The sequence below is a fragment of the Mercenaria mercenaria genome, chromosome 2 (genome assembly GCF_021730395.1).
Source record: "Mercenaria mercenaria strain notata chromosome 2, MADL_Memer_1, whole genome shotgun sequence".
In the NCBI taxonomy this organism is placed as follows: domain Eukaryota; kingdom Metazoa; phylum Mollusca; class Bivalvia; order Venerida; family Veneridae; genus Mercenaria; species Mercenaria mercenaria.
The window spans coordinates 18,834,958-19,097,680 of record NC_069362.1 but is presented as its reverse complement, the minus strand read 5'-3'; the positions used below and the strand labels follow the sequence as shown (position 1 = coordinate 19,097,680).

Here is a 262,723-nt window from a genome sequence, read left to right as displayed (position 1 = left end):
CCGATCTTCACCAAACTTGAACAAACTGTGTTTGACCATATGACCTCGGACAAGATCGATAATGAGCCAAATCGGACCAGGCATTTTGAAGTTATGGCCCTTGAATTGTAGCGAGTAAACAGTATATAAAGAAAGACTTGCTATTTCGGTGATTAGGCAGTTGTGGGAGACATTCGCTTTTCTCAAAAGCAGCTCTAGTTATGTCTCCCACCACACAGTGGTGTGGGAGACATATTGATTTACTCCAGTCTGTGTGTGTGTGTATGTCACAAAGCTTGTCTGCACTCTAAGTCGAACATTTCTCATCCGATTTTCACCAAACTTAAACAAAATGTGTTTGACCATAAGACCTCGGCCAAGTTCGATAACTAGCTAAATCGGTCCAGGCATCTTGGAGTTATGGCCCTTGAATTACCAAAAATCGGTCATTTTACTCTTGTCCGCACTCTAATTCGAATATTTCTCATCCAATCTTCACCAAACTTTAACAAAATGTGTTTGACCATGAGACCTCAGCCAAGTTCAATAACTAGCCAAATCGATCCAGGCATTTTGGAGTTACGGCCCTTGAATTATCGTAAAATTGGCCTTTTTACTCATGTCTGCACTCTTAGTCAAACATGAGGACCATGAGACCTCGGCCAAGTTCAATAACTAGCCAAATCGGTATAGGCATTTTAGAGTTACGGCCCTTGAATTACCAAAAAAATCCGTCTGTTTACTCTTGTCTGCTCTCTAAGTCGAATATTTCTCATCCGATCTTCACCAAACGTGAACAAAATGTGTTTGGCCATAAGACCTTAGCCAAGTTCGATAACTAGCCAAATCCGCCTAGGCACTTTTGATTTATGGCCCTTGAATTACTTATTGGATCCACTCATCCAGACCATCTAATTGGACTCGTCTAAAACATCTAGAGAAAATAACATTTTTCATAGGGGCTGTTGTGGGAGACATGCGCTTTTCTCAAAAGCATCTCTAGTTTATGATTTGTGTGGTACAACATGGATGGTACCTCCAGTTTTTAGGTATATTTTGACATGTCTGTACCTTGTAAGAATTTTTTTTCTTTTTGGTTAAAGCAATGGTACTCAGGTGAGCGATATAGGGCCATCTTGTATGCTGTTGAATTTTCATGTGAAACAACCTTTTCTTTCTATGATTTGGTGCTGTTTGAATTTTTTTCTCAAAATGTAAGGCTCTAAAATGACTTCTTGTGAGTGGCTTGATGGATTTTCACCAACTGGTTTATAGCATATCATTGTAATGTCCTCTTCCAAACTTGCTCAATTTGCGATGACTTATAAAATATCAGCAAACAACTTTTTCTCATGAACCACTGCATGCATATAACCATTATAAGGAGACCTTCCAAACACCCTCAGCTCCAATTGTCTGTGTGTACCTTTTCCACCCAATTTTAAAGGCCTTTTTGTCATATGTCAAATAAATTGACTATATCATCTTCAGCTTGACACCTGAAGCATATTATGGTCGTCTTCCAAAGTTGCACACACTCTAGTCCGTTTAAGCTCGGAAGCTCAGGTGAGCGATCTAGGGCGATCATGGCCCTCTTGTATTGACACATAGTTTTAAAAAATGACATTTCAGGTTAGGTTAACACCTTGAAATTGTCGTACAATGTTGTTAGACTTCTTTTACGTATTTTTACCATGTTCAGATCTATGATTGGATAGTTTTGTGTGTTTTTGAGACTTCACATAATTTATATCTTCAACTCTTCTAAAATCATAAAGTGGTTATTGTAGCCAACAATCTCTTTCTCCTTGAATTAACTAAGTAAATTAGTTGAAATAAATCCTGAATCTTATTTCTTGAGAAAAAAAAATGCGTGCTAAGTTGTACATTCATTTAGTGGGTAATGTTAAATAACTGATAAATTTTGTCTGTCTGTACATCAGCCTCAGTTTCAAAATATCTCCTCACTTGGATGCACAAGGGCTTTTGTTATCAAATGAATTATGCTTTGAAGTATACAGTATTGTATGTTATATGGCTATATGCATTTTTTCATGCTTTTAATTGCCACAGTTTTTGTTTATAGTTAGTAACAGCTTGTCAACAGATGTGACAAGTTTGATTGGGATACTCAATATTCTATTGTTTAAAGACACATGTGGTGGTTTCTTTCTAATTTTTCATTCTTAACATACTTTTTTTTTTATATAAATTTTCCAGGATACTAAAACTACATGTATATATTAAATATCAACAATTAAAATGACGGTGCAAAATTTGGAGGTACAAACATTAAAGGGAGATTATCCACATGAAAAATATTTGAAAAAAAAATATTATCCATCAAAGCATAAAAAACAATATAAAATACAGAATGTATCATTCTGTTTTTTTATTTAAAAAAATCTACGAGGTATTGTTGTCAATTGATTGTATGTGTTGGCATTGCTTGACTTTTTTGTTTAGGTCCACCTTTTCTCAAAAACTAAGAGTCTGACACTTTGCACACTTGTTTATGATCATGAGGTTACTAGGTAGGCCATGAACCATAACTCTGATTACTGACAAAAGCATTTTGTCAGAATTATGGCCCTTTTTATACCTAGAAAATTTGATTTCTGTTTACGGCTGCTTGTTTTCAAAGACTATCAGAGCTACAGCTTTGAAACTTTTGCACATACACTTATAAAATTGGGGTAGGTAAGTCGGTAATTTTTAGCTCGACTATTCATAGAATAGTAGAGCTATTGGACTCGCCTCATGCATCGGTGCCGCGTCTGCGTCGGCATCCACGTCCCGATTTGGTTAAGTTTTTTGTATGTAAGCTGGTATCTCAGCAACCACTTGTTATGGGAATGGATTGAAACTTCACACACTTATTCACTGTGATAAACTGACTTACAATGCACAGGTTCCATAACTCTATTTTGCTTTTTTACAAAATTATGCCCCTTTTTTGACTTAGAAATTTTTGGTTAAGCTTTTGTATGTAAGCTGGTATCTCAGTAACCACTTGTGGGAATGGATTGAAACTTCACACACTTATTCACTGTGATAAACTGACTTACATTGCACAGGTTCCATGACTCTATTTTGCTTTTTTACAAAATTATGCCCCTTTTTCGACTTAGAATTTTTTGGTTAAGGTTTTGTATGTACAATGTAAGCTGGTATCTCAGTACTCACTAATTGGAATGGATTGAAACTTCACACACTAGTTCACTGTCATGATCTGACATGCACAAAGCAGGTCCCATAACTTTATTTTGCTTTTATTACAAAATTATGCCCCTTTTTCAACATAGAAATTTTGGTTAAGTTTTTGTATGTAAGCTGGTATCTCAGTATCCACTAATGGGAAAGGATTGAAACTTCACACACTTGTTCACTGTCATGATATGACATGCAGTGCAAAGGGTCAATAACTCAACTTCACATTTTACAAAATTATGCCCCTTTTTCAACTTAGGAGTTTTGGGTTAAATTCTTATATGTAAGCTGTATCTCAGTACCCACTAATGGGAATGGATTGAAACTTCACACACTTGTCCACTGTCATGAGCTGATAATTTAAGCACTATGCAGGTTCCATAACCCTATTTTGCTTTTTTTCTAAGTATATTATGCCCCTTTTTCGACAAGTCTGTTGAATAGTCGAGCGTTGCTGTCCTCCGACCGCTCTTGTTTTTTATTAAGTGGGTCTTTTCGGAAATTATTTTTGTGACAAAAATTGAATACCAATAAGGGGGTTATGTCTTTAGAGCATCAGATTTCTAACATTACTGACCATTTTCAAAGCATAAAAAATGCAGTGCTGCAACTTTTTGTTAAAAAGTTGAAAAAAATTCTCCAAGGCCATAAAACATTTAGGATCTGCCAAAAAGTTAGGGTAGGTCGGGATACCAGAAACTTTTTTTAGGCCAAATACAAGATAAGGCAGAAAAGTGGTGGACATCACAGTTTGCAAAATTTCCCCATAAAGATACGATTCAATAAGGTTAAGCCAGATCCAAGAAAAGTTGTAAGAAGTTATCCAGCAAATCCATTCATAAGTATTATGCAAAACACAGCATTATGTAAAATTAAAAGTGCCCCGGTACATCATAGTGTAATTTTGCCAATACCCTTCAGTCAAACAACAGGTTTTGGACAGATAGTTAAAGTGGCTTGCCATCAGTTTGAATGTTAAGGGTTTAATTACCTGGAGACCAATCAAGAGTCGCAGTTGCACTTCCTTATATAGCCCTCTGATTTGGCCCATATTTTTATATTGTTAAATCTTGACAGATTGATTAAAGACAACAACAAGAAAAAAAAATTGCAATGTCTCTATGACAATACCAGCTTATTACACTTTTCCTTATTTAAATCAAGTACATATATTGAGGATTTCCTAGGGAACGGCCCATAATGATTCCACTTCTCCAAAAAAATTGCTTAATGTATACATACAATTTGGAGAGGTAATCAACACTGGCTTTTTGGAAAGTAAACTACTGATTACCCCCCTTTGACCAGTCACGTGCCAGTATGTGTATAGAGGTGGGTTTTTGTCTAACCCCAAAACTCCACTGAAGCATGGTCAAAAGATATAAGAGGAAGAATTTCTATTTATACAGTGACATATTTTCATATTTGTGACCTCTAAGATACTTAAAACATCAACATCAGCACAATAGTTGCAGTAATTTTACAGTTTAATTTGTCACTAGTTTTGTCCTCAGGCCTCTTTCAAGTTACATAACGTCAAAAAGACAATGTTAAATGATGGCTTCATACATGTGATAAGTAGGGCTGTCATCGATAGAAACGATATCGATGTATCAACGATATATTTTGTCGATCGATTATCGATTTCCCATTTTCAAAAATCGTATTATTTTACAGAGAGAAAAAAGTATCCAAAAAACACCGAACCCTCAAAACCAAGATTAAGTTCACAAATTTGTACATTTAATAAATGTAAAAGAGAAGTGAAGGCAAAATAAAAATGAAAGATTTTATTAATTTTCATTTCTTTTATTTCATAAATACAAATACAACACAATCAAACAGTAATATGATAAGTATGCAATAAAACTAAAAATAGCATTTACAGGACGGTATATAGTATGCATATGAACTAAAAGGTTGTTAATCTAACTTAATAATCGGTATATCGATGTATCGTCGATATTTGTCTTCTGATATATCGGTATTGTCGATATGCCTAAGACCCAATCAATGACAGCACTAGTGATAAGTACATATCTTTGCATAATCAATTTATTTATTTATCTATTTATTTGGGTTTTACGGCGCACCAACACAGTATAGGTTATATGGTGCTAAACAGGACTACAAATTTTGGTTCCACATCTCATTTATATCGAAATAAAAACATGAGATATGCAATCAAAATTTGCATACCTGCTGGAATCACAGAGTTACTGCAAAACCAAGTGTTAAGACCCTATTAGTCGCCTCTTATAATTATAAATAAAACCTGTAATATCGGATTCAAGATGTATTATCAGTATTTCCCACAGAAAATATATAAAAATATTTACCCTATAAGGCAATTATTTTCAATCCATTGAAGGGAACCTAGTGTATCAAAGCACAACAAAAGGTACATAGTAAGAAATTCAAACAAAAGATTTTGGGGAAGTATTGCCAATGGACATGACTCAACATAAAATTGAAGGATGTATAGCAAGCCCTGACAATATGCACACATGCCCTTCATTTTAGAGATGCATTCATAGTCATAGAGAATTATAATTCTTTTAATTTTCACAAATTACAACAATATTTACCTGTCTCTGCAAAAGGGAGACAGCTTAGGCCTTATATTTTTGTCACGCCTTCATGCAGAAGTGGACAGTCGTCCAAATGGCTGTTCGGTGTATGTGCGTTAGTCCATCCAGATTGTTTTGTCCAGGCAATAACTTTGACATGCATGGAGCTATCTTGTTTATATTACCTCAATGAGACGGAGTGTCATGCACAGAAAATATATAAAAATGTTTACCCTATAAGGCAATTATTTTCAATCCATTGAAGGGAACCTAGTGTATCAAAGCACAATAAAAGGTACTTGGTAAGAAATTCAAACAAAAGATTTTGGGGAAGTATTGCCAATGGACATGACTCAACATAAAATTAAAGGATGTATAGCAAGCCCTGACAATATGCACACATGCCCTTCATTTTAGAGATGCATTCATAGTCATAGAGGATTATAATTCTTTAATTTTCACAAATTACAACAATATTTACCTGTCTCTGCAAAAGGGAGACAGCTTAGGCCTTATATTTTTGTCAAGCCTGCTTGCAGAAGTGGACAGTCGTCCAAATGGCTGTTCGGTGTATGTGCGTTAGTCCATCCAGATTGTTTTGTCCAGGCAATAACTTTGACATGCATGGAGCTATCTTGTTTATATTACCTCAATGAGATGTGTCATGCACAAACCGCAGGTTCCTATCTCAAAGGTCATGTCAGATCTTTCCCAGGCCATAACTTTGACATGCATAAAAGAATGTTTCCCTCCATGAGACAGAGTGTAATGTGCAAACTCCAGGTTCCTATCTCAAAGTTAAAGGTAACTTGTATAACTTTGATAAGTAAGGAGCAATCTTTTTATTTGGCATAAATATTCACCTCCATGAGATGGAATGTCACGCGCAAACCCCAGGTCCCTATCTCAAAGGTCTTACTTGGGGGTCAAAGATCACTTTAGAGCTTGTTCAGCTCTAACTATGCCATGCATGAAGCAATCTTTTCTTAATTTGGCATAAATGTTTGCCTCAATGACACGGAGTGTCTTGCACAACTCCCAGACCCCTTTCTCAAAGGTCAGGGTCAAACTTAGGGTTCAAAATGTCATATAAGATCTTTGGCCAAACTTTTTTATAATTTGCAGATCCCTTTTTTGTTAATTTACAATTTTTTTTTATAGAATTACTTTGTCATTTCTGTAAATAGCTTATTTTGTAACTTTTTATTAAAACCGAGATCACTTTTCTGTGGTACAACATGGATGGTACCTCAAATTTTTAGGTGCATTTTGACATATCTGTACCTGGTAAGGATTTTTTTGTGGACTAAAAAATATATTTTTTTTGTGGACTTATAATTTTTAAACAAGAGGGTCAAGATGACCCTCGATCTCTCACCTGAGTAATGTGAGCTACATGTTTCAAATGTCAAACTGATGATAAAATATTAAGAAGGTCAGAAGGTCACATTCATGGTCAATGAAATTCAGTTTTACGACTTGTGTGCAAAACTGTGTATGTCATCAAAATTTCAAAGCTGTATCTTAAAAAACAAGAAAGTAGGTCAAGGTCACAGTCAAGTGACATCATATTACTTGGGGTCATCAGGTAATTATAATTAAACAGTCCTGGAAATAGGATCAGATGATTTTTTAGTATTTTTTCTATGTAACTCACATATTAACTAAGTGACCCCAGGGCAGGGCCTCTTTTAACCCCAGGGGCATAATTTGAACAATTTTGCTAGAGGACTACTAGAAAATGCATCATACCAAATATCAAAAGCCTCTAAGGTCGTACGGTTTCAGACAAGAAGATTTTTAAAGCTTTTTCTACATAAAACTTGGGACCCGCAGGGCAGGGCCTCTTTTCACCCAAGGGGTACAATTTGAACAATTTTGGTCGAGGACCATAAGACAATGCTACAAACCAAATATCAAAGGTCTAAGTGTTGTGGTTTCAGACAAGAAGATTATTAAACTTTTTTCCCCTATATAAGTCTATGTAAAACTTGGGACCCCCGGGGTGGGGCCATATTTGACCCTAGGGGGATAATTTGAACAATCTTGATAGAGGACCACTAGATGATGCTACATACCAAATATCAAAGCCCTATGTCATGTGGTTTTGTACAAGAAGATTTTCAAAATTTTCCCTATATAAGTCTATATAAACCATGTGACCCCCCGGGGCGGGGCCATATTTGACCCTAGGGGGGAATTTGAACAATTTTGGTAGAGGACCACTAGATCATGCTACTAACTAAATATCAAAGCCCTAGGCCATGTGTTTTGTAGAAGAAGATTTTCAAAGTTTTCCCTATATAAGTCTATATAAACCATGTGACCCACGGGACGGGGCCACATTTGACCCTAGGGGGATAATTTGAACAATTTTGGTAGAGGACCACTAGATGATGCTACACACCAGACATCAAAGCCCTAGACCCTGTGGTTTTGGACAAGAAGATTTTTAAAGTTTTTCCTTTCTGTTGCCATGGCAACCAGAGTTCTATATGGAATTCAATTCTTTGAATAATTTTGAAAGGGGGCCACCCAAGGATCATTCCTGTGAAGTTTGGTGTAATTCTGCCCTGTTGTTTTCAAGAAGAAGATTTTTTTAGAAATTGTTGACGGACGACGTACTACACACGATGGTCGACGCACGACGGACATCAAGCGGTCACAATAGCTCACCTTGTCACTTCGTGACAGGTGAGCTAAAAATTTCTTCCCTTTGTTAATCCTATAAATAGCCAATTTTGTAACTTTTTTACTGTTGGCCATTCGCAACAAGAACTGTCCATAAGACAGCGCGCTTCACTATTCAGTGATTTGACAGTAAAACGAATTTATGTCTCAATAAGAGACCTCTATTTTAAAAGGAAGATACACCAAGATATAAAAAGATATATTTTGAGTTTCAAGTCATTTCTTATATAGTACCAAATGAAGTTTCTCAAAAAATTTAAGTACAAAAGGGGCATAATTTGGTCAAAATACAAATTAGAGTTATGGGTATTGTTACCACACATGCAGATGATGATGATAAAGAAACATTTTAAGTTTCAAGCGAAGATTGCCAAAAAAAGTATGAAAGGGGCATAATTCTGTCAAAAATACAATAACAGTTATGGGGATTGTACACACATGCAAATGATGATTATAAAGAAATACTTTTAATTTCAAGTCATTATCTTTTTAAGTACCAAAGATATGTCTATAAACGAAGCTTTCCAAAAAATTTGACATGAAAATAATTCCAAGTATAACATGATGGTGACCTTGACCTTGGGTATAATGGGCCCTGTCCCTGCACATACTTTGTCTGTATGCTGGACACTGTATATATGAAGTTACAGTAAGATATAAGCAATAGTAACAAAGATATGACAGAAAAATAAAGGTTGCCGAAAAACTTTAACCTTAAAAATAACCAAAGTATAATACCTTGGTGACCTTGACCTTGTGGATAATGGGTCCAGCCCCTGTACATACGTTTGTATGCTGGACAATGTTAATGTAAAGTTACAGTAAGATATAAGCAATAGTAACAAAGATATGACAGAAAAACAAATGTTGCCGAAAAACTTTAACCTTAGAAATAACCTAAGTATAACACCTTGGTGACCTTGACCTTGGGTATAATGGGCTCAGCCCCTGCACATACTTTGTTTGTATACTGGACAATGTTTATGTGAAGTTACAGTAAGATATAAGCAATAGTAACAAAGATATGACAGAAAAACAAAGGTTGCAAAAACTTTAACCTTAAAAATAACCTAAGTATAACACTTTGGTAACCTTGACCTAGGGTATAATGGGCTCAGCCCCTGTACATACCATGTTTGTATGCTGGACAATGTTTATGTAAAGTTACAGTAAGATATAAGCAATAGTAACAAAGATATGACAGAAAAATAAAGGTTGCCGAAAAACTTTAACCTTAAAAATATCCAAAGTGTGACACTTTGGTGACCTTGACCTTAGGTATAATAGGCCCAGCCCCTGTACATACGTTTGTATGCTGGACAATGTTTATGTAAAGTTACAGTAAGATATAAGCAATAGTAACAAAGATATGACAGAAAAACAAAGGTTGCCGAAAAACTTTAACCTTTAAAATAACCTAAGTATAACACCTTGGTGACCTTGACCTTGGGTATAATGGGCTCAGCCCCTGCACATACTTTGTTTGTATACTGGACAATGTTTATGTGAAGTTACAGTAAGATATAAGCAATAGTAACAAAGATATGACAGAAAAAGAAAGGTTGCCGAAAAACTTTAACCTTAAAAATAACCTAAGTATAACACCTTGGTGACCTTGACCCTGGGTATAATGGGCTTAGCCCCTACAAATACTTTGTTTGTATACTGGAAAATGTTACAGTAAGATATAAGCAATAGTAAGAAAGATATGACAGAAAAACAAAGGTTGCCGAAAAACTTTAACCTTAAAAATAACCTAAGTATAACACCTTGGTGACATTGACCTTGGGTATAATGGGCTCAACCCCAACGAATACTTTGTTTGTATACTGGACAATGTTTATGTGAAGTTACAGTAAGATATAAGCATAAGTAACAAAGATATGACAGAAAAACAAAGGTTGCCGAAAAACTTTAACCATGAAAGGTCATGCCGACGCAGGGGCGAGTAGAATAGCCCCCCTATTCTCCGAATAGTGGAGCTAAAAATGAAAAAATGGACAAACTCAAAAAATACTAATGCAAGAGTAATAGTTTTTGCCCTTTGTGATCCTCCTCATATCCATTCTATATTAGAAATTTGAAGACATCATACACCTACATACTTCTCCTGGTCATCATGTAACTATTGCTTGCACAGTTTTTATTATACTCTGGAGAATCTAAGTGAGGACAAACTTTTCTATTACCTTATGCCACCCATTGCAAGCATAAAACAAGAGCTGTCCATAAGACAGTCAATGCTCGACTATTCGAATTGTTGTCCCAGAAGCAGGAATATTACCATAAATGTTAAAATTTCTATAGGGTTTCAATCCAGTTTCTGCATTAGTTTTGGAGATAGTAACTTGCATGCAAAACTTTAACAAGAAGTTTTTAAGTTCAAAAGGGGACATAATTTTGCAAAATACATGTCTGAGTTATGGGACTTGATCCTGTTAGGTTGGTTATTGACCTAGAAAAAGAAATAAAATAAGTTTCAAAGCTATATGCCTTTAATTAATAGCTATATGTACATGTATTTGCATTCAAAACTTTAACCAAGGTATGATGCCAAGGCAAAGGTGAGAAGAAAAGCTCGAACTATTCTTCGAATAGTCAAGTTAGTTATCAGATATGAAGTTTCCAACAATGTATGCATTTCCCCTTGTTTGATTTGGTTTATACTAGGCACCTACATAGTAAAGGTTATATGGTGCCATACAGGACTAACATTAAAATAAAAATATGAGATATGGATGATGAAGATGTTGTAGATCAAGTTTTATTTGAGCCGTTCCATGAGAAAACCAACAGTGCGTTTGCAACCAGCATGGATCCAGACCAGCCTGTGCATCCCGCAGTCTGGTCAGGATCCATGCTGTTCTCTAACAGTTTCTCTAATTGAAATAGGCTTTGAAAGCGAACAGCATGGATCCTGACTGGATCGCAAACGCACTATGTTGGTTTTCTCATGGCACGGCTCATTTGAATTTGATGGAGGTAGTATGAAGGATGTGTAATTTGATGAATTGACAGATGGATATGTGCCAGTTCACTCAGGGGGTCATATAAATATCTCAATGTTGATTGCTTTAAGGCTGTGATAAATAAATTAATAAATTATATTTGGCTTCTTGAAACAGAAGTGAAGAAAATGTTGGCAGAACTCTGATAGAAGGGTTAAAAGGAATAATTGGGTAATAAAGTAATAGCGTTGACTTTATAAATTAACAATAACTCTAATGCAAATAGACTGACCAGCAGACAAAGTAATCAATTACTACAGCACATCAATTCTACCTAATGTAATTGCATCCTCATCCCAATAATGTGTAACAATACCTTCAATTGTTGAATAACCAATTCTGTTAGATACACGAGGCTTCTTTTTGGGTATTTGCACTTTTTAAATAAAATGTTGTGTATAATTCACTATGAAAAGATGAGACAAGATCTCACAGAACACTAAATGCCCCCCTTGATGTATTCAGTAACTGCACAAGGACAGAAAACATTTGGCAACTGTGCACTGATGTTTGATGTACTGACCTCAAATAATAACTAGAAAATGCTTTTGTAAAAAAGCGCATGTCTCCCCCAATGCAAAGTCCTATAGGCCAGAAGTCAATAGGGGTCAGAAGCGAAAGTCAAAGAGACACTGATGGTTGGCTGCAATAGGGATCATCTACTTGGCATGTCCAGTCATACCGCTAAATTTCAACACTCGTGGCCTAGTGGTTCTCAAGTCACTATTCAGGCTCCTGTGACCTTGACCTTTGATCAAGTGACCTCAAAATAAATAGGGGTCATCTACTCTGCATGTTCAATCATCCTATGAAGTTTCAACATTCTGGGTCAAGTGGTTCTCAAGTTATTGATCGAACTGGTTATCAATGTTCAGGCCCCTGAGACCTTGACCTTTAACGGAGTGACCCCAAAAACAATATGGGTCATTTACTCTGCATGAACAATCATCCTATGAAGTTTCAACATTCTGGGTCAAGAGGTTCTCAAGTTATTGATTGGAAATGGTTTTCCATGTTCAGGCCCCTGTGGCCTTGACCTTTAACAGAGTGACCCTAAAATCGTTAGGGTTCATCTACTCTGCATGACCAATCATCCTACGAAGTTTCATCATTCTGGGTCAAGTGGTTCTCTAGTTACTGACCGGAAATGGTTTTCAATGTTCGGGCTCCTGTGACCTTGACCTTTCACAGTGTCCCCAAAATCGTTAGGGGTCATCTACTCTTTATGACCAATCATCCTATTAAGTTTCAACATTCTGGGTCAAGTGGTTCTCAAGTTACTGACTGGAAATGGTTTTCAATGTTCAGGTCCCTGTGACCTAGACCTTTAATAGAGTGACCCCAAAATCGATAGGGGTCATCTACTTTGCATGTACAATCATCCTATGAAGTTTCAACATTCTGGGTCAAGTGGTTCTCTAGTTATTGATCGGAAATGGTTTTCAACGTTCAGGCCCCTGTGACCTTGACCTTTGATGGAGTGATCCCATAATCAATAAGGGTCATCTACTCTTTATGACCAATCATCCTATCAAGTTTCAACATTCTGGGTCAAGTGGTTCTCTAGTTATTGATCGGAAATGGTTTTCAACGTTCAGGCCCCTGTGACCTTGACCTTTGACGGAGTGACCCCAAAATCAATAGGGGTCATCTACTCTTCATGACCAATCATCCTATGAAGTTTCAACATTCTGGGTCAAGTGGTTTTCTAGTTATTGATCAGAAATGGTTTTCAATGTTCAGGCCCCTGTGACCTTGACCTTTGATGGAGTGACCCCAAAAACAATAGGGGTTGTCTACCCCAGCAGCCCTACAACCCTATGAAGTTTGAAGGTTCTAGTCCAAATGGTTCTCCAGATATTGCTCGAAAATGAAGTGTGACGTATGGACGGACGGACGGACGTTCTAACGAAAAGATATTTATGTGACACCCCCATTGTTCTCTCTATTGTTCTAACAGTCACATAAAAAGAAAAAGGTCACATAAACAGAACGGAATAAATGACATCAAAGAGAAAGTACCGTTATGCAGTCACTTAACCATCATTTCGCGGGCACGGACGGACGGACAGGGCAAAAACAATATGTCTCCTGGGGGAGACATAATTATCGGTCATTTACCAGTCATTAGTGACTTCTTCATCAAATGTGATCTTAGACCAAAGCATTATCTTGCTATTTGGCAAAAAAGTTCTACTGTTCTGGGTCAATGTGACCTTGACCTTTGACCTCAAAATCCATAGGGGTTATCTGCTGGTCATGATCAACCTCCCTATAAGGTTTCGTGATCATAGGCCCAAGCGTTCTCAAGTTATCGTCCGAAATGGTTTAACTGTTCTGAGTGACTGTGACGTTGACCTACCGATCCCAAAATCAATAGGGGTTATTTGCTGGTCATGACTAACCTCCCTATCAACTTTCATGTTCCTAGGCCCAAGCGTTCTCGAGTTATCATTGGGAAAACGATTGGTCTATGGACCGACAGACCTACATCTGCAAAACAATATACCCCTATTTTTTCGAAGGGGACATAATAATGTTCAGTTTATCTTTAAACCGTAATGCCCAACGACCTTTGACCTACTGACCTCAAAATCAATAGGGGTCATCTGCTTGTCATGATCAACATCCCTATTAAGCTACATGATCCTACGCCAAAGCGTTCTCAAGTTATCGTCAGGGCACTGTTTAGATGTTCCAGGTCACTGTAACCTTGACCTTTGAACTACTGAACCCAAAATCAATAGGGGTCATCTGCTGGCCATGATCAACCTCCCTATTCAGTTTCATGATCCTAGGCCCAAGCGTTCTAAAGTTATCGTACCGAAAAGGTTTAACTGTTCCGGGTCACTGTGACCTTCACCTTTAAACTATTGAACTCAAAATCAATAGGGGTCATCTGCTGGTCATGACCATCCTTCCTATCAACTTTCATGATCCTAGGCCAAAGCGTTTTTTAGTTATCGTCAGGAAATTGACTGGCATACCTACCAACCGACATCTGCAAAACAATATACCCCTCCTTGAAGGGGGGCATAAAAATTATGGGAAGTGGGTTTCACTTAAATTGTTGCATCCCTTTTCTACAAACTGAGCAACCCTCATATTTAAATCATGATAAACAATGACAGCCATATAGACTGTACGAAAATAAACACAATAGTAATTGTAAAATTTTTATTGGTGGTATTTCTGTATCACAAACTGCTAAACCTAAGAAAATACAACATACAACCAAAAAATACACCACCTATGGTGATAAATTTGTATGTACAAATGATAAGTTCACATTTGAAACATAAAAATTGAAGCTATTGCTATGGAAACATAAAATTTTCTAAAACTAACTAAATAAAGACAAGAACTAGGCAAGTTACAATTCTTGGTCAGTTTAACTGATCCGAAGCACAATTTCACACTTTAACTGTTTTAAGGTTTCAGTTTTACAAAGTTTGTTCAGTCACACAAATGAAAGACATCAAGTAGATACCCATTAACTGAACACCTTATGCAAGTGTTTTAAACAATTACAGTTCAACCTGTGCTGAAATCACATGGCTAGAGAAACAGCTAGTGTCATGGTCTTCATATACAGGTTTCACTGTATTCTCGTTTACAGCCATGTCCGAGTTACACGATAACGGTAACTGGCAAAGATGACTTTTGCTAAACAGCATTTGGCCTACAATCTACATAATGGCAAGTAACCATAATGCCCAAATCACGACAAAAAAAAACAAAAATAGCCTTACTTGCCTCTTCACCATTATACCAATGGCCACATCTTAGCACAGAAATAGTCATGTCTGAGGAGATTTTAGTTTCTCTTGACTAGTGATATAATCTCAATAAATACTCAATAATAGTGAAATACTAAAACATACTAATTTTAGTTCATTACCTGGTCTGTACATGTAACATCTAAATCACCAAGACAACATTTTGCTAGAAAAATTATCTACTACATTGTATAATTTATGTGTCTATGTAATGGTATAAAAAGGTTAATTTGTCTAAAATGCAAAATCAAATTATTCTCAGACAGAGATAGAAATGATGTCATTTCTATAATACACTTTCAAGTTTCAATCACTTCTACGCAGCAACTGACAACTTCCTTACAACAAGAGGACCATGATGGTCCTGAATCGCTCACCTCTTCCCACATGACCCAGTTTTGAGTATGACGTTGTTTTTTCTATTATTTGATATAGTGACCTAGTTTTTGAGCTCATGTGACCCAGTTTTGAACTTGACCTAGATATTATCAAGATAAAAATTCTGACCAATTTTCATGAAGATCCATTGAAAAATATGGTCTCTAGGTTTTTCTATTATTTGACCTATTGACCTAGTTTTCGAAGGTACGTGACCCTGTTTTTAACTTTACCTAGATATCATCAAGGTGAACATTCTCACTAATTTTCATGAAGATCTCATGAAAAATATGGCCTCTAGAGAGGTCACAAGGTTTTTCTATTTTTATACCTACTGGCCTAGTTTTTGACCGCACATGACCCAGTTTCGAGTTTTTTATGGCACGTGACCCAGTTTCAAACTTGACCTAGATATCATCAAGGTGAACATTCTGACCAATTTTTATGGAGATCTATTCACAAGTATGGCCTCTAGAGAGATCACAAGGTTTTTCTATTTTTAGACCTACTGACCTAGTTTTTGACCGCACATGACCCTGTTTCGAACTTGACCTAGATATCATCAAGATGAACATTCAGACCAATTTTCATACAGATCCAATGAAAAATATGGCCTTTAGAGAGGTCACAAGGTTTTTCTATTATTCGACCTACTGACTTAGTTTTTGATGGCACGTGACCCACTTTCGAACTTGACCTAGATATCATCAAGGTGAACGTTCTGACCAATTTTCATGAAGATGTCATGAAATATATGGCCTCTAGAGAGGTCACAAGGTTTTTCTATTTTTAGACCTACTGACCTAGTTTTTGACAGCACGCGACCCAGTTTCGAACTTGACCTAGATATCATCAAGATGAACATTCAGACCAACTTTCATACAGATCCCATGAAAAATATGGCCTTTAGAGAGGTCACAAGGTTTTTCTATTATTTGACCTACTGACCTAGTTTTTGATGGCACGTGACCCAGTTTCGAACTTGACCTAGATATCATCAAGGTGAATGTTCTGACCAATTTTCATGAAGATCTTGTGAAATATATGGCCTCTAGAGAGGTCACAAGGTTTTTCTATTTTTAGACCTACTGACCTAGTTTTTGAAGGCACGTGACCGAGTTTCGAACTTGACCTAGATATCATCAAGATGAACATTCAGACCAACTTTCATACAGATCCCATGAAAAATATGGCCTTTAGAGAGGTCACAAGGTTTTTCTATTATTTGACCTACTGACCTAGTTTTTGATGGCACGTGACCCAGTTTCGAACTTGACCTAGATATCATCAAGGTGAACGTTCTGACCAATTTTCATGAAGATCTTGTGAAATATATGGCCTCTAGAGAGGTCACAAGGTTTTTCTATTTTAGACCTACTGACCTAGTTTTTGAAGGCACGTGACCCAGTTTCGAACTTGACCTAGATATCATCAAGATGAACATTCTGACCAACTTTCATAAAGATCCCATGAAAAATGTGACCTCTAGAGTGGTCACAAGGTTTTTCTATTTTTAGACCTACTGACCTAGTTTTTGACGCACGTGACCCAGTTTCGAACTTGACCTAGATATCATCAAGATGAACATTCTGATTAACTTTCATGAAGATCCCATGAAAAATGTGACCTCTAGAGTGGTCACAAGGTTTTTCTATTTTTAGACCTACTGACCTAGTTTTTGACCGCACGTGACCCAGTTTCGAACTTGACCTAGTAGCATCAAGATGAACATTCTGACCAATTTTCATAAAGATCCCATGAAAAATGTGACCTCTAGAGTGGTCACAAGGTTTTTCTATTTTTAGACCTACTGACCTAGTTTTTGACCGCACGTGACCCAGTTTCGAACTTGACCTAGATATCATCAAGATGAACATTCTGACCAATTTTCATAAAGATCCCATGAAAAATGTGACCTCTAGAGTGGTCACAAGCAAAAGTTTACGGACGGACGCACGCACGGACTGACGGACGGACGACGGACACCGCGCGATCACAAAAGCTCACCTTGTCACTTTGTGACAGGTGAGCTAAAAATGGGACGGAGGAGGAAGTGTTGTCTACGTTCCTACTGTCACAGATAACTGTTTCCAGCTCTACTCTTACTGGATATAAATTTAAACACGTACTTAAATGTAGAATATACAGGAAGCTTAACTTATAAATAGCCTATTTTCTTCATCTTCTTAACAAGCCACAGTTGGGATGAAGTGCTTTTTCAAACACTTGAAAGAATTACTTAAAAGATGAAATTCAAACTATTACAATCTCAACCCTATTTCAAAAAATTGCCCAATGCATAAAAATGTCAAAAATGCAATTTGAATCTATTAAAAGTTATTTGATCTATGAAAAAAGCTAAAGAACAGTAGTTTTTTCTATTAAAACTGCTACTATATTTATTACAGACAAAAATGCATTCTTTTGCATATCCTGTGTCACGAAAAATACTGCTGACTACTGATTATAACAAGCAGTGACACCAAAATGAAACATTATCACAATAGCACAATGAAGCCTTTTCAAGGATTATTTATGGATTAGTCATGGAAATTAACTCAACCTTAAAGCACATTTTAAAATTATACTAAAGCAAGCAAAAAAAAGCACAAAACAAACTAAAGTCGTCGTTTCAACAGTTTGGTTAACTCCTTTATGATTAATATTTTTACTGAACCATGAAAAACTATTTGAACTACATTTACATCTATGATGTACTTCTTAAACCAATAGTGATAGGAGCAAAACAAAACAAAACACTGCTCAACATAGTATTGGTGTTAAATAAGTACAGACATCTTGTAGATACCTTTTTTATACATTATAACAAAGTATTTACTATTTATAGCACATTGTAAAGCACAGTTTCTTTAGGAGTGGAAGGTTGACATTCACACTTGAAAATATTGATGGTTATAACTGTAAGATTTATAATCATCATGATGATATAGCCGCAATAATAAACCTCAGAATCATGTGACAAAGGGGTTACGGTCATGCCATATGCCCACACTTTCTTTTTTTAAATAAATTGCGTGAGGTTTTTTCCTGAAACATAAAGGATGACTAATAAGCACAGGTATGCTGATGTAAAGACTTGATAAGTCATTTTCAATAATCCATAACGGTTATATAGGTATAGAAGGTAACATATCGCAAGGATGATACAAAAGGGAAATCTCACAATGACTACAATCATTAATCAGCCTGACTCTGTCGATATTAAACATGTGTGAACAGATGATCTGATCAAATGGTTAAAACATGAAAACCTGATAAAAATGCACATTAAATGACAAAGAGGGTTATGTGAGGAAATTCATTTAAAAAAATTCAATCCAAGCTGACGAAGGACTTTTAAAAAACTGATTTGTTAGAATATTTTCCCCACTCACTCATGTTATGGTACTTAGCAGAACATCTTGAATTATGCTTGCAATTGTTTGCATCCTTGTATGATGGTCAGTCACAGTACTGAATTTGGAGACCAGTCTCAATCCTCAAGCATTTGATTGGTTGCATCAGAGCACAATTTTGAAACTGGCCAATGGTACAACTTAAGTTTTATTACCTTGAAGTTTTAACTCAATTGGCAAACAATAAGCAATTTACAGATTAAACATCTTGCCCCTCCTAGCCAAATAATGACAAATTTCAAGTTGACAATTATGAAAATAGCTTAGATGGACACAGTGAATGCTTGTTCTTGAAAGACATGGTAAAACTTCATGGAATGTGTTCCACTTGGGAATGATTCTAGATAAAATCAACATACATGCATATATATTAAGCAAATCTTGCAATACATCTTAACAGAACATCACTGACGCAGAAAGTATTGTTTTTGCTAAAAAATGACAAATTACATTGCTAATTTTTCATTTTCTTATTTAAACAGCCTAAAAATATAAAACTTTTGTCCCTGATTATTTCCCTTTATGTTCAAATATAAAATTCATAGCAATCCCTGTCAACATATAATTCGTAATTGACATGTTGTGTTTTCCACTCAGCACTTGTCCTCTTTTTAAGTAAAAATCTATGTATTATTTCAATAAACATATCTTTGATTTCCATTGTCATGTCTTTATATTACAATGCATGTCAGACAAAAGTTGATTGGTGCAAAAAACAGGCATTTAGAACTGCGTGTCTCACCTGATAATTAACAATGAATGGAATGTTTCACATAAATATATAATATACCAATTAACCATTTGTATTAGCATCTGTTGGAAAATCAGCACTTTACCCACTGTAGTCTTGAAATTGCTTTTCATATAACAAAACTAGAAAAAAATTAATTATTGAAAAATCTCTTGTAACTAACAACTTCCAAATGGAAAACAGTTGAACACATAATGGGCTATAATGTGAATCAATTTTCATGTACATATGCTGCATAAACTTATGTACATGTAAAAAATACGAATAAACTTTAGTAACATTTTGTTCTAAAATATATAATTTTCCCTCTATTGCAAGTGAATGTATTTAAATCAGTACAACTTAGAAATTTTGAGACAATATATATGATCTATTCTGGAAGTACCAGTCGAGATTTATCTAAGTTTGACTGATTTAACTACACACATATATTTAATATATTACTTCAATAATATTGGCACATAGCTCCCTTAATTGCAGTAGCTGTTGCAGTCAATTGAATAAAATAGCTAACAAGTTGCCCTATACAGTTTCTGCTTTTCCAGCTTGTATGCTTGGCACAACATTTTTGGCGTAGATCTGTAAGTCGAATGCTTGAAACATCCAGTTAGCTGCATCATCATTTTCCGAACACTTACAAAGTGTCGTGTGTCTTCTTGCAAGGTCAAATGAATTTCAAATGTTGACACTGTACTAGGGTCATACTGAACTTTCACAAGCTCAGAGCACTTTGATTTTTCTTGCAGATGTATAGTCAATGAACAGCCTCTGACTCCACATGGCTCACTCTCGGACATTATCAAGATATCACGTGCAATACGCATGGTTAGCCCACAAGGAATTAAGATCTCACACTTCAGATGTTTCTCTCTTGCCTCTTTTAGACCATCTTCTATGTGTTTAGCAAACTGAAAAATAAAAAGAAAAATATATCATGAAGGGACCGTATCTCCCAAAAATCATAATTTACTTTCTGTAATGATATTTATCTATTTGTATCTATTTTCTTCTGAATCAAGCAGCATTATAGCCTTTATCAATTTAAACAAAGGCCTAAAGTTTACATGGCGAGGATAGGGGTCCATCTTGCAACTTCACTGCAGATAAAACTTCACTTTGCAGCTTTAAGTTTAATTATGTTTAACAGTACAAAGCAATCAAGCAAAAAATCTGACATAAAGTCCTGAAATTATGCGCATTTCCACTTTATGTTGATGATGAATAAGAAGTTTCATTTCAACTTAAGGAAACTGTAAAATGAGTTCAACTTCAAATGTAGTTTTAATATTCTTAAATTCAGAAAAGTACCATAACTCAAAAAATAATAATCAGACATGAAAGTCCCAGTAACATGCACATGTCCACTTCATGTTTATGAAGTATAACAAGTTTCATTAATGACTAAATGAGTATAGAAAATACAAGAAAAGTGGACAATCTGAAAAACAGACAGCTTGATCACTATATGCCTCCCAAATTTTTGACCATAGGGCATGAAAAGATTGAAATGCTATATATTTATAACCAATTTATAACTCTTAAAAACATAAAACAGTGGTAATTTAATTCAACTGGAGACTGTTTCTTATTAAAGTGTTGCTATTTGCATATCTAAACCAATCCTTTTAGTTGATACAGTGTTACTATTTTTAAACCAATCCTGTCATTCAGTTTAATTAACTTCTTGTTTTGGAACTGCTCATCTTCCTATTTAACTTTGAAGTATAGTCTGACCGCAGAATAGCAATCATTCATTAAATATTATTACTTGACACATCAAATATCCACTTAATTGAAAGGAGTGTGATTTGAAGAACTGAACATATTCAGGAAATATCCAATTAATTCATACTTCATTATTAGTCCACTTAAGGTCGTTTTACTGGTTAGTTGATATAATGAATTAAGATACAAAATGTAGGCTAGGTCAATTTCAGCAGTTTGAAAAAATGATTTTTCTTAAATCCCTCACTTGTAATCGGAAAATAAATGAGTTTGAACCACAAAGAACACTTAGGACAGTATGCCATATTGTTTTCCTGGTGACAGGTCCGTATCAATGAGTAAGCCTACAAGAACGGAGTAAGCCTACAAGAACTTTTCCATGTATGATGAAATTTTATTCATACTATATCTGTTGCTGATGTAATCACAGGTGTAAATATTTCATATACACAAAACAAGTTGGGGCAGATCAAGAATTACGAGCTTTTCTGTCTAACAAAAATGCCATGTTTATAAAATAAATTGCAAATGTAAAAGCATTTTTATTTTTGGACCATTTATTTTTTATGCCCATCTATGAATAATTTTCACTGACCTGCTTGCATTTTGCTTCCTCATTAGGGTCTTCAAATAGACTAATCCAATCCTTCTGTGGCACTGTCTCTTTATCTAAAAACACACATAGAAATGTTTTAAAATTTACTCTATGTCCACTGTCCTGGAAATCAGCTGGTCTCTTAAGGGATATTCTCAAAATCTAAATTGTCTGTCAAGATCTATTAGGAAATTTATTTAAATACGATAGGTCTATTGTTAGTCTATAACAGAAATTTAAAATTGAATTGAAGATGCCTGCAAAATATTGAATTCATGTTACTTAAAAGCCCTGATTACTTTAATGTCTTTTTCTGTATATTTATCTATATTGAGATCACCCCCGAATAAGCCGAACAAAGAATCTTACCATTTTCAGTGTTTGATTCCTTTCGTTCATAATCTGTCTCAATAACATTTTGATTTTCTCTGCTTAGAAGTCTCTGGAATGTTGTTTTGAATTTATGCACCATCTTCATAACTTCTTTCTTTGTCTCCACTTCTGTGGAATTTTCCATGTCCAAACAAATCGATTTCCAGCAGACGAAATTGAAACTGGTATATTTCCAATTTTTATCAAAAGTCTGCGTTAAATTAGATTTAATTATTTAAACTATTTGCTCTTTTGCTTATCTGTAAAGTTCTTTCAAGAATTTCGAAGATTTTCTGCTCTTATATACAGCGTCAACAATCCCTATCGGTTAACTTCTGACGAACAGCTGATTCAACCGCGTCAAGTGCATAAGCGGCCTTATAATCGATCAGAGCAAACTATTTCAACGTGAAGGGGGTTTAGCCTGTTCCACTTTAAGTTAAATAAAATAAATACTGAAGTTTATAGCATATGGTGGCATATTTCTGCATACGATAACCAGATAAGTTTCGCGAAAATATATCGAATTTTCAAGAAAAACATAAAAAATTTCGCGAAAACATATAAGCTTTTTTCGAAAGATACTGCAAATATTAAGTGGATAAATTTGTGTTAGTGCCCACTTCTGCATAAGAAAATCAGATAAGTTTTGCGAAAATGAAACAAGTTCTCATGTAAAACGGTAAAGTTTTCGTGAAAATAAAATATTATTTTCGCGAAAACATTTTATTTTCACGAAAACTTTACCGTTTTTCATGAAAGTTTAGTCCATTTTCGCGAAACTTATCTGGTTTCCCTATACAGTAGTGGGCACTAACGCAATCTTTTTCCATTTAATATTTGCAGTTCTTTTCATGAAAAGCTTTTATGTTTTCGCGAAATTTTTACTGTTTTTCGTGAAATCTCGATAAATTTTCGTGAAACTTATCTGGTTATCGTATGCAGAAATATGCCACCATAATAGCATAATAAGATAAGATAGTTTTTATTTAAGTTGGCAGACCCTATAAAAATACATTATAAGCTCTGAATGAGCTTTTTAACTAAAAAATGACAAACTTTGAAAATGAAATGAAAAGAGAGTAGATCTATACACCAGATTTCACTCGTGGACATAGATAAGATATACTTGGGGTTTGGACCAGCTACGACCCTGCCTTGGTCTACAATTTGGCCAGATGCAACAAAGACCATCAAACAACATCACCAAAAGTAATAATTTAATCAAAATCTATCCATTTTTTAAATAGGCCTACACGCACTGATCTCTGAATCATTATTTGAACCCCAAGAAAGTAGCCTATCTGTGATCGTGGAAGGACACCCGGGCTTCTGGATTTTCGTATATGCATATGCCCCCGGGTGCGATCTGATGTATATTTGACTAAGTCGTTTTTTTTGCATACTGTAAATTTTCAAAAGCAAAAACCAGACAACCACCTTATTTTTTACTGTCGCATCAACGATTATAATTGAAAATGTTTCGAATTAAGCTACGGAAGAGCAGGTGGGGTGGGGAGAGTGGAGACGGGCACACGCCAGGTCCACCCCTCTATTACCGCAATATTCGAGTCGTCGCTGGAGAGGTGAATGTTTGGTTTGTCTATACTCAAATTATGTGCGCCTGCAATTCCCAATCAACTGGTATTTTCGGCACCTTTAAAAAAAATGGCAACATATCTAATGCATTATTTTTTTTTCTAATTTAAGACGAAAATGAAACAATGAAATGCATGATCGGTCACCAACATGACAAAGTTATTTTTTCTGAATATTGCCCTCTTTTAACACTGCTACTCTCGCCCCACAGGTCAGGATACTAATAACTAATATATAACTATAATCAAGATCTTTAAGATCGTAACAAACAAGCTTATTCAGCAGGTAAAGGGCAATGACCATTACCCGTTATTAACAGGGTGAGTGTCCAAGGATATGTACTACTTACAGGGTGAGTGTCTTCAAGGCTGTGCACTGTTTTAAATGTAGGCGTATCAGGCTATCTGACGAGGCTTATTTACGAAAACTATTCGGTCATTGCACACTGTTTATCTCTTGAAAATCTGTATGACAATACATATACCTCGGTGTCATTTGCTGAGCACTACTTAATCCAACAGAAGTTTATCAACTAACTCTAGTCTAATGTACGAGTACGTGTATTCAAAGATACAAAATGAAATCTCAGGTGACAGAAAATGTATTTTTCTTGAAAGCACAATAGATGTTTGTAGTAAAGTCTAAACAGCCCTAAAGAATGTTATCATGCGACTGAAGTACAATAAAGGTTGCGCAACTTTAAAATAATACACTTTAATGCATTAACACTTTACCATGCACACGATATTTGCATAATCAAAACGTACTAGGCTGGTATACCCCTGAGGGACAAAAACTCTTCTTTAATATACCTTTTCTTTCTTTGATATTGATGCGTGACCGTAAACTGCAAAGCAAATTGTTTATATTGTCACAATAGTTTTATTATTGCATGTTTTAATGTCAAAGGGATCGGCTTCCTTTTGTAAAAACTTAGGGGTTTTTTTTTTTCAATCGTAATCCGATTTAAAGCTTTTGGGACTATCATTGATAAATAATATGAAGCTAACCAGCTATTTCTAAGTCAAGGCAACATATTATTTTATAAGCAATTTTAGTTAAAGAGTACAGATTCCCCGAAAACCCACTATAGCAATACTAGTTTTAGGTAAAATGCCGCGGCATTTTCAAGGTTTGAGTCCAAGGGCCATTTAATATTAATGACATGATAAATTTTATAAAGAGCCATTTATAATATACAAAATACTTCTAACGCAGCACTTTTCTTTTTTGAACAAGATATTTATTTTAAAAGGTTTTCTTACATAATGTCAAATATGTAGGTATTTCCTTATTTTATATACGATTTGAGTAAATATGAATTATAGGTCACCATGTACGAAAAACGGGCATATCATGCGTTGTTACGCTGTATAGAGCTTGCGCCGTATACAGCTCACATGGGAGCTACATATTCTTTGACTAGAAAACCGTATATACTAAATACAGCTCACCATAAGCTGTAAACGTCAAGATGCTGCATATCCACGTATATATAGCTCATTGTTTGTAAAGAAGAATCAACAATATCATTATTGAACACTACGTTATACACCACCGTCGTCAACAAAATCATAATAATCATTATTATATTCGCCGGCATTATAAGCATCAGCAGCAGCAACAACAGTTGCAGCCGCAGCGTGATCACCACCACCACTACAACTTCTGCTACTGCTACTGCTGCTGCTACTCTTACTGCTGCTGCTACTGATACTGCTACTGCTACTCTTACTGCTACTGCTACTGCTACTGCTACTGCTACTGCTACTGCCGCTGCCGCTGCCGCTGCCGCTGCCGCTGCCGCTGCCACTGCTACTGCTACTGCTACTGCTACTGCTACTGCTACTCTTACTGCTACTACTACTGCTTCTACTGCTACTGCTGCTGCTGCTGCTCTTACTGCTGCTACTACTGCTTCTACTGCTACTGCTGCTGCTGCTGCTCTTACTGCTGCTACTACTGTGCTACTGCTACTGCTACTACTACTAGTTAGCGATTTTGTAGCCAGTAAGAATTCACAAAATGGCTAGACTTTCTGTTCAAAATAGGGTCTCCTTGGACAACATGTCATTTTTGTTTGTACGTTAAATTGATTTTGAAAAGTACGTAAGGGATCTATAAGTGAGTATTTTGTGTTATACAAAGAATGCTTCTTTACAGGCAAACAGAAAATGACTACCCATAAAGCTATAGGTAAACTCGTAAGGAGAAAGTTCATTTTGCCCCCAAAATGGCATATAAACCGAAAATCTTTCAATGGAGTAATTCCAAGTTGGTTTTCTTTTCCCATGAATTACTGACACTTCCGCTCGCAGGATCTTAGTCCGAGCTGTTTTATGGCTCTAGTGGGCCAAGGGACCGCGCACAGCATTTCTGTATGGGTCAGTATATCACAAAATGTCACAGTCAACACAATCCCCATTGCACGCGACTCAAGAAGGACATACTAAATATGACATTTTTGCTAAGAATGTGTATACATAATAACTATTATTTTGACCGGACAGTAACAACATATTACAAATGAAGAAAATAGTTGTGTGTTTATATGAATGTAATAATCTGTATTGGCCATATAATTAAAGCGACTATGTGCTCTTCAATTCCAGACCCGTAAGACTGTTAGCAATTGTATTCGAAGGAGTTTTGTTTCGTAGTAGTCAGGGGTGTCTAGACTATGAAATTGATTAAGTTAAACATTTCAAGAGCAGATGATAATTATGTAAATTAGTATAAGCATACGTTACTTGTCGAAGTAATAATAATTATGATAATGAGGATGATGATGATGATGATGATGATGATGAACAAGGTAGGCCGGTAAGACAATACATTAATGCATAAAACTCATACTAGTGGATGCAAATCCGCAACTATAGCCTCTGCTTGAGGTGCATTGAACTGCATAACCTGTAAATATAGACTGGATGTAAGTACATAAATCAGATTACTGCGTTGAAATATATTTACTTAGATCTTGTAGTCCGTTCTTTACCATTGACACTTGTTAATGGGCGTATGGCGACCGACCCCACCATAGTATCACCAGAGACTCTTCCAGGTTAGGAGCTCCAAGAGAAAACTTCTGTCTGGATAGCCGTGATACAGGCATGAGAAGGGTTTATGTCCCACTATCAATGACATACTAGGGCACTTTATTGTACAGGAGAAGGGTTTATGCCCCACTATCAATGACATACTAGAGCACTTTATTGTACAGGAGAAGGGTTTATGCCCCACTATCAATGACATACTAGAGCACTGAATTGTACAGGAGAAGGGTTTATGCCCCACTGTCAATGACATACTAGAGCACTTTATTGTAAAGCTTGGTATATACATTGTAAAGCTTGGTATATACATTGTAAGGAAATGCATATGTAGCACCCTGAGCCATCATCTTAGCAGTGCCATTAAAGTCTAAATGGTCCCTGAGCAAAATCCAACGATAATCGGACTATTTTGTAAATAAAACAGAATCATATATAGGCACGAACTCTGAACAGAAATGAATAATATTATTTCAAAAATCATTTCTTTGGCACCAGTCATTGAGACTGCTTAAAGATATCCAATGCCCCCCTTTCACTTAAATATTTTGTACTTACACAAATTATTTACTTCAAAAAGAAAGAAAAACACGAAGTGTCGCCAAAATTGTCTAATAAAACACAAAAATGACAAAACTTTTATCATTTTTTTCCAACATCCTGACTAATTATGAACACTACACCCGAGTTTTAGTTATCATTAGCAATTAACAGCGGACTCAGTTGTCCCGTTGTAAGCCTGACTACGAAACCAGTGGTCGCGGGCTCAACCTATACCGCTCCTCATACTAAAATTCGGCCGTAGGAATATATTGTATATGTGCTTTAAACCGGACACGTTGAAGAACTAGGAAAGATTTATGGAGTATCTCCTGTTTCTTGCATTATAACTAAAATTGTCCGAGGAGTTCCACATATAGGTTACCGTAACCACTGACACTTATTTGTATGACAAAGTTATCTTCTATAACGTATTACCTATAAAAGATTGTAAGTAAAACGAAGCAAAGTATATTACAAATATTTTATTTTAGACAGATCCGTCGATCTTCATGCGCAACACTGACCTCCAGATTTTGGCTAAAAGTATTTTCTTCCATACTGAAGTTTGGTCATATTATGAATATTAGAATATGAGTTTTTGTTTCTAAACTATTTCAAAAATGCCAAATCAAGAAAAAAAGATGACGGTGTCGGGAATCGAACCCAGACCGCCGCGGCAATACAGACGTCCGCTGTCGGTACCAATAGCGCAACAGAGGATTTAGTGTTCAATGCGCCTTAAATACACATATTTATAATCGAGGCAGTTTACTTTGAGTAAAGCTGTAACGCTTCTCGATTTTCATAGTAAAAATTGGCAAAAACAACTAATTCTCATATGTTTCCGTAATATTATAGTCTGTCAGTAATTAAGTTTCAAAGCATTCTTTAGAAATATAGCATTAATTTCCAGATATCTAACAAATAATCGTCTTTTTGGTTGTCGAACGATCTGGAGGCCAGTCCATAATGCTTTAAATATTTTGTAATGAAAACAGATGAAACAGCTTTCCAAATTATGTTATGCGTACTTATATGATTAGAAAAGCACCACTTTTAGTATTGCACATGAACTGTTATAGTTAGAGCCATAAAGGGAAGTAATAAAAAACAATAGATTCAATAAAACATTCTAGTATATTCAGCAATATTCAAACCTTTGACAAATTTTAAAGAAAGTAATTATCAGAAGCAGGATTTAACAAGAAATTTTATGCTCCTACTGGAAAATGTGGCAGCCACATTTTAAACAAAGACATTACGAGCCTTTAATAATTGCGGCAAATCGTCTTGTTCATATGCATACAAGCACGAAAACAGCAGAACTACTAGAGCTATTAGCAAACATATATACCAAGTGTCTGTCATGTTTGTCAGTTCATTAGAATTACTTCTGTCGAAATTCTGACGAACACCTTTTAATGATAGCTTATAATCTCTGGTTGCCGGATTGACTGAGAGAAAAAGAGTTGATCGAATTGAGATTTATTACAAAATACAAAATATACAGACAAAGCTGCATATCAATAATATAGAATGAATCATTGTCATATACTATTGCGAAACCATTAATATTTGTGGGGGGTTAAATTTCGTGAATTTAGATGTTGAGTAAATTTGCAAAATTAAATCTGAACGAATATTCAAGTTCCAACTTATTTTAAGTAACCACGAATTGATATCCCCACGAAATATCCGCCTAAGTCCAAACCACGGAATTTATTCTATAAAAAATAATTGATATCATAGTATTACCCAAGTATGTATTAATTAAGTGAAAAAAGTTGATTTCTGCTCTTTTCCATTTTAATGTAGTTATGTATACCATATTTACATTATTTTACAGCCGATATTTTCACAATAATTTTGAAATGGAAAAAAGCCCCTAAAATATATGGAAATATTAAATGGTTTTATAATACATTAAACGTTACAAGATCGATTCGTGAACATATTCGTGAACGTAACGTTACATCTCGTACATTTAGAATTGATAATATCAATGTTTGATGTAAAAATGAAGGTCACTCCAAATTTGAAATTTTTGAAATCTTGTATCTAATCATTCTTTAAGGCATTACAGAACGCAAATGCATTTTCGTTGTTATCATATTATCCTACAAAATAAGATCCTGTAGAGAAACTTCAACATATCTTTAGATTCATACTGTAGTCTGACTAAAAGATTATTGACACTATTTGTCTAGTCATCATATCGTTAATGGTAATATATATAGCATGTCATCACATTCCTTCTTCAAAGTAAAGGAGTTGGTAAATTACCTCCCCTTGTACTGAATTAATAACAATTTAGGTTGACGGATAATTTACCTAGATTCACTTTCAAACTGCATATTCAAAATGTACACTTGGATTCCCCGTGTATGGTTACTGCAGAAGCGCCCAGTGCTTTTGAGTTTCAGTAGAATTTCAAAACTATAGTTATACTACTAAACTGGCATTTCAAACAGGGAATTAGTATATAGACTGATTGTATTCATGGCGATGCTATTTAGTCAAAGTACAAAGACTGTGTCAGAACCACTGTAAATGTGTTGACCATGGGAATTCGGCACATTTGTTTGGTCAATAATGATGCTTTATATCATAAAAATATCAATAGATGTTCACAAATCATTTTTCAGTCTCAGCTGGGTTTGAGTTTGAAATTTTAACATCAATTTAACTAAAACTTCAAGGTTGAATTCAAACCGAGAGTGACTATCAATACTGAATAGCCACTTGAAAATAGTTATTAACTTAAAATTAAGTTTTGGACATGCAATTTAGATATTAATGACAAATAAAGTTTCATTATCAAACTCAGCTGAGACTGAAAATATTTTGTGAACACCGGGCCAGGACCCCAAAGTAAATCCAGCATCCATTTACTATATATTGATTTATTGCAATAGATATTTTTCTTTTCTTTTATTGAAAGAAGCAAAACCATTATTTTGCCAAATTACGTTATGGCTGTTGAAATGATATGACAGTGTATGACAATAACATGAGGCGACATTAACGTGTTGCAAGCGTAACCAAGTGCGAACAAGAAGCGTTGCAGTGACGTGATGCCGAGCGGCGTATGATATCGAAGTAGACTGACGTTATATTGCTTATAAAAGTTACAGTTAGAAATGCGGATGTGGAGAGAAGACGTAATGCTTATATCAGCAGACTGACACTGTAATGGTTTTAACAAAGATTCATACGCGATGCCGGCCGGAGTTGTAATGAAATCTATAGCGAAACAATGTTTGTTTTTACATAGTCCATATACGAGGCACGTTTAATATACTGCTTACGAGTATATTTTAACTATTGTTGACCAAAGTACAATATTTAAAGGGCAGGTCATCGCACATTTTAATGGAACAAAGTCGGTATGACACGTCATTGCGGTTGACAATTAAAACAACTGTATATATACCATATGAAAATTTGCTAAGCTGACACCAGACATGGCACGTTTCTGAAACAATACTATTTAATTTACCATTCAACACGTCAGTGACAACGTTTTGATAGATTAATTAAATAATGTTTTATTCTAACCAGGTCGTTTCAATATGGCAAGTTCTGGCGCCGGCAAGCTGGTACGGCGCCAGCTAGTTGCGAATAGTTACCTGACATTAAAAATAGGACAAGCCAAATGAGTCTGGTAACAAGGGCTGAGCGTAAAACGAAACTATTGTAACTGTTTATAAACAAAGAACAAGGTACAATAGTAAGCCCTCGCATGAAGTCGAAATGGCTGATATATATCGCAAAATATCATTTGTTAGATTAAAAAGGTGCAGTTGTTGAGTTACTGATATATAGTCAAATATCATTTATAAGAATACAAAGACGTAGCTATTGAGCCTTTCGCTAATAAATGATCAAATATCATTTATAAGAATACAAATATTTAGCCATTGAGTTATCCCTAATATATGGTTAAATATCATTTACATAAAGAATACAGAGAAGTAGCTATTGATTTTTTCACTAATAAATGGTCAAATGTCATTCATAAGATCACTAATATATGGTCAAACATCGTTTACAAGAATCAAAGATGCATTAATTTAGTTTGTACTGATGTGTAGTCAACTATCTTTTGTTACAAAAACAAAGGTGTACCGATTGAGTTTTCACTAATATATGTTTAATATATGTTCAAATACCATTTATAAGAATAAAAATATGTAGATTTTGCGTTTTCCACTGATATATTGTCAAATTGCATTATAAGAATGCAAGTGTGTAACTTTTGAGTTATCACTGATATTTGATCAAACATCATTTATAAGAATACAAAGGTGGAGCTATTGAGGTTTCACTGATATATAGTCAAATATCATTTATAATAATACACAGAGGATATTTGTTTGTTTTCAGTGAGATATCGAAATATATCTTCACCGATAATGGAGAAATTCAATATTTTCACGAGACAATTGTCCATACGACTCAATGCCTGTTTCTTTTGGTTTAAAGGACATGTTTAACTGGCATGGAAGTTGGCGTGAAAGTGATAAAGCAGTACGTGACGGCTACATATTGCCGCCATATGCAACATGTACATTATGTAGCTCTTGGAAACCAGTAGTGATCTCTGAGGCATACTGTATTTTATCAAGATATGTGTAAATGACTTGCCATCAATGTACACGGCTTGATAACAGTCACTTAGACATGACGACATTGTGCTTTGACTCCGAAAATGTGTCCAAGGTGATGCTATAATGTTTGGTAGTCAGTATTGTCGAAAGCTGTAATAGATGAAGAAGTGCGATGACCGGCAGGAGAGAATGAACGATTTATTTCTGTACAGTTTTCAAACCCACACAAGTGAATCAAACTTGTTGTATGCGGACTTCAGCCCCTGATCTCGAAAATAAACCTGAGATGTACGAGATGTTTGACACGGGCCTGTAGGTTTTAAGAATATTTGGTTCAAAACCTGGTTTCTTCAGGACATCTTCGCTCTCTTAAACTTCTTTGGTACATATCTTAACTCACTTCTGTAATTTCAGTTTTCATATATACATTTCTTCTAAGTCATATCGGTGGCGGATCAAGTTCACAGAATTTCTCCAGATGCACATCTACTACCTTTACCAAGATCTTTTACAATGAACGGGAGGTTTGGCACGGACCTATAGTTTTTGAGAATACTTGTTACAAGACCTGGTTTCTTAAGGAGAATTCTTATCTTCGCACTCTTAAGCTCCGTTGGTGCAAACACTCCATCTATGTATTAATAATGTAATCAATGGCAAACGGTTCATCAATACATCTCTTCAAAAGCCATGTTGATAACGGATCAGATTTACAGGAATTGTGTCAGCCAAATCAATAAGGCATCTAACAATTTCCTGATATTCTGTAGAAGTAAGTTCACTGGATTTAAGTCATTCTGGTTATGAGAGTTAATGTCACTCCTGGTGTATTTTCATTCTATAGCCTAATTAAGGGGATGGCAAAGGAACAGACAACTATGACATAAACTAAAGCCACACAACTAAGGACGTTTGTAACAGCATAAATCATTTGCTTGCAGATATATAAAACAAGTATCTATGTTATTGTTCGTTACTTTTATCTAACATTGACATATATTTGTACAATTACTATTCAAAGTACACTTAGTATGTTATCCAGATAGCAAAATCCAAGGTTACACACTTGCAACTAGTACTACGGTCAAACCATATACTTGCCCTCTTTTGTGTACGTACTTTTATCTCATGAATATGTGTTCTACTTTCATACTGTAACAATACTGTATGTATATAAATATTATATCAGCAAGAATATATGAGCCGTGCCATGAGAAAACCAACATAGTGGGTATGCGACCAGCATGGATCCAGACCAGCCTGCGCATCCGCGCAGTCTGGTCAGGCTCCATGCTGTTCGCTTTTAAAGCCTATTGGAATTGGAGAAACTATTAGCGAACAGCATGGATCCTGACCAGACTGCGCGGATGCGCAGGCTGGTCTGGATCCATGCTGGTCGCATACATACTATGTTGGTTTTCCCATGGCACGGCTCATGTTTGAAAAAATGACGAGAGGGTACCCGTTCCGAACATTGTGACTTCATGGTTTGAGCCTGCAGATGAAAGAATATCTTAATAAAAACCAACAAGAACAAATATTATATTAAAACAGTAACGTTCAAAGAGCGCACATTTCCTCATAATAACGTATGTATGGATGTGGACACCATAAAAACTTGCACTTATAAGTAGAAAGATATAGTAAAACGTATAAACAACAAAAACGAAACAAAGAAAAGAATAAAAAACAATGAAACACCGCCGGGACTGTAAGTGGTAAAAACAAAGGCATTTAAACCGGTTGATGTTGCACCAAATTCCACTTGTCCAAAGTTACAGGACTGTGTAAAATGAATTTAATGTTGAGTTTAGAGTCACACCGACTCATTTTATGTCATATGACTACTCTTCTAGTGCTTAGTGGTGGATTAAGACCTCAGGGTCCCCTCTGGGCATTGTTATATATCCAAGTAGAACCACGTGCCTTCTGTTTGCCAGCTTGATAGCTTCCTCACACGAGATTTCGAACTCCATCCGTTGAAGGTAAGTGCTTTTAAGCCAATGACCCTGACAATTGTTAAGCACTTTGTTACATAGTGGATGATGTTCAATTCAACTTAGTAGAGTGTTATGCGATTGATAAACATAAATTAAAAAGTATTTTTGTTCAGATTGTCAGGCCAGCAAACCATTTAAATGTGTGATTCTGAGGACAAAGTTTGATATGTTCATTTATTAGTAGTGTGTTAACATAACACCGAGTAAAGCTGTTACAAGTTTAGATAACATAATTAAACGAAAAGCGTTTAAATGTATAATAGACAGCATTGAACCAGCTAATGTAGGACGCTGGTGTGAAATTGCGAGGTACACTTTTAGGAATTTCTAATAGTGGTTTGCACCCAGAAGGATTGAACTGTATTACCTTGCATAAAATTTACAAAGCGATTGTTTTACCAAAAGGTTTATATAGGTGTGAGCTGTGGAATAATATTTCGTCTACAGATTTACTTCAACTAGAGAAATCCCACAGATTTTGCATCAAGTTTATTCAGTGGTTACCAAATAGCACCAGCACAGACTTTGCTTTTAGTGCTATCGCTCCAACGTCAATTGAAAGTGAAATTGATTATAAGAAATTGCAGTTTTTTGGCCAACTGTGCGGACTACCTACACATTACCTTGCGAAACTAATGTTTACTAACAGGCTAATTCGCTTTCTGAACTATGATACACAGACACAGAGGTATATACCAGATATTTATAGGCTTGTTCAGAAATATAATCTATTCCACGTTTTGGTAAGATATGTTTCTCTTGGATTATTTCCGTCGAAACTAAAGTGGAAACAAATGCTTAAACAGAATATTATACTGCGATCAGGATTTGAAACTATAAACCGTTTGTGTAACGATGAAGAAGAGCACCGAGCCGACTATCTTCTTAAGGTGAACGAGCCATGTGCTTTATGGAAAATAAGTAAAATGATACCGAGTATGTATATTTATTGTGCTTCCGCTGTTAAAGCCATAGGAAGGTTCTATTCACGAACATTTAGTATAGCTTAGTAAATGATCTTTTGACTCACATGCTCTGCCATTGTCAGAGAAACATAGGCGACACTATGCAATTATAGAGTCTTATAGTAGACGATTATGGGTTGAGCTTTTCCCGGCAATTTGCCTTATAAACCCCGTCAAAACAAGTTCAAATCATTCTGTTTGATCTTATTGATACTGACGTTGTAGATGAATGCAGGATATCTCCTAAAAGTATTAGAATTCTAAAAGTCTTGCATAAGGATTTAGAAGATTTAAGATGAATTTCGCAGCATTGATAGGAGAAGAACTTGTTTGGCATTCTGGCCTCTTGTGTTTCGTCTCGGCAAGTGGTTAAATGGTAGTAATACATACAATAAAATCTGAAAAGTAGATCCCTCGGAAGCACCGAAAACAAGGCAAACAGTGAAAATTGCAGACTCGGTTTGATTGAGTCTGTTCATGAGCAGTAATGGAAAATGCAACACTGCCCACGCCCCCTAGCACCGGCTTAAGCAGTATTCAATCTTCAATTCTAAATGAGTTGAAATCAATGATCCCGAAGGACCAGAAAATATAAAACAACACTGAGATGAAGGCGGGACGACATTTTACGGCCGCCACACAGCACTTAACACCCGCTGTTGTGAAGTAAATAAAATCTGAAAAGTAGATCCCTCGGAAGCACCGAAAACAAGGCAAACAGTGAAAATTGCAGACTCGGTTTGATTGAGTCTGTTCATGAGCAGTAATGGAAAATGCAACACTGCCCACGCCCCCTAGCATCGGCTTAAGCAGTATTCAATCTTCAAATCTAAATGAATTGAAATCAATGATCCCGAAGGACCAGAAAATATAAAACAACACTGAGATGAAGGCGGGACGACATTTTACGGCCGCCACACAGCACTTAACACCCGCTGTTGTGAAGTAAATAAAATCTGAAAAGTAGATCCCTCGGAAGCACCAAAAACAGGACAAACAGTGAAAATAGCAGACTCGGTTTGATTGAGTCTGTTCATGAGCAGTAATGGAAAATGCAACACTGCCCACGCCCCCTAGCACCGGCTTAAGCAGTATTCAATCTTCAATTCTAAATGAGTTGAAATCAATGATCCCGAAGGACCAGAAAATATAAAACAACACTGAGACGATGTCGGGGCGACTTTTTACGGCCGCCACACAGCACTTAACACCCGTTGTTGTGAAGTAAATAAATTCTGAAAAGTAGATCCCTCGGAAGCACCGAAAACAAGGCAAACAGTGAAAATTGCAGACTCGGTTTGATTGAGTCTGTTCATGAGCAGTAATGGAAAATGCAACACTGCCCACGCCCCCTAGCACCGGCTTAAGCAGTATTCAATATTCAAACTAAATGAGTTGAAATCAATGATCCCGAAGGACCAGAAAATATAAAACAACAAGTTGCTTTTCAATTAAGTAAAAGTATGCTTCTCAATTAAGTAACATACAAATGACTGGAAGTTTGTATTTTGTACTGTTTCTTTGTCTTGTTTGTATACTTATTCTACATGCAATTTTCACATTGTGGAGGATATTAAATAAATACCAATAATAATAATACTGTCAGTGCATGAAAAATGCATGTTTTATAATTACATGTTGTTCCGAACACAAATTATCTTCCTACATTCTGTTTTATGCGTGTATTTTCCTGCTGTTTATTGAAACTAGGATTTTTTTTTCAAGAATTGTACATTTGATCATGGCATTATTACAGTCACATAACATATTTAGACATATATCCAAATATCTTGACGCAAGAATTAATACTACATGTTTAAGAGAATTTCTCTAGTTTTGTGACGTGAAGCGAGTAAAACACATACATGGGACATAAACTTGACGTCCTATCAGAAAAACTTAAAGCAATTTTATTGCGAGGAGGACTCGTATTCTTTGGTTTCGTTAATGTGCGGGCGTCTTACCGCAGGACCATTAAATCATCTCTACGAAAATATTTATGTTGGACAGTACTGACTTGTAACTTAACTTGTGCGTTTTGCACATGGCAACAATGAGGTACATATACATAAAAGCTGAAACTGTATTCAGACAGTTCTGATACTAGACTGACACATTGCTCTGTAACGTGATAAAGACATTACGGAAATAGGTGTTTGTTTTCTTTTAATTTGTTGAGAATTATTCTTATCAAGATGTTGCGAAGTGATTATAATTTTGGAATTACTTCAAGTACAATTATTTAGTTATTTATTCTTGCTCTTCAAAGCTTGGTTTTCGTGTTGCCATAATTTTTGTCAACTGTGTGAAGAAAAGGATTGATCTTTACCCTTACTGTAGCTCCGGCGACAAGCCACGTTAAAAAGCGTCTTCGTGGTAGTGATGGTCAAATAATGTGTTTGACGAAATATACAATAGCCTACTTGCTCCAAGAGCGCTTATATATTCATTTATATATATAGGTTAAAAGCACTGTAGTGTTCATTGAATAATGCAGCTATTTGGTAGGAAGGTTGAAAATTGACCTTGAAGAACAATCTCGTTGAACAGTCTCTTAAAATTTCATCAAAATGTTTAAAAGGAAAATAACACCATCATGGTTTGTTTATCGCAGACCTTGTACTTATTATTAAGTATCTGTCTAGAATGCAGTTTACAGACAAATATTTTTTGAAAAAAGAAAAAACCCAAAACTTTCGTGACCTATTTCCGTGACCTACATAGTCCCTATCGATTAGACAAGAAGGTTAAATGTGTTACCATTGGGTCCTGCTTAGACATACAGAAGTTAATAACTTCGAAGAAACTGCCCTTCATGTATACAGCCTGGGTAGATGATTTAGTGCAGATCTTTTTTTTTTCTTTATCAATTTCTTTTTTAAAACATTTTTAATTATTGAATCTGTAATATAATTCTGGCGAAAGTTAACAACTTTCTCTCTAAATCCATGACAGAATATAAATATGTATGAGTTATATTTCGACACTTTAGATTTTAAAATAACGATTATTATTTTAGTATATTTATCAATGTTAAAAAAAAGCTCAATATTTTCTCTTCTTTTTAGTAATTAGTGAAACGACCGTCATTACTTCTAGATATAATTTTACCTTCTAGAAAAAAAGTCATTCGGCACTGTAGATTTATGAATTATGGTTATTGTAATATTCTGTTGTCTTCAAAATGCTGTTTAGGACACAAGGTTCGTAAGTATAACATAAGTCTTCTCTTCATCCCAAAAAAAACCAACAAAAACGAATTGAAGTATTTCATCTTGGTATATTTTATTTACAGTGATGAGAACTATGTTGCATGATGGTGCCTCTGGCGACATATCGTCTTTTCCATTTGCATACAAGCGCCAAAAGAGCAAAAATCTCGGAATGATTTACAACAGAAATACCTCGTGTCATCGATTCTACCGTTTTAGACAGTTCATTAGATAAATTTCTGTCGAAATTCTGATGAACGGCATTTTGATTATGGCTTATTAGTCTCTGGTTGCCACCTTGATTGAGTGAAAAAGAGTTGGTCGACTTTATACGTATTTATTAGAGTGAGACAATTTGCTCAACATGCAATGAAACATTACCATGCTATATTATCCTAGTACATATTAACGTAGAGATATACTCATCTGGACTGTTTACCATGCAAATGTAATTATAAAAATAATTTAAATATTTACACATTTTTAGAGCCAGTTTTTGTACATGACAAAGATACAAAAGGTTGTATTAACGCGTATTGTTTTACTCACCACTTTTCACATTCATTTTCAATGTAATACCATGACTAACAATATTGCTTTGAAAGTATACCTCTCCACCATTGACACGTACCTATATTGCCTATACTGTGTCTCATGTATTACGTGAGTTGTAACATTTTGTTTAATCTCTCTCTCTCTCTCTCTCTCTCTCTTTGTAGAGAAATTGAATGTTTATTCTGTAATCATCTTTCCTGATGATTTATTGCCAATACCAAAATTAAAAATAAAACAAAAACAAAACAAGAAAGAAACCCTAACACATCCATAGGCAGTGCGTGACTCCATAAAAACTAATTCCAGTAGAATTTCAACGTTCGGTATTCCCGGACTGGTAAAATGCCAAATTTGTGATCATTTTCCCCAGATTGGTAATACATGTGCATTAATATATAGCTGAGTACAAAGACTGGGTGAGCCCTGTTCACATTATGACGGTAAATATTATACAAAAATGTTGTTTAGAGCACCAAAATCATTATTTTTTAGAATTACGCTTACTGTGGTGTAAGATGAACTTTTTAAGCACTGGCAAAACGGCTTAGTATGCAAAAAAGTGTTTTAAATAAGGTAACAACTTCATAGTTTAGTTTAAACATATTTTATTGCCAATATATACATATATAAACAGATAACTTCGTCATTTGTACATATAATAGGACAAATGATCGACCCACAAGTTCTCGCAACATTAGTAACGGGTCTTCCCCAATGCAAATATTTACATACTAGTATTTACAAATAATTAAGTACATTTGTGGTAAATAATAAGTTTACAATATTACAGCTACAAAAAAGGAAAGAAAAAAAGCTGAAATATGTATAAAGGACAAGTTCATGTGTACATATATAAACAAACACATTTGTGACTAGCGGCAATGTATAGATAGATGTAAGAGTAAAAAAGATGCAATTAAATTGCATTAACATGTACTACATTTGGGGAAAAAAGAACTAAAAACAACGAGAAACGAGTACATGTGTACTTATATAAACAAACACATTTGTGACTAGTGGCAATGTACAGAAAGATGTAAGAGTAAAAAAATGCAATTAAATTGCATTAACATGTACATGTACTACATTTGGGAAAAAGAACATAAAAAAGAAACAACCGAGGTCTTGTCAATAATAAACTTATATGTATAAATAAATTTAATAATATTGCCTGCTAAATATGGTGGGTCTCAAAAGCGTTTGGTTGATTTTATGTAATGCTAAAGTTGTGTATTTAAAGGATGAAACTGCTTTATATCGTGGAAGAGTTTAATCCTTTGATTTATATATTTTGTACAAATAAAAAGAAAATGTTTAACGTCTTAAATATCTTCTCTACAAGAACAGCTTGAGTTCTGAGACAGATGGTTGCAAAATAAATGAAAATTCATTCAAATACACAAATTACTACACGAGTTTCTAAGTCTTGCATGAATTATAGAACATTTTCTTTCTCCTACAAGATACCTACAAGATACCATTTTGGAGTTTCTGTAGTTGGAAAAACCGTTGTTTTTAACATTCTTTTAAAACTAGACAAGGTGTTTGTGGCTATTATTTCAGGACTCAATTTGTTCCATATATCAATAGCAGATGGCACAAAGGAATTAGAAAATATGTGAGTTCTTCGACTGAGGATTGTATAATTTTCAGCGTTTCTTAAGTTGTAATGTGTAGAATTGTTGACAATGTTTGGAAAAATATTATTCAAATACTCGGGCACATCACCGCTAATACGAATTCTAAATGTGATTAAACGTTTTTGATATAATCGTCTGTCAGATAGTGAGAGCCAGTTAATTTTGATTTGACACAGACCGAGTTAGTCCAGTTACAATACAGGCTACTTCAAGTTGAATTTTTTTTCTAGTGTTTCTTTTTCGTACTGCGTACAGCCGTCCCACACTACAGAAGCATATTCTAAAACAGGTCTTATGAAAGATATATATTTTTGATAAAGAGTCTGTCTATTAAGAGTGTACTTTAATTTTCTCATCATGCTTAACAATTTGGAAGCTGATGTAGTTATTCGGTCAATGTGGTCATGCCATTTTCCATTTGAACTTAGTGTTAAACCTAAGTGTTTATGTCGTTCAACAAATTTAACACATACGTTATCAAATCGAGGGTTCAACGCAATAAGGGCGTAACTACATATAATTATTATATGTAGATACGCCCATATTGCGTTGAACCCTCGAAATGTCAAAAATGGTAATAACAATTTCTTACGCGATGCTGAGTAAAGATAGAATGCTTACATCAGCACCAACGGACGTTGTTATGAATGATGGCGGGAGACGTAATACTTATTTCAACCGAATCACCAGAAACTTTGTAAAGATGATACAACATCATTTATATCAGCTGCAGAACCGACTGGTGTTGTAATGGTATGATACATAATTCATGCGCGATAGTACATTGGTCGTGTTACCTTGCCGAAATATCTTCATTTCAATGTTAACGGACATATTTTTATGATTATTTGTTGACCAAAGCATAGTTATAACAGGTAATCAGAAAGTTTATCGGAGCAAATACTGTTATTGCTGATGACAGAACTTCGACTAATGTTCAAATGAAAAGTGTTAAATTGACATCAGACATATCATGTTAACACATTTGTGACAACGTTCTGATTGATTAGTTAAAAGCTATATTCTAACTATCAAAATGCTTACTAGGCTACTTATGCCATATGGCACCAAAACAACAAATTCGAACAAAAAACATTTTTAAATGCTACATTATAACATAGTTACTATGTGGCATTTATCTCAATGAAAGTGTCATGGACTTTAAGCCGTTCAAGAATGACACAGATGCAAAACATTAACAGATATATGCTTTATATATAAAACATGAAGAATATGTAATAATTTTCAAGTTTGATCGGTCTTCGTTCTGTATCAGAGAGCTAATATAGCATGAGCGAGGAAAATCTGTTTTATCAGGATGCATACGAACTTGGGCATCTATACTATTTTACCATTTGTCTTAAGTTTAAATTTGAAAAAGAATCCTCATCATTATTATCCTTTCTACATATTGTCAGTGCTGTGCAATTTGGAAAATAGATTGTCGAAAACCATTATTTGCCATTGGAAGTATATTCACTTTTAGATTAAGGGCATACATAAAACTTAAAAGCATTATAGATCATCTGAGTTTTAGAAAAAAGACAAACACTTTGTGTTATTTATCATTCCCTTTGAGATCCTTAACGCTACTACTATTGAGTTTGTTTTTATAACAAAAGCAATACACATTTGCACCTATTTTGATAGGTAGTCTATCAGAAAATCTAATAAAAACAAGGAAGAATATCCAACAGGGAAAGCCACGTTCAAAAAACGCAGCCTCCCCAAAGACACACGAACAACCCTCGCACACCACACACAAAAAATGAAAACACAAAAGGACAAAACAAACACATACAGGAACACAATGGGGCACCGCCTTGGAACGGTCAGTGGCAAAACCACCACTGGGGAGTTAAACCGGTTTATGGTGCACCTAACCTCACTCTTACCCCCACCATATTCCAAAGTCACAAGACAGTGTAAATAAAAGTAATCCCCGCCAGGTGAAACCCTAACATACGTAAAGGCAACAGAAGGTATGTCATGTAAAACACAAAGATACCCTTGTAGATATAATATAAAAATGAAATCCTTAAGAACCTAAAACGTATGTACTCAATGCCTTTGCAGAAGACAGAGCAACAAGGGAAACACCCTTAAGGGCCCGACGAAACAGGCCAGAAGACGGAAATCAAAAACCAAAATAATTATTTCACTTGAACTTCTTTTCTGTAGGTAATCGGTGCTTCTATGGATCTTCGATGTATTTAGTAGATATGAAGAGAAGGAAAATATTGGCAGGTTGATAACTTCGTTAAACTGAAATAGTAAAAGGCTTCAGTGAAACTGACACCAAGTTGCTTGTTGTTACACACACACGTTTTTGAATATTATATTCATAATACTCTCGTATAATTCTTGTACTAGATAACATATGCAAGGATAGACTTGTTTTTTATGAAAAAAAGCTGATCTACAAATATACAAAATTAAGTTATAATGTAAAACTGGAACAAGGTTGTATAATTGCTGACTAGGCACCTGGAGGTTGTAGCTTCACATTGCATGCGCATACACAGTGTATATATATTATTCAGTGGCCATACGGTGCAATTTAGATAAATAAAAGTACTTTTGTCAACAGTATGTTTGTACCAGTCAATTACCTCAGATCTTTATATACCATTGACATACATTTGCGTAAATAGTACTCAAAGTACACTCTTCATAATATGAGCCGTGCCATGGGAAAACCAACATAGTGGGTTTGCGACCAGCATGGATCCAGACCAGCCTGCGCATCCGCGCAGTCTGGTCAGGCTCCATGCTGTTCGCTTTTAAAGCCTATTGGTATTGGAGAAACTGTTAGCGAACAGCATGGATCCTGACCAGACTGCGCGGATGCGCAGGCTGGTCTGGATCCATGCTGGTCGCATACCCACTATGTTGGTTTTCTCATGGCACGGCTCATATTACCCTAATATCAAACTCCAAGGTTATACATGCTACGTATTCTACTGTCAAACCATACATTTGCCCTCGTTTTTCTTCACATTTATCTTATTTTAGACATATCATCCTTGTATAATTCGTATATCAGAAGTGATATTTCGAAAATATGAAATTTGAAATATTATTGCGTACAAAACGGATGGGACCCCATTGGAAATAAGTGATTAATTTTACTTGAATGGGTCCAGACGTTAAGATCATATAATTTTTCTATGTCATAAACTATAAATTATACTTGACTAAATCTTTCATGTATTAATCAGCATATCTAAACTAAGATTTTTATAAATTTTTAATCAAAGCAATTTAAATATATTGATTATTGTATATATGTGTTTTTACTGTATAAGTTATATATCATGTTTTATGATCTTATGTCTAAATAAATTTAAATTGAATTGAAATACGGCGTGTATTTCGTAAAAGCTTAATAATATTACGTCAATACGAAATACTATTGCGATTTTACAAAATTTTAAAAAATCACCTGTCTTTCGTAAAAAAAGGAAATAAATTACAAGAATCTATGAAATGATAGTCTGTAAATTTGAAATTTCATTTGCGATTTTACTAATTACACATCGCAAAAACAGAATGACGAAGTTCGCATTTTTAAAATAATATTTCATTTTAACGAAATAGAAACATTTTAAATATAATCATCGGATGCAACTTATGGATTCCGTTCCTTTCAGAGGCAAAAACAATACCGGTTACAGTTACACCTAGCCGCTAAATTCCTGTCATGTTACAAAGTTTACAGGACAGAATAACACAGTGAACAGTTTTCAAGTCTATTTAATACCGTGTTCACACTAGCAGAACGGTTTTATTTTTATTAGGCACTAACTGGCTATAATTGGTATTTGACATTCAAAACCCATCAAAATATAATGTAGTTTGCGTCCACACTAGGCAAAGAAATGTGGTTTAAATATATACATGCAATGTTGGAAGTTAACAAATATCTTGCAATAAGCAAAAAAGGTTACAAAGAATTGAGGCTAACAGAAACAAAAAGGGGTCATCAATATTTAAACTTCTGTGTTCATCTAAGAATTTCTGTTCATTCTATCTATTGTCCATTTTGAGTGTTAGCATGACTCCTTATCGCAATTTAATGTTTTTGTTTCAACAACAGTCCAATTACTTTTGCCAGCCACAGCATCAATTGTTTGATACAAAAGAGAAACACATGGCATTCTGCCTCCAAAAGGTAAGATCTGTAGATTTGGGATTGTAAAACCAGTTAAAACCCACATTTGCGTTCACATTTGTAAAAAAATGTAGCATTACTTTTTAATGTAGTATTAAAACCGCCTCCCGAGGTAGTTTTAATGCTACATTACAGAAACCACTTGACCTTTACAAAATTCACGTTTAACACCACATATAGTATGGACGCAAACGAGTTTAAAAAATAAACCCAAGTTAATGTAGGATTAAAAACGTAGTCTGAACACGGTATTTGTATAATCAATTTTAAATGTAATGATTGGTTAACTTGTCATTCTTTAGTGGTCTTATATTAGCAAAATGATATTAACGCCATGTGAATTTCGTATGAACTGGCAATCATAATTAGACGAAGGACGTCTACATGTATAAATACATCAGTTGACTATGTGTCCTTTAAATAAGGGCACTTTGTACTGGTACGATACCACTTGTATTTATATACAACCTTCTGGGCAACAGTCTTATCATTTAAGTAGATTTACTAGGGTTATAGCAAAACAGTAGTATCCAAAAATATGTAGTAAAACCACTTTTACAAGCAGTCTGGCCATATGCACATTGTCAATTTTTGGACCTGTATGAAATAAGCTAGGGGTTTTCAGGGTAATTATACATGTCATTCTGGCCTGGTCAGTATAGTTTTATCTTTCATGTACATTTCGTCGGGTTATAGCAAAATCGTAATATCTAAAAATTGTACTAAAACCATTGTTTAGAAATAAAAACAGTCTGGCCATTTTCACATTGACATTTTTAGACCTGAAGGAAATTGGACAGCGTTGTTATGCAGTTAAACATTCAACAATAAGCACACACTTTCAAATACTGTTACTCTCAAGTTTCTGCTACACTCGGTTCCTTTACTACATTATGGAGATACGTCTCTTTTACTGGATTAAAATGATTGTCATTGCATGTCCTGTTTGAAAAAAAAAAAAACAAAAAAAAAAAAAACGCACGGAATAATGCAATGATTTATTGAAAACGAAACTAGTCTTGATGAAAAGTACACAATTTATTACAAAAAGAAATGGATTGCCCCATAATGCAAAAAAGGCACCATAAGCTTTTTTAATTATTAGCACTTAATACATTTTTGCTTTAAGGGGGCCGTATGCATTTGAAAATAACGAGGTTTACATTCCAGTCTGCAAAATGTCTTTTATTAAACATTTAGGTGTTGGCATGGCTAATATGACTAACTAATAATTAATGTCGGTAGTATACATACATACATATTGGATTAACGTCATACAGACGCAATACGCACTTATTACTTTAGTCAGTTTTATGTCACAGTACAATATGATGAAATGAGGAATGCTTGATATAATCTGTTAGTTTTAGTTTTGAAAACGGAATAAGCTCAGGTTTATGTAAGATTAAAAGTAAATGGGAAGAGAGTACCCTGTGCGATTTTGACATTTAAGTATATACCTTTCATCTACAATCTACCCGACAAGCTGTTGAAACTGTGGTTTTGTATTCAAATACGCGAAAAGTACAGGAAAGAATCAAGTCTTCTGTATGCGTTTAACACAATCGAGAATATTAAACAAAAGGAACACAAAATCCTTGAATCCGGTTTCACATATATGGAATACATAATCAGGCTCGTTGAAATCTAGTTAGTTAAAGTAATGGACCCGTAATGCAATTCGGCATTCTCCGGTTGTTATGAAAAATAATTTTCTGTAATGGCCGAAACATCCCGAAATCATAAACGGAAGGTACGTAATCGCCCGGAAATTGCCGACTGTCATTATGGGTCCAGTACCGTAAAAAGAATTCTTAGATTAATGTACCATGTCAGTGAGACACTCTGAAAACCGTGGCCAGATATGGCAAGCCCTACACTATACGGATATTTATTTGATTCAATGATTTTAAAGAAGATAAATATTGCACGTATGTGTTGCATCCCTTATCAGTCACTAAGTAGAAATACCCCTCAAGCCTTTTCAAAACAGGAATGAATCGAAGTGAGTTTCATGACTATTGCCATTCAATATGTAGATTCTATATAAAACGAAAAAAATGAAAAGTGACCTTTGTAGCAAAAGTTTCGGCCAAAATATATATCTGTTGCCTTTTGCATTTTTTTTTGTCATTTCAAACTTGTCGTTTGATTGTAATGAGAAAGGCCGGCTCAAAACAAATATCCGACAGATTGCATTTTCTGAACTTTTTAATATTCAAGCGGGAAGTCGGTTTCGATAACCCTCAACTGCTAGAGAGACATAGACCGCTACATTTAGTGAGAATTCAAAATTGAGCCGTGCCATGAGAAAACTAACATAGTGGGTTGGCGACCGGCATGGATCCAGACCAGCCTGCGCATCCGCGCAGTCTGGTCAGGATCCATGCTGTTCGCTTTCAAAGACTATTATTATTAGAGAAACCATTAGCGAACAGCATGGATCCTGACCAGACTGCGCGGATGCGCAGGCTGGTCTGGATCCATGCTGGTCGCAAACCCACTATGTTGGTTTTCTCATGGCACGGCTCATATATTGTAGATATCAGGTATATACCTGTACATGGCAACGCTAGAGGACTGGGTGCAAAGTTACGTTTTAACATTTCCGGATTTTGTCAAAAACGCCATCGATTAGTTGTTCCTGAGGAGCACTTAATTGCATAAAATAGCTCATCGTGAATGGTTTCTATCGATGGCGATTGTATGGTATTGTATTGATTCAGCGTCGAAAGCATGGAAAAACAAAAATCTTGATTGACAACATAAATACCTCGTGTCATTGACCCTACAGCTTATGGCAGAGCTTTAGCAAAAAAATTCTGTCGAAATTCTGATGAATCATATTTTGATTACAACTCATCAATTTATGGCTGTCAACTTGATGGAAAAAGAGTCAGTCGAATTTACTGATTTATTACAAAATACAAAATATACAAACAATCTGCTTAACATAGAATGAAACATTACCATATAATATTACCCAAGTATATATTAATGTAGCGAAATAAACATTTGTGCTATTTTCCATATAAATGTAATTTTGTAAATATTTACATTATTTACACATTTTTGACAGTATTTTACAGTAATTTTATAATAACGAAAAGTTCACTGAAATATATATTTGGTGTCAAATTGAAGGTCACTCTGATAGAATAAATATCAAATTGTTCTTAGTAAATTCTTGACAAAACTGATTATTTTTGGACACAAATCATATAAATGGAAGAATGATACAAAAACAAAGTATGGTCAAGTTTTAGATGTAGAAGTACAACGTGAAAAGTAGAACTAACACATATTCCCCAACTTAGACATAACCTGCCACCATTTTTACTTAACCTTTTAACAGTCAATGACTTTGTTTAAAATATTGAGTGAATAAGGATTAACTTGTCAGTGGACCGCGCATGGCTCCGCGGAAACTCGGAGCAAGCAACAAAACATTAGTTATAAACTTCGATATTCCTGAGCTGGCAAAATGCATATATTCAAGCATAAAAATTTGTGCCCAAAAGACATTTTCAATTGTTCCAAGATCGGTTAGAGCTGTATTCGTGGCAATGTTACTCAGACTGATTTTATGATGGCGGCAACTTCTAACTGGGCAATAATGGTTCTTTCTACGAAAGCGAAAAAAGTGAAACTATATAACAGGTGTTACAATCATAATCAACTGCCAACGTAACAAGTACCGTTCTAATGATCGAAATATGCCATATGACGTTGAAACGGTATATTCAACGCGATGTCGACAGACGCTAAAATATGTCTTATAAAAGCGAAATATCAGTTTGCGTTATACTGACGTAAAAACGTCATGTGTGTTGTCAAGTGATGCTGTAGCGCTTCGTTTCCATTTTGGTGTGAAACTGGATATGAGATACACGATACGTGTGAGGACATGTGACCTCCACTTCGTTTTAACACTCCATATATGTCATACCTAATCTAAATTGCTAAACTTACAGGATTGATCATAAGACGTTATTGGTTATTAACTGTATTGACACTATATAAAATTTTGTTAAGCAGACAAAATATCGTCCAACATTCAACTCATCAGGTACATTTGTTGATATAAAATAATATTTTGCTTTTAAAATGTCGACGAGAATATGAAAGAGTCTTGAAAGAGAACGCTTTTTATATGAAACGTTTCATGCAACGAAAACATTAAACAGAAATAACAATTCAGATGCCAGATTGTAACATGACATATATGGTACCTGTTTATATCTAATGCACTTAACTTTCTTCGAAGACATAATAAAACAAACGATAAAAACAATGATTTTTTTTCCGATTATTACCATGATAATGGCTACATGTGGTATGTCATGCTCACCAATGTTGAACAAAAATGACAGTGATTCCAAAGATTTACACATATATTATTTATATACAAAATATACAACTTGCAGAGTACGTAACTATAACAGATCTTTAGATGGCGCAGTCAGATCATACAGTTTGTATAAGGACATGATCAGAATTACTCAAAACACTTCAACGATGACGCATAAAAACTTGCCAATCTGCATTAATTTACTATTTCAAGTCAGAACAAAAATTAACAGAACCTACGTAATCATTTTCTTTCTTTTACATATTGTGATAGTGCGAGATATTTTGAATTATTTGGTTTCTAATATTTTGTCCAAAGCCACATTTGTCGTTAAAATTGTTTTCCTGTTTGGTAAATACATAAAAGTTAGTTTCAAACAACAGTGAAATTAGTTAAGATCCAACACGACTGACAAACGGTACAGTTTTCATTTCTTGGAAGTTTGAGAAATTAATCATTTCCTTTGATGAACCTCAAGTAAAATAACAAAAACCTATAGTTGTGATACTGAAATTTTTTAAGAAGTTTGTTTTTATTGTACAAGCAAAAATATTGACAGTTTCTGTTAGCCAGTCTATAACTAAACTTAATAAAACAGATGTGAACCTAAATGATGTTTCTTCTTTTTTTATCTGGGAATTCTTTTCCATAGGTAATCAGTGTTTCTACGCATCATCGACGTCTTCACTGAAAAACAAGAAAAAGGAATATTAGCAGTCTCTGTAAACAGTGTTTGCTAGATTAAAGTTTCTCAGTAACCTTTGTTTTGAGGGACACTGATCAAGAGCAACTTTATATACACCTTTTGTCGTTAGAAATATTTTCACAAAATCCCTGTACATTTCTAAAACAGGTTACATGAAACGATGGAATTATTTCATGCAAAATAACAACCTATGATTTCAACTCTAGTCTAGTTCAGCCTCAACTACGATAAAATATCGGGAAGTAGAAAGCTAACATGCATGCAAGAAAAAACTGAAACAAAAACATTGCGGAGACATCCGAAACAAACAATAAACACATAGCAAGAGAGAAATTCTGAAAACACAAATGTATATATAGGCGACTAATGAAATATACCATTGCATAATATTTAAACAATAGCAAATTTTTATAGATAGGTATCAGGACGGGAACAAAATTACTCAAGTTTTAAGCCTATACTTTATATGAATTTTAATTTCTGAATAGGAAAGGAAAAACTGTGAATGCATTTGGTTACAGTAAGTAGCATCAACAGCTCGGCAAAAGTCAATTTAGAGCCTAATATAACAATGCAAATTTCGCATACGCATACATCACTCAAAGTGATTAAACATTTCCCTGCTGACTTGCAATGCTGCAGACAAATAAAAACTTAAAACAGACTATAGGTGTCTTCTTCGTCTTCTTAGTACTGTACTAGTCAATTATCTCCAATTTCTATCTGTCACTGACATAAGTTTGTACAAATAATAGGATTTGATATACTCTTTTCGGAAAAACCTAACATTTACCCTTGGTCAAAAGCGTGCTATTATCTTAAGAACGTGTTCTTTGTTCACAAAGAAATGTTTGAAGTGTAATATAAATTAATCTTTTAAACAGTAGGTTTTCTCCTTAATAATTATACACATTTCATTCAGTTTTGGAGAAGCAAACAGAAAATGAATTTAACTGGCTCCGCATCATCTATGTTCTATGTGCAGGATGCAATAAGCGGAAGTATATATACCTAGTTGATCTGAAGATGAGAAATTAGTGTTTTGTGAACAGTATAGTCTTATTTAAATAGTAACTTGGTCGGATAGCCTTGCAAGTAAATATGCTTGAAGGTACTCTTCTATTACAGAGTACCGTACGAGGTAAGTACAAAACCAGCCTATTTAATGAAAAAACGTTTACATGAATATAAGCTTTAGTAAACCACATGCCTTTAAAAAAAGGTAAAAGTACAAACTGGTACAGTAACACTTGTACTTTTATACATGTTTCTTAATTGACCTTTAAATACTGTGATATATTTACAGTCAGTTTGTATGTCATTATTCACAAAGGTATGAAAATATTAGCCTCTACCTCTATGATTTGTATTCAACAACTAAGTCTGTTGAGATCAATAATTATTTTTGAACATTTACTTCTTTTTTTATATGTATACGTAATATTTTGGTAGAACCCCTCTCGTCAAAAGCTCATAGATAAGAGATCATGTATTTTATAAGTCTTATAATTGAAGAAACTTAGTCTGTTCACTCATTTCAACACTTGGGTTGAACCTACCACGAGCAGGTCATGCAATAACATCATACGATTAGATATTTGAACCAGTAAATCCACCTTCTATCTTCATAATATGAGCCGTGCCATGAGAAAATCAACATAGTGGGTTTGCGACCAGCATGGATCCAGACCAGCCTGCGCATCCGTGCAGTCTGGTCAGGATCCATGCTGTTCGCTAATGGTTTCTCTAATTGCAGTAGGCTTTAAAAGCGAACAGCATGGATCCTGACCAGACTGCGCGGATGCGCAGGCTGGTCTGGATCCATGCTGGTCGCACACCCACTATGTTGGTTTTCTCATGGCACGGCTCATGTGTTTATTTTATACACTGGAATGCAGACATATAGCAATGAAATCATGGCTAAGCTTCAGTGACGAATAATGACATTAGCAGTCCAACAAAATGGATAACAGAAAATCAAGGCCCGCAACAAATACATGTTCCTAATTTTCAAAGCAACAAACCTGCTGGTATAAGATAAGAAACTTAAAGCAATTTTATACACTAAACTGCGTGTTGCACACAACCTTTTGTGTCTATTTAAGTAATTACCACTGATGCTTTGGCTGCCTTTTGCAAAGAAATTGTTACTCCTATAAAATTATACGCCATTAATACTATTGCAGTTCTTTGCGCAACAATTTTCACACTACAAATATTATTGCTGTCCTTTGCACTGAGATTTTCATACCTATACATAAGTTTACACTACTGATATAAATGCTGTTTTTTCACACACATTGTAAACCTATATCATTATACATAATGGATGTTTTTGCTGTTCTTTGTACAGAAATTATTGTACATATGTAAGATTTATTACTGTTCTTTGTACAGAAATTGCTATACCTACATAATTGTATACTACAGATGCTGTTGCTGTTCTTTTCATAGAAATTCTTATACGCTACAGATGTTATTGTTATTCTTGCACAAAAATGTCACACCAATATAATTTATCACTATTGCTCTTTGCATTGAAATTGTTATACCTATGTAAATATACACTATTCTGCTCTTTACACAGAAATTGTTATACCTATATAATTATACACTATATTGCTCTTTACACAGAAATTAATATAATTATACACTATTCTGCTCTTTACACATATATTGTTATACCTATATAATTATACGCATCACGGATATCTGTTAACAAGGAGGGAGCAATCTTCTCGGCCGTCCTTTCCAGGCGGACATGGCCGGGGATCCAGATTGGGCGCACCCTGTAGATAACATGCAAGCATATTTAACACAATATAGTCAACATGCAAACTATGTTTGTTATCATTAAATAATGAAAATATAGTAAAAAAGAAAAAGAATGACAGATACTGTACAGCTCTATGGCATGCCATGCAACGTTTATGTCAAAATCGTGTTTACGTACAAAAAAAAATACTAGAGAATTAGTCGTGGCACGATGTAATTTTCGTTACAGAAACATTCTACCGATATTCATTTACTACTCTACAAAATAAAGAGCGTTTTCTCAAGTGACGTCACCTGATGTCAATGAAATGCAAATATAATCTGCATGACATGTGTCATCTTGAAATGTTTCCAAGTAAAAAAGGTATTTTCGAAATAAAGGGGATAAATCAAAATTCCACATCAACGAAATAATATGAAATCATGTTAGTGCGTGCAACCATAGAAGCAATACCTTATCTGGCATTTCGTAATAACAGCCTGGTATTGGAAGACCATCTGTGCCAAGAGGACATGGGGCGTCTAAGCCTGGAATACCCTGTAGATATATGTATTATCAGTATATTATATGCACAATTCAACAAGGTAATACCTGTATTCTTTGTCATTGCATGTGTAGCTCTTTGAACACCATGTGTAGATTTTTGAAATCAAACGTCATTTCAACGTCATATTACTTTGTGTCATCGTGTCAAAAAGTTCATTGAGGTTGATATTTTCAACTCGAGCTAAAGTTTTTATTGTAATAACAATTTTGCAGGAAAAATGAGTACTAATAAAAAGATTATTCGCTATGCACCTAGAAATGTGCACTCGGTCTTTTGCATATAGATCTCTATAAGTACTTATGTCACATAGTCTAGCTCGAGCATATAGATCTAACAATGCTACTAGATGTAATAAATATTTTCAAACTGCATATCAATGTATAATGTCAAAAATAATTGTTTTGAGCATTAGCTCTATTACTTATTGGAGGATATCATAAAAACGTTATTTTGTAGACTATTGCAAAATTTACCCTATCGCCCTTATCTCCTTTCCTTCCGCGTTTGCCTCTTTTCCCCTACAAATACAACACAAACCAGTTTTTAGTGAATGTTACTAGTATGTGGACAAGTGACTTAATTAGGCACCGCCAATAAGTAAATAGAAGGAAACGCCATTCAATACTGAGACTGGCCAGATAGTCAGTAATGGAATCAAGCAGACATTTAATTAAGTTGTGATCAAAGCAGACAACAAGTAATGGGGCTGCATGCAACTTTTAATTAAGTAGACATCTAATGAACTTTGCACGTACTTTCTTTAATAACCTAACAGTATTCCAGAACAATGTAAAATCAATCAGCATAAAATATCACTTAAGGACGTACGCTAGAAATTGGGGCGAACTTTTTCCCAACCATAGAATTTCTTCAAACTTTGGACATTGAAGAAAAATCATCAAAGAAACAAAAATATGCAATAAAAACCATAGGTCATCGGTACTGAAAAGGTGTTATCTGCCCTTGAAATCGACATTTTGCTCATAAATGTTGTTTTCAAGGACAGGTAACTCTTTTTCAATACCGGTGACCTATGATTTTTATTGCATACTTTTGTTTCTTAGATAATTGTCTTTCAATATCCAAAGTTTGAAGAAATTCTCATATATAGGGAATTCTAGCGTGCACCTTTAACAAGTAAAGTTGTCCGGAAGATATCCGGGTTGCATGTATTTAATTTCTGGTGAATTAGCAATAGGTTTCGTAAAAGAACTTGACAACGGTTGGTTCCTAGTACATCAATGAAGTTCACACGTTTGAGAATAAACAATAACACAGTATGAACTCACATCTCGTCCTCTGTCTCCCTTTTCACCCTTTGAACATTGACAAGAGCCATCTAGTGCTGAGGTTACTGGTCCTGGAGGTCCCGGTGGCCCCTAAATGTATGTAAAAAATTTCTGTATTTTTGTATGAAAATGTACATACTGTACGGCAATCAATCAAGTCTATTGTTAATATTATATAAATAAAAAATATGTGTCATTTTGATTTGATTTCGTTCGGTTTATTTCTGTGCCATAAACTTACAAAAACATTTATATAATAAAACCCTTATAAAATATTAAGTAAGCGTGTAGTAACTGTTTAACCTACATTTGACGTACATTGAAATATTCTGCACTTTTTACAATTTAATTAAATATGAAAAAATCTGTACATAATATAAAATCTGTATATAATATAAAAAACCGTTCACCATCTTCATTGTTGAATTTAACCAAGTGAAAAATGTTTAATGAGTTTCTAATTTAGAAATGCGGAATGATGAGGAGCAGTATATCTATATAAAAAGCACATGCAATTGAGAATCTTTAGATACACTGTACATGAATAATATGGTTTTAAGCTTTATGTGTCTTCATATATACCAATTAATACATAGTTTGTACTGCATTTGTTTGCCACATCCTAAAATCGTTAGTACTTTTGATCACAATAATAGATTACGGTTAAGATGAAATGTTGTTAGATATGAGCTTCAAGTTTGCAACTCCTTACACTATCAAAGATATGTAAAACCACAGATTATGTTATATGCAGTATTTTCATATAATATTTTCATAATGTTTTATCAATCGATCATATTTGATGGCTAAAATGTCTGACATTGTTTAGATATGTAACAACTGAAGTCAGATGCTTCCTAGTTGATCGTAAATGACTGATTTCTTTCCTCGTCATTTTGAACATACTTCTTCATTAATATACAATGTATTTTCTAATTGATATATTCACGTCACAACAAAAACACTACAACAACTGTATAGATGGAGATAATCTTTCAGCATATTTATCTGAAACGAAGTAAATATATATTTGTAAACATGCAAAAATAAAATAAATGACAATCAAAAGTAGATCAGTGTAGCAGTACTTAAATGCGTGTCGGTAATAAGAACTTTCATGAAATATTCCAGAAATACCGGAAACAAATTTTATAAAGGATGGTTAAAAGTGTATGCACTTTTGGTGCACTTAAACAATTGTTATCATACATCAGCGATACAACTGTTCACCAACCGGTTGCCCTCATGAGAGTACGGATGTCCTAAACCATACATATATCTAGTTATTTATATACAGTATTAACAAAATTAACATATATGAGGCTCTGGAAAAGTAAAAGGAAATACACAAACACTTATATCGAAAAAGACACACACAAGTTAATTTCCAAATCATACCCCAGTTAGGATTGAGGTACATGTTTATGAGGTTGTAGAGGGACTTGTAAAGAACAGTCAGCGTGCAAAAGAAGAAATTTTCTAATGTAAACTTGAACATTGCATCACAACTACAAGCAACAACCAGATGTTAAGTGCTCGTAACTAAGGCTCACCGGAGCTCCAGGTTCTCCCGCTCTTCCTTGTTTTCCGATGGGCCCTGCAGTTCCCTAAATGAGTGGACAAATAATTGCACAGATATTCACCCTCGGCACAAATAGCAAAATGCTGCTGGAAATCACGCTGACACAGACACAAACCAACAAATGCAGCGAGATAACGTTACAGGATTTGTATGACTGCAACTTGATCTTTTTCTTCGAAAAATTGAATCTGATCATTGTGCATGTAATTATGCGATGCATTGTGCTCATGACAGTGCCAGTTACAATATATAGTTTTCACACACGTGTTTACTTTGAAAAAAATATCTTATTCTCTAGTGATCCTAACGCTTTTCATGCTTCTTCTAATAAAGGGTAAAATCTAAATGCACACCAAATGCACTTGTGATGGGAAGGCATTTACAATTGAAACCAAGACAGACATTTTCACTGGTTAAATCTACAAATGTATATATACCGGCAATCCCATTGGTCCAAAATCACCATCGTCGCCTTTAGAACCCTATAATATAAAAAGGTGAAGGTCAAGTATTCAACTGCTTAGTGAAATACAATATTGTCGATCGGAAATTGTGTATTCAAGTTAGTACTTGTTAACCATTTTAAAAGTAGGAAAAAGCTGAAATGAAAGGAACTTACACGTCTCTTCGGAAAGAAAGTCATTTATGATGTTTTAACAGAAGGAATTAAAGTAATTGAAAAGAATGATTTTGCAGTAAACTCGGCATAAATCCAAGATTAGAAGCAGAACGAGTGTTTTTACATACCGGTTCTCCCTTTGGTCCAAGAAGTCCCCGATCACCCTAAAAATAACCAATCATATTGATGAATTAAAATGACAAGAAAACATTCAGCGAGTTAAAATTATTTACTCAACACTAATGTGTTTCTTAGCCCATCGAAATAATTCTGGTTTTCTGTTGTAAATGTTCTGGAACAACAAGTGAACAGGCAGACCAAACAAGCTGATGTGTTTAAAGCTTTGATTAAAAACTGACTGGTTCATGTGCTCATATATAGTGTCGAGCTTTTCTGGTTAAAATGGTCCGGATATGAACTGAATTTTGTGAAAACCATTTTCATTCTGTCGTACTGAAGTAAATCAAAAATGTTCATACTTTCCTTACAAAAGCTTACCATCATCTCATCTCCATTTGATTTACTCCAGTGCTATGATAAATTTGCGATTTTCCTAAGTAAATCTATTATTCAACATACCTGTGGACGTCTTTTCTAACAAAGTTTTTTAACACTTTTTCAATAGTTTGTTTATATACATTATTTTATAGAATTATGTTAAAACTATATAAATTACACACTGCTGAACGTTTTAAATAAAAAACACACAAACCGTTGTTATTTTAAATGAAAATATTTCTTTACATGCGGCAAATGATACACTGGTTAGGTGTAACAAGGGAAATAAAACCAGCATAACATTTTATCAGCAGCATTAGTATGCAAGGAGTTATCTCTATGCTAATCGTACTATGACATGCATGTCGATTTTTTTTGTCGCAAAGGCAAACCACATGTTCAAAAGAACTACCCATTTTTAAAACCATAACACATTTATTAATTTCAAAGAAAAAGCAACGAAATAGCTTTATAGGCATTTAGATTATCATATTTAGTATGGGAGAGCAATTAAATTTAGTGTGCTAATCTAATTTGTATAAAAATGTTTCAAAACCCTTTAATGCTCGAGGTTCTACAGCTTTAGTGTTTAATTTTGATATGGATATAATATAGTCATTTTTGCGCAATAAAGAAGAAGAAACTAGATGTGCCTTTGAGAAAAGCGCATGTCTCCCACAACTGCTTAATCATCTGAATAGTACGTCTGTCTTTACATACTGTTTAATACGTGTTGGAGTAAGCGGCCTATAGGTAATTCACGTGTTGGAGTAAGTAGCCTATAGGTAATTCACGTGTTGGAGTAAGCGGCCTATCGGTAACTCACGTGTTGGAGTAAGCGGCCTATAGGTAATTCACGTGTTGGAGTAAGCGGCCTATAGGTAATTCACGTGTTGGAGTAAGTGGCCTATAGGTAATTCACGTGTTGGAGTAAGCAGCCTATAGGTAATTCACGTGTTGGAGTAAGCAGCCTATAGGTAATTCGTGTGTTGGAGTAAGTGGCCTATCGGTAATTAAAGGGCCATAATTCCGAAGTGCCTGTGCCAATTTGGCTAGTTATCGAACTTGGCCGAGGACTTATTGGCAAACACATTTTGTTCAAGTTTGATGAAGATCGGATGAGAAATGTTCGACTTAGAGTGCGGACAAGATTTGTGACACACACACAAACAGGAGTAAATCAATATGTCTCCCACCCCACTGTGTGGTGGGAGACATAATTATTACAAAATATGGCCCAGGCGACAAGCCATTAAATAACTTTGTATTTGTAGACCATATGTGACACATATCAAGGTGTTATTGCTAAATGCCAAGCACAAATCACACACAGTATAATACCTTAATTCCAGGCGGACCTTGCAGTCCCATCGAACCCTGAAGCAGTACATAACCAAATGAATTTATACCATTTGACTAATCTATCTGATATATTACAAGGCAAGACTTATTCTTGTTCTTAGTATTGTCAAAATAACTTTATCGACGGTTACGTAATAAGCCATCGTTTTATTCTTACCAGTTACTTTTACCGATAATAATTTGCATAAGTAATCACTATACCCCGAACATTTAATATTACGAAATAAAGTGAACAACATTTTCTAAAATTGATATCGTCATAACCATAAAAATTATATGTTTAAAATAGTGATACAATACAAAGGCATTTTATATTTTTTACAAAACTATAAAAAATGGTAATATGGCACTGAGTCAATCTAATGCTTAAATAAAACGATTGTTCAACATTACGACCTTGTTTACGTGTGCTTATCTATAATAACACTGCAAAAAGATGTCCATAATATCTATTATCTAAACGATTGAAGTATCAACAGTATTTGGTTCTATTTTCTATTATATATAATGATGATTTATTTTCAACCTCCCATGTTTGAACCTGAAATTGTCTGAGCAGTGTTCAATTTGATAAGAGTTAATTATGTTTGTCTAATATGGACTTCACAAATACAGTGTAACGGTCTATGACGTTGCGTCCAGATCAATCAATTTGCCCTTTTCGTACCAAAATTGCTTAACAGAGTTTTTAGAGGATTTCAGGTTTGAATGTTTAGGGAGTATCTCGTTATTGTAGAACTGTTTCCGAACTGCAAAGCTTAACACACAGAATTAATTTGTATAAGTTTTAATATATTTTCAATTTTAGTATAAATCAAAACTGTTTTTGACTACAGACATGCATCTTTTGCCATATATTGCAACTTGACTCATCCTTCCAAGAGTGTAAAGTTAAATAGTCGTTTTATTCAAGTTAATCAAAATAATATTATCTGGCCTCATTGCCTGATCAAAATTCAGTGTATTATAATGAATATATGATATATAATTTTGTACTGTACCACTTCTGTAGAAATAATACATTGATACAACACTCATTGATGTTGAAGTTATGCTCCTAGAAAGAGACTGTATTGACACAATTTATTTGAAGATATTACCGGAGTATGTAGATAAGTTACAGCCAGTGTATAAATTTGGAATTTGACATCAAGACCTCATGTTTAATTTCATGTATTTCCTTAAATAAAGATTTCTTTTTAAAGTGAGGTGATAACGTTTTATGTTGTAATTGAAAACATAAATTGCCATCTAACGTTCGAAAGATAAATTTATGTACTTACCGGTGGTCCTGGTGGCCCGGGAGGCCCTGGGAGCTGGAATATACAAATAATAATGTACAAAGACATGTCTATTAGCACTAGTTAAAGATGACATAAAATGTTGTTTAACTGTCTGATGAACATGCAGCGTTCTGACATTGCATCTAATTGGATAAGGATGTTCTGTATAAAATCTTTATCATAGAAATTCTAAAAGAGCATCGTATCACAACCGAACCAATCCCCATGTAAAATGAAAGGCTATGCCACACAGACACTTTTCAGTGAATTAATGAAATAATAGAGTGACACATATTTAGTATTTTCACAATGAAAATATAAAATATATTTTTTCATTAAACATATTTTTCACTGGTAAGAAATTATAAAATGGATAAATTTTGTCAAAACATGAATTAAAAAGAAAAAAGTTTGCTTTATATGTAAGATCAAAATATCTTTCTCTTATGAACACCACATCTTACATTTGCACTCGTGAAAATATTGCATCTGATGTTCACTCGTGAAAGATATTTCAATTTTACACTGAAACAAACAAATATCCTCTGTTTTTTCCATATCTGCTTAAATAGCACGAAATATACAATGCCAGTTCTTTGAAGTAGTATATCTGTAATGGCGCTCGGCAATTATCGTGCGGTTACATAATCTTGTCGGATGTAAATATATCTCAATATCCACATGGCTTTCCGTAAAAAACCGGAAAATGCCGAAATCTTATATAGAAAATGCGTAATTTGCCGATTGTCATCCACTACTTTAATCCTTGCAATTATCACAACTCTCATGAACAGTTTGCTGTTGTTTTGCATAGTTGTATAATATAAGCCACGCCATGAGAAAAACCAACATAGTGGCTTTGCGACCAGCATAGATCCAGACCAGCTGCGCAGGCTGGTCAGGATCCATGCGGTTCGCTTTCAAAGCCTATTGCAATTAGAGAAACCGTTAGCGGACAGCATGGATCCTGACAAGACTGCGCGGATGCACAGGCTAGTCTGGATTAATGCTGGTCGCAAAGCCACTATGTTGGTTTTCTCATGGCGTAACTCAATTATGATTCTAAAGTATTCTCATTTAAATTTTTTACGTATAATGAAAAATGAAATGATGGTAATATTTACGTACTGTACTCACCCCTTCGCCACTTCCACCTTCCAAAACTATCGTCTCACCCTGAAAACAAAGCTGTTTCATCACTTGCTGCTTTTAGTATTAAAAATATTCAATATTGTTTAGTCTATAGACGCTATGCCATTGCACATTATTTTATACATTATATTGCATCGCAAATGTATTGTTAGTATAATGCATACATTAGGAGACGTATAAGATAAAGACATTTAAAAAAAGTTTGTTTATGGTTAATTGCGTTTGCATGGTCAGCATGCTAAGGTCAATTGTACCAGGTATCGCAAAATATACGTAATATTATATTAGAACGGGAAACGAATGATACAGCTGAAAAAGAAAACAGCGCAAAACAAATGCAACATTTCAAAAAGATTCATGCTCAAAACATAAATTTACTTTTGAAGCAATTAATTCATTCATACATACATATTCACTAGCTTCACATATTATTCTTTAAAATGTTTCGGAGGAATTTTGGAAGTATTCTTAGAAATGAATAAACAGCAAAGTAACAAAATTTAAAGATTAATTAGTATTATAAAACATACCTCCCACTGTTGAGCATCCAGCATCAAATATCATGCATATTGGTTACGTGCATGCAAGTAAAAGAGAAAATAAATATATACTAAAACATAAGCTGAAACCATCAATATCTTTAGCAGCAGCCTAAACTTTACCAAAAACAGGAGCAAAGAAAGTAGTACACAATAGACAAGCGTATTCAACGTATAATACAATATTCGTAACACTCTGTTACTACAAATCACATGGGACACTGATGGAAGTGTCGTTAGAGTAAATAAATGTTGCTGTCAAGCCAGAACCTTTTTTCCTTAGACGCCGGCAGTATAATTTCCAGGGAATTTAAAACGATTCAAATGCGCACAATGTTCTGGCGTTTATTACAATCGAGGTTAAATTAAAGCTTATCTACTGTTTCGTGACAATTATGGCGATTACGATACATACTGGTGGTCCTGGAAGGCCTGGAGATCCGATAAGTCCATCCGGTCCCATTGGTCCGTCGGGTCCTGGCTCCCCTTTGGGTCCTGGCTTGCCCTACAAAGGTAACAATATTCCATGCTCTTATTTCTTCTCACTTATTCTAACAGTGAAATTTTATAGAAGTGGAAAAGAAAAGCAAGAACATTTCTATTTCTGTTTGCACATTTTTCATCTAATTAGAATATTTGAATAACATTACATCACAAAAAACTTTTTCTTTACACATCATGTCATAACAATGCTTTACAACGCTTAGTAAAATGACATACAGTAGAATAAATATCGTTAAATCTGTATCTAACAAACACACACAGCAAATTCTGACCCCAATTCAATACTGCTAAATGATTTAGGAAAGTATATGATTGGTTAACTTTCAGTGAACATGACCTTTTCATATAGTTGTCGATATGTGGTTGGAATATCATCTGGACATAGGTTTTACAAAATCAAGTGTCTGCTCAATATAAACATATAAACCTCACCAAATTATTTTTGTGATATTTTTTGTTATAAGTGTAAAGAATGTTTAAATGCCTTCAGTCAATTAATACCTAAAAGTGTACGTGTGTTTATTTTTTTTTATCAAATTAAAGAAATAACAAAAAACTGATACCAGACCGATGTTTGACCATCATGGGTAAAACGACATGTATCTGATATACAAATTCCAATTTCAGTACAATAATGGCTAGATATGGGATTGCTGGTTGGGCATTGCCAGGAAAGAACTTGCAAAACCCCATCCAAATTGAACCATACAAATAAAAGTGATGCATTTAATATCAGACGAAATAAAAACCTTAATGTTACTTCATAATTATTTAAAACATGATAAACAATCTAATGTTTCTCTTTTAAATGAAGCACAACATCAGTGTAAAAATACTAAAGTCTGAAATTCACCGAAGTTTATATTAGCTATTAACAGTGGTATTATTAAAAGTTTAAACAGTTTACATGTAATTTGTACATTAAAACTGGGAAATATCAATGACTGATCTGAAGACGATCCAGATAACGAAAACAGTTTTCATATTGATAATGATTCAGAACATAACACGTCCGTGAAACACATGCAAACAAGTACAATAGACACCAAGTCATCGCAGTCTTTGAAGATGTATAAAGTTATGGAAAAGCATCGTTCAAGTCTCTTTACAGTGTAACTTGATATAGTAAATAGTACTTATATTTTCCATGCTTATATTACAACATCAAAACATGTCTTCAGAGTATCAACATGGTCCCCATTAGTTAGTTTGTTTATAGTTCAGAGTTTAATAAACTTTACCATGGTTGTAAAATTAGTATCAGATTTGCTCTCACCTTTCCCATTTTTTTACCTTTTTATTTATGGAAGTTTCTAATAAAACAATTAAATGATATAAAAATATCTTCTTTTTTTAAATTTCATTAATGATGAATCTTATTAAAACTAAATTGTTTTTGCCAACACCCACGATCAAAGACATTTTTTGTAACCACATGACTTAAATAAACTGAAAGAAAATAAGAAAAATGTTAAACAATGAAATCAACTAATTATACATACAGACTGAGGATACGTGTACCCAAATCATATTTATGGAGTTAAGGTCTTTCTAAACACACAAAAATAAAACTGTCAAGGTCTTCAGGCTATACAATAAAGGCTAAATAAGGAACCCCAAGTCTAATACACTAAGATAGAAGACAATCAAATGCGTATTCAGGACTGAAGAGAAAGACAGATGATGTTATATTGACAACATTGAAACTCACTTGGGGCCCTTGGGGACCTGGACTGCCAGTGTTACCTGATGAGCCAACCTCTCCCCTGGGACCCTAAAAACGACAGACATAACATGAAACAATAAGCGTGTTCGTTTGCGCAAACGGCGGTGATAGAACTATATATTAGTGAGCTCCATGCTTCAGAGTTATCAAACTGTTTTAGTGCGTAATCTGTTTAGCGTTAATTTTTACATAATTAGATAAAAATAAAGTCTACATTAATTTGCTTTGAGTATGATAATCCATGAAAAACCTGTCACACGAACGACCACATGCACATAAAATCGACATGTCTGTACATTTTTCATGCACACGTATTACAAAAAGCACACACGCGGACGTGTTTTTGTATAATGCACACATGTTTGAAAAAAATCACTAAACGTCAATGATTTATATAGATTCTGTACCTCAGGTCCCGGCGGGCCGTTGTCCCCTTTTGGACCTTTAGGTCCCTCGTCACCCGGGGGACCTTTTACTTTTTTACATTTGCCCTGTGGTGAAATGAAATGAAATTGTAACACTGACAAAATTATGGCAAGATGAAAGACATTTGTACATTTAGTAAATATTATTGCTCTGATCCTGGTCATTACATTTTTGACAAAGAATGAAACAAAAACTATGTAATTAAAACTAAAATAAAAAAGAATATTTTTTGTCTAATAAAACCTAGAGCGTTTGTTAGTCCATTAATTAAGAAAGTCATTAATGAATTTTTAATTTCTGTCCAGAGATACAACTACTCCTTCACTGAATATATCTATTAATTAATTAATTAAACGTTAGATAAAAGTCCTATTTCATTTATTTCAGTTAGTTAGTGTTTACCTTCTTACCGCGTTTTCCCCGTGTCCCTCTGCGTCCTTTCAGCCCTGGTTCTCCTTTAGGACCTGCTATACCCGGCGGCCCTTGCGACCCGGGCAGGCCTATCTCTCCAACTGTTCCCTGTTCAAAGTCAACATCTTTCAACAATCACTATAACAATGCCTTAACTTTGACAATAAATAGTAAAGGTAGCGCACTTGATATTCAAGTTACATATAAGTAGTTTAACTATTTGAACAAACAGACAGTCATTCAAACCTTTCGTTTTTTTCTGACTATAAGAACAGACAGAATAATACACTTCCCAAAGTGTCAGTAAAGAATATGAAGTGCGCATTGACATATATAATACATGATACCAATTCGGAAGTATATGACATACCTAAATGAAATATACCTGGCATATATGCTCTACATGATTTACAGTATTAGTTTCTTATATACTGTTAAGATTATATAGCAGGATACAGAAAGTACAGGAGGAAAAATGTTAGAAGAAAATCAAATGACTGCAGCTGCTTAGTTCCACCACCATTTGTCATGCAAGCATGCATACATAAGCCTTTCCATTTATATAGTTCTACTTGTCATGGTACCCGTGGTCCGGGAACATATCTTATGTTCTCCTCAGAGTCCGTAGGTACTTCCCGACGAACACGCGTAATTATGTGCTGTACGCCCTGTTCATCTGTGCATACTTTAGTCTTAGTTTTTCGTCTCTCACGACTGTCTTTGTTTTTCTTTTTGCGGTTTCTCCTTTTACGTTTCACAACTGGTTCGCCAGGAACGGATTCCAGTGCATCAGGGGATATCTCCTCGGCCGACTCCGGATTCTCAAATACTTCAATTCCTCCTGGACCTTCCACTTCTTCAATACCATCATCATCTTTATCTTTACTGTCGATCCCTTTTTTTCTGGCTTTATGTTCAGTTCGTGGTATAACTTCTAGCCGACAGCGTCTTCTTTTCTTTTCACCTCCCTATTCCCGGAGAAAATATTTAAATTGCTTGCATTGGCGTCTCGTATACAGGTACGTTGACATGACATCAAAGTACCTAACATAATATGTTAAATATATTTGCTGCAGTCACTTGAGAAATATGCTGCAGTCATCGCCCCTTGATACTTTTCAGACAATTGTCCCATAAAAAGTAGTTTTACATGCATAAGTAGACTGTCTTTGTGTCATTTAGAAACTCGTCATACGTATAATGTCTAATTAGCTTTTACATTTCGAAGGGTACATGTGACTGCAACAAACTAAGTCATAAAAGAAAATAAAGATGATATCACCGAAATGCATTTTTTTTTCTTTTCTCACCCTTCTTCCTCGAGGACCTTTTGGTCCTGGCGGACCCATTAAGAACCCAGCAGGGTAGTTTTCATTTATGTCCACCGGTCCTATTTCAGTAGTTGCTGAACCAACAGGGGCTGATCCGCCTATAATCGGCAATCCAGGTAACCCAGGATCACCCTATTGAAACAACATGCACAGACTATACAAGAAAAACAACTCGTGCAAAATAAGCAAACATGATGTGCAGGATTGCTCTCGCTTACATTCTCATAACGTGCATAAAATTAAGTAGTCTTAACACGGGTAGGTCAAAAGTTTACTTTCAGCTGATTTCTTTTTAATATTTAAGACTACTTACATGTGTGCATTATTCGAATTATGGTAAAGTAATATGAAATATTTCTATCAGACGTGTTGAAAATATTTAACAAATCACAAGCAGAACTTTGATGTACATGCAGTTGATACAATCACATTACATATAGTCCAGCTCTAGACAAAAATAAAACTACTTAACGTAACACTGATCTGCTGCATTAGTTCATGTGCATGCTATGATTGTTCTAATGGAAACAAATTAAATTAAGTGATGTGATGTAGTGGTTCCAATAAGCATTCATTTTCTTAATTAGGTTATTTACACTAGAGAAATGATTTAAATAATCTTAAAACAGGGTGTAAGATAACATGCACTATATGGAATACTTGAGACAATATCATCTAACGTTATTCAATTTACCAAAGTTTCTTATAACCACTAAAATTCAGATTTATAAAGAAATATCCAACTTACAGGATCTCCAGGTCTTCCATCGCGTCCCTGAAAAGTTCACAATGGAATAAATTCACATATTATAAAATCATTATTTTGCATTGGGGGATTTCAAGTTCGCGGTTATCCACATTAGTCCAATCCAAACGGACAAATAAATTTCCCCTTATCTTAAAGTTAACTGATTACATCCATTAAAAACAAGGACATAGAACTCTAACAGGAAAATAACATTCATAGATCGCAATCACTAATACATACTGTTGTTTTGAAATACACAACATAATCAAAAAGGCAAATAGGGTATACATAAACACAATTAAAATAACTAACAACGCAACTAAGCCAAGCAGGCACAAACATACATGAAACGGAAGTTGAACACAACAGGGCATCGGTCTGAAATCCTCCACGAAGGAGTTTACCCAGTTTTTTCTTACTAAACTTCACTGTTAACTCCAAATATATTCTTTTCTTGGTTAATATTGAACAAACCAACAACAACAATCAAACAATAAAAAGAAAAATTAAGCAGCCGTTGTAATTGATTAAATTCACGCTTTTAAAAATTAAATTAAACATTTTCAGAGAAACAAATGTTTTCGATTTTAAACCGGGAAAGCCATATCCCGCAATTTGATCATGTAAGCATAAATGTATATAATGTCTTTGCAGAAGCCACGGAACAGACAAAGTCATGTCCATATAAATAGCCATTTTCTGGCGACGAAATTAAATGATTTCACAGTACAGGTACTGATTAGTTTATAATAAGAGGTATTCCCACTCCCTTTTAACCAAACTGTGTCAATACGACAACCAATGAATAAAAAAGAAGTAAAACATGTTTTTAATTTCTGTACATAATTAGGTTAACTATTTATCGAGTTACAGATGTTGTGAATTTTAGCAGTATATCGAGTTCTTGAGACAAATATCATCTTCACTTAATTTGCGATTTGCATATATATCTTAATGCAACGTCAGCAATTCAAATTCCTTTTAAAGTATCTGACTTACAGGCTCCCCAGGTCTTCCGTCCTCTCCCTGAAATGTTTACAGAATGTTTAAGTTTACAGAATAAACTCGCATACTGTGAAATCATTATTTTTCGTTGTGGAGTAAGTGTCGTATCAAATTACAATCCTATTTTTTTCCTAAATAAGTGCATCCATTATTTCATAAGTGACATTTATCTACAAGTCAATCGAAGGATCAAAAGAAGAAATATCTACATCTAGATATGTATAGTACCCTGATACAGGCATAACATACTATGGTTATTGAGGTAAACGTTTGTGAAAAATATTAACAGTGAAATATAGCTCACTTGCAACTTCAATAGATATTCAGAAAAAAAGGAATGAGAAGCAAATACATGTTGTTTGTTTACCACACCTTTGGTCCTGGTAGGCCTGGTGGACCCTGAAAAAGTACATACATGATTCAAACACGTCTGGTAAAATATGTTTTTTAAATATATACAGGAAAAGTTCCTGTAAACTTCAATATTATGAGGACAACACAAAGAAAACATTAATACTCTTATTTATTACAAATTACATTAGCAGTCAACTTCAAAATTAAAACCCAGATATGGGACCTCCGTGGTGGAGTGGTTAAGATCGCTGACTTCAAATCACTTGCCCCTCATCGATGTGGGTTCGAACCTCACTCGGGGCGTTGAATTCTTCATGTAAGGAAGCCATCCAGCTGGCTTACGGAAGGCCGTTGTTTACCCAGGTGCCCGCTCGTGATGAAATAATGCACGGAGGGGCATCTGGGGTCTTCCTCCACCACTAAAGCTGGAAAGTTGCCATATGACCTATCATGTATCAGTGCGACGTTAAATCCAAAAATAAAATAAAATAAGATAAAATAAAACCCAGATATAACCCAAAATGTACATTAGAATGTGTGTTGATTTATTCAATTCAATTAAATTTAAAGTACAAGGAACACATATATTTACCGGTGGGCCTTGAGGTCCCACTACATCAAACCCTGGCAGACCAGTCTCTCCAGGCGGCCCTGGTGGTCCACGAGGTCCCGGTTTACCCGGCTCGCCTGGTTCGCCCTGAGTTGTGTTAGAAAAACAAATGAATTGTTAATATATATTTGACAATGCTATAGTATACATTTATGTAAAAAGAAGAATATCTCTGTTGAAATTGACCACATTCTTTTTTAAAAAAAAGAATTTTTAACTACTGAAGAATGATAAGACTGGGGAAAATGATTAAAACATAGATGTTAACTTCAACTCGTAAAAATAACTGAAGTATTTATTTATGCATGAAATGCCTAACATTATAATAAAACTTTAGTTAAACATAAGTTTAAGTTTAATCCATAAAGTTTAACTAAAGTTTAATTGAATCCTTTAACTGATTTTACTATAAATTAATAGCACTCATAGTAATAGTCCTTCTCTTATAATGGTTTAAAAGTATGACAAATTTCCAAATTTCAATTGCATGCATGAGAGAATTGAAAAGGTTAGAGCATACCACAAGTGTAAGGATGTTCTCCTCCCATTGTGGTCCTATACCTCCGGGAAGCCCAGGTGGACCCCTTTCTCCCTAGCAAGATGCAAATACACATATATACAGTCATACACACACATGCGTCACAACAAATATGTTCCTCACGATTGCTACATTAACACGAGCTGTCTCATGACAGCACGCTCGACGATTCGAAGGCTTGTAAGTAAAATTGATTTTGTATCTAAGAATAGGTATATTGTCCAGATTCATGTTAGAGTTAATGGACTTGATGTTGTTATCTTCTTCAATTGATTGAATTTCTAAGCAAAATTTTAACTTACATTTTCCAAGACCTTTGCCAAACTACAATTCAGAAATTCGGTACATTCACCTTTCACCATGTTTAATGCCCCTCAATAATTTCCGTGAAGTTTCAATTCAATACCTGCATTGACTTTTGAAAGAGCAACTTGAAACTTCAAATTACATTTTCGAAGTCCAAGAAAAAGGGAAATACTTTTGTTAAAGTTCATGTATGTATGTTATGGGACTTGATGCCGTAACCTTGTGTTATCGCCTGAAATTTAGTATGAAATCTGCGATGGTTAAAACATGGTATTATGCTCTTTGAAAGACTTTAACAAACAATTGTATGTTAAAATGGGATATAAGTCTGGCAATACTACAGATAGAGCCATACAACTTGTCACACTAATGAACATGGTCAATATGAGCAAGTATACAACAAGTTTCTTCAGCTGAATATCTTAAGTAATGAAGAAAATATTAGACTTTTAGCCAACGCTGACACAGACGCCAACGTGGACGAGCGCAGTCTTCAAATCGTCGTGATAAAATGAAATAATCAGTCATGCTAGATAACAAGAAAAAACACACACAAAAAAACACATACACACAAAATACAACACAGTAACAATATGTAGTGTAAACCGTCGTGGAAACATAAGTATAGACTATGCTATGATATAAGCTATAAGTCGGCTATTTGGTATCGAAGACAAAAGTATACGGAACGACATTACTGCTGGACAGAACGGATTACTCAGCATGCTGTGGCAAAAGTAGGCGGGTGGAGTGTGCCCAACATTTTGTTTGTTTTAACTGGGAGATCCATTCCAGTACAGACATGCATGCAGATAAGACAAAAAAATCTAGGCGGTCTGTAGAAAAAATAGACAAAACATTATCGACACGTTGGAATACATTTTCTTCTTTTTTTCAATGCATCAACTCATGCACAAACCAAGATTGCACCAGTTCATGCAACATAAACACCTTTATGGTAATGACTTCCACAGCTGGTTTTTGAAGCTGGACAACTTCGTAGCCATCTCGGACATCATCAATTTTTCGAAGTGATCGTTTTTGACCCGACTGAAACGGTAGCTACAGTCTTTACACGAACATTTCTTAGTAATATATCAGGTAATACCTACATTACCGTCGAATATTTATAGGCGTAGCACACCATACTGAGATTTGTTCAAAGCAAGAACAGCAAGAACAATATTGGTATTGTTTGACAATATTGAATAACACTTGTAATATATGGCGACTGAATTATTGCTGAAATAACTGGTCTATGTAACAGGAGAACCATTGAAATATGTTAATGCTCATGTGGTAGTATCATTTTAAAAACACCAACTCTTTTAAATGCAACTCTACAATATGGTTGACCCGAAATGACAATCGGCACTAACCGTTCGACTGCGTATTTCGGCATTCTCCGGTTTTAAACGGAGACCATGTTTTCTTTGAATTAAGTTTACGGTATAGCAAAGGCCAGACATATTGCATATGGACATTTTCAACTGACAATACCGGTCCACTACCTAAACAATTCCTGTTACAATTTCACCCATAATCATCAGATAATGCCTGATCATATTTTAGACGTTTCTGTATTTCGCGTAACGGTTTTGTATTTAAAAGCATGAAAAATTTTAGAGACAGAAATTTCGTTTACCTTTGGTCCTACGGTATCATATCCTGGTAGACCGGGGTCACCTTTTTCTCCTTTTTTCCCGGATTGTCCCTGATCGTGGAGAATGACTAAATTAGAATCTCACACGAAATGAGAAACATTTCTAAAACTTTTTCAAACGAAAACACAAGACCCTTCGTTCTCTACAAATGAAAAAGCTGGCTGCATTGTAAAATCAAAAGCATTGACAAAAGCATTGACAAAGTCGTTATTTCAGCGAGTATAACAGTTATTTGACCGAAAAGTAGAACCTAATATAGAGTTCTATTAAAACGGTTTCGCTGTACATACCAGACGCTGTCTCTGACTTTTGAACTTTGATAATCTGGTTTATTTTACTTACAGAGTGTTTAACAATAATTATTTTCAACCAATGACATTCACCTAAAACTGTCATGGCTACTAAATGAGTTGCACTTACCATATCTCCTTTACCGCCTTTTAATCCTGGAAATCCCTGAAAATATAAAAGCAGTTGTCAGAAACAACTGATCAGCAATACATGATACCATATATACTCGGCTCTCAGGCTCCGTCTTGTCACTACATTCTTGCTGTTGGATCATCTAGTTCATTAATGAATGTGTCCAGCTTATGTCAGTACCAGAAGGCGTTAGAAGTATTGTATGCACATTTCATTACCTATCGTGAACAGACCCAATCAAATCGAGACTGTTATTGTTTCCTTCTTTACATTCTATCCCTCTTCTTATAGAATTTATTTAAAATTACATTTCTAACTTTAATAACATAATTAAAGTTTGTGAAATTCACATGTAAAATGATCAAGTAAACATAATTCAGGAAGCTGCATAAAGATAAATATTTAAAAAATTGAAAATCTGAAAATTACGCATCGTTACATTGTCAAACTGTATTATGTCAAAGTCCAAAATATTTTGCGAACCAGTGTTATATAGATTTATGCGCATTGCTCTAAATTCTCGAATTATTGTTTCCTGTTATATCTTTTCTTCAAATTAAAACAATAAAGTGATGTCCGATAAACTTACCATCGAACCTTTTAAACCTATTGGGCCCTGAAATGAAAAAAAGAAAGATGTTTTATATCTAAAACAATCATGTCAGTAATACAGTATCAGCCAATACACACTATTTTAACCAATGAAATAAATTTAGCTTACTTAAACTTTTAGATATAAAAAATTAGTGATGTAATTCAAAAACTTTGCTTATATGCTTTGTCCTAAAAAAAAGAGAAATAAAAGATTACAGTTTAATATTATCAGATCAGATGTTTATGTATTATGATAACGACTATAAACGTCAAATATAAGTTAGGACATGCTGTTGTAAAAAAGAAGGAAAATGTATTATGTTTGATTAAATTTTGGTTATATTTGTATTTGTGAACAGGGTAAGAATTCAGTGCATTTAGGTGAATAATGAATTGTATACAGGAAAAGAATCAAGTAATTAGCATTATCAGATGACAGAGGTATTCTGGGATTCTATATATGTATATACACATAAGGTATGCCTATCCAAAAAGAAACCGACATTTAGCTTAGTGCAAAATTCCACTTTCAGACTCGTGTAGGTATGTGTATGTGTAGGACATTTAGTATAAAATTTATTAAACGCATTTGGTGTCAAAGTTTAGACGTATTTTAACCATATTTACAATACCACTCTTAAAATCTTAAAAAATGAATTTTGAAGCAGTGTATATGCATGTTTAGTTAACTCTAAGGACAGTTTTAGAGCAGACGCTTATCACTATGTACTAAATTTACTACACGTACACGTACATATACACGCGTTAAAATCTCAACATATTCACATAAATCAAGTTGTTATAGTTTTTTCTCTCTATTTCCATTTGTTCCTTGAAGACATTCTTTATTTTAAAAATTCTTTATTCTTAATTATTGGTTAATAAAATCAGTTTCTTTTTGGATATCTAGTTATAAAGTGCTAGAGTTAAGTTGTATGTGGAATACACATATATATTAGAAAATATCCCATAATAAACATCATGTCCTGCTGAATCGTGTTTCGGGCGTTTAACTGGCCACGTTTAATTGAGGCACTGTTGGATTCACATTTTAAACAATACACAAGGCATTGGAATAATTAAATAATTATATATAATATCTGTATTAATCAAAACGCTGTACAAAGTTTGGCGAAGAGATATTGGTCGTTTTATTTTATTCTGAAAACAGATGTTTCATATTTCAGGTTAAGTTAAATTGCTCGCTGTATTGTTAGCATTAACGTGTACTGTTGATTGCTGTATTTGTAACTGATGACCCAGGGTAGACATAGTACTTGACACAACTGATAATTATACTCTGCATTATCCTGTACACATATTTGACATAAGTTAAAAGGAACACTAAGTAACTGTATGGTTAAAAACTTAATGATAAGTCATTTCATTGTAATGTGAAATTTCACGGTAAATACTGAAGAGTTTTTTCTTGTTTTTATATGTGAAGTGTGATATGGTACAAAATAACATTACATCTAAGTTTCAGCTAAAATTGTGGACCTGAATTTATTTCATTAGACTTTAAACATGTTCTGGTGTCATACAATAATCATTGTATTTGACAAAGTTTTTGCATTGAGATAAATTCTTCCCACAGTAATCCAGAAATAATTGGTAAAAAACATGGAAATAAAATAAGAAGTTTCAAAAAATCCTTAACAAAAATGCTTCAAAATGATCAAATCAAGACTTACAATATTTGGTCTTAAATGTTATATATAAGCAACCAAGGTTATTTTTTAATCGTTTATCATAATTTAAAAGTTTAGGTAATATATCTAGTACTCTTCACATGGAAATACAGCATTCGATAGTACTGATGTTTTTCAGATTCATGGATAAGTTAAATTGCTCGCTGTGTTGTTAGCTTAAATGTGTACTGTTTATTGCTGCATTTGTAACTGATGGCCCAGGGAAATACAGTAATTAATAGTACTTGCTAAAGCTAATAATACAGTGAACAAATTTAATTAATCAAACATTTCAAATATCTGTTTTCATATGAAATTCCAGATAGAAACTTACGAAAGTTTAACGATAAATATCTAAGTCAACGAAATGATACGTGTTTTGCGATATTTAATTTCCCTTTTCAATTAGCCAGAACCCGCCAAAATATTCAGCTAGTTATTTTGAGATTGTCGTGACATACATGTTATTTCCTCCAATAAAACGTGACACTCATGCTATTTCCTCCAATAAAATAAAATATAGATGTTTTCATATGTATGCAGTTGAAAAGTTAATCAAACATTACATGTTCTAGTCCACAGGACCTATTATTTAATGATGCTGTCATGCCTGGAATAAAGACTGGTAGTTATTAGCAAATAGATGTATTTGTGACAACATGGGGCATACAACTAACCGGAAATCCCGGGTACCCACGTTCTCCCTTCACACCCTGTAAATGAAATTTGTATACAACTTTCAATTACATTTTTAAGATAAAAACAGGGAAAAGGATTACAAACATCATTCATTCTTGTATTTCCTAAATGTTTGAATTTACTGTTATAGGAGAGAGAAATCTGGTCTCGAAGGTCCTGTGCGCCCCATAACATTTTCAAAGATCATTGATTCTGCCACAGTTTATGCAAAACGATCTTTAATGTATCAGTGTTTAAAGTAAAATCTTCCTGAGATGTTGTATATAAAAAGACTATATTCTAGCACTGTTGGTAATTGATTTGTAACCGCATACACAAACACTATCTATTTAATCTAATGTGTCGTTTTTTGCACACACATGGCGACACTCCCTTTTCATTTCATTTCCATACATATCATGCTCAGAATTACCTTTTTACCCCTGTTACCCTTCGAACCTTTTAGTCCCTGAAAAATCATATGACGAAAATGTAATTACACGACGTGTTTTCTTTCAATTTTTGATTTCATTAATGCCTCCGTGTTTGCCGAAATTCACCAGTTGAAAAAGTAAGCAGAAACTCGTATTGCTGCCTGGTCACTCACTCCTAATGTATTTCAATGGTCAAAATAAAAAAAGCGTTTTGCCGTCTATGTATGAATACATAGCGATTTATAGAAGATTTAATCATTGTTTACAGAACATTTCATTTCAGTCAATTTATTTGTTTATCTTGAGACTTCACTTAGCATCCAATGGACAAACAACGAAAATAAGACCGGCAACTTAATCTACCCAGATACATTTTGAGAATTATGTTTTGAACATGAAATGGGAGCTCCCCTAGTATGTCTCTGGTCTTGCAGGTTCAGTACCTTGGACTTTATTGTAACAAATCGTACGCCAGGTATTTCAAAGATCATTGTCTTTGAGTCGACATGAATTAAGGCCTCATTTAGTTTTGAACACTAAATGTGACCTCAGATCTGCATCTGTATACCTGTCTTTTGTACCGTCTGCCAGATCACAACGTTATGGCCACCGTTTGAACCAAACATATTTAAATATATTGTTCAAAGACGGACTTAAATGCTGAACATTGAGTAGGTCCAAACTTAATTATTTTGAAGACTATTCGATAAATGACAGAGTTAAGGTATGCATACCTAACTGAGTCATGAACCATTTATGCCGTCATGCTATATATAGTCATTGTTACATGTTTTTTCACAGTCCTATTAATGAAAATGAAAGAGTTTGGTTTGGACAAGAATAAATGGATAGACAGTCGTTTGGATTGCTGTAAATGACGACGGTGAGATTGGTATACAAGTTTGTGTGCATGCGCAAAGAACTGTTTTGACATTATGCAATGTATTTAACCAAAATTGTCTTACTTTTATTTCCTAAAATGATATTTTGTTTGTTAATTTATATTCTCTGAAAGCTTTATTTTATTTCCTAACTCAGATATTCGTTAAGTAGTCGTTGAAATTCGAGGCACTTAGCTATTTTGTTCAGTGTAGTTATCTGAGTAATGTTGAGATATTACCTGACCAAAAAATACAATGAAACCATTTGTGTGAATTTAGCAGAATAGCAGAATAGCAGAATAACTGAAATCATATACGAAAAAAGAGACAAACTTCATGTAGGTAAATTGCAAATGATTCGGTCTTATTTTCACTTTCAAGTGCTTAGTATGCCGTTTCAAATACCACAAATTCAAAATGAATGTTAATTCTCGCTAACAATTAACAAAATGTTTTATTGAAACCACATTCTCCAAAGGCAATGAAACACACTGTGAAATTTATGTTTTCACCAACTTCAAGCATTATGTGGTTTAAATGGCTGTCTTGAAATGAACATTTAGATAAGACTGGAACTAATATTAACAAAAAAATTGACTGAATAACAAACAAAATGATTTCGCTATGTACTATTAATCGCTGTGTATTAATATGTAAAAGAAATAGATACTTTATGGGGACCACAAACTCTTACATGAGCGAAGGAATAGAATGACACTGAGAATTGATTGAAAAACATATGCTTTTGGCCCAAATTAAGCAATTTCAGTTCTCTAAGAAGTTAAAGACCGTTCCCAAGTATATATAAGCGACTACAGGAAATTATGACAGACTAAACTTGGTTAATAAAAAAGGTATTTGAGCCGCACCATGAGAAAACCAACATAGTGCATTTGCGACCAGCATGGATCCAGATCAGCCTGCGAATCCGCGATTTCTGGTCAGGATCCATGCTGTTCACTTTTAAAGTCTATTACAATTAAAGAAACTGTTAGCGAACAGCACAGCATGGATCCTGACCAGACTGCGCGGATGCGCAGGCTGGTCTGGATCCATGCTGGTCGCAAACGCACTACGTTGTTTTTCTCATGGCATGGCTCATTTGACTAAGGTAAGATTCCAATGACAACTGGCAATCTACTCCTAGTACTAAGAGCGAAAAACTGCAACAATTGTGAAACAATGCAACAGCCTAATTTTGATATATCACCAAACCACCAATTAAAGAAAAGAAGCAGAAGCGTTATATAAAAGGAATACACATCAGGTACAAACGCTGTTCCGAAAAAAAGCATCTATACCGGAAAACCAACATCTCCCTGTGCACCCTGAAATCAGTTCAACACAATAATAAATATCAGAACAAGTAAGCAGTAAAAATACCAGACTGGGCATTGACTGTCACCTCTCAAATGCTTGAACTTTACAATTTTAGTTTATTATTACATAATACAATTAAAATTTCATTTGCCAAACGAAGGTAAGTAATATTAATAAGAAATAATATGAAATATTAGAATAAGTTCGAACACAAATCATGTATGATATAAGCCAAAACGTAGCCTACTGTTTAGTTCGACTTATCTCAAAAGAATTATTGATAAGAAAGTTCTTAGATGCTGATATTGATATTAAAAGTTAATTTTATTTGTAGAATAGTTTTGGCGGTAAATAACAATAAACTGCAGGTTCCACCTGAGGTTTTCAAACTGTTTCTATTTTATATACTCTCGGTGCACGTTACCCGCATTATTAAATAATTCAAGCTAAAAGTTATCTCATCTATATAACATATTCCAACTAATATATAATAATGATAACGATTATTTAGGTTTAGTCATTTCTCATGACTTCACGTGTATAGCTTTTCTTGCATATCAAAATGGCAGCTCATTCAGCATACTACAAATTATTTATAGTGATAATTTTCCGCCAACTGCAAATTATCAATATAAATAATTTGCAGTGGGCGAAAAGGTAAACCAAATAATACTTAGCAGGTCCAGAAAAGTAGAAGAGCAGCTATCAAAAAACCTATCTCCTGTCGTTGCTTATGAACATGAAATAGTATATTTCTATACTTGAGTGATAACGAAGGAGCACTTAATCATAATCATTATAATGACTCTCCCCCAATTTATGCTTTTCTTTGTGAGTTATTACACATAAGAGAAGGAACAATTTAGTAGAGAATTATTTCCAGCGTAAACATGAGTGTCTAGCAGAAAAATTAGCACAAACGAACATAAAAACATCAATAAAACAGAAGTAAAACATAAGTGGTACTTATGTTAACATATTTTTTTCTGGCATAACCCAAATCAGGTGTCTATCATTATAATGAAAGACATTGAATTTTATGTAGCACTTTGTTTTTAATGGGTTCTAATGAATGTTGCAGATCTAAAGCGCGGGAAAATAACGCGTGTGGTTAAAACATAGTCTGGGACCGTAGATACCACATGAAAAATGTAATTAACTGAACATCCTGGTATTATGACACCAAAATCTGAACAACAACTAAAGCTTGTAGAACTAAAGGGGCTTGCCTCCAGATGTACGCACCACCAATTTTAAAGCAGAGTAAAATCTATACATCATTACTGATTGTAACGAAAAACTAAATTTCTTCTATTATATGCAAACATTTTCTGCGTGATTGTTTATCTACATTTTTTAACAGAGTTTGTTTTGTATTGAATACTGCATAGATCCTGAATCACTATATTTGCTTTCTTTTTCACTTTTTTCTCGTATTTACTAGATTTGGAGGTGTGCCCATTACACAAAATATGAGACTGAAGCTGCGCAAATCATAGCTAGCTTGACTTTGAAAAAAATACTAACAGCTATAAAGTGCACTTTAATGCTAATTTATATCTTTACTTAGGTAACATATAAACAAAACTTACCCGATCACCCTTAGGTCCCTGAGGTCCTGAAAAATAAAAACATAAACATATAAGTCAGTACAGGTGTTGATAGAAATGTTTTTGAAAAATAATATTTAATACAGTTTTCCTTAAAAAACTGCCGAGAAGCAACAAGAGGTCACTACAAGTTTTCTGATCAGCCACATAAATGATAGACTAGAGCTCATCAGAATCCCTTGTCGTCCAAGAAAGAATTATCTTTTGGATTTACATTCGCACCACACAAATTTATTTCAGTCGAACTATGGCACTATTCTTTTCCTTCCAAATGAAAAATGGAAGACAGAAACTCTATACAAATGACTGTGAATGACGTAAATACAATCTCAAATAGGTCAACATTTAACTGAAAAAGAAACTAGTTTTGAGGTAAAATATAGGTGTTTCAAGCGTTAGAACTCTTTAATATTCCGCATAGAAATACCGAAACTGATGAAACGAAATATTTTATAATTCCAGTACTAGTATTTTATTCCCTACTTGCTTACGAGTTAAAGAGGCACGAGGATACGTTTTTCATTGATATTTGTAATTAGCATGCTTTTAAGCATTTTTGTATATATAACATATAATTAATATCGCATTCTATAACTGATTGAACTCTACTCTTCTGTATGACTGTCAGTTGATACCAAAACTTGGAAACATGTTGTGAAGACTATTTATTACAAAATAATACTGCATGCAGGACAAAGAGAAATTTCCAATCAAGACTGAACAAGCAAATTCATTGATGCAAGCACCAAAGACGCCGCCAAGTGTTGTGTCTGCAGTACATTTATTGCAATATGAGAAATCACCTAATTATTAATTTGGTAAGTCTGACTGGTTAAAAATTATCAACATTAGCACATAATACAATATATGATATAAACTGTTAAGAGCATGAAGAATAAGCATGATAGAAAAGTATTACCACGCATTACAAATCCTCTACCTGCAATGAAATTGACATTGCGAGTAGGTGGCCCCTTTACATACAAAATTAAAGTAATTATTTCACCAACTAAGGTCAGCACCTATGAAAAGTTCTTATATGCAGGAGCATGTGTATGAAGTTTCACAGAAATGCAGTTTCTTGAGAAATGAGGAAATGTTGAAAGATAATTATTTCAAAATTGTGGTTCACAGAAACCATTATTTTTTTATTATCATATAATGTAATGTAATGAGTGTTTTCTATTCACTGATGAAGTTTCATGGACCTTAGTCAGCTACAATATAGATTTCAGAATGCAGATTATACAGTTTCCGTTGCCGAAACAACCAAAAATCTTGTCCAAGAAAAGAATGATATAACATGAATAATCTCTAAATTGCTCCTATTCACAAAGCAAATGTCATGAATCTTTTTTATAACCTTCTGGAATATCATAGAATTCATTTTTTTTGGACGAACGGTAAACTTGAAGTCCTTGTTGAACCGTAAGGTTACTAGGAATATGTCAGTGTCTAGATTCAAATCTGACATAACAAGAAATTTAGCAAGCATAATAACCCACTGCCAAAGTGTAGAAAATGTTTTGATGAAAATCTTTTTTTAAGTTAGACAGGAATGGACAGATATAAAAACAAACTATCTATAAAAGTAAAAAAAAAAAAGAAAAATGAAACAAGTAACAAGATATAATACAACAAGAGCAACTGACTAGTCATATAAAATTAATGAAAATAAAAATTCAACAAGGAAATCTATTTGAAAGTCACTGATGCTTTGATAAGTTATGGTCCCATGGCTTTTGATATTTCGATCTAACCACATTTTAAAGAAGCATTAACTTGTCACTGACAAATTCAGCCAAATGATGGCCCTTTTTTTGCACACCTTAGTTGACAGTGAATATCTGTAAACAATAAGTATATGACACATAAGCAAAAAAAAAGTCAAAGGTTAGAATCAAGATGAGTCTATAAAATATCTAGAAATAGTCTGACCAGTTGTACATGTGGTCACAAATTGGAAACTCCATGCTTTAAAGTTAAGGTAACCATAACAATTAAATAAATATACAAGATGTACAACTGTAAAAGGAATCTGCAAAAATGTGCGCATTCTGAAATTACATCACTGTAACTATCAACAAAGAAAATAAGTCAAAAGATTAAAAATAAGTTAACAGCGGCACTTCCTACGTTCATTTCAACATATATGCTTATTGATTCCTTTATTTAATTTGTTAATATGTTGTGTTTTTTTCCAAGGAATTTTATGCAGGCAAAGTGTAATTTTCCGTATTTTCGTTTCTCAATATTCTCCTGAAGTTTACTGAAAGATTAATTATTGTAAAATACATGAACGTTCCCTTGATAAACTGTTAAGAGCATGAAGAATAAGCATGATAGAAAAGTATTACCGTGCATTACAAATCATCTACCTGCAATGAAATTAACATTGCGAGTAGGTGGCCCTTTACATACAAAATTAAAGTAATTATTTCACCAACTAAGGTCAGCACCTATGAAAAGTTTTTGTATGAAGTTTCACAGAAATGCTGTTTGTTGAGAAATGAGGAAATGTTGAAAGATAATTATTTCAAAGTTGTGGTTCACAGAAACCATTATTTTTTTATTATCATATAATGTAATGAGTGTTTACTATTCACTGATGAAGTTTCATGGACCTTAGTCAGCTACATTATAGATCTCAGAATGCAGATTATACAGTTTCCGTTGCCAAAACAACCAAAAATCTTGTCCAAGAAAAGAATGATTTAACAGGAATAATCTCTAAATTGCTCCTATTCACAAAGCAAATGTCATGAATCTTTCTTATATACCTTTGGAATATCATAGAATTCATTTTTTTTGACGAACTGTAAACCTGTAGTCCTTGTTGAACCGTAAGGTTACAAGGAATATGTCAGTGTCTAGATTCAAATCTAATATAACAAGAAATTTAGCAAGCATAATAACACATTGTCAGAGTGTAGAAAATATTTTAATAAAAATCTTTTTTTAAGTTAGACAGGAATGGACAGATATAAAAAACAAACTATCTATAAAAGTAAAAAAAAAAAAGAAAAATGAAACAAGTAACAAGATATAATACAACAAGAGCAACTGACTAGTCATATAAAATTAATGAAAATAAAAATTCAACAAAATCTATTTGAAAGTCACTGATGCTTTGATAAGTTATGGTCCCATGGCTTTTGATATTTCGATCTAACCACATTTTAAAGAAGCATTAACTTGTCACTGACAAATTCAGCCAAATGATGGCCCTTTTTTTGCACACCTTAGTTGACAGTGAATATCTGTAAACAATAAGTATATAACGCATAAGCAAAAAAAAAAAAAAAAAAAAAAAATGGCAAAGGTTAGAATCAAGATGAGTCTATAAAATATCTAGAAATATTCTGAGCAGTTGTACATGTGGTCACAAATTTGGAAACCCCATGCTTCAAAGTTAAGGTAACCATAACAATTAAATAAATATACAACTGTGAAAGGAATCTGCAAAAATGTGCGCATTCTGAAATTACATCACTGTACCTATCAACAAAGAAAATAAGACAAAAGATTAAAAATAAGTTAACAGCGGCACTTCCTACGTTCATTTCAACATATATATGCTTATTGATTCCTTTATTTAATTTGTTAATACGTTGTGTTTTTTTAAAGGAATTTTATGCAGGCAAAGTGTAATTTTCCTTATTTTCATTTCTCAATATTCTCTCGAAGTTTACTGAAAGGTTAATTATTGTAAAATACATGAACGCTCCCTTGTCCGCAATTCACACGTTGCAGTATGGTATATCTGCGAGGTGTTCTATTTATAGAAAATTAGATAGGTAAATAGGTCATGCTAAGGTCAGAAATAGAAAACTTGAGTTACAGAGTAACCTCCCTTATCAACAAATCGGATCAATATTTTGACGAAATTGTAAATAAAAAAATATTTTCTGCTCGACAAAAAAGGAGAGGAAAGACAGATAACATTGTTTTATATCACATAATAAGTTGCATTACATACATTTCTTATGTTTTCTTTTTGCCATTTTTTTGTTTATTCACTAAAATCAATTGTGCAATATCGTGGGTCCTTTAACAAACTATTCACTGTGTTCAGTTTATCATTCCGAAACTATTCGTTACCATCTTTACAGGGTCCAAAATAAAATTGTATCCCATATACTCGACACCGCCTCCTGGCGACGTCGAATGAAACACGTAAAAAAGAAGCCGATTCTTTCTTGAAAAAAGAAAACTGCATGGAGAATGATAAATTTTCTTCTTTTGACACTGATGGCTCGCGGAGATAGTCAGCCACATTTGAAATGATAAACCAATTAATCTAGATCATTTGCAAGGTAATACTGTGTGTAGCATATTGGAAACACGTGGCTCTGCTTCTCTGGTTCATTCAATTTATCTCATTTAAATGTAATTTGCAACCGTAACGACTATGTAATCGTGCAATTTTCAAATGACCCGTTCACGAAGAAGTTTAGCATTTAATAAAAATGCACTTTATGGCATCTCGATAAGAAACTGTCAAAATTAGTGCAAAACAGCGGAATTCCTGAGGGCGGAGTAGATGGTTCATTAGAGAACGGGCCAACAGATTGCAAAAATTATACAAACTGACAGAAATATATGAATAATCTCTAAATTGCTCCTATTCACAAAGCAAATGTCATGAATCTTTTTTATAACCTTCTGGAATATCATAGAATTCATTTTTTTTGGACGAACGGTAAACTTGAAGTCCTTGTTGAACCGTAAGGTTACTAGGAATATGTCAGTGTCTAGATTCAAATCTGACATAACAAGAAATTTAGCAAGCATAATAACCCACTGCCAAAGTGTAGAAAATGTTTTGATGAAAATCTTTTTTTAAGTTAGACAGGAATGGACAGATATAAAAACAAACTATCTATAAAAGTAAAAAAAAAAAAGAAAAATGAAACAAGTAACAAGATATAATACAACAAGAGCAACTGACTAGTCATATAAAATTAATGAAAATAAAAATTCAACAAAATCTATTTGAAAGTCACTGATGCTTTGATAAGTTATGGTCCCATGGCTTTTGATATTTCGATCTAACCACATTTTAAAGAAGCATTAACTTGTCACTGACAAATTCAGCCAAATGATGGCCCTTTTTTTGCACACCTTAGTTGACAGTGAATATCTGTAAACAATAAGTATATAACGCATAAGCAAAAAAAAAAAAAAAAAAAAAAAAAATGGCAAAGGTTAGAATCAAGATGAGTCTATAAAATATCTAGAAATATTCTGAGCAGTTGTACATGTGGTCACAAATTTGGAAACCCCATGCTTCAAAGTTAAGGTAACCATAACAATTAAATAAATATACAACTGTGAAAGGAATCTGCAAAAATGTGCGCATTCTGAAATTACATCACTGTACCTATCAACAAAGAAAATAAGACAAAAGATTAAAAATAAGTTAACAGCGGCACTTCCTACGTTCATTTCAACATATATATGCTTATTGATTCCTTTATTTAATTTGTTAATACGTTGTGTTTTTTTAAAGGAATTTTATGCAGGCAAAGTGTAATTTTCCGTATTTTCATTTCTCAATATTCTCTCGAAGTTTACTGAAAGGTTAATTATTGTAAAATACATGAACGCTCCCTTGTCCGCAATTCACACGTTGCAGTATGGTATATCTGCGAGGTGTTCTATTTATAGAAAATTAGATAGGTAAATAGGTCATGCTAAGGTCAGAAATAGAAAACTTGAGTTACAGAGTAACCTCCCTTATCAACAAATCGGATCAATATTTTGACGAAATTGTAAATAAAAAAATATTTTCTGCTCGACAAAAAAGGAGAGGAAAGACAGATAACATTGTTTTATATCACATAATAAGTTGCATTACATACATTTCTTATGTTTTCTTTTTGCCATTTTTTTGTTTATTCACTAAAATCAATTGTGCAATATCGTGGGTCCTTTAACAAACTATTCACTGTGTTCAGTTTATCATTCCGAAACTATTCGTTACCATCTTTACAGGGTCCAAAATAAAATTGTATCCCATATACTCGACACCGCCTCCTGGCGACGTCGAATGAAACACGTAAAAAAGAAGCCGATTCTTTCTTGAAAAAAGAAAACTGCATGGAGAATGATAAATTTTCTTCTTTTGACACTGATGGCTCGCGGAGATAGTCAGCCACATTTGAAATGATAAACCAATTAATCTAGATCATTTGCAAGGTAATACTGTGTGTAGCATATTGGAAACACGTGGCTCTGCTTCTCTGGTTCATTCAATTTATCTCATTTAAATGTAATTTGCAACCGTAACGACTATGTAATCGTGCAATTTTCAAATGACCCGTTCACGAAGAAGTTTAGCATTTAATAAAAATGCACTTTATGGCATCTCGATAAGAAACTGTCAAAATTAGTGCAAAACAGCGGAATTCCTGAGGGCGGAGTAGATGGTTCATTAGAGAACGGGCCAACAGATTGCAAAAATTATACAAACTGACAGAAATATTTGCGCTTAAGAAACTGAATGGAGGCGATTTGTTTAATCCAGCTTAAGGTGCAGATTTAGACAGAGCTTAAGTTGCGCATTCCCATATTGCAAGACTGTAAACAATAATGAATTTGCTGCGCATGAAACATGCAATTTTGCTTACATAGTGTCTTACTATATGCGTGACAAGGCTTCCAGTTTTATCTTGTATGTTGTTGTTGAATCACTTCAAAAATACGTTTACTCTCTACATGTTTTATTTCTTCAGAAAAGCTCTATGTTGTCATGAAGTCAATAGACCAGACCGTATTTTCCATTGAGTACATTAAACTATGCTTATTCTAAGTCATATGCATTAGGCGGTTAAATATCAAGGAATGTCTAGAACGTGTGTTGACCACATTAAATGAATTAAATATTGCCAAGACGAGAACAGATATTTGATAATTAAGACAGCCACAATAACGTGTCATTACTCTGCATATGATCAAAGTAGAAAGACTTGGAGCCACTATAGACCTGTGCCCTCTTTTATTCAAAGGAACTCTTAAATGTTATTACAACACTGTTGTAGCCTTAACAAATAAACCGTCTAGGGAAATGATCTGTCTTCAGTAACTGTGAGACTTGCTGTTCTCATCTTGACCGCGGGAAACAAGAGGATGAAGGTGTTCGGAAGGGCCCCACCCTAGCCATGATCAATATTCTCCGGAAACATATACTCATGTCAATACAGATGGATCGGCCACGAGCGCCATCAAAGATGGAGGAGTGAGAGATTTCATTCCATATCCATCTGGCAGGAGAGAAACACTACATGCAGCCACAAAAAATCACTGCAGCACTCACAAGGCGGAGACTGAAGCACTCAGGAAGCCCGTCTTAATGAGTGAAGACTCGGCAGAATAAAGCTCCTTAGTCGTCTTTCTCATTTATGCGTTGTCTTCCATGGAAGCTCTGATAAAAAATAAAGCCCCACCGCTGGCCAGGAAAATGCAGAACCTAGATATCACCTGCAAAGTAGCACTCCAGTGGATTCCATCCGATTAGAGATTTGCAGGGAATGAAGAGGCAGACCAACTGGCAAAGCTAGGAGCTCAGTCAGAGCAACCAACAACACCTGTCAGCTACAAGGAGAAAGTCACCATCATTTTTTATCATTAAGTTTTTATCAAACGATATATTTTTATCTAAAAAGCCCCAACAAAAACAGTGGCAGAAACAACCCAATGAAATTGGTTAATTAAAATTAAAAAAAAAACATAGTGAATAATGTTTAAGTATTTGGTGTATACATGTATTTCTTCAATAGATTTATAATCAATTTATAGAATTCAATCGCTATAAATTACGATAACTAGCAAATGACCTTTTAGAAATATCAGGCGTTTCGTCTGTTAATTCAAGCATATCAGCTCACAGCATATATCATGTCACTGACCAACAAACTATCTTTGACTGCAGTTTCTTACGGTTAGAATAACATTAAGCCCAATGTTTGCCAACAACGTTCATAATTATATTGATATACGAAAGCTGGAATATGTTCTAAGTATTTAAAGCTGTTATCACCAGCTTAAAAATAATTAAAAGTTTAAACATTCTATGTAATATGTAAAAATGTGTCAATGCGCAGCTGTAACGTTAGGCAACAGCAGCATAAAAGTTATCATAAAAGGAAAATCTATAAATTCTATCACTGTTGGTCTTAAAATGTAACAGAAATCTAAACACATTTTGCGTCAAAGACTTTTATGGAGATGTAATTTACCAACTTTATGCGATTCTTCATCATGGCAATTTTCCAACTATATTTGGTAAAATTATAGAAAAAAGAGTTATGAAAATAGATTATAAACAGACTGCTTTGAGACATATTTTATGTTTGGTGTTCAGCATTTTCGAAGTTGGACGCTACGCTTCCTTGTTTGATTGTTGTTTTATTTATCAAAATAACCCCAACAAATCAACAACCCAAAGAAATTGCTAAATTAAAAGAATAAATAAAAAAGCAGCTGACAGCTGGACATAATAAATATGTTTAAATACTAATTAACTACTTCTTCAGCTGTATTTGGTATACAGATTGATGATCCTACCACGTACATTTTTAAACCCCATAATGTCTGAGCTGCTAGGGCCCTAAGTTTGTTTCTCTTGATGCTCTGCCATTTGCAATAACATTAAAAGCATGCATATATAACTCGTAACGGTTTGTGTTGATATTTATATTTACACAAGTATTTATGTGTTTTTCATATATCACGTTCTTTTACCATTGCGTGTGTCAGGAATTCACCTTGCGGGAATCCTTTGATGCGCTACAAACGTCTCAAATGGATTGATACTGGAATAATAATGTGATGTATATGGAAAGTTATTCACGTTCGCAGCTGTCGTATTCATAAATGTTTACAAAATATGTTTCGTTAGAGAATAACTATTTTGATATTTTGTCTTTGTCCCGCTTATACATGAATCAATAAATGTTCCGTTAATAAGGGTAATGTGCAATTACCATACTACATGGTGATATTTGAGAGAACTGCAAAATCTCTGAAATATTTTATATCTGAATTAGATTACTCATCACAGATTGTTAAAACTTGCCGTAACGACACAAACTCTTTACAGTAAATCAAAAATATATCAAACAAGTATTATAATGTCATAGCATTTAATAAGAAAAAATCATAACCAAAAATCTTTATGTTCATTCTGTAGTAGGTAGATCTAATACGTGATGGAATATAGCATCATAAATAATGCTACTGGCCGTGGTACAGCAGTTACTAACTATTTCTGACATCATTGTTTTGAACAATAAATGATAAAACAAAAATAAAACTTGAATTCTTAAAAAGTCTCTAAGACAAAATGTAATTGACTCTCTGTAAAAGATCTCACAGTTTCTTCGGAAATATGGCCGTAACTTTAACTTGGCATGGTACAGATGCCAAAGTTTTAAACATTCATGTCTACTAAATTCATTTTTACTAAGAACTATGATACGATTTAAGACCAAAAGCTTTTTCCGTTTCTGCTTAAATCAATTTCACCCAGTCTATAATCACAGCTTAAGATTGAAATCAACGAACATTTGAAACATTAGATCGAATGAATTAGAAAATGAGATGAAGAAAAATTGTATTCAGAAAAAATGGCAGGTTCAACTGAAAATGTCTCAGGTAGAACAAAAACCGAATAAGATATCAAACGAATCTGAAAGCGACCAAAACATGTATACAATACGACAAAGCACTGACTACTTTAGTAAAAACCAAATTATCCAAAAGGAAATAGAACCGATATGGCACAACTTGTACCTGTTACCTGAACATAGAAAAAGTTAAAGTTGGAAAGTCAGTGAAGCGACAAATGCTATGGAATTACGACAAAACTGAAAAGTGAAGGTGATGTTCCAATGCGATGACCATTAACAAATTCTGACATAAATATGTAGCATATCACAAGTCACTACAGAATACCGAACTCATCGAAGTAACCATGACACGCTCTTAAAGCGCATTTGAGGTTCTTCGAAAACGTCCTGTAAATATCTCAAGTAAAGTGTTTGATAGCAATACACTTTCGTACAATTTCCACTGTTTAATTTTATTATTTCTTTTTATCCATTTTGAAATTTTACGCAAATAAAGTAACTTATAATGCTAGATCAATACACCTATAGTACAAACATCATATAGTATTTATATAAACGGGAAACAAGAAAAAAAAGACGTCTAACAAAATTTCTAAACGCCTGCAAGCTTATCTTTTTTTCTTTGTTTGTGACTGAACATAACTTTATAAACGACTCTATATACTGTGGATCCAACGTTAATGTTAAAAACATATACATTAATTTGAGTGGAGACGCAAAGTACTTAACAACAAAATTAAGGTAAAAGGAATCCCGTCTATGCATGAAATAAGTCACTATCGGCGGTAGAATCCAGGTAAAATTAAATTGTATACAAATGACAGACATCTGACACCGATGCATAAAGAAAACTAGAGTGGAAATGATAAACCAATTAATCTAGATAATTTTGAGGGTTTCAAAAAGCTGTACTTATCATATTCAAAATGTTCTGAACCACAAAAACTTTGTGCAGCAAAGTCTAGTTCTTTTTAAAGACAAATGGAAAAAACGGTCATAAATTCTATAAAATAAAGTTCGTTAAGGTAGTTCTGCATGTTTGATAACCGGAAACATTTATCCGGATAACGTAGAATAAAGCCTGGACTCGGTATATGGATATGAAAGTCGTTTTACGAATTAATGGTAACAATTTTATGAATTAATGGCAACCCGTGAGTAAATTAAGTAAAACTATGTTTCTAAAAGTAAACTATTGCATTAAAACGTTTGACACACTAAACGATTCCAAAATAATGTCTTAAAATCAGCGTATAATGTGCGGATCTCTTTAAACATGGATATATATTTCAGGAACAAGCACACTGACATATACATATTATTTCACTATATTATGATTTAGACTAGTGAGGAAATAATATGTAAAGTTCTTGTACAAGCATATTCGTGTGCCTGACAAATTATAAAGCATTTCACTGTCCGAATGAATTGCCTTTCATAATTATGGTTTAACTGTATATCACCAAACCACAGAAATATTTGGTAAACGAACACAATTTTACCAAAAGTTTAACTGCCCAATACATGTTCTACCGAACTGTCCCGTAAGACTGGCTTCTTAAAATATTCTCAAAAAGTTGTCCCGCTTAAAAATGAATGTCATTTGTAAAAAAATTCTGAAAACTACCTACTACATAGTGTTTTGTGAAATTTCAACATAGATAACAGGTAGGGGAAGACGTGTTGCTTCAAAAATCCAACAAGTACATTTTAATTTTATACTATATGCAAAATATAGAAAAAGGGAAAGGAAGGGGTAGGGGGCAGAAAAAGTGTTGGGTGGTGGGGGGGGGGGGGGGGAGTTGAAGGGGAAAGTGGAACAAGGATGAATATTTAGGGTCCATATTGCAAATGCATCAAAACGAGGTTAATAACAGTTGTTTGAAAAAAGTGTTCTTAAAAGTGCTGAACAATTGGATAGTGTGGCCCCTTTATGCAAGTTCTTTTCCGAAATTCAATGTATGTATCAGTAAGTTTACAACCGCTTTACAGCATTATATACATTTTTACATGCTGTTCAAATGTCTTGTAAAACAATTCTTTCTTTCTATGATTCGGTGCTGTTTAAAATTTTGTTTTCAAAATATGGACCTAACTAAGTTGTACAAAAGTTTGCCAGTAAACTGTTTTATCTAGTTATTCCAGAAATCACAAACGTAACATAAATTTGTTAACAAGTTTAGTTAAAGATAACTAAAGCAAATATCACTGGAACTAAAGTTGTCATAAATCAATGCAACAAACAGAAAGAGATATCTGCAGCTTATTAGATTTTATTGCAAAGTTCATCATCTATATCAAACAACAGCAACATTTCAAGAAACTAGTAATAAAAGCAGACATACACATTTCGTTATTACAGAATTTTGTGAAAAAAACTTATTCTGAGGTCGGGTGATCTTTGATATTTTTACCAGCCTATCATCCTGAAATCTTGTCAAGATACGCCAGCTCATCGATAGATAGAATATCATAGTAAAGTAATCAACAACAAGAGCTGTCTCCATAGGATGACATATGCCCCCGATGGCAGTTTGAATGAATAGTTATGGCCGATGTTAGAGTTTAGGACCTTTGACCTACGGAGCTGGGTCTTGCGCGCGACACGTCGTCTTACTGTGTCACACATTCATGCATAGTTATTTTAAAATCCATGCATGAATGACAAAGATATGGACCGGACATGCCCATCAATGCACTATCATGAAAAATGACCTTTAACGTCTAAGTGTGACCTTAACCTTTGAGCAACGGACCTAGGTCTTGTGTGTGACACGTCGTCTTACTGTGGTACACATTCATGCCAAGTTATTTGAAAATCCATCCATCGATGACAAAGATATGGACCGAACACGCCCATCAATGCACTATCCTTTAACGTCTAAGTGTGACCTTGACCTTTGAGCTACGAACCTGGGTCTTGCGCACGACACGTCGTCTTACTGTGGTACACATTCATGCCAAGTTATTTGAAAATCCATCCATCGATGACAAAGATATGGGCCGGACACGCCCATCAATGCACTATCCTTTAACGTCTAAGTGTGACCTTGACCTTTGAGCTACGGACCTGGGTCTTGCGCGCGACATGTCGTCTTACTGTGGTACACATTAATGCCAAGTTATTTGAAAATCCATCCATCGATGACAAAGATATGGACCGGACACGCCCATCAATGCACTTTCCTTAAATGTCTAAGTGTGACCTTGACCTTTGAGCTACGGACCTGGGTCTTGCGCGCGACACGTCGTCGTACTGTGGTACACATTCATGCCAAGTTATTTGAAAATCCATCCATCGATGACAAAGATATGGACCGGACACGAAAATTGCGGACAGACCGACAGACTGACAGACGGTTCAAAAACTATATGCCTCCCTTCGGGGGCATAAAAACATCAAGGTTTGGACAGCTGTTATTGGAATATTGAGAAGAAGTATAACATTTTCGTGTTCAATTTGTATTGTTTGTAAGTCTGTCTAACAGGTTTTTCTAGAAAGAAATTATCTAAGGAATAGAAATAAGGTCATAAATATAGGACAACTGGTATCAAATATTTCAATGACATATATATTTAGATTATTTCTATTTAATAAATTCCGCTGTGGATGACAAGTCAAATTCGTTTAAAAAAATAATCTCTTTGTTAGAACTAACTAAAGCTTATAATTTTCTTGCAACAATTCAATGACCAATAACTAGCTCGGTATAGTACAAACGAAAAATTATCACTAAACGCATATTCTAATCAATTATAAATTTATTCATTTTAAAATACTATGAGGATTAACGAATATAAAATAAATCAATTGTTCGTAAAATATGCAATAATATTTCAACGGGACTTGACTACAAATATTTCAAATTATAAGGAAACAAATATACCATCGTGTGAAATCTAAGTTGATATTACAGAAAGAAATATATATATGCATTTGAGAGACTGCATGCATCATTTTTCTGTGTGCTGGTATATACTACCATATTATGCTTAAAGCTATTATACGAAATCATAAAGGCAAGAATATATTTGTCTGGCAGCGATTAAAGTCGTATGTCGCAGTCGTCAAAAGACACAGAGGGGTGGTTGATAGGTCTAAAGATCTAAACTACAATATTACATTTCACGCAAAACATTCTCCCCGCTTCTTCAGAAGAAATGTCAAGACAAACGATAAGAGAAGAATATACAGGCTATTAACACCTATGTCCGCCCGAACTAGAATATTGTCAAACTGTTTGACATACCCTTGCAAAAACTCGTAACTAGGAAAATTGAACTGATAAACAGCTCACTATGTCTGTAACAATTATGACCACAAAAGCACTGTTTCCCACATGATACGTATTCTAAACGGGGACACACTGGACACAATTCATCTATGGAACACCCTCCTGAAAAATTTAAAGCTTAGCCCCAGGATGGTCTATTTGCTGAATGGCTGGCAGCTGTACCTAAACTAAGTTTGTTAACAATAGCACTGTAGATGGCTGATACTTTAAATCATGCCTATCTTGAGGTCTATCACACTTTTAATAACAACTGTTGCAAGACAGGTCTGTAGGCAAGACTTTATTACATGCAACTCCTGAGTCAGTGTATGTTGGTGCCCCTATTTTCAACTTGTTTTCTATCCCTTCCCCTTGCGTTTGCGCTCCCTTGCTTTGTCATCCCCTCCCCGTTTACTATGAGTAAGTTATCGTGCCCACCTTAATTTTGGCTGCCGGAATCCCGAGGCGGTGCCCGATTGTTGTTTTTTCCTGCTTATGTGTGTGCGTTTGTGTGTCTGTGTGTCTTGGGAGGTGCCCTACAGTGTTGTTATATCTAACTTGTCTGTTTATCTATATAAGTTAGTTGTGTGTGTGCGTGTGCGTGCGTGTGCGTGCGCGTGCGCGTGCGCGTGCGTGTGCGTGTGCGTGTGCATGTGCCTGTGTGTGTTTTTTTGTACATGAGTATCTACGCTGCTGTGATTTACGTTCAAGGGTAACTGTGATTAGGGAACGTAGCATTCCCTTTTGAATATTCATCATTGTTCCACTTTCCCTTTCAACTCCCCCCCCCCCCTCTTTTCTACCCCATACCCCTTCCTCCCACTTTTAATATATTTTGCATAAAATTAAAATGTACTTGTTGGATTTTTGAAGCAACCCGTCTATAATATTTTTTTCCGTGACAGCTTCTTTTTGTTGTGGGCCTACTTTGCAAATGCGTGGCTCTGAGGCTGTGTTTGTGGTGCTCTGTACTTCCGTGAAATCTACCCTTACCTATTATCTTTTGGAATATGGTAAAGATTTTTCAAATCATGGAAGGCAGTAGTGTTTGTCTTGTGAAGTACCAAAAACGTGTGAATTATATAATATATTCATGGGAAAAATATTAGAACATTAAGCATAAAAGAAGATTTTCTTGAATATAGGCGATTAAATTATTTTAAAGGAAATACGGCTTAAACGAATACTCATTGAAAGTGTTTCATAACTAAGAAATCAAAAAGTCGGCATAAAAATACGCCCCGCCAGTAAAAAGAGGTTTTCTTTAAAAACAAAATCACTTTCAGAAGGCTCATTGAGCTCACTGGGGAAACCTGTTATACTGATCTAACTGTATTAGTTCAAAATGATTAAATATGGGCCAAAAGTGAAATCTGATTGTAAATTACATCTATTGTTTTCTATTTTATCTTTTGAGTGTGAGAATATAAACATACATATGAAAAACGTTGTCAAACTTTCGTTAATAATTATATTTAAACTACTAATGAGAAATTATATATCCTATTAAAAATCATTTTGATAATTTTATATTTTGTATATATCTTTGTTAGTGCAAAACCTACAGAAATCTTCATGTGGTAAATCTTGTCTAAAATCATTTATTTAAGCCTTTGTTCCATTTAAAAATGACAAAATTACAAGATAATAGATAGTTTTTTATCACTTCCAAAGGATTTGCTTATAGATTAAATTCTCGGCGCTGTAAGTACACTTTTATATTTTTTGAAAGTTCGTGACTGCGTCAGTCTACGAAAATAAATGAAAATGATAAAATAAGATTTCTATTTATCTTAAATTTCAAAATTTCAAATCCACGAAACGAGTTAGCTGCTTTTGCCACGAAACGAGTTAGCTGCTTTTGCCACGAAACGAGATAGCTGCTTTTGCCAAACCATGAAATATAATGCTAAACCAAATTAACTGATTTAACAGTAGATAATGCCTGTAAATACGAACAATGACACTGATTTCTCCAATGTTTGATCCACCTAAACCGTATCTGGGCTTTTCGTAAATTTAGCGGCTTTATTTTATAATATCAAGACATAACTACCCATCACTCAAAAAGTTCATGACTGTGGTAAAAGAATCTTTTTCAATTTTAAAATATCTTTAATTAGGCAAAATGCATTTTCTCATTGTAAAAATTGAGCAAAATCATCACTTTTGAAGGGCTAATTTTAGAAACTTTACAAAAGAATATGTTGCTTTTATGCTAACTTATTTATCATGAAAGTTTTTTTTAAGAAGTCTATTCAGAGATAAAGTCGAGATTACCCCCATTAAATCGTTTCCTTGAAGATAAATTAAAAACATTATCAAGGTACTATGATAAATTTACCGCCCTAAGATACCAAAAAGTATTGTTTTATATTTAAAGAGGAAATAGTGGAAACCTTGCTCATATATGTATTGTGTGGAAACAGACGGAACAAATTCAATTTGCAAAACTATTTATCATACATATACTACATAGTATTTTATACTACCTAGTATTGAATAGTTTTGAATGACAAAACTGTGGTAATAAAACCTGCATAAAAATGAAATAATATTGCCTGATATATGTGGCTATACGAAATATTACCCGTCTATTCCTAAACTAAAGCGAAAGCATTGGCGAATGATAAATTTCCCTTGTCTGACACTGACGCATAATGAAGAAATCTGAGCATATATAAAAATAATAAGCCAATTAATCTAGATCCTTTGCAAGTTGATACTGCCAACCAGCTCTGTCTTTGATTCATTCATTTTACTTCACTGACTTTGCAACCATGCTAATTATATATTCCCACATGCTTTACAAAGTATAATATGCACTTCATGACATCAGGAAAAGAAATTGTCAAAAATACGCAAAATTGCGGTATCGCTAAGGGATAAGGCAGATTGTTAATTAGAAAACGGCCTAGCAAATTGCCATAATATAGAAATGCGACCAGGGGAAACATTTGCAGACATGGATTTTGAGAAATTGATTAAATAGTATATATAACTTGGAAAAGCTATGGATAGGGATGGAGATTATGCTTCGCGTTCCAACAACGTGAAATCTAAATAATCATAAATGAGTTGCACATATACAAGAACACGTATATAAGTTTATTTGCTGCTGAATGGTTGAGATCTAAAAATGATTTCAAAAGTTATACTGATGATAATTGTATTGTTATTGATTTGTTCTGGTTTGCTAATGGAATTGTTACAATATGTTATAAGCGAAGAATCTTTAATAAACGGGTCACCTCAGTTTGAGGTAAAAAAAGTCCCAACTAGGCATGCAGATGTCATGTTCTATTTATTCCCTATTTTGAACAGACTCAGAGGCCTTTGTGGCCAAGTGGTTGAGGTCGCTGACTTCGAATCACTTGCCTTACATCGCTGTGGTTTTGAAACCTCGCTGATATCCTGTGCGAAAGCCATTCGGGTGGCTTACGGAACGTCCGTGGTTCTACCTAGAAGATCGCTCGTGCCCAAAATTTGCCTTAAGGAGGCACCTGGTACCTTCTACCACCATTACAAAATTGAAACTCGACATACAACTTACAATATGACGGTTTTACTTGAAACCCAACAAAAACAAACAAAGTGCAAACAATTCCTATATTTTTACCTGTTTGCGTTCTTTGCTTTTTTTTGCTTTCAAGGAATCTTCTTACAGATTTATTTAACTATTACAGCAACAGTCCTGAAGTGCCACGCGGCGTCCGTAAGACTTCTCCCCGTACTTGTACTCAGTATTTCTGTTATCATTTTAGTCGTTTCAGATTGTAAAGCTCATTTAATGTGCATTTATGATCGAGCTACGTTTTATCCTGTTCCAAGTGTTGGGGATGAAATATGGCATAGCGCGGATGGAAGGTTTCCTGTTAATAGGTTTCGTCCAACATTTTTACTGCATAATGGCCTTAACATATAAAAATGGAGGGGGCAATAAAGTTAAGTTTCAGAATATAGAAATATGAACAGCTACTGCACGTATTTCATACATTTACAATGCTGAAAACGTTTAGCAGTCGTATGATGTATTGAAAATAACACAAATTACACTACATTTCCCTTGTCAAATGGACTCAATCATGCCTGATTTTCCAGTGCAATGTTAAGAGTATGACCTACAAGTAAATCATACGTTTGCTGCTAATGCTGGTTTTTTTTTGACGATAAAATATTTATACTGTTCTCAAGAAATTTTATCAGTGTTATTTAAAGCTGTCAACATGTTCAGTTACAGATATCTCACATAGAAGAAACAGCTGGCAACAGCAAAAGTTTTAGAAAGATTTTTTTTACACTTTTTACTAAGACATGCAAAACTGATTGATAATTGACTATAGTTTGAACACTCTGAGGATAGATTTAGGTGGTTCTGGTTCTCGGATATACTTAGTAATATGATTATAAGAATTTCCTTTTCCAAGGAGACGTGACCCTAGGATATATTTATCAGTCTATTTTCAGGATATGCCAGCTCCTCGCTAGGTCGGCAATTAAAAATGAAGTTGTGAATATAGGACAGCTACTATACATGACTTCCGACCTCTTAATAGGAATGTAAATAACATGTATTAGAAGATCAATTAGGAGCATAGAACGCAACCACGCAAAATAATAGTACACCGAGTGTTTATGAGAGGTAAGTGCAACCGGCTTAAAGGGAATTCTATTACAGTAAATCTAAATCACTCCATGTTTCCAAAGGACCGACAATATAACGAAACTTTCAGTAAAATGATACGAAGGGCAACGTATCAATACATCGATGTGATTCAGGAAATATTAAGATATATATAATAGAAAACAGAATCTATTGGTAAAATTTAAAATGGATCCATAGAATGAAGAATATTCTGGGTGTTCCGATATGCAGTAGAATGTAGCATCAGCTAATGGCCATCCATTATGGAATCAATTTGATGGGAAATCATAATAATTACTACATATTTGTCTAGATGGTTTATATATATTGCTGCGATAAAACTGTGTTTCAGTCATCATAGAAGACGGAAGGAGGCTCTTTTAGTGATAGGGCTGGCTGAATGCGAGATGAGAGAGGTAGATAGGTACGGCAACAAGTATGTTAAAGATAACGAAATTGACGAGATGAACAAAATTACAACCCGAAGTATACAGGGTGAAACAACCAAATAACTGCCACTGAAAAACTTAAAATGTACCACTAAAGTTTCACAGTAAACTGTAAATGTAAAAAGTGTCACTTCCTTCTCGATAAGGAAAATGCTGAAGTTCTCAGTGAACCGTCAGGGTGGCTTATCCGTGTTTCAGTACAGTACACAGGAAAATCGCTCGATTTTTTATTATTTCCTTATTACTGGACGGACTGTGATAATGCAAAAACCGTCAAAGACATAGAAAGGAGTGCTTTATTCCACACAAAACGTCTGCAAGACATTTCAAATTTTTTCTTCAGGCATTTTATCTAAATCCCAGTGTGCAGGTAATTTACACATTTCGTCCGCGAGGGACATTTGGGCGTGTTTGAGAACATTATAAATGCTTTATGTCGAGAAGAGCTTTTTTTTTGTCTGTATTATACGCTTTTAATTTTATCAAAATTCGTCAAATTGAAACTGTAAGCAAAACTGTTACTTAATCGAACGATTTCCCCAGTGTCTATGTTACCGAAAAGTCAAGTGGGACAGCCACCCTAAACTTCTATAACCGTTGAATGTTACACAACGCAAATCTGCATATAATAATGTTTCATTTCATGAACACAACGAGAAAATATTGAGTGTTGACAAGGTGAAACTTACATTTTGATCAAATGAACATTACAAAATTTGTAAAGATTCACGAGTTATTTTTATGAAAGACAAATGTATGGTAACAAATACAAACACAAAAGCTGTAAAGCATTAGAATCATAAAAATGATGTTGCATGTCATTTGAGGTTATGGGAAATACGAATATCTGACTATAGCTGATTGAAATAACATCGTGTTAATTAAACACAAGTTTTGTTTGGAATCTGTATTCACAATGATATTTTTTCTTCGTCTGACACTGATGTATTATAGAGATAGATAACCACATTTGAAACCGTGTAATGAAAATATTGCAACATCGATGTGTCAGTTTTTGTTCATTTTATGGAATCTAACAATTTGCTATGCAATTGTGATTATTATGGAACCACATGATTTAAATTGATTTGTGCGCCAGTAAGACTCGTTTGTGCACTTAATGACACCAGGATAAAAACCGTCAAAATATGCAAGTTGTAGAACTGCTCAGGACAGAGGCAAATGTTTTTTTTTTAAAAACGATTTAGCTGACTGCTTAAACACACATTTGCAGATACTGATTCAAACAATATTTTGCTTCAGAAATTAAAATTGTACTAACAGTATGTATAATCCAGTAACAGCTGTGGAATAAGATAGAGCTTATGCTCCACGTTTACGTCATGTAAAATCTAAACAAAATTGCACAGTGAACTAGAGTACATGCGTACATACCTTATGTTAGTACGATGAGCTCTTTTTAAGTTTAATTCTAAGAAGGCATTCGTATTCTGTTGTTTTCTTCTTTCGTCACTCATAACTCATTAGCTTTAGCTAAGTCAGCGCACCACAACTAAAACTCTCAACAAGGTGTCCGAGAGAAGTTATCTACTGGTTTAAGGCGAGTGACTAAACTGGTATACCATTATTTCAACTCGTGAATAAACATATGTAAGAGTTTGTTTTGAGCCTTTTTTGTAGAAACTTTATCCTTTTCAAGAAACAGGGAAACAGGAAATAGCATGTATGAAAAAAAAAACGCAACCAAGCAACATAACATCAGCCTCGGTTTGACTATGTCTGTTCATGAAAGGTAATGACATGTGCAACCCACTTAAGACCACAAGCACCGGCTTAAGTGGAAGTTTATTACAGTAAATTTGAATGTTTTCAATGATCCCAATAGAACCAATAAAGATAAAAATACTGAGTCAAATATTCATACAATAAAGCGCATGCACGAATCATTTAGAAAATTAAACCAGTATATCCAGGTTGACCTGTTTAAATTTAGGTGCATTTCTTACCCTTAACAAACATTATTTGGTAACAAAGAGTTATTGGTCATGACTTAGTTTATACACTTTTCCGTTTTGGATAAACATAACAAACTAATGCTTCCATTTAAGAAACTTTTAATATTGGAACTTTTACCAAGCCGGTTTATCTGCGATAAGCCAAATTTGACAATTAGAATTAGAGAAACTGTTAGCGAACAGTATGGATCCTGACCACACTGCGCGGATGCGCAGGCTGGTCTGGATCCATGCTGCTCGCAAACCCACTATGTTGGTTTTCTTATGGCGCGGCTCAATTATGAAGATCATTTGTAAGATAAAATAAAACCAAACAAAATAATCGTAGATTCGATTTTAATCGCGTCTGTTCAAGAGTGGTAATGAAAAGTGCAACACCCCTTGCGCGGGCATTTGATAGAGAACCTTCCTCTAATCGAGAATAATTACGTTTAGTAAGTCTCCTTTTTCTACTGTTTCTGACGATATAAAATGTACTACATAAAATTCAGCCGAATGCTTGTTATCTGCGTTTTATTTTACAGACTTAATCTCGTTTTTCCAGAAGGTTAACAAACGTTATGTAAACATGTAAACTCGTTCAGTTCAAACTATCTGAAGTAAATTATCTAGCATAGGAAATAAATCTGTCCTTGAATCAATAAAACAAACAAACACAGAAATGCAGACCTTATTAGAATTTTATTTCCAAGTCCATCGGTTAAATCAGACAACAGCTACAGCGGCATAAAGATGATTATGATTATAAAAACAGACATAGAAAATGACATGATAAATTTTTAACTTCAGCTGTTCTCGTCTTGAATATTTGAAATACAAAACAGCCTAATACATCGCCATGTTATTCCTCCTCATCAATGAATAGGATATGTACTCTGAAGCATATCTAACAAACAAAAAATAAAACAATTGAATCAAGATTAGATATCTGTTTAGAATCACCATTATACCTATTAAAAGTAAATAACAAATGGTGTTACATCCAAAACAATGAACTTAATTTTGCGTAGGAGTCTCTTTAAATGGTACATTAACATCACAAATACGAGAATAAAGTATTTATTTTTAAAACCCATACATTTACACGATTGGGATTAGGAAAGAATGTGCTCACAACAGCTCACAGTTTACATACAAAATGAATACAATTGTTTTTTGGTCTGTCTTGCAGATTGTTCAGTTTTATTCACCCATCTTCTGTAATTCATTAAATTACAAAATTACACTTGACTCGTAAAAAGGAACAACACCCATATTGTATTTCGTCCTCAAGTTAAACAGCACTATCTGAACGACTGCTAATCATCTGTGTTTCCGCTGTGCTCAGACCTTTACGCTATGCATGCTTAGCTACTTCAGGAGTACTTGAAATTCCAGTGAATACCAAAACTGACAGATTGATGTTATTTTCACGCATGTTTTCTTCTCTTTAGTGTACACCATCTTTTTGTTTATATTGTGTTACAGCAAACTTAATTCTAATCTATCGAACAGACGTTTTACAAACACCGTCGATCATTTCTTGGAAGTGTGTTGTAGAAAAATGTCAGTTTGTTGCAGGAATAACAGTTCAAGAAATAATATTTGTACATTAGTGCGGTCGTGTGGAGCAGTATCGCTACTGAAGTGAACCTGGTTATTTCTAAAACATATAGATCTTTACCAGTATTTACTTGTCTTGCTGATATTCCTTCTCGTTATTTCTAAGTACCTAGCGTACAATACCGTGACTTTTTAACACTTTATAAACAAATGGTGTATTATTTCTAATGTGATTTTAGTCCTTAAATCAGTAATTCATTCATCAAATATCTTTGACAAATCTGATTCAATTCCCATGAAGAATCAACAAAAAAAGAGTTCCATTTCTATTCGACTGAATTATCTTTGTTTTTAGTATATTACAAAATTCTTGTACAGGTCGTACTGAGAAGTATAAATATCCTATTGTTGTATAGTTATAAGTATGATTAAAGTACATACAGTACATAAAATTGCACCGTTGTTAAATGATCAATTCATGTATTTGTTTATCTTTACACGAGCTTTTTTGTTTGTTTTGCATGTCTTACCTTTGCGTGTGTTAGGGATACTTTCTGGGTAAGGTTTGGTTTGTACCGCAAACCGGCCTAAACATCCGTGGTGTTTTTGTCACTGGATGTTCCAAGGCGGTGCACAATTAGGTGTCTTCAATTTCTATTTGAATTTGTTATTGTGTTATTTTACTTGTCTAGTTACATTTTTGTGAAAATGTTACCCATGTACATATCTATACATATACCGAAGTAGGGTATCGTTTTGGGGAGACGGCATTCTTAGAATACGGCTATGTCTTTAGGGTCTGTGGCTTTATTCACAACTATTTGTGCAAATAACAAAATTTCTTATTATCTTTGGCCTTATTTACAACTATGTGTGCAAATGACAAATTTATATCGGTTTCTTATATTATGCTTTTAAACGAAATCCATTTAGAAGTCATCCCGCCATTGCGTAATGATTTTAATAAATGTTTAAACGTAACGCATGATTCATGTGAACAGATATGCAAAATTAACTATTTATAATATAATAAATATATATAGTATATAATATAATAATAAGGGTTACAAAAAATACAATTATTTATATTTATACTCAATAGAACTTCACTTGCAAAATTTCTAATCATAAATTGAAATAATTAAAATGTAGAAACAACAAGAACCTTTTTTCTAGAATCGAATACTAGTGGATTGTTAGAGTATAAAGCCCATATTACAGGGCAAACAAAACGTAAACATGGGTAATCATTGTACATTCTTTTTTAAGTTATGTTTTTCTTATGCCATTTGTCTTGTGAAGAAAAGAAATAAACACAAATTTGTTAGGAATAAAATGCTTTACTTCATTTAGTCAGCTTTGACTATCCTCTTTTGAATATGATAATATGTTGCACCATTTGTTTACTGATTGTTTCATAAATCCAATACCCAACGTCTCAATTACTGTCATAGTTCATAAACTTTAGAGGCAGACACACCTATAGTAGGTTAAGCTATTAAAAGTATTTTACTTTACTTACAATCTTATTTCAATCGACAGGTCGGATTTTTCGAAGGAATTGTGAGACTGGTTTACAAACAGTACAAATTGAACATGAAAACGTTATACTTATCTGTACACTATCGCGATAACAGCGCTCAATATCCCCATAACAGCTGTCCAAAAGTTGATGTTTTTCATGTATTTTGTGTACCTGTGATATTCTATCTATCAATGAGCTGACGTATCTAGACAAGATATCTGGATGATAGGGTGGTAAAAATATCCCAGAACCATCTAACCTCAGAACTGAGAATAGTTAAAAACTTGCCCATGATATCATTTTTTTGTATAGCTGTATTTATAGTTATCTTCATGCAGATGTATTGTTGTCTAAGGTAACTGAGAAAAAAACGTTGGAATAAAATCCAAAAAGCTCTTTATATCTTTGTCTATTTTCTGTTGTTTGTTTTTGCTTCATTCCTACTTAAGATCGAGTCATTCTTTTTTACATTGTAACATGGATGAAATTCCTGGTACAACTAGATAAAATGTCTCAAGAATTTATACAATAATTTTGCCTACTTCCTAGTTTGTGTCGTTGTGTTCCCAGTACATGACGCATGTTTTAGAGATTACTGTAAAACTGCTAAGAGGTAATAATGGAATTATAAAATTATACACTGAAACGCTTTAAAAATGCAAAACCTAGCGTAACGTTAAATAACTTCAGTTTCCATCAAAGGGTGTAATTAAATTTTGTTAGCACTATAACCCACTTTTACTTGCGTAGAATTTCATATAAAGAAACGCATACTCACGTGGAGGCAATCATGGACAAAATGAAAGTCACCGGATGATATGCATTAAGACTACGAATTTCATCTGACACGCGGAACATATTGGCAGATTTCAATGGTTAAAAAAACCCTTGTTGACGTATAAATAGTTTTAAGGCCATTGAAGCCAATATTCGTTCACATTAACTTTGAAGTTTTATGATTCAATTCAATTCAAATTCAAATATTTTATTAAAGTCTCATTCACATTACTTGTACAGTACAATTTACAAATATCGAATATCACAAGAACATGTATGTGACCAATCATAAATGACTTATCTGAGACTAAACATATGGCAATTTGTACACTAAAACAATATTATACCATAAAAAGCCCTTACCATCACTAAAACAATACTATACCATAAAATCACATCAATGAATCTAAAAATGTTTCTATGTTGTTTTTTTTAAAATAAAACCTTTGTCTAAAAATACTAATTTCTGTACACAATTTTGCTAAAATGGCAAGATGCCTTATTCATATACAAGATGCGTTCAAATGTACTATTCTAGAAGTAACTTTATTACATTTGTCACATAAAACGGTGACTGAGTATTCATAATATATATACAAAAAGTACATTTATGACCTAGAATATAAATATTTCCTATGTTCGGATAAAATCTTATAGCAGGTTTTGGCAGCAATATATGCATTCTTATCATGTTTAAATGTTGCAAGTAGTTTTTCAACATCTGACAAATTTTCATAGTTAACATTTGGCATACTATTTATTGCAGAAATCAGTTCAGTTCTACATTCATTGTACAAAGAGCAGTTATATAATACATGTTTCTCATCTTCTAAAACATCCTGACAATTAAAACAGCATCTTCTCCTTAATTCTAAGTTTTCATATCTTCCGGTCTCCACTCGTGATGGTGCTACACCACATCTAAATTTTGTAAAAGCTGATCGATAATGAAAAAGCATGTTGTATTTTAAATATTTCTCTGAACAAAAATCTGACTTGAAAATTCTATACGTTCTCAGCTTATAACCACCATTTCCTCTTATAGAGGTATTTCTATCTAACAATGCTTTCCATTTCAACTTTTCAACATTAAACAATTTTTCTTCAATGAGGTTGATTACAGGTTTATAGTTTCCACCTTTATGATTCAACAAATGAACACAGTTAATATCCTGAAGACAGTTTTTCATTCTAAAATAACTATTTCAATATTTTCATTTTTTGACCATTAAAATATATCTTTGTTCCTTCTTGAATTTGACATATTCATAACTCTAAAGTAAAGTACTGAACCACATTCTAAGATTTAGTGGTTCCCAACCCATCTCCCTAATCAAAGCTGCATTTGGAGTATATTTCCCTACCCCAAGATAGTACCGCATAGCCCTGTTGTGGACCACATTGATACATGAGAACGACCTTCCCCCCCCCCACAATGGAGCGCTATAGCTAATAATTGGCCACACCGTACTATCGTACAGACTTGTGAAAGTTGAGTAATGAAAACCACCAAAAGCTTTACTCTTTGAAATAATCAATTCAAGAGCTCTCGAAGCCGACATAGCAACGGTTTTAGCTATCTCATGGAAATCAAGGAATTCATTCAATACAATTCCTAAATATTTATAACTATGTACATATTCTAATACATATTTTCCAACTTTAGAAACATGATCCATTTGTGCGGAAATGTATAATTTTTGACTTTTCACAATTTACCATCATTTTATTTTGAGAACACCTAACTGACAGTTGATTCAACATGAACTGCAAGTCCCCAGCATTTTCAGTAGGAGTACAACATCATCAGCATATAATAAAACACTTATTCTTGTATCTCCTATCCTAATACCTTTATCTAAACTATTGATTGTTGATGTCAGATCATTAATATACAAGTTAAACAGCATTAGGGAGAGATGACAACTCTGCTTCAAGCGCACTTTATATCGAACCAATGTTGATCAAAGCCGTTCAGACGGACACAACATTTAACATCCTTGTACAGTGACTTTATGGCATGAAACAGTCTACCCTGCACTCCCAGATGCTGTAACTTATTCCTCAAGGTATTCCTATCTAACATGTCATACGCCTTCTTGAAATCAATAAAAGCGGGAAAAGTTGGAAACCTTTTAAGTTTATGAGTTTCTACAATTGTTGTAAGAGACTGTACTTGGTCAACAGTGCGTGCTTTTACCTTTACAAAAGCCATTTTGCTCATGACATATAACATTTTCATGTGTACACCAATCTGTTAATCTAGTATTCAAAAGACTACAGTAAATCTTATACATACAAGGTGCTAATGTGATACCCCTATAAGAAAGAGGATCCCTAGTGTCAGAAGTAGACGACTTTGGAATAGGTATTATAATACCTTTTGACCACTCTGATGGTACAGTTCCACTGGTGTAACACCTATTAAGGAGGCTGTGCAGCATTGCCAAGGCTAGGTCGTTTTTCAACTATTCACTCGGTATTTCATCATGACCCCGTGCCTTTCCAGACTTTACCTGTAATATGCATTTTCGGACTTCCTCGATAGTGAATAAATTGTCAAAATCTAACCCGTCCACCGCATCATGGACAGTCACATCAAAAGGCGGTACACACCCGGAATTGCTCGTAGCATCCTTAGGGTTAGGAAGTTTTTCAAAATCAGAACCCCATTTTTGGAGAACAAAACTAGGATCAGAACAAATGGACCCATCAGGTTGTGTAACTTCAAATGGAATCATTTTTAATCTTTCATTACCAACCCCAATTTTGCCAATACTTTTCAAAAAAATTCTAGAATCCCTGGAAACAGCAGCTTCTAGCTCTGCCTGTGCTTGATAAACATATTGCCTCTTAGCTCTCTGGACGCTACGATCAAACTATTTACATTGTGTAACATATACATGTTTAAGCAAACGCCTATTACCATTGTACATTTTAGCCAATTCTTTTCAGCTGAATCCATGTTTTTCCATAAAACAGTTAAATGCTCAGACCACCAAGGTATGTAAACTTTATGCTTCTTAGTTGCTCTTTTGCTAGAAATAATGATCACTGACTTATGTGGTAGTTTGTTTGACATCTCCAGAAAATGCGTTATGTATTAGCAAGAAAGCTCTTCTTAATCCTGTTTTTGTTATCCGTTTTGAGAACTAGTCTAGAATTACATTTTACAAGAAAAACGTACTGTTTCGTTCTGACTATATATAATAATATATGCAAAATCAAACATTCTTTTGATTGAAATACCTTGAATATTCTAATAATGTTTTAAAATCACCACTCGAGTGAAATGCCGCCATACAAATAAGTTATGTCTGTGAAATACATAATTTTAACTCACATATCGCGTGGAATTAATCTTAAATAAAAAACATGGTTTAATCGCTAAATCATCCAATTTATTTTCACTCATGAACATTTTCAAATTCAAACACAGAAACTGTACGTAATAGGTCTAAAAGTATCTAGTAAACTTTTTTGTATTCTCAATAGCTTATGCAGAATCTCAAAAACTGTGCGTTTACAAAGCGTTAAAGATCCTGAAATCTTTTTAGGCCATCATTTATTTGTTTGTTTATGTATTTACGTATGCGAGGTTTTCTTTTATATTATTACTATTATTATGATTATAATTATTAGTAGTAGCATTTCGTTTCGCATGTTTCACTTGTATATTGTAAAGTTTATATTTTGTTTTTCTCTACTTCCTGTTGAAGAAATATATTATTGCTATAAATACCCGCCTTATCAATATGATCCCAACCTATATGTACAATAATACAAATATATATATACTCACTATTTGCGCTTTTTTGTCACGTCAGCGGCGATAGCGTCCTGACAGACATATTTTTTTTATTGTAAGTTGTTTTTCTGATGAAGACATTAAATCTAGTAAAGAGTGTGTTGTATTGGTAATCTTTAAGGTTTCATAAATTTATTTTACACGGGTATGAACTAATTTGTTCTTGATTAGTGTGCAGCTAACTTATGTATATTTTTATTTTCAGCATCGCCACTCGATTATATTGTATTGTATATTTTACTTATGTACTGATTTATTAATGCTCTTTTTAGATACATCGCTGTATATTCGATTTTCCCGTTAAGAAGCATTCCTATCTTTTTTACTCATCTCACTTCTTTCATGAAATTAACTGCATTTTCTCATAATTTCTGTACAAATGTACGAACCACAATCTACAGCAATATATCAGCAATCAAGATAAATGTGTTGTAACTCTTATTGTTCCCTATAAAACAACTTCTATAATGGCCATTAGCATTATACGTAATACATTTCATCACATTCTGGAACACCCAGGTAAGATGAGGTTGTAGTCTCCAATAATTTAGATATTTTTCCATTATTAAATTCCTTGGTAGATGCTACAATAAGATTATAAATCCTCTTTTATTTTATAGATTTATATTTTTCCTGATTATCGTACTGGCATTGGTAACTACAGTTGAGCCGTTGGTAATGATTGGTAATGGTTTAAACAGTTTGTCAGCAGAATCTGAACGGTAAGATTTAGCGTCTTAGATAGAATATTACACAATGTGAAATGATAAAATCAGAAAATTTCTGGCATTCTAATTCCAATTTCCATTTTGTTAGTATATATTAGAATTGGCATCTCCATTCGATGAAATTAATGGAAACTTAGAAGTATTTTATTTAAGTTTTATTTTCTTCTGAATGAAAACGTTGTACTAATATGCGCATAATCTTGATAATAACATTCAATGTCAGCACAGAAGCTGTCGTTATTTTTTCTTGCATTTTTTTGTTGTGATGTGATTTTTATTTTTTATCAAAGCTGGCATATCTTGACAAGATACCATAAGAATATACTGGTTAAAATTTCCCAAAGCTATCTATCCTTAAAATAGGAAATATATTAACTTATCGCAAAAATATTGTACGATCATAACGTCATTTCTGCATGTCTGCACTATTAATGCATTTAAAAGGCAAATCACGGAAATCGGCGAATATACGCTGAGTAAGAAATTGACCTCCAATGCAAATGCCTTGATGATATCAATAATCTTATAATTATGTCAATTTGTCTACCGTTGAGTTTAATTTACAAATGTAAGTTTTACATACAGCTGCAAAGATACTAAACCATCTTTATCATCCGTTTCGTGATTTTGTATTTTTTCATGTGATTTTGAAGCGTATCTGCATATTTGCGTTCAATATCCTAAACACAAAGTGGTTCGATTCTGCAAATATGTCATCTTAATGACTTAATTTTGTCTGGTAATCCTTTCTCTAATCTGTGTGATTCAACTTTAATCAATTTTGACAGCTCTTTATCCTGAAACCACGAAGTGCATTTTTATCAAATGCTAGACTTTATTGCGCAAGGGTCATTTCAAATGGCACGATTGTAATCGCTGCGGTTGCAAATTACATTTAAATGAGATAAATGGAAGGAAACAAAACCCCAGAGCCACGTGTCTGCGATTTCAACCTGCAAATTATCTACATAACGGATTTACCATTTAAGATGTGGATAATTTTTTACAAAAGGCATTAGTGCAAGACGGCAACAATTTATCATTCTGCATATTATGTTCCAACCTCAACCAGTCAACCATAGGCAAAATTCTCTTTTACAATAACCGTTCAAGACATGCAATATCTTTTGTAATCGTAAAACTGTGCACCATTTGTCTTCATATTCTGGTACCAAAACCTTAGCATACAACAGATTAATCACAACTGTCCAACTGTCTGTCTCAGTATGCCTAGCACAATAACATTAATTATGGCTTCGCACGTTCGATGCAGAGCATTGTGATTGTTCCGTATTCGACACAATGCTTTGTAAATGATTATTAAATAGCAACAAAGAGTACTACGTTATCAGCAAAGACCTCTGCCGTCAAAATTAAAACATCAAGAATTTGACACGTGGAAGTGGTCATCTGACTAAAAGAATCACATAAAATACGCGAAAGCAGCACTCAAAGTGTCAGAGATTAGGATGTGAAACAATTAAGTCATTGTAGATACATACTATGCAGGATGGTAAAGTAAATTGGAAAAATCATTTGACTGTAATGACGCAAAACAAGAAGATGTGGAGTAGGATATACTACATTTTTCTAATTCTGTATTAAATCATTTGAGCCGCGCCATGAGGAAACCAACATAGTGCATTTGCGACCAACATGGATCCAGACCAGCCTGCGCATCCGCGCAGTCTGGTCAGGATCCATGCTGTTCGCTTTTAAAGTCTATTGCAGTTAGAGAAACTGTTAGCGAACAGCATGGATCCTGACCAGACTGCGCGGATGCGCAGGCTGGTCTGGATCCATGCTGGTCGCAAATGCACTATGTTGGTTTTCTCATGGTGCGACTCATTTTATAAAAATAATACAACCACTGAAACCACAGGAACTGCGGCAAAACTATAAAACAAGAAATTTAAAGACGATGCAGTAATGGAAATAATTAAAATGCAATTTTTTCTCTGGAAAGAGCTCGGTGAGTTCATCGGAAAAATTCTGTTTACTGGTCGTATTTTCGGTTTGGCGTGGTGTGTATGCCAAACGATTGGATATAAACGTCTAATAAATTTAAAAAGAGCTGTGATACAATTTAGGACAGATTTTTTAAACACATCTGTGCTTTAAAACCAATATATTTCAGACTTTGCGAGACAAAAACATTCTTCATTAGTGTGAAAAAATAAACACTAATGAAGTTAACAGTCTGACAATGCCTGGTCTTGAAATAAAACTGCCAAAAACCACAGTTTCAAAAAGAAAATCGTAGGTTAAAATATGAAAGAGTCCCAGTGTTGTTTAAGTTTCTGGTTCTTTGGGATAGCAGAATAAAATAACTGTCTCTCAATAAAAGATTTGTGCTTTAGCCAGTACCATGTGGCATGGGAGGTATTGTACATTTCATTGTCTCACACGAAACGAGCCTTCTATTAATGCTTTTATAGATTTCGTTCTATGCTTCAAAATGGTCTTTTATATCCTTTATTAATTCAAACCAAGTTAAATTGATGACAAAAGAGCATGAAGTTTGATAAAATATGAAAACGAATGGTTTAATGAAATATGCATGTAGAACAAAGTCATTAGTCTATAACATATCGAGTCCATATTATATGCAACAGTCAATGTAGGAACGGGATGTACCTCAGGCTACATCTTAAAACGTATATATTTTTCAATTAATTCGGTTTGCCAGAGCGTGTAGTCATATTGAGGACTTCAATGAACGTAATCAATATATTACAAGTAAACTTTTCAGCAATGCTATTACAAATTGCGTAAATAATTTGCTAAATTTTACTATCGTAATTCTGATTTGGTTTTAAAATTCAGTAGTAATTTAAAGACACTTCCGCGAGAAGGTATTTCAAAACCCGATTTTTATGTGGATGTGGTTTACAAGCTTCATATAATCTTGGGTCATAGTAGTTTTTCAAATGTATTTGGTAGAAAGCGTTTCATTGAAAGAGGTTACGACACAGCTGCTTTGAGACATACCGCATGTTTAGTGTTCAACCCGTTTACAGCTGGACACTACAATTCCTCTTTGATTGTGTCTGACGAAATAGAGGGAGGACTATGTGATAAGCAGTTTTTAAATACCATCAGGACAGAACTGTTTTGATTTCTGCCTTCTGGCCTGTTTCGTCGGGCCCTTAAAGGTGTTTCTCTGTCTTCTGCAAAGGCCTTGAGTACATACGTTTTTGGTTCTTATGGTTTGCTTTTTATATACTTATACAGGAGCATTTTTGTGTTTTATATGCCATGCCTTTGGTTTCCAGTGCGTGTGTGGTATTCACAATGCGGGGATTACTATTATTTGTTTATTTATTTATTTACCGTGTTTGGTGCGCACCATAAACCAAGTGGTGTTTTTGCCACTGGCCGTTCCAAGGCGGTGCCCCACTGTGTTCCTTTATGTGTTCGTTTTGTCCTTGTGTGTTTGCTTTGTATGTGAGTGTGTGTGATGGTAGTGTGCACATTTGCGTGCTGCGAGTTTCGTTTTGTGGAGGCTGCGTGTTTGGAACATGGCATTCCCTGTTTGATATTTATCCTTGTTTTTTTTTTTTTTTATTCTAAAATATAATCAATTTCACATGATGTCACAAATATCGAAATGAATAAGTTGAATTATCTTTAGTAAAATTACAGTGATTTTTATTGTAATACATTAAAAAACTAAAAGGCATTGAAGGCATAATTGTACCCCTAAGCGCAAAAAAGAATGTTTTTTCATTAATAACTGGCATCTTTAAAGAATGTGCGCAAAAGAGATATCATATCAATTTATTTGAGCGACAATTATTTTGTTTTCTCACTTTTTAACATTTAAATTATCAGCTTTAAACTTCAAAAGTAAAAATAAAAAATATTTACTCCTTCTATCTTCCACGTGTTTGTTGTTATTGACCTTAATAATTTACCAATTTTTTGTTTGCAATGTTCCTAACAAGTAGATGTTCAATACTTGCATTCCTTGTTGGAGTCTTGTTCAATAAAGCAAATTCACGTTTCTTAAACAGATCTATAGAAATATATCCCTAAAAGTTTATCGTCCGTTAGCTTAAACGCCTGTTAACGTTTCAAACAACTAAGCCCTGATTACAATAGCTAACACTTTTTTTAAAAACATTAAACTAGCAAACTTAGCAAATGAAAAATAAAAATAAAAACTGACAACACTTTTACAGTAGTTTACCTTTCCCTACATTATTTTACATGTAAACTAGAAAAAAAACTAGCCAATGAAAGCTAACAAACTGATTACAAACGACAAACGTTTTCAATAGTAATAAAATTCTACTATTTATCAAAGTTTATCCAAACTTCTAACGCACAAATAATTAACCGTCAATATTTTGGCAGTGCATTGCATACTACTAATAATACATGCTTTTTATTTATTTCATATTTAAAAAGATGTGCTGTAGATAGATGATACCATTTTATTTATATACTTATTTATATGACGGCCTCGCACAATTTCAAAAATAAAAAGAAAAATCTGCCTTCTAAACACAACCGTTTTACAACTATTTTGACAGCATTTCTTTATCTATGTGCCAGTCAGTGCATTTTTTTTTATTCAATGCTAGACTTCATTGTGCACGGGTCATTCCAAATCGTAAGATTACATAATAGTTACGTTTGCAAATTGCATTTAAATGAGATAAATTGAATGAACCGAAGCAGCAGAGCCACGTGACAGCGATATGCTACACACAGTATTAACTTGCAAATGATCTAGATTAATTGGTTTATCATTTCAAATGTGGCTGACTATCTCGGCAAGCCATCAGAGTCAGACGAAAATATTTTATCATTCTTCATACACATTTCTAACAAAGATCCGGCTTCTGTGCAGTTTTACATTCAGCCATTAACGCAATATCTCTTTTCCCATAACCCCACATGCCAGTACCTCTTTTGTAGTAATTACTGTGCCTCCCTGTTGCAAAAGGAATACTTCCTGCTCAATTTTCAATTCATCGCTATAAAATGGTTACTAGTAATTAGGCCTATCACCTTAAAATTGTTAATTTTCAATTTATGATGACGTTGCAATATTTTCATGTTTAATTTTTTATTTAACAACATTTAGGGTCAAAGTGAGCATGGGAGATTTTGTTCTTGATCCTCTGCAACAAAATTATTAGAAAATCGCTACAAACACTAGGCTTAGCTAAGTCCTGATTACAATGGCTAACACTTTTTTTAAACATTAACTTACTTGTAAACTAGGAAACTAATAGAAATAAAACATGACAACACTATTACCGTAGTTTGCCTTTTTCTACATTACTTTACCTGTAAACTAGAAAAAACTAGCAAATGAAAACTAACAAGCTGATCACTAAAGATCGTGAAACGTTTTCAATAGTAATAAAATAATAAAATTCTACAATTTATCAAAGTATTTAAAAAAAAACAACAACAAAAAAAAAAAAAAAATTTACTTCTCGAAACTTCTAAACCCTCGATATTTTGCAATGCGTTTCATATATTTTATAATACATGTTTTTTTCTTTCTTTCATATTTAACAAGAGTGCCAGAATGTCACAACATAGGCCGTCATAGCAAATTTCTTTATACTAGCATCTGTATTTGCATATGGATTTTTCTGCAAATTATAAAAAAAATTATTATATAAGTTATTCATAGTAACAACAAAGGGAAGTTAATCATAAAAAAATTATATATATTATATATCCACACAGAACTCCTTACCAGGTAAAGATATGTCAAAATACATCTAACAAGAGCTGTCTCCATAGGATGACACATGCCCCCGATGGCACTTTGAATGAATAGTTATGGCCGATGTTAGAGTTTAGGACCTTTGACCTACGGACCTGGGTCTTGCGCGCGACACGTCGTCTTACTGTGTCACACATTCATGCGTAGTTATTTTAAAATCCATGCATGAATGACAAAGATATGGACCGGACATGCCCATCATTGCACTATCATGAAATATGACCTTTAACGTCTAAGTGTGACCTTGACTTTTGAGCTACGGACCTGGGTCTTGCGCGCGACACGTCGTCTTACTGTGGTACACATTCATGCCCAATAATTTTAAAATCCATGCATGAATGACAAAGATATGGACCGGACACGCCCATCAATGCACTATCATGAAAAATGACCTTTAACGTCTAAGTGTGACCTTGACCTTTGAGCTACGGACCTGGATCTTGCGCGCGACACGTCGTCTTACTGTGTTACACATTCATGCCAAGTTATTTGAAAATCCATCCATGGATGAATGACAAAGATATGGACCGGACACGAAGCACTATCATGAAAAATGACCTTTAACGTCTAAGTGTGACCTTATCCTTTGAGCTACGGGCCTGGGTCTTGCGCGCGACACGTCGTCTTACTGTGGTACATATTCGTGCCAAATTATTTGAAAATCCATCCATCGATGACAAGATATGGACCGGACACGGAAATTGCGGACAGACCGACAGACTGACAGACCGACAGACAGACGGTTCAAAAACTATATGCCTCCCTTCGGGGGCATAAAAATTCTTTGTAGCATGCATGTTGTATCATAGAAAGTCGGACAAAGTCATTCTTGAATTTAACCTTTGACCTCTAAGTGTGACCTTGACCTTAGACCTAGGCTCTTGGTTCTTGCGCATGACACTCCCTGACATGGTGGTGAACAATTGTGCTAAGTTACATCAAAATCTCTTCATGCATGAAGAAGAAATACTGCGGACAAAGTTTGTGGACGCCGCCCACCCGCCAGAAGCGTTCTTAAAATATGTCCCGTCTTTCAGATGGGCGTATAAAAAGATATGCTATAGGTAGATTATACCATTTTATTTATATGACGGCCTCAAACGAATTCAAAAATGTATGTTCTCTATTTAAACATCTGCCTTCTTCACACAACCCTTTTACAACAATTTTGACAGCATTTCTTTATCTATGTGCCAGTCAGTGCATTTTTTATTCAATGCTAGACTTCATTGTGCACGGGTCATTCCAAATCGTAAGATTACATAATAGTTACGTTTGCAAATTGCATTTAAATGAGATAAATTGAATGAACCGAAGCAGCAGAGCCACGTGACAGCGATATGCTACACACAGTATTAACTTGCAAATGATCTAGATTAACTGGTTCATCATTTCAAATGTGGCTGACTATCTCGGCAAGCCAACAAATTTCTAACAAAGACCCAGCTTCTGTGCAGTTTTAATTCAATTTCTCTCTTCCCATAACCCCGCATGCCAGTACCTCTTTTGTAATAAATATTGTGCCTTACTGTTACAAAACAAATACGGATAAACTCCGCCTCCTGCTCAATTTCTATTAATCGCGTATAAAAATGCCTATTTAGGCATATCATCTTAAAAACTGTTAACCGTCGGTATAATGTTGACGTTGCATTTTTTTATTTAATAACTTTAAGGGCTAAAGTGACAATTTTATCCTTTGCAACAAATGATAAGAAAATCGGTACAAACACTAGGTTTGACATAATACTTAAGTGTACCTTGATCTATGAAACAACAATTGATTTATAATCTCATTGCGAAATCTAAAACTGAATATGTTTGGGACTATATATATTTGTGAAGTGAATATTCGCGGGGGATGGAAGGGGTATTTTTTCGTGGATTTTTTTTGTTTAGTTAAACCACAAAATTAAATCCAAACGAACAAGTAAAATTCACAGTCATTAAATTATATTCTAAAGTTGAAATGCACGAGTACATATTCCCATGAAATATCAGTTTTGGCCTAAACCGCAAAATTGTGCGACCTCGAAACTAAATTATTTCACAGTATTTCATTATCCTGGGTAATCTTATTCGTTGTGGAATGTACCATCACGTATATAAAACACTAACGGCCATTAAGGAGCCTGTTTATAAAGTTTATAACGTATTTGTCTACATGAATGATCTAATGCAGTGATTTAATCTTTCATATATAGTCATCCCAAGAGTATTCATTTAATGATAAATTTGAATGAAGTGAAGTCAGATAAAATTCTCGATATTGTGGAAAAAGACGACAGAACTTGGAAAAGTCTGGTCGCCTTCGTCTAAAACAGCAGAAACGATTAGCAAGGAATACAAAATCGAGGTTATTGACATGAAAAAAATAAACATGAAAGTAGCAAGCGAGCTTTATAGGAACAGAATATGCAACACGGTTCCTAGAAGTCAGAAAACAACCTGGATTAAATGTATATTAACTGATGTAAGATAATGCAAAAAAAAAGCAATAGTTGTTTGGCATATATTTTTCAGAGATCATTATTTCAATTGTGTTGAAAATACAGTCACCCCAAGGATCCACAACAAAACTATAAAAAAAAATGCTGCGGCGAGTTATGGAAAACAATTAAGAGGTAGTTTTCTCTAATTAAACAGCTCACTGAATTCATCAACTGAAACTGAGTCCTCTGGTCATGTAGCTGTCAATTGTCTAATAAACTCAGTACCACGCACAGCTGATGTATGACACAAAAATAGTTATTCTTAAACCATTCAATCCATATTAGTGATAATATTCGGCATCGGTGCAAAAAGCAACGAACATGAGTAAAGAGTAACAATAACGCTGGTAGGTAGCAAAACTTATAAAAAGAATAAACACGTAACAAATAAAAAAATGATATATGAAGAAAAATATGCAAATAGTCGAGAAAGCAATAAACTTGAAAGGACAAAACTGTCTTAAAATGGAAAGCAAAGGTAAAAATAAGGAAACGCCAAATAGTTTAGCTAAAGATTTACCAAGTATATCAGTTTTCGGAACTCGTTTATCTAGTTATTTTTCCTTTAAAAAAGCCATGGATAATACATATGTTGTTGTTCATCTAAAAACAAGACAATGAATACGATGTACAAGATAACAAAAACATGATTCAAATGAATAAAATATGTTTTAGAAATTAACAAGACTAATAACCGTGTAGATGATACACGTGATCGCATGAGTATACTAATATTATTTCTTCAACTGTTATTCATGCAAGAAACTAAATGACTTTTTGTCTGCCACACCCGTTGAAAACATTATCGAAGCAGTGTGTAAACCGTCTGTTCGATCGATTAGAATTAATTTCACTGTAACACAATATAAACAAATGTCTTGCAAAAGATGGTGTATACTAAAGAGAAGAGAACATGCATGAAAATAACATTAATCTGTCAGTTTTGTTATTTCCCCGACATTTCGAGTACTCTTGAAGTTCCTAAGCGTTACAATAGACGGAAATACAGCCAGTCTGACGTTTAAAGACCGCTTAAGTTACAAGTACGCAAAGTAAAAATTTTGGGGTAAAACAATACGGGCGTTTGTGAATTATTTCTCTACAAATATTAAACAAGCTATGTACTGGCGATATTAAAAAAATCTGTAAAAAGATTCTTTGGAAGCAAAGAATTTGACCAAGAACAATAATAGCAGACTCGGTTTGATTAAGTCTGTTCATGAGAGGTAATGAAATGTGCAACATCCCTCACGTCCCCTAGCACCGGCTAAGGCAGAACTCTATTACACATACATATGTTGAATGGACTCCATGATCCCAAAGAACCAGAAAATATAACAACACTCAGTTGTACTAATATGTCCATTTGTCTCAAAAGGCTGTCTTTGAGACTTGTATGTTTTGAAATCAAAACGTACTTTAACTCGTTTTTTTTCTTGTCCTTGGATATCATGTAGTCCACTGACTGTGTCTATGTTATATACAGAGTTCCTCGTACGCCGGTGCTAGGATCCATATTATATTACCTCTGACAAACGGATTCAGTCAAACCGAATATTATTGGGATGAATTATATAGCCCGATAGAAGAAGTAAATCTATCAACATCATACATCTAAAACGTGAACTCCTTGTGTTCCTTCACCATCACCATGTACCAATCTGTCACATTCTAAAATGTTCTTGCATTAATAGTTAGCTAATGTATTGTTGTTTGTGATATTAATCGTCGTTAAGGAACCGGTAGATTTCCAATTTTTTCTCATCCAGTGCTTTCAGTGCAAGTCTAATTTCAAAAGAAAATATGTTTATATTCAATGCACGTTACTCAAGTGACGACAACACTGTATGTAAACGAAGGTGTCGATTTGTATATTTATTCTCTGAAATCAAAGATTTAACGCAGAGTAAACATAAAACTTCCCGCTGTAAAATGTTTCATGACGTTACATGTAAAATTTTGCAAACAATTAACGGATATGGTCCGCATATTAAACCATGGTGTTTTAAATAAGGGCATATTGAAACGTAAATTAACTATTTGCAAGACCTTCTTATTTACCTGTTCTTATTTAATCAGTCTCTTAGCGACATCTTATCGCTTAGATGTTGATACGTTCATTTTAACTGTAAAACACAAGATAATAAAAGTGTTCTACCCCAAAAACAGTTATTTAATTTTTCTTGATTAAATCTTTAAAACTAAAACCTTATGTAATATTCTTGAAGATAGTCGTCTCCATGTTTGCTTTTCTATCAAAATAACTAATTAGAAAAAGTGGAACGCTCAACACGACAAAAACGAAAATGTTGCAGGCTCGGTTTGATGACGGAAGTGGCAATGGATGCTACCGTCCACGCTCTCTAGCCCCCGGTTGAGCAAAACTGAATAATTACACATGCTACAAGTACAAGAAAAATAATTTAAGAGACATCCGCAGATGTGTTCATACGGCGGTGCACATGGAACCTTCATTGATACACTAGCGTGTAATTCCATGAAATACGGCGTACGGTCCCAGGTCTCTTTTATTTGTAAATCATTCCAGGATCTGGGTAGGATCTAAGTATACCAGTCTTGTCGTGGTCATTAACCAAACTAACCAAAGTGTGCTCTGAAACTGTGAAATTGTATTTAAGTCTTGGAACTCAATTTTGCCATCTTCATAATCAAACTGTGCTCACAAATCCAATGTGAGTCTTGGGACACAGTATGTCAGTGGTCAATAACCAAACTGTGCTTTTCACTTGGAACGCAGTATTGCAGTGGTCAACAACCGAACTGTGCTTTTCACTTGGAACGCAGTATTGCAGTGGTCAACAACCGAACTGTGCTTTTCACTTGGAACGCAGTATAGAAGTGGTCAACAACCGAACTGTGTTTTTAACTTGGAACGCAGTATTGCAGAGGTCAACAACCGAACTGTGTTTCTAACTTGGAACGCAGTACTGCAGTGGTCAACAGCCGAACTGTGTTTTTAACTTGGAATGCAGTACTGCAGTGGTCAACAGCCGAACTGTGTTTTTCACTTGGAACGCAGTATTGCAGTGGTCAACAGCCGGACTGTGCTTTTCACTTGGAACGCAGTATAGCAGTGATCAACAACCGAACTGTGTTTTTAACTTAGAACGCAGTATAGCAGTGATCAACAACCGAACTGTGTTTTTAACTTGGAACGCAGTATTGCAGTGGTCAACAGCCGAACTGTGCTTTTCACTTGGAACGCAGTATTGCAGTGGTCAACAGCCGAACTGTGCTTTTCACTTGGAACGCAGTATAGCAGTGATCAACAACCGAACTGTGTTTTTAACTTAGAACGCAGTATAGCAGTGGTCAACAACCGAACTGTGTTTTTAACTTAGAACGCAGTATAGCAGTGGTCAACAACCGACAGCATTGTAGTGGTCAACAACCGAACTGTGCTTTTCAATTGGAACGCAGCATTGTAGTGGTCAATAACCGAACTGTGTTTTTCAATTGGAACGCAGCATTGTAGTGGTCAACAACCGAACTGTGCTTTTGTCTTGCAACGCAGTATTGTTTATGGTCAACAACAAATTCAATATGAAACTTGGAACACAGTTTTGCAAATGAAAACAAGAAAATGTCTTCAGTAATATAAAATGATTACCAATGGATGAAAGTGTTTAAAAAAACGTAACCATAATTACACATGACTTGAATATAAAAATCTGGTGTGAAATACTGGGTATTACTTTGAAACAACAGTGTTCGTCCTCGCCTCAAGTAGGATACGACATAAAAAGGCATTAAAAGCAACAGAAAAAAAAATCAAGAATGATATTTTTCACACTTCGACAATTTACAAAATAACAATAAAGTTTGGAAGAATTCCAGTGGCAATCAGTAACTTAGATCTCACAAATCTAAAACATCCATTTCATGTTCATTAAAGAGCATTTACGTGAGTTATTAAACCATCGATGTAAGTTTTTCATCTAAACTTCTTGATAGGTGTTCGTTAGGTTTAAAGATAATTGGTACCATAAAAGAGGTAGGGTTTTTTTCGATGGTAAGGTGAAATTAAAAACTAAAGAAATAAAGAGAATCACCAGACATAAATGCACGGTAATCCAATAAACACTTTGGCTACTTTTACTTATATTTTAGCTGAATCAAATAATAATGATAAAAATACTTTCATTTGAAAAGTAAAAATATATTCATTCTCTTTCAAAAAAAAATGCTTCCAGACTCCAAAATAATTAAAAGGTTCATTAAATGTAGATATATGTATGTTTCCAGTCATACAAAGTGACAGGTAATGGCTATTACTAAAGTGATAACACGATTTCCAAGAGATATTCCAATATTAAAAGCATTACTGTACCCATCAACATCATTATAATGCATATATCTGACGGCTTACGATAAGCCTTGTTGATTTAGGCAAGGGATCCAAACTGTTCATTAGTGATCAAAATCCTCAGTAAGTAGACTTTTAAGCTAATACAGGATAATCAGATGGTGTTAAAAGTTGAGAAATGTGCCGAAGTGCGCAAGAAACGGATAAAAAAAAGAGCAATGATTATTTGCTCGTTTTACAAACACTCAAAAGAGAACTTCTGAAAAAGATATTAATTAATTATACGATTTTCAAACAATGTTACAAACGTCATAAATAGATTTAGATAAGGAACATTTTTTTTTTGCATTTACGAAGTAAATGAATATATACAGTGTTACGGGTGCGTGATTTTCAATACTGTTTCACTGAAATAAACAGCTAGATAATAAGGTCGGTGTGAGGGTTTTGGTAATTATGCGAAAATGTTTCAATATCAAAATTTGTTGAAAAGGCCTAATAAATATACAACGAGACTGTAATTTCTTGAGCAAAATAAAAGCTTTCAATTAAATGCATTGCTTCAATAAATCAAAGAAAAGATGAACTGGGTTATCCATACACTTGTATTTGTTTGCTGTCTAGAACGTCTGACTGTTTGTTTTCGTCCTCCTTTCATTCGTCCACCACTGTTGTTGCTAATTTGTTTCGGGCAACAGATGCTCTGCGTGCATGTCTTTAGATCGCATATAAAGAAATATCGCAAAGATAAGTAAGACAGAAAAATGCAAGAAAAAGAGTTTCTTCTGGGGAAAAAAAAGTTGTAGCTAATCATTTGTGAAAGACTGAAGAATTCTTGGAATATGTGGTTTACAGATTTGACAAATTGGACTTGATCAAGAATATAAAAACTGAGTTCGCGAAAAGTACCGAAGAACTCAAGTAAGGCTTTAAAGAATACTGCAGTCCTGAAAAGAGTTGGGATGGGAAGGCGAACCGCTTGCATATTGGCGATCTATGTATGAATTAATGATGTTATTAGTGTTTTGCTTGTACACATAGAACACTAACAAAGAATAAACAGTTTTGCTCCAGCAAATATCATCAAAGTTCGGTGTGGGTGTTTTAGTACCAATGAAGGCAAAAAGTAAAAAAGAATGTTACCATTAATTTGCGGTAATCAGTAGTAATTACGTTTAAAAAGGCTGTTTATGTAGGTACAAAGTGATCAGATATATAATATATATCAGAAAATATGCTTAAAAGTCTATTAGGGTAATATTACGAAATAGCTAAATGGCTTTTATAATTGAATTGCCTGAAATCTTTTTCAACATAGCAATGATCTGCAAATTTTCTTCCACTCCCGACCTCGTCGAGTATATAAATCTTTCCCATTTTTCTCCAGGCGTTAATTATCGAAACATTTGTAAATGATAACGTAATTAACAGTATCATTAAAGATACAATAAAACTGGCGTTTTATTGACATTAATAACACATTTGAAATAATGAATATAAAACCTATAGGGTTTGAATTCTCTTTAGCTTTTATTGTATATAGCGTAAGACCTCTGCGTTTTCGATTTACTGCGAAAACATTACGGCGTTACCACCCAGATATTTGCCTATCAAGATGTAGAACATTTGTTTGATATGTAGCCTAGAATCCACATTTGTGCACAACATAATATCAGAGCTTGTCATGAATTATAAATGAAAAATGTTTCCAAGAGGATTCGAGTGTGAAAGAATTAGTATACATAGAGGTCTCTACTAAATGACTAATATTGTAATATGAAACATATTAATACCGTTAATACATAATGTTTTAACACACGATTTCTAATGTATATTACCTTCTGTATTACCAATGTAAAAGCTGCCTAGAGACGCAAGAAAACTTCTAAATCATGGCACTTTTGTGACTTAATGAAGCAGTATTTCTGAAGACCAAATTTTGATGTAATATTTAAAACCTGCAAAATATTGTCATCTGCATTACAGGCAGTGTACAATGACACAAACTCAAGAAGATTGACAAATAAAATTAAGGATATACAATCATTTAACATTAGACAAGGGACAAAGCATAGCTCCATCAGTGTCAGTTGAAATGAGACGTCGAAGAAAATTAAAACCAGCAGTCAAAGATGTACCTTAACCTGAGTCATGCGACACTTTGACCTTGGACAAGTACAGAACGTAATGAAAGGGGAGCATATTTATTGGAACACCTCTGGATTCTTGACTTACTGGAAGTAATTTCAGTAGCAGCACCTGAGCTCGCGTGAGATTTTCGTCCTTGGCGGTTCCTTACTGACTGACCATTAAGAACTAAGTGCATCCAAGTAAGCAGGAAAGAACAAAAACTGTGCTCATCTGTGACCTTAAATAAGTTAGATCAATAAAGTATGCTCAGTAATTACTTCCAGTCATCCCTGAACATGAAGTACTTAAATTTTTGTTGCTCAAAAAAGCAATATAAATATATGGCACCGTGTAAAATATGGAGTGGAGTCATGGAGTGGAGTGGTGGAGTGGAGTCTGGAGTCGATTTTGGAGTCAAATTTAATAAAACCTAGTATCATACTCCTCTAGAAATAACAATGACAGTTATTGATGTTTTCTCAAATGACCCTTATCAGATTGGTAAGAATAACTTGCCATTACATTGGAAAGTTAATTACAACAAATCACTCTCTACTTTATGACAGATTTCTACAAAATTCTGCTGGAGAAGGTACTGGTACAGTACCTCAGCATGATATCTCATCTTATCAGGACTTGACCCCTAGTTCCTTCATAGTTTGTTATTTATGATGTTGGGTCAGATGTTGCCTGAAGATTACTCAGAGAGAATTGATAAACATTTCTTGAAATGTGAAATAATGAGAAAGTATTGTTTTAAGTTTTTAAAATGAATCCGGAAAATAAAAGCAAGAAAAAAAAAACTTACGTAATTAAATATTTACTATCTGCTACAAACGGCATAATATAATAGACAATAGTACAATTCACAAAAAAATACATTTGCACTAGTCTGGTTCTTGATTCGTCTGTTCATTCCATACGAAATTTGCTTTCAATTAAAGAACTATATGAATTCTGATCAACTTCATGCCTGTGCAGGCCATTCTCGCATACAAGAGCTCTACCACCGTTCTCGGGTACCATGTCGAACATCAGATGAATGAGAATAGTGCAGGCTGATCTAGTTCGACCAAAATTTATAAACGATACCTTATATATTAAATAACGAATGGCGTATTGATAAATTAACAAGGTTAGAATTTATAAATATCAAGATTGCAGGCGAGTAGCCAGGACCTTATTCATAGTACGCAGGGGTGGTGTTGGTGGTACGGGGGTATCCTCCCCCAAGAATTTTTTAAAATGAGAACAGCAAATGGTGCATTTTGGGTAAATCTGAAGTAAATACAGTGAACGTAAACCTTGTTCTTTTTTTCTTTGTTTTGTTTTTAATAAATTTCATACAAAATGTATTATTTTAGTAGACCTACACACATGTGAAAGAGACATTTTATTACAGATATTTTTCAGTACATACAATAGGATTGAGCCAATATGCACCCTAAAACAGAGCAAATCACCTATCCCTTTTCTATACAAACTGACCGATCATTTGAACAAAGTAAATGGTCCAATCTCTAAAAACATTGGTTTAAAAAATGCAAGCTTTTGTTGTAACTTTAAAATAAATCAACAAAGACATATTGAGGGGCGATATCGAAAAAAGTGTTTATTTAGAATTATTGCTATTACGTTCCCTTTCACGTTAAGCCTGCAATAACCCTCGTTGTTTTCAGTGGTTTTGAAATTTCTATGCATTATTTAATGGTTTGATCAGATTTCTACAGACGTTCTTATGAAAACAATGCTAAAGACCGAACAAGATTTGTAGAGAGGCTGATATCTTCGAATTCTTTCTTCGTGAAATAAATGCTACTTGAAATTATAATATCCAAAGTGTTTCTGGGACTTTAATACCCTTGGTAAACCATAATATTACCAATAATGACATGACCATTGTCTAACACAGACTCTAACAGAAATTTTATAACCAGGAAAACTGTGATGAAAACAGTTAATTATAACCAGTGTTGTTGTTTATTTTCTTCGACCATAAAATCAAGGAATTCCATTCCTAAATTCACCACAAAAATGATAATAATAATTAATATAGACCAAACACTTCAGTAACATTAAGCATCAATGAGACTCCACTCACAAAATCCCTAAACATTAAAAAAAATCCTGCTTGAGAGACCGCATAAAATTAGAGACCATTTGTCTTAAAACCCATTTTATCAATCAAGACTGTTTCAATAAGAGACAATTACATATATTTAGTGACTACAGGCCTGAGAGAAATCACCCCATGCCTCCAATCAAAAAATGGCTCCAAAAAAACACCATTTCAAATTTGACTCCAAAACTGACTCCAAAATGGACTCCAAATTTGACTGCAAAAAAGACTCCACTCCAAAATCGACTCCAAAAAAGACTCCACTCCAAAATCGACTCCAAATTTGACTCCAAAAAAGACTCCACTCCAAATCTGACTCCAAAATTGACTCCAATATTGACTCCAAAACCGACTCCAGACTCCACTCCACCACTCCACTCCACGACTCCACTCCGTATTTTACACTGTGCCTAAATATATACACGCTTGGAATATCCTTGTAGGATCTATCTCTTTCTATACTTTCTGAACTTTTGGCCTAGTCTGCAATGTTTCATGAGAGAAATTTGACTGCTTGTTATCAGTCCCAAAGCTGATTTAAAGATCATTTAAACATCCGCGACTGTCGTCCTATAAATTATCCGCGTCGGTATTTTGTCTATGATATAAATGCACTGGGAATCGGAATGTCTCTAATTGCTCTTCCAGAATTGCACAATCTCTCCAATACTTGCTCTATGCTGTAAACAATATTACTACGCTTTTGATGATAGAAAATACGGAACATATGTCATAAGTATGTGTTTGTTTTATTTTGCACAGCTTATATTATCTGCTGTAATTTTCATCGAGCCAAGGATCTCAAAAACGTGGAAGCAGCAAAAGAGTCAAAAAGCATGTCGATTATATGTAGAGTTCAGCTCAGAATTTAGCAACGAGATACCGAGATATGCGTCAATTCGAAATTAACATTTTACAAAATTGGTTGAGCTGACAAAATCGCTATGGTAAAGAAGGAAATTTAAATGAGGAATAGTACTTATATATACTTACGGTAATCTTGCAATGGAGGGCAATGAATAATACAAGTGAAAACCCATAATTGTTACAGAACAGAAATGGAATCACTTGTCATTATCAAACTGTTGAAATTTTCCTACGAAATCGCAGGAGCGAGCTAAATGCAACAAAACATGAATATTCTGTATCATATGTATAATAAATCGTTGATTCAAAATGGGACCCCAACTGTAAAAATTTCGAGCTTAAATTGTATACTTTTACAATTAGGGAAAAGTAAATTTGATGTCATTTCTACATGGATAATTACTGATTAATACAGTGTAGGTAATGCCAGTATCGTGGCCTGCCTGCGACTTGGCATTCAGTATTTATGGACTATTAATCTGAAATATTTAATGATTCCAGTTATATTTATGACATAAAGAAACAGCATATTTTTAAAGGTTTAGTTAATCCGTCACGTCGTTAGACTCGGCAAGAAAGCCAGAAGCATTGTCTGTATACAAAACAAAGGGCATGTGGCGTAACAGATGTTTAGGAAATATGCTTAGAGAAAGTTCCCCGCCAGTTTATGTATATATTATATTTAAGTACTTCCAACTGTACGTAGTTGTAACAATTTACATTAGGAATTCCAGCGTGCAAGTCTGGGTAGCTAAAATAAAACCGTTTGATAGTTCTGACCGTACTTTGCATCAGATATTACTGACAGTGACACTCCTTATAACTTAATGTAATCTATACTATCCATGTATAGTGTTACTTTTTTATGCTTTTCGCTAAGACAAACATTGACAAGCAATAACAAACAATTACCAGGCAAGACACATGAAAAAGTTTTAGAGGCGTTTAAAATCTATGTTCTATATAATTGTGACACTGTTCCTGGCACGTGCAATTCAGTATAACTGGTACTGTTATAACTAGTAACATAATCACTAGCAATTTAACTTATTAAAATTAAATGACGTCACACAGTACAAAATAAGAAGTCATTTAATCACCATAGTGACGCGCCTTTAGGCCCCGGAGAGCGGACGCAGTGGTCCCGTGATAACACTGTTTGACTATGAAACCATAAATCTCTGATTGACAATGAATCTTCTTGCTCATCAATTAATACACTGTTCTTTATTCAGTATTTTGATACATTAAAGAAAACAATTAAGACGACGTCGCTTACGTGAGCCGGGATGCGTACCCGTTGTTTACAAAATAGACCATACAATATATACACGTTTGTAGCAGAGTCAAAAAATATGGTTAATTGTTAAAGACTCCCTTTATAGTTTAGATAAATTGTTATAAACTAACAATCTATTATATATTATACAAGCACCTGTTGGAAATATGTTAAAAGATTTTATCTTGATGGAAGAATGTGTAAATGTAAAATTGAAACGGGCAGTCTGGGCTTCTTTTAGCACATCGAAACCAGAGTTTACACGCTCCATGTAAACATTCAAACTATAGGGTCATATGAAAGTGAATGGAAGCTATCATTATCAACAATATAATAAAAAAATCTTAATAACTTTCATTTTAAAGTTTAGTTGCTTTTCTTTTTCTTCATTGTATTCCACAGGATTTTCAAACCGAACGTAATTTACATATGAACTAAAATTGTCTAATTTGCAACAAATCGACCAATTACCCAAAGCATATTCGACTTACTACTTACATGTAGATGATATATAACTCGACTAGTGTACAGTGTTTCATATTTCTTATACAAAATATCAACACGAGGAATTCACTGATTCTGTAGTCAGTAGTGTTCATAAAAATTCCAAATAGTGAAGATTTCTAGCCTCAAATTAATAGCCCGAAACTGCTTAACACGAACATAAGGCAGTTTACATATACTTCTTATTACAGGGCAGATTATTCCAGGTGAATATGACAGAAGAGGCACATGTTTTAAAAAAACTTTTGAAAACTATGCGTGTAAATGTATGTTTTGTTCGATAACTACTAGCCATATTTACCATTCTTTAAAATGTTATCATATATTGACAAGTAAAATGCTTCAAGGAATGGAGTGAACTGGCGTCCAAAACAATAATAATAATAAAAAAAACACGTGCATATTAATCAAATAATCTGCCTACATCTGAAGTACGTTTTACTGAATAAATCTTGTGACTTGCTGCTTTAGATGACAATTTAGTTAGAATGAAGAAAATTCTGCAATAATCTAAAAGTGAAAATTGCAAAACTGTGATAACGCATTTTGAACATGTGAAAAAGCACGAAACAATAATAAGATAAAATCAAAATTACCTGTTGTTTTGTGTAAATGTTTTTCTTAAACAAGTTTAAAGCAAAACTAAGGAAGTACTTCAAATGATCTCACCCTGTTGCAAACTGAAAGGCGTCTCAATCAGATCAAGTATACTGTGCTGATTCAAAAGGGTTCAATCATGCCATTTTGCAATGTGAAATAGCAGACTTATTCACTTAGTCTCCTAAACATATTGACACGGTTTACTGACATTTTATACCGCCCTCTTACTCATTCAATAATTCAAAAGAAATGTTTTCTTTCATTTAAGAAAATATTTTGTTTTGGAAATTAAAATGATTGTGTTCAGCGTAAAATTTACATATTCACTTCTACTTGCTAAAATATCACAAAAGAAAAAGAGAAATATGCATGACCCCAGAAATCTGATATTCCGCAGCATAATTAAACCTGTAGTAGAAACTAGTAGCTAAGTGAGGGGACTCGAATACTGTATATTTCATAAGCAAATACATCGCATTGCTGACCTATTCCAGACTGTAGATACGGCTTTTGCAAGATCATATCTATGAATTAAGGTTCAGAAGTATTTGATAGACGAACAACATCTTTACCAACAATCTACCTATCCATTGCGCGTTCTGTCGTACTGACCCGTACGACTGGATGCTTGAAACATTTTCAAAAAGCTGTCCCCCTTTAAAAAGGAATGACATTTGTAAAGAAATAAAAAAAAACCAATTAATTCTTGAAAATGGTAAGTTTTCAAAGGCGTTAAACTGTCCGAAAGTGGGGCCGCTATATATGCAATCCTTTTCCGGAATTCATTGTATATATCTGTATTAGTATTTACTATTGTTTTGTAGACATGTTTATATGCCGTTCAGTTTTCATGTAAAACAACCCTTTCTCTCTATGATTTGGTACTGTTTGAACTTTCTATCTCTAAATGTCGGGCTAAGCGATAATATTTTTATCTTAAAACGGTAATACCTTAAAAGAAACCGATAGACTTACAAAGTCTGTTGAGATCAAGTAATCAGTAATAAAGTATATTCTTTCTTCATACTGGCACTGATATTTTCTCGGAAAACTCTATACTAGGCATCTCAACAGAGTCAGAGATAAGAGATATTGTTTTTTTTCTTCAGAAAGTGATATTTAAGAGGATTTTATGGCAGAGATGTTTATTTTAAAGGACTGTAACGACTGATGCTAGTAAATATAATTTCTAAAGGACTGTAACGACTGATGCCAGTAAATATAATTTAACGTAATTTAACTCATCAAATTAAAATGTTACTGAATTCCGGGAATCAGATAAAGAATGAGATTATCATAATTATATCCTAAAATCATTTTAGAATCCTACGAAATTCTATATATACATTTCTGATGAGTACTGCGTCCATTCACCCATAAATATTATGGCAACCACGTATTTAATAGGATATGGCACTTTAGTACTGACAGAAGCTAATTCATTAATGAAGACAAATTAGCACAGTTGCTAACAAAGAAAACAGCTTTCTCCCTGGGAGTATTTATCATGTTATCATACAAGACAAACTGTTGCTTTAGTTTCCCAGCAGTGCTTAAACATGTTAAAGTAAATATCAAAGTTCAGTTTTTTACCTAAATTTTGAATGCCCATCCATTCTAGCATGAAACTTTAATTGTTATGCTTTTACAAACCCATTCGGCTGTTTTAAAAGGGTAACTTTGGGCTTAGACTTACAAATTCTGTCGAGATCAAGTAATCTGTAATAAAGTTTATTTATTTCTTCATAATGACACTGATAATTTCTAAGAAAACCCTTTTCTCTCTAGGCTCATCTCAACAGAGTCAGAGATAAGAGATATTGTTATTTTTATCAGAAAGTTCTATTTGAGAGGATTTAATGGCAGGGATATTTATTTTAAAGGACTCTAACGACTGATGCCAGTCTACTTTGGGCTCTTTGTGAATCAACGTGCTACTTTTTTACTTTTGTCTTTAGGTACCACAATGGACCATTCATCAAAATGTTCTTTTTGTTAATTGTGTCAAACATCTTAATCATTGAAAACAGATGACCCAGATCTTCGTTATATATTTTCGTATTCATATAAAACATAATTAAGGTAATACCGTTCTTACAGATTTTAGAGAAATATGAAAGGATTTTTTTTATTTTATAGAATGACGCAAATCCACAAAAAAAGTCTTGATTTTCTAGGGAAAAGGGCTAATCTTATCTCAAGCAAGATAATGAGCAGAAATATTTTTCTGCTGGGTTTTTCTTGTAGCAAATTCGTCGGATTATTAGCCTAATCCAGGAAAATGCGGCGGAAGATGTCTACATATTATTTCAATTATTCCAAGGAATTCCAATTAGCGTATGATATATGGTGTCATAATGAGAGTGCAGGTCATTCGGGGTCAGTCGCAGACGAGGGGATTTTCTGAGTCATTTGTAACTCTGATAGAAATCCTGATGTGCATTAAATATGTATCTGGAATTTTCAGAAATTTCAAAAGGCAACTTCTAGCGTTATCACGATGTAACTCACTTTTTGTTTTAAGTTTTAACATTTGAAAGGTATTTTACAAGATGTAGCTCAGGTAAACGTTTCAAAAAGTACGTAAAAATAATGCTTTTACCTTTTACACGTACATAATTTTATATACCATTCATTTAAAAATTTCTAAATAAAAGCACCAATGTGCGCCCTGTCTATAGTACTCGCAAGCGGTGCAAGGCAGCATGGGATAAAATTTGATTTTGTACTCTTCGATTTTGAAACATTTAGGGTACTTCATTTGAAAGTATTCAATTAGTTGGGTCACGTTGACCTCTTGAGAATGCACACTTGGAGAGTTTTAAACATAGTTCTTGTACAAACATAGTTAATGTACAAATTCGATAACTGATAAGTAAGTTAAACACTCATTTAGTTGTATGACGAAATTGTATGCTTTATTTAATCTAGTACTTGTGCTTAATGTACGGATTATAAGAACGGCTTTTGAATTCATTTATTTTACTTTTGCAATGGTTATGATTTAACTTAAACCAGTAAATTATTAGTTCTTAAGATAGTTTTTTTTTTCAATACAATCGTTGTATCTACTGGTAGTGATCGGATCTAGCAAACAAACAGAATGTAAGAACAGTAAATACCATCGAGGTTTATAGCAATTTCATGCTTTTCTTATCCATTTTATTGTAATTGCTTAGAATAAAAACAATCTTTCATTGCCAATCTAGGATACGCTGAATGTCAATAAGAATACCCAACAACTACAAACCATCTCATGCACGTAAATCGTACAAATTGGTTTAACTTATGTTTTCGTCTAGTTGAATACTGCAATTACAAATCCATATGATGGCTTGCAAAAAATCAGTTTAGTCATTAATGATTTTTCGAAACATGCTTTGGAGCCGTAGACTACAAATTTCTGAGCAAAGCAGCAATAAAACGAAAACGTGAAAGTGATATACTGCGTTAAAGGTGATCTTATAAAACTGTAAGTTAAGGTTAAAGAAAGGTGGGCGACTAGATGATCCAGGCAGTCAACCTTACTAATAACTATTGACAGGCCTTCATAGACACACAGTGCCAATAGCAGAACCTACATTATGGCATCTATAAAACATATATGAGTCGCGCCATGGGAAAACCAACCGCTATGATAGTGGCTTTGCGACCAGCATGGATCCAGACCAGTCTGCGCATCCGCACAGTATGGTCAGGATCCATGCTGTTCGCCTTCAAAGCCTATTGCAATAAGAGAAACTGTTAGCGAACAGCATGGATCCTGACCAGATTGCTGGTCGCAAAGTCACTATGTTGGTTTTCTCATGGCATGGCTCATTATTATATTACAGTACAAATTTAAAAGGTTGAAGGCTGATGTTAAACAATGTTGTGCTCCTACGAAATGAAGTGTGGTATATCCACCTCAGTCATGAGTGTCTTAAACTTATAGATATCTAACTATTATTACATTATGAAGAGTTACTAAATCAATGTATTTTTAATCTTTCTTTATCATTGTGTTCATTCCGTAAATAGAGGGAACTATAACACTTTTCATCTGAAAATAAGAATTTCGATATTTAGGAGCATATACTTTGTGACGCGCACATCATTTCATCTGATAAAGCAAATTAAGTTATACGAAAGTAACTCAAGAAGTGGGCATTTTCATGTTGAAGAGAGCTTTTCCATTATCCATTTTGCAAGTAAAGCACTAATAGTTTACATTATCTGTAATGTAACAATACAGATTAAGCCTTTATTATATAGATTGGCTTCACAGGTTGCGTGCCAAGATTCGATTCTCGCTGTCGGTTCTCGCGCAACATTTTTTTTCCATCTCAGTCTTAACAATGAAAGTAACATATTGAAATGCTGAAACAATGGAGTGATCTTATGCCAAAATCCATGGGTGATTTTTTGTTTTTCTTTCAAAAAAATGTTAGTGTTATTTACCTGATTTTGCCATAATGTTTATACAGTTTCAAACTGTGCTATTTCATTCTCCGTTAACCAAGAATAACAAAAAGACTTAAACACAGTCTTGATGGAGATGAATGCGACGTTTGTTGTGTAGAGTCCGTCAATGAGCAAGTAATATGACGTCATTAAAGTCTGACATTTAATGGAAAAAAAAAAGACACGCGCAACGGTCCTGGAAGGGGAAATGATGCAACAAAGGATAAACTTAAAATTATTAACCTAAATCAATATGTTGTGGTTAAGAGTTTTTTTTAAATCTCTTATACTCTGAAATATTGAAAATGAAGAGTATACGTACGAGTGTTTGCATCTGAAATGCTGCATGGTATTTTCGTGTATCGAAGAAGAAATGACATACCGACATTTTACATAATCAGGCATACCCATCGCTAGTTATGTTTTTTTTCTAGTAAAACTTATAGTGAGCCATGTATTATATTATCATTCAATACAATTATTTTTTCACCATTATTATTTTCAAGATGAACCTGAAAATTTTACTGTTTCAATTATGTAAAATACTTTTTTCTCAAGGTTCATGAAGGGCAAGTCTTGGTTCAAAGGCCTAGCAGACATGGTGTGCATTCCTTTCTGTGTATTATAAGCCCATTAACGGTCTAAGGACTTTCCTATCTCTGGCATTTGAAAATAACGAGATACACCACATAACTAATAAATATCTGACCCTGAGTTGTACCAGAAAATAAACATTTTGTCTGGTTTAAATCGGACTAATGAATTTTTCAGTTTGTTCCATAAAACAATCTATGTCCAACACGTGCCAATGGTTAAAAAGAAGAGCTTCTGCCAATACTCGGAAAAGCTAATTTTCGAAGGAGTATTTAGTACGATAAGACCAATCGGTACAATAAGATGTCATTATTTTGTAAACATGTTCTTTAACAAATTGTACGTTTTTATCAGCGGTACAATACAGAGATGCACCAACAGTAATTCCTCCTCATTCGAAAATCTTAAATTGTTCTGTTTCCACCATATCTCAAATATGAAAGAGTTTCAATATCATCACCGCTTGTGTTTTAACGCAAAGTTTAAATATATCACTACGTGGTATTTAAAAAGAATTGTCTGATGCAATGTCTATTACATCAGCTCCAATATCTTCAACTAAATTGTATAACTTAATGTAATGAGTAACATGTCAACGTTGCACAGATGTCACCTGTGCATACGAGACCATTATTACCCGCAATCTTCATACAATGTCAATGCAACACATGTAAACTACCCCGTCAGCAGTACCGTTTTATATTTTGTCTTGGCCCCTGCAATATCTGACGTTTGACAAAGTAACAGAAATTCGATATCAAAGTAATATGTGAATGCTTGACATTTATTTTAATGTAACAGACCTGTGTGAAATATATTTATTTAATGTAACAGTCATGCAACACTTACGACATCTACCTCATGAGAACATATAAATACAATGTATACAACTCAATGCAATTGTTTTCCTAGTTGCGATTTTTCCATATAACATAAATTCTATATCAGGGGCAACATCATATGTTATCACATGGATGCAACGAAATATGTAGCGATATACTGATACATTTAAATATATATAATTTAACACCAATATTATCTGATATAAATATATGCAACCGCTGTGACAGTCTATGAGGTAAATGTAATATGACTGTACAGACGGATGGCTGCAAATTATTTAATAAAATGGAACTTACCTTGAGGACAACTGCATGTTTGTCTTACAACCCGTTTTGGATCCTTCCGCCGTCGCGAATCTTCTAAAGTCTGGAATCTCTGAGGGTGTAAACATAAACGTAGAGTTCTGAGATTGACAGTGGACTATGGACATTTAAACTTTTTTTCAACCTAACTTTTCTATTTAGCTTTCAAGAAGCATATGCAGGTTATATGCGTTTCTAATGCGTAAACTATGAAACTACATGAATAGTTTTTGAAATCTGTCAACAGTATATGGTATACGCAGTTTTGATGTAGGAAAATTGTTGCATTGGTTATAAGATAAAATTCATTTTGTCAGGAAATTGGTTGTCCTAGTCATTTTGTTTATGAACAGATTCCTATCTCATTTAATTCAACTGACAAAAGTGGCTTCATTTATTCTAATTTGTTGGTGGCGCTAGCTGGCTCATACACAAATTGTTTTCATTCACCAACAATTTGATCATAATTTCACAATTTCTATTGCCTCATTTCACCTAAAGATCTATTTTTATGAATGCATAGGTGCAGTTGCAAAAAGATGCCTCCGGACATGGACACACCTTGTAAGTGTTTTTGCCATATATACAATGTGCAAGTAGTGTGATCCGTGCCACCTATGGTGACTATCATTTTTCTAGTCGTTTCTTGTTCTCCTTTTCTAAACCACAATACCCGGATTTCGTATAGGTGATCAGACTAATTAACTTATTTATGATACCATTTTTGTTCATCTAAAAAAATATTACAACGCTTGCTAACACAAGATGCTGCTAAAATGAACCTATGTAACCTGTTCATCACAAATATGGCAAATTTGCAGGAAACTCCAAATAACTTGTATTTATGATTTGAATATAACGAAACTATTGAAGCATCCTGCTGCCACCAGAGAGATTTATAGTATGTCCCACGTACGACTTTTTAACTCCTACGTTGGTTTTGGAGGGTTTGTCACAGCGGCACAAGTTTATGTCACGTGGCTACTTTCCAGCTTTTGGTGACTCGGGCTCGGGCGTCCCTACAGGCTTTTTTTTTCAAGCACGACTGGACATCTGAGTTGTACTACCGACCTTCTTTAAACCAACAGGATGGCTTCCTCATATGCAAAATGTTTACATCCCAAACGTGGATTCGAACCAACAGAGGTGAGGGGCAAGTGAAAGGGGTGAGGGGCTAGTGACAGGCGTGAGGTGCTAGTGATCCGGACTCGACCCCGGTGGCTCCCGTACGACTCGGTAACTCCTTCATAAGACCCAGTAACTCATACGCAACTAATATGTAGGACAAAGTAACTCCTGCGTAGGACTTAACTAATCCTCTACGTAGGTCATAATAACTGACACGTGTGACTTACTAAATCCAAAGTACGAATTAATAGCCCCTATGTAGGACTTAGTATCTCATACGTTTGAGTTGTTTTATGCCAAACATAGGAGTCAGTTAAGTCCTCCGTAAGAATTACCATGTCGTATATAGGAGTTAGTAAGTCGTACGTACGAGTTACTACAAATCTCCCTGCTGGAACTAGACAGCTTCCATAAGAAATATTTTCAAAATGTTCCGAACTTTATGTTGCTCCATAAATGTTCAAAAACTAACACATTTTACATTTTTGTTGTTAACTTAAGCCATTTTGTATTTTTTTGGACTAAGACCAAGTTTGAAGATAAAACATCAAGTTTTTTTGCAAATAATACTGAAAACCAAACTTATGACCTGGCCTCGTGTTCACAAAATATTTTCAGCCTCTGCTGAGTTTAATAATGAAACTTTTTTATCATTTGAGCCGTGCCATGGGAAAACCAACATAGTGGGTTTGCGACCAGCATGGATCCAGACCAGCCTGCGCATCCGCGCAGTCTGGTCAGGCTCCATGCTGTTCGCTAACAGTTTCTCCAATTCCAGTAGGCTTTAAAAGCGAACAGCATGGAGCCTGACCAGACTGCGCGGATGCGCAGGCTGGTCTGGATCCATGCTGGTCGCATACCCACTATGTTGGTTTTCCCATGGCACGGCTCATTTTATTTCTTCATTGCATATTTAGAAGTATTGACGGTCAGTCTCACTGGGCATTTAATCATGAAGTTCTCGTAAAATTTGATATCAAGATTGAAACTAAGCCGAGACCGAAATTTGTTTTGTGAACGTGAGACCAAGAATACGAGTGAATGTTTTGAGTAGTTAACTTTCACCAAACAGCGGATTTTTTTTTTTACCTTATTAGCATCTTGTATATATTTTGATAATATCAGTTTACATGAACTTTATTTGCCCGTGTTGACGGTATTGAAATATATTATCTTACTATTGTGGCATGCTGAATGCGGGTAGTTTTCCGTTTTTAAAGAAACGTGAGAATACGTTTAAGAATAAAACGAGATATTACGAGATATTACAAGGGAGCTGTCGTCTAAGTTTACAGACATGGAAAAAAACATCAACAACATCTTTAATTATAAACAAATTAAAACTGCGCAGTACTTTAGAAAATATATTATACCAAGTGAATAGACATGAAACAGGCTGTCTAGTTTTCAGTAGCATAGAAATACGATATGGCCTATCTAATTATACTGATGCTTTGAACAGTTTTAACAGAGCAGAAAATTACTTTATCTATGTGTCCAATTCAGTTTTATGGGATTTTTATCATAGCGCGGACCAATGCCAGGACGGGGTAATGGCTTTCACAAGGTGGTTGTAATAAAGTCCAGTACAGCTTAACATAGGAATAAATGGTGGTGAAAATTAAATTATCTTAATAAATGACATTAAAATATTATTTATATGTAAAAATGGGAAAACTTCTACAGTACATTGAATTTTCTCAATATATGAATTAAAAGACTTGTTTGCACACAGCCTGATTTTGACAGCCGATAGTCCGCTTTATTCCAAACGCATATCTAAATTTCTAGCATAAGGTGCCAAATATTTCGAAAAGTTTTTTTTTATTATCAGCGATATTCAAAAACATAAAGATGAGACTAAAAGCAAGACTCATCAAATAACAAAACTGATAATTTTAAATAGGCTAAACTACCCCTTTTTTAAGAAAATGGGCATTGTTTCCATGTATTCATTTCAAGAAAACGTGCCTAAGTAAAGAACTTATGTTCGGTTATGAGAGAGTAAAATTATATAAATATGAAAAATCAGTTGCAAAGAAGTCAAGTTTCATGATAACCAATCTTTAAACATTTTCTTTATATCCTCAATAATTTATAGCGAAAGCTTCCCAAGTATAGTAATAAACGTTCTTACCTCTTTTAATATAACATTTACTTTTTCTTCTACAATATGTTCAATATTATTTTTACTATTTTCTACTTCTGTTTCTAATTTTTGTAAACGCTCTTGCAACTTAGTCACTGTCTGATTGTACGACACGAGCGTCCATAATGTCATTGCCATCACCATGGCTACCACAACTAAAATCGCACATGCTGCGAGCCACGCCCCAACTTTCAAGCAGGGGCTACATTTCCTGGACCCCTTCGATCGTTTCTCCAACCGCAAAGAAGATGCGGTCTTTTCGTCCATTTTTTTCTGATTATTATTTGCGATCCTTTGTTTTACAATATATATTTATATATTCCCTTAAAGAAATGTGCACTAAATTCACAACAAAAACATGATCCAATTTTACTCCTTTGTTTCACATTTTTACCCGTTCTTTAAAAGCATTTTACTGAAAAAATATATATCCAAACGTAAAAAAAACACGAGTTTCCGCCACTTATATCAACGCGCCAACTGATACTCGAAAATAGCAGACGAACACTGTATGTCAGAAACACTACCGTATCCTTTCATGAATGGGAGAATGGATGAGATATCTCGTCTGTTGAAAATGGAGCTTTTTCAAATTTTCTATTATACATTACTTGACTAATAAATAAAACGAAATTTGATAGACGGTTTTGACAAAAACATGCTGCGAATAAAATAACGAATTAAATTTAAGCTGTAATCGGTATACGCCATCTTTTCAATAGATCGCCTCGTAAGTTCTTTGGTTTCAAATTAACGTCTGCAAATTCAGTGTTTATGGCCCCGTATTTCATGTTTTTGCGAACAGTTTATATACGAATGAATATTTCTGGAAGCATACGTTCAGTTTTTTTTTTCTTTCTTTTTTTCTGTACGGTAAATTGCAACCAGCATAAGAAAAGTCTAAAAGTGGAATTCACACGTCTAACATGATTAACTGCAATTAATGCGATCTATTTCACTACCTGTGTTGTAAATAGATAATCAGATGCTATTAAACAAACTTTAAAGCTACTAGCCCACAGTTTGGGTGAAATTTTTCAGCATGTTCATTTCCACCAAGTTTGGCATAGAATGAATATAATTTTATGACACTGAAAAAAGATAAAGTGGGTGAAAATAAGAGTAAGATATTAATAAAATTGCAAGAAGATATACATTTTCTTCTTTATTTCAAAAACGTTGCAACGGTTTGTTACCTTCTGCACAATAGTTTTGGTCATTCAATAAATTTGTACCGCTTGTCACTTTAATTAAAAGAACTCACTTTTTATCGATTATTGAGAGAAAAAATATTTCGTCTAAAATGTGAGACCGGGTCCCTTTAAAAATGTTCGTCTAAAATGTGAGGCCGGGTCCCTTTAACCTTTAGCCTCCTTGCGGCAAGTGAATTTGCCTTTGTGACCAGTGCCTGCACGTCCATGCAGGCTGATCATGGTCTGCACTGTTCGCTATTCAGTCAGTAAATGTTCAGTAAACACCCCTTCGAATAATAAATGGTACTGCCCAAATTGAATGATGGACCAGTTCATTTCAGAAATTTAGCAGGGTAAAGGTTAAATCGAAGTGACTGGGTTTAACGATTTTTTATATGGAAAAAGTGAAGAAAACTTGTCACATACATATTTTTCTGTTTGCTTTTTCTTATTAACACCATTCCCATAACTTTTAAGCGATCCATTCAATGTGAATAAATTTGACCGATATCATTTTTTTTTCGGGCAACGAAAATAAACTTTTTTTTATCTCGTCTAATTAGAAAATTCCAGAACTGGTGCTGACACTTGTCACCAAACTATTCAAAAACAATCTTATTGACATAAAACCGGGAAATAATTTGCAATATAATATCTCATAAATAGTAATTTCACCATTATCCTATGTGAGCATTTCATTACGGCTATTACTCGATGACATTATTTTGTCTAAATTACTATGAAATGCATGTAACGCGTGCTTCTAATCTTTCCGATGGTAGAAAATTACCATTTTTACAGAATTTTGTATTAGTATTATTTTGTGTCTTGTCAGGGAATGTGGTATATATTCACGAAATTGTAAATGCGCCTATTTCACAAATGAAGAAAATATGTAGGCAGCAAGTTTAAGAGAGGCATGTAAACAGTTTCTTCAAGTGAATCTGCACAATTATGCGCTCGCCTACACTCGTAATCAATGCCAGAATGAAGTTTACAAATATCTTCAAACAGCCCTTGAAAGAAATCAGTTTATTAACGCAAAGGACTGTTTTGTAGTAATAAGAATAAATATAACAAGCAACAGAGTAAAATATTCAAAACAGAACCCGAATTTCACATTATTGTGAGTGACCTGAACTCATTTTGCCTTAGATCTTAATTCTGATGTATCCCATCCAACGAACAGTGAATTAAAATGAAAATTAACAAATATTATGTCAAAACTTTCAGGCAAAAGACTTTCGGATTCGGCTTAATAACACACATAATTACCGTTTAGTAAAAGCGCTCAATAAATAATATTGACCTAATCTAGTATTGGATTATGAAAAAAGCACCACATCATGTCAGCTTCCTGAGAAAACCCGGTATTGGTGTCACGAAGAGGTATGCAGTGACCCAAGTGAGCTTCAAACATGACAACCGACATGTCACACTATTGAAGTAATTTAATATCATAATACTTGCACTGAAATAGGTATTCTTTCCAAACAAACATAGAAAATGATAGGAACAGTAGAAAACCACAGGTCGCCCAATCCGTCACATGCTATGATAGAGGAGATTTTTTTTTCTAACAGATAGGACTTTTTTTTAAATGTTTTTTCTAGATGAAATTCATCTAAAAACAACATTAAAAAAACTACCGCCTGTGACTGGGTGGGGTATCATGCCACGTGTCTACAGCGTGATATTCCAGTGAGGCAGCACTATAAAGCTGGGCATTGTGCTCACTGCTACAAGCAGACTCCGTCGTTTATATGACTGAAAAATTGTTGAAAAAGACGTTAAACTCGAATACACGGATCCCTGTGATACGACATAAATGAAAATGTAGCCGGCTCGGTTTGATTGACGGTAGTCGAAATGCCAGCTACCGTCCACGCCCTCTAGCCCCGGGTTGAGCAGAACTCAACATTTACACAGGTTACAAGTTTAGAGACATCCGCAGGTGTATTATATGGTGGCATACAGAGATCTGCTAGCAAGATGGTATAATTTTATTAATAATATGAACGATCTCTTACTTAGTCTTATTAAGTAAATTGTGAGTTAAAAGTGGATATTTCATAGCCATGTAGGAATTTAATACAGTTCTTACCAATCTAAAGTGCAAGAAAATTAAAGGGATTATTTTTCCATTTTCCATAATCTCTAATTGAATACACATTTGATTGTTTACCATCTGGGAGGCTAGATTTACATTTCTAGCAAATATGTTAAAGCATCAAGGCAAGATCTCAGTTAAGTTTTCACATCTTTAAATAATTTACATGTCAGTTATGTTATGTCAGTCAGTTAATCTACTGGTGTTTCTTTACAACCAGTTAACAACTTTCAAGTATAAATGGCAAGTTGAAAACAAGTAACTTTAGATCAGATCCTCAGGCACAGACTCCCGTGTGGAGCCCGTAATACCCAGATTGTTAATCAGAAGCTATTAAAGGGTGGACTAAATTTTCAGGGGTATATCAGACATCATAAATAAATTAAATAAACTAGAGTTATCACCGAAAGAAACTTGTACCCACAAACAACATTTAGATACAGAAAAAGGAGTTGGACTTAGTAATCTGGATCTTGAACCGGTGTTAAAAAGTGGTGCAATTTCTATGCAAATTCTTTCTGGGGTTTAGAAGAAGCCGACATGTAATAAAGACCTTTGTCCCCCTAGATTAACATTGACCTTGGATCTAGAACTGGGTCATATGTTCTACATTTGAGCCGCGTCATGAGAAAACCAACATAATGGCTTTGCGACCAGCATGGATCCAGACCAGTCTGCGCATCCGCGCCGTCTGGTCAGGATCCATGCTGTTCGCTAACGGTTTCTCTAATTGCAATAGGCTTTGAAAGCGGACAGCATGGATCCTGACCAGACTGCGCGGATGCGCAGGCTGGTCTGGATCCATGCTGGTCGCAAAGCCACTAAGTTGGTTTTCTCATGGCGCGGCTCATTTTATTTTGATGAGTTAGCAATTGATACTACATGTAGTTATACGAAATACCTTTGAGCGTGTAGAAGATATGATGTAGACATTTTTACTGACTTTGGTCTTAGACCTGGGTCATACTCTCTCAAGTCACCTTAATGAAGTCAACAACTCCGGCTAGTTTTATGAATCTTTTCTCTGGTTTTTAGAACAACTGGTGCACACACAAAAGTCCGTTTTACAGTTGACCTCCATGCGTGACACTAACTTCTGACACAGAGAACTGGGCACTGTGCTGTGCCTGTCATCTTGAGGCTAACAAGTGAGGCTGGTGCTAAAGATTTAGATGATAAAGAGAGACACAACATCATGCTACTTCACCTTTGACCCCCCCACGTCCCCGGCTCCCCACAAGTTGAAGTGTGACCTTGACATTGGATTTAGTGACCTGTGTCATACATGAACCTCGACAAAATATGATGGTGAACATTATTGTGTATTTATTAGAAAATATATTGAATGGTTTTGGAGATATGCTTTCAGACTGTCAGAGAGACATATGCCACTCCAATATAGCTGCAATATACTTATTATCTTGGTGTATAACAACTGAACTTAAGTGATCAAGAGTTTGTTCGATAGCAAGATTGATGTTTTGTTTCTCTGAAGATATGTAAATAGTCATCCATTACTCCAAACTGCCATTTTGAGAAACTTGCACGGAACAAGCAAATTCGTCAAAAAATATACTAAAATTGAACCAAACACGACTTGGCGGCAGTTTGAGTGCTTTCTTCTTTGTCCTTATGACGGTTTTTAAGAGTACATTTCTCCTACCCAGTCAATTCAGTAGGTAGATGAACTGACGTCCAACCAGGCTGAAGCTCGGAATCCCAGATAAGGTGAATGCTCTACATTATTATACCAGAGTTATATAGCGCCTTTTTCATGACAAACATGTTCAAATGCGCTTTACATACAAAAGCAGCCACCCATCCTCTTCCAGCACATATGCGGAAAGATCTGACCAGCGGGACAGAGCGAGAGAAAAGCCCATATCAGAGAGTGGCCAATCCAAGTGACTTTTTGGATACTGCACACGCGAAGAAAATGTCCCGATACAGATGATATTTTGCCTATTTTTCCTTATTACTTGACATATTTTCATAAGATAAAGCGCGTCGAAGATAGCGAGATGAGTGCTTTCCTCTGCACAAAACGTCTGTATTGTTTCAGTTCTCGGTACTTTTCTCAAACGTTCCGCCCAACTGCGATATGGTGTACTTTATCTAAACAGCTAGTCCTCGACAAGCAGTTGGGGAAATAAGTTAAAGTTTTGACACTGATGACAGACGCTTCGTGCAAAGAAAAGCACTCATTTTGCCTTCTTTGACACACTTTACTTTATGAAAATCTGAAAACAGAGAAATCTTTTAGATATACACATGTCTGGTTAAGTAAGCCTTTGCAAATAGACAGTCTGGTTCTTTCACTTGCCGGTATGAAGGAACAATACATGCTAAGACTTCTTTCATGGGAAGAACAAGTACCGGCCCCTGGTTAGGTGGGGGACACTCAGAGTATCCAAGAAATTTCCAGTGTCCGGAGTGAGATTCCAACCCCAGACCTCTGGATTGACAATGTTACCACTAGACCATCTAAAGTTCTCTGTGATGTTTGACTGATGACAATGTGTCCAAGGCAATTAGTTTGCAGCCTCTGAGTTGTCACTTACACATGGAAACCATGACAGTAATATTCAACAAGAATGCTTAGTTGCGTAAGACAGGAATAGTTGTCTCCCTTTCTTATACAATAATTCACATGAACACACAAAAATTTATCTTCTGTATTTTATTTGTATAGGTTATGATATGTATTATTGTAAAAATTCTAGAACTATTTAGATCTATACACATATTTATAGCAATAAAAATCAAATTGCATCAGTAAAACCTTTTTTATTGATATGTAAGCATCTGGTTTTTTAAATTTGTTAATATTTAATCTTTTTATTTCAGAAGAAAAAAGTATGGTGTACCAGTTATATTCCATGTACTGAAAACCTAAAGAAAAGCCTGTATACAGAGTAAAAAGCAACCATAAGCTTTTCCTATCTTTTCCATCCGTAAAATATTTGTGAAACCATCATCTTAAAGTAGAATCTTATAAAATAAAATCAATTGTACATGATTTTATTGAATATGAAAGATATAAGTATGAGCAGATCACATGCTCATGCCAAATAAAAGCAAAAATTAGAAGCACTTGAGCACTGTAACATACAGAAGGAAACAACAAAGATCAAAGACGACAATTACAAAATTCGAAGATTGATAGATGAAATGATTTTTTTTTACAAATGTCAGTAAATCAATGAAACAATCACATGAATATTTTTTTTCTTTTCATATCCATTCAACTGAAAAGTTTATTTATGTGTCAAAATGTTAAAATTCTTGTTTTCAAAATAATCTTTTTTCTTTGTGAGTTTTTTTATATCTTTTTAAAAGTACAATTTCTTACAAATGTAGTTAAATTTGTAGTTTTGTAATGTGTATAGAAATGTACACTTTTTTATGTACTTTGCTAATTTCTGGTAACTGTCAAAAGTATCACAAGGCACATGGCAACGACAGCAAAATTTTTTTGATTCTAAACTCTTGCATGCCACTTTTCAGTTGAATAATCATATTATTTAGTCTATATACAAATGAAAAATGAGTTTATAATTACAACCAAATATACAGATGTAGAGATTATTATAAAACTTGGTATAAAAATATTATTTAATCAATCATATGCTATATACAAAAGGAATGTTTACATTTTACACATATATACAATCTCTATACAATTTATAGATACATGTTTCATCATAGAATGAAACGTATATAACCAAAGTACTGGACCTACACTTATCTGCTTTTAAAGTATTTGTGCAGTCTATTGAAATCCTAGGTAATAATTACACATTTTCCTCCTGACTAACAGGTGAAATGCATTTTTAAAGTGTGACAACTCTAGACACTTTTGAGGTACATATCAACAATTATATAACACACTTTTAACCGCCTTTGCGACCAATGTAGATCACGGATCAGCCTGTACATCTGTGCAGTCTGATTAAGATCTGCATTATTCGTCATACAGTCAGTATCTTTTTGGTAATCATCCCTTTACATTGTTGTTATTGTCCAAAATGAAAGATGGACAAGTTTATTATAGAAATTTAGCGGGGTAAGGGTTAAGAGCATCTCATTATTTTGATTGTTAAAATTGTAAAGTTTCAGCCATTGCCTCAATTATTTCCCTTCAGTGAGTCTCTCTAGATGTTAAATTGGCACTTTGCATGCTTTCCACTGACAATACTGACAAAACTGTTGGTCAAAATGATTTCTTTAAACTTTAAAAATGCATATTAAACAATTTTAATCTTTTACTCTATCACTGACTTCCAAGTATCTTAGCAGGAATACACATAGAGACTTTCATTATTTCTGTAAAGGTAATGCTATTTCAACAAAATGGTGAATATTTGCATTTAGCAATATTTTATATCATTTCATTTCTGCATGTTCTGTTAAAGATTTATTTAAGGAACAAAAATGTGGATTACACTCAGTAACATTCTTTTCAGAAACACTGAATTTTGAAATTAACTCCATTCCAAAATGTGTAAAAAGCAGCGCATTTCTTTTGATTTCAATTAAATTTCACATCTCTATTTGATAAACAGTAGGAAAACCAACAGCCAAGTTCTAAAAATTTCACAGTACTTAAGGATTAATTTATTTCTGACAATGTATCTTGCTTGTATTTCTATTAAAAAATGCTGACATATACAAAATTTTCAATGCAAATCTCTGCTGAATGTAAAAAAAATGTTTCTATCATTCCTAATGCAATTAAAGTTGACAGAACTTTTCCTAAAACTAAAATGAGCTCTGTCTTGGTTAGGCAACCGGGTTAGAAAAATCAAATTTGAAAAGTAGCGCCAGTGAATATCTAAAGTAAATCAAATGCTCACTGTGAAAAGGTATGAATGGTAAGTACAAACTATTACCCAACCAAAACCTGACTGACAGCCTTTAAATAACAGCATATGAAAAGTTTTTAAAATGGTGATGAATATGGTCCCTGAATCATTTCATATTATTTTATAGAAACCTTAAGGTACTTCCTAGAACAAAATTTTCATACAAAAATCAACGTATTTCAAAGCAATTGCACTTATATCCTTATTAAATAGTGTATGTACCGAAACAGTTAGTAAATACTTATAAAGGAAAATGCTTAACTGTAAAAAATCTGAGTGAAAACAAATATTGTTATCACTTTTATCAACCAGGATATAAAACAAGAGCTGTCCATAAAACAGTGTGTTCAATTACTCAACATCTATAGTCAAACAAGGGCCATAACTTCACAAGACTTATTTAACCAAGTTATTTTATCACAATTTATTACAAATTTTACTTTCATTATGGCAATAATAACAACTTGAATGCAGAACTTCCAAAAACCTTTCTAAGTGAAGAAAGGCCATAATTTGAATTAAATGCAACCAAGAGTTATCTAACTCATTTATTTCAATGGGTCTAAAGACTATGAGGCACATTGTGAAGTTTCAATCCAATACATATAGTTGTTACTGAAATGCAGCTTGATAGTTAGCTGCATGTAAAACTAAAACCAAATTTTAAACACTTAAAAAGGCAATAATTTGAATGAAATTCAATCCAGTGTTACCTAACCTGGTTATTTCAGTAGGTTTGATGACTAGGAAGTCTTGTCTAAAGCTTCAGTCCAATACATGCAATGGTTACTGAAGTATAAACTTGCATACAAATCTTTAGCCAATGCATGATGCCAACATTGACATTTGGGCGAATTGAATAGTTCTTGCTATTCTTTAAATTGTCAAGCTAATTAGCACAAAATTGTAAGTGCTTTTCAAAACGTGTACAATTTGAAGGTACAGAACAGGTCTTAAACAGACTTTCAAGAAATATAATCATGAAATTAATTATGTTTTTCAGACAACCTTAACAAATATCACACTGCCTTTACCAGTAACAGTAACCTCTAGCCCAGAACCAGGCTGATATGCTTTGTATAATTTACAATGTTTCTAAAATACACTAAACAGAGCTGTTAACACATTACATGTGTTTAAGATGAATGGAATTTTACATAATGAACCTGTAAACAATAAAAATTTAATCAATTGCACAGTCATTCATCATTGCATAGGTCTCTGTCCACAATCATAATCTGATCACACTCTGTCATAACATTTACACCTTTTTTCAGACACAGAGCTGTTCATCTTCTCATCACCATGGCAACAACAGCAGACAACACACCCAGGACTATAACTGTACATGAAGAGATAACTCCATGAGCGGCATTACATCCATCCCCAGTACATGTATAAATGCACCCCCGGTATTTACGGCTGTGATCTGGGAACCTCATGTCTTGGCACTGGTCACCCAAGTCTCGAGAACTGCAGAATCTGTGTGTACCTACAATACCTGAAAACAAGACAGAAATTTAATTATCAAGCCAATATTGTTTAAAACTAATGAAGTTAAACATAACTGCAATGGCCATACAATGGCTCAAGTTGTGACAACCTCTTAGTCTCACAATCATACTCTTTATATAACACTGAAAATATTTAAACAATAAGACTGCAGTCTACAGTAACATAAAACAGAATTTGAACACCAGTCTCAGAATGAAACCTTGCAATTGGTCAATTTCAAATTTTTGCTCAGAAATAACCAATCAGATGTTGAGTTTTGAGACGGATCTCCAAACTCAGTTTTATCACCTTGAACATTAATGTAACAAAACTTGCATTTAAATTGTAAGAAGAACCTAACACTTTTTAGATACCATTATAGACAAAACCTCAAATACTGTCTCTTATAAAATTTCCTATATGATAGTTAGTAATAGAAAACAACCCTAGGACCTTGTGAATTAAGATTTGATGATATGCGACCTTAAGGCACGGTTGTATAAATATAATACTTAAACAAGAGCTGTCACAGGAGTCAGCGTGCTCGACTATTTCGATACTGGATACTGGAAGCTGAAGCTGTCACTGGAATGTTTAATGACTCAAATGTGGATGAAGATATTGGACAATAGCTTAAGTCTCAAAATATTAAATCAGTATAAATGGAACATACTTCATGGAAAATTTCTGCAAGAGTAATGCACCATGTGGCGATATCCTGTGGGTATTTCAGAACAACTATTTTAAGTTTGAATCAAATCTATTTAGTAATACATGTACTGGAGATACAGCAAATTTTAGTGCACCGCAAATTGAACCGGAATTCTATTAGTAAAAAGAGGACATAATTCAGAACAGACTGGTGCCAGCATTATCAAACTTGTGTTATATGATTTGATTGATGATGATGATACTGAACAACCATTTTAAGTTTGATTAAATCCATTTAGTAACAACCAAGATACATGTATAAAAAGCATAAAAATTAAACTGAAATTCTTAGTAAAAAGGGGATATAACTCATGAAATATTTGCACCAGAGTTACTGACCTTGTGTCATATTATGAGGATGATGATCTGGAAAAACTAATTAATTCAAGTTTTAATCATTCATTAAGTAATGCCAAAGATATAGCGAAAGTTCACCACAATTAACCTGAAATTCTAAGTAAAAAGGGACATAATTCATGAAATATTGATGCAAGACTTAGAGTTATGACCCTTGTATCATATGATGTGGGTGATGATGTGGTACAACTATTTTAAGTTTGAATAAAATCTGTTTGGCAATAACAGAGATAGAGTGAAACTTCATAAAAACTATAACCTGAAATTTAAGTAAAAAGGGGGATAACTCATAAAATACAGGCGTCACAGTTATGGTCCTTGTGTCAAATGATGTAGGTGATGAAGATGAACAATTATTTTAAGTTTGAATCAAATCCCTTCTGAAATAACAGAGATATAGTGAAAATGCATCAAAATTAACATAAAATCCTAAGTAAATAGGGGGCATAATTCATGAAAAACTGGTGCCAGAGTTATGGACCTTATGTTATATGATGTGGGTGATGATGTGCAACAACTATCTTTAGTTTGAATCAAATTCATTCAGTAATAACTGAGATTAAGTGAAAGTGCACAAAAACTTTAACCTGAAATTCTAAGAAAAAACGGGAGGGGGGATAATTCATGAAGTATTGGTGCAGAAGTTATGACCCTTGTGCCATATGATGTGGGTGATGATGAGGAATAACTATTTAAAGTTTGAAGCAAATCCATCAAGTAATAAAAAGATAAAGAGAAAGGGTAAAAAAACTTTAACCTATGTGGGGATGCGGAAAGATGCCTACGCCGGGTTGAGTAGGATAGCTCTCCATACTTGGTAGTCAAGCTAAAAACCGTACATACTTCACTGCTACATGTAACTCATTAACATTTAGCCTGCTAAATTTCTATAATGGACTGGTCCATCATTCAATGTTGGCATTACCATTTATCATTTTAAGGGGTGTTTACTGAAAATTTACTGACTGAATAGCGAACAGTGCAGACCATGATCAGACTGCACGGATGTGCAGGCTGATCTTGGTCTGCACTGGTCGCAAAGGCAGAATCACTTGCCGCCAGCAGGCTGAAGGTTAAACAACATATCTGATAAATTTACGCTCTGACGATACATAGATTTATTCTAATTTTATGATATTGATGTAACAGGTAACAACAAGATTCAAACCTCCCCAGAGTCCTGTGGCTTTGATACAATACTTGGCACTGTACATCTGACATTCTGTAGCTCGAAGTGGAATATTTGGGTTGTCATGGTTAAAGTATTCCTGGCAATTGTGATCTAAGGTAGAGTCACACTGGTAACACTGCAAAGCTTCAGCTGAAAAAAAAAAAACAGGAATAAACATCTCAGTATTATGAATCATAAAAGTTTACTTCTAATTAATAAAGTAATAGACAGTGAATTTTGAAAACACATGCAAAAGAGGTATATCAAAAAATCTTTTTGCCATTATCATCAGATGCAGCATTATTTTTTTTTTTACATTAATTTTCATCTATTAACAAAATTTTTGTTAAACACAAATGTTTAAGACACCATTACACTGTACTTATATAACATGAACCTTATCCTGTGTTTAAAGCCCCAACTTTTACTATCCTTGCAGTAATATTTGAATCATTGTTAATATTAACATATTAAATTAACACAGTTATTTTTGAAGCAAAATGGTACATGTGGAAATTATGAAATGTCAGAAACAAAATTTTCAGCAATAAAACCGTCAGTGAAAGACAACTTCAATTACTATATTTAAGCAAGACTTCAATATTTTTTTCTAAAGATTCAGTAGTGGATTATGTATTATTCATGCAGATTTTTTGTGAACTGTTGGGTAGGACCGACGACCTTCCGTAAGCCAGCCTGATGGCTTCCTCACATGAAGAATTCAAAGCCCCGAGGGAGGCTCGAACCCACATCGATGAGGGGCAAGTGATTTGAAGTTAGCGACCTTAACTACTCTGCCACGGAGGCCCCTAGATCTATACAGATAAGGCTTTGAGGGCTGACAACTATAAAATATTAGATCATAAAATAAAGTTACCCTGATAAGCCAAATGAGTTAAAGGCTATTAATGGAAGGTGTCTAAACTCTAATATATATTTGCCTAGTTGCACTCTTTCAATAGCATTTACGTCTTTTTATAATGTGAATTGATTATTACTTTAAGAATGCACTGGTCGAGAGGGTTTTCCTTCGGACGTGAGGGCCCCTTGGGCAAGGCACTTTATCATGATTGCTTCAGCCGAGTCTGCTGTAACAGGAAATTGCTGGGGGTAAGATATAATCGGTTTTAACTGGGGTCGCTCAAAAGCTCTACAGAGCTTATGTTCATTGTTTCACAATGCGATGGTAAATAAAATTTACCCCTACCTTTACCTTTAACAATCTTTAAGGAGTTTACATAAAAGTTTTATTTCAATGTTGATCAGGTCCCAGAAAAGTCACAAATTAGCTATATATCTCAATCTAGCTATATATAGCTAGGAGTAGCTATAAACCCAATAACAATAATGCAAAATATGTCAAAATAAAGTGCAAAATGGTCATAATCCCATCTAACTGATTGATAAGATGAAAGACAATAACACAAAACCAAGATTTTTGGTTTATTAATAAAACCCGGCTCCGCCCGGCCCGGACCAAACCACGGAAATAGCCGATTCTGATTGTACGGAAACCACCGGAAACTTACGGACGGAAGTCTAATATAATTACGAATGAATGGTGATACCGTCATCTTAATCAAGGCAAATTTATGAGTATTTTATTTCATTATTACAAAAGTAGAAGCAAAGTATTTAATATTGATGATACGTATGTTTGATAAAGTATTGCACTTAACATAAGCAAAGACCTAAAATAACAAGATATTTGAATCACACTCAATCAAAGAAGTAATACGTTCGGCAGTCACGGCGATGTGTCATTTTGTGTACCGGACAGACACGATATAGCAGTTTGCAGGAATACTTTCAACAGAACTTGACAGGCTAGTTAATGGAACGTCGTTATTTCACACCTAAAGATGTGACACTATGTTGTGTAGTACGACGAAGGGGTCTATAACGTGCACTGGAAGTATTTATAAAATTTGTTTGCCCGACCAAGATAGCGTTTTAGCATATTAAGTATTAATTTAATAGAAATATCTTGCCTTAGGGAACATATAAATATAAACACTCTTATATTTAAGGTTTGTCAAAGATTTGCATTGATAAGTACACATTTTGCGAAATTAACTAGAAATGTAAGTTTATGAAATTATTATTATACTCTTTTGCCTATCTCGGTTGCGCAACAAGACAGATCGAAAATAGATGAACTTCGAAGCTATGCGCTGTTTTCATACTTGCCATTTGTTTCAGGTTGTTGAGGTATTCAAATTTGAATATAAAACTATAAATTATATCTAAAGCTAAAAAAATAGTCCACTTTTTACATTTTTTCATATTAAAGGGAGGCAATTACAAAATTTCATAAAAAGTGTCAAAGTAAACATTTCCAGAAGAGGTATAACTCTGTGTAATAGGTCTTTGTTCCTGAAATACAAGAAAACTGAAAAAAATATCATAAAATGTTGCTCAAATGATAAATCATATGATTTAGCTTTAAACAAAAACGGGTGATATGTATCATGATACCTGGAGTTACAGTAAATTGTAGAAATGAATAAACTGGAGTATAAAATATGAAAGAGCGGTCGCAAAGTTTCGACCCGGACCCCCCCCCCCCCCCCCTCGAAACATGCCCGCTCAGCGCTCAGTCTGTTTAAAACAAAACAATAAAAAAAAAAACCGGTAAATATCTAATATGGATAAATGGGAGGGTAGTGATAGCAATGAACTTTCGTGTTTTAACAATTTACTGCTAACGTTATTTTTATTTTTAGATTATTTATTTTTTTATTTCTCTTTCTTTTATATTTGAAATAATACTAGCATATCTTTTTAACACAGAATTAAAAAAAAACCCGGTCTGGTCGGACTACGAACTTTTTCAGCTTATGCTTATACAACTATTCACACGATGGTAACTTTTTTGTTTGTAAAATGGATTACAGGGATCAGCCTAGGTCAAAATTTTAGGGAGAAGTGACTTCTCCCTCCACAGAATTTAGGGAGAAGTTGAGAAATTTAAGGAGAAGAATCGGCATAGCATTCAGTTTCTTGCCCATATATATCCACTTTCTGTGGGTCTAGCTGTAACTTATAAACAGTAAATATTTAAGGAAATTGATTCTTGCATTATCATTTTCATGAATTTCTAAATAAAGTATAAACTTAGCTATGAAAAGTCGCCTTTAAATTTTTATCCGAAATTTACATGTCCGAAATTAGTAAATTTAACAGGTGCACGATCAAAACGGCGTGAAAATTTTCATTAATGTTTCGATTCTCGTACTTTTATAATGCCCGATTTTTGCACCAATTTGTTCAGATTTATACATTTAATTTATTCATTTATTATTTTTTTCGAAAATAATACCAAACTCGTAGTTAATGGCGATCTTTTTACAATATTTTGTACGGCAGTTCTGACGTCCGCGAAATCATTTTTTATCCACAGTACCCGTGCCGTTCATTTACAGAAATTGACCGTAATTATGGTAATTGAAATAATTTTTGAAGTAATCTTTAATAAAATGAAAGAATAATATACAATTGTTGCATAAAATCATGCTCTCGTTAAGTTTATCGGCTTTTTACACGCCGATTGAAAATTTTCAAAATGGCGGCGGCTTACAATATTATTGATTGACACTGTTAGATATTAACGCTACGATTGGCTGAAGTTTGACAGGCGAGTAGGCGGGGTTGACTATGGATTTATCGATAATTTAATCTAGAATATGCATCAAGTTTTGCAACTTAAGTAAACAGATAATAACTCGCTGAAAAACTCGGCGATTTGGATTTCGCCCGGAGGCGATAATTAAGCGAAGTGGCCGACTTTAAAGCGACGATATCGCTCAAATCGCCTTGTAGGCTGATCCCTGGATTACAAATGTGTGCAATTCAGATGTTAAATTATTATACCCCACACAATGTCCAATGCAATTTTCCCACTAGTTTAACTTGAATAATATATCATATTTACAAGTGTTTTTATATCTCGTGCGCAAAATCGTTATTTTCAACTTCTGCGCAACTAATCATATTATACAATAATTGCCTTTTGGTGAGGTCGATATGAGCCGCGCCATGTGAAAACCAACATCCGCACAGTCTGGTCAGGATCCATGCTGTTTGCTAACGGTTTCTCTAATCGCAATAGACAATGTTGGTTTTCTCATGGCGTGGCTCATATGTGGATTTATCGGCCTGATAAAAGCAATATCAACCTCGGGCGAATTTATCGACTTGGTATCGGTATACAGGTCGATAAATCCACATATCGATCACACATAAAAGGCGACAATTGTTTTATTATTAAATCCAGCCTACTCATAAGTATAAACATTAGATACAAATGTCTGCAACCTTAGGTCATCTTTGAAATTCGTAGTTAATTGTATACGACGTCGCATTGTTTTAACGTAATAACGTGTGGGCGTCACAGCTGGAGGTCAATATGTGTGTTTGACTCTGCCTTCGAGAAAATACTCTCCGACTTTTTATCGTTGAACATTTGACTGCATCTAGAACAAGAGCACCGCCTTGCGGGTGCTGACGCTCATCTGATTTTTTTTGTATAATAGAAATATTGTCCTACCCATGATTTTCTAAGTCTAAAAAGGGCCATCACTCTTGCAAAAAGCAGGATAGAGTTATGTTTCTTGATGTACAGTGTCCACTTATGATGGTGAAAAACTGTTGCAAGTTTTAAAGCAATAGCTTTGATAGTTTTTGAGAAAAGTTGACTTAAACATAATATTAAACCAAGAAAATGATTTTTCTAAGTCCAAAAGGGGCAATAATTATTGCAAAAAGCGGGATGGAGTTATGTTGCTTGCTGTACAGGGTCAGCTTATGATGGTGAACAAGAGCTGCAAGTTTTAAAGCAATAGCTTTGATAGTTTAAGAGAAAAAGTTGACCTAAACATAAAACTTAACCAAGAAATCTGTTATTTTTTAAGTCCAAAAGGGGCCATAAATCTTGCAAAAAGCAGGATGGAGTTATGTTTCTTGCTGTACAGGGTCAGCTTATGATGGTGAACAAGTGTTGCAAGTTTTAAAGGAATAGCTTTGATAGTTTAGGGTAAAAGCTGACCTAAACATAAAACTTAACCAAGAAAACTGATTTTCTAAGTCAAAAAGGGGCAATAATTCTTGCAAAAAGCAAGATGGAGTTACGTTTCTTGATGTACAGGGTCTGCTTATGATGGTGAACAAGTATTCCAAGTTTCAAAGCAATAGCTTTGATAGTTTAGGAGAAAAGTTGACCTAAACATAAAACTTAACCAAGAAATCTGATATTTTCTAAGTACAAAAGGGGCCATAAATCTTGCAAAAAGCAAGATGGAGTTATGTTTCTTGGTATACAGGGTCAGCTTATGATGGTGAACAAGTATTCCAAGTTTCAAAGCAATAGCTTTGATAGTTTAGGAGAAAAGCTGACCTAAACATAAAACTTAACCAGGCAACGCCGACGCCGACGCCGACAACCGCTCAAGTGATGACAATAACTCATCATTTTTTTTCAAAAAATCAGATGAGCTAAAAATGGAAAGGACTATAAATATTGATTTAATGATGAAAATAATTATTCTTATATCCCATGCGCAACAACGCTATTTTGTTTTTCTGCGCATGCGAATTACATTTTCATGTCCCCCTATGAGAGATCGATACTTTCGTACTGATTACAAGACGATGCGCTTATTTATACAAAGGATTAAATTACTTTATTTTGTGTTCATAGATGTGTAAACCCGGCCTATTTTTCTTTTCTGCTTTTGAATGATTTGTTCTACATGCAACATTTTGAAAACATTTTTTTATCAAATATTAAACTGAAACTATCACCATCGGATTGGAAATTAACTAACTACTAACTACTAAGAAAATGAGTGCTCTCATTATATGTTCCGTAGTTATCGCCGTTTTACGAATGTTACTGCTGCTGATTTTGTTGAAGTATGCCCATAAATACAGCGATATGTAACCTCAAGACTATACTTATCAAAAAGTCTTTTTATACAGCAAAGTCGCGACAATCTAAATGCTTACTAGTAAAGCCTCCTTAATTTTGTCTTCATTATTTGGTAAGTAATAACTTTTTTAACGTTAAATAAACCATTTCATTTATTTTCCGGTATAATAAAATAAATAATGTATTCCTGAGAGGGTGATCCCTCGAAATAACTCTATCCGTGACTAATATTTTTCAATGCGACAATTGTAAGTTACTGTAGAGAAAGAGTTTAGTATTCAAAATGTAAATGTATAATAAAATGTTGACGAAAATGGGCTTAAAATCCTAAAAAGCCACAACAGGAAATAATTCTTCCCGGCTAATTCTGACTTTTAAGTTGGTCGGACTTTGATATGCACAGTCAAAATTTTTCTAGCACTGCAGCATGAAAATGAACCTGGTAGTCATTTTATAATTTTATTTCATTCAAAAACATTTCAGGAACATTTTCAGAAAATAAAAGATACATACTGAGCGGCGAACGATCAGTAAAATGTTTAATAAGAAGTATTATATTATGTTTTTCATTACGCCGCTTTTGTGTGTAACATGTATTCAGGTATACACCTCGTAACAATAAAGATCGGAAAGAAATCGAAAATGGCTAACAAAATAAGAATATAATTAAAATGAAATTTATGCTGTTGTAAACTTTTTTTTGGTGATTAACTAATTTTTTTGTAAAAATTGAGGGTACAATACCTGCGCGTGAAAATAGGGTAGGAGAAAATTAAGACAATACCGCGAAAACGAAGGAGACCCCATCTTTCGCTCATATTACAATTCAATTTTTTTTATCATAATTGTATTTGTTAAAAAAAACGCACTACTTAGCCATTCCATTTGAAAACATATAGGTTTCAATGGGCCTGTTACACCAAATGAAACATAATTACCGTTTGGATATATTGGACAACTCCAAAAATAAATTAATCTCCGTAAAAACAGAAACGTCACAACTATTATATATTTAGGGTTGAGGGCTAAAATGTGATTTCTCGACGCGATTTGCGTAAGAAGTACGAATTTTACCTTTTCAATACAATGTTTTATCGGGTGATTTGTTTGTTTTGGGTTTAACGCCGTTTTTCAACAGTATTTCAGTCATGTAACGGCGGCAGTTAACCTTTCAAGTGTTCCTGGATTCTGTACCAGTACAAACCTGTTCTCCGCAAGTAACTGCCAACTTCCCCACTCGAATTATCAGCGGTGGAGGACTAATGATTTCAGACACAATGTCGTTTATCAAATAGTCACGTAGAACATACGCCCCGCCCGAGGATCCCTCTTACCTACTGAGCTAAGCGGGCGGGCCCTTTTATCGGGTGAAGATCAACTTTTACTATTATTTAAACAAGTTATGAAGGATACAACTTGTTTTTTGGAAAAACCCGCTCATTACACTTTCTTTACCGTAAAGTTGAAAACATGTGTAAGGTTAAAACTTTTCTGAGATGCTTTATGGATTTGGCCACACATGGGCAGTTTAACAAACCATTTTAGCTGGAGAATTACACTCAGATCCCTCGTAAAAAACTGCAAACTATCGTGCAATTACTCTGTATATAAAAAAAGAGCAACATTTTAATTTGCATAATTACAATAGGTTTGGTTCTACCAATGAAAAACTCACAAAACGTAGGGTCTCAGAATGCGACAGCATTAAAGCTGCTCAATATAGATCCAAGTACAGTTCACTTCCGGTGTGGTCACGTGACTATAGTAAAGTAAGCAATGTTAGAGTAAATCGTCTGCAGTACACTGTGATACTGATAAATTTACAAAAAATATTAATGAAGAAATTTGTCAGATTTGAAGAAACAACATCCATACAAAGTTTTATTTTGCTTTTTTTCCAGACTTATTTGTAAATTATGATTAGCGGGCTCAAACGATTCTTCTGTTGTTATGTATCAAAAATGCTGAGCACTAGCAAACTGACTGAAAGGGCATTCTGTATACAATATATATCAAATCAACCTAAATAAATTGCTAAGTTTTGCAAGATATGTCTAACCATTGAAGTTTAATCTTGAAGCATCTAAATGCATAATCTGAAAGTATAGAGCATTGGTAAATATCAAAACGAACCTTAAGAAGTTACTTGGTCTTTTTCACGAAACAGTGTGAATCGTTCTATATACTGAGTGCAGTTAAATGGTAATTTTGTTCCCATTTAAAAGATTTCTTTTTTCGCGTCGAGTTTTGGTTCACCAACTAACGTCAAATACACTCGATGACTGCTTCCTGGAAACTAACCAGTACTCACACCGAAAGAAAGGACTGCTGGAGTCACGGTCAAAATCCCTGACAGGATTCAACCCCGCGACCTCCGGATTACGAGACATCTGTACAAAAATGAAAAAAGGTAAAATTTGTATCTCGATTCTACTCTATAAAGTTTTGAACTAATTTGAATATAACTTAAGTTAGTCAGTTTATTCAGAGATTACTTGCAAACTTGAAAAAAAAATGTTAAAACATCATAGCAACCTGCCGAATACGAAATCGGTTATCGAAAGTGCAAAGACTATGCCACAAACTGCAATGTACCACAATATATTCAATTTGTGACTTTCATCGTACATCAATTCAGTCGACAAAGTTCCAGAGATACTCAGAATATTGCGTGAACAAACCTATCTCAGTATGTTTCTATATATTTATACAGGAATATTGTGAAAATATGGGGTACCGTGTGTAAAACTTTTCAATATTCAACGCTGCATTCTTCGTGCGTAATCGGTATCCCGACCTATCCTAAAATTTTACATGACCCCAGGAGGGTCTAATACGTATCAGTTGTTCCAGATGAACCTAAATGTTTTATGGTCTTTGAGATTTTTTAAAAACTTTTTAATAAAAGTTTTAAAAAACTGCTCATTCTATTCTTTAAAAAAGTGTCAGTGATATTAGAAATTATTCGTATTCATTTTTTTTAACATAAAAATAATTTCCGTAAAGTCTCATTGAACAAAAAAGTATTAAAAAATCTGCCTGTTTACTACCTATTTTTGGGCATGTTACCGGACACAAAGAATTATTTAGGCTTTAGAAATGCACAGGTGAAACAAAAATTCTTTGAGGCCCGAGAGGAATTCCTTTCTTCGAAAGATAACAACTTTTTGGACATACGTGATTATAAAATAGTATATAATGATAACGATACAAAATTTCGGGAAATAATTAGAAGGCTCGTCAAAACAACGCTATATATATAATGTTTAACGACTTCCTGTGCACAAGTTTACAAATTATATTAAGACGTTTTTGCAACCAGAAAGAACACGCAGTCTTAACCCATTCATCAAAGAAGTTCCTCGCGGGCATGATAAAGTTCAGTGTTTTTTACTAAATTCTAAATATGTAAGTTGATATCGACACGATATCATTCGTAATTATATTAGCCTTCCGTCCGTAAGTTTCTGTAATAATGAAATAAAATACTCATAAATTTGCCTTGATTAAGATGACGGTATCACCATTCATTCGTAATTATATTAGCCTACCGTCCGTAAGTTTCCGGTGGTTTCCGTACAATCGGAATCGGCTATTTCCGTGGTTTGGTCCGGGCCGGGCCGGGCCGGGTTTTATTAATAACCGATTTTTGTAGTGACATTTTCAATAAATGCAGCAGTATTTTGCGATAAATCATTACTGAATTTTTCACTTGTGATAATCAATGTATGAATTTTTCACTTGTGATAATCAATGTAGTAAGACAAATTTATAAATGACTTATTGCAGAAATTCGCAACATGTATTGAAACTGAAACTACATAGATCTCCATTGTTTGTCTTTGTCTCATAAACCATTTGAATGGGATAATAACTATATTTTATATTTGATATTGACATATTTTGAAGAATTGTTATTGGTTTTATAGCTACTTCTAGCTATATATTATATATATAGGTTTTATATAGATTTAGCTATATAGCTAATTTGTGACTTTTCTGGGACCTGTTGAATCAGTTGATATGACTAGCCTGTTTTACCTTACAGGAATTGTCTAATGTACGACTAGAACTGAAACCTGGTTGTTTACACATATTTCTAGCCACTGCCACCTAAAAAGATCATTTAAGAATATTCTCAGAGGTATTTCCTGTTTGTGTTATACCCCACCCACTTCAATTACAAGCATACCTGTAAACACAGGTAAGCTTACAACACCATACTCGTACATATTTCACGTGAATTTACCTGTTTTGGATAAAATAAAAATGACAGACAATGGAAATATGATCCAATGGATTTCCATTTTTAAATGTCAATAAATTTATCAATAAATTGTTGTTTTTCAATTCTGTGTACACCTGAGAACAGCGACATCTAGCGAATACCTGCGATGACTCATTTCAAGGGAGACAATCTAAATTGATGCTAAATTCCGTAAATTTACTGTACAAGGAGAAGGAGGGCCGTTAGGTTACTTTGTTAGTTTCTTTGTTCCGAGTTTAACGCCATTTTTCAATAGTATTTCAGTTATGTAACGGCGGGCAGTTAACTTTACTAGTGTTCCTGGCTTCTGTACCAGTACAAACCTGTTCTCTGCAAGTAACTGCCAACTTCCCCACATGAATCAGAGGCGGAGGACAAAGTCATTTATCAAATCGTCACGGAGAACATACACTCCGCCCGGGGATCAAACTCACGACCCCGAGATCCGTAGATCTGTTTTCTCCCTATTGAGCTAGGCGAGCGGGCTTAGGTTTGGTTACAAGAAGCGATATTGTTAATAGCAATGCTGTAGCTGGTTTCCCAGGAATGCCTCTCCCTAAAACCATGTTAAAGATCATACAGATCATTGTGATCGTTGAAATGTGAAGATAGATGGGAAGTAAAGATGTGTTCCAGGGTTTACAGGTGAGAGAGATTGGTTGATGAGTAGCTTGGTCATTGGTGTCACCTTTCTTACATACGGAGCATACGTTGGCCTTGGTCTTTTTTCAGGCTAAGGTCAAGACTAGCACCAGTACCTCGTTTTTTCTATTTTCATGTAAATGTGCTATTATATTTTGCTTCGATAATATGTGCGCGAATGCTTTTACTCTTACTAAAATTGTGTATTAAATGTTATATGTTAGTTAAATGAGTCGGTCAATAGCCATTCATAGCTAATGTTGACTTGTTATGCAATACCAACAGTTAATAAAAATTGTATTGTATTGTATTGTATTGTATTGTATTGTATTGTATTGTATTGCACTGCCTTGCACTGCACTGCACTGCACTGTACTGCATTGCATTGCATTGCATTGTTGTCGAGACATTCGGGATGTCACCAGATGATATTGGTTAGAGACCGTCATTTGTTTTCCCATAGACATCTATTATAACATTATGGCGTATACGGCCTTCCATAAATTGAAACATGTATATCGAACTATCTTCTAGTTTCACCAAAATATCGGACGGAAAACATATTAATAGTAATACTTAAGACAGTGGCTAGGGGTCCGGTAATTTTTGTGCGAATGAAATGACCCCATGGTTACATCGTTGGCATACTTTCAATACACATACAATGTAGCAAATATTGTCAAAATGTATACTATACTCTAAATGCAGTAAAAAATCAATTAAAAAAAAGTAACTTCTTGGGTTTGTTTATATGACTGACCAGTCAGAACGGACAAACGTTACCTTATTTCCAAATATACAATTACATAATTTCCGTTAAGTTCCCTGTATTTTTTTATTTGGTGTCTAACCATGATATGTTTTTCTGATAGAGAACGTTTATGATATCTGCAATTTCATGCTTCAACTGCTTTAAATAGCATGCTAGGTCTGATCTGGTCCGGCCTTTACGTTTTTGGTTCTTAAGGTTTGCTTTTTATACAATTATACAGGAACATTTTTGTGTTTTACACGCCATGTCCTTTGTTTCCATTGCGTGTGTTAGAGATATTCATCTGGCGGGATTTCTTTTATTTACACTGTTCCGTGCCTTTGGCATATGGTGGAGGTAAGAATGAGGTTGGATTCGCTACATAAACCGTTTTAAGCTCCCCAGTGGTGTTTTTGATATTGACTGTTCCAAGGCGGTGCCCAACTGTGCCCAACTGTGTTCCTTTATTTGTTTGTTTTGTCCTCGTGTGTTTACTTTGTGTGTGAGTGCGTGTGTGTTGGGAGTGTGAACGTCTGCGTGCTGTGAGTTTCATTTTGGGGAGTCTGCGTTTTTGGAACGTGGCATTCCCTTTTTGATATTTATCCTTTTCTTTTCGCAACTTTGTTGGTTTTACGATTTACTTGCTGATAAAAGTATCAGTCATATGGGGATACTCGCAATGTTGAAGAGGATCTAGGTATCTTAAGGTTTAAATGCATGCTTGTTTCAAGAATGTTGGGAATTAACTTGAGAAAACTGGTTGAAACTCTTTATCAGAAAGCCTAATGTTGATTAGACAGCCTAATGTTGGTCTTTGAAAGGGAGACACTTTGTTAGCTCTGTTCGAAATTACAATAAGTGTGTAAATTATTTTTAAGGAAAAATACCTTGTGTGTCCGTGTCAAGTATGCTTTCTTGGTACGAATTGTACGGTTCTTTTACTTTAATGGGACCGTTTATTTTCTTTAATTTACTCCACGTTAGAACTTATTTTTTTGTACAGGTGAGCTCCCTTTGTTGCCCAGGTTAATGAATTTTGCAGCCACTTTTCTTCAGTCGTACGTATTTAGATATTTTGGCGTCTTGTTTGTTTTTGAACTGTGCATATGGTTCTTCAACTGAAAAAAGTGAAAAAGGGACATGGTTTAGTTACATTCCTTCACTGCAGTCTTGCATGCATGTACATTATTCTTAAACTCAAGCCAATTGCCTTTTTGCAGAGGAGACAGGAATTGTGGGCTTTTGTTTAAGGATAGTTGTTCTTGCATTGACCAATATTCACATATACCTTAAAGATTTAGGTTCATTTTTTTCTAAAGTTAAAAATTTTTCCATACTCTGAGAACTTGAATAACATTAGTCTCTAAGACAAATAAGTGCAGAAAAGGCACAGGTCACCCCACTCGTTTATCTTATAGTGCATTTTCTTCACCCACTGTTTAAGCATTTCTGAAATGAAGTAAAATTTAAAAAATATGGGTACTTTATAAAACATATAATGTCTCACTAAATATTATAAGGAGTTCAGGTCTTACAGGTTACTATGAATACAAGGTGATATATAAGTATGAATATCACTGACAAATCTTTTCCAGTTTTACACGTTGGCACAAGTATCCTACCCATTTTTTCACTTTTTTTCAATGGAGAAAGACGTATTTAAATAAAAAAAAATCTGCTGTTAAGATATTTTTCTCTCTAATGACACACACAATTGTTTCAAAATGGATAGAAAAAAACGTTGGGGTTGCCGCGCATCTTAGAGATGTAATTAGAAAAAAAACTTCAAATTTGGCGAATTTTGATATTTTTAGTATTTTTTGCTTGAATTTATACTTCCTAGATAAAATAAAGTGCTTTCATCTACGTGCTTTCTTGAAAACGTTTATTTCAGTTGTAGCTTATTATTTTATATATATCAATAACCCTGAAAAAAAAAAAAAAAAAAAAAAAAAACACTCTCGTATCGGATACATTGATCAACTTGTCATAACGCAAATAAGTCCTAGAATTTTGTAACGGCTGAGTTTGGATTTAGCTTATCAGTGCGACCTTGACCCTCAACTCTGGCATGGGATAAAAACAAAACAAATAAGAAAGACAGGTTAAATCATTGCAGATGGTATGTTTTATGAATAATTGTACTCTGTAGTGTAATATTATGTGTTAATGTGAGTTAAATAGGAAATAAATCATATGATTGTTGCAACAAACATATTTGTCATTAGTTTTCGTGACAGATGGAAGCACTCGGTAGGCTCAATTAGTAAGCAACGAATCTTGGACGTTTCGACCCCAAGACATTTCGACCCCAAGACATTTCAACCCCAAAATTTAATTTTCTTGGACAATTCGACCCCAAAGACATTTCGACCCCAAGACATTTCGACCCCTCAGAAATAGTTGTATGTTTTCATTTTATATTTCTTCCATTTTACATATTTTAGAAAATATGAATATATAGATCTATATAAATATTCTATTTTTAAATACATGTCAGTGAATAAACCGCGCTGGTCGGAAAGGATCGGCCGTATGTTTATTATTGGAACTAATTGAGTTATTTCTTCATGTTATTTTGATAATCTAAGAAGAAAATATATTATGAAAAAACAGTTTTTAAAAGAATTATATCATGTTTATATATGAATATAAAAACGTTTACTGCATTTATTGCCAAAGCACGAATAATGTCCTTTGATTAGTCCTGATAGAGTTTGATTGGATTATCACACCTATTGATTATATCAATTAATCAGTATATTTGTAAGCACACACAAATGACATGTGACAAACAATGTCTAACAAGGTAAGTGCAGTTAAATATGATAAGCTTTTATTTAATTTAAAAGCTAACAACATTATGGTGATTGTGGTTCATCCACGAGTGCGCAAATTTCCCGTGCGCTCAACAAATTTTCAACTTCGTATAAAAACGTTTTGTGCATTTTATTTTCCTTTTGTAAATTAATTATTTATTTGAGATATGGTTGAATTCTATCATAAACCCTAAAAATACGATTTATTAAAGAAATACCTGTGTACATTAGAATATTTTAGGACATGGAAATTCCGAATGTACAAATTTCCAGTACGCACGCCGATTTTCAATCATGTACAAGACGTAACGCGCAAAATTATTTTAATTTCCTTTTGAAAAATAATAATTTATGATCTATATGTTTGAATTCAGTCATAAATCACTTCAAAAATACCATTTGTTGAAGAAATACGGGTGTATTTCAGTTATGGCAATTTCCCGCGTGGTCGCCGAATTTCAATCTCTTATAAAATCGTTTTGCTTAAAGAATTTTATTTATCCTTCTGAAACTTATTATTTATATTATACACGAATGATTTCTGCAATAAACCCTACAAAAATACCATTTATTAATAAAAAAAAGGGTGTATTTCGGTAATGGAAATTTCCTGCGAGGTCGCCGAATTTCAGTCTCGTATAAAGTCATTTTGCGTGAACGCATTTTATTTTCCATTTGTATTTTATTCATTTATGATATATATGATTGAATTATTTAAAAAAAAACTTCAAAAATACCTTTAACTTACAAAATACAGGTGTATCCCGGTTATGGAAAATGTATTCCGGCGTATCCCGGTTTTTTAGGTGGATTCCGGTTTAATGTGTGACCGAAATCGCTTGAAGTTGCTTAAATCATACTTTTAAAATCATACATTAAATCACGTGTATTTGCTAAAATATTTAATATAGAAAAAAGTAATACGGCTGTCACATTTTCTTTGCAGATATGAAATATGATAATAATTTTTTCCCCGTTTTTAACAGAACAGTACTAACATATTCTTACATTTTGCAGAAACGGGGATTTCGTGTTTCATATTTTACAACTGGAAGGAATGTCGTACATAGAAAAGAAAAGAGCAGTTTGTAAATAACAAAAATCATATTCTGTAAAGCAAATACTTTATGTGTGCGTCAAAATCGCGTACGAAAATAACATTAAATGCGAAAATAAGCAATATGTTGTTTAATTTCCTATTGTTTTCTTTACATTTTCGCCCAAATTAAAGATAATGTTGACACATGTTTATAAATATCCGATGTCACCACAATCGCTTGTTAATTGCAATGCGCACTGCAGATTAATGCACAACTGCTGTATATCAACAAACAATTAATCAAGGTGTGATAATCCAATCAAAAGATTACGTGTTTCTGATTATGATTTTAAATATCAATATAATGAAGATGATGACATCTTAAACTTCTTTGAGTTACATTATAATTATTTATATTTGGTTGAATCCCATAGAAATGAGATGCATATATCTTTCGAAAAAAAAGTCAAATAAAGATAAATAAATAAATAAAGAGGTATTAAAGATGTGACTTTATTAAAGTTATTTTCATAATTAAAATCGGCGAAATCGGCCCATGATTTAAAAATCTTTTCTTTCTTTTTTTTAATATAGCCGTGTACTTAAATAGTCTGTAAGATGATTTGAACATATAAATAAACACCAAGTATGAAAATATGTTATATGAAGGTTATTTTAAGATAGATAATCAGAACGATTTGTTCATAAATTATATACGTAATAAACGCGGTTGATACATAAATCCCGTTATTTTAATAATTTATAAATGATGATTATTTCGGTATTGTTCGGTATTGTGAGATAAAAATCACTCATTTTTTCATATGAAGGCATGTACTAATATAGACTTTAAGAAATTAAAAAAAAAAAGAATATTAGAAAATAAAGAAATTTAGACAAATAGATCTATGGCTCATTTTTGTAAAAAAAATCTTATTTTCGCGAAAATAACCGTATTTTAACATTTTTATTGGTAATTAAGCGTTATTACATTTTGAAATTGCTCAATTATCTATAGATTAAAGCTTAATTATAATAATGACGGCATTCTTAGATGTTTTCAGGCATATCATTGAATGGGGTCGAAATGTCCAAGGAGTTGGGGTTGAAATGTCTTGGGGTCGAATTGTCTCTTGGGGTTGAAATGTCTTGGGGTCGAAATGTCTTGCTAGCGTAAGCAACCACCACCACTTTTTTGCTAGTTTTGATTACACGACGAAAATTATGTTTCTGAACTCTTACATGTGTAGGGATGACAAATTAGTTGTACTTTTAAACATAAAATTTACTGAGAAAATTTAAGGCAGCAGCTAGGGGTCGAGTAATCTGATTCTAAATAATGAGACCTCGGGTAGACCGATTTTACATTTTGATATTTTACTTGTCTACCTAGAGGTCTCAACCAGAAACAATCAAAACTGTGGTGGAAACTGTGGTCGATTGAAATTACGATTTATCAGTAGTCTCGATTTTTCTTTAGCCCTAACAGCTTACAGGTCTGTTGTTTTAAATCATAAATAGTAAATAAAAAACATAAGAACAGGACATATTTATCAAGAATTTTTGTTTTAAAAAATTTAAACCTCTAACATTTCAATCTTCTTCATGTAATGGCGGTCGGAGGCGTGACCAATGAAATCGCTTCGTGTAGTAATGTGTTTACCTGTATCGGCCATTTTCCAATATGTAGTATACGCGATTTAAACCTCTGAATTTTTTTAACTGCCATAGTTTGAAAGTTTTTAAAGGAATCTAGATAATATATACATCATCGGAAAGGAAAAAATACAGGCTTTCTATGTATGTATTTGTTTTTTTGATCCGTCGCTTTATTATATCACAATTCCCGCCCAACGAATTCCATTGGGCGTTATTTACGCAAAGAATGGGACAGTGCTATCACATTCTTTTCCTTTTCTGGTTTGTACTCGGAGGCGGATATCGACAAGTCAAAAAATATTAATGATATTCAACTCTTGAGTACAATTATTTGGACCAGGGATCAGGTAACCGGACCTCTAGACCCGGAGTTTAGAGGTCTGGTTACCAGACATGTAGACAACACCTACAGGGCTGGCTAGAGATCCCAGTTACTGGACCTGTAGACAACCCCTACAGGGCTGGCTAGAAGTCCGGTAATCAATATGAATACTTTACAAATAGAGGAGACTATATTTTAGCTCATACCGACCCGGTCAAAAACAAAGGCAAATATCCTCACTAAACACAGGGCTTCCGCTGCCTATTGCATTTGGAGCCACTGGCTCAAACTTTGACTAAAGTGGCTCAAAAAAATCTCGAGTGGCGAAACATTATGGCTCCACATATATTTTCATTTTTTAGCTCGACTATTCGAAGAATAGGGGAGCTATCCTACTCGCCCCGGCGTCGGTGTGAGCGTTAGCGTGAGCGTCACACAAATGTTAAAGTTTGTGTACCACTCCAAATATTTTCAAAGTCCATTGAGATATTGCTTTCATATTCAGGCCTCGACCTTAACTTTTTTCAGCAGTTGCCAGCAGGTCCACCAACTGCTAAAATCTAGTAGACCTGCTCAGACTTTAGTGGACCTCCAATTCTATCACATAAATTTTGATGTTGTAGACGTCATAACTTCATATGACTCAAAGCAAAAGGACTTATTTCTAAAATTATTAAAAATGGAAGACAGTAGCAATCTGTTATCCCGAAAAATAATTATTGAAAAGTGTTCCAAAATATGGACACAATAATCATCATCCTCCCGACCCGTGTTGAAAGTGAAAAAAGAAAACATCAACAATTAATTATCGGTAATTATTCTGATGATAAACTAAGTAATTGGCCTTGTTTTCATCTTCAATTAACACCCTCTCAAAGAGCTAAAAGAAGTGTGTCGGTTATTGTGGCATCTGAAGCGGAGATCAAAGCGGTATAGTTTCCCCGAGATTGTCATGGCATTACGTCATGTTTTCGCGCCATGTGACACATCACTGTCTGATTGTACTTTCTCGATTCCTTTACTTGTTGAGAAGAAATCAGTAAAAATGTTTTTTCTTTAATTTTTTAAAAGCGAATGTGCAATATCCCGAATAAACTGACATGTAAATGTGTCAAACCGTGAACGATGATAGTGGATTTCCTACCTCTGTGACCTATTTGCCCTCAAGAAATTTACATTATTGTTTGAGAAGAATATCTAACAAAGTGTTGTGTCAAAAAATACATGTACAAAGAATCATTTAAAACTTCTTAAAAACCGCAACAACATCATACTGCTTTATTTTAAAACCACATTTCTATTTACGTTCATTAGGTCACATAACATAATCAAGATCGCGCTGTTTGAAATTTTACAGAACATTATATGAAAATTTGATCGTTTTTAAAGAATTTTGCCTACACTCCTGTCGATATCTTATTAAAATTGTTATAGAATTCAAACTGTATTAGTTCTCAAGCAGTGTTGAAAATTTAAAGCGATTATATTAAAAAATGAATGCACTACGCGCGTTTTTTGTGTCAAAAGTAACCGCGATGTAAATTAGACATAACGATAGGGCGCACGTGCTTGTGGAATGGAAAATTACCAGCATGACATTTTGATATTTTTACGATTCACGGGTAAATTCCAGTCAATCCAGGTAATTTTACCTGATGTAATTTCTCAATTTGGTAAATATCACGTAAAAACCACTCGCCCGGTCGGTGGAGTAGTCCATTCGTGCTCTCCTGACTTTAACTCGCCAATGCTTATAACGGTAGAATGCCGTACTTAAGGCAAAATCAACTTTCGTTTTGTGAATTCCCCGATATGGGTACGATTTTCCCCCCTATTTGTTTACTCTTAAGGGTTTTATTTTATTTGCAGACCGTGACTGTAAATTGGTTGACCGTCGGTCTACCCAACTTTTGATAGTTAGTGGACCTGCCGATATTTTGGTTGCGTCGGTCCAACGGTCCACCGCTAAGGTCGAGGCCTGATATTTTGCATACTTGTTGACCATCATGACCCCAGTCTGTAAAAAGGAGGAGGCAACTCTATCAAGCATTTTGACTGAATTATGGCCCCTTTTCGACTTAGAATAAATGTTAAAGTTTGCATACCACACCAAATATTTTCAAAGTCCATTGAGATATTGCTTTCATATTTTGCATACTTGTTTACCATCATGACCTCAGTCAGTAAAAAGGAGGAGGCAACTCTATCAAGCATTTTGACTGAATTATGGGCCCTTTTCGACTTAGAATAAATGTTAAAGTTTGCGTACCACAACAAATATTTTCAAAGTCCATTGAGATATTGCTTTCATATTTTGCATACTTGTTTACCATCATGACCCCAGTCTGTAAAAAGGAGGAGGCAACTCTTATCAAGCATTTTCACTGAAATATGGCCCCCTTTCGACTTAGAATATGCTTATTAAATTGTAATGTTAAAGTTTTACTCATTGCTTATATTATACTATCAAGCACTGAGAATATTCGAGGGCGCTGTCCACTGACAGCTCTTGTTCCCCACGTGGTTATTCAGGGGTTCCATTTGACCCGGGACCCGGGAGATTTTCCAAAGCCGCTCAAAGGACCCGGCATGATAATTGCCTGTGCTTCACTCTGGACCTGGAGGCATTTTCCTTTGATAATCCTTCCTCTTACCATTCATTTCCTACAGTAAAAAACAAAGAAAAATATCAAACAGGAAATGCCATGCACCAAAAACGTAGCCTCCTCAAAACGAAACCCCCAGCACGCAGACGTGTGCACCACACACACTCAAAGCCAATACATAAGGACAAAACGAACAAACAAAGGAACACAGTGGGGCACCGCCTTGGAAGGGTCAGTGGCAAAAACACCACTGGGGAGCTTAAACCGGTTTATGGTGCACCTAACCAAACTATGTCCACACGATAAACAAGTGTATTAAAAAAAACACTCGCGGTCATGCCCTCCTGCCTTTGATCTGCTAAATCCCGCCTTTTATCCTGTAGACATGCCTGGCCGATTTTTCTTTATCAGCAAGTTACGTCACGGCAAGTGCACATAGGTAATGAGAATAAATGAAGTGTTAAGATTAATTATTCTAACACGATCCGCAGCAGTTGCTATATAAACATATAGCGAAATCGCCTATACATGAATCTACGATAAAATATAGCTCTTCCATTCCGCCCTACGATTGTAACACGATTGAGATTCTACTCTGCTTCCGTTATATACCGTCTAAATACTCGACTTTTTCAGTGTTATGTAGTAGTAATAAAAAGTACATCAAATTTTCTGAAACAAACAATATCTAACTGATGAATTTATTTGTTTATATTTTACCGTAAGAATATGTTTCAGCCCGGTAAGTTTCAGCTTCAACACCAGTGCATCTATGTCTGGTCGTGTGTGTAGTTTACAATTTCTGCGTTGTAGGCACCACAAATGTCAACTAGATTCTGCTTTGACAGTAAATAAATTATAATTAATTTTCCAATCTTCCAGACTCAAGTTTTTACGTGTTTATATGCCGCCGCAATGTTCTGGCATGTATGTTTCAGTGCCATCATGTAGGTGACGTGTACTATTTTTAGAAACTGCATATATAAACCTTGAATTAAGTATTTACCTCTGATTTCTATATCCGACCTTTGATGTTATTGAAAATAACATTTTCACGGCAATAACTACTTAATACTTTAATTAAAATTTACTGAATATCGGAAAATTCCGTTTGATGCAACGCTTTCCATTCGTGGGGAGGTTTTTATAATAGCATATGGCCAGCGGAATGACAATCGCGCTAAAATGTAGTGCTGTAAAATGCGAAGAATTTACGTGGTTAGAATCGAAATAATAAATATGTTTAATAATTTTATCAGTTAATAAAATATGGGCAGTCGTTCGGATGCGAATATTAAATCACTCGTGCTACGCACTCGTGATTTAATTATTAAGAATCCGAACTCCTGCCCATATTTTATTAACTGATAAGATATAGGCACATATTTATTATTTCTTAAATAAAGCGTATTGATTGTGTACTGTCAAAAAGGCGCCAATTATTAAATTATCTGTATTAAAGCGACCAGCTGATTACCGAGCGTGTGAAAAGTGCCCTGCAAGATTTCTTCAGGCAAACTTTAAGTTAGACCATTGTTTAGTGATCAAACCTTAGTTTCAACAAGAAAATCCACAAATTTTAATGAATTTTGAAAGCAAAAATAAGTTTAAAATGTCCGTTCACGATTCTAATTACACCCGATCAACATATACAATATACAGAAACCAAAGCACTAAGATCACTTGGATTACTATCATGTGTAGCGAAATCAGCGAAAGGTATCTCCGCAGAACATGATTAAACTATATCAAAGTCTAATTGTTCCTTACCTAGAGTACAGGGTTTCCACTAGCCCCAATTTTTTCTCTCCCCTTGGAAATTTTTGAAATATAGGCATGAAATGAAGGCCTCTGGTGCATTTTTAGCTCACCTGTCACATAGTGACAAGGTGAGCTTTTGTGATCACCCTTCGTCCGTCGTCAGTCCGTCCGTCCGTGCGTCCGTCAACAATTTCTTGTCTGCACGATAGTGGTTTCATTTATGATTTTTAACCAAACTTGCACACAACTTGTATCACCATAAGATCTTGGTTCCTTTCTTGAACTGACCAGATCCCATTATGGGTTCCAGAGTTATGGCCCCTGAAAGGGCCAGAATTAGCTATTTTGACCTTGTCTGCACAGTAGCAGCTTTATTTATGATTTGATTTTTACCAAACTGGCACACAACTTGTATCACCATAAGATCTTGGTTCCTTTTTTGAACTGGCCAGATTCCATTATGGGTTCCAGAGTTATGGCCCCTGAAAGGGTCAGAATTAGCTATTTTGACCTTGTCTGCACAATAGCAGCTTCATTTATGATTTGATTTTAACCAAACTGGCATACAACTTGTATCACCATAAGATCTTGGTTCCTTTCTTGAACTGGCGAGATTCCCTTATGGGTTCCAGAGTTATGGCCCCTGAAAGGGCCAGAATTAGCTATTTTGACCTTGTCTGCACAATAGCAGAGCTCTTCATTAATTATTTGAATTTAATCAAACTTGCACAAAACTTGTGTCACCATAAGATCTTGATTCCTTAGTTGAACCAGCCAGATCCCTTAATGGGTTCCAAAGTTATGGCCCCTGAAAGGGCCAAAATTAGCTATTTTGACCTTGTCTGCACAATAGCAGCTTCATTTATGATTTGAATTTAACCAAACTTGCACACAACTTGTATCACCACAAGATCTTGGTTGCTTTTTTGAACTGGCCAGATTTCTTCATGGGTTCCAGAGTTATGGCCCCTTAAAGGTCCAAAATTGGCTATTTTGGCTTTTGCAGCCATATAGAGACTTCATTTATGGTTTTATTTGATACAAACTTCCAAAATAACTTCAACAACAATAATTCTTGGATTCCATGACAAATCAGATCCAAGCGTAGGTTCAGAGTTATTTTATATCTGATTACCTCCCCTGATTGTAATCGAAATGGATTTATATCAGTAAGTACTTATAGGACTTATTTGAAATTTCATTATTGTCATTAGTTGGACTGAGCCATTAAGGGTAGATAACTATGGACTGATTTTATATCAAATTACCTCCCTTTATTTCAAATTAAAATGGGTATATCTCCGTAACTAATGAAGATACTGATCTGAAATTTCATTTATGTCAACAGATTTATTTGGCAGATCCTTCTTTAGTTCACTTACAATAATTTTTTTTTTAATTACTTCCCTTTTACATTACTATTAATAGCTTATTTTTAGTAACTTTCTTATTATTGGCCTTAGGGAAAAACTGAGACCACTTTTCTGTGGTACAACATGGATGGTACCTCCAATTTTTAGGTGTATTTTGACATATCTGTACCTTGTAAGAATTTTTTTCTTCTTTTTGGTTAAATTTCTTCTCTTTGCTGTTACTGTCCTTTGGACTTAGATATTTTTTCTGAGGACCTTCTTGTCCTCAAGTGCAATGATAACAGGCGCGCGATATAGGGCCATCATGGCCCTCTTGTTATGTTCATAATTTTGAGATAATGGAGAGGTTAATACCCTTTTGATGAGGGGTGGGGGGTCAGGGGGCTTTCCCCCTGGGACATTTTGAAATACAGGCATGAAATGGTGGCCTCTGGTGAATTTTAAGGTCCAAAATTTTGAGGTAAACAAGGGGTTAGTACCCTCTTTATGAGTGTGTGTGTGTGTGGGCAGGGGAGGGTCAGAGGGTTTTCATCCTGGAAAAATTATAAAATACAGGTATGGAATGGTGGCCTCTGGTGTGTTTCTTGGTCTATATTTTGAGAAAATATTACTATTATTCCTTTGCCAAAATAGCAGGGTACCTCAGCAAAAATTAAAAAATCCATTTGCATAGGTAGGTCTCCTCTGAATGACCAAAATTAATCGGAAATTGGGGTCGCGAAAATGTGTGACAAACGAAAAAAAGGCAATCAAGACTAGCATTATTTATAAAATGAAAATTTATAACTTATTTTCTATGGCCCGAGTTAATTTGTACCATTGATTTCTGCTTGTTTATCGCAGTTTTTCATTGAACTTTGCCAAAATCAATCTACGATCATGATTTAAAAATTATTGGAATTTATCGCGGTTGTCCCGTCAGTCGTTCATTCCGAAGTTTTGCTACAAAATATAACTTAGAAATGGCTACTTTGACACTACTTTCATGATTCCGCTTGTTTAAACATGAATAAATCAGCTGTCAGTGTCTTTTAATTCAGTCCGTGAAACATGACTTTCATTTGTTTACTACCGCGCCATATTACTGCAATCAACGATGACATGTGTAAAAGGCGGAGCTTAATAATTTTGCCGATAAAATACGTCACATGTTCTACATCCAAAGCTGTCATTGCTTTATCGCCAATTTTTTATTTTTTTCGCCATTGGCGACTTTGGCGAATTGCAGCGGAAACCCTGAGAGTATGCGTCTTCGGTCTGGCAAACGAGTAATTCAGTGCAATAATTAGAAAAAGTCCAGCGAAAGGGTCTGATACTATGTATGGGAGCAATGGGTACAAGCAGCTGTGAAAGCTTAGAAATTCAGTCGGGAGTACCACCACTAGAATTGCGCAGAACTGAGTTAGCAATAAGAGAATGTACAAAACTAATGGCAAAAGGCGTAAACAGTCCTTTGAAACAATGTCTGGATACATACAGAGAAGAGGAAAAGATGACTGACATTTCGTCAACACCTGTAGGAAGATCAATGTTACAACAAGTAGCTGAAATGGAATCACTCACAGAAACTGATACCAGATGCATAGGGCCAGAGCTTCCCTACTTAGAATTTCTCCAACCAAGTAGACGCCGCCCAACCTACTGGAACAACCTTGGTTCTTCAAAAAACAGAACAGCTGAACAATAAGTCCAAGCTAGACAAGCTATCAACCAGCTATTACAAGACATAGACCCAGATGCTGCAATAGCTTTTACTGACGGGTCGTGTCGAGGAAATCCCGGTTCATGTAGGTCAGGTTCATGCGTATTTTTACCAAGTGGAGAACGGATGGAGTTAAAGCAACCAGTTTCCAAATTGGCTTCAATTCTCCTTGGTGAGCTTATAGCTATAAAGATAACACTAGAATTCATCTTAAAGGAGCAATCAAAATATAAAATTCCTTTTCTACAAATATTTTCAGACAGTCAATCAGTAATTGGGATTATGACTTTAGGATGGGAGAATAAATTACATATCAGGGCTGTTCAAGAAGCTAAAGGTATCTTGAAAGCTGTTGAAAAGGGTGGAACCATTATAAAACTTGATTGGTCACCAGGGCATGCTGAAATTGCTGGGAATGAAATTGCAGACCATTTAGCTAAGGAAGCTGCGCTACAAGCTGAGGAAATAAAAGGGGAGACACAAGAGCCAATTACTCAAAGAGATATAAAGAAGGCAGCAAAAGAAACAGTTACAATGTTGTGGCAAAGACGATGGGACACTTCTGGAATGGGAAAGGCATTGTATGAGATGAAGCCAAGAGTTAAATTGAAACAACTGGACTACAGTAATAGTTCTAACCAAAGAATTCTCATACAATTGCAGAATGGACATTGCAATCTAAAAGAACACAGATACAAGGTTGGAGTGGACTGTAACCCCTACTGTGAATGTGGTGACCCAGAATCAGTAGATCATTACTTGCTGGAATTCCCAATTACAGAGAACCACAGAGAAACAATGAGAACAAATCTGATTCTCAGAACTGGTATTCGAGACTTTAATCTGAAGATGTTACTAACTCAGGAGAAAATGACCAGTGGAAAGACATAAGACCAGTTATATTAGACGAGCTGAGCCAGTACATTGATAGATCAAAAAGATTTGTTAAGTCATTTCTGACCGATCACACAACTCCACATTTAATGCTTAGATATAAAAGTTACAAGTTTAATACAAAACACTACCTGAGAGACTTTTACATTGTGACTTTTTACTGAGGTTGGAGACGACAACGATGTGTTTTTGCGGCCGGAAGGCTTCAAATCAAGATCAAGATGACATAATGCAATTTTTCCAAAATTCACTGAAAAAACTGACTTTCAATGCAATTTTTAATGAAAAGTAGCATCATTATTTGAGGAATCATCTCAGGTTTACCTTAGTGGACCAAGTTAAGTGAACAAAAACGACATTCAGACGACATTCCGAAAGTGTACCAGTATCCGGATAGTACGTTTTGGATACATTTTTACAGAGTGTTTTAGCACTTCTGTTAAAAAATAAAAATATTTAAGAAAAACCTCATCAGATTGACATGAATTTTGATAAATGTTAATTTACAATATGAGATTATATGACCTGAAACAGACATTGTTATTATGCTGTAACATGTTCTTGGTTTTATTATTTTATAAGCTATTTATTACAGTATTACTATATAAGAAAATATAGTCAATTGTATCGACGTGTTAGGACAGGACTCCTGTATTTTGGAAAAGGACCCTTCAAAATATGGACCCAAGGGTCCTGGGACTCTTGGGTTTTCAGGTCTAGTGGAACCCCTGGTTATTGTGTATTTGATCCGGAAGCGTGGGTCCCGTTTCGCGCCTCTCGAATATTCTCCCGGGTAGATTAAACTGATAGCAGTTAATCAGCTGATGCGATGATGCATGTTTTGACAGGACTGGTGTGTATATTGCATAATGTTGTGACATGTGTGCGGGTGATGGATGCGATCAATTATTAAAGAAAGCATGTTTTCAATGGAAATGTTTGAAGTATCTGCTGATGTTTATTTTAATTGATCAATTTATCGAATACTAAACCAATTTTATTGAGCAATGAGCCGCAACCCATTTGTTTTAAATGGCTCAGATGATATTTACAGTAATTGCAATAATTATCCGACATTTTTAAATAATTTCAAACTTTTGTTTCAATTTCCGCCGTGTTTTGTAATTTTAGCAGTTTTGTTGTTCACAGTTTGATCTCGGTTGGAGTTAATACTCGATATTTAATTACTTAGTATCGTAATATCTATGATTTTTATATTTCTTTCAGCAAAATACTGTTAAATTAACATGAAATTAAAATTGTATAAGGCAAAAATTAACAACAAACAAACACTCGATCTTTAACGGAATGTAATGGCAATCTTAAATTTTAGCATAGACAGTTAGCACGAAGAGTAGTTTCCCTTTACCGAAATGGCGAAAATCGTAAATAAACTTACTTTGAAGTTGAAAAATTGTGTATACCTGTGACTACTACGCGCTCACGATTCAGCGGAGGGGGGTGGGGGGGGGGTCCCGGAGGTCATAAATCTGCACATTTTACATGAGTATCAACAGTATGTTCAGTAATATGATGAAAGTATGACATTTATGGAAAATGTACCGTAGATACCCATATATAATGCACAGTTTTTTTACCCCCGGGACCACCCCCGAATCGTGGGTGCGCATAATACACAGGTATAGACAATTTTCCAACTTCAAAACAAGTTTGTTACTGATGTTCGTCATTTTGGTAAAGGGAAACAACTCCACGCGCTTACTGTCACCGCTAAAATCTAAGATTGCCGTTACGTTCCGTAAAAGATCGAATGGTTTATTTTTCTTTCAAACAAAATTAATTTCATATAGATTCAAAAGTATTTTGATGAAAGAAATGTTAATAAATCACAAAAATTATGATACTAATTAAAGATCGAGAATTATCTTTAATCGAGATCAAACTGTGAACAACATCATTGACACGAGGTGACACGTTAATTGCCGGTAATTACTGGCTATTTGATCGTGACAAAAAGACTATCACACCTTTTGTTATTGGTTTGAATTGAGAAGCTCATGTCATTTTGAAAGATACCATTCCGAAATATTGAATCAGCTGCTGTTTATTTATTCAAAATAGTTAATTAAAAAGGTAAAACTACAAATAAAACAATATTTTGAGAAAACAAAAATTGATAGTACCGAAAGACCGATGCTGCTCTCCGCCCGGAAATAAAATTTATTACCGGTGTCGATGTAAACTCTACTTTCATTTTCCATCCACCTCAAAATTGACCAAAAATGTTTTTGTACCCCCCGACAACAAAGTTGTAAGGGGGGGTATACTGGTTTCAGGTTGTCTGTCTGTCTGTCTGTCTGTCCGTCTGTCTGTCCGTCTGTCCGTAGATGCAATCTTGTGCGCACCATCTCTCCTTATCCCCTTGACACAATTTAATGAAACTTCACACAAATGATCAGTACCAACAGTAGTTGTGCATGGGGCATGTTAGGTTCTTTTAGAAAAAAAATTTGCAGAGTTATGGAACTTTGTTTTTTTGTTACTATACTATATACATAGACACAGTCTTGTGCGCACCATCTCTCCTCATCCCCTTGACACAATTTAATGAAACTTCACACAAGTGATCAATACCAACAGTAGTTGTGCATGGGGCATGTTAGGTTCTTTTAGAAAAAAAATTTGCAGAGTTATGGGACTTTGTTTTTTTGTTACTATACTATATACATAGACACAATTTTGTGCGCACCATCTCTCCTCATCCCCTTGACAAAATTTAATGAAACTTCACACAAGTGATCAGTAACAACAGTAGTTGTGCATGGGGCATGTTAGATTATTTCAGAAAAAAAATTTGCAGAGTTATGGGACTTTGTTTTTTTTGTTACTATACTATATACATAGACACAATCTTGTGCGCACCATCTCTCCTCATCCCCTTGACACAATTTAATGAAACTTCACACAAGTGATCAGTAACAACAGTAGTTGTGCATGGGGCATGTTAGGTTCTTTCAGCGACAAAAATTGCAGAGTTAGGGGACTTTGTTTCTTGTTAACATACTATGTACATACAGTCTGCATATGCAATCTTGTGCGTGCCTAATCTACCAAGCCCTTGCACAAAATTTTAATGAAACTTCACACAATGATCAGTACCAACCCCTAGTTGTGCTTGGGAAATGTTACATTCTTTTAGATAAATATTCTGCATAGTTATGGGACTTTGTTTTTTGTTACTATACTGTATACATACAGTCTATATACATACAGTCCACATAATTATGCTATCTTGTGTGCGTCAAATTTCAATGTACTGTGTCAGTGCATGCAGGGGGTACATTCATCACCTTTAGTGATAGCTCTAGTTTTCCCAGGATTTTGGGCCAAAATCTGGGTTGCGCATTATACACGGGTGCACATTATACATGGGTATCTACGGTATTCAGATCTGCACTAGAAGAAACTTGCTATGAATTCAAATGAAAAACAAAGAAACAGAACATTATTCCTGTTTGTTTATATAACATGCTTATGATTAATAAATACATACTGTCTGATTTATGATGCAGTCATTATTTTTGTCTTGCAAGTTTTCTTTATTAGAAATATCATAAAATGTTAGGTTCTGCATTAGATTCTGCATAAAGATTGTATTGCACACCATGTAGTAAACAATGCAGTAACTTACAAAAGAGACATTTATAACCAAAAACCATGGAAATATACCTTTTGTTTGTTGTAGACACAGGTGTGCAATGCGCAAAATGCACCCTGTCCCATTTTTAACAGTGAGTATATACCCTGCCCTTTTAAGAGTTCTCGAAAAATCCCTATAAATGCACATCTTTCTGTTTAAAAGAGTCTGTTGATAGTTGAAAGTTGATATATGATGAATACGAGATTGTGTTGTTAATAAGCATGCTAATTTAATTTTGTATCATCATTGATAAAATAACTTAAAATTGTTATTTATTTATTTGTTATAAGAAAAAATAAAACACAAAAGATAGGACATTTACATAGGTAGTAAGTGTAATAAGTATAATGTTGTTTATTTTATACATATATCCCTTCCTTATGCATACAAAACAGACCACAGCTTCAAAAAAATGGATTGGCTCCAAAGTAGCTCAAAGTGGCTCTAAAATTTTGAAAGTGGCTAAACTGGTGGCTCCAACTTTTAAAATTCCAGCGGACGCCCTGAAACAGTTTGAATCTGCCTTTTTAAAGCCCCAACCCCTAAGCCTGAAACAACTCGGCAAAAAAGCAACAAACCCTAAATCAGCACCAGAGATGCCAAAGATCGTCATAACTGTTGAGGGCGTGGACAAGATACACACACTATTAAACCTATTTTAGTCAGTATATCGTATCTGCCGAAGAGGTTGATAGATTCATCATAAAAAATGTTCCGTAATTTAACCATCGCAAATCTAAGTCCATTATAACTTTTTAGCACACCTGAGCAATGCTCAGGTGAGTTTTTCTGATCGCTCGATGTCCGGCGTCCGTCGTCTGTCGTCTGTCGTCTGTCAACATTTAGCTTGTGTATGCGATAGAGGCTGTATTTTCAATTAACCTTCATGAATATTGGTCAGAATGATAACCTTGATGAAATCTAGGCCGAGTTCGAAAATGGGTCATCTCGGGTCAAAAAGTAGGTCACTAGGTCAAATCAAAGAAAAACCTTGTGTATGCGATAGAGGCTGTATTTTTCATTTAATCTTCATGAATATTGATCAGAATGATAACTTTGATGAAATCAAGGCCGAGTTCGAAAATGGGTCATCCGGGTCAAAAACTAGGTCACTAGGTCAAAATCAAAGAAAAACCTTGTGTATGCGTTTAGAGGCGGTATTTTCAATTAATCTTCATGAATATTGGTCAGAATGATAACCTTGATGAAATCTAACCCGAGTTGAAAAGGGGTCATCTGGGGTCAAAAACTGGGTCACTTGGTCAAATAAAAGGGAAAAACCTTGTGTATGCGATAGAGGCTGTATTTTTCAAATTCTTCTTCTGAATATTGATCAAAATGATAAACCTTGATGAAATCTAGGCCAAGTTCGAAAATGGGTCATTTTGGGGTCAAAAACTAGGTCACTAGGTCAAATCAAAAAAAAAACCTTGTGAAAGCGATTGAGGCTGAAATTTTTAGCTCACCTGAGCAATGCTCAGGTGATTTTTGTGATCGCTCAATTTTCCGGCGTCTGTCTGTCGTCTGTCGTCTGTCGTCTGTCTGTCGTCTGTCAACATTTAGTTTGTGAGCGATAGAGGCTTTTTTTTTTCCCAACTGATCTTCATGAAAATTGGTCAAATGATTACCTTGATGAAATCTAGGCCGAGTTCAAAAATGGTCATCTGGGGTCAAAAACTAGGTCATTTAGGTCAAATCAAAAAAAAACCCTTTGTGTATGCAATAGAGACTGTTTTTTTCATTTTAATCTTCATAAAATTTTGGTCAGAATGATTACCTTGATGAATCTAGGCCAGGTTCGAAAATTTGGGTCATCTGGGGTCTAAAACTAGGTCATTAGGTCAAATCACAGAAAAACCTTGTGTATGCAATAGAGGTTTGTATTTTTCAATTAATCTTCATGAATTTTGGTCAGAATGATTACCTTGATGAAATCTAGCCAAGTTCAAGTATGGGTCATCGGGGATCAAAAAGTAGGTCACTAGGTCAAATCAAAGAAAAACCTTGTTTTATGCATAGAGGCTGTATTTTTCAATTTAATCTTCATAAATTTTTGGGTCAGAATGATTACCTTGATGAAATCTAGGCCAAGTTCAAATATGGGTCATCTTGGGTCAAAAAGTAGGTCACTAGGTCAAATCAAAGAAAAACCTTGTGTATGCGATAGAGGCTGAAATTTTTCAATTAATCTTCATGATTTTTGGCCAGAATGATTACCCTGATGAAATCTGGGCCCGAGTTTGAAAATGGGTCATTTTGGGGTCAAAAACTGGGTTTCACTAGGTCAAATCAAAGAAAACCTTGTGTATGCGATAGAGGCTGTACTTTTAAAATTATCTTCATGAATTTTGGTCAGAATGATTGCCTTGATGAAATTTAGTCAAGTTCGATATGGTCATCGGGGGTCAAAAACTAGGTCTTTAGGTCAATCAAAGGAAAAGCTTAAATATGCGAGAGGCTGTTTTTTTTCAATTGATCTTCCTGAAATTAAGTCAAAATGAAAAACCTTAATGAAGTCTAGGCTGAATTTGAAAATGGTCATTTTGGGTCAAAAACTAGTCACTAGGTCAATCAAAGAAAAACCTTGTGTATGCGATAGAGGCTGTATTTTTCAATTGATCTTCATGAGATTTGGTCAGAATGATACCCTTTGATGAAATCTGGGTCAAGTTCGATTAGGGGTCATCGGGGTTCAAAAACTAGGTCACTAGGTCAAATCAAGAAAATATTTATAAATAAATATTTTTTCCATGAATCACTAGGTCAAACTGTTTACTCTGTTTAAAATGTTGTGTTATGGGGGTTTTTTCTCAGTGGAGCGACCTAGGGCCATCTTGGCCCTCATGTTCAATTGATCTTCATGAATTTTGGTCAGAATGATTGCCTTGATGAAATCTAGGCCGAGTTCGAAAATGGGTCATCTGGGGTCAAAAACTAGGTCACTAGGTCAAATCAAAGAAAAACCTTGTGTATGCGATAGGGCTCTATTTTTTTATTGATCTTCATGAATTTTGGTCAGAATGAATTTCCTTGAGAAATCTGGGCCGAGTTCGAAAATGGGTCATCTCGGGTCAAAAACTAGGTCACTGGGTCAAATCAAAGAAAAACTTGTGTATGCGATAGAGGCGGTATTTTTCAATTGATCTTCATGAATTTTGGTCAGAATGAATACCTTGATGAAATCTAGGCCGAGTTCGAAAATAGGTCATCTGGGGTCAAAAACTAGGTCACTGGGCATATCACGTAAAAAACTTGTGTATGCGATAGAGGCTGTATTTTTCAATTGATCTTCATAAATTTTTGGGTCAGAATGATTACCTTGATGAAATTTAGACCAAGTTCGAAAATTGGTCATCGGGGGTCAAAAAATAGGTCACTGGGTCATATCAAAGTAAAAACCTTGTGTATGCAGTAGGAGGCTGTATTTTTCAACTGTCTTCATGAAATTTAGCCAGAATGATTACCTGATAAAATCTAGGCCGAGTTCAAAAAGGGGTCATCTGGGGTCAAAACTAGGTCACTAATCAAATCGAAGAAAACATTGTGTATGCAATAGAGGATGTATTTTTCAATTTGGGATCTTCATAAAAATTTGGTCAGAATGATTGCTTGATGAAATCTAGGTCGATTTTGAATATGGGTTTATCTGAGGTCAAAACTAGGTCACTGGGTCAAATTAAAGAAAAATTTGTGTATGCAATAGAGACTGTTTTTTCAATTGATTTTTATGAAATTTGGTCAGGTTGATTGCCTTAATGAAATCTAGGTCGAATTTAAAATATGGTCATCTGAGGTAAAAAACTAGGTCACTATGTCAAATCAAAGAAAACCCTTCTGTATGTGATAGAGGCTGTATTTTTCAGTTGATCTTCATGAATTTTGGTCAGAATGATTGCCTTGATAAAATCTAGGTCGAGTTTGAACATGGGTCATCTAGGGTCAAAAACTAGGTCATATCTAAGAAAATGCTTGTTTTATCACAAAAGACCAATTTTTTGGTCCAATCTTAATGTAAATTGGTCAGAATATTTGTTTCCATGAAATCACTAGGTCAAACATGTTTTACACTGTTATGGAGTGTTTCTTAGGTGAGCGACCTAGGGCCATCTTGGCCCTCTTGTTTAGTTCAGGCCTAGACTATTGTTAGCATACTTTTGTGGCCACTCAATGTCCGTTGTGCGTCGTCTGTCGTGTGTCCGTCAACAGTTCCTAAAAAAATCTTCTTGAAAACCACTGGGCAGAATTACACCAAACTTCCTCTGGAATAATCCTTGGGTGGCCCCCTTTCAAAATTGTTCAAAGAATTTAATTCCAAGCAAAACTTAAAAAATCATCTTGTCCAAAACGACAGGGCCTAGGGTTTTGATATTTGGTATGTAGCATCATATAGTGGTTCCCTACCAAGATTGTTCAAATTATTCCCCTAGGGTCAAATGTGGCCCCACCCAAGGGGTCACATGGTTTATGTAGACTAATATATGAATTTTTTTTAAAAATCTTCTTGTCTCAAACCACAAAACCTAGACCTTTGATATTTGGTATGTAGCATTGCCTTATGGTCATCTTCTAAGATTGTTCAAATTATGCCCCTAGGGTGAAAAGAGGCCCTACCCCGGGGGTACCAAGTTTTACGTAGACTTATATAGGAAAAACTTTAAAAATCTTTTTGTTTGAAACTGCAAGGCCTAGGCTTTTGATATTTGATATGTAGCATTGCCTAGTGGTCCTTTACCAAGATTATTCAAATTATGCCCCTTACGTGAATAGAGGCCCCACCCAGGGGGTCCCAAGTTTTACATAGACTTATATAGGAAAAAAAACTTTAAAATCTTCTTGACTGAAACGGAAAGGCCCAAGGCATTTGATATTTGGTATGTTGCTTTGCCTAGTGGTCTTCTACCATAATTGTTCAAATTATGCCCCTGGGGTGAATAGAGGCCCTGCCCGGGGGGCCCCAAGTTTCACATTATATAGGAAAAAATTTAAAAAAAATTCTTGTCTGAAAGTTCAAGGCTTAAGCCTTTGATATTTGGTATGTAGCATTGCTTAGTGGTTCTCTAACAAAATTATTCAAATTATGCCCCTGGGGTGAAAAGAGGCCCCGCCCCGGGGGTCACTTGTATATGAGTTATATAGGAAAATGTTCTTAAAAAATTATCAGATCATATTTCCTAGACTGTTTAATAATAATTACCTGATGACCCCAAGTAATTAGGGGTCACTTGACTGTGACCTTGACCTTCTGACCTACATTTTTGTTTTTATGCCCCCGAAGGGAGGCATATAGTTTTTGAACCGTCTGTCAGTCTGTCTGTCAGTCTGTCGGTCTGTCAGTCTGTCCGCAATTTTTGTGTCCGGTCCATATCTTTGTCATCGATGGATGGATTTTCAAATAACTTGGCCTGAATGTGTACCACAGAAAGACGACGTGTCGCGCACAAGACCCAGGCCCGTAGCTCAAAGGTCAAGGTCACACTTAGACGTTAAAGGATAGTGCATTGATGGGCGTGTCCGGTCCATATCTTTGTCATCGATGGATGGATTTTCAAATAACTTGGCATGAATGTGTACCACAGTAAGACGACGTATCGCGCGCAAGACCCAGGTCCGTAGCTCAAAGGTCAAGGTCACACTTAGACGTTAAATGATAGTGCATTGATGGGCGTGTCCGGTCCATATCTTTGTCATCGATGGATGGATTTTCAAATAACTTGGCATGAATGTGTACCACAGTAAGACGACGTGTCGCGCGCAAGACCCAGGTCTGTAGCTCAAAGGTCAAGGTCACACTTAGACATTAAAGGTCATTTTTCATGATAGTGCATTGGTGGGCATGTCCGGTCCATATCATTGTCATTCATGCATGGATTTTAAAGTAACTACGCATGAATGTGTGACACAGTAAGATGACGTGTCGCGCGCAAGACCCAGCTCCGTAGGTCAAAGGTCCTAAACTCTAACATCGGCCATAACTATTCATTCAAAGTGCCATCGGGGGCATGTGTCATCCTATGGAGACAGCTCTTGTTTAAGATACAGCCTTGAAATTTGGATGACATATACAGTTTTGCACACCAATCTTAACAGCATAGAAATTTTGACCACGTCAATAACTTTAGATAAAGATTTTAATACTAATCTTTAATGTTCTTAGCCCTGACCTACTGACCTACTTTCTTGTTTTTGAAGCTACAGCAAAAAGATTTGGACCACATGTATAATGTTTGATACAGATTCCAATGCTCATCTTAAATAGTCTTAATCAGGTGAGCGATATAGGGCCATTATGGCCCTCTTGTTTTTGTTTCTTGTTTTGTGTGTTAATGGGTGGGTGTGGGGGGTGGGGGGGCTTCTGTCTGATCCTTTATATGTATGTGTGAATTTATCTACTATTTATTTCATGGGTTTAATGCCCGTTGTTTAAACACTATCTCAGTTATTTACAGACAGGCAGTTGATAAGCCTTGTCTTCATTTTTGGGGAGAACTATTTCTAGACTCACTATTCCGTATTAAGAAATTACCAACTTTTTCAATTAAAGACCTTCAATCAATGATAGGTTTCAGCTACCACGAGTCAGTCGCATTACACTAGATACATTATCTGAAATTTAGGCAGGACAATGCCTATAATGTATTAGAGGGTTCTGTTTTTATTTTGACATCCACGCGACCCAAATGTAGTCAGTGACATAATTTATGTCCCTGATGTAGTGTGCATTCATTTCAGATTTAAATGACGATTATTATATCTTTTACTTTTCGGTTAAACAACGTAAATCAACTTTTTATGCCCCCGAGGGAGGCATATTAGTTTTAAACTGTCCGTCTGTTCGTTCGTCACAACGTTAACTTTTTGCATGAAGGCCAAGGTTAACTTCGGCATGAAGGCACTTTACTCGCGAACAACTGCACCCAGGACCTTCATACTTCACATGCTGATAATACTTATTGAGTTCACGACCCCTACTGACATTGGGGTCTCCAGGTCAAAGGTCAAGGACACAGGGGCCAATGTTAACTTTTTGCATGAAGGCACTTTACTCGCTAACCACTGCAGCCAGGACCTTCAAACTTCACATGCTGATAGTACTTATTGAGTACACGACACTTACTGACTTTGGGGTCAAAGGTCAAGGTCACAAGGGCCAATGTTAACTTTTTGCATGAAGGCACTTTACCTGCGAACCACTGCACTCAGGACCTTTAAACTTCACATGCTGATAGTACTTATTGAGTACACAACCCCTACTGACTTTGGGGTCACCAGGTCAGAGGTCAAGGTCACAGGGGCCAATGTTAACTTTTTGCATGAAGGCACTTTACTCGCGAAACACTGCATGCAGGACCTTTAAACTTCACATGCTGATAGTACTTATTGAGTACACGACCCCTATTGACTTTGGGGTCACCAGGTCAAAGGTCAAGGTGCTGCGGGGGCATTTGTCACCATTAGTGACAGCTCTTGTTATCTTGTTAAATTCTCGGTCATGCCGCCACATAAACAAGTTCATTCAGTGTATGATAAACTAATCTTACGGCAACACCTCATATCGGAAAAAAAATTCTGAAAGGGCAGAGTTTCCTGTACAGACAAGGTCCAAAAATAGCTTCAGCATCACCGTTCTATCGATTTAAAAAAAAGGGTAATTTGATCTGCAACAGTAGTAAGATGCCCTCTATGTAACACAATATTAGTAAGGTTTAAAAAGCGAATACGAGCATATAGCCACATACATGTCAAGAGTCATTAAACATCACAGTATTTTTATTCAGCACAGGAAGTTGTGCACCAGGGGTTTTAATTTTGATCTCACACTACCAGAGCCCCTGTTTTGTATCACATGTATCTCAAGAAGTATTTGAACCAGGATTATGAAACATTACAGGAATATTATTCAACATGTGAAGTTGTGCACCTCGGATATAGTTAGAGATATCACTCAGCCAGACCAGAGTTGTATGGCCCTTGATTTAGACAAAAATGTGCATAAAATGCTTAAATTTAGTTTATGTTGCATATATCTTAAAAAATATTCACCTAGACTAGAGTCATGAATTTGAAACTATGTAGGAATATTATCCAGCGTGTGAATTTTTGCATCTGACTTTTTTTTATTTAACTTTGCAAAAACCAGAGTTATGGTCCATGACTAAGTGCCCCCCAAAAAAAGTTTTTGTCCCATTTATCTCAAAATGTACTTGACCTAGAGTCATTTAAACATTAGATGATTGTTATATAGCCTGTAAAGTTGTGCATGTTTTAGCTCACCTGAGCTCGAAGTGCTCAAAGGTGAGCTTTTGTGATCTCCCTGTGTCCGTCGTCCGTCCGTCTGTTGTCGTCATCAAAAAATTTGACTGTTAATACTCTAGAGGTCACAATTTTGGCCCAATCTTAATGAAACTTTGTCAGAATGTTACTCTCAATTAAATCTTGGATGAGTTCGATATTTGGTCATCTGGGATCAAAAACTAGGTCACCAGGTCAAATCAAAGGAAAAGTTTGTTAACACTCAAGAGGTCACAATTTTGGCTCAATCTTAATGAAACTTAGTCAGAATGTTACCCTCAATAAAATCTTGGACCAATTCGATATTGGATCATCTGAGGTCAAAAACTAGGTCACCAGGTCAAATCAAAGGAAAAGCTTGTTAACACTCTAGAGGTCACAATTTTGGCACAATCTTAATGAAACTTGGTCAGAATGTTACCCTCAATAAAATCTTGGACGAGTTCGATATTCGGTCATCTGGGATCAAAAACTAGGTCACCAGGTCAAATCAAAGGAAAAGCTTGTTAACACTGTAGAGGCCACGTTTATGATGTATCTTCATGAAACCTGGTCAGAATGTTAATCTTGATGATCTCAAGGTCCAGTTTGAATCTGGGTCATGTAGGATCAAAAGCAAGGTCACCAGGTCAAATCAAAGGAAAAGCTAGTTAACACTGTAGAGTCAACATTTATGACCATATCTTAATGAAATTTGGTCAGAATGTTAATCTTGATGATTTATAGGTTATGTTCAAATCTGGGTCAGATGGGGTCAAATACTAGGTCACTAGGTCAAATCAAAGGAAAAGCTTGTTAACACTGTAGAGGCCACATTTACGACTGTATCTTCATGAAACTTAGTCAGAATGTTAATCTTGATGTTCTTTAGGTCAGGTTCAAATCTGGGTCATATGTGTTCCAAAACTAGGTCACCTGGTCAAATCAAGGAAAAGCTAGTGAACACTTTAAATGTCACATTTATGGCCATATCTTAATGAAACTTGGCCACAATGTTGATCTTGATGATCTATAGTTCATGTTCATATCTAGGTGAGGTGGGATAAAAAACTAGGTCACTAGGTCAAATCAAAGGTAAAGCTTGTTAACACTGTAGAGGCCACATCTATGACTGTATCTTCATGAAACTTTGTCAGAATGTTAATCATAATGATCTTTAGGTCAAGTTTGAATCTGGGTCATGCGGGGTCAAAATCTAGGTCACCAGATCAAATCAAAGGAAAAGCTTGTTAACAGTCTAGAGACCATATTTATGACTGTATCTTCATGAAACTTAGTCAGAATGTTAATCTTGATGTTCTTTAGGTCAGCCTTGAATCTGGATCATATGCGGTCCAAAACTAGGTCACCGGGTCAAATCAAAGGAAAAGCTAGTTATCACTTTTAAGGCCACATTAATATGACCATATCTTAATGAAACTTGGTCAGAATGTTAATCTTTATGATCTATAGGTCAGTAGGTCAGGTGAGCGATACAGATCCTTCATGGCCGTCTTGTTTTTTTATTGCACTCAGTCAGATCAGAGTTATGATCCTTCACTTAGTGTAGTTAAAAGTTTGTGTTGCATATATATATATATATATATATATCTCTCTCTCTCTCTCTCTCTCTCTCTCTCTCTCTCTCTCTCTCTTAAAAAATGTTGCACCTAGAGTCATGAAACCATGTACAGTGACAGGAGTGACCTGTCACCTATGGACATACATCTAGTAGTTGTGTTTTATGATGTTGGATTGTCATTTGATATCAAATAACATAGTAGTTTGAATCTAGGTTAAAGAATTCAGAAATAAGGTTTCAAGTTACAGCTTATTCAGCAATGTTTCAAAATATGGGCATTATGTTTAGTTAATAGTAACATAATCAAGTCTTCACTGAGATAACGTGATAAAATACATAGAATTTTGAAAATTTGAATAATTTGGGCTGTTTGGACAATTTGGTACTGATACTGGTATGGAAGATTTAGTATCCTTTATCCTGCTAAATTTCTATAATGAACTTGTCCGTCTTTTCCTTTGGACAGTGCCATTAACTATTAAAAGGGGTGCTAACCAAAAAGATACTGATTGAATGGCGAACAGTGCAGATCATGATCTACACTGGTTGCAAAGGCAGAATCAGTCGTGTCCAGCATGATATAAGGAGTATTCACAAGGTGAAGTTTTTAGCTCACTTAGACTGGCATCATTTGATAGAGTTCTTTGAAAACCTGTGCCATAATAGGACAGCTAAAGAGAATTTGGACGAAACTTAAAAGAAGAGGTCTTTAGGAATGGGGAAATCCTTTTTATGTTATATTTAGACTATTCCAACAATTATGGTTGCCATGGCAACAGTTTTGTTTTACTATAAAAATCTTCTCTGAAACTGCTTTGGGCCATAATAAATTAATTCCTAGATTATCATCCCCACCCGCCCCCTCTTTTTTATGCCGCCCCGACCTTTTTCCTCTCAAAAAAAAAAAGAACCAAAAATGTACGAATTGCGATAGGTCCCGTATATCTGTTTTAATGCTGCTGCAAAATACCATAGATAATGTGTTTTTTTACCCCTCGGATCAGCCCCGACACACAGGTATAAACAAACCAAAACAAATTTGTTTCCGATTTTTGCCATTTTGATAAAGGGAAATTACTCTCCGCGCTTACTGTCTGCGTTAAAATCTAAGATTGCCGTTACGTTCCTGTAAAAGATCCAGTAGTTTAAACTTTATTTTTCTTTCAAACAAAATTAATATCATATAAATGTAAAAGTATTTTGATGAAAGAAATATGAAAAATAACAAATATTAGGATACTTATAAAAAATGGAAATTATTTTAACCCAGATCAAACTGTGAACAACAAAATTGACACGAGGTGACAAGCTAATTAACGATAATTACTGGTTATTTGATCATAACAAAAAGACTATCATACCTTTTGTTATCGGTTTGAATTGAGAAGCTTGTGTCATTTTGAATGATACCTTTCCGAAATATTGAAACAGTTGCTTTCTATTTATTCAAAATATTTAATTAAAAAGAAAAAAAAAACAAATATGACAATATTTTCAGTCGTCCCAACTCTCCCTATCCAGTCGGGTTTCTCCCGATTCTAGATGTAAAACCCGATCACCCCGATAAGAAGTCCAAATCTCCCGATTTAAAAAAAATCAAAGAACGAAAAAAAAATATTCACTCTTTTACATTAACTAATCAACAGTTTTCAAATATTTTCACACCTATTTACCACTGTTAATTGTTGTTTATTGCATGATATAACAAAGCCAGGTGTTGATTAATGTGTCACAACTGAAACAGGTATTTATTTTTAGCTCACCTGTCACGAAGTGACAAGGTGAGCTATTGTGACCGCTTGATGTCCGTCGTGCGTCATCAATCTTGCGTCGTCCGTCAACAATTTCGAAAAAAATCTTCTTCTTGAAAACCACTGGGCAGAATTACACCAAACTTCACAGGAATGATCCTTGGGTGGCCCCCTTTCAAACTTGTTCAAAGAATTGAATTCCATGTAGAACTCTGGTTGCCATGGCAACCGAAAGGAAAAACTTTAAAAATCTTCTTGTCCAAAACCACAGTGCCTATAGCTTAGATATTTGATGTGAAGCATTGCCTAGCGGACCTCTAACAATTTTCTTCAAATCATGACCCCGGGGTCAAAATTGACCCCGCCCCAGGGGTCAATTGATTTTACATAGGAAATTCTTAAAAAATCGTCTTCTCAAAAACCAGAAGCCCTAGAGCTGTAGCATTGACTAGTGGACTTCTACTAAAATTGTTCAAATCATGACCCCGAGGTCAAAATTGACCCCGCCCGGGGTCACTTGATTTTACATAAGATTTCTATAGGAAAATCTTCAAATTTAAAAAAAAAATAAACCAGAAGGCCTAGAGCTTAGATATTTGACATGTAGCATTGCCTAGTGGACCTCTACAAAATTTATTCAAATCATGTCCCCCGGGGACAAAATTGACCCCGTCCCAGGGGTCACTTGATTTTACATAGGAAAATCTTCAATTTTTTAGCTCACCTGTCACAAAGTGACAAGGTGAGCTTTTGTGATCGCGCGGTGTCCGTCGTCAAGTTCGAAACTGGGTCACGTGCCATCAAAAACTAGGTCAGTAGGTCTAAAAATAGAAAAACCTTGTGACCTCTCTAGAGGCCATATATTTCACAAGATCTTTATGAAAATTGGTCAGAATGTTCACCTTGATGATATTTAGGTCAAGTTTGAAACTGGGTCACGTGCCTTCAAAAACTAGGTCAGTAGGTCTAAAAATAGAAAAACCTTGTGACCTCTCTAGAGGCCATATATTTCACAAGATCTTCATGAAAATTGGTCAGAACATTCACCTTGATGATATCTAGGTCAAGTTCGAAACTGGGTCACATGCCGTCAAAAACTAGGTCAGTAGGTCAAATAATAGAAAAACCTTGTGACCTCTAAAGGCCATATTTTTCATGGGATCTGTATGAAAGTTGGTCTGAATGTTCATCTTGAAGATATCTAGAGGCCATATTTTTCATGAGATCTTCATGAAAATTAGTGAGAATGTTCACCTTGATGATATCTACATAAAATTCAAAACAGGGTCATGTACCTTCGAAAACTATGTCAGTAGGTCAAATAATAGAAAAACCTTGTGACCTCTCTAGAGACCATATTTTTCAATGGATCTTCATGAAAATTGGTCAGAATTTTTATCTTGATAATATCTAGGTCAAATTCAAAACTGGGTCACATGAGCTCAAAAACTAGGTCACTATGTCAAATAATAGAAAAAACGACGTCATACTCAAAACTGGGTCATGTGGGAAGAGGTGAGCGATTCAGGACCATCATGGTCCTCTTGTTTAAAAAAATAAACTAGAAGGTGTAGTTCTTAGATATTTGACATGTAGCATTGCCTAGTAGACTTCTACAAAATTTGTTCAAATCATGACCCCTGGTGTCAAATTGACCCCGCCCCATGGGGTAACTTGATTTTACATAGGAAAATCTTCAAAAATTTCTAAAAATAAACCAGAAGGCCTAGAGCTTAGATAATTGACATGTAGTATTGTCTAGTGGACCTCTACAAAATTTGTTCAAATCATGACCCCCGGGGACAAAATTGACCCCGCCCCAGGGTTCATAGGGAAATCTTCACAAATTTGCTAAAAATAAACAAGAAGGTCTAGATCTTAGATATTTGATATGTAACATTGCCTATTAGACTTCAACAAATTTTATTCAAATCATGACCCCCGGGGTAAAATTGGCCCCGCCCCAGGGGTTACTTGATTGTACATCAGAAAATCTTTCTAAAATCATCAGTTTGACAGCTCATATTACTCAGGTGAGCGATCCAGGGTCATCATGACCCTCTTGTTCATCAATTACAATCAAATTTAGATCAGAAAATTTATTGGCCTTACCTTTTTCTATAAGTTTTTGAAATCGAAAGTAGATTACTGCGGATAAACATTTCTCTTAAATAATTTTAGTAAGAGAAGTTGTCAAGGTAAATATTAATATCAGTTATTGTTAAATGCTGTTAAACTGTCTTTGCATCATCATAATTTGTCAAACACATCCTTTAAATTCAAAATCCCAAGTCCGTGTCAAATGGAACCACGGTCCTGCATACAGTCGTTTTAAAAATAAAAAATAAAATTCTCCCCCTTTTTAACCAAAATTTGGATGATAATCTAGGAATTAATTTATTATGGCCTTACAGTGTGAAATACAATTTTTCAGATATGACCACTAGGAAGATGCTTTTGGAAATCATTTCTGAAATTGCATTTGCTAAAGAACATGGTTCGAATGGGGTTTGAACATTTTTGCATCTTTACAACTGCAGGTTTTTTTTTTATCAGGAGGGTAAGGGGCCCAGGCCTGTGATTTTGGGGAAAAAATAGCTCGGTATTTGGGCAAAGGGGAATAAAAAACCTGATGTAAAGTCAATTTTTGGGGAGAAAGTGGGCTTCTCGAAAAGTACTTATACCTTAGATATATTTTGTATTGATTAGATTCTGATTGCTTGATGACCAAAATCAGACAGACTATCTTTAAAAAAAAAAAAAAGAGGAAAAAAAATTGGCAAGAATAGAGTGCTTTATGCTTGTAATTTTGAATAGGCAAAATTTGAACTAATGCGAAAGGTGTTTCACTGTAATCATTTTTTACTGCATGGGTTCATTCCAGAGAAGCCTTTTTTGTTATGTTATCTTTTAAAAGGTCAGTTGAGGGACAGCTGTTCAATAACTGTTTGACTCTGAAAGATAGTTGAAATTTGATGCTGCAGTTGAACTTTTAAAGGGATACACAGGTAAAATTGTGGACAAAAGAGTAAAACCTTTTAAATCATAATAGGAACAATCTCATATTTCACTGACATGTTAAGTTTAAATATGTTTGACAGATTTTTTCTTACTTCGACATGCGGGTGCACCATCGTCATTCTTCTGCTAACCTGACCTATGTTTGCCAATTACTATAAAGACTATAAACCTTAATTCATTTTTACCATGGACAAGGTTAGCTAATTTGAGTTTGATAGTCACATTATTTACAGGACGGCTGTCATATATTTTTATGAGTTTTCATATATAGCAGTAGTCCAACTCGTGACGTAATTATCACTTTCATTTCATTTCAGTCTGATATTAAGTCCTACCCAGTCACGTCTGAAACAGAAACATTATTTGACATGTTCTGCACAAAAATTATATAGAAAAACAACTCTCAAATATATGCATGAGCATACAGCATTTAGCACAGCGTGAAGTTGTGCTCGCTTCAATCACCAAACTTTATTCCTGGTGTTCATGAAGGAACAAGCACATGAGAATATAATGAATAGATCTCTCTCCAAGATCTGTTTTGTTTTTAGCTCACCTGAGCCAAAGGCACATGGCGAGCTTCTGTGACTGCTCAGTGTCCGTCGTCTGTTGTGTGTCGTGTGACGTGTGTCGTGCGTCCGTCAGCATTTTCTAAAAAAATCTTCTTGAAAACCACTGGGCAGAATTACACCAAACTTCACAGGAATGATCATTGGGTGCCCCCCCCCCCCCCTTTCAAAATTGTTCAAAGAATTGAATTCCATGCAGAAATCTGGTTGCCATGGCAACCAAAAGGAAAAACTTTAAAAGTCTTCTTGTCCAAAACCGCAACGCTTAGAGCCTTGATATTTGGCATGTGACAATATCTAATGGGCCTCTATGAAGATTGTTCAAATTATGCTCCTTGGGTGAAAAGAGGCCCCGCCCCTGGGTTCCCAAGTTTACATAGACTTGAATAGGAAAAAAAATTGAAAATCTTCTTGTCTGAAACTGCAAGACCAAGGCCTTTGATATTTGGTATAAAGCATTGCCTTGTGATCCTCTTCCAAGATTATTCAAATTATGCCCCTGGGGTGAATAGAGGCCCTGCCTCATGGGGTCTTAAGTTTTAAGTAAGACTTATATAGGAAAAAACTTTAAAAATATTCTTGCCTGAAACTGCAAGGCCTAGGCTTTTGATATTTAGTATGTTTCATTGCCTTGTGGTCCTGTACCAAAATTGTGCAAATTATGCCCCTGGGGTAAAAAGAGGTCCTGTCCTGGGGCCCAAATTTAACATAGTATTATATTGGGAAAAAAATAAAATCTTCTTTTCTGAAAGTTTAAGGCCTAGGCCTTTGATGTTTGGTATGTAGCATTGCCTAGTGGATCTCTAACATTAGATTGTTCAAATTATGCCCCTGGGGTGAAAAGAGGCACACCCTGGGGGTCACTTGTTATATGAGTTATATAGGAATAAATACTTCAGAAATTATCAGATCATATTTCCTAGAATGTTTAATTATAATTACCTGATGACCCCAAGTGATTAGGAGTCACTTGACGATGACCTTGACCTGCTGACCTACTTTTTTGTTTTTTAAGATACAGCCTTGAAATTTGGATGACATGTACAGTTTTGCACACCAATCTTAAAACTGACTTTCAGTGACCATGAATTTGACCTACTGACCTACTTTCTATAATTTTAGCGTCAGTTTGCCATTTGAAACATGTGGCTCGTATTACTCAGGTGAGCGATTCAGGGTCATCATGACCCTCTTGTTAAATGATGTAATTTAACTTTAGATCATTGTAAATATACAGATTATTTTGTGCTATGACGCTTAAAATTAGCCTGATATGGTGTGCTCCCCATTGTCTGCTATCGGTTCTGGTGCATGACGATGAATGAATTGTGCCAATAGTGACGTAATAAAGCTGGCGAAAAAACAAAGGTCAGTGGGTGACTTTTGTCGGGTAATGCAAAATGCTTATGACATGACATATCGCATATTTCACAAAACAAGCATAATAATAAATTTGCTTTTCAGAAATATTTTTCTTTTAGCCATTAAATCATCATTATGCTTGCAATTATGTCTGAAAGACTGAAGTACCTCGATTACACCGATCTTAAATAGTTGTTGTGACTCTGTAGACCACCAAGGGAGGAAACTAGAGTCATGCATTGGGACTAATATAGGAGCTACTTCAGCAAGGTTTAATTTGACAAACTAACTATTTTCATTTTCCTTTGAGTAAAGCAGAATGAATAAATCATTAAACATTTTCTTGAAAAAATACCCTTAGTATCCTTATAAGATCAAACTTATAGAATCAGCCGCAGTAGAATTTTGTATATGCTCATAATACTTTAAAGATCTGAACAATTTTAGTAGTAAATGTATATCATTATAGGTAGATGATTAGTACATTTGGTTTTATTAGTGATTTCCTTCATTTATAGGCCTGAATTTTTAGTTTGTAAACCTTTTCTGATACCCTTAATCATTTAGATAAAAATGAAAGGCACTGTGGAGCTGTGGAGCATTAATTGTTTGCAGTGCTTAATTTAAGATGATAAATTTATCTCCAACGAAGCAAAGCACACTCAATTTAATGCACTTGTATTTAATTTATCACACTTGTTTGTCCCATAGCTATTGTGCAAGTAGTTGTCATCACAGGTAGTCTATCTCTTTCTATATATTATATATTCGTAGCCTCAGAACATTACAAATTAAAAGTGCTACCACCATGGGGCTTTAAAAAAATAATTTTCACACTGTAGTGTCCACTTCACAGCTTGTCACCAAGGGAAACCAATACTATGCTTCACAGTCATGTGTAGATAGATGACATTTAAGTTTTATTGTTGAATATTTTGGATTGTTGTAAACATGTAAGTACATTGTATGTATAAACAGTTTTAATTGTATTTTTCTTCTGCTTTACATGTTACATGTTAAAATACTTAGACACATTTTATTTATTTCAAACATTTTAACAAAAAAGAAACATTTGGTTTATACTATTCGTATTAAATACTACTTTAAAGGAGTGTTGAATAATCAAGTTGTCTATTTTGCTAGTTCATATTATAATAATTTTTTTGGACTTTATCCCTTACCATGCTGGACATAAACAGTTAATGGTACTATCCTAATTGAAAGATGGACAAGTTCAATATAGAAATTTAGCAGGGTAAGGGTTATAACATTGAGTGGTGTTGACAGTCCATAATTAACCTGGATTCTGTTCTCCTCCAGCAACAAACAACTTCCCCACATGTCAGAACTGGAGGAAAGCAATTGACAAAATTGAGTCATTGTCTTGTGTCTTATTATTGTAAAAACATTTTTTCATCAGCATGGATGCAAAGTCTTGTTCTCTTTTTGAACAGTCTTTTTGCAGTATTGCTCAGAAAATATTGATTGAGTATTTTTCACATTTTTTTTTTGTAATTTGACAAACAATGTAATTCTTGTGTTGATCTTACTTAACATTATGTAGATGGTTGTTCCTTTGGAGATAATGGTAATGTTTTCATAACTAAGAATTTGTTAGTCATACTTTTTGTGAATTTTGCGAACATTATTGGGAACTGATTTTTGTTACTTTTGCAACTGCATCCTTAAAAAATCAAATTTCAGTGAACAAATAAAATTCCTAAAGACTTTAGTAATGGCCAGAACCAACAAGTTTAACCCTTAGCATGCTGGACACACGATTGGTGCTGCTTTTGCGACCAATGTAGAGATCATGATCAGCATGCACAGATCATGATCTGCACTGTTCGCCATTTTTGGTAAGCACCCCTTTTAACACTTAATGGTACTGCCCAAATTGAAAGATGGACAAGTTCAATATAGAAATTTAGCAAGGTAATGGTTAACTTTTTATGTATTCACAGTAACCATTACATTGTAAAAAATGACGGTTTCCTGTTGTAGTTAAAAAGGTTTCAATTGCAAATTTTTAAACATAATTTCCTCTAAGGTGAAATTGATCCAGACATTTACATTCATTTGTTTAAGGGAAGTAAACAGTTGCTGAAAATATTAAAAAAGGAAAGTATATCTCATTTATAATTATAAATTTTCTCAAATTTCAGAATACAGAATATAACCAGTATTTTCAAGGACAGGGGATTCAAGATTAGATGAAATCTACAGTCCATCTTCATTGTTTTAGTTCAACCAATAAAACAGATATTTAAAACACTTTGAAATCTGTGTACTAGATGTTTGAGAAAATTGATGAAAAAGATTGCAATTTATGCAGAGGATCAATGTGTTAAAGGAATTTAAGCATAAGTTTGTGAGTTTTGCGTCACCTGCATGAGATCTAACAGTAGAAAAGTGATAGCCTAAGGTTTTTAAGGTCTGTGATAGCACTTGAAGAACAATGGTTTTGGCCGACACAAGTAAGGGGGATATAGGATGGAAAAAGTGGCTCGTAGCTGGCTGGGCGTTCATGGAATGTCTGTTCTTCGCAGGACTTCTCTATGGATGGGCCTCTGTAAATTTTGTTCTGAAGTCTGAAGGAATATATGCTGACCTGTGTGAAGATACTTCAAATGATACTGTTTTTAAATATGCGAGTATAAAAAATAACGACTCTGCATCTGTGAATGTAGTTTTGTTAAATACAACAACATTGTCAGAAAAACCAGTGTCTCCTACTCAGCCAAGCCCTGTTACAAATGTGACAGTGGACACAGAACCAACAGCCATACAGAAGAAAGAAGCGTGCAAGGCCCAGGACGGCAAAATGGCACTGTGTTTTACGATCGGCTCAGCACTATTCTGTGTTGGCTGTGCCATATTGGGTCATGTCAATTACAAGTTTGGGACCAGAGTTACACGATTAATTTCATTGTAAGTTTGATTTTTTTTGCCATTTCTTAAAGGAAGTTTCCTTGATGCAAAGAATCCAGCATTTAACCTTTCAGAGCAGTTTAAGAATTATACAAGGTTTTCCCAAAATTTATTACAACCCCAGGTCTATACAACATATATGGAGAGGGCAATATTGGAGTCACACATGCCCGTACCTCAGTTGGTCCACCCATCTGTCCATCTGTCATTTCCATTTCATATCTTCTTAAGGTATGACCCACCTAATGGTGAATATTTCAAATGTTCAAAACAATGTTACAGCAATGTACTGTATCCAGTGAGTGACTTGTATGCAAAATTTGAACAACTTTTACCATGCCGTTTTTTAGCTCGACTATTCGAAGAATAAGTAGAGCTATCCTACTCACCACGGCGTCGGCGTCTGCGTCACACCTTGGTTAAGTTTTTTGTACCAGTCCACATTTTGACAAAGTCTTTTGAGATAAAGCTTTGAAACTTTCAACACTTGTTTACCATCACCATGGCCAGTTATAGGCAAGAGCACATAACTCCATCAAGGATTTTAGCTGAATTATGGCCCCTTTTGACTTAGAAATTGTGGTTAAGTTTTTCGTACCAGTTCATATTTTGTCAAAGTCTTCTAAGATAAAGCTTTGAAACTTTCAACACTTGTTTACCATCACCATGGCCAGTTATAGGCAAGAGCACATAACTCCATCAAGGATTTTGGCTTAATTTTGGCCCCTTTCGACTTAGAAATCTTGGTTAAGTTTTTCGTACCAGTTCGTATTTTGTCAAAGTCTTCTAAGATAAAGCTTTGAAACTTTCAACACTTGTTTATCATCACCATGTCCAGTTATAGGCAAGAGCACATAACTCCATCAAGGATTTTGGCTGAATTATGGCTCTTTTTGACTGAGAAATCTGGGTTAATATTTCGTACCAGTTCATATTTTGACAAAGTCTTTTGAGATAAAGCTTTGAAACTTTCAACACCTGTTTACCATCACCATGGCCAGTTATAGGCAAGAGTACATAACTCCATCAAGGATTTTGGCTGAATTATGGCCCCTTTTGACTTATAAATCTTGGTTAAGTTTTCCGTACCAGTTCATATTTTTTGTAATGTGTTTGACATATGGCTTTGAAACTTTTATCACTTGTTTAGTATAATAATCTCTATCTGTAGGAAAGAGTACATAACTCTGTCATCTATTTTGGCTGAATTATGGCCCTTTTTGGACTTTGAAATTGGTTCTGTTTTCATACAAGTCCACATTTTGTCAAAATTATTTGACATATGGCTTTTAAACTTTGAACACTTGTTTATCATTATGATTTCCATCTGTGGGCAAGAGTACATAACTATTTTGACTGAATTATGGCCCTTTCTGGACTTTAAAATTGGTTCATACATTGCCATTTAGTGCTAGACTTATCGAAATCAAAGAAATACAGGAACATTGTTTGTCTAATCTATTTATTTCTTTTCTGAATATCTGTGGAAATATTTTGACCCCATTCTTCAATCAATTCTTCGAATAGTCGAGCGCGCTGTCATCAGACAGCTCTTGTTAGCTCACCTGCCACTAGTGACAGGGTGAGTTTTTGTGATCACCCGTCCATCGTCCGTCTGTCCACAATTTCTTGTGAACACGATAGAGACCACATTTTGCAATCAGTTTTTATCAAACTTGCACACAACTTGTTTTTAGCTCATCTGAGCACGAAGTGCTCAAAGGTGAGCTTTTGTGATCGCCCTGTGTCCGTCGTCCGTTTGTCGTCCGTCCGTTGTCATCAACAATTTGACTGTTAACCATACATGCCATAATTTTTCAGGACATTTCCGGGATTCTGAGTTCAAATTTCCGGGATTTTTACCCTTTGTCCGGGACATACACCGTGACATTATTCGTCTGTTTCATGTATAAATATCATAAAATTACATGTAGTTTCCGGAGATAAACATTGTTCACTCGCTTAGGAATAATTTGCTGCAAATATCGTCTAGCTTTCTAAGGGAGGTAAATAGGGTAATTCGCGTCTATAGTTCGGCACGTGAATTGGTTGCGTTCCAGAGGTGAACAGACTTAGGAGACTTACGAAGAATTAACCTGGTCATCGTGATTTAGAATCCAACTTATTTGGTTTCATTTTAAAGCTTAAACGTTTATCCAATCATTAATAAAATGAAATTCTCAAAGGAATAAAATAAATCTTGTAGATTATAAATCGATATAAAATATTTCGGGTAGGGTAAATTTTCATGGATCTGTCAGCAAAGGCATTCAATAGTCAAAATTTTAATTTAGAATATGTGTGACAATCAATCTACATTTTAAAAGATTACAACCTTTTAAAATAATGATCGTTTAATTGACCGTTTTCAGCCATTTCTTCCATAAACTAAAAGGCTACATCAGTACATGTAGCTTCACCGCCTACGTGCTAAAAACAACGAGATTTTCGGCTATTGTTCCTAATATTAAATTTTCATAAAACTGTTACTGATTGCATAATTCTGACAATTCATAATCAGGGTCATCAAAATAGCCTACTGTAAATTAATCTGGGTCATCAAAAGATCGTGGGGCGCCATCAATATGAGTGTTGATCGAAGCTGGCTTAATCAACATGTGTCCCGCTCGAGGGCATGAAACTGATATCGGATAATTAGGAATAAACAATGTGACACCGGGGACTGTTTATTGTGTTTTATAATGTAAAATTCAACAATTTATAGACCAAAGAAAAAAGTTTTTTTGGGGGGGTTATTTTTGTTTTCTGTATTTTTAATTTTCCGGGACATTTCAGCACTGTCCGGGACGAGTATGTCATTTCCGGGACAATCCGGGACGTATAACATATATGCTGTTAACACTCTAGAGGTCACAATTTTGGCCCAATCTTAATGAAACTTGGTCAGAATATTACCCTCAATAAAATCTTGGATGAGTTCGAAATTGGGTCATCTGGGTTCAAAAACTAGGTCACCAGGTCAAATCAAACTTGTTAACACTCTAGAGGTTACAATTTTGGCCCAGTCTTAATGAAACTTGATCAGAATGTTACCCTAAATAAAATCTTGGAAGAGTTCAATATTTGGTCATCTGGGGTCAAAAACTAGGTCACCAGGTCAAATCAAAGGAAAAGCTTGTTTACACTGTAGAGGCCACATTTACGACTGTATCTTCATGAAACTTGGTCAGAATGTTAATCTTGATGATCTTTAGGTCAAGTTCAAATCTGGGTCATGCGGGGTCAAAATCAAGGTCACCAGGTCAAATCAAAGGAAAGGCTTGTTAACAGTCTAGAGGCCACATTTATGAATGTATCTTCATGAAACTTACTCAGAATGTTAATCTTGATGATCTTTAGGTCAAGTTCGAATCTGGGTCATATGAGGTAAAAAACTAGGTCACCGGGCCAAATCAAAGGAAAAGCTAGTTAACACTTAAGAGACCACATTTATGACCATATCTTAATGCAACTTGGTCAGAATGTTAATCTTGATGATCTTTAGGTCAATAGGTCAGGTGAGCGATACAGGGCCTTCATGGCCCTCTTGTTTTTTTTATATAAATTTTGTATAATTCATGATATTTCCTCAAGCTCAAGTAGAGACAAATTTTAAAGTGATGGCCACTGTCCAAAACTTTGAAGGGAATTCATTATACCATCAATTTAGATAAAAGAAACATCAAACTATTGGTAAGCAATTGTAAAACACAAAGTAAAACTGTGAATATCATTTTTTCAAGGGTGACTCAAGTTAAAGGATCAAGGTCACACTTGGCAGTCAGATGGCATGAACAGGGTCTGTTTCGTGTCCGGTCATCAAGGGATTTTAATATTACTTTGCACAAATGTTCCCCATGATGAGACGACATGTCTTGCACAAAACCCGGACCCCAAGCTTAAAGGTCAAGGTCACAATTGGAGGTCAAAGTCAACAGGGGTTTTTCCATCCGGTCCATAACTCTGCCATCCATGAAGGGATTTTGATATTACTTGGCACAAATGTACCCCATAAAATGTGCCATGCACAACTTTCAGACCCAAGCTCAAAGGTCAAGGTCACACTTGGCAGTCAAATGTTAACATGGCATGAACAGGGTCTGTTTTGTGCCCGGTCCAGAACTCTGTCATCCATCAAGGGATTATAATATTACTTGGCATAAGTGTTCCCTGTGATGAGAGGATGTGTTATGCGCAAACCCAGAACCCTAGCTTAAATGTCAAGGTCACACTTGGAGATCAAAGGTCAATAGGATTTTTTTACTGACCGGTCTAAAACTTTGTCATGCAAAAAGGAATTAAATATCAGTTGGCACAAATATTCCCCTGGATGATACAACATGCCATGTGCAAAACCCGTGCCCTTAGCTTAAAGGTCAAGGTCACACTTGGAAGTCAAAGGCCAAAAGGGATTTTTTCCTGTTCAGTCTGTAACTCAACAGTCATTAAAGGGATTTTAATATTACTTGGCACAAATGTTCACCACCATGAGTTCATGCACAAGAACCAGGTCTAAGGTTACACAAGGTCACACTTAGAGGCTAAAGGTCAGATACAAGAATGACTGTCCAGAGTATTTCTTCTTCATGCATGGAGGGATTTTGATGTAACTTGGCACAAATGTTCACCACCATGAGGAATTCTTGTTTCTAGAATTACTTTCCTTTGTTTTACTATAAATAGCTTATATTGTAACTTTTTTATTACTGGCCGTAGGGAAAAATCGAGACCTCTTTTCTGCGGTACAACATGCATGTTACATCCAGTTTTTAGGTGTATTTTGACCTATCTCTACCTGGTAAAGAGTTTTATGTGGACATATTATTTAGATTTTTTTTTAGCTCACCTGTCACATAGTGACAAGGTGAGCTTTTGTGATCACCCTTCGTCCGTCGTCCGTCATCATTTCGTCCGTGCGTTCGTCAACAATTTCTTGTCTGCACGATAGTGGTTTCATTTATGATTTTATTTTAACCAAACTTGCACACAACTTGTATTACCATAAGGTCTCGGTTCCTTTCTTGAACTGGCCAGATCCCATTATGGGTTCCAGAGTTATGGTCCCTGAAAGGGCCAAAATTAGCTATTTTGACCTTGTCTGCACAATAGCAGCTTTATTTATGATTTGATTTTTACCAAACTGGCACACAACCTGTATCACCATAAGATCTTGGTTCCTTACTTGAACTGGCCAGATTCCATTATGTGTGCCAGAGTTATGGCCCCTGAAAGGGCCAAAATTGGCTATTTTGACCTTGTCTGCACAATAGCAGCTTCATTTATGATTGAATTTAATCAAACTTGCACAAAACTTGTGTCACCATAAGATCTTGGTTCCTTTCTTGAACTGGCCAGATCCTGTAATGGGTTCCAGAGTTATGGCCCCTGAAAGGGCCAAAATTAGTTATTTTGACCTTGTCTGCACAATAGCAGCTTCATTTATGATTTGATTTTAACCAGACTGGCACACAACTTGTATCACCACAAGATCTTGATTCCTTTCTTGAACTGGCCAGATTCCATCATGGGTTCCAGAATTATGGCCCCTTAAAGGTCCAAAATTGGCTATTTTGGCTTTTGCAGTCATATAGAGACTTCATTTATGGTTTTATTTGATACAAACTTCCAAAATATCTTCAACAACAATAAATCTTGGATTCCATGACAAATCAGATCCAATCGTAGGTTCCAGAGTTATTTTATATCTGATTACCTCCTCTGATTGTAATCAAAACGGATTTATATCAGTAAGTACTTATAGGACTTGTTTGAAATTTCATTATTGTCATTAGTTGGACTGAGCCAATCAGGGTAGATAACTATGGACTGATTTCATGTCAAATTACCTCCCTTTATTTCAAATTAAAATGGGTATATCTCCGTAACTAATGAAGATACTGATCTGAAATTTCATTTATGTAAATAGATTTATTTGGCAGATCCTTCTTTTGTTCACTTACAATATTTTTTTTTTAATTACTTCCCTTTTGCGTTACTATAAATAGCTTATTTTTAGTAACTTTTTTATTATTGGCCGTAGGGAAAATCCGAGACCACATTTCTGTGGTACAACATGGATGGTACCTCCAATTTTTATGTGTATTTTGACATATCTGTACCTTTTAAGAATTTTTTTTTCTTTTTGGTTAAATTTCTTCCCTTTGTTGTTCCTGTCCTTTGGACTTAGATATTTTTTCTGAGGACCTTCTTGTCCTCAAGTGCAATGATAACAGGTGAGCGATATAGGGCCATCATGGCCCTCTTGTTTAGGATTAACTGCCCTTTGTTGTTACTATAAATAACTTATATTATAACTTTTTGTTATTGGCCAAAAAATTCCATATGAAACTATAGGTGCTAGTGTAAAGAAATTTGCTATGACATGCGTAATTTATTGTGACATTCTGGCACTCTTGTTTATATTTATGAATGTTATGAAACAATCAACAACTGTAGGTTTTTGTATATGCAAATTTTACTCCCAAGTGTTTTGTTATAACATATTGTATATATAGTACAATATTTTTTATACATCATTGACAGATATCAGTTCATTATGTAGTACTGCAGTAGAGAAAATTAGGTGCCTTCCAGTAGGAGACTTGCTTCATTCACTTATTCAGTCAGTTTTCTATACATATGCATGATTACTGGAGAACATTGCATTTTCTGTATATAGACTATTACAGTATGTGTATTTCAGTACAATGTTTATATCGGGCACTCTGATGATGGCATTTATCAGCAAAGAGAATCCATGGTTAATGTTTCCTGGTCTGTCTCTCATGGGAATAGGTGGCCTACCTATCTTAGTTACAAATGCTCAGGTAAGCTGTCATTACGGCCTTCTTTCATTCAGTTTTTATTAGCTCATGTGAGTCACCTGAGCAATGCTCAGGTGAGTTTTCCTCATCACTCGATGTCCGGCATCCGTCGTCTGTCTGTCTGTCGTCTGTCATCTGTCAACATTTAGCTTGTGTATGCGATTATGGCTGTATTTTTCTACTGATCTTCATGAAATTTGGTCAGAATGATTGCCTTGTTGAAATCTAGGCCGAGTTTGAAAATGGGTCATCTGGGGTCAGAAACTAGGTCACAAGGTCAAATCAAAGAAAAACCTTATGCGATAGAGGCTGTATTTTTCAATTAATTTTCATGAATTTTGATCGGAATGATTACCTTGATGAAATCTAGGCCGAGGTCTAAATGGGTCATCTGGGGTCAAAAACTAGGTCACTAGGTCAAATCAAAGAAAAACCTTGTGTATTGGATAGAGGCTGTATTTTTCAATTGATCTTCATGAACTTTGTTCAGAATGATTATCTTGATGAAATCTAGGATAAGTTCGAAAATGGGTCTTCTGGTTTCAAAAACTAGGTCACTAGACCTGTCAAATCAAAGTATAGCCTTGTGTATGCGACAGAGGCTGTATTTTTCAACTGATCTTCTTGAAGTTTTGTCAGAATTATTACCTTGATGAAATCTAGGCTGAGTTCAAAAAATGGGTCATCTGGGGTCAAAAACTAGGTCACTAGGTCAAATCAAAGAAAAACCTTGTGTATGGGATAGAGGCTGTATTTTTCAATTGATCTTCATGAAATTTTGTCAGAATGATAACATTGATGAAATCTAGACCAATTTCAAAAAATGGGTCATCTGGGGTCAGAAACTAGGTCACTAGGTCAAATCAAAGTAAAACTTTGTGTATGTGATAGAGGCTGTATTTTTCAACTGATCTTCATGAATTATGGTCAGAATGATTGCTTTGATAAAATCTAGGCCAGTTACGAATATGGGTCATCTGGGGTCAAAAACTAGGTCACTAGGTCAATCAAAGAAAATCCTTGTGTATGCAATAGGGGCTGCATTTTACACCGGATCTTCATGAGATTTGATCAGAAAGTTTGTCTGGATGAAATGTAGGTGAATATGGGTCATCTAGGGTCAAAAGCTAGGTCACCCGGTCAAATTAAAGAAAAACCTTAAGTATGCAATAGGGGCTGCATTTTACACTGGATATATATAAAATTTAGTCAGAATGATTGCCTTAATGAAATCTGGGTCAAGTTAGAATATGGGTCATCTGTGATTAAAAACTAGGTCACTAGGTAAAATCAAAGAAAAGCCTTGTGTATGCGATAGAGACTGTATTTTTCAGTTGATCTTCATGAAATTTGGTCTGAATGATAGCCTTGATGAAATTAAGGCCAAGTTTAAAAATGGGTCATCTGGGATCAAAAACTAGGTCGCTAGGACAAACCAAAGAAAAATGTTTTGTATGCGATAAAGGCTGTAGTTTTCAATTGAGGTTCATGAAATTTAGTCAGAATGATTGCCTTGATCAAATCTAGGTTAAATTGAAGAAAATACTTGTTTACACTTCAAGAGACCACATGTTTGGTCCAGTCTTAATGAAAATTGGTCAGAATATTTGTTTCCATGAAATCACTATGTCAAACATGTTTACACTGTTATGGTGTGTTTCTCAGGTGAGCGACCTAGGGCCATCTTGGCCCTCTTGTAGTAAATAGTGTTTGCATGTGGTAAGTAGTGACAGTACATAGTTAACTGCATCAGAATGAACTTGAAATGCATCACAGCTGAATCTTTCTGCAATACACTCATCATTTTACCTCAGGATAAACAAGATAAATATTCTCCTTGAGGTTTTGACAGTAGACAATTTATTTAATTTAAAATCATTTGTAAGGAGTTTTGTGAGTCATTTTTAGAGAACAGGTTACAATAATTAGTCCCATACAGGTGTTTTACCATAGGGGACTTAAGGCTTGCTCCCCATTCCAACTGTCTGTCCATCTGTCAGTCGCACAAAATGACATCCTGCTGTAACTTCGAATGTAAAATTTAGTCCTATTTACTGGTATATAATCCAGTAACACTTGTTTTGTTAGGGCTGTTTTTATGATTTGAGTTACTGTTGACAAATAGATTTTGTACGCCCGTCTGAAAGATGGGACGTATTATGTGAACACCCTAAGTGGTGGGTGAATGGGCGGGCGGCATCCACAAACTTTGTCTGGAGCATTTCTTCTTCATGCATTGAGGGATTTTGATGTAACTTGGCACAGATGTTTACCATCATGACACACAGAATCATGTGCAAGAACCAGTCCCTAGGTTTAAGGTCAAGGTCACACTTTGGAGCATTTATTCTTCTGGATATGGAGGGATTTTGATGTAACTTGGCACAAATGTTCACCATTCCATATACAAGAGCATGATGCGAGATACCATATACAAGAGCATGATGTGAAATTCCATATTATGCAAGAGTACATGTATGATGTGAAATTCCACATACATGAGTGTAATGTGAGATACCATATCTGTGAGTGTGATGTGAGATACCATATACATGAGTGTAATGTGAGATACCATATCTATGAGTGTGATGTGAGATACCATATACATGAGTGTGATGTGTGATCCATATTCATGAGTGTGATCATGTGAGATACCATATAAATAAGTGTGATGTGAGATACCATATCTGTGAGTGTGAGGTGAAATTCCATATACAAGAGCATGATGTGAAATTCCACATACATGAGTGTAATGTGAGATACCATATCTATGAGTGTGATGTGAGATACCATATACATGAGTGTGATGTGTGATCCATATTCATGAGTGTGATCATGTGAGATACCATATAAATGAGTGTGATGTGTGATTACATATACAAGAGCATGATGTGAAATTCCATATTATGCAAGAGTATGATGTGAAATTCCATAGACATGAGTGTAATGTGAGATACCATATCTGTGAGTGTGATGTGAGATATCATATCTATGAGTGTGATGTGAGAAACCATATACATGAGTGTGATGTGTGATCCGTATTCATGAGTGTGATCATGTGAGATACCATATAAATGAGTGTGATGTGTGATTACATATACAAGAGCATGATGTTAGATACCATATACAAGGATATCCCCCTTAGGTGAAATGTTTTGAACAGTGTTGAAGTAAATGTTTTGTTCACTTTACAAAAAACTATAAATCTCTTGGAAAATGAATGGTGTCTTGGGTAATGTATAGTTAAATGCATGTCACATATGTCTTGCATGTCAGCTGGACCTCTAAAATTCTATGCATTTGATGTAGTCCTGGAAAGGATTTGTAATATGATCAGTGTATGTAGGTTTGCTGGGGAAAACCTGTTATGAAATGTCAGTATTATGATTTCTATTTCAAATTGTTTCTGTCAGACTTCATTGAATTTCAGGTGTCAAATTTATTCTTGGTAGGCAGTTCATCAGTGGTAGGATTGCTGTGCGGAGGGTTTGATATGTCGTCTGCTGTAATGCTTATGGTCAAGGTCAGTATTGTCGTCTGCTGTAATGCTTTTGTGCATAGGAATGAGCAAAGTGCACGAGTTTTCCAGGGTTTCAAGCTGTTCAAACATAGATAATGTAAGGAAAACAGCCTGGGTCCAGAACTGATGAATTGCTTGTGTCAGCCTGGATGCTGAGCCATTTATTATCAAGTTAGCGGTGTTTCACTGTACCTGTAAGTGAAGGATGTTACCAAGGAATGATCACCACCTGAAATATGCCTGGAAGGACACCTAGGGTCTTGCACATCCCCATAAAAAATAGGGAAGGGGAATGTCATATAATCTTGTGTGCTCTAAACACCCCAAAATAATTGGAACAGTGAGAATATGTTCCTGTGTTAAGTCTAGTTAACTCAAAGTAGGTATTTGGGTGGTATGTTATAATTGATTCTTTTTTGCTCGACTTTTCGAAGAATAAGTAGAGCTATCCTACTCACCACGGCGTCGGCGTCACACCTTGGTTAAGTTTTTCGTACCAGTTCACATTTTGACAAAGTCTTTTGAGATAAAGCTTTGAAACTTTCAACACTTGTTTACCATCATCATGGCCAGTTATAGGCAAGAGCACATAACTCCATCAAGGATTTTGGCTGAATTATGGCCCCTTTTGACTTAGAAATCATGGTTAAGTTTTTCGTACCAGTTCATATTTTGACAAAGTCTTTTAAGATAAAGCTTTGAAACTTTCAACACTTGTTTACCATCATCATGGCCAGTTATAGGCAAGAGCACATAACTCCATCAAGGATTTTGGCTGAATTATGGCCCCTTTTGACTTAGAAATCATGGTTAAGTTTTTGGTACCAGTTCATATTTTGACAAAGTCTTTTGAGATAAAGCTTTGAAACTTTCAACACCTGTTTACCATCACCATGTCCAGTTATAGGCAAGAGTACATAACTCCATTAGGGATTTTGAATGAATTATGGCCCCTTTTGACTTAGAAATCTTGGTTAATATTTCGTACCAGTTCATATTTTGACAAAGTCTTTTGAGATAAAGCTTTGAAACTTTCAACACCTGTTTACCATCACCATGTCCAGTTATAGGCAAGAGTACATAACTCCATCAAGGATTTTGGCTGAATTATGGCCCCTTTTGACTTAGAAATCTTGGTTAAGTTTTTCCTACCAGTTTATATTTTTTGTTAAGTGTTTGACATATGGCTTTGAAACTTTTATCACTTGTTTAGTATAATAGTCTCTATCTGTAGGAAAGAGAAAATAACTCTGTCATCTATTTTGGCTGAATTATGGCCCTTTTTGGACTTTGAAATTGGTTCTGTTTTCATACAAGTCCATGTTTTGTCAAAACTATTTGACATATGGCTTTAAACTTTGAACACTTGTTTATCATTATGATTTCCATCTGTAGGCAAGAGTACATAACTATTTTGACTGAATTATGGCCCTTTTTAGCTCATCTGATTTTTTGAAAAAAAATGATGAGTTATTGTCATCACTTGAGTGGTTGTCGGCGTCGGCGTCGGCGTTGCCTGGTTAAGTTTTATGTTTAGGTCAGCTTTTCTCCTAAACTATCAAAGCTATTGCTTTGAAACTTGGAATACTTGTTCACCATCATAAGCTGACCCTGTATAGCAAGAAACATAACTCCATCTTGCTTTTTGCAAGATTTATGGCCCCTTTTGTACTTAGAAAATATCAGATTTCTTGGTTAAGTTTTATGTTTAGGTCAACTTTTCTCCTAAACTATCAAAGCTATTGCTTTGAAACTTGGAATATTTGTTCACCATCATAAGCAGACCCTGTACATCAAGAAACATAACTCCATCTTGCTTTTTGCAAGATTTATTGCCCCTTTTGGACTTGGAAAATCAGTTTTCTTGGTTAAGTTTTATGTTTAGGTCAGCTTTTATCCTAAACTATCAAAGCTATTGCTTTAAAACTTGCAACACTTGTTCACCATCATAAGTTGACCCTGTACAGCAAGAAACATAACTCCATCCTGCTTTTTGCAAGATTTATGGCCCCTTTTGGACTTAGAAAATATCAGATTTCTTGGTTAAGTTTTATGTTTAGGTCAACTTTTTCTCTTAAACTATCAAAGCTATTGCTTTGAAACTTGCAACACTTGTTGACCATCATAAGCTGACCCTGTACAGCAAGCAACATAACTCCATCCTGCTTTTTGCAATTATTATTGCCCCTTTTGGACTTAGAAAATAATTTTCTTGGTTGAGTATTATGTTTAAGTCAACTTTTCTCATAAACTATCAAAGCTATTGCTTTAAAACTTGCAACAGTTTTTCACCATCATAAGTGGACACTGAACATCAAGAAACATAACTCTATCCTGCTTTTTGCAAGAATGATGGCCCTTTTTAGACTTAGAAAATCATGGGTAGGACAATATTTCTATTACACAAAAAAAATCAGATGAGCGTCAGCACCTGCAGGGCGGTGCTCTTGTTGGACTTTGAAATTGCCTCATATATTGCCATTTAGTGCAAGACTTATCGAAATCATAGTAATACAGGAACATTGTTTGTCTAATCTATTTATTTCTTTTGTCTGAATATCCGTAGAAATATTTTGACCCCATTCTTCAATCAATTCTTCGAATAGTCGAGCGCGCTGTCATCAGACAGCTCTTGTTTGTGTAAAGGGGCCTCATTGGCGGAATGATTAAAGTTTACTGACAAACAGCCATTTGCCACTGACAGACCTTGGTAGTCTCCCCAGGGTTCAGATTGTTACATAATCAAGATTCATTTGGCAAGTTGATTGGTGGTTGGTGAGTCTACCTAGGTACCTTTGACTTAAATGCTGCTCAGATTGTTAGTTGTAGCTAAAGAAAAGCAAAGTTGTTATGTAAAAAGGTGTTTAATAAATGAAAGTCTCATAAAAAACATTCTTTAAAGGCAGAGGTGTTGAGAGATAAAAACAAAATGAGCCGCACCATGAGAAAACCAACATATTATGTTTGCGACTAGCATGGATCCAGACCAGCCTGTGCATCTGCACAGTCTGGTCAGTATTCATGCTGTTCGCTTTCAAAGCCTATTGCAATTAGAGAAACCGTTAGCGAACAGCATGCATCCTGACCAGACTGTGCAGATGTGCAGACTGGTCTGGATCCATGCTGGTCGCAAAGGCACTATGTTGGTTTTCTCATGGCGCGGCTCAAATAGAATCAATTAACAGTAGAAAATAGTCATATAAAACTGTTTAGACTAGAATTTGGAAAATTAAGGTAATTACTACTATTATTCTTTGTTCATGTGTAGAAATCTCTGACCCAGCAATTGCTTTATTTTATGTTCTAAATGCACTAATGTATTTCCTTTATATAGTTAAGATGCTTTTGGTAATACAGTGAGTTTGTTTATGTTTTACAGATTGCCTATGAGCATGGCTTCAGCAGACGGAACATGTTTATTATCATTACAGTAATGCACTCACTGTTTCTGGTCAGCACGTTTTTCTTCCTCCCAAAAGATTTCATACCGAAACCCGAGGTGAAGAAAGGGCCAGAGTCAGAATTACCTGATGGTGGAGAGGCAGGGATCGAACTTCTGAAGAAAAATACTCAATCAGGTCTATGTCTAAATTCTTACATTTAATATCTCAAAAATGTTGTAAATGGTTATATGTATTACTTTTAAGGTTGAAACAGTATTTTCCACTGGAATTTTTTCATGTTAGGTTTAGACAGTACTTTTTACAAGGGATTTTTCCTGTAAGGTAAAAACAGTACTTTGTATTGGAGTGTTATCATAGACTACCTGTTTTAGTTCTCTTATCTATTAAACAAATGTGGAATTTTCCATAATCTGTCTGAACCAAGAAATTTCAGTAAGCATAAGACAAGTTAAAGGGAAGTAATTGTGAAGACAAGATTTCAACTAGTAAGATTGAACCAAGTATAGACCTTTCTTTGCCTGATTATTACTCGTGTTTACGTACTTTTCATCTTGCAATTTTTCAGTCTTTCACTGGAAAGCAATTGTTTAGATTTTTATTCTTTCATTTGTTTTTCTTCATGTCAGTAATCGTCATTTTGAATCATTGTAGGGGAAGATACAGATGTCAAACCAGAATTACCAAGTTTAGTGAGTTGCTTGAAGCAGCCAAAGTTTATCACTCACAACATCTGGTTATGTTTACTTCAGCTGAGATTTTACTATCTTCTCGGAACACTTAATCAATATTTAAACAGACTTTTAGATGAAAATGAGGATCAAGGTAATTTTATGTCACAAAAAAGGTTTTAAAAGTGTATAAATCTTAAAATCCTTACAAACGTGCTAGCCATAATTTAGTTTCAATATCATCAAAAAACATATAAAAAATCCAGCTGTATCACATATCCAGTTCATTTATTTTGGTTTTCTATGTTCATTTTCATTGTAGAACACATTTACCTTGTTTTGACAGTCTTGCAGATTTCATAAATGTAGGATACTAAAGGAAATTAAATATTTTAGAAAGCTTTTCTCCCTGAAGTGTTAGATGAGCAATGTTTATCAGAGTTTATTCTGTTAAAACAATCTGTAGAGGCTCTATGTCCAAGTGGTTATGGTCACAGAATTTCCAGTCTTTTGCCCCTCTTTACAGCAGGTCTGAAACCCCACTTGGGATTTAGAATGCTTTAGTGCAGAGGAATCTGGCTTGCAGTGTGTAGGTGGTTTTAAACAGATTCCTGTCCATGTGTCAAATACTGGTCTCGCTCTTTATTAAAACAAGAAAGTTAATGTATGACCTAAATTGTGTAGGTGTAACTTAAAATCAGACAAACAAAAACAACACTTTTAGACAAGTGAATGGACCTGTTCAATAGTATCCAAGTACATGCTCTTGCAGGACTGTGTAAAACCGTTATCCATTGCTTGAGATATTTCATTAATGTCGTACTTTTATGTTTTGTGTCTGACAAAATTTCAACTCAGTGTTGCAAAGATTGTCTTATGGCCAGATTATAAAAGTAAATAAATAACAAACAGGCCAGAGTGTACTGTTTTTGTGTCTTTCAGGTCTTTCTTGAAATATGCATCTGGAAAATACTGAGATTGAAGATATTGTTTTGTATGCATACATCAGTTATCTACCTGAAATTCTTTGAAATACAGTCACATACAGTCACTGACTGACTAGATCAGTTTTTTGGTAATGGACTTCGGATATGGAAAATATTCATTGGGAATGGATGTTGTAGGGTTTTAGGATTAATGGAAGGACTCAGGAAATAAGGATCAAACTTCAAGAGAACTTAAAACCATGAATAATGACAGGATTCTTTTGTATAAAGTATGTTTCTTTCCAAATTTTGATATTTGGTCTATACTTATCAATTTTGAAAAGCTTAAAGCTTATTTTGAGCAAACACTTGAGTCTGCTGCCTGGAAAATAATGTTACTGGTGTCATTTGAGAAGGTGTGGTATTGACCCCAAATGGGGCTTGGACTCATAACCACAGGTAGAGAACTTTTGGCACTGGCAACCAGAAATAAACAACTCTAGTTGCCATGGAGAAAATGAACTTCATTTGCATGAGTCAACCAGATGATTGCTTGAAAAATCCTTGAAAATTATTGGGGGTTGACCTTCTTTTTACAAAAACACATTTTGTGTCCTTTGATCCCATTTTATTTCTTCAGTTGAGACTGAAGTTGTGGTACACTCTTAGATGAGACAGGCTTTTATTATATACCTATATAAATTCTGTAAAAAATTTGCTTGTATTTCACAATTAAATATGAACAGACAGACAAAAATTCCGTATTGTACCTTTTAAATTCCGTATTGTACCTTCCGTATTGTATGCTGCCGGACTATTTTCATTAATATGCATTACCCGACACATTTCTAAAACTTCACTATGTTCCATTTAATATCGATAAACATTGAAGATTTCGTTCAAGAACAAAACAAGAATCAAAATGGTAAAGGTATATAATAAAAGGGTCATTATAACAGTAGCTAGATCTGGGACTTTGTATTCGGATCTCGTGGATTTTGCAAGGTTGGATCACACTCGGCGCTTGCGCGCCTCCTGAGATCTGATCTGGCAAAATCCACTCGAGCCGAATACTGCATCCCAGATCAAGCTACTGTTATAATAACCCTATTATATTAGTAACAAAAGAATTATCCATGACCGCTTTAAAGTTACAAAGTTTTGAATATGAACAATATTTTGTTACAGTAAGCCATTTCACAGATGTATGTTTCTATACAATGATGGGCGGATTACTTACCTCATTTCTCTCTGGTATCGTCTATGACTGGCAGAAACGGGTATTTTCAGGTGAGATATTATTTTAAAAGATGGCTAGATTATTCATTTAGCTTTTTCGAAGCTGTATTCTGCCATATTTTTTATCACACTTTTCAAGAATGTAGAAAATGCCTTCATTAAGTAATTTACAAAAGAAAGAGATTGATTCTGATTCCTAATATTTTAGGAAGTTTTTACCTACAAAACACTCGTATTAGGCAGTAAATGGTATTAAGTCATGCTATTTAAATTTATAATTCACATTAGAATATCTTTGTATGTCATTTTCAGTTTTTAATATCTTTAAAAAAAATGAAATTTTGTTGATAATCTGGAGGCATGTCCCTTTTAAATATATTGGACCAAAATTATGGTAAGAAAACACTTGTTCATTAATTATACTTTCATGGTGATTATGAAGTTTATTTTTTTGTCATAAATATTTAATATTTTTAAATTCACCCCTCATATTGCCATAAGAAGTAGATCATTTTAAAGGAAGAAAAAGACTTACATTATACCTGTTGTACAAAATCTTACAGCCAACATGGCTCTCTTGTTAGTGTCTTATTGATACATGGAATCTAGAAAACCAAATTTAAGATTGCAAGTCTTGCAACTAATTACATAGAAAAGAAGTGTTTTGATAGATTTTAACATGCCACGGGCATTTGGGCAATAAAAATGATTGCCAGTTTGAGGCAATGTTCAGAAAAATACTGATATTATTTGTTAATAACTTGCAGATGGTAAATCCCAGATGTACAGAGAGGTGATGCCAGCAGTGTTTCCCCTAGCCTTAGCCAGTGCACTATCTGTGTTACTGTCTGTACTGGTACTCATACCTGTTATAGAGTTACTGTATGTGATCTTTATAGTAATGACTGTGTATAGATCCTTCTTGTACAGTCTAGCTGCAGCATTCCTTAGTGCCATGTAAGTATGGTCTTTTTATAGACAGACAAAGAAGCAGTACCGTAGATACCCATGTATAATGCGCAGTTTTTTGACCCCCGGGACCACCCCCGAATCGTGGGTGCGCATAATACACAGGTTTAGACAATTTTCCAACTTCAAAACAAGTTTGTTACCGATGTTCGCCATTTTGGTAAGGGGAAACTACTCCCCGCGCTTACTGTCACCGCTAAAATCTAAGATTGCCGTTACGTTCCGTAAAAGATCGAATGGTTTATTTTTCTTTCAAACAAAATTAATTTCATATAAATTTAAAAGTATTTTGATGAAAGAAATGTTAATAAATCACAAAAATTATGATATTAATTAAAGATCGAGAATTATCTTTAACCGAGATCAAACTGTGAACAACATAATTGACACGTTAATTGCCGGTAATTACTGGCTATTTGATCATGACAAAAAGACTATCACACCTTTTGTTATTGGTTTGAATTGAGAAGCTCATGTCATTTTGAAAGATACCATTCCGAAATATTGAATCAGCTGCTGTTTATTTATTCAAAATAGTTAATTAAAAAGGTAAAACAACAAATAAAACAATATTTCACTGGTTTTATTTTCGAGAAAACAAAAATTGATAGTACCGCGAGACCGATGCTGCTCTCCACCGTGGAAATAAGATTTATTACCGGTGTCGATGTAAACTCTACTTTCGTTTTCCATCCACCTCAAAATTGACCAAAAATGTTTTTTTTTCCCAGGATTTTGGGCCAAAATCGGGGGTGTGCATTATACACGGGTGCGCGTTATACATGGGTATCTACGGTAATCGTAACATATATTTTTGTTTTTTTATAAAAATTGGATTAATAATTACATATTGATTGAAAACCCCTGTCTGATTATTTTCGATAATCGATCATGAAAATGAACCGATTAAACATCGTTATTTATCACATGGTAACTTTCAACCCTAACAATGGAGGAAAATCCTGTTTGTCCCTCTGGACATAATTTCAGGCATATATGGGTAGGATGAGGAGTGTAGAATGAGGGGCATGTGTTAATTAGTAAGTAAAATGATTTTTCATTGACAATATATACATGTAAATACTTTAATAAGATGTATAATGTTATTTCAGGTTTCCGAGTGAATACTTTGGTATGTTGTATGGTATAATGATTGTAAGTGGAGGTTTATTTGGTTGTCTACAGTATGCTTTCTTCTCCTGGTCAGAGGCATATCCTGAAGGCCCACTGCATGTAAGTTATTTGTTATGCCTACCTTTGAAGAAGGTGGGGTATATTGTTAGCTCACCTGTCACAAAGTGACAAGGTGAGCTTTTGTGATTGCGCGGTGTCCGTCGTCCGTCCGTCAGTCCGTGCGTGCGTGCGTCCGTCCGTAAACTTTTGCTTGTGACCACTCTAGAGGTCACATTTTTCATGGGATCTTTATGAAAATTGGTCAGAATGTTCATCTTGATGATATCTAGGTCAAGTTCGAAACTCGGTCACGTGCGGTCAAAAACTAGGTCAGTAGGTCTAAAAATAGAAAAACCTTGTGACCACTCTAGAGGTCACATTTTTCATGGGATCTTCATGAAAGTTAATCAGAATGTTCATCTTGATGATATCTAGGTCAGGTTCGAAACTGGGTCACGTGCGGTCAAAAACTAGGTCAGTAGGTCTAAAAATAGAAAAACCTTGTGACCACTCTAGAGGTCACATTTTTCATGGGATCTTCATGAAAGTTAATCAGAATGTTCATCTTGATGATATCTAGGTCAAGTTCGAAACTGGGTCACGTGCAGTCAAAAACTAGGTCAGTAGGTCTAAAAATAGAAAAACCTTGTGACCACTCTAGAGGTCACATTTTTCATGGGATCTTTATGAAAGTTGGTCAGAATGTTCATCTTGATGATATCTAGGTCAAGTTCGAAACTGGGTCACGTCCCTTCAAAAACTAGGTCAGTAGGTCTAAAAATAGAAAAACCTTGTGACCTCTCTAGAGGCCATATATTTCACAAGATCTTCATGAAAAATTGGTCAGAACGTTCACCTTGATGATATCTAGGTCAAGTTCGAAACTCGGTCACGTGCCATCAAAAACTAGGTCAGTAGGTCAAATAATAGAAAAACCTTGTGACCTCTCTAAAGGCCATATTTTTCATGGGATCTGTATGAAAGTTGGTCTGAATGTTCAACTTGATGATATCTAGGTCAAGTTCGAAACTCGGTCACGTGCCATCAAAAACTAGGTCAGTAGGTCAAATAATAGAAAAACCTTGTGACCACTCTAGAGGTCACATTTTTCATGACATCTTCATGAAAGTTAATCAGAATGTTCATCTTGATGATATCTAGGTCAAGTTCGAAACTGGGTCACGTGCCTTCAAAAACTAGGTCAGTAGGTCTAAAAATAGAAAAACCTTGTGACCTCTCTAGAGGCCATATATTTCACAAGATCTTCATGAAAATTGGTCAGAACATTCACCTTGATGATATCTAGGTCAAGTTCGAAACTGGGTCACGTGCCATCAAAAACTAGGTCAGTAGGTCAAATAATAGAAAAACCTTGTGACCTCTCTAAAGGCCATATTTTTCATGGGATCTGTATGAAAGTTGGTCTGAATGTTCATCTTGATGATATCTAGGTCAAGTTCGAAAGTGGGTCGCGTGCTGTCAAAAACTAGGCCAGTAGGTCTAAAAATAGAAAAACCTTGTGACCTCTCTAGAGGCCATATATTTCATGACATCTTCATGAAAATTGGTCAGAACGTTCACCTTGATGATATCTAGGTCAAGTTCGAAAGTGGGTCACGTGCCATCAAAAACTAAGTCAGTAGGTCAAATAATAGAAAAACCTTGTGACCTCTCTAAAGGCCATATTTTTCATTGGATCTGTATGAAAATTGGTCTGAATGTTCATCTTGATGATATCTAGATCAAGTTCGAAACAGGGTCATGTGCGGTCAAAAACTAGGTCAGTAGGTCTAAAAATAGAAAAACCTTGTGACCTCTCTAGAGGCCATACTTGTGAATAGATCTCCATAAAAATTGGTCAGAATGTTCACCTTGATGATATCTAGGTCAAGTTTGAAACTGGGTCACGTGCCATAAAAAACTCGAAACTGGGTCATGTGCGGTCAAAAACTAGGCCAGTAGGTATAAAAATAGAAAAACCTTGTGACCTCTCTAGAGGCCATATTTTTCATGAGATCTTCATGAAAATTAGTGAGAATGTTCACCTTGATGATATCTAGGTAAAGTTAAAAACAGGGTCACGTACCTTCGAAAACTAGGTCAATAGGTCAAATAATAGAAAAACCTAGAGACCATATTTTTCAATGGATCTTCATGAAAATTGGTCAGAATTTTTATCTTGATAATATCTAGGTCAAGTTCAAAACTGGGTCACATGAGCTCAAAAACTAGGTCACTATATCAAATAATAGAAAAAACGACGTCATACTCAAAACTGGGTCATGTGGGAAGAGGTGAGCGATTCAGGACCATCATGGTCCTCTTGTTTTACAGATGTCGGTTGGTCGGTTGGTATGTCTGTCTGTAGACCAATCCGTTTCCGGATGTTAACTCAAGAACACTTGGGCTTAAGATCATTAAAGTTGATAGGCAGGTTGGTCACAACCAGCAGATGACCCCTATTGATTTTGAGGTCAGTACGTCAAAGGTCAAGGTCACAGTCACCTGGAACAGTTAAACTGTTTCTGGATGATAACTTAGAAAGATTGGGCTTGATCATGAAAGTTGATAGGGAGTATAAACAATCCTCATAACTCTGATTTGAATTTTGACAGAGTTCTGTCCCTTTTTAACTTAGAATTTTCTGGTTAAAGTTTTTGATAAAGTCAAATATCTCTGTTACTATCAAAGCTTTTGACTTGAAACTTGAAATAGTTATTTACTATCAAAGTCTACACCAAGGAAACAATCCCTATAACTTTGTTTTGAATTTTGACAGAGTTATGCCCCTTTTTATCTTAGAATTTTTTGGTTAAAGTTTTATAAAGTTTTTACTGGCAAAGCTCTAATTCAGTGTCAAGCACTGACAAAAGTCAAGCACGCTGTTATCAGACAGCTCTTGTTAAGATAAATAGATTTAAGCATAATGGACCTTTAACCTTTTTCCTGCTAAATTTCTAAAATGGACTGTTCCAACATTCTGTTTTGGCAGTACCACTTACTATTTGAAGGGGTGTTCACTGAAAATTTACTGAATGAAAAGCAAATAGTGCAGACCATGATTAGCCTGCAAGGATGACAGACACTATCTGGAGAGGAAAGCACTGATTTTGCTGTGTTTGATGCACTTTATTTCATGAAAATCTCAAGTAATAAGGAAAATACAGGCAAAATGTGACCTGAATATAGACGTATTTCTCCATGTGTATGGTATCCAAAAGTCTCTTGGGTCGGCCACCCAGCTTAATGAAAATCTTAAAATGACATATTCTCTGTATGCGATTTTGTCATCTTCAAGTATTTACGGAAATTGATGTGCACGTTTAGGTATGTTGAATGTGATTATGAGGTAAATCTAACAAAACAATGCTCTTGAGATATACTGTCTAAATAGGTGCGGGGATGCTTGTCATCACTTGAGCGGTTGTCGGCGTCGGCGTCGCCTGGTTAAGTTTTATGTTTAGGTCAGCTTTTCTCCTAAACTATCAAAGCTATTGCTTTGAAACTTGGAATACTTGTTCACCATCATAAGCTGACCCTGTATAGCAAGAAACATAACTCCATCTTGCTTTTTGCAAGATTTATGGCCCCTTTTGTACTTAGAAAATATCAGATTTCTTGGTTAAGTTTTATGTTTAGGTCAACTTTTCTCCTAAACTATCAAAGCTATTGCTTTGAAACTTGGAATACTTGTTCACCATCATAAGCAGACCCTGTACATCAAGAAACATAACTCCATCTTGCTTTTTGCAAGATTTATTGCCCCTTTTGGACTTGGAAAATCAGTTTTCTTGGTTAAGTTTTATGTTTAGGTCAGCTTTTATCCTAAACTATCAAAGCTATTGCTTTAAAACTTGCAACACTTGTTCACCATCATAAGTTGACCCTGTATAGCAAGAAACATAACTCCGTCCTGCTTTTTGCAAGATTTATGGCCCCTTTTGGACTTAGAAAATATCAGATTTCTTGGTTAAGTTTTATGTTTAGGTCAACTTTTCTCTTAAACTATCAAAGCTATTGCTTTGAAACTTGCAACACTTGTTCACCATCATAAGCTGACCCTGTACAGCAAGCAACATAACTCCATCCTGCTTTTTGCAATAATTATTGCCCCTTTTGGACTTAGAAAATCATTTTCTTGGTTGAGTATTATGTTTAAGTCAACTTTTCTCATAAACTATCAAAGCTATTGCTTTAAAACTTGCAACAGTTTTTCACCATCATAAGTGGACACTGTACATCAAGAAACATAACTCTATCCTGCTTTTTGCAAGAATGATGGCCCTTTTTAGACTTAGAAAATCATGGGTAGGACAATATTTCTATTACACAAAAAAAATCAGATGAGCGTCAGCACCCGCAAGGCGGTGCTCTTGTTTAGCTCGACTATTCGAAGACACCATGTCCAATTGTAGGCAAGAGTACATAACTCTATCAAGGATTTTGGCTGAATTATGGCCCCTTTTAACTTAGAAATCTTGGTTAAGTTTTTCGTACCAGTTCACATTTTGTGTAAAGTGTTTGACATATGGCTTTGAAACTTTTACCATTTGTTTATTATAACAGTCTCTATCTGTAGGCAAGAGTACATAACTCTGTCAGCTATTTTGACTGAATTATGGCCCTTTTTGGACTTGGAAATTGGTACAATTTGTGTACAAGTCCATGTTTTGACAAAACTATTTGATCTGTGGTTTTGAAAGTTTGAACAATTGTTCATCATCATTATTGTACCCCCCGACAACAAAGTTGTAAGGGGGGGTATACTGGTTTCAGGTTGTCTGTCTGTCTGTCCGTCTGTCTGTCTGTCTATCTGTCTGTCTGGTCGTCTGTCCGTCTGTCCGTAGACGCAATCTTGTACGCACCATCTGTCCTTATCCCCTTGACAGAATTTAATGAAACTTCACACAAGTGATCAGTACCAACAGTAGTTGTGCACGGGGCATGTTAGGTTCTTTAAGAAAAAAAATTTGCAGAGTTATGGGACTTTGTTTTTTTGTTACTATACTATATACATAGACACAATCTTGTGCGCACCATCTCTCCTCATCCCCTTGACACACTTTAATGAAACTTCTCACAAGTGATCAGTACCAACAGTAGTTGTGCATGGGGCATGTTAGGTTCTTTTAGAAAAAAATATTGCAGAGTTATGGGACTTTGTTTTTTTGTTACTATACTATATACATAGACACAATCTTGTGCGCACCATCTCTCCTCATCCCCTTGACACAATTTAATGAAACTTCACACAACTGATCAGTAACAACAGTAGTTGTGCATGGGGCATGTTAGGTTCTTTCAGAAAAAAAATTTGCAGAGTTATGGGACTTTGTTTTTTTGTTACTATACTATATACATAGACACAATCTTGTGTGCACCATCTCTCCTCATCCCCTTGACACAATTTAATGAAACTTCACACAAGTGATCAGTAACAACAGTAGTTGTGCATGGGGCATGTTAGGTTCTTTCAGCGACAAAAATTGCAGAGTTATGGGACTTTGTTTCTTGTTAACATACTATGTACATACAGCCTGCATATGCAATCTTGTGCGTGCCTAATCTAACAAACCCTTGCACACAATTTAATGAAACTTAACACAAGTGATCAGTACCAACCCTAGTTGTGCATGGTGCATGTTACATTCTTTTAGATAAATATTCTGCATAGTTATGGAACTTTGTTTTTTGTTACTATACTGTATACATACAGTCCACATAATTATGCAGTCTTGTGTGTGTCAGATTCAATGTACTGTGTCAGTGCATGCGGGGGGTACATTCATCACCTTTAGTGATAGCTCTAGTTTATATCTGTAGGCAAGAGTACATAACTCTGTCAACTATTTTGGCTGAATTATGGCCTTTTTTTGACTTGGAAATTGGTTCAGTTTTCGTACAAGTCCATGTTTTGTCAAAAGAATTTGACATGTGGCTTTGAAACTTTGAACACTTGTTTATCATCATGATTTCGATCTGTAGGCAAGAGTACATAACTCTTTCAACTATTTTGGCTGAATTATGGCCCTTTTTGGACTTGGAAATTGGTTTAGTTTTCATACAAGTCAACGTTTTGTCAAAGCTATTTGACAGGTGGCTTTGAAACTTTTAACACTTGTTCATCACCAAGATTCCCATCTGTAGGCAAGAGTACATAACTCTGTCAACTATTTTGGCTAAATTATGGCCCTTTTAAGACTTGGAAACCAGTGAAATTTTTCGTACCAGTCTATATTATGCCTAACCTGTTTGTCATATGGCTTTGAAACTTTACCACTTGTTTACCTTCATAGTCTGCTTACCTAGGACAAGGACTTAAGCTCGGTTATGGCCCTTTTCTGGACATAGAAATTAGTTAGGTTTCGCATACCATTCGATATTTTGTCTATCAACTGTTTGATATATGGCTTTGACACTTTGAACACTTGCCTACCAACATGGTCACGTATTGCATTATAGTGCAAAACTTATCCAAATCCACAAATGCAGGTACATTGTTTGTCTTATCTGTTCCTTTTCTTTTGTCTGAAAATCTCAGGCAGTATTTTGACCCAATACTTCTATCAATGCTTCGAATAGTCGAGCGCGCTGTCAACAGACAGCTCTTGTTAAGGTCACTGACTTTCTTCACTACTGTGGATGTGAAATTTAAAGTTATTCTGTGTGAAGTTGCTTTGCAGCTGGCATGCCGAAAGTTGGTGGTTCCACTGAAGTGCCTGTCAATACCTGAAATAATACGTCATGAAAGCTGAAATATATGACCTTAATTGTGTTTGTATATTTATGAAAAAACAAACAAGCATCTACAATATGGTAACCACTATATCTGAAAGCATAAAGCTGTCTTTGTTTGCTTGTAAAGAAGTGGATGTAAAAGTATTTTGTGTTTTATTTTACAGGCTAATATTTTACTACTATGCTTGGTGTTGCTGTCATTTATACATCCACTTTATTTATGGATCACATGCTGGAAAGAAGAGAAGAAATTCAAGATCAACTAATGGACGAGGTCAGATACAGGTCAAGATGATGGAAAAATGCATCTATCAGCTTTGATTTTTAGCTCACCTGAGCACGAGGTGCTCAAAGGTGAGCTTTTGTGATCGCCCTGTGTCCGTCGTCATGTCCGTCGTCGTTGTCAACAATTTGACTGTTAACACTCTAGAGGTCACAATTTTGACCCAAATCTTAATGAAACTTGGTCAGAATGTTACTCTCAATTAAATCTTGGATGAGTTCAATATTGAGTCATCTGGGGTCAAAAACTAGGTCACCAGGTCAAATCAAAGGAAAAGCTTGTTAACATTCTAGAGGTCACAATTTTGGCCCAATCTTAATGAAACTTGGTCAGAATGTTACCCTCAATAAAATCTTGGACGATTTCGATATTGGGTCATCTGGGGTCAAAATCTAGGTCACCGGGTCAAATCAAAGGAAAAGTTTGTTAACAATCTAGAGGTCACAATTTTGGTCCAATTTAAATGAAACTTGGTCAGAATGTTACCCTCAATAAAATCTTGGATGAGTTCGATATTGGGTCATCTAGGGTCAAAAACTAGGTCACCAGGTCAAACCATAGGAAAAGCTAGTTAACACTTTAGAGGCCACATTTATGACCATATCTTAATGATACTTGGTCAGAATGTTAATCTTGATGATCTTTAGGTCAGCAGGTCAGGTGAGCGACACAGGGCCTTCATGGCACTCTTGTTACAAAATAACAGAAAGATTTCAAAAGAAATGTTGAATGTGCTTCCAGACAATATGTTTGGTGTACATTGGTGAAAAACTGTATACTATGGCCGCACATTGACAGAAAGCAATTATATCTTGGTGACACATAGACAGAAAATATATATATTTTGTTGATGCATTGACAACATGTTCATTTTTGTTACACATTGACAGAACTCCTGTATATTTTGGTTTTACACTTTTTTGTGTTATTTAAGCATGTTTTTTTAAACTAAACATAAGTAACACTTGTTTTGAACTAATTGTTTATGCTTGCCTTTGTAACAGTCCATTGACTATGATAGTGTATTTCACTGTTGTTAGAAGGATATTGTATTATAGTATTGCCAGGCAACATATTACAAGCTCATCTGATTTTTTGAAAAAAAAAAATGATGAATTATTGTCATCACTTGATTGGCGTTGGCGTCGGTGTTGCCTGGTTAGGTTTTAGGTTTTTTCTCCTAAACTATCAAAGCTATTGCTTTAAAACTTGCAACACTTGTTCACCATCAATAGCTGACTCTGTACAGTAAGAAACTTAACTCCATCCTCCATTTCCTTTTGGACTTAGAAATATCAGATTTCTTGGTTAAGTTTTGCGTTTAGGTCAACTTTTCTCCTTAACAGTCAAAGCTATTGCTTTAAAACTTGGAACATTATTTGCCATTAAAAGCTGACTCTGCACAGCAAGTACCGTAACTCTACATTGCTTTTTGCAAGAATTATGACCCCTTTTGGACTTAGAAAACCAGATTTCTTGGTTAAATTTTGTGTTTAGGTCAGCTTTTCTCCTAAACTATCAAAGCTATTGCTATAAAACTTGCAACACTTGATCACCATTAAAAACTGACTCTGTACAGCAAGAAACATAATTCCGTCCTGCTTTTTGCAAGAATTATAGCCCCTTTTGGACTTAGCAAATATTATAAAAACACACAGGTAGTACAATATTTCTGTTATACAGAGACAAAAAAAAATCATATGAGTGTCTGCACCTGCAAAGAGGTGCTCTTGTAATAAATGGGTTTTTCTAAAGTCATTTGCTGCATTATGTCCTGCTTTCTTGTATGTAAATAATATTAAAAAACTGCAAAGTGACATGCAGTGGAATAACACTTTGCATTAATTTTAGATACTTCCTGTTGTTATTAAGATCTGATTTTTTACCTGTATAGACATTGCTGCAGTGCGACATGAATTCAGTCTATTATACCTGATAAATACTTTAATTATCAGGTAACACGCCCATACTACCAAGGTGCATTTATGTGGTGTAGTTAACCTTATGAAAAAAATAGTCTTATTCATGTAACTATTGGATACAAGTCCATAAGAAGAACTTGTGATGTTTTATTAGGCAATTTATATGCCACTAGCTTAAAAATGTTACAAAAAATTCTCGCTACTTGTGATACTAAATAGTTCTATTTTCATACAGATTTCAAAACACACCTGAAATAAGTGTATAGTGATGTTAGTCATATATGCTAAGTCATACATGTGATCTCCCGCGCGGGAGGGTCAAAATCCCGATTTTTTCACCTTGCCTCCCGTCTCCCGACCAAAACCATATTTCTCCCGCTTTTCAAAAAAAAAAAAATCAGTATTATGACTGGGTTGATAATTACCGAGGAGTGCCAAACATGTTTGCACAGTAAATCAAAGTGTCACCGACTGTTGTGTATTATACATGTTTGACACACATGTAGCTGGAGGAAAGAGTTGTTTTTCACAGGTGAATTTTTAATTGTTTGTTTTGATAAGGGATTAGACAAGCAGGGCATTTTCCACCTGTCTCACGCGTGGCCGAATATCTGCCCATTCTCAATGCCAATTAAAGCTCCATTTTTTACCAGTTTGAAGCAAAAAACTCCCAGTCATAAGAAATAATTCCCAACTGAAATGAATTTGATTATTCAAAGAAAAATTTTGCTCGGTGATAAAATTACATCTAAAATAATTGTTGGAAAAACCAACCAATTACTATTTTTAGAACAGGAGTGTTATTTCCCCTTATGGAGTCACGCCATTTTCTTCCAATGTTTACCAAATTAATTTGCTACTAAATCGGACATATTTCATTGAAAATTGGATGAAAACACACACTCATTTATTTGATAACATCAATCTACATTATTATGGTAAGGGTAAATACACGTTGGTGCATTTGTGTTTTCATTTTTCATGTCAAAATCATCAGTATTTTTATACACAAGTGGGTGGGGTAAGGAATTTACATAATTTATGAGTTGTGTTCAGACCAATTTAGAGCTTCGTTTTTTTTAAGTCCTCGGGTAGAATAATGTTAATGCATGTTCACCTTCATGTCAGACCTAAATTGAGACTTTGTTTCTACAAATTTAATCTGTTAAGAAAGTTTAAGTTAGAACATTAGGGAGCTTCTGTAAGATAGCATGCTCGACTTTTCTCAGTGATGGACTCTGAATTAAAGCTTTGCCAGTAAAAGGGGCAATTAAAGCTTTGCCAGTAAAAGGGGCATAATAGTAAATAGCTTTGAATGTAACAGAGATATTAGACATTATATAAAACTTCAACAAACAAAAAAATGAAGTTAAAAAGTGGCATAGCACTGTCAAAATTCAAATCAGGAGTTATGAGGATTGTTTCTTCTGGTGTAGACTTATATACATTATTTTGTGGCCAAAAATGTTGGATTTTGCCTCTAAGTTATGTGTCGGCGTGCTTAATTTATGTCCATGAAAAACCTCCAGTTTTGAGACCCCAACTCCAGCTGAAAAATGGCAAACCTCCAGTTTTGGGATTCTGAACTTATCACATGTATGGCTAAGTGCCTTAATACTTGTAATACTTACATTAATACTTACTTTGACTAATTTTCATGGATGTCATGGCAGAATCAATCCATATAATAAAATCCCAACTAACATATAAAATTCATATTTATGTTATCTGTAAAATATGAAATCCACCAGTTTCTGTTTTTCTATTTTTATGAAATTATGCCTGTTTTGACTTGGCAGTTTTTTGTCAAGTTTTTGTATCTCAGTACCCACTAATTGGAAATGATTGAAACTAAACACACTTATTAACTGTGATGTATTGATTTATTGTAAAAGTTCCTTAACTCTGTTTTTTATTTTTACAAAACCTGCCCCTTTTCAATTTTTGCATTCATTCAGTTGAAAAGGTTGTGGATGAGTGGAGTTTAGCTGTCCTCTTGCTTTAAAAATACTAATTTTAAAAAGATTTTAAGAAGCACGTTTGGACATATTTTTGAAGGTAATATGTAGTAGCTGTATCTACATTGACCTTGATATCAGGTCAAGGTCACATACAGTATCACCTCTTGCCACCACCAGCACTTGTTCACATATCAAGGATTTATTCACATAATTCCTGTTGTTGCCATAGTAATCTGAATGACTGTAATGCTGTATTGTTTTTGTCTGAACATTCTTATATTATTATTTTTCAATATTGTTAAGAACATGACTTTACTTCTATTAAATTTGTTGATACTGTGAAATTATTATTATTTTTCATGGGAGACAAGTTTTTATCAGTTTCTTCATAGTTGCAACTGTTCGCAAAATTTTAGCTGAAATAAACAAACAAATCTTTTTTATCTCCAAAGTTTGGGATCCACTAATTCATGTTGCTTGTTATTACTGGTGGCTGTTTTTAACAAAATGACATTTTTTTTATCCTGGGGAACTGAAATTATTTTACAGTATATATTGAAAGGATGGTAATTTAAGCTTTAATTTTGTAACAGAGTATTCTGCTATTAAATAGTAGCTCTTGGTTTGTTTTATGATTTTCAAGTATTTCTGTGGTTATCTTTTTAATGTTTAATGGTTTTTCTGCACATTTTTTTTGACATTTTCTTTGACAAGTTTGATTGTTATATTTACAGACTTACGTTTTAGTACAATGTCAAGAAGATAATACCGGTAACACCCTTTTAGCCACCGTATTTAATGGTGATGTATGTTTGATTACTTTATGAGTAACTGTTTTTAGAATGCCTTAAATATAAGGACATTTTATTTTGTTGAGTTAAATTTAGACTTTGTTAGTTTTGTATTTTATAAATAGTTTTCTTTCTGTTTATTGTAATTTCTTTGCTTAAGACTTCCTATGTTTTTATTATTATAATATACTGTTTAAAAACACTGGTTTTCATGATGATCCATTTATTGGTCTAGTGTCGTTAGTACTGCTTTGGGCCAATATAACATTTGCCGTACTACCTTCGGGCCAGTACAACATCTGATATACTGTGCTTGAGCCATAACGACATATGATGTTCTGCCTTTGGGCAGTTATGACATCTTGTCATTCAGCCTTTTGGCCGTTACGACATGTTGTCATTTGCAGTTGGGCCATTACAATATTGGACCCATAAGGTGGCCATTGGGAAAACAAGTAAATGGACAGTTTATTATGTGGTCACTTTTAGCGATTACACATTACATACTATAGGGTAATACAAATATTTTTAGATGTTCTTTTTTATTTCTCTGTAATCATTATTATCTGTCACAAACAAAAATGACTTTTTACGGATTCTTTCAGAGATTTTATCAGTCTTTTTTTTAGAATATTTAAGACTATAACTACATTGAGCAGTTTAAGTAATATCAACCGCTTTAAAGCCATTTTAAACATAGAACTAGTCTGTAATTTTGTACTCGATGCTTTGTTTTATATTTGATTTTATTTGCAGCATTTTAAGTCAATTACATACCAAAGAATATTGGATTTTATGTTATCTTTGATTATGCCCATTTATGCGAAGTTTTTACTACGAGTAATGAAGATTTTTGTTTTAACCTTGTGACTCTCTCATTTGTTCACAATTCACACTACAGAGTGTTAAAGTGATACACAAATGACAGCCATTGTCTTCCGGAGATACGATGAAGCATTTCAGAGAAAAATCAGCTGAATAATTTTATAATGATAATTACACGTGTATTATGTTTTTTCTTCATCTGGAAGTGAAAGCTGATATTTTAAGCTGTTTCTGGCAGCCAAGACAGCAATGTTCAAAGTACACAACAGTTTGCCTTCAACCCAAGATTAGATGCTTTATATTGAGGAAGTATTTTCATATTGACATTCCAGAAATACAAGGTTGTAACTGTTACTTGTGATCTTTTATGACCTATAAATTTTTGGAAATTTCTTTGAAAGGATCATAACATGAATATACAACCATAACTTTGTGACCTTGTTCAGTTGACCGAAAATAACATTTTGTTCATGATATGTTCGTGTCCGTTATTTATGAACCATATTTAGGTCAGTTTAAACTTTAGCCTGCAAGTGATTCTACCTTTGCGACTAGTGCAGACCAAGACCAGCCTTCAGGGACATCATGGTCTGCACTGTTTGTTATTAAGTCATTAAATTTTCAGTGAACACCCCTTTTAGTAAGATGTTGTACTGCCAAAATTGAATGTTGGACCAGTTCATTTTAGAAATTTAGCAGCGTAAAGGCTAAAAAAAGTTTTATCTGATATCTACAACCCTATGTCATAAGAAGCTGATTCAACCTTTCATTACAAACAATTGTAAAAAGGCATATATACAATATCTTGTATTTTGATAAATAGACATTGTATGACAATCAGTTCTGCCAGTATTTAAAAGCTTAGGTTGCAGTATGGATATGGATTGTTCAGGTGAGAGGTCTTTAAAACAAAATGTACAGTTTTTTTTAGTTTTCTCCATACTCCATAGTACTGTTTTTATATTTTTGCTTACAACCTTTTATTTCTGGGACCTTGATACGATTGTACATCAAATAAAATGAATCGTGTATGATTGAGCTTTATGAAGTATGTGTCTTACCTTTAATGTAGGTTGCATATCAAATTAAATAGGGAATATTTGTTTGTTTCAGTTTAAGATCAAAATGAATTGCAGAATGCAATATTTCCTGTACATCTTGTGAAGCCATGAGTGAAAAATGTAAAAATCTGTTTAAAAAAATCATACATGTAGTTTCATGTAAATTTGCACTTAAAATGCTGTATAACAGTTTTTGGAAGTGTTAGAAGCTACTGCTTTGTCAGCTGAAAAGCATAACCATGGACAACAGGCCATATAAATATGTTTACAGCACATGTTCTTGTTGTTCATAACAAAAAATTCTGATCATGACTAGAAATTACCAACATATACTATTATAGGCACCTAAACTAAAAATACAAACTTATATAAACATTGTTCTTTTAGATATATGTGCAGTTTACTGCATTAGATTCCACAATACATAACAAATTGTAGAGAATCTTTTTTGAAAAAGGTGCTTTTTGAGACCCCAACCCCAGTGAAAATAGAGCTTAGCAAATTATTCTGGAAAATTGGAGACCACCAAAAATCTTTTGAATGCTTTAATAGAGGATGAAATATCTCTAGGCAGCCTAAATGTCATATAAACCATGCAGTTTTTATCTACAGCATGGAAAAAAACACATAATAACTACAGGTAGATTTAAACAGTGCCTGTAAGTATTCTAAGGTCAGTAGAACAGTACTTTTTAAAAGAAACAACTCTATACCTCAAGTCATACCCTAAGTGTTAAGTGAGTGTACTTTGACTGTGCTTGAATGTATATGAAAAGTGAATACAGCAGTGGAAATGCTTGTTTATTTTTATTTTTAAAAGGCATTTACAACATTTTGAATTATTTAGTATGTTTTAGCTTTTGTAATGTTATATGGAAAGATATTGTCATATATATTGTTAACAAATGTATATAACTTTATTTTGCATATCCATTTCATTGTGTAGGATCTGAAAGATTTTCCATTAAAGGACAGTTTTGTAATAAATAGTTGTTGTTTAGAATATGTCTGAACTTACTTATTCCATTAGTTGCTGCACATAGCTTCAGGCTCTTCTTAAGTGTTCTGCCATGTCAAGACTTAAATCAGGTGTTGCCACTAATGGGTGTTGAAACAGCAGTTTTTAGCTCGACTATTCAAAGGATAGTCTAGCTATTCTACTCATGTCGGCGTCGGCGTCACACCTTGGTTAAGTTTTTGCATGCAAGTACATACAGCCATCAATTAAAGGCATATAGCTTTGAAACTTGTTTTTTCTTTTTCTAGGTCAATTACCAACCTCTCTGGGTCAAGTCCCATAACTCTGACATGTATTTTGAGCAAATTATTCCCCCTTTTAGACTTAGAAAATTTTGGTTAAAGTTTTACATGCAAGTTATTATCTCCAAAACTAATGCAGATATTGATTTGAAACTTCACATGTGTCTTCGGGGTTATAAAACTAGTTGATAGCAGCAAGTCCCATAACTCTGACCTTCATTTTGGCCAAATTATGCCCCCTTTTGGACTTAGCAAATTCTGGTTAAAGTTTTGCATGCAAGTACATACAGCTATTACTAAAAGACATATAGATTTGAAACTTATTTTTAGCTCGACTATTCATAGAATAGTAGAGCTATTGGACTCGCCCATGCGTCGGTGTCTGCGTCGGCATCCGCGTCGGCGTCCGCGTCCCGATTTGGTTAAGTTTTTGTATGTAAGCTGGTATCTCAGCAACCACTTGTTGGAATGGATTGAAACTTCACACACTTATTCACTGTGATAAACTGACCTACATTGCACAGGTTCCATAACTCTATTTTGCTTTTTTACAAAATTATGCCCCTTTTTCGACTTAGAAATTTTTGGTTAAGGTTTTGTATGTAAGCTGGTATCTCAGTAACCACTTGTGGGAATGGATTGAAACTTCACACACTTATTTACTGTGATAAACTGACTTACATTGCACAGGTTCCATAACTCTGTTTTGCTTTTTTACAAAATTATGCCCCTTTTTCGACTTAGAACTTTTTGGTTAAGGTTTTGTATGTTAGCTGGTATCTCAGAACTCTCTAATTGGAATGGATTGAAACTTCACACACTTATTTACTGTCATGATCTGACATGCACAAAGCAGGTCCCATAACTTTATTTTGCTTTTTTTTCAAAATTATGCCCCTTTTTCGACTTAGAAACTTTTGGTTAAGGTTTTGTATGTAAGCTGGTATCTCAGTACCCACTAATGGGAATGGATTGAAACTTCACACACTTGTCCACTGTCATGAGCTGATAAGCACTATGCAGGTTCCATAACCCTATTTTGCTTTTTTACTAAATTATGTCCCTTTTTCGACTTCCTTATTCATTCAGTCGACAAGGCTGTTGAATAGTCGAGCGTTGCTGTCCTCCGACAGCTCTTGTTTCTTTTTCTAGATTAAGTACTAACCTCACTGGAGTAAGTCCCATAACTCTGGCATGTATTTTGGGCAAATTATGCCCTCTTTTAGACTTCGAAAATTCTGGTTAAAGTTTTACATGGAAGTTATTATCTCCAAAACTAATGCAGATATTGAATTGAAACTTCACATGTGCCTTTGGGGTTATAAAACTAGTTGATAGCAGCAAGTCCCATAACTGATATGCATTTTGGTCAAACTTTTCCCCCTTTTGAACTTAAAACTCTTTTGACATTTAACCTTTTTGGGTAATATTTTCCTGCATCTGGGACAATATTTCGAATAGTCGAGCTTGGCTGTCTTACGGACAGCTCTTGTTATGCTTGGAGTACAGACATTTCACCAGTGGCATATGGAAATTGGCAGGAGTATAATTATATGAACTCCATAATCAGTTTTAATGCCAACAGGATATATATTTTAACCCTATTAATGTTTATATATAGGATTGTTTTGCATGTGTCTGGTGATTGTGCCTGGCAGAAAATGTTGTTTAACTGTGTAAATACAGTCTGTCTGTCCTTTATGAAAGTGCCATTATTTTCAGGACACATTGCACTATTTATTTACATCAGGTAGCACTCACATTTGTGTCCTAGTATAGCGAAAGAATGTTTGAAACCCTGGAGCCAAATTGAAATAATGATTCAGATTTGTAATTATGACATGGACCAAAAAACAAGAAAAATCCATTCTAATAATATTTAAAAAACCGATCTGTTTTGTGGTTTTGCTGTGCCATTTATACGGTGACCCATATAGTGTTATTGAAATTTGTAACACAACAAAACAAATAAAAACATGTTGGTCATTCTTTTAGTCTGTGGTCTACTTGGTTTTTAATCAGTAGCTAGATAAGGCTGTGGCCTACAGTGATCGAATTCCGACGGACAGTTGTTTGTTTTGGGTTTAACGCCGTTTTTCAACAGTATTTCAGTCATGTAACGGCGGGCAGTTAACCTAACCAGTGTTCCTGGATTCTGTACCAGTACAAACCTGTTCTCCGCAAGTAACTGCCAACTTCCCCACATGAATTATCAGAGGTGGAGGACTAATGATTTCAGACACAATGTCGTTTATCAAAAAAAAAAAAACGGAGAACATACGCCCCGTCCGAGGATCGAACTCGCGACCCAGCGGTCCGTAGACCAACGCTCTTACCTACTGAGCTAAGCGGGCGGCCAGTTGATGAACCAATTTTTTGGTGGCTGTAGACCAAAGCTTAAGGTCAAAGTTATATTGAGACTTAAACGGGTTTCTGATCATTGACGTTAGAACGCTCGGGCGTACAGATTAGAGTTCATATAATTGGCTTTGACCAGAAAAAGGCAGTATCAACAGGCTAAAGGTCCATATTGTAGTCACGCTGAGACAAAAAATTGTTTCAGACAGATCGAGAACGATTGGGCCTACAGCCATCAAATTTGGTAGCTTCGTTGTTAATAATCAGTAGTTGATCTTTATTGATAGAACCACCGACCTTCTATAAGTCAGCTGAATGGCTTCCTCATCTCAAAGAATTCTACACCCAAGCATTGTTTTGAACCCACAGGGACAAGGGCAAGTGATTCGAAGCCGAAATCTATAGGATGATTACCTGTGGTAAGTAAGTGACCCGGATTTTTTGTGCCAGTAATAATATTACAATGACACTGAGACTTGAAACTAAAATGGTTTCCTATCTATAGCTGGAGGATGTTTTTGGGCTGACGGTCACTAAATATTGTTGTCTATAGTCATTAGAACACTCGTATTAGCGGCCAGGAGGCACAGTGACCATTAGCCTAAAATGGATTTTAGTAACAGCTGGAGATTGCTCATTTCATGACCAGTAGACTCCTTGTACCCGTAGAAATATATCCAGTTTTCTCCTGTCATAGGGTGCATTATGTGTTTTATAAAGGATCAATTGTATTAACCTTTCAAACAGCATTTCGTATTTAACTCTTAGTAATAGGCAGACTCGAACTTCACACTATTGTCTTGCAAACATTAATTTGATATACAATGTAATTATTATGTTTAAACAAAATATCAGCCGTTAGTCAATACGGGCATCTTGTAAACTTGGAAAGCTCCAGATGACCATTGATTAGATCCGTCAGCCTGTCCGATATTCCAAGCAACATTGAGACCGTCTTTGTCTCAGCGTAACTACAATGTGGACCTTTAGCCTGTTGACACTGTCTTTTTCTGGTCAAAGCCAATTATATGAACTCTAATCTGTATGCCCGAGCGTTCTAAACAATCCTATATATGAGGAGAACCGATATTTATACTGAGATAAAATAAGGAAGGAAAAAGACGGATAAGAGGCCACGGTTAGATTTATTGGGTGTCCTAAATTCATAATTACGTTACTTGATGGTGTAGAACCAGACAAAATAATATTACAGCAATACCAGCATTCAGAACCACTAGACCCCCACCTAAGTCCTTTAATAAATGATCTGAAAATAGATATTTGAAAAAAAAAGTTTTATAAAGGGAAAATTTGTAATCTGACAAGGGTAAATATGAAAATGGTATATATGGTGTATAGTAGAACGCAAGTATATCAGCCTATGGATCTGCATTCAATACCATACAGTGTCGCTGTTATTTACTGGTACAATGTACATTATTTCGATGAAAGCAAGCAGAGACAGCTGTCATAAGATGTGCCAGAGATTTACTAAGTAAGTTGGCTATTGTTGAAAATGTAGACTGAATGACAGGACGTCAAACTGTCCAAAACCTGTCGTTTCGTAATGCCTCACACCTTCTGCAGGAGTGCTCATCAGCAGTTATTGAGGATATTGCAATTCATTTATAGCTGCGCTGTTACAGTACCTGCTTAAAGGACTCCAGGTCCAACAGTCTTGCAATACTAGAGGGGAGCCTATTCCTTATGACTTTTGTGTGAGTGGAAAATGAGTACATGAAGTAATCTGTATTGTTATGAACTTGACGGAGACGAACGAGATGGATATTGCAAATCTGGTAGGGTTGTATTTTGTGAGGGTGATAGCTACCAGATGATAATAAACCTTGTAAAACATATCAAATTCGAAATTTTAAGGTCAATTATCACCGACATTTAGACAAAATGTGTATACTTCATTATTTGTGGACGGAAGTTCGTGGTACAATGTACTTCTACAACATTAAATTGGCTCCAGTGAAACCTACATGAAGTGTATTTACGTGTGCCATATTTGAGGGTGATTCGAAGCATTGCAGAGTTATTTCCTCTGACAAAGCGGTATTGGAGTGCATAATCACTTGCAGTGGTAGTTCTAGGTTGGTTAGTTATCACTCCAGTCGTTACTGCCTTACATGCTGCATGTAGCCATTACATCTGTTATTCATCATCTAAACCAAGTGCACTGCCTTCTCCGTTTTCATTCCGGCAGTTGTCGTACGCGCTGAAGTTTGCGTCAAAACAGCGACTTCACTTATTGCCGAGAACAGCACCAGCATAAAACATCCTGATAGGGATACAAAATTTTCAGATGGTGTACTTATACCACTATTTTAAGGAAAATACAAACAGTATCATTATTCAAATTTCGGAATTGTAATATTAAAGACGCGGAGCCCTGTTCCGAAAATACAAAATGACTCCAGCTGCTATTGCCAGTTCGACCAATATGTCGTTCAAAATGATCAACTTGATGGTCTCGGCAAAATACTGTTTTGGTGGAAAGTATGTGCCTGTGCAGTTTGACAACTGGAAAGATGTGGACTTTATTTAAAAGCGATATACATTAAACCCGTATTTAAGCGACATGTTGTGTATTCACTTACATTCGTGTAACAATAAATCAATGAGCACATTTATGTATTTTTCGAATAATAACAAATAGTTTTCTTAATTGTTTCTTCAAGGAAGATCGATTTCGTCACCGCGTATTTAATAATGTTTAGTCGCGATCGGTCACAAGTTATACGAAGTCAAATGTTTTCAATTTTGCATAGTTTCTTAAAAATGTATTATTATCTTACCAACCTATACTTCCTACTCACATTTCAAGTTGTACAATAACCCAAGATACGTATAATACATTACTTGTCCTTGAGTAAATGTTTATCACATTATAAGTTAATTCATGTGTGTATAGTTCAGTATGGAATTCTAAAAAGGTATTTATCATTTGTTTGCTTTTTAATTTACTTACCAAATTGTATGTGCAGTTCAAATGACGTTTTTTTTGTTAATAAATAATTATGGTTATTTATTTTAACTGATAAAGAATGTTAAAGGTAGAATATAAACATGTAAACAAGTATATTCTAAACTTAAGTTATACCTTAATAAACCTTAACCATCTGTTCGTAACGCCTACCATATACCAAAACACAGATAGAGATTATCAGTGCATGTCCTACTACGGGTACACGAAGAGCTAATATAAAATTATCTGAATGAGCTGGTTCTTAGAGCAATTGATAATTAGTGGTACTATAGCGTCTGCATATTTAGCATCATTGGCAGTCATTGGTTCCACTGGTAATGCGAAAATGGGCATTGCCAATTTGAGACCGGGTTGTTGGCAAACATTTGCTTGAAAATGACATAGCAGTTGCCTGATAAATAACAAACTGAGGACGATAGATTTAAACCAGACGTATGAAATAATCTACAATGCCAGATCGGTTTATTCGTACTTTAAAAATGTACGGTATCATTATCTTATCTAAACTACTTCCTAACTGATAACCTTGGATGTAACATCTAAATATAGTTTTATGACTACTGTGCGGTAATTTCATACTATCCAGTGGCAGTGGTATAAACATATTTTACAAAACGTACCTTTTGCTACTAACTTAAATACTGTTGTAAAATATGTTTTCGTATGTCGTGGTAATAACTAAATGATTTAATAATACTTTTATTCATACTGATGAAATGTCACAAGTTCATTACACATATTTTTTATAATTATTGTTCGTATATTTTGTGAGATGTACCATGTATACTTGTACATGTATCATGATACTAAAATACGTGTTAATTTATTAGTCTAGGCTTTTATGTTAAAATAAGAACATTGGAGTTAAACAACAAACATACAAAACTAGTATTTTCTACATGAACTAAATATTTTACTATATCATGATATGTTAATCTAAAGCCACCGTTGGTATTTTTATACAATTTTAACCTCGATATGCCTATCAGCACACAAATAGATTCTTACACGAAGAATGTCGCAGTACAAATATACATGAAATATCTATATAAAACTCGTGCTCGGAGTTTTTTTTTATTTGGTAGCCGTTCAATGTTATTCTTTTCACCGTAAGCATTCACAAGTATTCATCGGCAACTTATGGTGGATATCATTGCCAGTTGCAAAATTCCAAACACACACAAAGTAAACTCATGATGAACAACATGTATAGGACAGTTTGCAACATAACACAACACTGGGTGAAATATGTAATGACTAAATGAGATGTTTAGAATTTGATGCATCAAGTTGAAACCAAACAGAGTTATAGAAGTTGATAGTATAACATTGTAAATAAAATGTCAGACAGCATTAAGCAAAAGTTAGCTAGTTGCGTTCAGTTTGCAATGGCAACAATTGTTATATTGGTCACCATATGCATTACAGGTAGCTGGCACCATTCATAACTCCAACTGCTACCTATGTCAAACCTCCGAACGTATTAAAAAACAAACAATCGCATGATATTATAGCTTTCTGTCCAGTTCCTCCATTATTATTTTGTAGAAGTGTTATGTATTTCTGAAATAAAAATATGTTTAAATTGATTTGAAAAAGAAAAACCTTTAGAAGTTTGTATTTCAGATTTTTTTTCAAAATTTTGAAATATATGGTGATGAGCTTCAAAAGGACGATTTGCAAGATAAAACAACACTAGCGGAATGGCATTATACAGTAGTGAAAAAGGTTGGGTAAAATATTTGATGACTATATGGGCTTTCTTTGAATGTTTATTCTTTGCCGGTACACTGTATGGCTGGAGCTCTCTGGTGTTTGTATTTAAGGATGAGGGAATATATTCAAACTTGTGTGATTTGTCACCCGTGTTTAGAAATGATACAACTGGTGATGTTTATAATATTACGACAGATGTGCCAATTTATAAAGTTAAAGACGCAAGTTTCGAGGATTTTGCTTCGAATAAAACAACTGTAGATAATATGACAACTGTAAATGTTTCTAACAAAACTGCAGAAGTGGTTGACGGACACCAGAACGGACGTATGCAGTGTAAAGAACAAGACAGCGTATTATCCTTATGCTTCACAATATCGTCTGCAATATTTTGTATCAGCTGTGTGGTGATGGGCCAAGTAAACTATAAACTTGGCACTAGGATAACCAGATACATCGCTTTGTAAGTAACTTTTTTTTTTGGCACCACCAGATTTGTTTATGTTAACATGTTATATATGCCAACATTTATATTTAACTAAGTGCTTTCCGTCTAAATGTTCATATTTCTAAACTGAATTTATTTTCGGAAAATATCGCTTAAAGTAAAAATCTTAAAGTATGTTCAACTTGATTTTGTCTCCAGCTTTAAGCAGAATTTAAGTTAAACTGATTATAGCTGTTATTCAAAAAAGGAAATATGAATGCCTAACTGAAACCCATTTCATTTTATATGTAAATTCTTAGAATATGATATATCCACTGAGGTTAAATTTGAATCTTAACCCTTACCCTGCTATATTTCTATAATGGACTGGTCCATCTTTCAATTTGGACAGTACCAATTATGATTCAAAGGGGTTTTTACTGAAAATTTACTGACTGAATAGCGAACAGTGCAGACCATGATCAGACTGCAAGGATGTGCAGGCTGATCTTGGTCTGCACTGGTCGCAAAGGCAGAATCATCTGCCGCCAGCAGGCTAAGGGTTAAACACACACACAGTTGGAGGCCGAGGAGTCGGTTTCTCTAAAAACTGGTATGCTCCTATGGCTCCTATACAGTTGTCATGTCTTAGTTGTTCTGTGGCTACACTCACATTACCTTTAAAATACGTTCATTTTATTTAGAGATATACACAATCATGCTATCTGAAAGTCTCAACATTTTTGTTGTTGTTAAAACTGTACGTAATTTATAAGTATGTTTTTAATCGTATTTTGTTTCTGTGCTTATTACTGACAAGATGTTATAACAGATATGTAATGTTATGTTTTCCTTTTCAATTTTAGTTTCATATTCGTTGCTGGAGCACTATGTTTAGCATTTGTTTCTAAAGGTAAGACATATTACCTGCATCGGTCACTCTATATTCTACTGTGTTTCATGTTACTTCTCTATGTTACTCCTGTAAAACTCATGAAACACTTTAAAACATCGATGCTGTATTCTGTAATATTGTTTGTTTCTAAAATCTCATGGCAAGATGTACAATTCATACTAGATGTACAATTCATACTAGAGAGCACGATTTCAAGTAACTGTAATATACTGGATATGTTTACAGCCGTGCCATGGTTGATGTTTCCGGGGCTTTCTATGATTGGCATAGGAGGGTTACCTTTGTTTGTCACTAATAATCAGGTACATTTATATTTTACCTTCTTTTATAGTACTCGTTTTCTTAGATTACAATGTAACAGTGTCTTTACATTTATATCACTTTGTATATTTATATCAGCGCTTTTGTTCATCCACATTCACTTTTAAGCTAACGATAAAGGTAGATGATGAAAGCTCGATGTGTGATGACCACATCGTACATAATATCATTAGAGCAACGACGCTGCATTTGTAAAAACCCATCATTATGCATCATGTCAATGATCTACATGGTGTAAACTATGGTTTTAACTAGGCTTTTAGACCATTGCGTCATTCAACATACCAAAAGCTAGGACGAAATGGTGTTTTTCAACGTTTCAAGAGTATTACACCAGACTTATCGAAAATATCACAGATATTCCATCATACCGATGACAAAGGTACTTATTTTTGAATTTTGAATGTATTTTAATAACAGATAGCTAACCTGTTTACAACTGGCAGTTCATCGGTTGTGGGGCTAATGTGTGGAGGATATGACATGTCAGCTGCGGTTTATCTTATTATTAAGGTATATTACTATTTTCTGCTTTTACTATAGTATTTCTGTTTTTACATTAATACTTTTTGCTATTTGCATTATATTATTAAACATGTATAATAGGTAATGTCAGTCTACTGTTACATGTTTGCTGAGAGAAACACATTTCTATTTTGTTTCATAATTCTAGAAATATTCATATTTTAATTTCTACTTTGATGTTGGTTACAGAACCTTTATAACATTTATCTTCATTAACTTAATATGTTTCAAAAAATTCAAGACAGGAATAATGTCTTAGTAAGTCATTCGTCTTCAAAGAAGCAACATCAAAATGATTATATGAAAGTCCTGCCAACGGAAACTAAATTTTATGAGAAACGCCTGACTATGTTTTCAAATTTGTTGCGGCGAAAGCATTTTAAACTTATCAAATTCAATGTATTTTCTTTACCATTTCAGCTAGCTCATGAAAGCGGGTTTTCACGAAGAAACATGTTTTTCGTTTTACTAGGAGTGCATTGTCTAACACTTGTGAGTACACAGAAATTTCTTCCGAAAAGTTTCATACATCAAAAGACAACATTACAGGATAAAGAGATAAAGGTCGATGATCCACGATCTAGCACCCGAGAAAAGTTACTTATACAAGAGAACGTCCAACTTCGTATGTAACATTTTCAAAGAATTCTAGACCTAAAGCTTTCAGTATATAAATATTTACATCTCGAATATACTGTGTTTTGCCGTCGCAGTCTGTCTGTCTGTCCACATATAGCGACTCGCTTTATCTTCCTACCGGAATTAAATCCGATTATGCAAATTGTCGACTAGTCCAATTTGGATTATTTATTGCGGAGTTATGGTCTATTAAAGGTAGAATTTGAATGAAGTGTTTTCGATCCTTTTCTGTTACACTGTAGGACGGAAGAATGATCAGTAACAAGCTCAGTTGCGCATATTTTGCGTTATCATTGTTGAATTTATTTTCATTGATTACACAGCCTACTGATTTTCATACGTATTTTACTTCAGAATTGAGCATTATGCTCCTCATCCATATAGTACGCTCAATTAATTTCAACGTCCAAACAATTTATATTTATACAAAAAGTCTAGTCTGACGCCATCCTCAATATTTGATGAAACATCGAAGTAACGATAGGTGTGCATTTTGTCGCCATGTTTTAGTTCAATGATGTTAATGGAATTATTGCCCTTTGATAAATCTTATAATTTCATGAATCCCTTTTAATCACATCTTCTCAAAAGCTTGATAAAACTTCAAAACAGTAGTGTGAAATGTAGTTGTGCATATCATAATAAAATATATTTAGTTATTAATTCAAACAGTCAAATAGTCAAACATTTTCAGTGTGCGTTTCTCTCTCTATGTCTGTTACATTTGCTTCGTCATTCTGTCTCCAAAACTAGATTAAACACATGGCGAGACAGAAATTGAATTTATAAACGTTACAGTACATGCGCACTGAATGAAAATTATAAGTCACCTGCAAAGATATTAAATGTTTTCAAATGAATAAACTTGTAAAATGAATATTGAGATTAAATGCAACATATCATTTTTTGTTCGAAATGTGTTAATTCGTGTAAGGAGGAAATGATTCGAAACTTTGATAATAGAGAGACGCAAAAAGTTGCTGAATACTTAATAAATGCAACCGAATGTAAACAACACATACTAAAGTTTATGCCATCATTGGAAGTCAGTGCATATATTACGAACTTCCTCATTCTGGTACGATTACATAATTTTTCTTATGTCGATTTGTAGTTAGCTTGCCCTGCGGGTTTTGGCTTCATACGATCCATAATTAAAGAATGTTTAGTATTATATTGCTCACATGTGATTGGATGATTGCTTGTGAGCAGGAGATGGGACTAGTAGAATACAGGTCAAGGTCTTGACACTGAAAACGGTTTCCGATCAGTATTTGAGAATTCTTGGCCTACAAACTTCATGATTGCTGTTGTCAATGGATAACCCATTTAGTATTGTTGATCAAAAGATCAAAGCAAAGGTCACAGTGACCTACAAACTGAAAACGGTTTCCGATAAAAAGAGCATGTTTCTGTCAAACGTCCAAAGATGAGATCTTGTGGTAAGCAATTTGCCTCTTTTTTTGAAAAGTCTCAGGCTAAACTCAGAGTAAACTTTAGACTTTTAAAAAGGTCTCCGATTATTAGCCGGATAAAGCATGGGCCTAATGCCATTGAAGTCAAAACAACAGCAAATAAATAATAAGCCGGACGTTGGAAATTAAAAAGACTAAAATGTATTTTGCTTCAGGTAGACGAAGAGCTTCTCTAGCAGATGTACAGCCACTAAGCAGCTACCTTCGACAGCCATTATTTATTACACATAACGTGTGGTTGTGCCTCTTACAACTTAGGTTTTACTATTTCATAGGCAACCTGAACCCTTTCCTTAACAGAATACTCAACAATGATACTGCAAAAGGTATTCACTTCTAAATATGTGTTACACTTCGCTTTTTAGATGGGTTGTTACACTTCGCTTTTTAGATGGGTTGTAAGCCGCATAGATACAAATAAGGTGATATGACTTCTTTCAATTTAGATGATGGGAGAAATCTTACGGTAACCTTGCGGACATTACTTCAGGCTCGAGCTGGTACCCGGGTATAGCCGCCGATCTGGATAACATTATCAAATAATTCTATATGCCAATCTGTAATTGGCAAAGATCCGAAGAGAATCAGTTCAGTCTTACTCTCAGGAGGCCCAATTATACGCTTTTTCGTTATACAAACCTTCAGTATTTTGCCTGATGAAGAGTCAAAGAAAGTTTAGTTTGGGATTTAAAAGATACTTCATGTACATCTCATGCTGTAGAATAGATTTGAGGTCTGAAGTCTCTTACACTTCTTGAACATTTTTACTTGTCTATAATGTATTTTTAACATACAACTTACGCTTCAGTTTATGCAAGAAAAAAAGCTTTATATCTCATGTGTAAAAATGCATATAAGTCAGCAGCGATATGTCATATTTTAGAAATTAAACATATTGAAAGATGTTTTAAACTTTAATCATAGCAATCTGTTCGGTTCTTTAATGGTGTTATGATATCAAAATTACTATATTCGAAGTTATGAAACGAATAAATGTAGACATCAGTGTGGCTAAATCAAGCGAAATTAAGTCCTGTTTCATTATTTCAGTGAGCTATTTTACTGACGTCTGCTTCTACACTATGATGGGCGGTCTACTATCGTCATTCCTTGTTGGAATCGTTTATGACGGTCAAAAAGCAATATTTAAAAGTAATGTCATGTTCGTTTTTATGAAATTATTTATTTTCCCTTGAATGTATTCAGGTTATAGAGTTAATATAGAGTGAGATATCCATCTAAACAAATGTCATTCTAATGTATCAGGTGCTATAACCAACTAACCACCGATGAAGATGTCAGTCAAATAATCGAACTAAGATTTCACTTTTATCACTTTCTCTGAAATAATAACATCATTGTACAACAGCAAAAGAGACCTGGTAAAACAGAATCCTAGTGGTTCTTGTCCGTTTGGAATTTGTTGGAGAAGGTCTAGTCTTTTGTATCAAATGAGTTGCTACTTTGAAACAAAAAAAAAATCAAAATATTAAATATGATTAGGACTTTGAACATTTTAACATTGAATGGATGTAAATAAACAATAATTACGTACAATAATGTGTAAAAAGTATACAAACATTAATGTTGTTCAAGTCATTTTTTTTGTTTTATTATTCATCTCATCACAGTTATTTTTCAAAGTTAACTCGATAGCATGATGACATCAAACTGCAAATGAGAGAAGAAGTAATACATTAGTTGTTTTCGCTTGTAACCGACAATTGAGCCGCTCCATGAGAAAACCAACATAGTGCATTTGCGAACAGCATGGAACCAGACCAGCCTGCGCATCCACGCAGTCTGGTCAGAATCCATGCTGTTCGCTTTCAAAGCCTATTGCAATTACAGAAACCATTAGCGAACAGCATGGATCCTGACCAGACTGCGCGGATGCGCATGCTGGTCTGCATCCATGCTGGTCGCAAATGCACTATGTTGGTTTTCTCATGGTGCGGCTCAATTAAATTTTATTCTTTTTACATGTTTTATAATGGTAATAAACTGTTTTAATGTTACTTTTTTACAGAGGGTAGCACAAAGTTATACCGCTGTTTAATGCCAGCACTGCTTCCGCTGTCTCTAGCCAGTGTGTTTGCAATATTGTTGTCAGTGCTGGTAATGACGCCTACACAAGTTGTGATATATGTTATCTTTATCATCATGACCCTCTATAGATCATTCTTATACAGCATGGCAGCAGCTTTTATAAATGCAATGTAAGTGTATTTCATAATTCATTGACAATATTTTTCAAAACGCTTAAACACAATTTTCTTGCTGTGCAAAATGGGCGACACAACTGTAATAATTAATATGATTATCACTAATCATTATGTCTATGTCAGACATCTTGGTCATAATAAATATAACGGTAAAAATGCAATTCGGTAATAACATAACATTAATAGGTTTTGGTGTCTTGCACTTCGAGGGCTTTGAGCGAAACTGGTCTATCGGTATATAGAAATAGAAGCAGATAGAATAATTTCGCTCTAAGCCCTCGGTTTGATCTTTTAATAATGCAGAATCGGTATCTATTTAGCACTGATTAATTAATTTAGAACAGGTCTTTCTACTATTTCATAATTTGTATTAGAATTTTTTTTTTTTTTCATTGACCACTAGATTTCCGAGCCAGTATTTTGCGGTATTGTATGGTATAACCATGATAGCCGCCGGTGTGTTCAGCCTCTTCCAGTACGCTCTCTTCAGTTGGACAGAAGCTTACTTAAAAGCTCCATTCCATGTAAGTTACATGTACCTTATCACTTCGCTTTATATCATTAGTAACTACTACAAACAAGTGTAAGGAATGATTACATTATTATATTTATGTAAAATATTATAGACTACAGTGTTTCTAAGGTATTTATTTCATAATGTGGTATGATGACATCAACCGGGGTTCAAAAGATGAGATTTAAGCTTCTAAAATAGAAAAAGTGGAAACTCCACAAGTCGCACAACACAACAGAAACGAAAATGTTGCATGGTCGGTTTGATTGAGCTTGATCATGGACGGTAGTGGAAATGGATGCTTCTGTCCACACTTACACATGCTACAAGTACAAAAAACACATCAGATGTGTTCATACGGCGGTGCACATGGAACCTTCAATGACACACAAGCGTGTAATTCCAGGAAAAGCGGCGTATGGTCCCCAATTAAAATAATTGGTTAAAACCGTATATTCGGTATATGTATCTTCTTGACTAGCAAAGACTTACTCAGGTCAGCTCTATAAATGGCAAGATACTGAGAAGTTCGATAAGATATATCTGTTTTAACTATGTTTTGAGGTAGTATAACGGACACTGACTTATTTCACTAACTATTTCAGGTCGACATATTTCTACTTTGTGTTAGTGTTTTGACTTTAGGACATCCGGTGTATATGTGGTATTGTGGTTGGAAAGAAGAGAGGCTAGCACTGACAGAACTGTAGCCGTTTCTAAAGTAAAGTTATCTCCGCTTAACTAGAGACCTGTGAATAACGAGAATTGTACATACTAAATATTATTACGCTTGTATTATCAATGTAGCTGCCTGCACTAGTAATATCATATGTGATGCAAAGATACATTGATATTAAGACAAAGTCACACGAGAGAGGTGCATAAAATCTAGCGAGATAACTTTTGTTCTTAAAAGACTCTCGAAACAAAATGGTATTTATCTCAGTGTCAAAACTTCTTGAATACAAGCTGTTGTAGCGTAACATTTCTAGTGATATAATCAAGTGAACAGGGTTGTATTATACATTTGTTATTTAACATTGACATTTTGGTACTTATTTGTTCTGTAGAGATACAGATATTGCAATTGACATAAGAAGTTTATAAAAAAAATACGTAAATAAAATGTTTTATAAAATAAATAGTTAATCATACCAGTATTTACAAAACTTTAAACCTTCACAGTGAAGTTTTCATGAAGCATCCAACATCCCGTTTCGGAGTAATGCTTCTGACACTGTCATTTTTAACTTGGCATCCCTTTCTATACTCACTTCAGAATCATTCATTTTGTTTTGCAGTTTTTGCAACTACAGAAATTTTTCTTGAATTAAAAGTACGTTTCTTCTCAGAAATAACGTCCTGGATCATTTCAATGCGCCTGCATTCGGCAAAACTTGTTGAGTACCAAAAAAGCAAAAAGTAATATTTCTTTCATTATCCATTGCTGCAATTTAAGTATTTGTACTTACACCTTTAATATAGAATTTCAAAGCATAATGTTATATTCTAGTATAAAAAGTTTTATTCTTTAAACGTGCTTTGCGCGATATTTTTATCATATAAAAACAGACATTCTATATGCGCCGTGTATTTCCAACTAAAGGCACTATTTTTCCAAAGTTTGCGATAAATGAAACATCTTTTGTAAAAAACGATTTTTACTTTCTTAAGGACAGTCCGTTTCAATTCCATCTATTTTCAGAAAAATAATTCAATATCAAGAATTTCAGACATTTTTGTCTCTTTTCTTAGCACGTATTTTGCCTGGGATTTTCGTGAGTTTGAAAGTCACCGCATTCAAAACTTCCGGTGATTAGTTATAGGAATTCGTGTTCTTGGACCAAAACAATTACTTCATTTTACCAGTCACTATTTTGGCTCAAGATTTTCAGACACGTACAAATATGAGAGAGGAACTCCTCTAAAATGTCTGTTATAAAGCGATCGTGATTTGAATGCTAAATAAGGAAAATGTCAGGAAAAAATTGCTGATGTGCAATAATTGCTGCTAAATGAACGTCGATAGACATCTAACTGAATAAGATGTTTTCTTGCCCTAACCAGTGTCCCTTTATATTAGATTTATCTGCCTGTCAGACAGAATTGTTCTATTGCCTGAAGATTCAATTATGGAAATAAACAGATTCTGAAAAGTATGGGAAGAAACAGAGGATGGTTTCTGTCAAAATAAGATATTTTTTTAAAAAAATAGAAACAAATACATTTCGTTGCGATGTTTACGTCGTCTAACCTTATGTTGGTTAGCTATAACTTTGTTTTATGACAATTTTCGTTTCATGTATCTCACTTTTATATATTTTATTTTGCTATAGTTGTCAAAATATAACTGCTGCATTTATCAGGGACTTTTTCATTTTTTTTAATGTTGAAAAGTACAAACTTGCGTTCTAGACACCCGGTAACCGGACGTCTAGCCCTTTTCGGCGTCAGATAATCATTCTATTGTTAGCTGATGCATATTTTGTTTTTGTTAATTATTTCAGAGATCGAATATATGTTTAAATAGTTCACAAGTCTGCTTTAAATAAAAAAAATTCCAGACGCCTAGAGCAGAAGCTTTTTTGTTTGCTTTGTTTTATAGTTTATCAGGTAAGTATCACCATGGATTAAATCCTATTTATAATGAGTAACTTTCCACTAGTCTGAATATGATCGGTTTAAAATTTTAGCATGTAAATATTATCACTATCACGATCAGCTAAGGTTATCATATTTGTTACACTTCGTGATTCTACATTGTCGAGGATGATTTTTTTTTCTTTTTTTTTCGAAATAAATCTGCAAAGAAGATTTCTATGTGTGCGGGTGAGGGTAGGCTAAGCAATGGTTTGGATTTTTGTGTATGTGAAAGGGTTGTAAGGGGATGGAAGAGTGTAATGGGTAGGGGTAGAGATTTGATAGGTAGGATTGTGAGGGAAGTGAGATAAGATAAATGCAGTATGATAGATCAAAATAGCAACGATGTACATTTTTGAGAGAATACATACTTACCATGCAGAATGACAAGTGACATCGAAACAATGCAACAACAAAACACCACAAAACATGATACGCATAAAAAAGCAGGCATCGCCACATGTAATATTTTCTTAGGATTATTGATTTGATTTTCAGCATATACTGAAAGATATTACAACAATATTCTTCAGAGGCAAAGCACACAACAATTAAAACAATAACAAACTCGGTTTAAATGTGCATGTTCATGGGGGGTAATGAAATGTGATTCTAAACAACTTGAAAATATAACAACACTGAAAATATAAAAAATAGAAACAATTTACAAAGACACCCCGAGTTGGAGACAAAGTTAATATATAACTATAGTGTACGAGATCAATGTTGGCGGTACTCTATATAAGAATCGTATATCCATTTTCCCTTATGTAACTCTAAACCCAACAAAAAGGAAAACAAATTTTCACTAAACGCGGGAAACCAGGGTACAATTGATATTCATTTCTTAAAGTGCATACTTTTGGAAAAAAAACAAATCTCTCATTCGTAAAATAGAGAAAAGTGGAAACTTCACAGGTCGCTCACCACGACAGAAACGAAAATGTTGCAGGCTCGGTTTGATTGAGCCTGTTCATGGACGGTAGTGGAAATGCATGCTACCGTCCAAGCCCTGTAGCCCTGGGTTGAGCAGAACTCAACATTTACAAATGCTAAAAGTACAAAAAGCAATTTAGAGACATCCGCAGATGTATTAGGCTGATTAGTGTGTTAAGGTGATATTAACATGTATAGTTTCGTTTTCTTCTTTTCCTTTGCCATAAACTATGTTTTGTCTAACTAGGTTGGACAGAACATATATTTTATCCACTGTGTCGATCAATGATCATTTAGTTGCACACCAGTTCATTCTCTGGCATTTTCTTAGCATTATACACGTTTACGAAACATTTCCATAGGTTTTATTTGTTTATACGAGTATGTCTTTGAAAACTCAAAATTTCCTGAACTATTTGTCTGCTTAAGTGTAGGAATTGAAAAGAAAAAGCGAATTCCGTCATTGTTGTAACAAGGTTTCGAAGACGAATACTCGTGGACAAGGTATACTGAATCTAAAGAACGAAAAGGGCAAGCATTGACTAAATATGTGGAATTTCAAACACAAAAGGCAGTTGGCAGAACAGTACATGTCAGAGCAGGAAAATGACATTATTGCGGCTGAAGGATTTATAAAACGTTTCAAGTGATCGATAATAAGCACATAAGTTTCTCACCCATATTACAATAATTTACATCACGCCTTATCAGGGAATAAATCATAATAATTTGCAATGAAAAAGTTACCATTTAGCATGTACTGAGAAAAAAGGTTTTCCTCAGGTGGTAAATGCTTTCAATACATCATGTGGACCTTGCGATATGTATGATATATACTGCGTGATTTGAAAACATTGGACATTAAATCATATATATGCGTAGTTCGCATCGTATTGAGAACTAAATGCGCAGTTATTTTCATGCTGTTATGATCGAGATATTGTGCTTAGAACAATTTGGTATTATTGCAGCTATTTTACTAATACATCGATGTTCAAATTTACCTTGAGTTTCACTGACACCTGGCATAGTGATGTGTATTCTTAGTGCTTTTACTCCAGATATTGATAGTTATTCAGTACATGGGGCGTCATAATACATCAGAATCACCCCTTTTGTAGGCTCCATTTTATACAACCTGGTGTTTGCTAATTATTGGTAGAGTTTAATAGAGAGAGAATTTCCTCAATGGAGAGGTTACAAAGCCTCGCCCAGTAGGTTGAATTCAAGGTTAATGTGTGATTGGCTAGTCAAGAATAATTTGAAACCCATGTTCTGTCCTTTAAGGTCACTGATCGTTCCAAGGCGATATCCAAATTTTAATTAGATTTTTGCTCGCATTGTTTGTAATGTTATGTATCTTGTTTTGTTTGTTCGTTGTGTTACTATTCTATTTTTTTAATTATATATCAAAATAGCATAATTCTTTTACAGTTGAAAATGCTCCGTCATTTTTACAGTCTACTCGGGTATTCCGAATCAGTCTAAAATGCGGGCCACTTTAAACGTTTTGCAGCTGATGACAACAATTACTTCAGCAAAGTTAAGAAATAGGTTATGTTTGTAACCTTTAAGCATCTGTGCATATTAAACAATTGTAGGTTATATCATTTACCAATTTTTCAAGCGATATACTCAGTTTAAGTATGTCGTATATTGACTCGAGATGCTATTTTTTGCCGAGAAAATATAGAGCTGCTCTCTTCAAGAGACTCTTGGTGTACAATATATACCTATCACACTGTAGATATATACATGTTTTAACAGTACTTGTAAAGAAGTTGTTTATAATAAACAAAAGTCATTAAATATGGGGTATTCCGAATCACTGTACTTATGTCTGTTCTATTCTATACCAAATAGTTGTTTATATATAACATATATACCTCATTTCTCTTTCATCACCGTTAAATATTTACTAGTGTTTCTCTATTCATTTAAAAATGCATTGAACTCGTGTCAATAGCAAGTCTGAACCATTTTACATGCTACTATGTGTTACACAGAATGGCGGTTTGTCTCCATGTTGGAACTGTAACAATAAATATATACAGCTTTCATTATGGTCTTATTTTTAATTCAAAGTAATTATTTTGTGCGATCTACCGATCATGAAGTTTTTCTAACATTCCGAAGAGCTTTTCATTTTAAAACTAGTATCCGTCGGTAAACTTCTGAAGGTAGAAATGAGTAACGGCAATAGTGATTTGGAATACCCGGAAATGACTCGAAATAGCCGAGGTCACAGAGTTCGGGAAAATTTAAATATTACGCAAAGTAAGTGATATTTCAGAATTTAGATAGAAAAAATATTGGCAGTTAAATGATGTATGCATGAATATGTGTAAAAGATATTGTACATGTTGAAGCATTAGTCTAATTTTAATGTTTATGAAAACTGGTTCGGAATACCCGAGTAGACTGTATGTTCCCTTTACAGTGTAACTGCATGGGTTGCTCGGTACACAACGAGTGGCCCTGAGTGTGGTGGATTCAGGCAGTGCTTTAAGAATTTTATTTTTTGTGCTTTAAATTTCGTAACTGATTATTTGTGTTCTTATAACAGTATTAAAGCAATTGAACAACACCGGTAATCCTCTAAAATCGAAGCAACAATAAAAGCACTTTTGAAATGTCTGTTATAAGACGAATGTGACCGTTAGCCTTCTGGCGGGAGGTGGTCCTGCCTTTGCGACCAGTGTAGACCAAGATCAGCCTGCGCGAATGATCTTGGTCTATACTGCTCGCTTTTCAGTCGTTAATTTTCAGTGAACACCCCTTCGAATGATAAATGGTATTGCCCAAAGTGAATGGTAGACCAGTCCGTTAAAGAAATTTAGTAGTGTAATGGTTAATAAAGAAACTGTTACTACATGATAAATGATGGACAGCAAATTGAAATAAGATGTTTTCTACCCAAGACTGTGTGCTTGTTTATTCGATTTAGCTGCCGGACAAACAAATTGTTCAATTGCATTCAAGATTTAGTGAGACTAAGAGGTAAAGGGAGAAAGAGAGGACGATTTCTGTCAGGTTAAGACAATTTCCTTCAAAAACAAAGGAAGGAAATAAAAATCAAGTCATTTTTCTCTGTGTTTGATGTTGCGGGCAAGATTTTAAAAGAATTCACATTTTAAGTCGGCCAACGCTGAAAACACTTCCCAAATCCTTACTATGGGAAGATTTCTCTTTCACTAGGACCGACTAATACAGTACACGACATAGTGAAATGTCTTCGCCGCAAAAAGTGCAAATAATTTGTGTGTATGTTTGTGTGTGTGCGTGTGCGTCTGTGTCTGTGTGTGCGTGTGTTTTTGTGGGGGTCACATAAAGTTGTCCTTGTCCGTCCGTCTATCCGTCCGTCTTTCAGTCCGTCCGTCCGTCCGTCCGTCCGAATTAGTATCATTGGTATTTTAAAAAATATTTGACCCAGAGTCATAAAACCTCATAGGATTGTTACTCAGCACGGGAAGCACCAGGGCATTAGTTTGGAATCACAAAGTCAGGTCAGAGTTATGGCCCTTGACTGAGTAAAAAATGTGCATAAAAAGGCATAAAAGTTGTGTCGCACATATCTAAAAAGTATCATGGAACATCATAGAAATATTATTCAGCATGTGAAGTTGTGCTCTGGATTTTTCAGTCAGAGTCAGACCAGAGTTTTGGCCCTTGATTGTCAAAAATATGATTTTTGTGTCACTTGTATCTCAATAAGTATTTGACTTAGAATCACTAAACATTTGGGAATTGTTATATAGCACGTGTGATGTTGCGCACCTGGTGTTCTGTTTGGGATTTCACTCAGCCATATTGGTGCTATGATCCTTGACTCAGTGAAAACTATACATAAAGTGCTTGTGTTGCATATATCTGAAAAACAATTCTCACAGTCATGAAATCACGTAGGAATATTATCCAGCATGTGAATTTGTGCATTAGAGGATTATTTTATAGTCTGTGAAGTTTTGCATCAGGTGTTTTCTTTGGGATTTTACTGGGATAGGCCAGAGTTTTGGCCCTTCACTGAGTGAAAAATACACATAGTTGCAAACATCTTAAAATATTAAACCTTGAATGATAAAACTATTTACAGGAGTGTGTCGGGGGGGTGGGGGGGGGGGGGGGTCCCTTTGTCCTTTGGACACCTCTAATATTTTTAGTTTTATCTGATATGGCCAAAAATTATGTGTCGGGTATATGAAGCGTATTTGTGCTATATGCGAATAAAGCTTTTTTTTCGCGTGACCCTTCCAAGGTTATAACACACTAAATAGTTCTTGTTCTTTATTCTATATAAAATTGACCTATTTCTAATGACCGCAGCACACATCAGGACCCATTTTAAATGTCTGTAACTTACATTTTCTTGAAGAATATTGTCAGTGCTAACTAAAAATCAAAAGAAAAGTGGGGGTCATGTTTGATGCAAGAAAATTAATTTCAGTCCAACACAGAAACTGCAAAATCAGCTAAAAAATGAGATCCCAAATTATACTGGTGGTGTATGATCTAAGTTTCCATGAAAATTTTTGTCATGTTGTTATTTCATTATGAAAATGCTACATACATGTCAAGCATAGATCTGTCATGTGATTTTAGCAAAACAATTGCAAAGAAAATAAGGAAAATAGCTCTACAGAGCAAAAAACTGAGGACTATTTGTATCCTCCATTATGCGACTACCAATTTTTTTTCGCGCCATTTTTCTATTTAGTGTCTGTATGCCTCCAAGCAGTCTCGATTAATATATCGGCGAATCCTTATCACTTGGTGATATTTCCCAACATTATGATGTCATTCTGAGCACTTATAACATGGCGACGTACACAAGATCTGCTAAAGAAAGTTTGTAAAATAGATTAAATGATAAGCGTTGAGTGAAGAAAGAAAACTGTTATTGTAAAACTACATATCTAGATTCATATGCAACGAAGCGGTATCATTGAAACTTCAAGAATCGGGAGGTGACAAATAGATTGCAAGTTCTGTAAACCTGTAAAATATTCCAAAGCTTTTAAATAATCGGACATTTTTACCACTTCTCTTAAATCATTGCCAATATGAGATTCCAATTTGTGCCGATACATTTGCACCTACATAACACGTTCAATATAAACAAAAATATAAGTGCTGTAAAATAACGCTATTACTTGTGCCCACATCTAGATATTATTATTGCTTTGGAGCAGACACATAAGGACTTAATGGTAAAGTACATATTTTATTAGGAAGTTAATTTTTGCCGTCTGGCTGCCAATGGTGCCATTTCGGTACATGTACCTAAACACCCCTTAAAATTAACATTGCAGACACATCTTTCATTTTGTTTGTGTAGGTGTTTCTTTATTTCCACTGTATAAGTGAAATCTTTAAGTTTTCACTTGTATAGATGAAAATATTTTAACCGACATTTCCCAGTCTGTGCTGTGTTAACTACATAGAGATATTTCAAAACAGTTTCTTCGTGGGTAGATTAATTTTGACTTGGAGCATATGGACCATTATTGTATCATGTTGTGGTGTATGAGTATTCATAAGCCACGACATTGTCGTGTGTACGTGCATCGTCCGTTTTGTGAAAAGAATACAGATATTGGCATATACTACAGTACAAATATTTCAAATGAGTATATCCTTTTTGAATAACTTAATCTAACTTTCATCTTTTACATCAAGAAGAATATAAATTTCTTCATGACGACAGAAATTGAAATAAGCCATTGAAATTAAAAATGATGTTTTGAACTTAACATAAAAACTTACACCGATGACAAATTAAATGTAACAACATGTTGTTAATTATATTTTATTCTTATGTTTTAACATGTTTATAGTTGGCTAAAAATGACATACCCCATAATAAACAGACGAACACTGATTTCCGTCGACAATTTTCCTCCATTTGTTATCTTATCCAGTCAGATATTTTTCCAGTGAATGCTGTAACAGAATTCTCTAAAGCCTTTATTTCTTGTAAAAGCTAGCATGCTACAATAAAAGACAACCAAGTTTAAGAAATGGCGAAACCATTGTAACCTAAACAATTTTCATCATCTTAAATCTAATAATAGATATTGCATCTTTATTGACTTTAGAATGTTCTCTGTATTTAAATAAATCTAGTTTTTGTATCCAATACCTGCTTGTTTAAGAAATTCAAATTCCACTCTGTAGTCTTCAGGATAAAATTCGCCCTGGAAGTTTTGTATGTATGTATCTGAACCCCTCCCCCCCCCCCCCCCCCCCCCCACAAAAAAAAAACTATTCAGTTATGGTAGTTCTGTTTGAAACAGCCATCTGTTGCCTGTAACGGCGACGTGAGTAAGCAACTCGTTCGCACATAGTATCGGAAATGCATAATTTCAGGTGTTAGTGAAAAAGTACGAACTATCACGAAAGCTACGCTTTAATTAATTTTCTTAACCAACAAGCTGCATTGGCATTGTCACATCCTATATGGTTCCCTTTTCGTATATGACTCCTTTCTATAGAGGAGCTGTATACGAACGCAAGCATGTGCAAATCCGAATATGACTCCCTATACATGAATGAAATAACAGTAATGTAAGAATTATACATAGCATGAGCATGTGGCAGTGTGTTATTTTGACATATGACTTTATCCCCCCTTGTGGAAGAGAGGGCCATAACAGATTTGCTTTTCTTCGTCCGTGCGTACGAATGAGCAAGAAAGGATCCCGAAAATGGGTACTATTTTATTAACAATCACCAAACTTTACAACTGGCAAGTTAAGTTAGGCACCTGGGTTTTAATTTTTGTACATGGTCTGGCAGTCGTGGCTCTTGATTTAGTCCAAATACATATTTAATCATACTGTGACAGGCATTCATATTCTGAAATATGCGAGTCTCCAATTTTGACCCAATTGTTAATTAGGTGTAGTAACAATCTTATTTTTTATCGGACCAGGAGCTACAGAATTATAGCCCCTGACGAAATAAAGTAATTGCCACAAGTCCCAAAACTGTACACACGTTTTGATTGGCAAATAGTGGTTAAATTACGACCCTTGCATTAGATTTTAGACAGATGTGAAATATTGTGACACAAAACTGTGTGTGTGTTCGGGTTTAACGTCTTTTTCAACAACTTTTCAGTCATATAAACGACGGTGTCTGCTTGTAGCAGTGAGCACAATGCCCAACTTTATAGTGCTGCTTCACTGGAATATCACGCCATAGACACATGACATGATACCCCACCCAGTCACATTATACTGACACCGGGCTGACCAGTCCTAGCACTATCCTCTTAATGCTGAGCGCCAAGCGAGGAAGCTACTAGTACCATTTTTTACGTCTTTGGTATGACGCGGCCAGGGATCGAACCCACGACCTCCCGCACTCGAAGCGGGCGCTCTACCACTAGGCTACAGAGAACTGGACTTAAAATCTATTCAGTCACCTGGTTTAACACAAATTCCATTTAGACTCAAAGAAGAATATATATAAATGCTTTTGTAATTGCGGCAAAGTTGGAACTTCCATATACTATCGACAGAGTTCTAGTTTTGTATGTTGGAAGACACTACATTAACAACCTGACTGTTTGCACAGAAATACCGCAGTTACCTTCTTTGAAAGAACTCACAATGATACATTTACGATGACGCGATATATCAGACAGACAGACAGACAGATAATTTTATTCACGTAAACTATACAGTTTTTTGTGATACATGTAAACATATAAATATTTGTCAACAAAAAGTCATGTAATGCGGACAGTTTTAACAATAAATAAATAGTTGGAGGGTGAACAAATGACATAATGTTTATAAGACATATGTTCTACAAAATGTTTCTGAGTAAACAATAATACATTAAGAATGTATGGTGTCAAGTATTACAATAAACTTGATCTTAAGGATGATGCATAATAAATAAACTTTGCTAAGATAGGCATTATTCTATTCTTATCACAGTTAAGGAGATCAACGTATTTTTAAACACTTGGTCTACGGTAATAATAAGGTTTGATATGAACATGCCTAAGGTTATTGTACACTGGACATACTAATACAAAATGATACTCATCCTCAATATCTCTACTGTGGCATAATGTACAAAAGCGCTCTTCTCTAACAATTCCAGTACGACGTCCAGTTTCAATAGCTAATGTATGTGATGATAACCTTAATTTTGATACAACATATCTATATTTACGCGGCAAAACGTTAAGATATCTTTCTAATCCAAAATTGTCTTTTGCATGTCTATAAATAAATAATGTTCTACACCCATACATATTTTGGTACCATGTTTGCTTAAACACATCCAATAAGCGTTCTTTAAATTCTAAATGAAACTTATCTAAATTTAATCCAAACTGATTATCCCAAATAAAAGAAAAACCATAGTTATACGTATGCCCAATTATTTTTTCTTTCATTACATTTTAACAAGTAATCATAAAGCTTGGCTATAAGAATATTTTCTGAAGTAACAATCTTACACCAGTATTTTATTACTCTTACTTGCCTATTTATATATAACGGGTAACGTCCAAGCTCACCATATACACCCATATTACTAGTTGAAGATTTAACATTTAACAATTGCTTACAAAATTTAAGATGAATACGTTCAATTTCACTGCTTTTTCCAAAACCCCAAATCTCACAACCGTAGTTTAAAGTAGCTCCGACAAATGCATAAAAAAGCTGACAAACTACGCTCGGCTTCAAATCCAAATATCTAATATTATTTTGTAATACATTAAACGCTTTTAATGCTTTACCAGCTAAGTTTTCTTGGTGTAATACAAAAGTATCGGTATAATTAAAAACTGTTCCTAGATAATTAAAATCATTTACTACTTTCAATTCCTGATTACCATAATACCATTTTTCATCGTTTTTACTGGCCCACGTTTTCTGAATACAACAATTTTCGTCTTAGAAGTATTGACTTCTAAGCCCCATTTATTACAATAAGTATATAGCAAGATAAGACTGGATTGTAAACTATTAATGGTATCACCTAAAATAACCATATCGTCAGCAAACAACAGAAGTAAAAATGTTATATCATCAATATTTAAACCACTACTGGGATTGTCCTGTAAAAATAACTCTAGGTCATCAACAAATAATGAAAACAAAACAGGGGAGAGAACTTCGCCCTGTTTTAAGCCTACAGCACATTCAAAATACTCTGAGTAAGAGTTACATCCCTTTATACATACTTTGACTTGAGCATACATATCTCTTAACAATTCTCAACATTTTCCCATCAATGCCGGATTTGTATACTTTTAGCCAGAGGCCATTCAAATACACACTGTCAAAGGCACGTTTCATGTCCACCATAGCACAGTACAGTCTACCCTTTTCATTTAAAACCTTATGAATAATAGCATTTAGTACAAAGATAGCATCTACAGTAGACCGACCCCTTCGAAAACCGAATTGAGCATCGCTCAAAATATCGTTATTTTCAGTCCAATCATTTATTCTTTTATTTAAGACACTTGTAAAAATTTTTGATTAACAGCTTACCAGAGTTATACCCCTGTAATTACTAGCTTCACAAGGATCATTCTTCTTAAAAACAGGTACAATAACTCCCTTTGACCATTGGACGGGAAAATGACCAGAATTGAGAATCGCATTAAACAAATCACACAAGTGAGATGACAGAATATCAAAACTTGCAATAAAGTATTCATTTATTAAATTATCAATTCCATGTGCCTTGTTAGATTTTAATTTTTTAATAGCTAATTGCAACTCTTCCATTGTAATAGGACGATCTAATTCTTCAAATCTCCAATCATCGCTATCAAAAGTATGGTCTTTAGCAAATGATTCTGCCTCTTCATTAATCACGTTTGTTACGTCATTTTGTAGGCTATAAAAGTAGTTATAAAAATCTGTAACAGATATAGACCTGCCCGTATTCTTCTTTTTCTTACGAAACAAATTCCAAAAATCTTTTGGTTTTGAGTGCCTTAAACGTTCGATTTGTTTAATTTTATCATATTCATATTTCCTCTTTTTCTTACGAACTAGCTTTTTATAAAAACCTTTCAAATCAAGCATCTTAAGTCTATTTTCATCAGACTTACACATATTAAAAATTAACAAAGCTTTATGATAGGCTGACTTTGCTTCACGGCAGTCAGGATCAAACCATTCTGACCGTTTCGAAATGTCTTTATTGTATAACGTTTGTTTCTTATTTACTTTTATATTTTTACTAAACAATGGTTTAGCAACCTCGTTTATAACATTTGTAATTTTTTCAATACACATATTAATTGAATCTTTACTACATGAAGACGTATTAACCTGCGATACTTTATCATTTAAAACAGGTAATTTCCCTATCAAATTTCTTCTAAACAACATCTTCTTATCTTCTGACCAATAAATACTTTCTTTCTCATATTCCGATTGTAATGTTACATCATAATTACATATAATACCATAACGACAACGCACAATGGTCCGACCATTCAGACAGCGGTTCAATACAAAAGTTTTCTATACAACAAAAACCTTGTTCGTTTTATAAAAGGTAATCTATTGTGCTTGATCCCTGATTGTTGTAAAATGTAAAGCACCCATCAGGGTCATTTGACAGCCGCCCGTTAGCAATGCGCATTGATACCGATTTACACAAGTCAATTAATTTCAAACCGTGTGTATTATATCCTTTATCCATAGAATTCCGTTCCACTTGACTATCAGGACTGTAGCAATCGTCATTTAAAGAAGAAACACTACTGTCACGAACAATAAAATCTCTTTTAGATCCCACACGTGCATTCCAGTCGCCTGTTAAAATTACTTTACCAGATTCTTGAAAAGTGTTTATATCGTGTTGCAAAATATCAAATAAATTAACATTCACAACAGCGTACGCAGGAGAGCTTTCAACCCAAATGTAAACTCCCGCAAGGAAAATATCGTTTTCTAAACGAAAAAATGTACTACTTATTTTGATCCAGACAATCGTGTCATAATCGTTTTTTACTATGGATATACCTTTTGCTACTGAATCGTTTATAAACAGCACAATACCACCGCTACACCGTTTTGATCGCCGATTTTGAAATTTCCTGTAGAAATTAAAACATTTATATCCCTCAATATCTAGTTGTAAACATTCATTTACCAAGATTAGTACAAAAATATAATGTCATATTTGTAGAGAATATTTAAAAAATCATCGTCACTTAATTTTTGTCTACTAAGACCGTTTATATTCCATGACAGAATCTGTAGTTCAGCCTCCGCAACCCGTTATGCCGACATCGTCTCGCTCGAGCTGCTCGCGCCATTTGCTACGTTGGCGCTTTCTGGTACTTTCACCTTGACACCATCTATATAAATGGTATCATAACTGATCCAAGCCTTTTTCTTCTCCTCACGTGCCTTCCTCAACAGGGGCATAAGTGCCCTCCGGCGCTCTGTAACCTCTTTGGGAAACTGCTCGTTGATAAATATTCTGGTACCTCTCAACGATGAGCTCGCGCGACGGACAATTTCTCTGTCTTTAAAGAACGTAAATTTAACAACAATGTTTCTGTATTTTGGAGTTCTCCTTCCTGGATTGGACGCTGACATATCGCCTGTACGATGCACTCTTTCGAGTTTCAGAGAATCCACGTAGTCCCTTGCTAACTTCATTTTATCAACAAGTACTGCGCGCAATTTACCTTCAGTTACTTCCGGTTTCTCCGAATCAGATTCTTCGACACCAGAAAATATCAGGTTATTCCTTATTGACTGAGATTGCAGGTATTCTATTGTTTCTTGCATCGCGACCTTTTCCTTCTGAAGTTTTTCAATATGACTCCGGGCTTGCCCAGGAGAGAATTCTAAACCATCCATTCTGTCAGTAACTTTATTCACGGATTCATTACAAGCCTTAGTATTGTCCTGCACAAAGAACAAAAGTTTACTCAGCTCCGGCTCAACATTACTAACTTTCACCTCAAGATTGTCTAATTTTTCTAGTTTCTGATTCATGACCTTGAGAAAATTCATAATGTCAGCATTTGAAGGAACTCCCATGGCATCAACGGGAATAGGTGTTGGTGGTGAGGGGTTTGTTATTGATTTGCCATCCATTGCTTTGCTGACTGTTTTACTATCGGTGCTAGTGTCAAATATAGAGTTATCAAGGGCACTAAAGTCTGAGACCGAAGCTGCATGTAAAACGCTATGTGCACCACGCAAAGCCTCACTTACACTATCGTTAACGCTTGGTACACTTGTGCTACTACCAGAACTGCTAGATTGGGAACCAGTGTAAAAATGTTTCTTTTTACGACGTCTACGGCCGCCACTACCACTGTTTTTACGTTTGGGCATAACAGTTTACATGTACATACATGTACATTTATAAAAAAAAAATTATAACTGACATATACCTTTATGTCCATTCAAATCCGTATTTTATTGCTTTCGGCAATTGTATGGTGTACGATATTTGAATGTGAACAATCGCTCACTACTATTGTTTACTATTGTCTTTCGTATTTTCCCAAATAACTTCCAAATAACAAATCATTTTACAAAAATAGTTCCAGCATCATGATCAGCATAACTTTTTGATTTAATTTGGTATATTTTACATCCATTAAATTTTATTGCAACACGTTAAAGTCCATTTTTTTCAGAGCACAAAATTTCACATCCGTCCATTATGCCTGCTAGATCTACAATGTGAATACATGTATATCAACGATGACTTAAATTGTCTAACAGGTCTTTCATTCTGTATCCGTGTGAAAACATTATATTTTAGGGAAAACGTCGTGACACATTGAGCATGACGCCCAGGTTTAGACAATCAAATGCCGGTAGCTGAGCTCTGCATTCCAGCTCTGTATTCATTTTGTTCAGCAATATAAATAGCAAAAGTCGCCCAACACGACACCAGGCTCGGTTTGAATGAGCTTATTCATGGGCGGTAGTGGAAATGCAAGCTACCGTAAGCCCTCTTACCCCGGATTAAGCAG

The 262,723-nt window shown here is 34.7% G+C and overlaps 4 protein-coding genes across 33 annotated transcripts; 1 reads left to right on the top strand and 3 right to left on the bottom strand.

Moving 5' to 3' along the window:
* Positions 1 to 14,621: 14,621 nt before the first annotated feature.
* On the bottom strand, positions 14,622 to 22,839 carry LOC123563425 (DNA damage-inducible transcript 4-like protein). The gene is made up of 3 exons (XM_045356244.2): positions 22,472 to 22,839; positions 22,103 to 22,176; positions 14,622 to 20,690 (listed from the first exon to the last, which is right to left on the bottom strand). The coding sequence occupies exons 1-3, from the start codon at positions 22,617 to 22,619 to the stop codon at positions 20,292 to 20,294; spliced, it is 621 nt and encodes a 206-aa protein (XP_045212179.1). The 5' UTR covers positions 22,620 to 22,839; the 3' UTR covers positions 14,622 to 20,291.
* Positions 22,840 to 47,725: 24,886 nt separating this feature from the next.
* LOC123563419 (collagen alpha-1(XIII) chain-like) lies at positions 47,726 to 138,443 on the bottom strand. Of its 30 annotated transcripts, none has more exons than XM_053531536.1 (29): positions 137,657 to 138,424; positions 134,386 to 134,464; positions 79,703 to 79,723; positions 78,766 to 78,791; positions 74,972 to 75,007; positions 74,538 to 74,573; positions 72,165 to 72,191; positions 71,573 to 71,608; positions 71,134 to 71,202; positions 70,440 to 70,538; positions 68,627 to 68,731; positions 68,053 to 68,079; positions 67,675 to 67,701; positions 66,676 to 66,702; positions 64,588 to 64,704; positions 64,167 to 64,250; positions 63,745 to 63,807; positions 61,945 to 62,034; positions 60,976 to 61,014; positions 59,839 to 59,871; positions 58,535 to 58,570; positions 56,824 to 56,859; positions 56,514 to 56,558; positions 56,048 to 56,101; positions 54,495 to 54,584; positions 53,679 to 53,723; positions 53,112 to 53,195; positions 52,568 to 52,671; positions 47,726 to 49,863 (listed from the first exon to the last, which is right to left on the bottom strand). In XM_053531536.1, the coding sequence occupies exons 1-28, from the start codon at positions 137,933 to 137,935 to the stop codon at positions 52,585 to 52,587; spliced, it is 1,797 nt and encodes a 598-aa protein (XP_053387511.1). In that variant the 5' UTR covers positions 137,936 to 138,424; the 3' UTR covers positions 47,726 to 49,863; positions 52,568 to 52,584. The 30 variants fall into 30 exon arrangements, 26 of the variants coding, with proteins under 26 accessions (XP_053387511.1, XP_053387503.1, XP_053387520.1 ...); XM_053531528.1 differs by having other exon boundaries at positions 60,967 to 61,014; positions 137,657 to 138,422; XM_053531545.1 differs by lacking the exon at positions 70,440 to 70,538 and adding an exon at positions 69,165 to 69,236 and having other exon boundaries at positions 60,967 to 61,014; positions 137,657 to 138,409.
* A 5,193-nt stretch (positions 138,444 to 143,636) lies between these two features.
* Positions 143,637 to 159,898, bottom strand: LOC123563418 (U-scoloptoxin(05)-Sm1a-like). Its single transcript, XM_045356210.2, has 3 exons — positions 159,748 to 159,898; positions 149,567 to 149,719; positions 143,637 to 147,337 (listed from the first exon to the last, which is right to left on the bottom strand). The coding sequence occupies exons 1-3, from the start codon at positions 159,803 to 159,805 to the stop codon at positions 147,126 to 147,128; spliced, it is 423 nt and encodes a 140-aa protein (XP_045212145.2). The 5' UTR covers positions 159,806 to 159,898; the 3' UTR covers positions 143,637 to 147,125.
* A 3,280-nt stretch (positions 159,899 to 163,178) lies between these two features.
* Positions 163,179 to 248,726, top strand: LOC123563417 (uncharacterized). The gene is made up of 20 exons (XM_053524687.1): positions 163,179 to 163,280; positions 197,713 to 198,478; positions 205,182 to 205,305; positions 208,733 to 208,825; positions 212,202 to 212,400; positions 212,878 to 213,048; positions 215,009 to 215,110; positions 215,827 to 216,016; positions 217,141 to 217,261; positions 224,104 to 224,202; positions 239,093 to 239,574; positions 240,405 to 240,451; positions 240,680 to 240,756; positions 241,196 to 241,288; positions 241,721 to 241,925; positions 243,570 to 243,740; positions 244,465 to 244,566; positions 245,444 to 245,633; positions 246,043 to 246,163; positions 246,759 to 248,726. The coding sequence occupies exons 2-20, from the start codon at positions 198,006 to 198,008 to the stop codon at positions 246,861 to 246,863; spliced, it is 3,165 nt and encodes a 1,054-aa protein (XP_053380662.1). The 5' UTR covers positions 163,179 to 163,280; positions 197,713 to 198,005; the 3' UTR covers positions 246,864 to 248,726.
* Positions 248,727 to 262,723: the final 13,997 nt, after the last annotated feature.

Coding starts and splice junctions, on each gene's coding strand:
- LOC123563419 (XM_053531528.1), bottom strand. CDS start 137,935: ATGGACGAAAAGACCGCATCTTCTTTGCGGTTGGAGAAACGATCGAAG. Junction 78,792..79,702: donor TAGAGGATTTGTAATGCGTG/GTAATACTTTTC, acceptor TTTATTTTTCAG/GACCTCAGGGACCTAAGGGT. Junction 68,080..68,626: donor TGGGACCTCAAGGCCCACCG/GTAAATATATGT, acceptor GTACTTTTTCAG/GGTCCACCAGGCCTACCAGG.
- LOC123563418 (XM_045356210.2), bottom strand. CDS start 159,805: ATGGAAATCCATTGGATCATATTTCCATTGTCTGTCATTTTTATTTTA. Junction 149,720..159,747: donor TTTTATTTTATCCAAAACAG/GTAAATTCACGT, acceptor TTTTTTTTTCAG/CTGAAGCTTTGCAGTGTTAC. Junction 147,338..149,566: donor AGCCACAGGACTCTGGGGAG/GTTTGAATCTTG, acceptor TCTTGTTTTCAG/GTATTGTAGGTACACACAGA.
- LOC123563425 (XM_045356244.2), bottom strand. CDS start 22,619: ATGGAAAATTCCACAGAAGTGGAGACAAAGAAAGAAGTTATGAAGATG. Junction 22,177..22,471: donor GGAATCAAACACTGAAAATG/GTAAGATTCTTT, acceptor GTGTGTTTTTAG/ATAAAGAGACAGTGCCACAG. Junction 20,691..22,102: donor AGGAAGCAAAATGCAAGCAG/GTCAGTGAAAAT, acceptor TTTATTTTTCAG/TTTGCTAAACACATAGAAGA.
- LOC123563417 (XM_053524687.1), top strand. CDS start 198,006: ATGGTTTTGGCCGACACAAGTAAGGGGGATATAGGATGGAAAAAGTGG. Junction 198,479..205,181: donor GTTACACGATTAATTTCATT/GTAAGTTTGATT, acceptor TGTGTATTTCAG/TACAATGTTTATATCGGGCA. Junction 212,401..212,877: donor GAAGAAAAATACTCAATCAG/GTCTATGTCTAA, acceptor GAATCATTGTAG/GGGAAGATACAGATGTCAAA.